General features: G+C 42.6%; 19 protein-coding genes and 1 long non-coding RNA gene across 33 annotated transcripts; 7 read left to right on the top strand and 13 right to left on the bottom strand.

Annotated features, from left to right (window-relative positions):
• Positions 1 to 7,569: 7,569 nt before the first annotated feature.
• Positions 7,570 to 11,787, bottom strand: zglp1 (zinc finger GATA like protein 1). Its single transcript, XM_053857306.1, has 5 exons — positions 11,662 to 11,787; positions 9,564 to 10,633; positions 9,389 to 9,498; positions 8,597 to 8,690; positions 7,570 to 8,019 (listed from the first exon to the last, which is right to left on the bottom strand). Exons 2-5 carry the CDS (start codon positions 10,598 to 10,600, stop codon positions 7,887 to 7,889), a joined length of 1,374 nt encoding a protein of 457 aa, XP_053713281.1. The 5' UTR covers positions 10,601 to 10,633; positions 11,662 to 11,787; the 3' UTR covers positions 7,570 to 7,886.
• Positions 11,788 to 15,597: 3,810 nt separating this feature from the next.
• Positions 15,598 to 17,706, bottom strand: LOC128754394 (ferredoxin-2, mitochondrial-like). Its single transcript, XM_053856984.1, has 5 exons — positions 17,526 to 17,706; positions 17,225 to 17,273; positions 16,462 to 16,568; positions 16,297 to 16,384; positions 15,598 to 16,226 (listed from the first exon to the last, which is right to left on the bottom strand). The coding sequence occupies exons 1-5, from the start codon at positions 17,704 to 17,706 to the stop codon at positions 16,070 to 16,072; spliced, it is 582 nt and encodes a 193-aa protein (XP_053712959.1). The 3' UTR covers positions 15,598 to 16,069.
• Positions 17,707 to 48,680: 30,974 nt separating this feature from the next.
• LOC128754134 (sphingosine 1-phosphate receptor 1-like) lies at positions 48,681 to 52,349 on the top strand. Its single transcript, XM_053856534.1, has 2 exons — positions 48,681 to 48,767; positions 49,641 to 52,349. The coding sequence occupies exon 2, from the start codon at positions 49,808 to 49,810 to the stop codon at positions 51,023 to 51,025; it is 1,218 nt and encodes a 405-aa protein (XP_053712509.1). The 5' UTR covers positions 48,681 to 48,767; positions 49,641 to 49,807; the 3' UTR covers positions 51,026 to 52,349.
• Positions 52,350 to 54,806: 2,457 nt separating this feature from the next.
• On the top strand, positions 54,807 to 64,652 carry keap1b (kelch-like ECH-associated protein 1b). Its single transcript, XM_053857633.1, has 7 exons — positions 54,807 to 54,931; positions 57,829 to 58,648; positions 58,888 to 59,133; positions 59,237 to 59,913; positions 61,492 to 61,697; positions 62,394 to 62,570; positions 62,647 to 64,652. The coding sequence occupies exons 2-7, from the start codon at positions 58,343 to 58,345 to the stop codon at positions 62,886 to 62,888; spliced, it is 1,854 nt and encodes a 617-aa protein (XP_053713608.1). The 5' UTR covers positions 54,807 to 54,931; positions 57,829 to 58,342; the 3' UTR covers positions 62,889 to 64,652.
• Positions 64,653 to 66,196: 1,544 nt separating this feature from the next.
• Positions 66,197 to 72,601, top strand: si:zfos-323e3.4 (volume-regulated anion channel subunit LRRC8C). 2 transcript variants are annotated; one of them, XM_053856555.1, is made up of 3 exons: positions 66,197 to 66,270; positions 66,609 to 66,802; positions 69,721 to 72,601. In XM_053856555.1, the coding sequence occupies exons 2-3, from the start codon at positions 66,662 to 66,664 to the stop codon at positions 72,010 to 72,012; spliced, it is 2,433 nt and encodes an 810-aa protein (XP_053712530.1). In that variant the 5' UTR covers positions 66,197 to 66,270; positions 66,609 to 66,661; the 3' UTR covers positions 72,013 to 72,601. The 2 variants fall into 2 exon arrangements, with proteins under 2 accessions (XP_053712530.1, XP_053712531.1); XM_053856556.1 differs by having other exon boundaries at positions 66,219 to 66,270; positions 66,635 to 66,802.
• Positions 72,602 to 76,165: 3,564 nt separating this feature from the next.
• cdkn2d (cyclin-dependent kinase inhibitor 2D (p19, inhibits CDK4)) lies at positions 76,166 to 78,599 on the bottom strand. Its single transcript, XM_053856784.1, has 3 exons — positions 78,426 to 78,599; positions 77,964 to 78,112; positions 76,166 to 77,094 (listed from the first exon to the last, which is right to left on the bottom strand). Exons 2-3 carry the CDS (start codon positions 78,102 to 78,104, stop codon positions 76,756 to 76,758), a joined length of 480 nt encoding a protein of 159 aa, XP_053712759.1. The 5' UTR covers positions 78,105 to 78,112; positions 78,426 to 78,599; the 3' UTR covers positions 76,166 to 76,755.
• A 906-nt stretch (positions 78,600 to 79,505) lies between these two features.
• On the bottom strand, positions 79,506 to 84,261 carry ap1m2 (adaptor related protein complex 1 subunit mu 2). Its single transcript, XM_053856440.1, has 12 exons — positions 84,011 to 84,261; positions 82,841 to 82,997; positions 82,313 to 82,380; positions 81,699 to 81,829; positions 81,487 to 81,634; positions 81,162 to 81,288; positions 80,957 to 81,099; positions 80,770 to 80,841; positions 80,533 to 80,691; positions 80,338 to 80,463; positions 80,063 to 80,138; positions 79,506 to 79,962 (listed from the first exon to the last, which is right to left on the bottom strand). Exons 1-12 carry the CDS (start codon positions 84,050 to 84,052, stop codon positions 79,937 to 79,939), a joined length of 1,275 nt encoding a protein of 424 aa, XP_053712415.1. The 5' UTR covers positions 84,053 to 84,261; the 3' UTR covers positions 79,506 to 79,936.
• Positions 84,262 to 86,671: 2,410 nt separating this feature from the next.
• LOC128754362 (low-density lipoprotein receptor-like) lies at positions 86,672 to 95,394 on the bottom strand. The gene is made up of 18 exons (XM_053856926.1): positions 95,259 to 95,394; positions 92,990 to 93,112; positions 92,592 to 92,714; positions 92,106 to 92,483; positions 91,614 to 91,736; positions 91,420 to 91,539; positions 90,999 to 91,121; positions 90,418 to 90,546; positions 90,179 to 90,350; positions 89,748 to 89,975; positions 89,558 to 89,676; positions 89,351 to 89,490; positions 89,109 to 89,250; positions 88,880 to 89,032; positions 88,681 to 88,815; positions 87,869 to 87,913; positions 87,629 to 87,789; positions 86,672 to 87,551 (listed from the first exon to the last, which is right to left on the bottom strand). The coding sequence occupies exons 1-18, from the start codon at positions 95,323 to 95,325 to the stop codon at positions 87,513 to 87,515; spliced, it is 2,520 nt and encodes an 839-aa protein (XP_053712901.1). The 5' UTR covers positions 95,326 to 95,394; the 3' UTR covers positions 86,672 to 87,512.
• Positions 95,395 to 97,606: 2,212 nt separating this feature from the next.
• LOC128753910 (transcription activator BRG1-like) lies at positions 97,607 to 112,985 on the bottom strand. Of its 4 annotated transcripts, none has more exons than XM_053856099.1 (34): positions 112,877 to 112,985; positions 112,140 to 112,393; positions 110,350 to 110,482; positions 109,707 to 110,204; positions 109,548 to 109,646; positions 108,758 to 109,016; positions 108,319 to 108,445; positions 108,069 to 108,242; positions 107,747 to 107,920; positions 107,515 to 107,688; positions 107,401 to 107,448; positions 106,466 to 106,596; positions 106,294 to 106,351; positions 106,112 to 106,224; positions 105,661 to 105,808; positions 104,461 to 104,624; positions 104,306 to 104,372; positions 103,238 to 103,348; positions 102,652 to 102,894; positions 102,479 to 102,592; positions 102,305 to 102,412; positions 101,993 to 102,079; positions 101,861 to 101,907; positions 101,629 to 101,795; positions 100,997 to 101,160; positions 100,677 to 100,937; positions 100,515 to 100,592; positions 100,182 to 100,400; positions 99,839 to 100,101; positions 99,618 to 99,726; positions 99,400 to 99,501; positions 98,968 to 99,100; positions 98,736 to 98,875; positions 97,607 to 98,459 (listed from the first exon to the last, which is right to left on the bottom strand). In XM_053856099.1, the coding sequence occupies exons 2-34, from the start codon at positions 112,353 to 112,355 to the stop codon at positions 98,424 to 98,426; spliced, it is 4,965 nt and encodes a 1,654-aa protein (XP_053712074.1). In that variant the 5' UTR covers positions 112,356 to 112,393; positions 112,877 to 112,985; the 3' UTR covers positions 97,607 to 98,423. The 4 variants fall into 4 exon arrangements, with proteins under 4 accessions (XP_053712074.1, XP_053712075.1, XP_053712072.1 ...); XM_053856100.1 differs by having other exon boundaries at positions 99,839 to 100,098; positions 106,112 to 106,221; XM_053856097.1 differs by having other exon boundaries at positions 99,839 to 100,098; positions 100,515 to 100,937.
• Positions 112,986 to 113,178: 193 nt separating this feature from the next.
• Positions 113,179 to 121,518, bottom strand: LOC128753413 (cysteine protease atg4da-like). Its single transcript, XM_053855100.1, has 11 exons — positions 121,235 to 121,518; positions 119,466 to 119,703; positions 119,112 to 119,195; positions 118,846 to 119,019; positions 118,354 to 118,705; positions 118,085 to 118,149; positions 117,863 to 118,008; positions 117,708 to 117,786; positions 116,035 to 116,111; positions 115,754 to 115,873; positions 113,179 to 114,067 (listed from the first exon to the last, which is right to left on the bottom strand). The coding sequence occupies exons 2-11, from the start codon at positions 119,674 to 119,676 to the stop codon at positions 113,885 to 113,887; spliced, it is 1,491 nt and encodes a 496-aa protein (XP_053711075.1). The 5' UTR covers positions 119,677 to 119,703; positions 121,235 to 121,518; the 3' UTR covers positions 113,179 to 113,884.
• Positions 121,519 to 122,253: 735 nt separating this feature from the next.
• Positions 122,254 to 183,971, bottom strand: LOC128753411 (microtubule-associated serine/threonine-protein kinase 1-like). 3 transcript variants are annotated; one of them, XM_053855097.1, is made up of 27 exons: positions 183,327 to 183,971; positions 172,973 to 173,004; positions 150,033 to 150,121; positions 149,686 to 149,761; positions 149,543 to 149,615; positions 148,187 to 148,347; positions 145,513 to 145,588; positions 143,814 to 144,023; positions 143,624 to 143,725; positions 141,673 to 141,805; positions 139,729 to 139,796; positions 139,242 to 139,318; positions 138,807 to 139,015; positions 135,719 to 135,857; positions 135,206 to 135,338; positions 134,714 to 134,879; positions 134,522 to 134,623; positions 132,871 to 132,993; positions 132,634 to 132,743; positions 130,798 to 130,961; positions 129,769 to 130,013; positions 129,210 to 129,461; positions 128,212 to 128,444; positions 127,951 to 128,073; positions 127,460 to 127,596; positions 126,986 to 127,173; positions 122,254 to 126,518 (listed from the first exon to the last, which is right to left on the bottom strand). In XM_053855097.1, exons 1-27 carry the CDS (start codon positions 183,363 to 183,365, stop codon positions 124,936 to 124,938), a joined length of 5,043 nt encoding a protein of 1,680 aa, XP_053711072.1. In that variant the 5' UTR covers positions 183,366 to 183,971; the 3' UTR covers positions 122,254 to 124,935. The 3 variants fall into 3 exon arrangements, with proteins under 3 accessions (XP_053711072.1, XP_053711073.1, XP_053711074.1); XM_053855098.1 differs by having other exon boundaries at positions 172,973 to 173,001; XM_053855099.1 differs by lacking the exons at positions 172,973 to 173,004; positions 183,327 to 183,971 and adding an exon at positions 166,305 to 166,674.
• A 9,142-nt stretch (positions 183,972 to 193,113) lies between these two features.
• On the bottom strand, positions 193,114 to 199,733 carry LOC128754124 (ribonuclease H2 subunit A-like). Of its 3 annotated transcripts, none has more exons than XM_053856508.1 (9): positions 199,629 to 199,733; positions 198,190 to 198,318; positions 197,591 to 197,662; positions 197,375 to 197,501; positions 197,214 to 197,301; positions 195,028 to 195,165; positions 193,671 to 193,758; positions 193,423 to 193,546; positions 193,114 to 193,346 (listed from the first exon to the last, which is right to left on the bottom strand). In XM_053856508.1, the coding sequence occupies exons 2-9, from the start codon at positions 198,314 to 198,316 to the stop codon at positions 193,193 to 193,195; spliced, it is 918 nt and encodes a 305-aa protein (XP_053712483.1). In that variant the 5' UTR covers positions 198,317 to 198,318; positions 199,629 to 199,733; the 3' UTR covers positions 193,114 to 193,192. The 3 variants fall into 3 exon arrangements, with proteins under 3 accessions (XP_053712483.1, XP_053712482.1, XP_053712481.1); XM_053856507.1 differs by lacking the exon at positions 199,629 to 199,733 and adding an exon at positions 198,539 to 198,618; XM_053856506.1 differs by lacking the exon at positions 199,629 to 199,733 and adding an exon at positions 198,441 to 198,525.
• A 1,020-nt stretch (positions 199,734 to 200,753) lies between these two features.
• LOC128754123 (transcription factor Sox-10-like) lies at positions 200,754 to 205,010 on the bottom strand. Its single transcript, XM_053856504.1, has 4 exons — positions 204,763 to 205,010; positions 203,824 to 204,432; positions 202,959 to 203,230; positions 200,754 to 202,605 (listed from the first exon to the last, which is right to left on the bottom strand). The coding sequence occupies exons 2-4, from the start codon at positions 204,249 to 204,251 to the stop codon at positions 201,842 to 201,844; spliced, it is 1,464 nt and encodes a 487-aa protein (XP_053712479.1). The 5' UTR covers positions 204,252 to 204,432; positions 204,763 to 205,010; the 3' UTR covers positions 200,754 to 201,841.
• A 20,641-nt stretch (positions 205,011 to 225,651) lies between these two features.
• On the bottom strand, positions 225,652 to 235,028 carry LOC128754466 (ATP-sensitive inward rectifier potassium channel 12-like). The gene is made up of 3 exons (XM_053857100.1): positions 234,100 to 235,028; positions 229,344 to 229,516; positions 225,652 to 228,384 (listed from the first exon to the last, which is right to left on the bottom strand). Exons 2-3 carry the CDS (start codon positions 229,433 to 229,435, stop codon positions 226,770 to 226,772), a joined length of 1,707 nt encoding a protein of 568 aa, XP_053713075.1. The 5' UTR covers positions 229,436 to 229,516; positions 234,100 to 235,028; the 3' UTR covers positions 225,652 to 226,769.
• Positions 235,029 to 244,222: 9,194 nt separating this feature from the next.
• LOC128754622 (myosin phosphatase Rho-interacting protein-like) lies at positions 244,223 to 252,166 on the top strand. Its single transcript, XM_053857359.1, has 15 exons — positions 244,223 to 244,340; positions 245,925 to 246,064; positions 246,168 to 246,321; positions 246,389 to 246,454; positions 247,708 to 247,750; positions 247,829 to 247,897; positions 247,970 to 248,059; positions 248,174 to 248,268; positions 249,038 to 249,626; positions 249,685 to 249,910; positions 250,517 to 250,628; positions 250,703 to 250,862; positions 250,968 to 251,081; positions 251,838 to 251,924; positions 252,006 to 252,166. The coding sequence occupies exons 5-15, from the start codon at positions 247,712 to 247,714 to the stop codon at positions 252,150 to 252,152; spliced, it is 1,728 nt and encodes a 575-aa protein (XP_053713334.1). The 5' UTR covers positions 244,223 to 244,340; positions 245,925 to 246,064; positions 246,168 to 246,321; positions 246,389 to 246,454; positions 247,708 to 247,711; the 3' UTR covers positions 252,153 to 252,166.
• A 69-nt stretch (positions 252,167 to 252,235) lies between these two features.
• LOC128753811 (essential MCU regulator, mitochondrial-like) lies at positions 252,236 to 253,943 on the bottom strand. Of its 2 annotated transcripts, XM_053855922.1 has the most exons (4): positions 253,901 to 253,943; positions 253,374 to 253,584; positions 252,623 to 252,781; positions 252,236 to 252,484 (listed from the first exon to the last, which is right to left on the bottom strand). In XM_053855922.1, exons 2-3 carry the CDS (start codon positions 253,533 to 253,535, stop codon positions 252,644 to 252,646), a joined length of 300 nt encoding a protein of 99 aa, XP_053711897.1. In that variant the 5' UTR covers positions 253,536 to 253,584; positions 253,901 to 253,943; the 3' UTR covers positions 252,236 to 252,484; positions 252,623 to 252,643. The 2 variants fall into 2 exon arrangements, with proteins under 2 accessions (XP_053711897.1, XP_053711896.1); XM_053855921.1 differs by having other exon boundaries at positions 253,374 to 253,934.
• Positions 253,944 to 254,086: 143 nt separating this feature from the next.
• Positions 254,087 to 258,303, top strand: LOC128753810 (putative RNA-binding protein Luc7-like 1). Its single transcript, XM_053855920.1, has 10 exons — positions 254,087 to 254,530; positions 254,901 to 254,995; positions 255,211 to 255,309; positions 255,667 to 255,777; positions 255,860 to 256,003; positions 256,137 to 256,313; positions 256,421 to 256,581; positions 256,654 to 256,683; positions 256,931 to 257,086; positions 257,399 to 258,303. Exons 1-10 carry the CDS (start codon positions 254,470 to 254,472, stop codon positions 257,637 to 257,639), a joined length of 1,275 nt encoding a protein of 424 aa, XP_053711895.1. The 5' UTR covers positions 254,087 to 254,469; the 3' UTR covers positions 257,640 to 258,303.
• Positions 258,304 to 258,877: 574 nt separating this feature from the next.
• Positions 258,878 to 261,416, top strand: LOC128754554 (centromere protein M-like). The gene is made up of 6 exons (XM_053857261.1): positions 258,878 to 259,020; positions 259,682 to 259,758; positions 260,028 to 260,126; positions 260,633 to 260,712; positions 261,008 to 261,099; positions 261,177 to 261,416. The coding sequence occupies exons 1-6, from the start codon at positions 258,964 to 258,966 to the stop codon at positions 261,324 to 261,326; spliced, it is 555 nt and encodes a 184-aa protein (XP_053713236.1). The 5' UTR covers positions 258,878 to 258,963; the 3' UTR covers positions 261,327 to 261,416.
• Positions 261,417 to 263,451: 2,035 nt separating this feature from the next.
• On the top strand, positions 263,452 to 270,077 carry LOC128754139 (serine hydrolase-like protein). 5 transcript variants are annotated; one of them, XM_053856540.1, is made up of 13 exons: positions 263,452 to 263,581; positions 263,697 to 263,754; positions 265,716 to 265,853; positions 265,959 to 266,072; positions 266,208 to 266,249; positions 266,349 to 266,368; positions 266,439 to 266,513; positions 268,742 to 268,848; positions 268,919 to 268,998; positions 269,068 to 269,102; positions 269,184 to 269,260; positions 269,328 to 269,409; positions 269,483 to 270,076. In XM_053856540.1, exons 2-13 carry the CDS (start codon positions 263,715 to 263,717, stop codon positions 269,588 to 269,590), a joined length of 918 nt encoding a protein of 305 aa, XP_053712515.1. In that variant the 5' UTR covers positions 263,452 to 263,581; positions 263,697 to 263,714; the 3' UTR covers positions 269,591 to 270,076. The 5 variants fall into 5 exon arrangements, with proteins under 5 accessions (XP_053712515.1, XP_053712519.1, XP_053712516.1 ...); XM_053856541.1 differs by having other exon boundaries at positions 263,458 to 263,581; positions 263,679 to 263,754; XM_053856544.1 differs by lacking the exon at positions 265,716 to 265,853 and having other exon boundaries at positions 269,483 to 270,077.
• A 5,160-nt stretch (positions 270,078 to 275,237) lies between these two features.
• LOC128754545 (uncharacterized) lies at positions 275,238 to 278,592 on the bottom strand. The gene is made up of 3 exons (XR_008413932.1): positions 278,251 to 278,592; positions 275,473 to 275,667; positions 275,238 to 275,359 (listed from the first exon to the last, which is right to left on the bottom strand). It is a non-coding gene; the product is annotated as an uncharacterized LOC128754545 (long non-coding RNA).
• Between the last annotated feature and the right edge of the window lie 609 nt (positions 278,593 to 279,201).

Genomic DNA, 279,201 nt, shown 5'->3' with positions numbered 1-279,201 from the left:
GAAGAAGATTAAATGAGATTGTACTGATGGATGGAAAATTCAAGTTTAGTAAACTACAGAATAGAAGCACAAAAATGCTTATCGTTCTCAAATAGGTCTCAAATATTAAAATGAGATTAATAGGAATTAATTAATTATAAATTCACAATATAGGTTTTCTTGTTCAGCCCCACCCCTACTGGACTCATATGGTTGAAATCAAATTAAAAACTAAGGAAAACTTGGAAATTGGCTGAAAGGTTGAAGAACATTTGCCCCTCGAGAAGAAACCCGAGACCCTCTCCTGTGTTGTGAGTTGGCGGTTTATTTAACCACAGAGAAGCCTGATGCGACAACGCGCTGTGAAGGCTGAACAAGGACACTGATGTCTGACTCAGTTTAAAGAACAACTAATGTACTGGTTTGACTGTATAAATTATTTTCGACCCTATTGAACACACCAGTATGTGCCTGGACAAAACTGATCTCTGATTTAAAATTAGAAAATGTGCCCACACACCATTTCACACATGAGAGTATGTGCTGTTCATGTGCACACACACAACACATGTTAAATTAAGATCATAACCAGCTTACTTAAATCTGGCACAACATCTCTTATCTGACGCAAAGCAGACAGAGTCTCAGCCAGGGCTCGGTCTAGTACGGAGGTGGGAATGGTGTGCTGGAAGCGGAGTCAAGCTCACTGTGATGTAACAGTGGGCTTTGGTCTTCTATTGCTTACAGCATCATGGCGAGCAGGACTTCAACATCTGAGACATATGCATGAGTCAGGAAAGTTAGTTTACATGCCCATGAAACTATTTTTTTCTATTGAAGAATTCTATTTTTGGCCCCTTGTGTGATGGAGTTTGACACCCATGCTATTGGGGGATTCTAAAGTGACGTGGCAACCCTACACGTACTTCAGGTCACAACAGAAGCGTAGTCTGGACCAGGGTGGTGTCGAGCTTGACTCAATGACTTCTGACTCCACGGCGTCATCCCGCTCAGCTGAGCCAGAACACGCTGCTGACATGACAAATCCACTTTTAACTCTGCCTTTCCTCCCTCCTTTATCTTATTACTCAAAGTTGGCCCTTCTCAAAAACCCAAACTCTTCCCAGATGTTTGTTTCTGCTGATTCAGGCTTGGTGTCTGCAGCTGGTGAAGGAAACAAGTGTTTGATCCAAAAATAATGAAAGGATTATCAGGCCAGGACTCATTAATGATCTCTGGCTCGGCTCCACAGCACCTGTCAGGTCAGCCTTTTTTTACGAGAGCTCAACACAGGAGGAGATGCGGAGCAGAGGAGAAGCGGTTTGGAGGGAGGAGAAGCAGGGAAATGGGAGGAGGAGAGGAAAGAGGGATACTTGTGATGTTTATGGGCTTCAGGGTGGCACAAAATACCACAGCATGTTGTTTATTTCAGCTGCGCAATGTTCCCTTTAAGAGCTTTCGCACTCAAGTCGACGTTCATTTTAAATGGTGGCCAGTTGTTTTTGTTCGGAGTCGGATTTCATTGAATTAAGAGCATAAATGTTTTATTTGCGGAAAACCTTGCTGGGAGCTAGAAGCAACGTAATTAGCTTTACATCACATTTGTTTTACCAGGTTTCTACCAGGTGGCTGCAAGGAGGGATGAGAGGCGCGGGACACCCTGGAAAGCTCAACAGGCCATGACATTCAGACAACACGGACGATTTCAGGTCACCACCTGCCCAGAGGGCGGCTCACGGGAATTTGGGGAAAACTACATACAGCAAGGAATAAAGTGCATGGGACTCAAACCCACAACCATGTTGCTGTAGGGCCGTATTTAACTACCTTCAGTTGGGTCCAGCTCCAGAGATACAGGAACCGGATTGTCGACAGCGACTTGCTTTTATTGACCTTGAGGAAATTGATTCCGATAAGTTATTGATGGCGCAGAGGTTGTGTTAAAACTGAGGTCACCCATCCGAACTACAGAGCAGGGTCTTAAGAGAGAGCTCATTAGGGTTGGTTGTCAAAATGTTTATAGCCGACACTTCCTTTGTTTATCCGGGCTGCATCCCTCCGACAATAAGGCTTAAGTGCTCCTCATTAGTGATGAGGCAACAGGGCAACAAACAGACTGTCCAACAGGTGAGCGCTGACTTGGACCGCTCGTGCTGTTTAGAAAACAAGCCTGTTACCTTGGATTTAGTTAAAGAACGTGAGCATGAGATGTTTGCACGACAGCTTTGATGCCTCGGTGTCGGTCAAGTTCACTGTGTTGAATCAGGTCCTTTTTTTCAGGTTTTCTAACCAAGAACAAGATGAACACACTAAAGTTCTTTGTGATATACTGTATAGTAACCTTTAAGTTTATAATAACACAAAAGCAATGCACACTTTTCATATATTATAATTCAAGTTCTATTCAGTTCAAAAAATGTTGGATTGAATCACATGGATATACCTCAACTAGACTTCTCATACTGATGTGATCCACTTTGCCCCCATAAATACATGTCATCCTATGATAGACGGCTCCTTTATTATATATTTGACTGGCTTTAAATGACCACAAACCATAACAAAATATTACGGTTTGCAGTGTATGTCTTCACATGCTGAATGGAAATAAACTCCACCAGTCTGCCAGGAAAAGCAAGCCGCTTCAAGAGGGGATTATTGAGGCGGAAGGTGGTCATTTCCAGGCGGCAGAAGACCTGTTCTGTACCACATCACACTTCAGACATCGCAGCAGATGTTACATCTCAGCTGGGATTTCCTCCCAACATTACCGGTGATATAAACACACTCACAGATTAAGAGTCACAGTCAGACAGTAGTTCACGGTGGTGTTTCTGTGACTCAAAAAGTGAAGTGTGGTAAAACCAGATATCAATTCTTTATTTCTTGGTTTAATCTTGTAGAAGTTTTTCAGTCCGAATGATCAGAAAAGCAAATTCATTTTCTTGCACTAATAGATACAAGTCTGTGAAATGCGCGTATTGTACATTCAACCACAAAGTACAATACGCACATCTGAATTTTTTTTTTGCTTAATTTTTAATGTGGCTGACTTAAATTCATATGATCCATGGTCTCTTTCCTAAACTGTATGACTAGGTGCTCTCCAGCAGCTTCAACCAGAGAATGTGAAAAATCCACAAATAAATAAATCATTGGCTGGTAAATGAAAAAGCCTCAGAATCTGTGAGCTAAATGAAATTATTTTAAACCTTTAATTGTGCAGAAAAGAAGTTTTCCATTTTTGTGTTGTATGTTTTACACTTCTGAATGGAAGTACTACAATTCTGTCCTCATGTTTAAATGTAAGATATAACATTTAGCAAATGATTGTTTACAGATAAGAAAAGAAAGATTTGTGTTTGGGGCCTTCGGTTTCATTTGAAAGCACGTTGTCAAATATGGCTGTTTAAATAGGTCTGAACATCCTTGCATTAATGTGTGTGTTTTCCCTCCGCACAAATCCTGTGATGTGAGACAATGAGCTGCTGCAGAAACTGATCACTCTCAATGTATTTAAATGCGTTCACAGCAGATCATATTTCATCGTTCTGTGTTGAAAAGAAACCATGTTATTGTCTAAACCTAGAATAAAATGCCTAGTAACTTTTGCACTATTATTATATTTTTACTATTACACAATAATTGTTGTGATTAAGTCACAAGCTTATACAAAACGTGGATAGAAAGTTTGATTTTCTTATTTTAACTGCAGTAGATGATTCTGTCATATCCTGAACTGTCTGGATGTCTAATAGCACAAAACTAATAATCAAATTCAGAAGAAAGCCAATTTTAGGTAAAATGTCAGTATAGTGTAATATATCACATCGGGCATAATCTGAAGTTTCAGTTAACATACCTAATTTGAGTTGCTACACATTTTAGATTATGATTATAAACAAAACAATGCATAGGAAATGCTATTAAACAATATTCAAACATAGTATTGAATAATAAGATTTGGCAGTGAATTATTTCCACTCATTTACAGGAAATGTTTGTTTTTGCGCTTATAGAAATTAAATGATCATTTAAGAGTTCAAAGTGTTTTTCCATCTTTAACGTGGTAATATTGTCTACATTCTAATCATATGCTGAGAAATGTGATCTTCACATCTTCCTTTTGCCTGTTTAATTAAATCAACAGCAACATTTTTTTTTTATAATTATTCATCAACATCCCATTGCTTTACTTAAAAATATTAATATTATGAATATATGATTATGCATCAGAATTAAAGACATAGTTGTTGTAATTCACAGTCAAAACCTGTTGTCCTGGAATCTCAGATTTCCCTTGTACTGTTAGGCAGCAGTTGAACAAACCAAACCTCTGTAGGGCTGCAAATATTGCTTTCTGCTTTTTTATGCTTTCTGCAAATAGGAAGAATGTTTTCCACTTGTATATATATATATATATATATATATATATATATATATATATATATATATAGTCACTCGACAATTCAGCAACAACAGGAGACAATTTGAAGAGCCAAAGGGAATTGTTGGGAAATACAGTCGTAAATCAAATGTTTCATTATTTGCCGATCGATTTTCAAAAACTGATCATAAGAACTTCAATTTGTTGACGACGATGATATAGTTTCGTACATCGTTTAATGGTTATAAGTAGATATCAACTTGTGATCTGTTAAGCTAAACTGCACGACTGAAAAGTCACCAGAGCTAAATGAAGTAAAGCGTGAAAATGGTCGCTTTTATTTGTGATTGAAACATGGGAAGTCTCAAACAATTCCAGTAAAAGAGGGGGGGACCAGGAATCTGGGGATGACGGCGTGGAAGGAGAGCGGTGGGATGAAGGGCATGTGGGGAGGCACAGAGGGGACCCCCGCATCACCGAAAGATGACGCGTAACTTTTAATGAAGGTGCTCTGTGGTGCCGCCCTAATAACGTCCAGGTCACGGTACAAGTCCGGTCCAGCTGAGGCTCGCTGAGTTCCGGGGAGAGGAAAGCCCGAGACCGGGCGTCGCTCCGGCAGCATCCCGCTGTCCTTCACCATCCTCAGGTGGAAGTGCTGGCGCTTGAACCGCTTCCTTCTCCGGAGAAAGCTGCCGTTTTCGAACATTCCTGCAGACATGGGGTCCAAGGTCCAGTAGTTGCCCTTCCCGGGGTTCCCGGGCTCCCGGGGCGTTTTGATGAAGCAGTCGTTGAGCGACAGATTGTGCCGGATGGAGTTCTGCCACGCAGGGAACTTCTGCCGGTAGTAGACGAAGCGCTGGCTGATGAAGTCGCAGATTTCGCTGAGGGTCAGTCTCTTCTCTGGACTCTGCAGGATCGCCATGGTAATGAGAGCGATGTAGGAGTACGGGGGCTTGAGCGGGACCCCGGTGTGGCCCAACTTGTGCGGGTCAGGTGGCTCTCGCTCGCTCCGGTCCCCTGCACCCTGCGCGTCCTTCAACCTTTGGTCGGCCGCGCCCTGGGTGGGTCCGCCGTCCAGCGTCATGGTCTTAGAGCGAGTCGTGGCCCCAGCAGGGACGCAGACCCTCCTCTCCACATTCATTAACTGCGTGTGTGACCGAACTTCCTTGACTTTTCAGCCCCCGGGCCCCCCCTCCCCGTCCCTCCCACTGCCCTCCGTGGAATAGTAATCCAGTTGGTGGTGACGCCATCATTTCCTGGTACCTGTGAGTCATTCATCAGTTCTTTTTCGATTAGCAAATAGTTCCATTGTTTATTTATTTCCAAGTTGTTTGGAGCCTACGAAAGGTGTGAATGAATCTCTTTTGTCGTTCCAGTCTAACAAACAAAATTGACTATAATCGAATAAGTCGGGGTCAAGTTCACTAAACGTCAAGAGTGTTGTGTCGTTAAGTGTCAAAGTGTTTATGACACATTGACATACATTTTTTTTTCTTTTTCAAATAACCATTTAAAACAAGTTCCCTCATTGTTAAGATAGTAGGTGACTAGTTGACTATTAAAAAAGTTGCAGTTCCAATCAACTTCTTCCAGTTTTGCAGCGCTACTACTCCGATGAATAACTCTCAAATGGACAGCATCCACTTGTCCAAGTCTATTCTTCCTTCACCCACCTTTGCTCCCTGCTGATACCAGGACATCAAACTTGGTGGTCCAGATGCTCTCCTGAGCCGCTTCTTCGTGATTGGCTGCAGATTCTGATGGCGCGTTCACAAGCTCCATGAAAAGCCACACTGTCAAGACAATTAAAGTTTGTTTTTTTTAGGGTAATTTACACACTAACACACACACACAAAAAAAAAATTCACTCACCAAATTCCTGCCGACACATTCACAAGCCAACCAGTAAATTTTGTCAGCTAGTGACCAGCTGACAAAATGTTCTCTCTCCAAGATTCTGTCATCTGGCCCGAGTGTGAAACTGAAATGAGTCGTGCATGGGGCATACCTGGGAGATGCTAGCGACAAGCGAGAGAGGGAAGTCAGGTCTGAGGGTCTTCACACGAGCTGCTGCCCCCACGACCCCACCTCAACAGAATACAACGTAGCAGTGGTGCCAAGCCCAGTCATGCATGAGGCCAAAATTTTACCTGGTTGCTCATAGGTCAACAATTGGACTGAGGTTTTGATCAACTGAATCTATACTACACATTTTTTTCCGACCTTACAAAAAAAAAAAAAAAAAAAAAAAAAGTACTTTGCGGACCGGATTTGGCCCCGATGGATGGAATACTTGTCAATGATTACCACTTCCATGGCCAAGTTATTTCAACATGGTAATCCTTCTTACCTTGCTGAGATTTGAACATCACCTACAGAAGACTCCCTAAAAATCAGAACCCAAAAAGTTGAGCAAATAAATTCATTTTACTTACATTTTTCTATGCTTTTATAGTAAGAGAATGCCATATTTCCAATAAATGCTCACAATTGTGTTTCTATCCATGCAAGAACTTTCAAGTATAAAACAGTACTGAACGGAAAACGGATCTAAACATTTGATATTTCAGACACGTCATAATTATCCAGAGCCTACCAGCCGTTGCAGATTTGAGTCGCAGATTTTCCCCAATATTCCCGACCTCTAACATCAGTTTTTAGTTAAGCTTTAAAAACAGTAGAGGTAAAAAGATAACACTTCCACTTCCAGTGAGGCGTTTGCAGGACATGGTGAGGATGCAAACAACATTTTAGGTGCAGGCAGCACATTGCATGAATGTGAAGTAAAATTTGAGCTGGATTTAAAGGGGACCTCTACAGAGGAGAGCTTGAATGCGCTGTTTATGTTCTTGGCACTCATTTCTGTTCGAGTGCTATATTACAGCGCCCTATCATTGTAGCTGTTTCAAATCAAGATATAATCCATTTTGAAATAATAGCTGCGCGTGAGGCCACCCACTCTGGACAGCATGGTGGGCTGAACAAACTGTGGGAAGTGCCGATAACAAACAGTCATTTCGCATCTACCTAGTGTATCAGCTCTTTATCACCACATTGTTACATGTGTCTTACCTGCAGATACAATAAACAGCCGCACGCGTTTCCCTTTGTGAAACATAATGGATCAAATCCTCATATAGACACACAAAACTGTTTTAATTATCACTGATGCAGTACAAAACTGTGCACCATTAAACAGCAACAAAACAATCGAACCACCAAAAATGAACATGAAACATCTTTAAACAATCATTGTCAAATACAACATGACAGCAGCTGCCACTTAAACCAGACAGAAACAGAGAAAACACAGTACCACATATTATTGTCTGATGAATCAGCTCGAAAGTTCAGCAGGAACTTCCTTCAGTGTGGCTTTAGTTATCAAAGCCACCCGGCTACAGAAATCAGGTATCGTTCATGTTGGAATGTCATTTAAATAATTTAGAAATAAAATTAAATGCAAGAAGTGCAAGAACAGCAAGAACAAGACGTGGACAGGTGAGTCTGCGCGAGGAACCTAATGTTCGCTACGTTTGCTTCCTCCCATAGACCTCACAGAAGTTCCACACTTCAGGCAGCATGAATTAGAGTTGTTCTCTTTCCGAGGAATGTGCCAGCAGTTCCCACAGCGCACTCTGTACTTCTTGTACCTAAGAAACCATTTACAGAGAGACCCTGATCAGGGTGTGTGGGTGTGTGTGTGTGCGGTCTTTGAGTTTGCATCATCGATGAATTTGCACTGCAGTCTTTATTTTGTGCCTGCATTGAAATTCGTATGAGAAGAGTGACTTAAAGCTACGGTAATTCAATATTAAAAAAAGACGCCCCATCATAACACTAATCTGAATTAAATAACATTGGCAATTTAAATAGTGCAAACACTTACATTTGTTCCATTTAAATATTTAATTCCTGCTACTATTTTCACCAGAGAATGAAAATTGTCTTTGGACACAGTTTTACCCATGCTCCATGTGGCAGGTCAAATCATAAACATAGTACAATTCAAGACTGTCTGGAGTAAAATGGTAAAACCCACTAAATATACTCACTAGCACGGCTTTGCTACAGAAATTTCTACTGCATTAAATTAAATGTCTATTCCTGACGAAATGCTCAGTTTAATATTCGTCTTTGACCTCCACTTTTCCTGATTGAAATTGACACAGAGGACTAAAATCCAATAAAAATGAAGCAACTTTTTCTTCTTTCAATAAAAACAGCTACCTTATCCCACAGGCGTTGCAGAGAGGAGTCCCATCGTCGGCATCTCTCCACATTGGAGTCTTTTTGGTGCAGCATGACGCACACACTTTACCACCTTAATAAAACAAAACGAATTTAAAGAGAACTGAAAAACTACACAGGATGAGACTGATGAGAGTCACTTAAGGTTGAGACTGCAACATACACAATTTGGGATCAGACCAATGGCATCTGTGTCACAAATTCGATGAGTTACCCATGTAATGAACCCAAAAGGCACACCACACTGGCTGAATTGGAAATTGTTTAAAAGTCAGTTCAGTTATACTTAGAAATTAGAAAGAAAAAAATGAGAAAGTCTAAAGTTGAGATGAGCTGAAGGGCTTTATCATTGTAGTGATCTCCTGCCCTCTACTGGAGAAAAGAAGCGCTTCAGTTATTGACCTCTCAGTGAAGTGACATCTCTTCTGGTAGACTTGAAATGTCCCACTTATCCTCTTCATTTCCTCCCATCCTTGAATCTCACTTCCTCAGCATCTTCATCTCACTCTGACTCCAGTATTTTGTGCCTCTACTGGACAGCAGTGAGCCCTGCCAAAGCTTGTCTTAAACTCATGTAGTTGAGGTAAAAGCCATGAACGCAAACACAGATGTGTCTATGAGCTCAGTTGTCCTTTGTTTTTCCCTGAATTGCTGGATGCACTACACATGTCAGACGTCAAATATTTAAATAAACTTACAACATGTTTTCCTCTGTGTCATCACCTTGTATAGGCAGGGACCCCACCATTGCTTGTCGGCCTGACTACTTACCTCTGGTGGCGTTTGTCATGTCACTTCCTTCGTCTGAGCTGCTTGTTTTCAGAGTTATGGCTGTCCGAGTCCTTCTCCGTGTCCTGCGAGCACGCCTCAGGAGCTTCTCACTGTCAGGAGTACACCTTCATGGGTCGTATGAAGTCATTGGAAGCGTGTGTGTGTGTCGGCTTGCCTGTATTTTGAAGTGATGAGGAGACGACAGTGTTCCTTGCTTTCATCCAAATGGGCGTCCATCGTGAACGCCACTCCCTGGACATTCGCATCCTGGAGACTCACACTGCGAGTGGGGTTGGACTGTTTTCTTTGAGTTTTGGATCTTCGCGATGACTTGGGAGAACCGTTGCTGGAAGATGGAGGCAGATGGTTCTCTTCTTTAGTAAATCCAGGGGTGAAGGTTTCTTCCTGGGGTCTCCACTGGGACTCCTCCATTGGAAGCGGAGAACATTTTGGCTCAGGGGAGAGTTTGTGACTGTGTGTCACCACTAAGAGCTCTGAAGTGTGGTTTGATGATGAGGATGATGCGTTTGGCGGCAGACTGAACTCAAGAAGGCGCTCAGTCACGTAAACATGGTTGCTGTTGTGGTCCTGAGTTTGTGCAGAGTCTGGCATGTCGGCTGCTTTCTTCATTGAAGGCAAGGTGATACGGGTGGTGTCAGGGATGCTTTCAGTGACAGTACAAACCATCTCACACTTATTGGCTACATCGGAAGACGTCACTTGTTCTGGCTGCGCTGCTGTGAGGAGCTGAATGCCTCCATTCTGAGTACGACTAGACAGGTGATGAGGTTCAAATGTTGATTCCACAGTCTGATCCGTCTTCCGTCTGGGCTTCACTGCTGACTTGGCAAATTTCCTGCCGCACATCTCTCCTCCATCTCTATCATGCATGAGCCTCTCACACTGCAGGTTGATGAGACTCAGAACTTTCCAGGGGCTACTGCATTCAGAACCCTGCTCACCCAAATACGAATCCTCCGAGCCGATCTCGACGGCTTCTTGGCAAGGCATCACACATTCAGGGCACTGTTGACAGCAGCCCTCGCGAATATCAACCTCCATCTTTGGGACAGTTAAGCTGCCTGTGGTGGATTTGTTGAGCCACGTGGAGTGAAAGTTTGAGTCGAGAAAGTTGTCATGGCCCGGAAGCTGCAAGTTGGAAACCTCCTGGAAAAGGTAGAAGAGCGAAGACTTGGAGGGGTCTTGTTCCATGTTTCTCAGGGAGAAAACCGGGCGTACACAGCACTAGAAACCAGAAACAAGAGCATTTCAGGTATTCGTCATTGTGATGGTGAATCCAAGTCGATTGCTTGCACAAATAACCCTAATCCTAACCCTGGTGGAAAAGACCACCCCACTGTTTACACCACTGACAATCACAGACGCATCATAGAATAACACACAAAACCACATTGTTTGTTTTCCTGACTGAATGGGTTAAAGCTGGATCCTGTGGGACCACAATCTTAACCACTTAGCTGTCATATAAACCATCAAATTCAAAGCTTCACTGAAGGAATTCATAAAAGTAGTTACACTACAGTGTGTGTGTCTATTGAAGGAGTCTTCAGTATCTTAGAATACATGTCCTTTTTGGAAGAAAAACAAATACATTTGACAAAACATGGGAAATTATATGCCTTTGCACATCTTAACTGCAAAGAACTCAAGCTTTAGAACTAACTTCAAAATATACTGCATTATATAGCAGTTGTTAGATGTATTTTTTTTTCTTTTTAATAACAATAACTGTCTGTGTTTTTGTTTTTATCTTCACAGAGCTCTCATGACAGTAAAATCTCCTTTTTGCTCCACTTTGAAAAAAAACCCAACCAAAAACAGTGTTGAGGTGGTTTCAAAATATTACTGGACCTTCGAAATAAAACTCTAAATGAGGTCTGGGTAAAAAAAATAAAAAATACAAAACTAGCACTTACCACACTTAATTCAGAGGAGCGTATGGTTGTTTAGTTCCAAAACAATAATGCAGCAAACTTTCGTCTTCAAGTTAATTTCGGTCGCGAGCATAGTCCATGCTACTTGCTCGAGATCAAAGATGCCGACGATCGGCGAAATAGCCAAATCCATTGATGTTAGAGTCAGTACACTTGTTTAAATGCACATTAGCTAGTGGGTCGCACTGGATCGCAGTAAAAGCGATCATGCTACCTCACAAGACACTCGTTCTCCTCAGTACTTTCGTTTAGCTTTACATTCTCCTGAAGTGTGATCTAAATCACTTCTGATGTCTCCGCTTCTGATCGTCTTCTTACCTCCGATCTGAACACGTATTCGGTTACTTGTGGTTCTGACGTATTTTGGGCCCGTACGAGCCTCACAGGTGTTTGTGGTTGGCTAATTTGGTAGCGACCAGTTTCGCGCCGTATACTGTTCTTGAAGAGTAGTGACGGGTCCCGCATCACCGATGCGCCGACGCACGCGCCGAGCAATCGCCGCGCTTTAAGACAGTCACGTGACCCATGATGGACCAATGTCGACACGGCAAAAACGCGCCTAACTGTGTTTATAAGGAAGCGCATGCCGTGTCAACAGGATAGTTTGTCGTAGATTTTCGACTTGTCTTGTTACATTGTAATTCAAATGAATTTCAAGGTGACTCTTAGTTCACTAATCACAATAAACAACATCTCTGCATCAAAACGTTTGAAAAACATTGTTTTAAGTAAAACATTGTAAAAACAACAAGTCCACAACCATCCTCATTCACAACTTTGATTTTCACATTATGATACATTACATGGATAGATATGGAAGGAGACAATATGAATGCAAAAGCTTAAATGACATTATTTATATTATTATACACTTGGTCATCAAATCAGTGTCAAGTCAAGCTGTCAACTAGGTGGCCTGCAGGGATTTTTAATGGCCAGCAGGTGTCAGTAACACAGTATCAACACAGTGTGTCATTGTGTCGAAATGCTTTATGATGCCTCATTTACCCATAAATATTGTACAGATGTGAAGTTGTGCATGTTACATATTAACACAATAACCGTTGTACACTGTTGACAAGAATGGGATTCAAGATGGCACCTGAAAAGTCTGAATGGAGTCCATGTTTATTTTATTAAAAAAAAAACAAAAACATTAACAACAAGACAATATATTATATTCTGTCAGAGCAGTTGCTCTTTTTGAAGCCCACTGATGCAGTGGGCTGAACCTGCCTGAAGCATGGAGATGCTTTTGTCAGCACGCTGAGCTGATGTTCTCGGGACCACCACCAGAGAAGTACACCTTCAGTTCTTTCTTCAATAGATAGGAGAGAGGAGACGTGATGTCGACAACACATGGACGCTCATGCCAGATGAAGCTAGACGGTTGGAGACATACTACGAGAAGTACACGGCTCACCCAAATCCAACCCTGTGTGTGCCAGGTTCAAGTTCCATGAGAAGATGCAAGGGGGTCATGAGTCAGTCGAACAGTTTGTTACAGACTTGAATAAATGAAAACAATGTAAAGTGCAAAGGAGCAAAGCTATAATGCCACTGTACATACCGTAAGCAAGAAACTACACAGATCAGAGACACCTCACAGAGAGTGATAAGACCGAAAGACAACAGTGCAGCTCACAGGACAGGCAGCTATTGTGCTGGACAACACCACACAAAAGATATATGCCCAGCATAGGGTAAACAATGCAGGAAAAACAGGATTATTTTTACGTAGACCTTGTTGATATTAGTGCTCCACCAGTGCCAGCTACGAAAGCATGCTGAGACCTGAACTTGATCGCAATCATAATGGCTGTACAGGATGAGAAAAAAGTGACTGACACTAGGTCACACAGCACAAGTGGAGACTATACAGATGTATTCAAGGGCCTCGGAGAGTTTCCATGGGAATGCAAATTTCATGTTGACCCGAAGATCACACCCTTGGTGTGGCTGCTGCGTGGAATACCGACTGCATTCTGAAGCCGACTGAAAACTGAGCTAGAAAATATGGAGAAGAATGGCATAATCTGCAAAGTTACAGAGCACCCCAAGCAAAACTTGCTGGAATGGCGTTCTTCAATGTTCTCGATGCCTGATCTGGACATTGGTCCATAAAGCTAAGCCACATTTAACACTGTGTGCGGCAGGTACCTTTTCCTCAGATTGCAATTTGGCATAATATCTGCCCAAGACGAGTTTCAGCGGCGTGTGGGTGAAACATATGTGGGTCTCGTGGCTGCCATCGTTGATGACTTACTTGTGTTTGGGAGTAACCATAGAGCTGTGCTTCAATGCTCCAAAGAGAGACGTATCAACCTGACAAATGCCACAAATGTGAGTCTGAGGTGAGTTTCCTTGGTCACATTCTGTCTCACGAAGGACTCAAACCTGACCCAAACCAAGCAACAGGAATCCAGGACCATCTGGTGGGATCCTCACTGACCATGGCAATAAGCAAAGCTAAGCAAAGATCTACAGCTCATCACCCTGGGGATAACCACTCATGAAGGTTGGCCAGAGACAAGGTCAAAATGCCCGCTCGACATCCAGGACAGTTGAGGAGAAGAGAAGAACACAATTGAGTGCTTCATGCCAGCCACATGGGTATGGAAAACACAGAGCAAGGAAGGTCTCTTCTGGTATGGGAAATCAAATTGAGGCTGCAGTGGTGACTTGCAGTATATGTCAAGAGTGACGTAGTGTGAACCTTAAAGAGGTGCTCATGTCACATGCCATACCAGAAAGACTGTGGCAAGTCACTGGCACTGACCTTTGCACCTGGAAGTCAACTTCATAATAGCAGACGACCACAGTCAGTTCTTTGAAATGGAGACTATACAATGGGCTCCTCCACGGCTGTAATCACCAAACTCAAAGCAAGATATGGTATCGCCGAGTCCGTGTCAGTGACAATGGCCAATGTTACAGTTGACATGGATTCCAACACTTTTCAAAGTCGTGGGGTTTTACTCATATAACCACCAGCCCCCCTATCCACAGTGTGATGGCCTTGCAGAAAAGACTGTTCAAGCAGCTAAGTGCATATTGGACAAAGCCTATGCTGAAAACAAGGACCCCTATTAGAGTACCGGAACACATCCGCTGACAACTTGAAATCACCAGCACAGCTTCTCATGAGCCTGAGGTTACGCTCCATTCTTCCAATCACGCCTCAGCAGCTCCAAACTCAAATCATCTCCGCAGGTTGTTTGTAGCAGGAGAGAAGCCTGTTAGCACTACAGATCTGTTAAAACTCTTCCCTCCCCGCTCAATGGCACACCAGTGCGCTTCAGACAAGAAGATGGCTGTTGGAAACCAGGCACAGTGATGCGACCAGCACATGCCAGGCGGAGCTACATCACCACCGCAAGCGGAGGTCAAACATATCGCAGATATCGACATCTCCGTCAGACTGGTGAGAGAGTTCTTCAAGACCCCAGAGAGGATGAAACCACAGGCAGTGACCAACAACTTCACTCCAAGATCAACAATACAGAGATACATCAACCAGATCCTGTAGAATCTCCAAAGACGAGAGCTCAGCTAGACCATCAACAATATGGATATACAACACACTGTGGACACATTGAAGCAGATGTCTGCCTATTACACTCTTTACTCTGCAAATGCATGTGAAATTCTGCAGAATTTTTGTATTGTTTACATTGTGCAGTTGAATAAATGTAAACGTGTGTGTGTGTGTGTGTATATATATATATATATATATATATATATATATATATATATATATATATATATATATATATATATATATATATATATATATATATTCACTCAATATCTTTATAACTGAATATGTTTTGCATTTATTCATGGTTAACTTAAGTGAAAGTGAAGATAAAAAAGGAGACGCTACTTATTAAGGCCAGTAGATGTCACTGTTAACACAAGAACAGTTGTCCACCGTCGAGATATCGCAGGGAATAAAACGAGAAGAACGGGATTCGAGATCGCTGAATAAACACCTGAAAGGTCAGAGAGTAGTCCATGTTTATTCTATTAGAAAAATAAAAAATCTGAAAACATTAAGAAGTAAATATATTACAGTGCACTTCTTTGTTTGAGCAATACAAAAAATATATATGCATGTAAAGTACTGTAAACTCCAATGATGACAGAAGCAAAACAAAGGCCCCATTCAGGTTAAATGAGACAAAGCAACGCCAATTCCATTTTAAAATCAATTTATTGCACAATTTTAAAATCATTTGAATATATGCTGTGTACATAATAACATTAATGGACGCCTATACTGGGCAGTGAAAATCATAGTGTAATACAGTTAACTGGACATGGATCCACAGCCTGAACAAACTCCCCCTGAACCTGATGAATTATATGCCTCCACTTCTCTGTCATGACTGCACAGCGTAAAATGCTCCTACATGACAATATGTGGGAGCCCTGGACAGACCAAAGATTGGAATGACTCACCCATGTTCAATGACCTGATGTGAAATGTTTCTGGATGTTGACGCCTTGATTCTTATTTTGGATAGATACCCCACAGAAACATTTCAGTTTGATTACCAACATCAGACCGGTTGTTTCAGCAGTGTCCAACTCGTCGATGTATAAATATACCAAGCGTTGGTCGAGGCTCCAGCAGAGTCACGGTCACCTCCTCACTTTGCCTGCACATCAAGTCACTTGCGTGACGTGACACGTCTTTTCCTATTTTATCTGACTCAGACTGTCAGTGAGGTTTGGGTACGTGCCCGTCCACGTAAAAGTTCCGAGTGACTTTGGGCAAAGTCAGCTCAATGCCATCAAGTTCCGGAGTGAGGATAATCTGACATCCCAGTCGAGAGTTCTCCTGAAGCATGGGGGCCATGTCCAGCATGTCATCCTCCCTAGAAATCAGAAACATACTTATTGAGGAGAGAACTTCAGCAAAACCTCAAGTCAAGAACTTCTCTCCACCTCTCATCTGGTTCAGGTAGCTTATCAAAATGAGCAGCGCTGACGTAGACTTGGCAGGTTGAGCAGGCAAGAGAGGCCTCACAAGCTCCTGCAACATATAAAAAAATATGAACTCTGTCCGAAGCATGCAGCGGATTACAAACGTTAATCTGTTTAAAATGTCACCTTCTAGTTCAATCCCATGTTTGTGAGCCAGGTAGAGAACATTGTCTCCTACTTTGGCTTTGACTGGAATCCTTTGGCCGGACCGGTTTATATAAACCACATTCACCCTGGACAGCAAAAAGGTTTTACTCAAGTACCCTTGCATCACTTACAGTATCACACCATGACCTTCAAATTTATAACTGCATCTAATACAAGATTCACTTGCCACAGCAAGTCTGGCACCTTTAAGCCTGTAACCCTGTTACACTCACTCCTCTTCATGTCCTCATTTATCATGTCCATGAACCTCATGGGTTAGAGATTACTTGGAACCTCAATCTCCTATAGTCTTTGTCAAAGGATGACTGGCATGTGGTGTGAAGTCGCACTGTGACAGGATACACAACTGCACTTAATGTTAATAAGAAAACAGGATTTTGTAGACAAAGCTCTTCTAACAGAGCTTCTCTGTCTTGTCCTGCCACAAACTGCCAACACAAAGTGCATGACATCCAGGTCAGCAGATCCACTGCCTCTAACATTAACAGCAGTGCATTGTGTTGTGTTGTATAGTGTCGTGGCACACTTCAACCACGACAAGCACGCACTGCTTCACCAGCCACTAAACTAGCTGGTTTACTCAACAGTAAAATCCCTGTGTCATTAACGGCCCTCAAACATTCAGGATTGTCCAATGTAGAAGGTACAAGCACATCGGTCTCTGCTACTATCCAAGTGAAGCATTCAACGCTTTCACAATAAAAGCACGAGTCTAACTCACACTTCTCCGGGTTTTTCGGAGTCGCCGGTTTCTTCGCTGTGGTGAAGACCTTCGAAAACACAGAATATATTAAAGAACAGTACTTGTACAAGTTTGAAGCATTTACTCATCAGTATCCTTCAGACCAAGGACGCGGTTTCACAACCACACCTGACCTGGGAAAGTTACACAAGTGATGTTCGGCGGCCTTTCTAACCGAAATACGAGTACGCACCGACGCGACCTAACTTACTTTCATTGAAACACATTTGTCAAAAGGCACGGGCTTCTATCCGCAAGTGATGCTAAAGTGTTAGCTCACCTATGCTTGTCTGTAAATGCCTGCTGATTGTCCTCAAGCGGTCAAATGAGGCCCGTGTGTGTGGATTGGTCAGATAGTTGGCACTTAATGTGGACAAACCACACGCGTGACAGTCCGGAAGAACGCGAGCGAGTCTCAAAGTCAGACCCATGCTCGTCCAGACCGTTGCACAAGCCGCCATGATTCTGTTATGATCACGTGACCGCCCCAATAGCATTGGAGTACTGCTTCTACGTCACAAATGCCGGGAAAGAGACCTGACAGCAGAGGGCGCTGCTGCTGCATCCATGGGCTTATCACACTTCTGAGGTTCGCTGATGCAGACAGAGATTTCATTCCCACAAGTTTCAATATTGTACTTTCAAATAGTAGACTCTTCCACCAAAGTTCTTACGTGTTCAACTTTGAAGCCAACTCCAAGAGTCGACGGAAAATTTTACATTGTGGTATTTCATTCAACTTAGATTGGGGAACGCATATTAACTATTAATAAACTCGTAACTTGCTTATTAACTACCAATAATTCGACATTTTGATGTTGTTTGTTGACCAATCCCGGGTAAAATGAAAAAAAGATGCTAATGAGTACTTAATAATGATTTATTACCGACTATTATGCTGCTGATACAAATATAAACAAGTAATTTATTTATGGTAATATGTGTTTCATAATAAAGTATGCCTGCAATTCTAAATTCTGTAGTATTATGTGCTATTTGCTCAAAGGAAAACATCAAACATCAGGATGAATATTGGCATTCTGAATCTATTAATACACTACTTTAAACTAAGATTGTTTAGACTTCTCCAGGTAGACTGACAAAGTTCCCTGGACTTTGACTCCCTCGTACCCCTTCTCTATGAGAGCAGTTCGGCACTCATGTCAACTTAAACCTCTGCCTTCACCTAGAAGGCTTTTTAGATTTACCTGATTAGACACACTGGCCTTTCAGAGGTCAGGTCAGAGTTCAAAGGGGTTAAACATTCTTTCGGTGGATACTCGGCCCTTTAACTCTTCTCATGGGAATACATCTTGTAAATACTTTTGTTTCTTTGTTGCTTGTTTTAACACACATCAAGTATTAGGTGTGATTAAAAGAAATATCCATGTTGCATGTCACAGTGGAAAGCAAATGTGTAGGGGATACAAAAGAGACCCCCCATTAGATGACAAGCCAATTTTGGTCTTCATATCCCAAGGTGCATCTATTGCACACAGTAAAGCACTCAAATTCAAAACAGTTCATGTCAGAAAAAAATGTTTAAACTACAAACAAAACTTTTTTGGTCCCCTCTTTGGCTTCTCTAGTTCGGTGTCCCTCTTGTCTGATGTCTGCCGGGCCCCTCAACTGCTGAATCCACAGGAAGGGGGCCAGCTGATAATAAACCAGACGTGTGAGGCGCTGACCAGAGCCGTGAGCTCCTCAGGCAGGCTCCTGTAGATAAGAAATCTGATGCAGGCTTGCAATAGAGCGGTGAATGTATAAACCAGACGTCGACTGTGTGAAGGCAGCGAGGTGTTATTATGACTACACAGGCTGAAACTTCCACCGCCGATAGCAAGAAGACCAGTGAATGCATTACAACACAGAGCAGCCGATTCCTCTGCTGCAGTATTAAGAGTGCTGCAGATTGAGCTGAGGGACATCATTGTGCCCAATGATCACATTTACCTTCACACATCCATTGAAATTGGATGATTTCATTGTCTCCTCTTTCACTGCTAATTTGCGTCTGCTATTTCCAACCTATACACATAAGTTAAGTTCCAGCTGGCTGAGGATTTTTAGGTGTATTTTACTGCAAGTTAAACTGACTGGAATACAGCTTATTAGATTCTGTCTAACCTGTAAATCCACGGACTGAAACACTAGCTGACGGCTGTTTCAGACACACCTGCAAGAGATTAATTTCCATTGATAGGTTACCTGTGTGTGTAGAGCGGCTGTGTGTGTGTGTTGAGAACCTGTGTCCTCAGGACGTGCAGGTGTGAATGCAAACGTATGGTGAAGAGGGTGTGATTCCAATGAGTGGGTATAAATTGCCCCCAAGGCTTTTCTTTCTTTCTTTTTTTTTAATTTTAAAATTCACTCCTCATTGGTTGCATGGAGTGATATTTCATTCAACTATCATGCACACATTCACTGGATCCACTGGGAAAGTTGCACAAACTCCACATCACGACACAAGCACAATGTCTCCCGCATTCACTATATATACTGTGAAAAACCATATCGTGAGGTACCCTAAGATTCCCAGCCTTAGTTGAACAGCACCGAAACTGAACATGCTGTGTCTACTATTCTACTATTAATTGTCAAAAAAGTGTAATAAAATCAATAGTACTTGTGATATCCAGACATTTCATGCATATGCAATACATTGTAAATATAAAAGTGAGCGATGACAATTTGCAGTATGATTTCATCGTTTCTCATGATGGAGAAAAGAATCATCACCAATCTCAACCACTAGGTTGAATAAAAACTGCAGATGCATATTTGGTAGAGGTGAGCCAGGAGTACTATCAAAAACTTAAATAGTTGTATAGTTGTACTCTGACAACACCCCGATTCAACCTGCCGGAGTGGAGGAGAAGCACAAGTAACCCCCGGCACGAGAGTGACGAATCCTTCAAATGATTCGTGTCTAGGGAGCCTAAGTCTCCAGTCGGTCCGTGGGACCTAAGATCGGAAAAAAAATATGGAATTGGATGAATTGGAAGTCTATGGGAAGTTATTTTGGTCCACTTTGCCTCATGCCCTGGATCACACATGTGCTGTACCTCAATCTAAATGATAAATAACCATGTCAGGGTCAACCACGTTTGTTGTGTAATTTATAATTTAAAGTAAACTTTAAACTTGTGAAAATGCATAACTATTTGGACAAAGCAAATCAAACTTTGTATGTATGACCCCACAGCAGAATCCCGCTGCTCCGGCACTAAGGCAGGTACTAAAGGTACTAAACTATCCAAGGTAGAAGCAAACATTAGCTGACATCGTGAAACACTTGAACCCGTCCTGCTTGTGGCTCTCAAGTGAGAGCCAGCGACGAACATTGTAGTTCGCTACTACATATACTCCTTATGCAACCGGTGGAAAAGGTGGTAAAGCATTAGAATGTATCTTTCAAATTCACAGACATCGTGTCAGAGCTATGGCATATTTTCAAGCGATATCAGATCTTTTATCTCTGACTCCCAGTAATACTTTTTGTTAACCTAGGTGCAATGAGGCCAAAGTACAGTGCGGGACTTAGACTCCCCATTCTGATGAATTACACTCCCCGTTCTCTCAGGCCCCTTGACAGAGATTCGGATGGCAATCCAGAAGGCCATCCCAATGCAATCATCTTTTCCCTGTCTATTGTTTCATTTGAAGTGTGGATCCGTTTTTGACAGAGATAAATGCAGATGTTCACAGAACCTCCTCCAACTGAACATTTTTGGCTGGATACTGTTGTCAACTGAAGAATACATCCCATTATTGTGAGCGAATGGAATGAAAATGATGAATTAGAAGTCCAATTTAGTTTTGAATTACAAGCTTATAAATATCATCTACATTTCTACATGCAGCACCACCATGGAGTCCTGCAGAGCCTCAATAATAACACATCATCAGGTCATGATGCTAAGTTGAATGACAGCAGCTGTTTCATTTAGCTTCAGTTGTTTTACTGCCATCCTCTGGGATGTGTGCTTGCAGTTCAATAGCTGTCAGATGGCTGCTTTTATGAGAGAGTAACATTTCCAGGGGTATCATTCCCTTCAAAGTAGTTTCAAATTGCTTAAAAAAAAACACATCTAAAGTACTATGCCAGTTCTCAGATGGGGTTGTGCCGACTGTGTTTGACTGGGTGTGTACTTTCAGGCATTAATTCATGTGTGTGATGTTTTTCAAGTCCATTCATGAGTTTCCTCTCTGCAGCTGCCTCGCATGAACCTCTGAGACACGTTAATTGGAAACAGGTAAAGAGTTGACCTTTTCATGTCTCTCCAATGTGGGAATGTGTTTTTATTCCCGCAGGACCTTTCTGCAATGTGGGCGAATGAATCAATCGGGAAGCTGATACTTAACATCGCTTACTACTTTAATATATTCTGAAAATGTTATTCCTGCTTGTATCCATTTTTCTACTATTTGACCTTTTCAAACACGACAATGGAAATTACACAGCAGTTTGTTTTCCGTCTATAGTTTATTGGTTTGCGTCTATCGTCTGGGCTTTGATGGACAGCAATGACCACTGACTGCTGACCTCAAACAAAGCAAAGCGTCTGGAGACCGAGGAGGTCTTGAAGGTGCCACTAATCATGTCAACAGAGTCTAAATACAAAGGAAGTCGGTTCTACTGCTGTAAAAACATGTTTTCCATGCTTTACTCAGCGCTGACATTCAGCTTGAAAATAGCAAGATGTGTGTTCTTTTCCAGCCTTACTTCAACGTCCTATGTGGTAAATGTCAATTTTAAAATTGCGCTTTTGCTCTGCCAGTATTGTTTTTAATTCACCCACTGTTTCCTGCATGCAGCACTGTCACGTCATTTCTACTTTGTTTTACCAAATAAATCTGTATACAAGTTTTAAAATCGACTTGCGTCTCACCATTGTGAATTAACTCAGCATGGAAAGAATTACAAATTTGTAGTTTATTTACTGGGTTAGATATTTATGACCTACGTACATGATCTTAAGTTTCTCAAATGATATGAATCCATGCACTCATAACTAAGATTATGGCCACTTAAACTTAAACCAGCACCAGAACAAGGCTCCAATCGAGCTTATCGAATTTACCAATGGGGAAAAAGATGTGTACTGATGAGGAAAAAGTGCTCATGCGATTGCAAGAATGATGGGGTAATAAAATTAATCCAAATACACTGCAAACAAGATCTAAGTCATTTGCAAATGAAGGTCTGCCATATTGTTTTCAAAATAGCTTAAAAGTTGCTTTCACAGGTGCTTGCATTAACAGAACAAGAAATACATTTTCTGTGAACATTCTCAACACAGTCTATACTGATGGTCCACCCCATCACATTGGCTGATGGAACTGTGATCTACAACCTAAGATGAGACCACAGAGAAACTGTATAACTCCAAAGTTAAAGTTTATACATGTTTACCAGATATGAAATTAAAAAAATATTCCCTTTCCAAGAGCAAACAAGGAGACTAACAGCTCCCAATAATTTCAATCATACCCGGGCACATAAATGTTTTTCATACACTGAACCTGGTTGCAACTGTCAACATCACATCATCTTCCTCATTGTTTTGGCAGTGTCCATGGCTGATCATCTGATGGGAAAGCTCCACTTTATCTGTCATTGTTCCAACCTTACCTGTACTTTCCCATCTCACCTGACGCCCTCAGTGGCTCTTCACTCCAAATATCCCCTCAATTCCATGTATGCATCCAAGTCCATTTCCAATCCAATCCCACTACCATCCCACCACTGACACCATTTGTTTCTATCTAGTGTAGATCTCAGTATAATAAACAGCGTAGCATAGTGGTATAAGGACCCAGGCTCACCAGCAATTCAAGGCTGGAATCCAGCCTGTCACCGCCACATATGAACTCCAGAGAAGAGGCAATAAAATTCACATCTTAGATGGGCAAACATAAATTTAGAGGGTTACTTCAGTGTCTTGCTTTTGGCAGTAATGATGTAGAGACAGAGTCATTGGTTAAATAAATACCCACATATCTTGTACTTACAAGCAGCCACTTCTGCATCATTTGACCCGATCAAAAGTCATTTGCTTTCTCAATAGTGCACAACAGATTAAATATTTTTCTCAACTCACTAATGTTGTGGCTTGTAGACATTTCAGGAGTATACATTTGTTGGTCACATGGCACGCCCTGCAGTTCTCCACACTAGTTTGATGAGGATTCAATTTTCAGTAGACCAAATAATGTTTTTCAGTCAGCTTGATGTTTTCCTGTGCCGTAGGCGTCATCTTTGGTGAGCTCCAGCTCATGTATCTGTGTTTATTTTCAAACTGTTTTATAAACAACAGAGGACCAGGAAACAAGTAGATCAAGGCTCTCAAGTTTTCCTTCAGAAAATATTGAATCTTGTCTGGTATTTCATGTTGATCTAGCAAGTGCACTCTGTGGGCTGCTATATAATCTAATTTATATGGCTCAAATCCTTTTTTGATTGCAGTTGAATTTAACAAGAAAGTCTCCCAAGCTGATTTTATTCTATTTGTCAAAGCCAAGAACAACTAGCAGGCGATCTTTCTCCGAAAATTCCGAAAGAAATCAGGCGTGAGATCTTTGAACTGTAAAGCTCCCTGTTGTTTTCACCATGAGATTTGTTTGATTCTGTCTGAACTTGTTTTGGTCTGTCATCCCTGCATTTGTTAGAAAAATGTGCTGTCCTCTTGCTCACGCTGGGGGTCTGTTATTTATTTCTCCGCTGTTGTTTTCACTTTTCACTTGTGGGATTGTTTGAATAATGGCGGCACCGCTGACTGTAATTGACCCGCTCTGATGCAGACATGGCCTCTGTGAAACATTTTGTTTTAAAATGCCTCTCTGGGGACACAGAGGTGTTAACACCATGACAGACCCGACTCTGTTACACTCCACAGGATCCTGACACTGCAGCTGTAAATGGGCTTTCTTTATTTATGCGGCATATTGTAAAACAGAAGAACGGTGTTTCAGAATCCCACGTTTATTTGATTGTCACGCGTGTGTACTGGAAGCAAAACAAAGGCAGGGTGTTCTCTGTGGGGTAAGATTACCCCACTCTGTCCCAATAATCAGGCACCCAGCTGAGCGGGAACATTTACCAGTCTGCTGGGTCACAGTAAAATCTAGACAAGGCGACATCGAGTCCCGACTTGGAACACTACTCTACTATTTTTCATAATGGGGGCATTTGAATTAGGTGACAAATCAATATGATTTGTGAAAATTCTACAGTTCTGTTTTGCCTTTTCTCCATTACTGTTTCAACATGAGCCAGATATTAAGGCACATAGGACCATTCTCACGATTGACTCTGATTCCATCAGGCTCTAGAAACGTGTACAAAGCAATCCTCCTCCCAGTCAGGCACCTTTAGTCACAGAGTCGCTCTCCAGGTCCAGATAACGGAGAGTCGGTGATGCCGGACAGAACCTGATAGGCAGGCTGGTGAAAGGTCGGTCAAAATTGAGGTGACACATTTAGTCCACATGTGGAGGGATCTGGGCACCTATTGACCGTTCGTGTATCACAAACACAGTGGACGAGACGTCTTAATCAGAATTGCTCGACTGACCTCACGTCTTGAATCACGTTGCACATCAGCAATGACAAAGGCAGGTAACACTGATAGTTTGACCATCAAACAAACAATAAAAATCATATTACTAATGTAACCTGGTTGCTAAAGCGCATTGGCATTCATTTAGAATTTGGTGACACGATCCTTCTTGTAATTAATATTAGTATTAGTAGTCGTAAGAGTAGCAGTAGTGGTAGAAATAGTAGCAATAATAGTGGTTGTAGATTGGTTGGACTTCTAAAGGATTTCCCCTTTCATTTAACTTTAAAACATGACATACAATGAAATCATGTGTCTATGGTGACAAAATGTTATGTCCACGTCTGTCACTTATGAGCACTTCTTCTTCGTCTTTCAATTCTTTTTTTTTCAAAAAGCAATACAAACTATCAAACTAAATTCCAAGGCCACCTTGTTGGTTTTTATTAGCCATGCATGGCACCTGCCATCCCTGCTTTTTTATATCTGCAAAGAAGATGACACTTGTGAAGGATTGCAGCCCGGTGAATAAGTCTGGGCTGATGCTTCTTGATGATCATGCGTGGTTGCAGGTGCAGTTACAGGCATTTTGCAGAGGAGGAGGAGCAGGAGATGAAGGTTATACGTTTATATATTATATATATAAATATACGTTATATGTAGATTATAAGTATGTCATTACTAAGATATTTCATATTATTCACTGTAAAGTCTGCTCTAATGCCCTTTGATATTCTTTACATTCTCCAAAAAGATTTGCATTAGATGAGCTAATGCGGTGTCCCAGTTGTCCTTGGAACTGGGAAATTCCTAGCCATCCCCACGATGTGTATATGTATACTTGACTTCCAGCAATTTATATATATATATATATATATATATATATATATATATATATATATATATATATATATATATATATATATATATATATATATATATGTGTGTGTGTGTGTTTCTGTCAGATAATTTTAAATGTTCATGCTGTACATGCAAACTATCGCTAACCTGGTTGATGCCTGTGACACTGTTTAAGGAATGCCTTGCTTTGGTAACTGGAACATGCTGAAATCAGCTGTCACATAATTCCCATCTCCGACTCTTCTGAAGTATTATCATCCACCACTAGAATTTCAAGGTCTGGCCCCTTGATCAAAGCGAGAATCATTATCGCTATCCTGGTGCTCAAATGAATCAACAGGACGCACAAAGAAGATGAGAATCCACCTTTTTTTCTTTTGCATCTAAACCGAAAGACTGATGCCTGAGTAGCCATCGTGATGCGCTTCCACGTCTGGCTCTCTCTCCACTGAACCCTCATCCCTCACACTCTCTCTCCCTGTCACCAAAACAAAACAAGATAATTCTAATACTGATAATGAAATTTAAATGTCAACACAGTACCCAGTCTAAACAACACTATCGCCCCTGGTGCTGAATGAAATTGCCTGAAAGTGAGTGTTTACATGTAAGAAGGGAGGGCTTTTTTCTTCAGGTCTGCCATGTTCTCCCTTTTTTGTATCCTGCATGTTGGTGATGTCATCTCCTGCCAGGGCTCTGTTATCGTCTGGAGGTCTATCTTAAAACAGTGGAGATGATAAAGCAGGCATGTCGGCGAGTCTGGGTATTGTCTGATGGTGACACCAGCACACATCTGCAGCTTTCTTGCACAACCACACCTAAAGTTGCTCACAATATAGGTCCAGTATCAGATACTTTTATTGAAGTGCCAGGTGAAGCTTTGGATGTGATGAATAACCGCCTCATGTATCACTAGGGTTTCATTTTATCTCTCTCCGTCCAGGCATCACACATTTGAACAAAACCTCTGGGGTTTTCATTCACTGAAATAAATCTGCACCAGTCTCCAGTCAGTGAGAACTAAGTCAGGTCAGGTTTTATCCTTATTGACTAAAGAGGGTAATAAATTATGAGTGCTGACTCCCAGCTAAATTAGCATGATCAAGCCAAAATTCATATTTAGACCGTTTCAGGTTTCAACCTGATACACCCGTATCATTCTTGCAAAGCTGCTGGCTGAGCACTTCTCACGTTTGAAACCATAAGAAAACAAGGGTGCCTTTTTTTAGGATGACTAGTGGCAGCTTTGCCTTTGTGAGCGTCAGTTGTAATCTGACGTTTTCTGTGATGTTGGTGTGAGTACTGTAAGCTAAGACTGAAAGTGTGAGTGGATTAGCTGCTCACACTTTCACACAGAGCTCCTAAAAATTGGCTTTGCTTCAGGAAACACTAACAGAGGGTTTATTCACTTCACTTATGTGGGCGATCTGCAGCAGCAAACAATGGGTTTCAAAACACGGCAGGTTTAGTGGGAAAGAGTGTGAAAGCGAGTCCAACTAGGTCAACTCTGACTGGTAAAGGCTCTTATTTCAGCTAAGGGAACACTCAACTGCTAGTTGAGCTGGCTGGTGAAAAAATTGGATTCCAGAAAGAGAGCTTTCACGTTTAACACTAGGTCGTAGAAACGGTCTGCCGAGAGCAAATGTTTTCTGTATCTACTATTAGCATCTTTTTCTTAACTACACCATTTAAGAAAAAGAGTTGGTTATACAAAATCAGTTAAGATGAGACTGAGCTTATGGAATTTTTATGAAGATATGTCATAAAATCAACCATGACGCCACACAATGGTCAGGTCCGTCTTACACACGGCTGTAAAGCTGCGTTTGTGCCTGCACAGTCGATATGCAATACTTTTTAGAGTCCCTCACTTTATCTGACATCCACTTCTGGATAGTCGACGCAGATGTGCGCACTCGTGACGCAGGGCTAAACATGATAAAGACTTGGCAGGTGGCAGTTGAACGGTCTTGGTTTGCTCCGCCGGAACCTTGATGTTATAGCTGCAGCTACTGTCATCGAACTGAGTTACAGCTCTGGAGTTTCCTGTTAACATGGTCACACACATATTGTGGCACGTTTGCTGTCAGTCATATGATGAACTCCCTGCCTCACACTGTAAAAGCATGTATTATAGCTACATGTGCTTTTTGGGTCGACAGGTGATTCCGTCACTGTGTACTTAACTAGACATACAGTGTCGCTGTCTGCAGGGTCATCAAAGAGTAACACCAAAACCAGACAGCTGACAAAGTGAGGAGAACAGGTGTGCTACAGGCGACGGTGTGTGTTTGTCACTCCATTGACTCATGCACATTCCAAGACATGAACGCACTCTGATGAGACTCATAACTTTTATGTTTGTGCGGGGATTTTATGCGAACAAAAGTATATATATACTGCCGAAAACTGAATGCTGCGGACTCACAGACAGCTCCATGTTACGGTACCTCATAAAACTGGAGGATGACCTGTGAGGTAATTTGCACTTTCATCATCCTCCTCTCCCTGGGTTTCACATAAAGCCCAAAACAAAACTACAGCCACATGCAGCCACATGTTCAGAACCAAATGCAATTATAAATAGATCACAGGATTGCTGACGCAGCAGTCTAAATCAAACAACTACATAAAGATTTGTCTTGAATAACCCAAAGTCAAACTACATTTACTGTCACTCTTTTAGCATATTCATGGTGGACTTAAAACCAGAGTACTGAAGTCACCTGAGCTAGGAGAGAGACAAACACTGCTGGTCATGTTTAGAGACAGAAATGGACCGGATCATCGACAAAGAATCCTGGAGAAGAGCAGGTACTTCTCCCAATGTCATTCTAATGTCCAATGTAATTAATACATATTAAATGAGACTGAAATAAACATTCATAATACACAAATATCCACCCAATGTGAACATGAAGTTATACTGCAGTATCTCTTCTAATATCTCAGATGTTATGCCCCAAAGACAAAGAGACTCCTTCGAGTCCAAGACCATGATTCTCGGAAAGAAAAGGGTTGCCTGTCTGGTTGTGTTTGAGTATCTTGGGGTCCAAAACCAAAAGTGCAGATGGAATGAGCCCACCAGGTGGATTGTGGTGAAAAAAGAGCTGAGACGATTGGCTTAGGTCTCACTTTAAGTAAACAGTAATGCAAACACAATTATTTTCATGTGTATTTTCAATCAAATTATGTTTGTTGTTGTAGTTACACACGATCGCCAAAGTGCAGCACAAGCTAAGACCAGTTTCAATAACCCTAAAATTGGAGTAATGAGAAATTGGAATGATAAGAAACTAAAATAAGTCCAACATTAATTATTTTTATGTTTTCATAGACAAAGCTATTTTTGAGGCTTAAGTAAAAGCCATCAGCTCTACTTTTATTATGCTTTCAGATAAAAAAAAAGTTGGGCAAACTTTCCAGAGAGCTACAATTTCGACAGGTTTAATTGTAGCCTACATCAGTCAGGAAATTCCCCGTATGGAAAGAATCCATGACATACTACCTTTTTCCCCTCTGTGCCTTCCCTTAGCTCACCTAGAGAAGGTGCATAGCTTTGGGCCAAACACTCTGTCAGGGTGGAAGTGGTTTTATTTCGTTCTCCCACACTTGAGATCTGCCAACTGCACAAGCCCTGGGAGCAGAACAGTACAGCATGTGAGGCGTCATAAATCACTTGTCTGCTCAGCCTGACGCCTGTGCCCCCCCAACATTTCCCCCTGACCTCTTGTCCATTGGGAATGTGTGATATCAGTGACATAGAGAGGTTTGGTTGGCATGTCAATCAATCATTAAGTCACAAGAGCAAAGTTAAATTTGCAGTATTGACACGTCGTATGATGCATTTCAGACATTTTAGTCCAGGCTGTGTTTCGGATGAAGTAATGGGCGTAGACCATATGATAATAACTGCCATTACGTTAACCTCTGAGTCAACAGTGAAAGTAAAACATCATGATGAGTGAGTGTGTCGCCTATCATCTCATCGATACTTGTAGGCAACAAAGTCCAGCGACTAGTTCTGAGGAGCTTGAAATACTTTTGTTTCCCAAACATATCGTTAACCATGGTTTCTTTAAGTTTTTGTTATGTTATTATTTTTGCATATTCTATTTTTGTCTCCTGCTTTTTCTTGTCATGACAGTTTTTAGTCAGTTTTTTTTTTTAATTACATAGTTCAGGCCTGGCCAACCCGCGGCTCTTTCCCCAGTTTCACGCGGCTCTTCACCAAATGAGCCACTGAACTCGCTGGAATTTTGGTGAAGTTGCTATTGAGATGGTTGTTTACAGAGGAAATAAGACGCAATGTGAGCTGTGAGTCGCCAATGTGAGTCACGGTCCGAAGACTCAGTCATCAGCTCCACGATCAACACAATATACATTATATTGTTCCACGTTTCACTTTGTCATTCCCTAAACTAAATGTATGGCATGTGTTTCACCTATCATTCATTGTTGATCGTCGTGAAGTCTGTTTAATTCAGTGGAGTGAAGATGAGACGCTCCAGTCTGCAGCGTCGCTCACACACACAGACCGGGGCCACATTATTGGTGGCATGAGCCACGTAAGAAAATACGTAAGTAAAATAAATGGCGCACACATTTCTATGTACACGGCTTGATATTTCCAGGATGATCATGGTAAAAGGTTTGAATTAGAAGAATACATGCGCAAGAGACATACGCTGGACGCAAACCAGCAATCTTGTAATACACAGGCATGTGCTTTAAAAGCTATACTGCCGCTAAGTCACATGACCAGCTGTTCAGGCGACCCTTACAGCCTCACATATTTGTAGCATTCAGCAACACAGTGAAACAGTGTGGCTCTTAGCCTCTGACTGGTTGGCCACACATGACATAGTTTAACAATTAATTGGTTATCGTCATTTTGGGTGCATCAAATAATCCAAGATGAAAGAAACATTACTTACCCCAATACCATGACAGTAATTTAGATTTATTAGATGTCCTTAAATTGTCCCCCAGTGGGTAAATTCAGGACTAGTTTCAACCACAATTTCTTTATTTCTTTATTAATTCCAAGGAAACAAGGTCAAGAGCCAGAGTTTGTAATTCTTATACATTCACTTTGAGTGAGTGACTGTAGGCATATTTTCCTCTCTAATACTATTGTCCGGTATTTTCTCTCCTATGGTGAATACGACTACAAAACAGGGCAGATGAGTTCCTCAATAGACTTTCTTTTAAAACAGCTATTGACTGTTTTAGTGTAATTCTTTTTAAATCTAGAAGCCCGTCCAGTTCACTGTCATCTTCTTTAATGCTGTATTTGTAGCTTTTGACAGTAAAATGTCTGGCACGAACACGATTGCAGGTTTGTTATAGTTGCAGTCACGGTCTGTGAACTCAGTTCAACAATAACAGGCATGGAGGTTTTGGCATTCTGTGAGCTAGTTACAATAAAGCAAAAAAAAGTGTGAGGAAATTCTTGAGTCGACTCTTTCTAATGAGTCATATTAAACCACAGAATGGGAGGGCCTGCCAGATGCACTGACTTTCTCCCTCCTGACTGGTCCAGGATGCCAGTTATTGCTCTTGTTCTCCTCCAAATCCCATTTTCAGTCATGTATGTCATGTTGCTGTGTCTCACATTTGAAAGGCATCTGCTTGGAAAGCCCCGTGTCTGGATCAGTCTTCCATCTAGAGCTTCCAACAATGGTGTCTGTTTTGCTCTCAGTCCTCCTCACTGTGTCGCTGAGTCTTGTCTCTTAGGGAGATACAATCTACTTCTCCGAGTTGTTATCAGCAAAGGCCTCCATCAGCAAGCGCTGCGGGGGCTTTCCCTCACATATCCACACTCACTCAGCTTCAGGTTGTCAGAAAGTAACAGTGAAATGAGTTTTTGGGAAGGAAATATGGACAGAAACGTGTGTTCTGGAAGGCGTCTGACGGAAGGTTTTTATGTTCAGTTCAGCAGGTTCTGACTGTGTGAGGTAAATTGCTCTTCAGGGCTGGAAGATCCAGTGGGCCTCACCCACAAACCGCTGTGGCTGGCTCACACTCAGGCTGAGGTGCCGCTCCATTGGAGTCCATACGTCTTGGCTTCCTGTGTTTCTACACAAATTAACCTGTGCTCATTCTTCGTGGAAATAAAAGTCGAGGCGCTTGACATGTGCTTTCGAAAGACAGGATTTTTAAAGGAAGGTGAATTCCTGTTTTGGAAGGAAAAAAGGTCTCGCTGACGCCCAGCTCCAGTCCAAACCCACAGCACATGGAGCTGGGAGTCGGGGAGGGAGCGATGGAGGGTATGGGGGCGATGGGCTTTTGGAAATGAGTGCAGATGAAGGCAATGTTTAATAAGGAGCGAGCTTTGGGTTTCTGCGGTGGCTGGTAATGGCTCCAGTTGTCTAGGAGGAGGACTGAACAACAGAGTTTGTTTACACTTACGCGGCCGCTGTGTAGCTTGCATCATCAACTTCCATGATGAAGATGGAGAACTGGCTCTTCTGACTGTTCTCATGGCAGCGGTCCATTAACCACAAGGATCTTACATATGCACTAAAAGATTCCTCTGCGGGTCGAAGCTCTCCAGGGCTTTTGCATCTTTTGCAAACAGAAGACAATATTTAATATAGTGCCTTGGTCTTCGAGGGAGTTGAAGGGAGCTATTGAATACATTATACATTTCCTTATAAGCTGTGGATTCCACCCTTATTCTGGCCCCTGAGTTCAGCCGCTTTTGTCTGCGGTTCATGTTTACTTTCTTTCTATTTCTCTGTTGCTAAACTTCACTCTTGTAGAGGAAGTGGTTTTTAGACTGACACACAAGAAAACACAAGAAAAACATGCCATTAGGGAATCGCTTCATATACTCAATCACATGTCAATCTCACTACTGTAACAAAGCTACTCTGGTGTTGTAAACAGTGGATGAAAAGCATCAATGTACTGGGGAGTAGAACTCTGCCGGAAAAGTTGCAGCTCCAGTTTACGTTTTCTTCCACTGACTGAGCTAAGTTCTCTAATGACACAAGTGCTACATCACTGATCCAACTTAGCCCCAAATCTTACCTGACAGAAGGCCTCCTTGGACCTAGTGTATTTAGAATGGTTAGTAACAGTCTTGATAAATAGAGGTTATCACTATAAAATATCAGCAGAAAGATGATCTTGAAAAAATGCAGCTTCATCACTGATCCAACTTGGCCCCAAAATTTTGCAGACAGAAGGCCTCCTTTCACTTTATGTATTTTGAATGGTTAGTAACACAGGTTTTCACTCTAAAATAGATCATCTCGAAAATTGCAGCTTTATGAACTTGAAAAGCAAGAGAAATGGATGCAAAACAGTACCAGACTGACCCCTACATCACGAAAAAGATTGGACAACTACCTGTATGTAAATGCCTTATAGTGTGCTCTGCCAAGCGTGACTTGGTGACGCTTGTCGTGTCACTCGAACCCCAAATAGTGTGAATGTCAGCAACAGCTATGATCAGCTTGTCTTCCATTTCATTCTTCATTCTGATGAGTTTTCCCTGTCTGGGCTATAAATGGTTAACGTACAGTGACTCATTGAAGGAATCCAGATTTTTGACTCCAGAGTTTGATGCAACAAATGTCACCTGAAACGGATGTCAGGCAACAGTACAACAAACGCGTCGCACAACAGTTTGTTACATGACTTCTGCATCACCCTGGGACAGTGCACGTGACAACGTCAATATGTGACATTCACATGTGAATATGTGAATTTAAGTCTGAGCTGTAAACTAGTTTCAAGTTGTCATCTCTGCATGTCTATGCATTACTTTCTCCTCCTCCACGTCCAGGCCCAGAGAGATCCAAACCTCCCAGAAACCTATGGAAGCGCCTCTCTGGAATACCTCGCCTTAAGAAGTAACGTCTCCGCTGTTCTCCGGAGCCTCCTGGTCATGCTGTGAACACTCTTCAGCAGGGTGGGGGATGAGCATCTCTGCGCCTCTCTTGGGAAGAGTCACATATTCTGCAATGGATTTTGGCCTTTTGTAGCATTTTGTTTCATTCACTCCCCAAAGATAATGACCACTGCCACAAACTGAGATGTAAAACAACTTCACTTAGTCTTAAATTCGACATCATCACAGTTGGAACGCAGTGACACACTGAACACGATTCATCATCAAACGTTGGGCGGGGGATGAATGGGAGAGTTTACATTTGGAAGCAGGCTTTAGTCTGTATTTGTTCAGTTGGCGTAAGTTAACATTGAAGGGCGTTAGTCTAACGTTTCAGCACACAGTCAAAGCGTATCCTCTGCCTCTGGCTTATTTGAATTTATATTTGAAGTTCTGCTTGGAGTTAACCAGCGCCTCCACCGGTTGGATAAAAGCCATTTTCATAGATTATTAGAAGTGGAAAATAAACAGCCCGGAGGGTGACAAGCACTCGCCTTCTTGTTTACGAGAAACACGCTGTGTGCAGATCTGCATCAAATTGAAGTTGGTTGAGGAAGCAGCACATGTGCGAACCACATTCATTAAACTCATGAGCCCCCTAAACGACTGCGTCAGTAAAACAAAAAAAGTCCCAGATGCCAACTCTTCTAATGACGGACTACTGAGGCTGTGATGTGGGAAACTCTGAGATTTCAGATGAAGTTAGGAGTTATGGCTCGGTAACTTGATGAGGAACAGGGATCAGGCTCCAGGTGTGAAGATGAACCGCCTTGACTGACTGGGAGAGAAGAGAAAAAGGAACAGCAGTGGAGGCAGAAGGCCAAATGTGAGGTAGCACTTCAGACTAGGGAACACATATATAAACAAAATATTGTTTATTTTGCATCAATTTGACAATAGCACAATGAATCACGATGGTGGCTATATTCAAGTTTTTATATCACCTTATTTAAACTAAAGCTCTTTTAATGTCTTGAAAATATTTGTATAAGAATTTCAATTTTATAAGAATTTCAAGTACATTCAGAGCAGTGGAAACCCTGGCCATTGTGTAGCGAAAAGCATCTGTTTGCTTTTGTTCAGGGATTCCTCCATGTTTGTTGTTGTTGTTATCATCCTAGCTGCCACGTGTCTTGTGCGTCAGTGTGATCAGTGGACCAGGAACTCCTGCACTTACAGAGGTTCCGAGTTATCTGGAGAGCAAACTGTGAAATTAAATTAAATTAAATAAACATTTTGTGTGTTAATAATGTTGTAATTAATTAATAATAATTTCGTAAGTTGTTAAAGTCCCACCACTAATAAATAAATAAATAAATATATATATATATATATATATATATATATATATATATATATATATATATATATATATATATATATATATATATATATATATATATATATATATATATATATTTTCGTGGTAAAAAAATATATATACATAATATATATATATATATATATATATATATGTATATTATATATAAAGTGTGACCAAACAGACAAGACAGAACAGACAGACAGAACAAACACACTGTTTCAATCATATGAGGTGCAAAAAGGGGGGATAGACAAAGAGTAATCTATGTGCTAACTGTTGCAGTGCATTATGGAAATTGTTATGAGGTATTAGATATAATAGACCAATCACCGACAAAATGAAATGAAGTTGTTAGTACTTTATGTACTTCCTTTCTTCCTATTCCTCTCCCCTCATGTCCTCACTGCCCATGGTGAAAATTCTTGACGCACATAAAATCTTGCACCTGTCAGTGACAGTCCAGGCAAGTTTCTGCTGACTTGCTGAAATTGAACTCCTGAACTCTCAGCACTTGTCTGCAACTTTGACGATCTGTCATCAGCCTCGAGGAGTCGACAAGATGAGCAGGTACTTGGTTTTACAAAATGCGTGTTGAGAAATGTGCCCTCGATCCTTTAAGAAAACAGCACAACTAGTGTTAGTTTAGTTGAGTTGTGTGGTTGCTAACGTTTATGTTCTATATGTTCTATATTTCTTGATACAAATGCTCAACCAACAATATGTTAGATTTATTGAACAACGTTTTCACTCTTCTTTCTCTGTGACTACTAACAGGGGAGTTAATGGTCTGCAAAAACGTAATAAAACCTTCTAATCCAAGGAATTATCATGGCGGATTGAGTGAACAAATATTTGTCAGCTGGGGAGGACGATTGCCAGGGAAGTATTGAAAAAGCTTGATCCCACACGCTCAAGTATCGCAGCAGTGATGCGAGCAGATTTCCCTGGAGGACACAGCTGTCAAGTTCGGACAAATCTTCCAGACGGCACAGTCAGAAATACTTGGGTCGAGCGCTGAAGAGATGTTTAGATGTGGGGCAGACATAATGGAATTACGACCGAGACATGGAAGAGTTTGCATTGATTAGGCTGGCTGTGGTTTACAGCACGCTACGACACACTGACCGACTCACAAACACACAGGTCAGTTTTCCAGACAAACAGCAACCATCCATCAGCATCCGTCAGAATCTAAGGAAGCAATACAGCTCCACAAGCAGCAGGTTCACTTCAAACAGTCACCAGAGAGAAGTGTGATCTGTGACAATAAAAAGCATTTCATCACCACTTCCGTGACATCCAGGGAGGAGAGAACATCTGGATCCCGTCACTCCACTGTGGCTCTTAATGGAACATGTGAATGTGTAATGGTGTGGGCCGGAACAGCTGCTATTAGCTCACTTACATGTTTGGCTGCAGAGGAGCAACGTGCTAATGCTTCACGCTTCCTAATAAGATTGGGAAAATTGATGTTAATGGGGCGGTTGAGAGTCCAGGGAGTGGGCCACGGAGGAAAACAACTGGTCACATGGTAAAAAGGAGAATCTCAGACACACAGAGGGGAAAGAGGTAAACGTGAATGAAAACAAACACAAGACTGTTGCTAATGTTTCAACCTGTTGATGGCTGGGAACTTGCAAAATGAAAGCTGTAAACCAGTTCGTGTCTATTTAACCCAGGGCGTTGCATTACCGCAGCACAAACTGACACTCAAAGACAAACTACACGGAGGTTCACACATCTAGGTGGGTCAAAGGTTCCAACGCCTTTGGCCTTCTGCCATTTTCTGTTGAAACACGAAAGGTCACCCATGAAGAAAAACATTGTTTTCATAAGCCACTTAAGGGCTTTTAGGAAACTAAACTCAGCGCCTGAGAAAGTCCTTGAAATGGCCTGTGTTTGTTTTAGTCCAGGAATGTTCCAATAAAATCATTAAAATAAAATTGAATAAATGTGGTGTTTTGTGGAGGTCACTTTGAGAGAGTGGCTTATGAAGATATGGGTAGTTCAGCAGGGCAGCGGTTTGAGCGGATTCGAGCTACTTTTACTCAATACACTGCTTAAACTCAAGTCAGCGTTCGGTGTGTATAACATATATACCCCACCTTCATCTGTATCAAAGATCATACAAGCCCAAATATGGGCATGGATGGTTGCACTGATGCCACCATAGTCAGAGGAACTGCGACTGGATGTACACTAAGCCCAGCAAGCTCAAAGGCTCCACACTGTTACTTATTCTGGATAGCTCAAGGTGTCATGTGCAAAAAGAGTCACATTTCCTCAACATTTTCCCTTTAGTGTGGAATTTGGAACAATATTATTTTTGGGAACTTTCTGGGTGACAGCGTGTGGTCTGCTATCTTCAACAAAATGGAGATGAGACCAAACACAGTGCCACCTCAGGTCTGAAGATCCAAATCATTTCCAAGGAATGCTCTGTCATCGTGACCTTCTTCTCAAGTGAGATCAAGTGCTTGACCAATAGCAAGCCCAAGTTTAGGGTTCTCCTCCTCCTCCTTAGGTTCTCATCCATTTGGCTTCGCTCATGAATTTCAGTAGTATTGTTTCTGGAACTTGTAAAAGCAAAACTGAACTGGCTCCTGGGAACCAGCAGAGTTTTCCAATGTGAGATGTCCAAAGATGAGAGTGAAATTGTCAGCTGTGTTGGAGAGGAAGTCTTTGGCTCAAGGGCTCAAAGGAGATTTGGATTTCCAGTGGTCCGGTCCAAGTATTAAGAGCCAACCCTGTAATGACCGAGACAGAGCGTTTATGAGCATGAGAACTGGAGGGTTTTTTTTGTTTGGAATTAATTGTGAGTTGTGTCTTGTTACCTTTTGACTACCATTATCTTTCATGCTGACATGAGCACGCTTTTAACAGAGACTGAGATCAGAAGAACAGAGACTTGTGCTTTGACAATATGTGATCAAGATTCAAATGAAGAGTAGCTGTTAAGGCCAGAGAGAGCGATATTGTGTAGAGAAGAAAAAGATGGTGAGTCTAGAAAGATGACATGAAAAGTGCACAGTCAATGAACAGAGCTTTCTTCCTGATGAGGAGAGCCCTCCAGCTGGTTTCACACAGGAGTGATGGTTAGTTTGCACAGTATGTTTCCCACAGATTTGCTGGTGCTGTTGCACAAATGTCTTCTCAATGAAACTTAACTGGAGAGAACTTTTACACACTGTTAGCAATGACATGCAAAAGCAATGGAAACTGTTTAAATAACTGAAGTTCAAGGAACTACAGTTGAGCCAAAATCTACAACCTGCATTGATGTGTTGAAGAGTGGTCGTCCCTTTTTGCAGATGATGAGGATGGTTCCATCATTTGGATATTGGCGTGTGAGTGAAGGCTGTGTTTATGAGCTGTTGAAAAAGGAGCTAAAGTAAAAGACAAAGCAATAGGTTTATTTTCCTTCGCTCACCTCCGGTCACCAGCATCAGGTGGGGACTAAATGGGTTGAAAACTAGTGGACCCAGACAAGTTACATCTCTATGTTCCCACAAAAAACATATTCTGTGGTGAGGGAAATGGATGGATGGATTGTAAAGACCGCCTCAACAAACCTGTCAACCTACAGTGAGATACCATTTAGCTGCTCAACTGACTCCATTCAAGTAGTAGAAAGGCTGCTCTAGTCTGAGTCTCCCAAAAAGGACGAGGTCCCTTTCATTACCTATCTCACCGATCTTGTTCTTTGAGCCCAACCCAGATTCTAACAATGAAACAATGAAAATTAATTTGTTAGGATCAATTCAGACTTGTGCGTTGTTTATCCTTGGCTGTACATTTTACTGGAGAGTTCTCTATATGATTCTCAAGTAACAAATCAGACTTTCATAACATTGTAAATGTCCCTTTTAAGTCCAAAGACATAAATACTCTTTAAGTGCTGCCGTGTCTGCTACAATCCTTACATGGTGCATGAATCCGAGTCAGAAGAAAGGACTTAGAGAGGGAGGAGTGTGTATGTTGAAGGGCACATTAAAGCAGAACACGATGACTTATGGGGACTCTTTTGCCCTCTATTCCAAACAAGCTTCAAAGAGGAGGACCATTTCTCTTTAGGGACCAGCATACTTCTGGCTCTTCACTCAGAGGTGCACTCTCCTCTCCCTCGCTTGTGTTTTCATCCAGCTGTGTGTGGCAACCAGATAATGTTAATAGCCGTGTTGTTCTGCCTTGTATCTCTCCCTACTCATGTATCTAGCCTTTCTTTCTCAACATACATCTTCACAATTGCTGCCGGCACTTTTGGGGGCAGGGGAAAAGGCCTACCATGACAATTCCCAACGGGAATGTCAGAGGCACATCAGGAAGCTTGTGAAACCCATTGCCAGTGGCTCCTTTTCCTGCTTCGCTCACACATGTTAAATACCTCAGCGACCGTCAGTACCCTAAAATCTTTACGTTGGTTATGGTGAACCTTACAATTCCAGCACAGTTCTCGACTGGTCAACAGTAAAATAGTTTATGGCAGCAAACAAGGACGAGAGCCAATGTCTCACCAACCAACAGTCACTGGGTATTAAGCTCCCTTTGGGACACGTGAGATTTGTTCCTGCCATGAATGTTGTTTAACTGGACTTCCATAAACAGTAAGACCAATCAGAGGCAAGACAAACAAAAGTACATTCCCTCCCTAAAAGGACCCAAAACTAAGTAGAAAAATAAGAACTCTCATAAGCCTGTTGATGTCTGCAGTCCCACAGTGACGGTTGACACAGAAATATGTGCATTCACAATATTGACTCGAAAAGTTTCCGGACCCTTTTGAGTCATGTGAGGTTGAACAATGACAATCGTCTAAATGAGGTGCGAAGAACAGCCTTCAGAAAAAAACAAAAAAAAACTTTTTTTTTGCAGAGATGGAGAGTAAGAAAGTGCAAGCATCTGACTGTTGTTCCTTCTTAGGTGTCATTTTGCAATCTGTTCTTTACTAGAGCAAATTATTTTGTTGGCACGTGGAAAATTAACTTCATTAAATATGATGGCAGTTACTGGCATCTGTACCTTTATTCAGTGGCAGTTCTCTGCTGCATTCTGTTGCCGGGCTTTTGAATGATGAATAATAATCCTTCATGCCATGTAGACAAGAAGTGCATTTAAACTGCTTATGTTTTTATTTTGAATTTCTCCTATCAAAACCTTGTTAGTGTTGTGGGTTGTTAAGTCAGTCTGAATCCTTTAACCTGTTTTGATGTTTCTTTCTTATCAAAACCGTTTCTTGCATAACTGCAATACATGTACATCATAATGTCTCATTTTCAATCCGACAATTTAGGATTGAAAATGAGACATCATTGCATCTTATAGACTGGTGAACAGATTTGTATTGTGAAATAAGGATTCTTGCATTCATGCAACTGCAACCAAACAACCTCCAGTTTTTAAAGTGTGATGGAAAGAAATGTATAACCATTTTCCACTGTTGCTTTATTATTAGACCCAAATATCCTAGGTTTAATTACATTTTATTTGTCCGATATTTTCAGTATTTTTCATCAGTTTAAAGATGCATAGCATACTGCGACTCTGCCTCAACCTGCTGACTTGGTCATTTGTAAGTAGCTGGTGAGCTGTAAAAGTGTGGGAATGGCTGCATTAAAAGTAAAAAAAAAAAGTTTACCAAATAATGCAGTGTGAGGCCTCTATTCAAACATACATTGAATTTAATCTGTTGAAACTGTCTTACACATGAGAAGCTACAGACGAATGATCGACTAGTTACATTTGAGAGGTTGTACTTGTTAACTTCAACTGAAGTACAAAAGCTCAAGGGGTACTTTTAGCTTCGCTGATTTATTTTCTCTTTTACTCAAGTGACATTTTACAGCACTTCTTCCACCTCTACTGCTTTTTGTAGGACATTTTAGATGTTTGCAATGCAGCAACATGCGTATGGAAGAGGGAGATGGATTGGTGACAATACTGCTCTGAGTAAATTAAAACCCTGTTTTAACTTCCCCCTCACTAGTGAGGTGCCCCATCTCTTTTCTATTTAGTGTCAGAAAAACGACTTCAGTCTTGGTCAGTCCTGCATCTGCCAAGGATCCTCAGTGCAAATCTGGCTGACAGCACACATGGGTTTGTTGTGATCATGTGTGCTTTTTTTCTCTGAAGACTTAGGCAGAACAATGAATACCAGAGACCAGACAAATGTCTTCAGTAATGAGTGTATTCAGGATTAGCGGGACTGAGTGGAAAGAAATGTATGCTGACGTATCTCACAGTGTCATCTATGACAGACTGTGTGGATGTACTGTCCAGCCATCCACAGAAACCATCTGGGTATTCTGGAATCCTTGGCTGTTAAATTCAATAAATAGATCCGGTGGATAAGTCCAAGGCACATTCATTGTGTCTACCAGAACGTCAAAGGTGGATGGGTGATTGATATGACGGTGAAATGAAACAGCATAGTTCACGTCAACATTAATTATCAGAGTTCACCGAGTGTAAGTAAAGCTGTCTGTCTTGGCGGCGGGATCGCGTCCTCAGAGCCAGGACGCTCGGGTAACTCCAGAAAGCTCTGGAAACACAGTTGATTTGAGACCTAGACTTCTTGGATTGTGTTGCGGATAAGATTTGGGTCTGGAACAAAAAAAAAAAGCCTCGGTAACTCAATATCTACGGCAGCGTTCGCGGGACGTCGTTCCGATGAAAACTCTTTAATCAAACGTCTAAAGTCATTGGAACATAATAAAAACAGTCAGTAATTTCAAGCAGATGGAAAAGAAATGTGTGCTCTCCCCTCTAGCTGTCGTCTAAACAGCTCAAATTTGAGAGTTTGGAAGCTTGTGTCCCTGATGTCTTATCGCACAACATTTACAATTCAAATCGCATTAAAAATTCCCTCCCGTTTTCTCAGAGCAAATGAAGCCATGTGGTTTGTATCTGCAAGGGTCCGGGCTGGACTGCTGAAGCGCCATTTAGTAAGACTTAACAGGACCCAGCTGAGCGCGCGTGACTTGACATCTAGCAGAGGGGAGTGGAATGACAGCCTGGAAACGAAGGAGACGGTGGTGTTTCTTGGCCTGGGGAGGAACCAGCGAATGAATGATTGACACCTGGATGTGAAAAGCTTAGAATCAACAGAGGAATTCTTCAAGTTTTTGTGGACCACGATTTACTGGTGCTTGAACAACATCATCCATGTATGTTAGCCCAAGTTTGGTTCAGGGTCATTTACTTCACTGACACATAACTCACACTGTTCTGTAAATAACACGCGCACGTTTTGCTCCCCAAAGTCTTTTACACTGTTTAATTCAACAAACATGCATAGTCACCAACATCCAGTCTGCCCACCAATAAAAGCCCAACTTGAATTGAAAGCAATCACGACCCTCCTCAGCCATGTCCACGGCTCCAAACCATGAGGTCATTTACTACTAGACTTGGCTCAGTGAGGCATCAACAGCAGTTACATGAATGTGGCTCGCTCTGTTTTGAAGGGCTTCAGCTGAGTTCAGCAATTTTTTTGTGATCTTAAGATGCTCGGGAGAAGCCAGAAGGGAGAGTCAGACACAAACTTAAATCACTTCCAGTCACGCTACCTCATTGTTTGGGTGAGTGGTACAAACCAAATCGGTCTCAGACATTCCCTTGAAAATGCATTTGTGGACGTCAAACAGAAGAAAACAGACGCGACACGAAATCTTGACAAGGGGATCAAATGTCTTTTAAATTTCTCTTCCTATAACTCTCACCTAGTGTGTATTCACTTGTCCATTATTTTTCAGGGACAGGGGCCAATACTGGGAGATCTGGCACTGATTTACATTCTTACTGGTCTAACGTTTTTTTTTCTATCCAAGAACAGAGCCGGAGTGGAATTTCAAGGGACCAAAAAGAAACACAACGTGCATCGCTCAAGAAACAGAATGCTTGAGTGAGGGTTCCACAGGGATCTGAGCGGCTGCCGTGCGGTTGAAATGTCTCTGTCCGCCCATCTTCTCTGATTACCATCATGTCTCCAGAGAAATCCATCAAGGGAAAATTTTAATACTTTGTTTTGCAGAGCCTTTTGAATAGTGATTCCATGGACAACGCAGCACAATTCTGCCTCATCTTAAAGTGGTCAACTGATTACAAAGGTCATTGCTGGTTAATGGGCTTGATTTAGTGCAGCAGCCTCACAGCAAGATGGTCCCAGGTTGAAATCCAGCTGGAAGGCTTCAAGCAAACCTGAGTCCTGTATAAGTAGAGCTTGTGTTTTCTGCATCTTTTTTGGTGGGGTCATTCTAAATCAGGGGTCTTCAACTCTGTCCTTCAAGGGTCGGGTCGGTGTAAGTCATAATGTTCACGTAGTAATATATGTCAATATCTTTAATAATTAAATCTCAGTCTTTTAAAATGTTCATGTTTATTTATCAATACATACATTTTAAGAATACATCATAACAACTGTTTGTATTGCTTCATCACAGGTTGGGAGTTGTCTCACAGACTTTGTCAACACAACAACAGTAAACTACAACTGTGCTGTGCTTTTTTTTCTCTTAATAATGACAGTTGTGGAGAGTGTGGTGGACTTCAGGTCACGCTCATAGTTTAAAAATTATTTTTAAGAAAGGAACCTTTGATAATGACACTGGTCGACTCTGAGTCTCTGGATCTGTGTTTATTTTATTAGATGGAGTGGTTCTCATAGGTTCTCTGATGCGGTCGTCTGCCTTGGTTCACATCAACACATGCAGGTCTCCTGCTGCGCTGGCACCTCGGCCAGACACTGTAGAGAAAATAGATGGATATTGGACGGACATCCGCTCCGTTTTTGGCGGCGGCGTCCTCTTCCCCGTCCCCGATTAGGGTTCACTGATCACGGACACACTCTCTCTCAGACAGCGCTAATGCTACGACCCAGCATCAGTTAGGGACCATCAACAAATTTTAAAACAGTCAAAGTATTAGCCAAATCTTCAATAAGGCAATGGAGAGAAAAGAGAGAATTGTGAAAAAGGTTTTTATTAACACAAGACAAAGGACTGACTAGAATATGACTAAATGATCATTTATTCACATTGTTCTAATATTCTTTCAATGGCATCTAGGAAATGTGTCCAGAAGGGTCCATACTTAAAGTAAACAGTTAAGTTTCATTATAAAACAGTCTCAAGAGAGACTGTAGTGTGTCCAACACATGGATTAGAATGAAAATGCATTTATCATGATAATTATCGTTATCGCCAAAATTACAACATTTATTGTGATTATTTTTTTGTCCATATCACCCATCCCTAGTTCCAACGGACTCACATATACCCTACGTACAGAGAGCTACGAATCCCATGCAGCATGATGTTTGTAAAATGTTTCGCTGCTAAATGCTAACACACTAAATGACTGCAAACGGAGATATTGACATGCAGTGCAGGTGCATTGTACATTGTTACACAATAGTATGTTCAGGTCTGGCTTATTCTTCCGCTGCCTCACAATTTACAAGAAGTGTTCATGTACCAAAACACGGTACCGTTGGATTTCACAAGAAACAGTACCAAAGGAATTCGGCCTGTACTGTATATTTGGATACGAATACTATTATTCCCCAGTCCCTCTCCTTGCAAACCATTTTGCCGCATTTACCCATGTGCCAGTTCTGATTGCCACATCCTTTCAGTTTTCTCTCTTTGTTTCCTCTGTTCAGCTGAGTGTAGGTTGACCATGGCGTTAACTTGTGTTTTAGCTCTGCCTGATCCAAGAGTGTGTGCCTTTGCTTCTTGCTTGTCTAGTCCTTTGTTTTTCCCTGTTTTCACATCCACTGGCGTTGTCTGCAGCTCTCCCAATTCACGAGCGTCCAGTTCTCCTTCCCTTCTGTTTTCAAATGTTGAATGTGTGATGTGTGTCATTAAACTGTTTATATTGTCCCAAATGTTCTTCTTGCTCTTCAGTAATCAATTGGACACTTGGGTTGAACTTATTCTAGATCCTCACGCTTTAGTGAATGTACATTCACGTCTTCTGTTGGAGTAAACTGTAGCAAAACGCTTACGAAGGTTCATAGCAGTGAATTAAGGAACTTCTTGTGTTGAGTTCATGACATTATTTGTTCTGTGTGTCGATCTATGAATGTGAAATCAGGCTATAATTCAAGAGGAAACAAAATCTTTTATTTGCCTTATGCGTTTTGAAAACATAAGAAAACTAAGAGGTCTTATAGAGTAAGTTGTTGTACACACATCATAATGAGTTGAGGTGTGGGTTAGCTATGGGGGAGGTAGAGGGGAGACCCGCAATAGAGAAATACAGGCCATGCAAGAAAAACCCAGTTTGAGGGTTTAGTGTGGAGGGGTGTCAGTATATCGGAATGCTCAAAAATGTGGGTCTCATTAAATCAGCGTTTGACTTGTGAACGTATCCAGTCTGCAATCACATTCGACCCGCAGAGATCTGGCACCGCATCACAGCCAGGGGAGGCAGACCACATGACCAAAAGACGTTCCCTCTTCCACAATATAGGACGGAAAAACTCTGGTGTAATCTGCTTGTGGGTTCAGATGTCTACCTTCTGCAGCGCAACACACAGATGTGTGTACACTGCAAACACCAGCATGCACCAGAGGACGCACGGCCCATCGGTTTCTCTTTATTTAAGATGCTATCTGCCTTTATCACTGTAATTACACCAAATGGGGCTCATTTCCTGCGAGAAGAACGAGTCATTCACTGCTTCGTCAAGCTTCCCTTCAGCTGTTATCAGCTGAGACCATATCGTCCTTCCTACAACTGTCCTCCCTCTCGTTCTTCTGAAGCTGCCGCACGTTACAAGAACTTCAAAAGATGTGCATGTCATGAATTGCTTTTGGGTTTCAGCCCTTGGTAACTCACGCAGAAAATACAAACAAACTGATGAGCAGGGCAACGCAGCTGGGCCACCAAGTCATCAGATACTGGAGAGTAAATATTTAGAAATAAGAAGAATGGGAATGCTCTGAGAAACAAAGCAATGCAAAGGAATTTTTCTTTATCGTCCCAGACTGTGTCTGGTGGGTCTGAAGTGGGCTTATCAGTGCGGGGGATTCCAGGGGGTGATTACACCGTGGTTTCCCTCATTAACAAGGCCTGCAGTGTTAAGGCGCTGGAGATTTATAATTTCACCAGAATCTCAAAGCTTGATGTGCCACAGTTCACACGGACCCCTTAAGCCGCTGTCGAGCTGAAGCACAAGTTCATTCTGAATCCCCCACCTCATGCCAAAGTCAAATAAGAAAAGAAAACACAACGCACTTGCCTGTAGGTGGTCCGGACACGCAAGACTCCCAACTGAAAATGTACACCGTTTTTCCGAGGGCCAGACCTTACCACATATCCTGCCAATTCACCAATGCAAATATGAACTCGGCAGAGAAACCTAGTTTGTTTTTATGTGGGTTTATTTGAGTCAGCTGATCTGCCATGGTGGACCCCCAAAAATAGCCACAAACAGGTCTTGTTGTTCACATAAAAGAAGCTTCATTAAAGAGGATGAGAGCAAAACAAAATGAAGGCCCATGACTTTAACAGATGAATCTTATACAGACAGAAGAAACAGGAAAAGAGATAATAGCCTTTCCCCCCCCGCATGCTTGTGATCCATGTCCATCTGTTAGACCACTCTTCGATGTGTCAGACCTCAACTCTGTGGCAGGCTTTGAAGTTAGGCCTCTCCTTTCTCTCCAGACAGGATATTAATGTTCTCCGGACACAACTTTTCGTCGTCGGGAGTAATATTTGTGGACACAAAACTGCTCTTCACTCACAGTCATAGGCTTGATGGTTCAGTCTGAGCAAGTTTCACCCAGTTTGAGGTTCTGCCCTTTGGCTGCAACCATCTAGGTCCGAGAGGAGCTAAAAGCTATGAACGGAAAATGAGAGATTCATCATGTTTATATCAGACTTGATTGATTTGTGGTTTGTAGTTAAGAAAATATCATTTTTATCTTTAATATTTTGAGTTAATATAAAATTATATTTAATGTTTTGCTTGTTCTTTTATTGCTTTTGCTTTTGTGCATATGAATGCTTATAATATTCATTTCCCCGCATGTGCATTGATTAATATTTAGTAATATCAACTGATTATTTTGTTGTCATAATTTCACATATCACTATTTTTATTTTTATTTTTCGCCTCCATTCTAAGCATATTCAAAACAGTGAATCAATTGATCCTTCTATTATGTTGTAAAATATCTTCGTTTGAACCTGAATTTAATCTTAATCTTTTCTTTAATCTGACCCCATTCAAATGGTATTTATCTCCCCTTTCAACTGAGAGACAAACCATTTCGAATCTAGAGAAACATTTCCTCTCAGTGCTTTGATGTGTGTATGCCAGCATGACATTTAATTGACAATGTACACGGCAGGCACTTGACTGTTTGAGAGTACCGTCAGATATAGTCTGGTAATTCCAGGTGCGAGACATGAGAAAGTCATCATTGTCATATTTCCGGCCCAAACAGGATCCATTGGGGGATGAACTCTCTAATATTCAATGCCAAACTGGTTTAGTTAAGTGACAGCTCTGTTTATAGAGTCAATGCAGTGTTCTGTTTCAGAAGAGCAACCGGATAAGGAGCAGGATTTCCAACTGTCAAAACATGACGGGTAGTTGTTTGATGAACTGCCTCTTGAACCGTCACAGAGGTTACACAACGATATTTTTGTGGTTGATGCCCTCCAGGTATCGCTTGAAATCAAGCATTCAAACCCCCTAAATTCTTACTGGAATGCACAAAAGGTTTCTTTCACCGTTTTTCATACTTAATTTTTATGCTGTCAAACATGCAGAAGCCCCTGCAGCAGTGTTTTGTAAGTGAGCCAGGGAAGCTTGTTCGAGCTTGAACAACTCTCACCAACGGGCTCTGGGAAACGGGAATCCCTCACCGCCACATAAACCTGCAGAATTACTTCATCTAGCTATTTCTTTTGAACACTTTTATCTGGTGAGATCAAACCAACTTCCAGTATCTTCTAAATTAAAATGTAGAGATGCCTCAGGGGTGTTTGGAGTCTTTGTCAGATGCCTTTTTGATTTAGCCAATAAACGCCTGAATCAGTTTAGTGACACTGATTTATTGCATTTTTTTGGCCGAATTGGATGACATAATGGGTATGTTACATATTTTATTTTATTTTATTTTATATTATTCTAAAGCACTTTCCTAGTTGGTGGGATCCCGACTGACCATGGCAAAAAGTTGATTCTGATTCTGATTCTGTTCTGCAAGGAACCAATGAGAGCTCCTCCATAGACTTCCATTAGACCTGCAATCCTGACAAAACTTCGACGTCAAAGAAAAAATCCTGTTTTTGCCTGAGTTGGTACTTCACACTCCTTTTTCATTGGAAATATTTAAAAGACTGAACTCCTTCCAGAAGTGCTCTGACAAGAACCAGGCGGAGAGATGACATCTCTAGTTTAACCTTGCCACAGCCAAGGTTGGAATTCCCTGGTGGGACTGTCGACTCTGTGAACCAGTCACAGATAACCAATGGATGCTAGATAACAGCATAGATGTTATCAATATGATGCACTTGATCATCAATCTCTGTTTGTTTGTTGGCTCAGCCAAGAGATTTTCGCAGGTCTGTGAGGGACAAGCAGCCAAGTTCTGTCAGGCACCAAGAGCTGTTGTAAACACTCTGCCAGGAGAAATCATTTCATCTGTCGTTACTTGTCCGCTGATGCTTGTTTGACTGCGGAGAGAGAAAGGGGAGGGTGGGAGGGCTCGGGGTGAGACCCACCCCCTCCTTGCACTGCATGTCCCAGCTTCTTAGTTTACTCGCTCCAGCTTGTCAGAGTGCACAAGTGATGTTCCGCACTGGATTCTAGTGCCTGAGATGGTTTGGATGGAATCAGCACCACAGCCTCTTCAAGGTAAGGTTTTTGAGTTTAAACCAGAATGGAGTTATGGCCATGTGTTTAGTTCCACTGAGGACAAAACTGAAGCCTGAAAGTAGATTATCAAATGTTGCCATGAGTGTTTGCGATTTGTTTTGAATAATAATAATAATAATAGCAAAATAACTCCTTATCTGTAACAATGAGGCTCGATGGAAGGAATATGTGTGGTGATTTTACTCACTAACTTTGAATTCTGCTTTATATATTTCATACACAGTACTTCTATCTTTCGCTTTAACCCCTAGTAAACAGAAATATATAAGACGAGACCTTTGAGTCCTCTTGTAGTCAGAAGCATGACAGCACATGTGAGTTACATGGAAAGTTCAATCTCAAAGCAATGACACAGATTCTCTTTACCATCTTTATCGTCTGTCTGCACTAACCTGTGGCATCAATTTCGATTGCTCACATGGGCGTGAATAAACGTGCAAATGTGCAGAGCGTTTGTTAAACGGTAACACATGACGGGAGAAGTGCAAGAGGAGAATCAAGACTCTCAGGAATGTAACCCTAATCACCCTCATAGTTTAGATTGTACGATTTCTGGAGTCCAAATAATGACCATATGTTCAGAGTTTGTCATGAAGACTAATGTTTAAATTGAATTTGCATGCATGGAACACTTCAAACAGACTTCACTTAGGGAGTGTAGGGGAATGTGGAAATGCCTTGACTAAATTGAGTGCATATGTTTTGCTGCATTGATGTATTTAAATTTCTATCAGTTTTTGAACATAGAATGGAACATAGAATTTATGAGCTATACAAAATGGGTGTCACAGTTATCCCTAGGTGAAATAAACATGAACAATGTTGTAGTAACATTTTCATGTGTTCTTGCAGCACTTGGATGAAGTGATGGTGGAATGTAAGGCGCCCTCTTCTGGTGGAAAAAGTTGTGTGCTGAAGATTACACAGCCAAAGTCAAAGAGCCCAAATATGCTTCCCCCGGACACACAGCTGAAACAGATGTGACATCATATAGCTGACTGAGAGGAGCGACATCAGACATGGAATCTTCAACTGCTCATGTGGACGTCCTCCAGACCACAACACTGATGCCCAGTGTTCCGTCCTCGCACAGCTATCTGCAGTTCTTCTGGGAATACCAGGACAATTCTGTTATCGTGGAGCACTACAACTATACGGGCAAACTGCAGGGCGACCGCTACCGAGATGGACTCAAGCCTGAGGGAATCGCATTCCTGGTGGTGTGCATCCTGATCGTTCTGGAGAATGCCGTGGTCCTTCTTGCGATCTGGAGCAACAAAAAGTTCCATGTGCCCATGTATTACCTCCTGGGGAACCTGACTCTTTCTGACCTGCTGGCCGGGATCACCTATATGGCAAACATTATCATGTCTGGACCTAATACTTTGAAACTGACTCCGCTGTTGTGGTTTCTAAGGGAGGGAGGGGTTTTCATCACCCTGGCAGCTTCCATCATCAGCCTCCTGGCCATCGCCATTGAGCGACATGTAACTATGGTTACCATGAGGCCGTACCACGGAGCAAAGCGTGGTCGGATGTTGGCATTGATCGGTGCGAGCTGGGCCCTCTCGGGGTTCCTGGGCGTCTTGCCTATACTGGGTTGGAACTGCATCTACAGACTGGACCAGTGTTCCACGGTTCTACCACTTTACTCCAAGAGCTACATCCTGTGCTGTGTGACCGTATTCAGTGCTGTGCTTCTCGCCATCGTCGTCTTGTACGTGAGAGTGTTCCGCATCGTCCGCGCAAACACTCAACGCCAGCGTCTGGTCCTGTCAAGCAGCATGAGGAAAGGCTTGGGGAGGAAGTCCCAGAAATACATCGCCCTCCTCAAGACAGTCACCATTGTGTTGGGAGTCTTCATTGCCTGTTGGCTGCCCCTCTTTTTCCTGCTCCTGCTTGACTTTTTCTGCCCCACCCGTGGCTGCCGCCTACTCTTCAAGGCAGACTACTTCCTCGGCGTGGCCATGGTCAACTCTCTCCTCAACCCCATCATCTACACCCTCACCAGTAAGGACATGAGGCGGGCCATTCTCAGACTGCTCTGCCAGCCCTGCCTGATGACCAGGGACGGTCAGGTGAAGAAGCTCGGGATGCCTTTTCTGGAGTGTAGCTTCAGTAAAACTGAGATGGCCTCCCAGAAGCTAGAAGGAGGGCTGGAGACAACCGTGTCCACTGGGAATGTGACCGCTGTATCTCCCATTAAAGCCCTCTATCCCAAAATTTTCAAATCATAGGAAACACTTGGCTCGCGTCAACCATCTTGTTTAAACTGCTCAGGCGAATATGAGTCTATTGAAATAACAACTGGCATGTTGAATGTCATGTGTTCATTGTGGACAACAACAAAACATATTTGGATATAATCTGTGGTACGCGTGGTATCTGGGTCAATGACCTTTTGCAGTAAAACCTCGAATCCCAGCGAGGGCTGACTGATCTGCACCCCCAGATTTGTAACGCAGTATAGCAATGAAAAGGTGTCTTGTGTGTGTTGCCATGTGATGCACGAAATGTGAATTTTCTTTTTAAACTAAAACAAAATACGCACTATTAGTAGTATATGTAGCTGTTTTGAGACTGAATCATAGCAAGTGAGATGCCCCATCGTTGCCATAGCAACACAACTGGTCAAGCCAGTGGCCACTGCAAAAAACTTTGCTAGCTGTTTGAGCTGTTATCGCTCAATAGCGCCATCTACATCTGACCTTTCAAGCCGTGAACTTGTAAGAATGCTTGTTAGCTGGTGTCCTTCAATGTAAGGCAGAACACATGAAGACACAAAATAGTGTCCATTATTTTAATATGCCCAATTTGGCTCCTTCATTTAAAACTACATTAACAAACTAGTAATCATTACTGATTTGCACTGACGTATAATAAAGTGGAGCTTTCGTCTAAATGTTTTTGATTCTTGTGTTTCCATGTTGCCACCGTGCCATAAACATGAAACACAGTTAGGATATAGACTTGTTGCTCTGTGCCATAATAGCCTCATTTCGCTGGTTCGAAAGAGAAGGTGGAATTCAAGTCTGTGTTTTCTTAAATTGTATCGACTCTCTACAAAGAGGCGACGGCAGTAAACTTTCCGGTCGCGGAAGACAACATGGGTAAGCTGTGGGTGGGAAGTAGGCGGCCAAGTTCCCCTTCTCCAAAAGTCCCCAGTCAAAATTAGACATTGTTGGGTGAAGCGTCTGGCTTTCTTTAAATGTCAGTATGTTAATAGCAGGAATATAAACTGATCCAGTATGACTGCATGCAGATGTTGCTAACTTTGCAAAATTGAGTCTCAATGAAAAAAGACATGCCGTGAGTTTTTGTTTTTTTTTTCGTTTACAGTTGGCAAGAGTACAATTACTTTTGAAAATCATCTACATTTGGGAAGTAAACTTCCTTTCACTATCAATAACATCTGTTTTTGTTATGAATGAGTGACTGTAACGCTCAAATGTTTAGAGTAGAATTGAGCCGGTTGTTTTACTGTAAATTATACATGGTATGTGTTTTAGTATTTCTGAAGGTTTTTTGATACATCTGTAACATAAGTCATGTGATTTTGTAATAAAGCACAATTAATAAACTTCATTTTTGTTTTCATTGAGCTCTGACATTGTTTATACATGCATTTTTTTCTGAGTCTCAGAGCCATCTTATTCAGAAGAAGCAGCAGAGGAAGCCAGTGTCCCTGTCAAACATCTGGTAATGACGTTGACCTTCATACAGTGCTGCCTTACATGCTCTACATGCTGTGACTCAAACATCTCACAATACACCCACTATTCAAAACTGCAGTCAAGTGATTTTTGCATTCATGTCAGCACTGTCCACACATGGCTGAGTTGGAGGAGCGTGTGACACGGATGACTGGACTGGTGATCTATGACTTGTAACTGTAACTAGACTTGAAACTCTTAAGTCCAACTGTTGGGCTTTAGAGACAACAAGATAAGGGGAAGCAAAATATTGAGACACTTTGTAGCCATATTTGTTAAACCAAAGCATTGATAATGTCACTCAACTTAGAGATGGACAAAAAGTTGTTTTCCAAAACGCAATGAAGTGAGCATATATGAATGAATGAGCATTATGAATTAAATTTAAAATATAGTTAATATTATGCAAAAATATTAATGATCTGGATATACATGCTGAATTATTGTTGGTTTTAATGTGCATAGATTTAGTTCATATTCAAAATATATACAGAACAAATTATGCAATACCATGATTAATTTCATTCTAAGAGTAACATTTTACACCACAAACACCTTTAAAACAAGTAAAACAAGAAGAAGGAAGCGACACTCAAGCCTTTCAGGCCAAGTATCTTCATAGATACACGTTTCTGCTAACTAATATATCCGTTTTCTGCCAGCGTTTCTCACCTTACCTATATTTTTGTATCTTTCTTTTTCATCGGTGATATATCTGTCAGACATGATCCACTCTGAGTCACCAGTCATGACAGATCTCATCATGCTCATTTTGACAGGTCACCTGGCAGGCAAAAAAAAAAGATCCAAGGCAGGTAAAATTCTACTACTACTATTGGTCTACTATAGGTCAGCACAGGAGCCATAAAAGAACATGAAATACGGTGGGCCCAGGGCCAAAAAACAGCTTTTATTAAATGATACTTTTATGCAATATATATTACATGTTATGTATTAGGTGTGTTGTGTTTTTCCCATGAATACGAGGTTTTACTAAATAGAGATATCAAGTATCATTTGTGATCTGGGTCATTGAGGGGTGATGGTGGGTCCCAAAGCCAGACACATTGAGAACCACTGATGTAGAGTGTTCAATCTCATCTCTTTTTTCAAAATTGCCATGCTTGCATTGAATCATTTTCTCAAGTGCTCCTTTCTTGAATCATCATTTTGTACACTGTCGAAAATTGTGCATTATTTTAGAGCACCACTTCATTTCAGGAGATCATTGGATGATGTTTCCCATTAAATAGAGCATATGGAAATAGCTTTATATTCCGTGCATCGATTTATTGTTCATTACATTGCTGTGATGTTCGCTCAAATATTACAAGGCCATCTTATTTTCATTTAACCCCCATAGACCCAGAGAACTTTGTCCAATTGTAACCACATGGCTGCGGGATACCTTTAATATAAACCACAGATGTTGCTCCAGATGTTGCCGTCATTTCTGCCGACAGAAGTTAACAAGAATTATCCCCATCCGGCAGCTGACTTCCTTCGGCAATATGCATTTTTCATCACAAGCCAGGTGGGTTGTCTAAAACGACCAGAGCGATGTTTGTTTTATCATGACACTGAAGAATGGCATCTCACATGGAGTGGCCGAGTGCTGACTCACAAAAGCACTGAGCACGAAACGCCAGAAATGCCAGAAGTGATAAAAGCTAGTAGTATTTTATTTGTTGTATTTGTCCTATATTCTAGTTTGGTCGTTTTGTTTGTTTGATTGCATTTATTTTTCACTACTAACAGAATAGAAAAAAATCAACATCTACTATACACTAAAAATGTTTTAATCTAATGTTGTTTGTTTTCAAATAAACGTCATTTCTGATGCAGTGTTGCGTGTGGTATTGTGAGTGTGTGTTTCATAGACAATCTTGAGTCGAAAATAAACATTCACAGCCGTGTGGGAGCTTGTCTAGGGAGGAGCGCTTCGTCTGTGTAGCTTGAGCAGCATCTGGTGGTGGTGGACTGAAACTGCTACTCAATACAGAAGTTAAATACAAAAACGTAATACAAATGAAATACTTTCATTTACCCTCATCCTGCTATGTTTGTTTTTGTTTGTTTAACTACGTAGCGTCACACTTGCCGTTTGTTATTAGTCTTACAATAGAAACCATACACAAAGTTAGGGGTACAAAGTTTTTCCTATGTTATGTTATGGTGAAAATAACGCTTCGAGGCTTGCATGCGTCGCTTGACAAACGTTGCTTTAAAATAAGAGCCCGGGGTATCAGGACCAATTGACTGTCATTGTAATCCAACGCGCCCGAGACGGGTCCGTTTTGTTGGGCTTTTATTGTGAAGGCTGTAGTAGGCCGGCACAATGCTTAGTCATGGTGAGTTATTGCTCTCCCTCCGCCTTCGTCTGTGGCGCACTGCACGACGAACCCGGGAGAAGGAATCCATCTCGATGAGGTCAGTTACACTTATATCCAGCGTTTACGGCTGGTGTATCGCACATGCCTTGCACCAGTAATGTTTCAAACGTGTCGGTGAATGAATAGCTTGAAGCGTCCTCGGGGTTCTTTGTTAGCAGGTTTGTGGTTTGGTGGCTAGCGTCAGTTATTTACTCTCCAAAGTCCGAACATTAATAGCTGGTCTGTTCAGAACACCGAACATCAGCGCCGGTTCAAGTGTGCGTGTGTGTAAACTGTGGCACTGTTTACGTCTAATGCAGGGTCCTGCGTGAATGGACTGCAAATGGAGATAGACGTCAGTGAGCCGTGTGTCCACGATGTGTGTGAAATGTGCACAGACTTGGTGGACAGTCAACAGGCTTATGTAAGACCTCGACTCTTCTGGGTCATGTTTTGGTACATCCAGTTCCACCGATTCCAAGAGCTGAGCATGAGTCACAGGCGACCGTGCCGCCGAAGTCACTCGACATTCCTGGTTTACTTGTGCCCATGGACGCGGTTCCGATGTACTCCAGCTGGTCTGTGGTCGTCACCTGGGCTTCCTGTGGTCCCCCATGTACTTCCTCAGTTAGAGAACGGACTGATGCTTGTCTACAGTGTCCAGCCGCTGGGACTAACTTATCGAACTAGTCGAACGCTGTGAACACCTCACTGCTCCAATCACTATATTCGGTTCCAGTTCGATAGTAATCATCCTCTGTCATCTGTCTTTGCTCGGCCACAAAACCCACGTTTTAAGTCATTGAAGTCTCAATTGCAAGGCAAATTACAGGTGCAACAATTGGAGCAAATGAACTTATGTAACTTCTCAGCTCCAGTGTAAACAGTAGGTCATATGTTAACTATGGTGTCAATGTTTTACAACACTAATTCTGCTTAATTTAACCTAATATTTGTTGCACTGTCCCACTTTTTTTATCTCACTGTTATGGGTGTGGAATGGCGTTCACTTGATTCCATGGCTTTACAACATCAGCTTTGTAGTGCAGCACACTATTGTGAAGCAGTTTGAAATGTCCTTGACATAACACCGACTGTCATTTGTGCTTCCACTCTTTCACCCTCTTTCTCCCCTCTATTAAAACGAAGGGGGTAAAATACAATTTTGTTTCGCTGGACTGTTGGATATGCTTTCATGTAGAGCCATATAACAATTATTTCTTCATTTGTGTTTGTAAAAGTAATTGTTGATAGTCCCTTGTGATATTTAACTGGCATTTCTTCGGAATTATCCATGAGTCATGTCTCCAGCTGGTTAAACGTTAGTCAAGGAAGTTATTAATAACCCCCGATGTGTCACTGTTGACAAAATTTCCCTGCATAAGCTTGTAGTTCCTCTTTATTAGTCGAATAAAAGGAACCAGCCGCAGTTCGCACCTGCTAGCTGCATCCTCTTATCACCTGTGGAGCTAATCATTACTGTCTGTGTGCGTTGTGCATGAGCTCTGTTATGTAACGCATTCAGCTGTGACCGGAACAAGAACCCCAGAGAAATTATTAACTATTTTCTTTCTAGGGCAACATGTATAAGAAAGTTTAGATGTTGTGTCTGTCAGCATAAAAATCTCCAGCACACTGGAATCACAAACTTGGTACCAATTTTAAGTCAGAATTTAATTTTTAACTTTATTTTGACTTAAAGTTACAAATATTTGAGGCTTTTTTTTTAACCCACGTTTACAGCTCTTTTAAGTCTATATACATGGTAATACTAATGGATAACGCAGGGAATTTGTGTGACTGTAAAACTAATAATTGTTTGCATCAGTTTAAACTATGTTCTGCCCGACCTTTTAGTTTCGTACTGAGTAACTGAGTAATTGACACTCGAATAAAAACTTCTAACCGGATATAGGCTAATCCTAATTCCACCCAGCTAGAGGCTCTTCAGCAGCATTCATGGGAGCTGTTAAATAAAATCCACAAAATTTCAACTATGAATAAATGCCTTCAAACTTTAATAATAATAATAATAATTCACAATTTTACTTTTGACAAAGTCTTGGCACCAAAAAGGAGCAAAATGTTTGCTAAATACATTATATATTGAGAACATCTAGATAAGACTGTACTTTATTTTATTTATTTATTTATTTATTTATTTTTCGTCTTCAACATACATGCTAGCATGCAATAACTTTATATCTTTGTGAAAGGCAGACATTTGTGGCATTCTTTGCTGTAGTTGGACCCATAAAGTGTGTAATTAAAATCAGAATTTGGCCTTCCGTCGCTGTCAGGGAGTTGGTGGTCTAACTGCAACTAGCCATGTGAAGGATTTCTTTCTCTTGTTAAACATTCACTGGTTAAGCAATGCAGTGATGCAAGTTTCCTTTTTACAGCCAATGGTGTCGTTTTCTGCTGTCAAAAATGACTTCCAGGTTTTTCTTTTGCTTGATCCCAGTACCTCATGAGACTTCCTGATCAGCTATGCTTAACTCCAAGCCAAAAGGCACTTGTTTCTCAACTAACAAACATTTTGCAAAACAGCATGACTCATCTTTTTATTGTCTGGCTGAACTGTTTGTAGGGCTTCAATCTGAGCAGTACTCATCTACATTACAACACTGGCGTCGTTGTGTTTGGTCAGTAGACAAGTCACGTTATTTCCCATAATTTTGTGGTTTTGCATATTCTATCTGGGGAGAATAATGTTAGGACATAAAAAATTGCACACTCATGATGAATCGCAGGTCGTGACCTCCTGAAAAGCGCCAGGGAGAGCAGCCTCTAGATAAGACTGTGGTAATTACCCTCTGCTGTGTCAGACAGTGTGAAGCGCTACATCCGATGTTTGTCTGATCATAGTTTATTACTGCGGCATGACTTCTTCTAATGAAACTTGTGGAACCGATCAAATACTTACATCTCTCTGTATCTGTCTCCCCCTCACAGTTCAAGTCATCTGTTGGAAGAGCAGCCTCCCTGTGAACACAGCATAGCAAACAAATTCCTGAACTGCCAGCACACCGGCTTCAGAGAAAGTCACCAAACCCTCAGCCCCCCTCGGCTCCTTCCCCACATTCTCTACACAGTTATGCTGAGCATGTCAATGTAGTCCACACTTGTTTATTTACTTGAACTGCAGTCTTGTTTAAAAACAAGGATACAAGTGCATTTCTATTTATTTATTTATTTCGCTGTTTTATATTATTTATAGATTTAGTAGATTTAAAAAGTTTTCTCTCTCATGGCCCTGTTTTTCTTGGACAACTGGAGTTATTATAGCCAGTCATGTAGCTGCTGAGCCAACTGTGACGGAAAGTCACACCCAAGTGTGTCGCCATGTCCAGATGAGTGTGATGCCTGGACATAAGAACTGACTCGAGAGAGAAACTCTTCATACCCGATTGAAACTTCAATAGAATGCCCAGTAACGTTCCTGACTGTTAAGGAGAAAAGATAGGAAATGACAGAGTGCCTGACAGAATGCAAAGCGCTGGTGACTCCGTCCACACACAACGGCCACCGTGTCTTCAGCTACACGCTGGAGAGCCACACCGCCGCCGCATTCGCCATCATGAACGAGCTGCGTCTGGAGCGTCAGCTCTGCGATGTCATACTGCGGGTCCGCTACCAGGATCTGGAGGCTGTGGACTTTGTGGCCCACAAGGTGGTACTGGCGTCTTCCTCCCCAGTCTTCAGGGCCATGTTCACCAATGGCCTCAAAGAGTGTGAAATGGAGCTGGTGCCTATCGAGGGAATCCACCCCAAGGTGAGATGAAGGCCATACTTCAAATTTCTGATTAATTTGCAACTTCCTTCTTTCATTGTTCTGTATTTTATTTCTCAATTATGAACACATGTTGAGCTCTGCAATGTTTTATGTTATCATGATGTGCTTGCAATTATTTCTTCCTTTTTTTTTTTTTTTTTTTTCTTACATGCTGTCTCATGTTCCTCACACGTCTCAATCGAAACTTGCCTCTGGTTTTCAATTCCTCCCTCCTCCAGGTGATGGACAGACTCATAGAGTTTGCCTACACAGCCAGCATATCTGTCGGGGAGAAGTGCGTGATCCACGTCATGAACGGTGCTGTCATGTACCAGATCGACAGCGTTGTGAAGGCCTGCTGTGACTTTCTGGTTCAGCAGCTTGACCCAAGTAACGCCATCGGCATCGCTAACTTTGCTGAGCAGATCGGTTGCACAGAACTCCATCAGAAGGCCCGTGAATATATTTATTTGAACTTCAGCCAGGTAAGTTATCCAGCAATAAAACCTTGCATGTCGGCTCAGTATTTCTTGTGACTTCTGTAAGTGCTGATACAACAGCCTAATCTCCGTCTGTACTGTCTCTCAGGTGGCCACTCAGGAAGAGTTCTTTAACTTGTCTCACTGTCAACTGGTGACCCTCATTAGTCGCGATGAGCTCAACGTTCGCTGTGAGTCGGAAGTTTTCCAGGCGTGCGTGGAGTGGGTGCGTTACGACCAGGAGAACAGAAGGCCTTATGTCCAGGCTTTGCTCCAGGCCGTCCGCTGTCATTCCTTGACCCCCAACTTCCTCCAGGCTCAGCTGCAGTCCTTGGACTGGGACCCCCAGTGTAAAGACTACCTAGCGCAGATCTTCCAGGACCTCACGCTCCACAAACCCACCAAAGTCAATTTTTGTCGAACTCCAAAGGTGCCACAGCTCATTTACACCGCAGGGGGTTATTTCCGCCAGTCTCTCAGCTACCTCGAGGCCTATAACCCCTGTTCAGGATCCTGGCTGAGGCTGGCGGACCTTCAGGTACCCCGAAGTGGCCTTGCTGCCTGTGTCATCAGTGGCCTGTTCTATGCCGTTGGTGGACGGAACAATGCTCCGGACGGTAACATGGACTCTAACTCACTGGACTGCTACAATCCCATGAACAACTGCTGGCTTCCTTGTGCGCCCATGAGTGTCCCCCGAAATAGAATCGGTGTGGGTGTCATTGACGGCATGATTTATGCCGTTGGTGGGTCACATGGCTGTATCCATCACAATAGCGTGGAACGGTGAGTAAACAATGCACCTGCTCTTGCCAAGCTCATGAGACATCTTTCGCACGTGGCCTTTATGTGGGAATTTGTTTTAACCAAAGGAGACGGTCTTTTCATCATGTAGAGAAGTGAGGCATCTATGTAGTTAACATTGTTTCCGTCGCACAAATGAAGAACCATTTTGACTTCAAATGTTCATGTTGCTTTCTCAAAAAGGCTCTTAAACTTCCCACAAATGCCCACGGGAGGCATATTTTATTTGACAAAGTTCCTGCCGCAGTCGATAGTTATTTGTTAGTCCACTGGTTATATAAATAACCAAAATGCTGTCAAAGTCTACCGGAAGATTTGATGATGTTGCAATATTCCCAAGAATGAGCTAGAGAAGGAGGATACTTAGTTGTTACGAGATGAAAATATGCAGAGCTCCAACTCTGGTGGCCCGGAGGACGGTGATGTCACCGGAGCGTCCCAGGCAGCAGCATTGAGGATGGAGTCCATCTCGATGAAGACCCATTTTAAGTTTAGTACTGGTTAAATGACTGAGACGGTTCTGTCTCTCACTTCAGTGTCTGCCCGTGGTGACAGGCACAACGTAAGAGATTACTTTTACACAGAGTGTGTTGTCCATGCGCGCACACACAGAATACATGTTAACTGAGCTTGAACAGCTTGAATCAAGCAATACATCTCTGATCTGATGCAGTTTATGCCACAACTTGCTCTAATCAGGAGGTGGACGGGTTCCTAGATGCCCCGGAGGCAGAGTTATTTTTTTTGTGACGTAATGAAAACACCTCTTGTGGCTGCACGTTTGCCGAGATTTCAGACTACGGAAAACTTTATAAAGAAACATCTTCACCTGCCTCATGGAGAGGAGGACTTCAATATTTAAAACATGTGAATGAGTGAGGGAAGTTGGGTTTAGACTTCAGTTGCTCTTTAAGAAATGGCTGAATTAAAAAAATATATATAACTTGGTTCAGAACGGCAACATTGAAGCAGAAGATCAAGGGTTAGAAGAGAGTAGTGTGCTCCAGGAGCGGCATCAACAGAGATCTACAGCCAAGGAAGCCTGCAGGCGCTGAATGATCTGGAGTTTAAACCTGCTGCAGGAGAAATACACAAGGAGTAGAGAAAAGTGCCATGAGAAAACAACGAAAGATTTGACATCCTGGAATCTGTGCTGTGAAAAAAACGCATGTGAATCTATGAGTTTCCTGGAAAGGCTGACTAAGTACAGTGTATATAGATTTGTGACTGAAATAACCACATGCACGACATGCCATGAAGGCAGGCTTTTAGCTAGGAGGGCGTCTGCAAGGTTGTAAGTTGGCCAGCAGATTATGTTGGTATATGGTGGCATCAGGCAGCCAAGCTGCTGTTGAGAATTGAGCATTCATTTTTGCATTTTTTGCAGACGCCCACCTTGCTAAAAGCCTGCATGAAGGGCACTCAGCTGGCACCAGAGGACTAAGTGTATCGACGTCGAATCAAAAAAGAGCCTCAAGTGAAGGCTTTCTTGATGACCCTGTTTACTAGAGAAAATGCAGGGGGAAAAAAATCTTCATTTTTGTCATCTCTGTTCAACAGCTACGACCCAGAAAGGGACGAATGGCAGCTGGTTGCCCCCATGTTGACTCGACGCATCGGTGTTGGCGTTGCAGTCATCAACCGGCTGCTTTACGCTGTGGGCGGGTTCGACGGTGCCAATCGGCTCAGCTCCTGTGAATGCTACAACCCAGAGAGGGACGAGTGGAGAACCATGTCCTCCATGAACACCGTTCGCTCAGGAGCAGGTGAGGCGCTGTCAGGATGAGCAGAGGAGGATTCCCGTCAGTGGTGGATTGTGCGGATTAAAACCTGTTCACCGAGTGGCGGGAATCAGGGTTGGACTGGTTTAGCTGGATGCACCTTTACGTAGCGCTCCTCACACTAAAGCAGTATTAATAACTAAGTAAAATGTGGTGCTGTTAATACCTCAGTCATTATTTTGAAATTTCATTCATCTGGTCATTTCTGCTTCCCTTGTTCCTTTGTCTTAAATCCACTAACTTCAAAAATAAATTGACATGATTAATTCATGGGTGCTCGGTGCTCAGTATTCTGGAAGTCACTGCCTCAAAAGAGAGAATACACTTCACCAAGTGTCTCGATCAGGGCACACCAACACAACCACGTCTGTAGCCGAGGTGAACTGGTAACCTTCATGACATAGGGTGACCACGATCACCAACTGAACCATGCTGCTAATGTAGTCATTTCTCTGACTCATGGCAGCAGTGTAATGTACATTTTGAGTCATACTGCTCCAATAACCCCCTCCGTCTCCCTACTCTGCACTCTGAAACTCAATGTTCCCTGGTGACTTTGTTTTAAAGGCAAAACTCCCAGGGCTCATCTGATTTTAAATGTCATTGATCGATGTTGGTTGTGAAGAAAAGTCAGTGTGCTTCCAACTGGATGAGACTGAGTGAGTGAATGTTCTCTTGCAGGTGTGTGTGCTCTGGGGAATTTCATCTTCGTCATGGGCGGCTACGACGGCACCAACCAGCTGAACACAGTGGAGCGGTATAATGTGGAGACTGATTCCTGGGTCTTTGCTGCCTCCATGAGGCACCGACGCAGTGCGCTGGGGGTCACCGCGCTGCACGGCCGCATTTATGTGCTAGGTGAGTGCAGCTGTCTGTGTGAGGACCTGTAAGTGCAGTTAAGCAACAGTTTGATTTTTTTTTCTGGATTCCTCAGGAGGTTATGATGGGAACACTTTTTTGGACAGCGTGGAGTGTTACGACCCTGAAAAGGACACGTGGTCGGAGGTCACGCACATGATGTCCGGGCGGAGCGGCGTCGGCGTGGCCGTAACTATGGAGCCCTGCCAGAAAGACCTGCCTCATTCTCAGAAAACAGAGAGGAGCGAGTCATCCAATCCACACTCTGCCAGTCCTGGGTTTGGAGGCCAGCAGAATCTGAACCACAACGGACAGTAACCGCTGGGTGATCCTGGCCACATGGATCTTAGAGGCCACATGCTGATCAAAACATTACACCCTTTATTGTAGCAGAGATTTGACCATTTGTGATCCATCAATGAATCATGTTTGATTTCACTATATTCACATGCTGTTCTCTATATTTTTGTCCAAAACTGAGAGCTTAGCTATTTAGTTGCAGTATCCCTGTCTAGCTCAAAAAATTAATGTGACTTTTTTGTGTAACAAACCCCTCGTTGTCAATGGAAAAACAAAAGTGTGATAATTAATTAGAAACTTTTAAACATTTTAACTTATTTATATACAAATTTTTGTCATGACAATATTACTAAATATGATAGAACCTAATATTGTATATTTTTTTAAACATTAAAATAACACTGAAGTCATTCAAATATGTGCATGATGCTCATTCAATTTACAGAAAGTGGGTTTGTTACACAAATAAGTGAAGATGCTGGAGGGTAACAACAATGTTCATCACATAGTGTCATCTTCTGTTCAAGCATATCAGTTGTGCAACAACACTGCATGAGCACATAGAGCTGTGTTTCTGCATGATGCGTGTGTTGTTGTACTGCATCAATTCATTGCGTGCGCGACTACCATGTCCAGTAAACATGGCAGGAGCACTGGTCATGCCGCATTAGCATGCTGTCCAGCATTAGCAGTACATGCAGCGTTAAGGCCTTGTGCAGCTGAAATGCATCAGGATTAATTGGCTCATTGTGCAGCATTAGCACTGAGTTAGCTAGCTTAGCACTAAGTGATAAATTAGCCCGATGCTAAGTTAGCTGCGAATTAAGTTGTAGCGTTCTGTGCTAAACTAGCAGTGTTAGCCAAACGTGTAGCGTCTGCGCGTCTTTTATTTCCTTCACCACCCTGTTAGCAAACAGTGCAAAGTTAGCATTGGATCTTGTGGTTAGTTTGAACTTTCATTTGCTACTGTATATAGCTTCACGTGCGAGTCTCAGAAGGCAAATTGACATTTTAATAGATTTCCTGCGCTCACTTGGGGCTGTTTGCACATGTTGACTATGTGTCTTGTCTGTCACACAGAAGCCGCTTCTTTTGTTGCAAATGCTGTTCACAACACATTTTGCTTCTCTGTGGACTTGATATCATCTTCTGAAAGATTTTTGAATAACTTTTTAATCCAGTGTTTGTGATCAACAGACAGACACTCGTGGTGGCATATTCTGTCAACTGCCACATCAGTCTGGATGTAGCAGCAGTGGGTGGGGCTTCTTTGTCGCCTCACACACCTGTCGGACGTCTTGCTGCGTTCTGTTCATAATTTCCAAAGTTGAAACTGTTACCTTTTAACGGGACCTTGGTTTCATTCACAACATGATGGCAGGAGAGTTTTCTCCACAAGCAAGGTTTTGATGAAACTCGTCTGGTTTCGTCGTATTTATTGCCGGCGTTGGACCAATGGCCGACGAGACGCAGAACAAATCCAGACCTCAAATAACAGAAGCTACCCGGTTTGTGCATTGGTGTTCCAACAAGCGTATGCTGATGCCAAACAGTGCTTAAAGACGTGTATTTGTAACAGCAAATTAAGCTGCAAATGTTTATAGTTGACATTTTGTACATGAATATTCAAATACATCTTGTACAGATTTGAAGAGTCCACCATGTTTTTGGTTTGACCCGGGGGCTGGGTTGAGTTTTGGTTTTAATATTGCATGACCTAGAGATGATTGACGCAATTATTTGTTTGCCCCGCCCCCACCAGAACCTCGTGACCATTGTGAAATAAAAAGTCAATGAAATATGTTGGTCTTTGTGGATTGATGTTGCACTTGCCGCTGCTCCGTCATGTGACTGAAACTTTTGTTAGTCATGGCCAAACATCATTGAAACAAAGTTATTGATTAATTTGCGCAATGCTACGACGTTCGATCGTACCATTCTGACGACTACTGGGTCACACTCGATCCTTGCATTTGGGCGCCCCCTGCTGGCCTAAAACCATTCGAGACATCATTGCACTGACGTGAACTTGGGGAGAGGAATGTGATGATTTAAAGAAGGCTGTCTGTATCATCAGATAATGGCTAATACAATCAGTACTTATCACGATTTATAGTCTGGTTGTGTAGCTTTGGACTATTCACCTTTATGTTTTGGAGCTATACATTGTTCGTATAGTGACACTGTAACAATCCATTCTTTCTGTGGATGAGCTCAGTCATCAGCACTTGTCACTTACCATTCAGAGGAACCGGATCAGCCTGCTGTATTGAACCAAAACCTCAGTATATAGTGCAGCTTTATCTGGTTCGAGAGGATGAACACAGCTTGATGTTTGAGATCTGGTTTTCTGGCTTGGGTCTTGAATACATGCCTGAAATTTGTTAGGCTTCATGCCTCAATGTTACACTGCAAGTATTCTCAAGTCGCTCCACCATGACCTCCGTCACCTCTCTGCTGCCTTCCATTCACACAAGCAAGCAACACCTAACAGAGTCAAGGAAGGAACTTGGTCGCTCACAGAAGGTGCACAGCTCCTCTGCACCAGGAAAACCCTCTGTGACAAGCTGAAGAAGATGGATGGGTTGTTTTCAGGTCTGATGCAAATAAAAATGTCAACATTGCCCCTCTTGCAGATTCAACTGTGCAAGCACGCTGATCTTTTTAAAGTGCATCAAAGGTCATGTGTAGCTCAGACATACACAGTAGGTAAACACAAGATTGTTTCATCTGAAATGGATGTAATGATGCTCCAGTCTTGGGGAAGTGATTTAGCTTTCCAATTCTTAAGCACTGACCTCAACATTCAGGATCTCAGTGTCGCCGATAACTTTATTTAAAGCGTCACGACTCGCAGAGTGCACAAATAACTTCAGTCACATGTTTAAAGTAAATACCTGGTGATGGTGATTCTGGCTCTGCAGGTCACAACGTCATCACCTCTTCGTCGTGTTTGACTTCACCCCGCAAACATTAAGTCACTATTGTAGACAATGACCAAGTCCGAAACGCTTACGAGTCACAACTGCACAAAACACTCACTCAAAATGCTAAACTTTAATGAAACTTTTTATGAAGATTGACTATATATATATATATATATATATATATATATATATATATATATATATATATATATATATATATATATATATATATAGTCAATCTTAAAATCTTCAATCTTAAAAAAATCTTCATATATATATACACACACACACACTCTCTCGCACACAGAGAGAGGGAGAGGTTAAAAGGTTCAAAATGGTTCACTGTGAGTTTAGTTTGAAAGGCTGTCCCCGGATATAAAGTGTTGCTCGGTAACTTGACACCGGTGAGTATTGCCGATGACGAAAGCGTTTCGAACTCCCATCAGACTCCCGTGGATCTGCTGCAGACGCAGGTAACTTAAATCGCGCTACACTTTCTTGTCCTGTCTTGTTACACCATTATTGATGGCACTGAGTGTATAAATGTTTTTTAAAAATGTCGGTATTTGACACCTGGCCTGGCCATGGCAGCTACCTGAGCGCTTCTTTACAACCTGTTGAGCCTGAATGTCATCGTTGTCATTTTACCTTTGGAGTTAGTTTCAGTTATTGTTCTAAAATTTCACCAAAATATTACGCAGGCTGGTAAAAACAGTGAAGCCTCCTGTGTGAAAGGGAGAGACTCCCCTGCTGCTGTGTTGTCGTCAAACGAGTTAGTCCACTTTCAGAGCTTGTCTTCTGCTTCTCCCAGGAATGACCTTCAGCCATCTCTCCTAGCTTTTCCTGTGTGGAGCAGCAGCCAGCATGATCCCAGTGGGGGAGTTCAGAAACCTGGGCTCCGAACTTAACGCCAAGTATCGGGTCCTGAAACCATGGTGGGATGTTTTCTCGGAGTACCTGTGCCTGGCCATGCTCATGATAGGAGTGTTTGGATGCACCCTGCAGGTACGGAACCCTCCGTCATGATAAATGCTGCCCTGTGGTGGACGGGCTTCCTGTGACATGATTATTACCCCTCTGGCCACAGGAGCTTGACTTTGAATCCGCACTTCCTGCTCAGTCTGGTTCACTAATAAGAGTTTCTCGTGCAAATACAGGAGGATGTGAGTTGATGGCCGCGCTGTGATGGCATGTGTCTCTGTGAGAAAAGTGTAGGTGTCACTAGGACAGAGAACAAAGGGAGTCTGATCCGCCCAGACTTCAGGCCCTACAGGTTTCTGCCACAGTGAGGGAACTACTGCAACACTGGGAGATAACCGCCACTCTGCAGGTTCCATGTGAATAAATACACTTCTTTCACATGTGGAGCACATCACTGCGACTGAGTCTGCGTGTGTTCAAGTTCAGATCAGTGATCGGTTCAGAAGAAGGGAACAGTTTTGAGTTTTCTCAACTGTTTCCTCTCACGAGTTGCTCTTGTTTTCCAGTCTGGACAGGTGGTCCTTCTCCCTCTTGAACTGATGGGTCGGCACAAACATTGTGCTTTATTGATATGTCTTCTTCAGCGCATCAACATTTTAGATTGAGTCTAATAAAACATGCCATTGGAAATCTGGGAATTTTTAAATGTTTGCATTTTCAGAAATATAGATAGTTAAAGTTTACAAAATGGCGACCTCATTGTCCAAAACACATTCATCTTCATCTTTTAAGACAATAGTTGGGTATTAAAAAGTCGCTCCATGTCGTCGCTGGCGTTATTTATTTATGCAGCGTGGTGTCATCAATCCCATAATCCATTGTAGGTTGCATGGACAAGCTTCTGTGACATCAGAACTGATGATGTTCCTGAAGGAATAAGTGACACTGGGCTTCTTGTGTGGGCGCCATGTTTCTTACTGTGAAAAGTTCAGGTTCAGGTTCAAGGGATTGGATTTTAGCGGTGTTCTGCTGTTCCACATCAGGAGGGGTGAGAAGGTTTCCTCATTCCCTTGTGCAGCTTCTTACTGCAGTGACAGCGAGAAGATGTGTTGTCATTTAAGATTGTGTAGGTTGGAAGTTATGACTTGGTGGAGATTTGACGATTCCGGAATGCAGCAGAGCAAATGTCTCAGGTGGCGACACAGTGCTCCGTCTCCCCTGCAGCAAATCTTTCTTTTTGTTACACACTAATAACATCATGAAAGTTGATGTATTGGTTGATTGTATCCTGTGTTTCTATTGCGTAATGTGAGTCATGACATGAGTCAAATGAGTGTCAGAGTTACTGACAGCTCTGGGGTCTGATGTCCGACTGGCCCCTGGCACCGGGGACTGAGGGGTCTGGTGGTTATCGTCACAACTCATTGTCATTTTCTTCCATCTGCAGCCATGTTGAAATCACATAGTGAAGTGTGTACACTTTGAAGTATTCGTAGTAGTATCATTTGTCTATAAAATTATTATAGGTACACTTTGTATCCTTGTGAACATTGAAAAAAAAGACAGTAATATTGAGCAACTTCCAATAAATAAGAACTTGATTAACATTGTTTGTAACAGAAAAGACTTCAAAATTTGTCGTAAAAAACATTTCATTTTTCCATTGTCAGTGACCACAGCACACACTGTATTTTTTGGTTGTTTTTCCTGAGGTAGGTTTGTGTGGGCGCCGTAACAATTCTGCTCTCAAGGATGAGCCCCACTCTTAGTTTTGGTGGTTCGGTTTTTGGTGACGCTGGGCTTTCAGCGCTGGTGTCCTCATATCAAGTGATTCCCACTGGCATGTCCATCTGAGATCAGTTGTGTGGTCTTTGATAACTTTCATAGTTGACACTGTTTTTATTTTTGATAAGGAGGCGTAAACAAGGATTGGGTCGCAGTGTTTTTTTCTTTATGATTGGCCTAATTTGAGCCAATAATGGAAAGTCCTTTCAGGAGGAGTCAGCTATTAGCTGTTGGCTCGGTGCTGTGCAGAGAGATAGAACACATGAAAAGTATTAAATAATTTGAAATTCTTTCTCCAAAAATGTGTCTAGAGAACAAAATGGCAAAATGACAAAATCTACAACTCAAGTCGATTGAAACTCATTCCAATATTCATGTTTCAAACCAGAAATGTTCCAGGAATTCTTGTGTAAAGAAAGAAAACTCACCTTGTTTGGGGAGAAAGTGTCAAAACCTGCTCAAAACAGGCAGAAAAATGGCAACTTTCCAGCAGTCCTACCCAACCTTGTCTTGAGTTTCTTGCAGCAGGCACATGTGACCTCAGGTAAAACTTGACAATTCAAGTCTATAAAAAATGAATGCATCCTCATACACTCTGCATACACTCATACTAATTTAGTAATACGTTAAAAAAATAATATTATAACATTTACTTGTTTGCATAGAATTAAATTTTGGGTTAACAGTCTATTTATTTGTATTTGAAGCTCTTTTTAAATCCACTAAAGAGTCAACCACTTACCGACCAGTGACAGTTGCCTTCAAATGCCCTGTCGTGTCACCAAGTCACACACAGTGCCAGTCTTGAGTCACAGGTTGGTTAATGAGTTCTTAGCTAGAGGCGTCCCAGCAAGCAGTCCGGGGAGGAAAGGCTGCCCATCTGCAATGAAATTCAAGTATAGTAATATATGCTGTTTTATATGACATCATAAGCATTTCAGTGATTTGGTGGTTTTTACAACGTACTATAAAAGTGCTTCCTTTTTTGTTAGATGAACATCACATTGAGTTATGGTTCCATTGTCACCTGGCTGGCCTGCATTGCACAAAACAGAAGTGGCTGAATGCATTTATGGACAGTAGCACTGGAGCCAGCTGGAGTGAAGAATGCTAGCTACCGCCACCAGCATTGTGTGCCCTGCTGTAGCCAGCGTCCCGTGAGTTAGAGATCCCTGATTCAACTTAAACTCTGATTCTCTTTCTTGTTTCCGCCCCAGCTGACTCAAGACAAGATCGCTTGCCTGCCCAGTCCCTTCACCAGCCCGACCCCAGACGCCATTGACTGCAGCTACATCCGAAATTACGGGGAGAATGAGTCCCAGGGTCACCCCTCCACTCCAGTCATCAAGGAGGTGTTTGGCCGTAAGAACAATCTGGACATCCACCAGTACGTCTTTGTCAACCACTACTGCTACGAGCGTTTCGTGCACTGGTACGCCAAGTACTTCCCGTACCTGGTAGTGATCCACACCATGATCTTCATGATAACCAGCAGCTTTTGGTTCAAGTTCCCTGGGACGTCATCGAAAATAGACATCTTTGTGACCATCCTTGGGAAATGCTTTGACTCGCCCTGGACCACGCGGGCCTTGAGCGAGGTGTCGGAGGAAAGAGGGGAGGAGAAACTGGGAAGCTGGAGGAGAAAGACCATGAGTAAAGAATCTCCAGACCCACAGGGTGAGGGGGAGGAGGCGGTCGGTCTTCTTCGTTCCTCCTCAGTGAAGTCCAATCCAGAGAAGGCGGTGCCGGAGCCTCAGTCAGCCCTTACTGTGCTGGACAAAAAGGAAGGGGAACAGGCCAAAGCCCTTTTTGAAAAAGTGAAGAAGCTGAGAACTCACATTGAAGAAGGAGACATCTTGTATCTCATGTACGTTCTTCAAACGTGCATTAAGGTCTTCAAGTTCATTCTGATCGTCATCTACACGGCGGCGCTCGTTCTCAACATTCAGATCGTGATTCGCTGCCTGGTTCCCCCAGAACTCACAGGTTTCGACATCTACTGCTGCAACCACAACAAAGCCCACCTCTTCTCCAAGCTGGCCTACTGCTACATCTGCTTTGTGGGCGTGTTTGGAATCCTGTGCATCTACACCCTCTACTGGCTCTTCCATCGACCTCTGAAGGTTTACTCCTTTGAGCATGTGCGGCTAGAGACAGGCATCAATGACATCCCCGATGTGAAGAATGACTTTGCCTTCCTCCTGCACCTCGTGGATCAATACGATGCCCTTTATTCCAAAAGATTTGCTGTGTTCCTCTCCGAGGTCAGCGAGAGTCGCCTCCACCAGCTCAACCTCAACCATGAATGGACAGCGAAAAAGCTGCGCGCTCGTCTGGCCAAGAACGCCAACAACAACTTGGAGCTGCACCTGCTGATGCTTCCCGGTCTTCCTGACACCGTCTACGACATCACGGAGATGCAGTCGCTGAAACTTGAGCAGGTTAAAAGCGTCACCATATCACCAAGTGTGGTCAAGCTGGATGCTCTGCAGGAGCTGTCACTCATCTACTGCCCCGCCAGGCTCCAGCTGTCAGCCCTCAATCACCTCAAGGAGAACCTCAGAGTGCTCCGTCTGTCGTTCCAAACTCCAGAGGAGATCCCTGCATGGATGTACAGCCTGAACCGGCTGGAGGAGCTGCACCTCAACGGCCCTTTAGTCAACGACGTGTCCCGAAATCCTGCGCTTGAGTCTTTTCGCCAGCTGTCAACGCTGCGGATCCTGGTGATCCGCTCCAACCTGACCAAGATCCCGACCAGTGTTGCGGACGTAGCCTATCAGCTGCAACGTTTAACCATCTACAATGAAGGGGTGAAGCTCCAGGCTTCCAGCAGCCTGAAGAAGCTGACGAACCTGGCCTCCTTGGAACTAGTGGCCTGCGAATTGGAGCGGATCCCCAGTGCAGTTTTTAGCCTGAACAACCTTCAGGAGTTGGACCTGAAAGAAAACAAACTGACGACCGTGGAGGAGATCCTGAGCCTGCAGCACTGCGAGCGGCTGACGACTCTCCGTCTCTGGTACAACAAAATCTCCTACATCCCGGATCACATCAGTAAGCTGCACACCCTGGAGGTCCTGGACATCAGCTGGAACAAGCTACGAAAGCTCCCGGCCAGACTGTTCTACTGCACCAAACTCAGACACCTCGACGTCTCTCACAACCAGCTCACCAGTCTTCCCCCGGAGGTGGGCATCCTGCAGAGTCTTCAGTTCTTCTCTGCGGCTTTCAACTCCTTGGAGGTTCTTCCAGACGAGCTGTTCTCGTGTAAAAGGCTCAAGTCGCTGGCTCTAGGGAACAATCGCTTGGTAGGTCTCAGTTCCAGAGTGGCTAACCTGGCGCAGCTCTCTCATTTGGAACTGAAGGGGAACCGACTGGACTCTTTACCGAAGGAGCTCGGCGACTGCCCCCTGTTGAGCCAGAGTGGACTCATCGTGGAGGATAGCTTGTTGGATCAGCTCCCTCCAGATGTTCGCAGCAGTCTAAGGAAAGCACCAGGCAACAGCTCCTGACTCATCTCAAGCTAGTTGTGAGTTTCGTATTGACCGTCTGTACTTTTTTTTTTTATTACTCTGATTGTCCGGACTGTTATCCACGATCATTACGGTTTACTGCAGACAGATGAGTCCCCCCTCAGGTGATGGCCTCGGGCGACCTGTCGGGCCGGTCAGTGTCAAGTCAGCTTCTTGGCAAAATGGTGAGTCGGTCAAAAGGGACTTGTAGCTGCAAACAATTCGCTGCCACTTGGTTTTACACTAGCTTAGTTTGTGGCACACTACAGTGGCACATCCTAAACGTTTTACACTGGTGCCCATGGAAGTGCCTTGATCAATCACCATTAACATCTTCCCGTCCTTGCTAGTTTTGTAGCATTGACGAAGGTGATTTGAGACCCCTGCTGCTGCCTTAACGTCCGCCCTAACACAGGCGTCGCCTGCTACCAAACTACATTTTACTGCACAAGGTGATGACCACTGTCTGTTTGCAGCTGTATAAAGATTATGATGTGTTTATGTTTTTGGACAGAGGATTTTGTGATAACTTCATCATGGCTGCAGCGGTTCAGTCATGTTCTTGTTTGAAGGACAAAACTATTAAACTTTTACGATGTAAGAACGCTGATTTTTTTTTATTGATCTGGGCAGTTTCATTTTCCCATCGTTGACAATGTTCCCATGCAAAGGTTAGAGCTGACATATTCCCAGGCCACGCCCTGTGGGTCAGCCCGTTTGTGGAGTAACAGAGGACAGGTGCTGCTGATGTTTGGGAAAATCGACCTAAATATTGGAATCTATGACGCTTCCCACGCAACTCTGCTGTTTAAATTACCACGCTTCAGTTAAATTCAAGATTATGGATCAATGTGTTTGCAAAGTCAGTGGGCATGAACATTCCTGTCCCGTCCACGTTGGTTAAAACTGTCAGAATAAGATTAGGTTCAATATTCACCTTCATGCAGGTGTGGTTTTCTGAGATTAAATCCACTTCCTGGAGGTCTGTGGAGACAAGATGGCCATTCTACTAAAGGATTTTTGTTGGCGATAACATATGCAGAAAAGGGTTTGAGGTGTTGTGAACATCATTGAATGAAGATTATTTCTAAAGTAGCTTATCAACTTCATTCTAGCTCATTTTTGCCTTGTGGTACTGCATAAGTCTCCAGGCGCTTCATCCGTCTCTGTCACAACAGAGACAGCTGAGAAAACAGAACTCAGCCCGACTCAGATCCTCGAATAGGAGAGAAATTTAAGCAATCTGTTCAATTTATAGCTTAGTGACGCCTCGATCCAAACTGTTAGCTTCTTCGTGAACTGGTCTTGGAAACAAAGAAACAAACCTGACTAATCATTTATTGGTGTTATGGAACAGTTGCTTTAATATGTGTGCACATATGTGAAGCACCGAGCAGCGTGGCAACGACGACAACACGACTGTTGACGTGTCCTCCACACTGAAGCGCGCACCAAGGAATGACCCAATGACATAGCTGTTGGCACGTGAAGCCTTGCAACCAGTCACACCGCATGACTAGTTCAGGAACTGGATAGCAGCCTATACGCTGGACGTTGACTAAGACAGAAGAGCGTCTTCACCGCTGCATCTCTGGAGCACTGAACACTCACACAACGCACATATAATAGTGAGTGAGGAGGCAGCAGTGCTTATGTTCTCTTTATTACTGAAGAAGATGTTTTTACAATTTAAAACTGTTGTTTAAAAAGAAACTGTAGAGGAAATAAATAAGACAGAAGCACATAAAAAAGGGAAAGAAATGTTCATCCACCTGCAGGATGGTGCAGGAGTGATGACTTCATTTGGTATTTACGTTTACTCTTTTGATGCTACATTTCTGCTGAGTAAAGCATTTACTTTGTTGCTGACTTGACTTGTCCAAATACTGATTCATGTTTCAAGCTTGCTTCAACACAGTGCTTATTTAGGTTTACGTTGCTTGTGTCTGCTGCAAACATCACACAAGTTCCTAGATGCAGTGGGACAGGGAGGTGTTGAGTATTTAATTATTTGGTCACCATCCTTCTTAACCGATCGGCCACTTGACCCATTCTGTTTGCCAGAAAAAAACAGGCTTTTATTTTGACAAATGTCCGTCTGAAGTCCAAATACCATTAGCTTCACACAAACCTGCAACAACAAAAAGAGGTTATGAAGCGTCGTGTTCCAGCTTGTTCAGTTTTTTACAAATTGAAATTCTTGTTGTTGGGGAGAGTGAGACACATTCTTCGCGTGGATCTCTCAGCTTGTCCGAGGAATCGCCTAGAATAACCTGTTAATCATTCCCTGGGTGTTTTCAGAGCACTTCACGAGGAAGTGGTTCAGGGGTTTTTAGCAAATACCCAGCTGCGTGTGGCCACACTGGAAGGTGAAGATGCTGACGTCATACCTCCAAGACAATAGCGAGGTCCTGGCTGCTGTTCATGTCAGATGGTATCGCTTGTCAGCTCCAGGGAAGACTGTTTCGTACATGTACTGGCAGAGGTATTTTACAGGGCACTGACCGACATATCTCCATCTTGTGTTGACAGTGAAGTGAAGCGCTGCTTCTTTTCTACCTGACCTCCTCCACAGAAAGACACATCGATGTGGGGGCCAGTGATGGCCTCTTAAAGCTTAACTGAGGTTACATATTGACACCGGATGGCGTCTCAGTTTTGCAGAGTAAATCATGCACTTCACTTCTGGGTCAAGTTTTAAAACATTTTAGTTACTGACTTGTCATCAACTCCTCCGTTGTTGGAAAACCGGAGTAGTCCATGAAAATCACATTAAAAATGGACATAGGCATTGTGTTTTGTTCTGCACTGGCTTAGCTATACTTGTGAGGACCAGTTCATGGAAACACACCTACCACCAGCATATCAATCCTAGTGAGGTCAAACTTTGGGGAAAACACCTTAGGCGTTTGTGGGGCCCCTTTTGCTGGACCCCACAAGGTTAAGCCTCAATTTTTTGGATAAGGGCTTCAAAAATAACTTGGTTGTTATGATTAGGTTTCAGTTTGGTTCAGAGTCCTGGTTACGGCGAGCCATGTGTTTTGGATGGTTAGGTTTAGGGTGAGAGGCTGGGGAAAGCATTATGGCAATGAGAGGTCCTGACAATGACAGATACCAACGTGTGTGTGTGTGTGTGCATGTCCACCTGATCATGCGCTGACTTTGAATTTTCTTGTTTACCTCACAGTTTTGTTGCCATTGCTCATATCCCTCCAGCCTGCAAACAAACGTGCACATTGTCACAAAATACGACAGCACACACACACAGACACGCCCACGCGAGAGCTCCTCCAGTTGAGCTGCTGATGTGAAACAGGTTCACTGTCGTCCTTTATACGACTTTGTTTTGGCGCTGTACCTGCAGTTCTCTGTGGTTACGAGTCTGTGTCACCGCAGGTATCCTCTGTCCATTCAACCTGCCTTGTGTAAACTGGGCTGCTGCACTGAATGGGCTTTATGTCATGAGAACTCCAGTGAGCTGCTGTGAACAGGCTTGCCATTGATGGTGAGAGCAAAGGGAGGCGACAGAAAAAAACAAACGTGACTTGACCAGGTGAAGAAGATGTGCACAGTTGATTGAATATATATGTAATATAGCCCCGCCCCTAACCACGAGCACCCCACAGGGAGGGAGTGTCTCCTATGAGCAGCAGGTGACTGATTCCAAACGGTTTGCTTTGTCATCGTGACGAATCTTACAGGGATCATGGGCGAGAGGCTGTAACCATACAGCTCACACGCCCGTCACGATCACAGATGTAACTTACACGGCAAACCTACTAGCCTTCACGGAATCTTCTCCCAAGACATAACCCACCCCAAAAGCTGAACCCAAAATGAGTCCTTACCCTTCCTACAAAACCGTCCCTCTACATTGAACATACACTTCTTCAGTCAGGCGTTTACTCTCTGCCAACAACAAGCACAAGAGTTGCAGCTGGAATGCAGAGAAGACAGTCACCATACACTGAGGAAAACTCCTGGGGAGAGTACTGAAATGTATATACGCTCATGAAAAAAATAATTTTGTTTTGAAGCACTAACACAGTGACATGTGGGCAAAAAGATAACACAGCTGGAAGAAAACAGATGTAAGGTTCCACAGTAGAAATGAGTGAAGGAGTCACTTGAGAATTCAAATCAGTGTCCACACTTTATTTTGTGCTTTCATCTTCAAATGGTAAAACGAACCACTTCACTTTAGTATTTCGTATAAATAACAATTTCAAAAAAAAAAAAAAAAAAAAAAAAATCACGATAACTGCTGGTATTAATGACAACAACGTCACAGGAATATAAACATAACAATAAATAAGTCAATTGGAGTTCTAAGTTCATTTCTAACACAGAAACAACTATGCAAAAGCAACGTGAGTGCACCATTTCAAGTTTTGTTAAAGCAAAAACATCAAAACATTGAATTCATCAGGTTCATAACTCATTCATAACTCATAAAAATATCATTAATGCTAAACACTGGGGCTGTGAACTATCTACAAATGTGCACTCCCACATGTCAGGGAAATATCGTGTAAATAAGGTGCCGAAATCGCACTGTGCAAAAGAGGCGTCGACTGTATTTAGTCGCCCACTGAGAAGAAGCTGCCAAGACCGAAGTCCTGATTCACATATTCATGTCGAGCCACTAACAACAAAATATCCTTTACACAGCAAGAAATTCAAGTCACCAGGTCTGAAGAGAAATGGTGGAGGTGAAGCTCGACCAGGGGTCGGGGGTGCGGACTATCTGAGCAAGTCAATCATGTCGGGCATGTTGGATGCCCGCGCCACGTCGATGGCGCTCTGCCCGCTGGCGTTGCAGTGCTTGAGGTCAGAGCGTGGTGCCAAGAACTCCACCACCTCACGATGACCTTCCCAGATGGCGATGTGAATGGGCAAGGCGCCATTCTTGTCCGGGATGTTCACCGAAGCCCCAAACTCCACCATGACCTGCAGTGTGTCCAGGAACCCGGTGCGGGCTGCGTCATGGACCGGAGCGATGCCATGCCGATCCTGGACGTTGGGGTTTGCCCCTTTCTTTAAGAGTAGACGCGCGATTTGAGGGCTCCCCATCATCATCACCTGCAGACCACATGACAAGCCACAACTTTAATGAGGAAAAGTAACAGTTTCTTTTGATAAAAGACTTACACTTCATAACCGATGTTTCAGTAAATTCATTTTTTTTTATTTCTAACAACTCAAGTTTTTACATTAAGTCAGAGAAGTTTTCGATTTTGAAATTCACACACTTCAAGGAGGAGCAAACAGACACATAGGTTGATTAAAAGGGGAAGCAAAGTGATTCAAACAAATTCTTCTTTTCCAACCTTGCTAAAGAGAGATGTTCCTCTGCCAGAGAGGAACTGAAAGATCTCTGGTCCCATCCAAAATCTGGCCAATTGATTATATAATAGATACCACAGTCACCTTCACCTTCTTCTACCGCTTATCCGGGGTCGGGTCGCGGAGATACCACAGTCAGATTTTTCCTATTGCCTCTCCATTATTATTATTATTATTATTATTATTACAACAGACTATTTAGACACAGCAACAAAAACAATTTACAAAATAAAAGGCCGTATAAACTGTTTTTGTTTGTTTCAGCAGCACTGAATTTTCCTGTCACACAAAATAACAAATCGTATGTTTGGAAAATGAATTGATTTGACATTTTAAAATCATATATATATATATATATATATATATATATATATATATATATATATATATATATAACCTGGTATGCATGAGAGGATATGATTATACACAGAATTTTTACAAAGCAAAAAGGCGAGGAAACCTCCCGGTAATTCACCAGGGACTGAATGTAGCATATCTTATTATTATATAGGTATTACTCCATTTCATTACTCCTCCGGTTGCACCTAAATGGGATTAAATCCAATAACCGCCGGGTGGAGATAAGTTTCCGCAGTCGTCTTTACCTGCAGAGCTGTTCTGCCGAACTCATTGAGCGTGTCCGGGTGCACCCTGCTGTCCTCCAGGATCCGCTGCACCCCTGCGGTGTCTCCTCTGGCTGCCGCCGCTGTTAACGCTTTACCGACGTCCATCTGACTCTGGACCATTTCTCGACCTGCCGGTGCCGCACACAACATGACAGTCATTGTGCGTCAGAGGAAGAGAAATGCAGGAAGAAGAGGCGGCTAACTGGCTCGACTTCGACTCGCGTAGGCAGCGGATTGTCATAAAACAGTTCGGCTCGTACCAAAGTGTTTTGTTACAAACCACTAGGTTATTAAATCAGAAGTCTTTCAAACGTTTCTTAACAGATATTAATAGGAACCGCAACCAGCACAGGAGCGTTGTACAACTAGCCGGTATGACAGAGCTAACCCGGCTAATGCTAACAACACAAATAATGCTAGCAGACAGCTCAAAAGCCTCACCTTGATCGATTCGTTTGGCTCTGCGGTGCCGCCCAGGTTACTCCCGCTGCTTCTTCAATAGAACACCGTTCAAATTTAGTCCGACCAAGCACAGATTAAAAGTATTAGTCAAATACATTTGCGCGCTGAGATCAAACAGCTCTGTCCTGCGGTCTACAATTTACAAACATTGCGAGAACCTGGTGTCGACCAATCACAGCGCAGCAAGGGGCGGTATTTTTCCTTATATGGTGAAAAGGACGGCGTTTCATGGCTGTCACGGTGGCAACAATAGCAGCGGACCAATCAGAGGGCGCGGCCGAGAAAGCGGGCGATTTGTATACGTTGATGACTTCAAAGGAATCTCATTGACGGTTCTGACCTTTGGAGCCTGACGGCCACGTCTGACGTGCTAAGTTATTCACCGATTCTCCCAGAAATGACAATGAAATTAACTGTTTGATTGCATTTGACGATGCGAGAGATGGCAATCCAGAATATTTTCTGATGTGCCGTACAAAGTACGGCAACCATCTTTTTTATAACGCAATTCAGACGCGGTTAAAACGCACTTTTTTGTTTCATAATGAGAAATTGAACGAGAGGATTGTGAGATGACGCCACGCATCTCGACTCGGTCAGCTCGAACTTGGTCCACGCAATGATCAGTCGAGACTCAGGTGGCGATAACAGCAGTGAGACAAAAGTAGAAACAAATATTTAATGACTAATATACTAATGTTCAGTAAGTGTTTTGGTAAGAAAATGAGTTAGACAAATTAGCTGCCTTTTTCGGTTTATATTTGTAGGTTTAAAAAACGATTTTATTGACACCTGGTGGCGGAATCGCAGATTGCAATATTTTTTTTTTAAACTCGGTAACTTTAACTTTAACTTCACTTGGAACAAACAGACTCACGTATAAACCACATATTTATTGTTGGTTCAAAATAAATGCACCCAAAAACATAACATTAATTGTCAAAATATCGTGAATCACCCAAAAACAAAAACTTGCATGTCAAGGCAACAAAAATAGTGATCATGTGCTTGTGTTTTATTTGTCGTGTGCATTATGTGTATAATTATTTCCAATTCCACTATAGCAAATAAAAAGCAATGAGGTTTCAAAGAAAAAAAACTCTCCTCCTGTGCTCCTGTGTAATGAATGAGAAGAATCTACATCAAAATCCCAACAATGTCAAAAATTACACATAAATGTCTCCATCAATCATTTGGATTTATTACTACACAAAAGACAAATTATGATGCTCTAACACATAACATTATTTCTCCTGTAAACACTCAATATAGCAGTCAAACTTCTAAAACAAATTCTAGCAAAGTTAAACACCAGCCAAAAAATATACTCTAAATAAAATGTTCTTTTCATTGGATAAATTACTTGGTGTATTTAACAGTAAAATCAACTTCAGATATCTGAAAACCTGTGCATGGTATGAAATAGAACTGATGAAGTTCCCAAGACAATCCTTCAGTCCGGTTTGAGGCGTGATGAAAGCTGGATTTATTCACACATTAGTGCGCAGTTGATAATCTGAATTAGAAAAAGAGGGGGGGAAGTCACTGGTTAACACTTTTTTGTTTTGCACAAATGGATTTGGAGCAACACTGAAGTCCCTTGGACGAAAACGTACCTCCACTCTGTGTAATGTAGCGCACCCAGGGCAACGCCTGGTAACCGCTCTTCTCAATGATCTTCATGTACCGCACCTAAACAGGGGCAGATTTTAAAAACTTGTTGAGGCAGGACGCACTAATGTGCCACTCTGAGCTAAAAAAGACCAGACCAAGTTCCGCCACGTCATTTTTAAAGGCAAATTCCAAACTTACGGCTTTATTTACTTTTCATTTACAAGGCGGTCCTAGATTTTTCAGGCATGAAGCTCTTCAGAAACAGCGATGACCCTACCTGAATCCCAGAGACAGTGAAGTACGGGATTTCAAATTTGACAGTGATTGGAGGTTTTCCTTCCAGTTCATCGTTCTCCACACTCGGGAGACCGAAGTGAGCCCTCATCAGAAACTCTTTCCCTCCCTGAAACCATGACCAAACAACACTTAGACGGCAACACTTGACAGGAAAGGCGGTTCAAACATGTCTCACCGGGAAAGACTTGATAGTCCACACCACAAGGTTCTTCTCGGGCACGTATTTGGCATGTCCTGTGCTGGTTTTGAACTTGGGAGAGTCTGCGTCACTCGGAACTGGGACCCTCACCTCCACGTTGTTCGCAACAGATTGTTTTTTAAATTGTCCTTTTGCCTGAAAGTCACAGGTTTAAATGTTACCTCCAAACTTTGTGACTTAACCACAACAAAACTTAGAGACGTGTCTCAGCACCTTAACCATGATTTCCACTCTGCTGTGCGAGAATTTCTCAATGACCGACTCGATCCATATTAGAGGCTTCACCTGCAACAACAGAGATGTTTTTCTGTTTTTTGAAGCATTTTGTGTGAACAAAAGACCACGACTGGTCTGACCAAAACCCTTCAGCCTCCGGTGCCTGTGAAGAAGTTAAACTCACATGAGTGTTAATGCGGTAAGACATTAGCTCCGACTCCCCATCAGGAGGAATAAAGGAGATGGTCCTGTCACTCTCAAATCGTGAGAGACGAACACACTGGTGGAACTTGACATCCTCCATCACCACCGTCTTCCCCTTGTCACCTGGACACAAAGCCCGATCACCGCTTGATTGTTAACCAACAAGTCACTTAGCCGCAACTTACGTCCAGTGAGGGCGAAGAGAACTCGATCATTGAGTCCCAATCGGAGTTCAGGCATCCCAGACAACATGGTCTTCAACTTGATGCTGCCCACAATGTCGCTGCTCATCACACTTCCATTGGCATTCACCTAATGACAACCACAGAAACCGTCAGAAGAAACTCTCCCGACACCTTCATTTATTTGTTCATTCAATTCCCCAGACTTCATCCCATGGGAAAGTTTACTGACAATAATGTCCACTTACAACTAGTTTTCAAAATTAAGGTTCACAAAATAATGAAAACGTCCTGATTTTGAAGATATAATTTGAGACCTAACACTCACCAGCACATTAATGGACTCAATGACATCGATAAAAACTTCATTCTTCTTGTACTTGATGCCCTCTGACCTCCAGGAGACGGCGTTGGTGACGGTGGTGGGCACTCTGGACTTGGCCACCTCCAGCTTGGTGCCCTCTTGAGTGATGTATCTGAAGAAGTATGCAACGTGACGTATATGGAAATGTTTCTGTGTGTGAGAGCGTCGAGTCTTACTCCTGAAGGATCTTTCCATCAGTCGTCTGAGGAAATCCAAAGTCCATCAACTCGTCCAGCAGCTCGTAGACGACCACAAAATTGTCTTGGATGCTCTCCTCCTCCAGTTCCTTAAAGTACTCTGTGAACACCTACATGAGAGACAACCTCATTTTCATCATAAGCTACAAAGAACAATACATTAAATACATGTTCACTCCGTCTTTCTGGTGCCAGTGTGGATGAAAAAGTCAAACAAAAAGGGTGAATTTTCTCCTCCACTCCTCCAGGCTCTTCAGGCCAAAGGGTCCTGGGTCAGCCTCTGGAACCTAAAGACCCTGTTTCACATGATGCCAAGCAGCAACAGCAAAGTCTCAAAGTTTAGAATAGAAAGAATAGACCCAAAAAATCGTTTTTTTATAAGTATGAGAGGTTGAAAGAGTGTTGTCTCTCTTTCCCTCTGTTTGGAACGGCACACAGAAAAAAACAGAGGTGCTTTGGGGTCAGGTAATTTCTCTCAGCTGGAGACACGACAGAGTTAAAAAGTTAAGATGGAGTTCTTCTCTACTGAGAACCACAAATGTTTCGCTTTGTGAACTTGACTCTGGTTCTAGGTGATGTGAACGGCACCATACCTCGACCAGCTTGTAGAGAAAGGAGTAGACAAGTGAGGCGTTGGAGTTCTTGTTTGTCGTGGCCACCACTGTGGAGTCGCTGAGTTAAGGCACACACAGAACATAAGCTACCATTCAGATCTGTATTTTTTTTAACAGAATTTAGATCCTATCATTCGCTCCTCGCCAAACATCTGATAGCATCCATATTTCATTTAAAAAAACAGATGGATGAGATCTATCAATCCTTTCATGACTGGTGTGCTGACCAAGAGCTTTACTATAGTCAGACCAATGTTTCACATCAGTAAATGTGGAGGCATTTTACACACCTCTCTCTGTTTAGGAGAAAAGTTTGTCGACCCTTCCTGTTGTTATATCGGAGGATTCTTCAACCATGGCAAAGGAGAGACTAATCCCGCTCAGAAGAATGGGTTTGGTTTCATCCCAACCAAATTTGATCCGTCAACGTGCTGTTCAGGGTGCAGCTATGATGTCAGTGAATCATTCAGATTACCTCACAAACATTCATTCAACACAGAAGGATACAATAGAGGTTGTTGTGCTTGATCCACATGAAGTGAACGTTGCCATGTGACATGACCGGACAGATGAGCCCTTCCTCCTCTGTTTGCATGAGCAAAGTCATGAAGTGGTCAATCTCAGCCATGTCCACGTCCCCTTTGTAATTCCGACAAATTAGCACCTGAGGGCAAAACAAAGTACAGTTGATAGAACAGAATAATATCAGGAATTACGCGAAAATAAAATGTTTACACAAGCATGCAGTGAGATTAATGGGACATCAGGTGGCAGCAGCAGTCCGGAGCAGGCAGCGGCGCCACAGACAGTTCTCTTCTAATTATTTGTGGAACCAGACGGAACCGCAGAACTCCACCAAACTGTATTCATGTGTTCCTCTATCAATATTACCAGAAATGTTCTGCCCGTGGTTCAGTTCTCTAACAGAACTTCTGAAGATTTTTAAAAAGCAATTACAATGAACTAAACACCACTGAGCAAAAAGCTAGCAGCAGAATTAAATATTAGATGAAAATTTATCAAAAGAAAAAATACTATATTGGGGAAAAATAGTACCATGGAGAAGAATTTAACCATGATGTATGTTAACCACCATGATATGACAAAAAAAAATGGGGGAAATGGCATTTGGAGCCATAATACTTTATTACAAAACTAATTAAAATACTGACACGTTTTAATTATATATATACATATATATATATATATATACTTTTCTAATGGTGCAGGAATTCAAACAAAGATAAAACACTTGGCGCTCGAGAGCTGCTCTAGATTCAACATCCCCGAGCTAATTCACAATGCGGCTGTTTGATTAAATACACATTATTCTGTTCAAACACACGCACGCACACACGCACGCACACGCAGAGTCGTCATTTGCCACACTGTCGTTTCAAACCAACAAATCAATAGGTCAGGAGTGATGGCTGTAGGACCTGTCGCGATCCCTCTCTGACCGGAACTAGCGACTGTCGATCCGGAAGCAGGAAGTGTGCCATCGGCTCTGTCCCAAGTCTTCATTAATTTTTAACGACGTTATGAGTGTTTAACATTCAGAACATGAGCTAAAACAGCACACAAGTTGCAGGCAGTGAATCTTTGCTGATATGTCTCCATAAACGTGCAGTTGCAGACTTTGCAGAATCAAAATAAGAGCCCGTGAAGGGACCGTACCTTCCCCTTCAGGTCGAGCACGTAGATAGCAGAAGCAGACATCTTGGATGAGTTTACGATCTTCAGATGAACTAACCGGGTAAGTTACGGAGTCTATTCACTAGTTTGTCAGGGGTTGAGCCATCAAAAGCCAACAATATCTCCAGCGGAAGACGAGCACGGCGTCCAAAGCGTCTCTACGAGCCAGCGTTTCAGTGACGTCACGGCATCCAGGTAAAACATTCACCAGCCTCACCTGAGCGCTGGGGCGACAGGAGGTGTGCTGCTCAGTGGATCCACTAGGTGGCAGAGAAGGTTTGCAAATAAATATAGAGGCTGTCACTCGCGTTTGGGTCTGCGAGGCCGCCGGCAGCCGATCACTGCTAGTGTGAAAGGCCCCATCAGGGTATATATCTGTTAAGTTTTGTTGAACACTTTCATAATAAATGATACTCATGCGATTATTATTATTATTATTATTATTATTATTTACCTATACAATTATTTGTAATATAAATTGCTATTATCTATACAAAAATATATATCTATATTATCTGTTGAATTATAAGTGCATATATTTTATTTATTTATTTTGACGTATGTTTATACACTATGGGTATTTATTTCTCCCGCGTTTTTTTTTTTTTTTTTTGTGGACGTCTTTCGTTTGTTGTGTATCTCTGATGTCTTTGGTATGTGCGCCAATAGCTGCTCTGACATATTGAATTTCCCCACTGTGAGACTATAAAGGATATCTATTCTTACTTCACTGCAGATACATTTCTTGTGTTGGCTTTGAACTATCTTGCACAGCCACAACGACGTATTCACCTGCCTGCTCTTTTTATTTGTATTTGAACATACTTCCATTATGGTCTGCTGAAACAGACACAGCAGTGTGTGAGTGCGCACTTAGTGACGAGTGACTCGCCTAAACTCCCTCCCTTTTTCCACACACACACACGCTCTATTCTTATCTTTATTTAATGAGTCACAGCCAGAAAGAACAAAGACAGATGACACTTTAAACAGTGATATCAGCAGCATCAGAGAAGTAAATACAGTACGACCTCGGATCGTATAGTGCTCATAGTTGATTTACGCTCTACTGCCGGAGTATCAGCCAAGGCACACACTGTCATAGTGGGTGTGAAGGGAGGATGGCCAGGGGAGGGTAAGGTGCGGCAACCCCTGAAGGAGAATGCTGACATGATGATGTGGGTCGACAAGCACATCAAGTTATGCTGGTGCATTGTGAGAAAAGTGGCCTTCATTTACTGGCTGTCCAGCTGAGCCCAGCGTGCGAGACTTGTGGGAGTCTGAGGTGTCTGGTGAGCACTGACTCTTGAAGCAGTCCATCTTGGACGGATCCGGTTTAATCTCCACGCAGATCTCAGCCCTGATCTCCCACTGAGATGGAGAGCTTGTTCTCCAGCTTGGCGGGCCTGAGCTGGTTGTCAAGCGAAAGTCAAGCATCGCTACGCATCAGGTGTTGTGTTTCCTGGTTACTGTGGACACTCCTTCTATGCTGACGACTCGGTGGTGTGAGGCTCATCTCCTCCCTCTGGTCCTCCGCCATCCAATGGTTGTTCAGCATCGCCATGCAAATAATGAGGCGAAGACACGGATGACATCGCCGAGTCATCAGTCACCTGAGACGCAGGTGTACCTTCCTGACGTCTCGTGGGTATCACAGCAACACCGGAGCTCATTAGTGCATCAACACAGGTGGTCATGATGCTAGTGATCAACAGGGTTTTGTAAATACACTTTCACCCTTCTGTGATGGGCAAAAAAAAAACATTCTGATGTGGGTCTCAGGTGAAACCCAGGCACCTCTGACACCTCTGCCCTGGAATGTGGATCCCAGTTCCTGACAAGCAACATGCCACAGAATACGCTGACTCACATATTCGTCATGGAGACTCGTCTGACAGTGACTTGACCTTCACGCTCTTTTCTTTTTTCAAATCTATATTAGGGATGTTTTTATAATTGTGCAGTGTTCCACCCATAGTCTTTATTTTGAACTGCCAGTGACCTGGGAGGAAGAATGCACTATGAGCTGGATTGAATGCTTTTGGACTTGTGCGTCAGGGAAGTTCTACATTGTGGGTTTCCAAGTTGTTGCTCTGTGTGCGCACTTGTTCCCCTTTCGCTTTGCATTCTTCCATGTTGAGCTGCACTCTAGTCTGCATCAGTTTATTGAGTAAAAAGTCCCATTGACAGCTAAATAGGAAACCAGTTTTAACCCCTCCCAGAGTGACAGGGACAGTGTGTAGTCTGGAGACCGTAGCTCTGACTAGTTTAGATTTCAAATCTTGCAGACCAGAGGTGCAGCTTGGACACAAAGTTAAGACAATTTGGACACCTACAGTTGGAGTTTTGATGGAGGCCGATAAGCCGTTGCCCAACTCACTGTGATTACTCAGCAGTTTTACGCTACAACTGCAGAAATAAAAACAGTCGGTGAACTAATAAAACAGGAGAAAAGGAGAGTGACTACGTGTTAAGCACAAAGAATTGTCACGATTGCGACTCGCATCCACTGCACCACACCAGCATTTTCCTGAAAGTGTCAAGTGAAATTCAGCATTGTCTGATCAATAAAGTATGTGGGAGGAAATCCAGCCATCTTCTAGATCAGTCGTGTTTCACAAAAAAAAAAAACCTCTCACAGAGACAAGTTGATATGGATTTATTTATAAAATAAAAAAACAAACAAATACAACTTAAATCAACCACTGTGCATTAGACGACATTACTTTTGTGCCCTCGACTTCATGTGCACAAAAAATATCGATGGAAAATAAATTAAAGTGAGCCACAAAACAGAGTCAAACATGTTCTACAGTGCATGGTTGCTTTGGTCCTTCCAACACCAATAACTCAACAGGCCTTTGAAGTGTAAATACCTGCTATGCAGACTCTCCTACAGTAAGCATCAATAAATACATCTCTCAATGACAATTCTTTAGCCTTCACATTCATAAATGTAAAAAAGAAGAGACAGGTGAAATTAGGAGTGTTTACAAAAATATTTACAGTGTATTTACAGCAGTTTCTTCTTTGCAGTTACTGTAGCCTTCATTGGTCTTCATGAAACATGAGCAGCACAGTAGAGACAAGCAGCTGAGACAGACAGGGGAGGAAATCTGTTCAGCGTACAAATGGGAAGCGAATGAAGCTGGAGGAAAGTGCCTCCCGCTTCAAAAACCATCAGGCAATGACGGTGAGGTCATCCAGTTCAAGGCCTTCATGTAAACCCAGTGAAGAAAACCACTGGTGTGGCTGGAAGGCACAGCAGCATCAAGACCCAGCGGTCAATTCAAGTTAAAAACACTTCTGAGATGGCTTCAAACCTGCAGTCAAGTTCTGCAGCCAGTTTTCACAGGAAACCTGGACGGCACAGTAGTGAGGTCACACGTTCGCCACAGAACTGGGTCACTGGTGAAAAAGGGGATTGTTGAGCACGGCGGTGTTTGTGGCATTTTTCCTTCCATCAGCACTTTCTGGTGCCACTTCATGCAGAATCCACGTCGTCCATGCTCAGCACTTGCCTCTGCTCAACACAAACCAGTTTGTTCAATGTCATTTCCCCCTCAAAGCAGTCGTCCCATCACGCCACACCAACGCTACCTCCGGATAGACGTAGCCCTCAGGATCATTCCGACAGATGTGCACTTCATCTTCTGTGGTTTTCTGATAGACTGGGTTCTCAAAGTGGATGGTGTTGGTGTTCCTGCGGCGCCAATGTCTCCACACAAACAAGGCCCCGAAAATCAGCAGAGACAGAACAGCTGGAGAGAGAGAGAGAGGGGGAAAAAAAAGTCTAGTATGCGCATCAGCAAATGTGCAGAGTTTAACAAGGCGATTTACCAAGCGGCACCACGACGTAGACTGCGGTGGAGTGGGTGGACCCGTCTGGAAAAGAGTCAAGTGTGCGCTTTAAGTGCAAGGCTAATGACTGAAATGGCATGAATTAGGGCAAGTAAAAGTACAAAGCAGCTTCATAAATACAGTTGATGGTCTAATCCAGTCGTCCCCAAACTTTTTATCACTGCAGACCGGTCAACACTTGACAATTGGAACGTGGCCCGGGGGGTATGAAGTTGCCACATTGACCCATCATATAAGGCCTCTGCATGTTTGTGTGCCTGCTAAGACTCAAACTCTGCTCCTCTCGACCAGTGCTCTAACGCTATGCTAACGTTTAACAAGCCGTCAAAATAGCATGCAGATACACCTCAAAACCCAATAAAGTGCCTGAAAATTTTAAATCACCATATGGTTAAATCAATGGGAGCCCTGAGCTTGTTTCTCTGCAACAAGACGGTCCCATCTGGGAGTGACAGTAGATGGCCGCGATAAATCCATATTTCAAGTACGACTCCTGGTATTGTTTGTTAAAAACGTCACAAGCTCTTCTGTCCCTTCACTGAGCATTTTCCCCTTTGCAAAGAATGTGTAGTTTCCTACACAGTGACCGAGGATTAACCCAGAGAAGCCATCATTTTTCAAAATAAAAGATCCTTCGGACTCAGATAATACACAAAACGGAAATAATTATTTCTTGTGCGGCCTGGTACCAATTGACCCGGGGACCACTGGTCTAATCCATTCAGGTTATTTAGCAAACATATGACCCAATTGTAGCCATTGCCAGGTTGCAATTTAACAAAAGCATTTACCATTAAATTCAGAGTTTTTTTGCACAGCAGCTCTTGTTACTGCAGCACTTCTGGTTGTTGCTGGAGCACTTTTGGTTGTTGCTGCAGGTTTGACAGCGGGAGCCCTCACGTCAGGCACGGCTGCATCAGGAGCTCCTGAGTCAGAGGGGAGCGTACGGTTAAAGCTGACCACACAACTGCAGGTGATGGAGACAGCTACCTGCCACACAGCTCCTCAAGTCGTCCCCCATGGTCATGTGGTCAGGACAGGCACAAGTGTATGTGGGAGAGTACAGGTTGATGGCTGGAGCGGGCAGACACAGGAACTCACAACCTCCCGTCGTACTGTTGCCCACGTCGCACCAGTTACGGGCTAAAAAGCAAGAGGCCAGACTTAAAACAAAAGGTGGTGCGACAGTACTGTGTGTTAAGGTGGGCTTTCAACATACCCAGCGGTTGTTTGAGTTTGTGGATAAGAACAAGGTCTTCTGGGTGGTTCAGGTCTATAGCCAGTTCTGTGATGTCCTTGCCCGTCTGACGATTGGCACTGAAAATGGCGCCGTTCGAGAGGTCGCTCCAAAATACCTTCTCCTGCGTGACAGGTGCAAGAAAGGTCACAATGGTGTCGAATAAAGTCATTCAGCTGAAGACATCGACAACATGGGACCATCAACCGAGGTCTCCAGCTCACCTCAAACACGTCGAGGGACAGCGGGTGTGCTAGCTTCTCTTCACTGTGAATCAGTGTGTGTCTGGTGCCACCGTTCACATCCACACTGGACAGTGTGTGCAGCTTGGAGTCCACCCAGTACAGACGCTGATTCTCCATGTCTGAGAGAGTGGAGCAGGAAACATGAGGGAGTGATCGCCGCTCAACGTCAGTCGTGCTGACACGTACCGAGGGTGATGCCGTTGGGCCAAGCGATGTTGTCCGTCACCAGGGCGATGCGACTGGCGCCGTTCAGACCACACTTCTCGATCTTGGCATCGTCACCCCAGTCAGTCCAGTACATGAAGCTGACAGTCACACAGAATGAGTCATGTAGGGGAGACAGGTGGAGGGAAGCGCTGCATGGTGACCATCTTACTTATTGACAGGATCCACTGCAATGGCTCTGGGCTTCTGCAGATTCTCTGTGATGAGGGTCTTTGACTTCCCGCCGTCTACCGTTGCTACAGAGATGGTCTTCAAAACACCGTCGGTCCAGTAGAGGTTTCCGTGGATCCAGTCGACTGCAATGCCTTCTGGGGCTTCAAGCCCGCTGCTGATCACTGGCATGTGGTTCAAAAAGTGACCGGCAAGGTCGAGCTTTGACCTGAGGAGGACAGAATTCAGTCACTTTGGATTGTAGCCTCCAGCTTCATTAAAAAAAAAAAAAAAAAAAAAAAAAAACTATTATAATAATAACAACAATTTTGGAAATCTGCGGCAAAAATCTGCTGGTTATACTCCGCAGACGTTTGAGTTAATTCAAGGTTTGGGACACTTCACCAAAAAGCGTTAAACACTTTGACCCACCTGAAGATTTTCTTCAGCGACAGGTCAGACCAAAAGATGACTTTGTTGGACATGTCCACGTCCAAAGCCACCGTGTTCTTCAGCTGAGGAATCAGACGGACATATTCCCTGCGGTCCACCGACAACTTCCTGATGTCGTGCTTGTTGGCGAAGTAGAGGGTGGCCACCGCACCTAGAGCAGAGGGAGGGGGTTAGCCACTGGTGTTGGCTCGCTGACATGCGTCCCGTGAAATACTTACCGGATATAGCCTTGCAGGTCTGGGTGGCTGGATCGATGGAATAACCGTCGTCACACTCACACTTGTAGCTCCCTGGCAGGTTAGTGCAGATCTGAGCGCAGATGTCTGGGTCAGCACATTCATCAATATCTGGGGAGAAACGGAGGAATAAATGCACAATTACATTTATTTTATTTACACGTTTTTCTGTTCTTGAACTGCATTTTCTTGCACATAGTTTTCTAAGCTCTTCTGTGTCGCTTTTTTGCACTTTATAATATTTCTTTTTTTTTATTATTTATTGTGATATGTTGTGTACAGAGCATGTCATGAGCACAATTTCCCTTGGGATTAATAAAGTTTTCTGATTCAATCCAGATTAAAGTCTGCTGATATTCTGCACTGATGGGTTTGCTTTAACTTAAAGTAAACTGCAGACCAACCAATTCCAGAACAAAGACGCTTTGGAAAATGAGAATTTAAATATTTAACACGGTATTTCCCAATGGATCCGACCCCCCTCACATGTTGCATTATTCAAACAAGGCGGAGATTCTCAACCACTGGAGCTCTGAAGTGTGACGCAAGTGCCCTCGGCTCACCGTCGCAGGTCCTCTGGTCGCTCTTCAGCGCGTATCCCGCATGACAGGAGCAGTTGAAGCCAACTTTCAGATCATTGCAGATGTGAGAGCAGCCGCCGTTTGAAGACAAACACTCATTATTGTCTGGAGAGACAAAAAAAAAAAAAAGGTGTTTTTTTAAACTGCAGATACTGCGCTGAACATGAAACAAAAACCACAAATGAGATAGAGGTTAAATTACATCAGCAACATTCCAATTACTTGACCAAGGAGTCGTTTTACATTTCATTATTCATACAGCAAGTGACGCCCCTCCAGCATTCGACACGAGGCAGGAAAAATGCCAGATACGGAACAATTTTATTCCATAAAATACATTTTTTTTCCCCTACTGATCACTGTCCCGAAGGTCAAAATTGACTTGTATGGAACTTGAACTCACCACACTCGCTGGGCTCATCCGACCAGTCACTGCAGTCCTTGTTGGTGTCACACACTTTCTCCATACTGATGCATTCACCACTGCTGCACTTGAACTTGTCCTGGCCTTCGCACACTTTTTCTGACAAACAAAGAAATGACTCTTAGAAACTGGATTCTCTGTGGTCTAGAGCGTTGAAGGATGAGTCCGGTCACCTCTCTGGCAGCCTAGCTCGTCACTCATGTCCTTGCAGTGGACGGTGTAGTCACACTGGTGGCTGCCAGGGATACAAGTCCCATCCCGACACTGGAACTCATTGGGACGACAGGTGGGATGATCTGCAGGAAGACCACATTTTAGAGAAACTGTAGTGTCAGCCAAACTCAGCATGACCAGTTAAAAAAATAAATAAATAAATAAATTAAAAAAAACTTCCAGGGCAAAATGAAACTTAGATTTAAAAAGAAACTTGACTTTATCACGTAATTTACCAAAAACTAACTAATAAAATTATAGTAGTGTAGCGACGAAGCCCCATTCAATGGAAAAAAGTAAAGAAACGAATACTGTTGTGTGTCAGCATGAGCCCACACAAGTAAATTGGTTGCAAGTTCACAATGCAGCTTGAGCATGGTGACCTTCGAAACCCTTCAGAAGACGAACATTAGTGGAATGTTTTCTTCAGTGGTTCAACGCAAAACACTCACTGCAGTCAGCTTCATCCGAGTGATCTTGACAGTCGGGACCTCCGTCACAGCGCCATGTAGCGTGGATACACTCGCCATCGCCACACTGGAACTCATGAACAGCGCAAGTGCTCTCCTTCTTCTTGGGTACGGTTCCCTGGCAGTTGGTTGGCCACTCGTCCGAGCCGTCCGTACAGTCCGGCTCCCCGTCGCAGCGCCACAGTCCAGGGACGCACACAGAGTTGTTGCACTGGAACGACCGAGTGTTGCAGGTGGGCTTGGGACAGGAAATTTCGTCGGACCCGTCGGGACAGTCGTCGTCTTTGTCGCAGACAAAGCTGAGAGAGATGCACTGACCGCTGGCGCAACGGAACTCGTCTGGTGTGCACGGTTTGGTCGCTGCCATGAAGAGGAGTCATTTAAGCAAGGTAAACATGACGCCGCATATTTACGCACTGTAAAGGTGGCCCTTATAAATACAAGTTCCAGTGAGGTCAGAACACCTACTGCAGTTTTTCTCGTCCGCTCCGTTGTCACAGTCCGCTCTGCCGTCGCATTGCCAGCGAATGGGAATGCACTGATGCAGAGGATCTCCACAGCTGAACTCCCTGTCTGTGCAGGATCTGGCACCTGATGACACCAAAGCAATACATTCACTGAGAGCCACCCAGGTGGAGGCATCACAGTCATCAATGCACTTGCAGGCTGAGGAATGTATGGCATTTAAAAATAACCCAAACATCCACGGTTAACAGCTGAAAAGCAAGTTTCTGCCGTCACTCTAAACTAAGGAGGGAGAAAAACCATGCCACGTCCAATTTTGTTTCATCATAATGAATGTCATTTTCAGCTCTTAAAACATGAAACGGCACAGATGAAGTGTCGACTCAGCAAAGGCAACCTACTGCACATTTCAGGCAGCTCGTCGGTTCCATCTCCACAGTCGTCTGTTCCATCGCAGATCCACCTGCGACCGATGCACCGTCCGTTGGCACACTCTAGCTGTTTGGAGTCGCATGTGAATGCATCTGTTTTCCAAACAGAAAGAATGTTGAGGTTAGAAACTTGAAAAGCCCAGTCATGTGACCTGGCAGCTGCCGCCAAGCATCCACTCGCACTGCAGCCTTAAGAGATGGAAACATGGAGGACAGAACATGTCACACATCTGCTTAAAATTCAGGAGAACATGTGAAAACTTTCACTTTAAAAACTTCCTCTGCCACAACTGACCCCAGCAGTTTGGGCATTAGGCGACTATACTTCTCCCTCCTACTGACATCAACAAGCAGGCACAAAGAGCATTGAACTACCCACGGGCAAATAGTTCCACACCGACGAAAACCAAGACGTAGACAGAAGGTCCTGAACTTTGACAGTCACACTCCGAGCACAGATGCCAGCCACTAAAGACGAGTGGAGGCAGAAGTCGTACCAGACAGACCCATAACCATGTTAGCGGAAGGACTTCCTGCTTCAGTCACGTCTGTGGCCTGGTGGATCATGGCACATGTCTGACTGTCTCTTTAAGACAATAGCAAGGGAGGAGTCGAACCATCACACCACCAGTGGTGTATCAGTGCCAGAGTAACCACTGATGGCAAGAGTGAGTCACTCTCTCAGCAGGGTCTGAGATGGATGCAATGTTCATCTGTTCTTCATCAGCCATTGAGCACTTCAGACACTGTTACTCAACCATTTCACGTTTACCCATTCCTGAACAAGGGGGGGGTTTCCAGGGAAAAACGAAAACTTTCCATTTAGTTTTGGTGAGAAAGAAGGGAAGATCATTTTTTCCCCAGGAGTCAGGACTTCTCAGTGGAGAAGGATTAGCATGAGGTTGAGCCAAAACTAGAGTAACCAAACTAAATTATGACCCGTCTTGCTGACTGAATGTCATTTCTTTTCATTATGCCATATCATTTTTGTTTAGTTCATTCAAAATACTAATCCAACACCTGTGCGATGCATTCATAGACAACACAAAAATGTGGACCATGCACTGAGGAAACCGGTTGGACAGATGTTAAGTAAAGTGGTTCAGCAACTGCACACCATCCTCTTCTGGGAGCACCTGTCGCAGCTGAAAAGGCGACGCGTGAGCAACACGCTGTCAATAAGTAACCAGCGATTGTACAGAATGTTGGCACTCCTTTTTCCTCAGAGTCAATAAAGCTCTGCACTTCCTGTGTGTGCCCGCTCTCTATGGCAGCAGATGAAACAACCCACGCTTTCACAGGTGTTAAACACAGAGCAGGGCTTCAGGGTGAAAGGAGAGGAAGAAGATGATGAAGTGGAGGCGGGGGCAGAAGAAAGGGGCGGAATATTAAGTTAACTGAACCAAATCAGGATGTGATACACTAGGCATAGTATTACTACTGCTGCTTTAATTTGAAATCGAAGTGTGCATCTCGCCAGAATACCAGCAGAGGAGTCACCCTCAACAGCAAGACATTCAGTTCACTCATGTCATGGGGTTAGTCAATTAAAAAAAACATTTATTGAATGAATAAAAAGGCAGGGGAAAACGTCATATTGTACGGCTCACATTTATCACTTGGCAGTGCAGGTCAGGGGCCCCGATTAAAATAAATAAACAGGTCCAATGTCAGTCTGGTCCAGCTTCTCCAGTCAAGCAACAGGTCACCCAACAACATTGTGATGTGCTACTTTTCAGGATTTACAGTCAGATCAATACACTTTCAGCTCAGAACATTCAGCATTTAAACAACACTTTTTCAGTTCGGCCAACTCAGAACAAGGTTACTACCACTAGAATAGAAGAGTTTTCCCCAGTGATGACAAAGTAAAACCCAATTATAATATCAATGCATTAAAAAAAAAAAGTTGACAACCCCATACACTTGAGTGGAGAATGTAGATGCTGACCACTAACGAGAGGCAGGTGAATCCAGTCTCCGAAGGAATCACGTCTCTCCCCGCATCAGGGAGTTTGGCCGCGCCCTTCCTCATTAAGCGCATCTGCGTGCAATTTCAACCCGCCACCGTGGAGACTTCGAACTGCGCCACTCGCAACTATGGTGTGGCGCTTCAGGGGTGGCACAACGTGACTATCCGGTAGCTTTAAAGGGGACATAACTTGTCATGAAGGCTGCAACTCTGACCGGCTGCACATGGTGATGGCGGACGCGATAAGAGCATCGGCGCGAGTCTTACCGCTGAATGAATGAATGAGCATCAGCAGGCAGCCACATGCGCTGAGGGTCCTCCACATCCCAAACATGTCGCTCCTCCTGGCTACTCCGGCGTCGGCAGTGCTGTCCGCGGCTGACACGGCAGTAGAGGAACTGACAAGTCCCGCACACATTTGACCGCTCCACGACACAGGGGGCGTGGCCCCAGATAACCATGGGGCGGGGCTTTGGTGTATGGCGTGATGCTGCGCGGCCTGCTGGTGAGGCGGGGCCACCCCCGGTGCGTGTGCGCGTGCGTGTCGGTGACGTGACGAATGAATCGACAAAAAGTTTCTCCCGTCACTCAAATATGAAAATCAATTTGAATACCGAATTGAGCTAGTTTTTTTTTTTTTTCACGTCCGTGTTGATCTCCAAAAGCATTTCAACTATCATTTAACCAGATTTACAGTCACCTGAGGATGGTTAGGTCTGTTTCAAGCCAACACACATAGTCTCAGATGGGACCGCAGCAACACGTGTTTTTGGTTACCCAACCTGAGCATCACTTCTCAATGCCACAAGATGAACCAGACGCCACAGGTGAAGAGCACTTCCGTTGCTACGGTGGCCCCGTAAGGCCCCTGCGTAACTAAAAATCACTATTGATCCTGGAAAAACAATTACAGTACTTTTTAATGTATCGTTCAAAAATGAGGAAAACCCATATATCTAACATTTTCTTCAAATAATACCGGGTTTTTCTTCAGAATAAACGTTGATGTTGACTTATGAGCTGAAATATTTCGGCCCCATGTTAACATCTGATAATCTGAACAAAAGTGTATAACACAAACCACCTGTTTGTAGATGAATGAGCTGTGAAATATGAATACGATAAGTGCAAAGAAAGACAGATTTTTAATTTCTAATGACAGGTTTGAAGACAGCAGTGGTGAGGTGCCACACACTCATATTTGACAACTTATTTGTTCATGAATCGCTGCCGGTCAGATTGTTTTCACAGAGCAGAAGCAGAACATTTGCAAAACAAAATATCACCATGTTTTATTGACGCCACATGAACACTGATGCTGCCGTTTTAAGTGTGTTAGAAAGTTAACTGAATGGTGAAATGCAAAACGTCTGAGTGTGGTTTCATATCTTAAGTCAAGATCATGTGTCGGAGGGATTAAAGCAGAGCAGCCACGTCAGTGTTACCACGTGAGAGTCTTGTGTGCCTTTGTGTAAGAAGGGAATTAGGGTGTTGGAAGCATTTCTGGAATGCTGACAGGGAAGCTTCCATGGCCCGACCGCTCAACAAGATGGACTTCCTCAGATGCTTTCTACCTGTGTAGAAATTGTGCAGTGGATGAAGTATCAATGGGGTTAGTGCTTCAGCCTCAGATCAAGAGGTGAGTGAACCTGGGTTCCTCCTGCCTAGAGTTGGAATATCTCCCTGGGCTTTCAACAGGTCGAAAATGTGACCAATAGTCTGTGTGTCTGAGTGTTGTTCTCCAACTAAAAAATCTGCAGATTTTGAGAGTAGTCTCTGGTCCATAGAAGTACAGCGAGGGGCACCTGTGGATCCTTGTTGGTGGAGCTAGAGTTGTTCTCCTCTTGTCTGGAGAGAGGTCACCTTATTTTTTAGCAACAAAATGGGTTATATTGTGCACATTCTTTATTGACGACAAATGCTAAGGTAATAATAATTCCTTTATCCAAATGGATATTGCCTCTGAAACCAAACTTGGGAAATGGTGTGATGCATTTTTATAATGCAAATAGAAATACAGCATATCTGTGGTGCTGAAGACGACCGAGAGGCACGGGCTTGAAAGCAAAGCCTTTCATCAAACTCGCACAACGATACGACCAAGGAAGTCAACATCACAGAAACCTTGAACAGTTCCTTATTTCAGTGAACTTACTGCTAACCCTAAGGGTGTTTATTTATACTTGACAGTTTGCGTTTGTGGAAGAAAGGGTGATAGTGCAAGTGGCTCGAGACTCAAGGGACACGCTGTGTCTCAGCGACAAGAACACACACCATGTTAACACGCTATCTATTGCAAAACAGTGAGTCGGTTTGGCTCACCACTGTTATCTAGCCTGCTCAAGCGCATGAGAGATGTGACTAAAAGGTTGCCTTGCCATGAACAGGTGAGATGAGTGACGGCAAAGAGCGTCTGATGACAACTCACCTGATGTCGAGACCAAGAACCCGGAACAAAGCGCTAGTTCGTTCCAATGAGAGCAGTTCAGTACTTGACTTAGTAGGATTAGAAACAAACGTGTGTCTATATGACTTATGTTCCAGTAGGCGACATTCAGTGTGGTCTCAGGTCTCGACTTCAATACAATGAAATAAAGATATACAAAGCACGCACCTCACATTCCTTGCAATTTATTGTTACATCAATATCAGCAACAGTGACAGACACGATAGTGAGGGGGAAAATACATTGATGCTTTGGTTCTTGAGTTCAGCTACCAAACATAACATGAGAAGTACAGCTCTGGTTTTAGACTTGTACAATGAATTAGCACTCCTAATGAGTCTACACAGAATATCCAACACCACTCAGCCACGAGGCGTTTACGAGCAGAGAGGAGCCGCCGTCCCTCTGGTCCTTCATCTTAAAATCAAAACCATAAAGGTGCTTAAATAGAGCAATAAATAGTAAGCTAAGAAATCCGAAACACCGCCATAACAACAGAGGAGGAAGCCAGTTCCCAAAAGTAACTCAGTCACAAGACTTATGATGGAAGTGAGAAGCAGCAGGTTTTTAAAGTCTCCATCAGACCTCAGTCAAATATCCATGGTGAGTTGCTCAAGGGCTTCTGACAAGTCTGGAAACACCCAGGTCCAACAGTGGCCCGAATATGCAAAAGGAAGGGCGTGCAGAGGGAGAGTGGTCTGATTTCGAAAGCAGGATATTGCAACACAACAAAACAGCGGGGCTGCATTAAAAAATAAAATAAAATGTACTACATTCAGTGAAACAGTTGAAAACAGTTGGTGTGCTTAAACCTGTGCTTGCATGGATGCAAGGGGTTTCTTCCCTCAGACAAATCAGGTTGACTGGCGCAGCACTGGATGTCTTATTTCGCTCTTATGTGACTGAGGGTTGATAGAGACGGATGTGTGGTGTTTTACTTCTGAGATTGCGCAACAAATGGTCTCGCCTCCAGATGTCTCGGCAGCTCAGGAGTCTTCATCAGATGCACTAAGAGAAGGCTCCTGTGGGGAAAAGAAAACAATTGTGGATGAAACAAAATCTAGCAAAACTGAAGGGAGAACACTTGATGCCTTTTCAGTGTTCGTTTATGTTGGTCAGAAACAGGTGCAACCAGCAGATGTAAACTCATACAAGTGCGCCCTCTGCAGGCCTTACAGTGATAACGTGTGGTCCTGAGATAAGCCAACGCTAAATAGACCGATCAGAACACTCTCAGGTCGGTCTGCTCATTTCAAGCTTTTAAAGTGTGGATGGAATCGTGCGGCGGCAGTCAATACCTCTTCTTGTTCTTCATCAGAGTCGTCGTCACTGACAACAGGTTTGGCTCTGGTGCGTCCCCCGCGCCGACTGCGCCCCTTCCCACGATCCCCAGTTTTATCCTTCTTGTTGAGACGAATCTTCACCTTCACAGAACGAGCTGAGGGCAACAAGAAAAAAAAACAAAAGGCACCAGTGAAAGCGCAGCAAGTTGAGTCTCAGGTCTGGACCCATTCGCACGTCCTGGCTTACATTCAGACTCAGATCCCTCATCCAGCTCATCCTCCTCTTCCTCGCTCTCTTCGCCCTCACTCTCTTCCTCGTTCTCCACCTTCTGCCTCAGGCTGGTGAAGACAGACTGGAGCACGATGGAGTCTTCGTATATCTGCTCACATCACACAGAGAGGTGAGATCTGAGGGTCGGAGCCAGCACACGTTTCATGTTCAAAGACATTATCTTACACCCCACACTGTAGGGACACCGTGAATCCATTAAATCCTAGAATCACAATCAAGCCAGTCTGAAAACAGCAAAGTATTTATGAAATAAATAGAGATGCTTGCAAGACATAGGTTCTGAATAAACAGGTCAATATGTAAGAAAATAAATAGGGGGCCTGAAGTGAGGCCTGCTCTCTCATCTGCAATACGAGCAGTAGTATTTCCCAGAGACAGCCATCTCACCAGTGATCCTTCCAGGTTAAATGTCTGGGCATTTTGGAAAAGCAGCATGACGTCTCTCTCCAGGTCACCGAAGCTGCGATAGCGATGATTTCGAATCCTCTCCTGGCGGTGAAAAGAGACTCAGGTTCTGTGGAGCCTGCTTTGCAGGTCACTGTGGCCATGTTTCTCCAGACTCGTGTGCTTAATCGTCCCAGCCGATTTAGCCATGGTGATCGTACCTTGATCTTCCTGAAGTCCACCGGCTTGCGAATAAGCTCATAGTACTCTGGAAGCTCTTTACGAGACGGGAGCTGGATAAAAACCTCGCTCAGCTGACGTCCACTGGCGCTGTCGGGAGGCAAACAAGGAATTCATAGGAACTTCTCTAGTTGTATGCCATAAACAGTGATGCGGCCAAAACACACCACTGATGTTAGAACTGTATTTTGCTAGACACTACCTGTCTTTGTACTTGATCATTGCATCCACTATTTTCCTCATCTTCTTTGTGAGGCCCGGGGGGTTAGGTGAAAGTTTCTCTGTGGGAGGTCTCCCTCTTTTCCGCTGCCTCTTCCCGTCGTCATCTTTCTCCAGGTTGACTCGCGCCCTGGACGAAGAGGGCGTGGGCAGATCCATGTCTCGGCCTCGCTTTCTCTTGCGCGTGGTCTTCTTGTGGCGCACCTCTTCTTCTACCTCGTCCAATGTGCCTTCCTCAATTGCCTGCTCCAAAAAGAAATCAGGCAACTTAAAGACAATAGATGGCGACTGGGGCGGCTCCGTACTGGCTTGGCTTATATAACAACCTTTAGCCACTGCTTCTCAGTGAGGGAGTCGCTGTAGTCCACTTCCTTTCGATTCCTGGAACCTCGACCAAACATTTTCTCCTCTTCCTCCTCGCAAGTCAGACGCTCAACCTCAGCATCGTCCTTCATGATCCAGGTGGGGAGCTCATCCTCCTCCATCAGTCGGGGTTTACGGCGAGGGTTACGAGCCTCCTCACGCCGACGGTCCAAGTCCATACGCTGGAAATGGGTGAAATGAAATTAGAGTGTGGCCACGTGGGGAGCAGCGAGAAGCCGTTTCTTGGGCCGAAAAAGTGTGTGTTTTCCCAGAAATGGTCAGTGCAGCACACTGACCATGAACTGGTCGAACTCCTCCTCACTTCTAGCGATCATCTGGTTGACCGTCTCGTCGTCAGGCACCTCGTCCTCCTCCTGAATACAACAAACAAACATTGGCAAACAGAGTATAAGCAAGTTAACTTCACTGACTTGTGTGTTGCAGGTGCTCGAACACACATTCATGCGTAGACACACTTCCTGACCCCAGACCTCGTCTTGCTCCTCATGCTCCAGAATGGCCTGCAAGAAGGCCCTTCGCTCGTGGCTGGAGGACTTCTGGTCAAACATGCCAGCCTGAATGACCTTCTGGTCCACGTTGAGCTTGTACTTGGCAGCAGCCAAGATTTTCTCCTCAACGCTGTTAACGGTGCAGAGGCGCAGTACGCGCACCTCGTTCTGCTGGCCGATACGGTGAGCTCGGTCCTGGGCCTGCAGGTCCTGCAGTCCAGAGTGGATTAAAACAGAAACAGGGTCTTCCATGCACTATCAAAGCCAACCTGGTGAGGATTCCAGTCCGAATCGAAAATCACTACAGTGTCGGCAGACTGCAGATTGAGACCCAGACCTCCAGCTCTGGTACTTAAGAGGAAGATAAAGTACTCTGACTCTGGGTCGTTGAAGGTCTTTAAAAGCATGCCCCGGTCTTCAGCCTTGGTGGTACCTGACAGTGGAAGCAGAGGGTGCAGGTTACATTGGGATCTAAAGTTATGTCATGTCGACAAAAATGAAATCCCCAAACATCTTAACTAGTGCAAGGACTTGAAGAGACTCATTTCAACTTAGTAGCTGCAAACTAGTCATGTATAGAGCCACTTTGTACTGTGCAACGTGATGTCATAAGCAAAACATCCCAGATGAAGGAGAGCAAATGAGATTATACTAGACAGAAAATTGAAAATTAAAAGACTTCAGGGTGGAAGCACAGAAAATGTTCACTGCACTTCATCGCCACACACTGATGTTTACGCTCACGTGTACAGATTCAACTTAAATTTGGTCATTCTGGAGTCAAATATTAAAATGTGATCAATGGCAATAATTAAAAATTACATTCAGTCCCTGATCTAACCCCATGATAAATATGTGAAAATGAACGTGTGAACACACTGGGAGGAGGTCAGAGTTTTACCATCCAAACGCAGGTATTTAAAGCTGCGGTAGGCAAAGTAGTCTTCCATGATAGTCATGAGTGATGTCATCTGGCAGAACAGCAGCACTTTATGGTTCGTCGCTCTCAGCTTGGGGAGAATCCGATCCAACACCTCAAACTTTCCTGACGCTCGATACAAGTCCGGCCTTGGAGGCAGAGAGGGCTCAGTGGACGACTGAGAAAAGTGTGTTTCCACCCAGGCAGCACTCACCCCTGCACTATCCCGCCGGAGAAACCCAGATGCTCAGAGAAGGACTCCTGCAGACATGATGATGAATACACCATTAAATATTTCATTTGATAGTGACGTGTCAAGTTAAAGACGACGTTTTTCAGAGCTCACCTCTATCTGCTGGAACATGTATGGGTGGTTACAGATCTTCCTCAACTGCATGATGGTGTTCATCAGTGTCTTTGTCCCTCCTTTTCCCTGAGAATATTTGGGAGAATAAAACAATGACCTTTGCAAATGAAGTCAAAATTAAGAATTAAAATCAACTTTAAATCCTGGATCATATTTATAACCACACATTATGAAGAACAATTGTGATTCTTAACTATTGAATGGTCACACAACTTCTACAACTGCTACTGATGCCAAAAAACAACATTGAATACAACCTATTTTGTCAATCATTACTCGCACAACATTAACCTTCTTGTCCTTCTCTGAGCCGTCGGTCAGCAGGACGCCCTTGGCCTGCATGTGTCGGTACAGAACCCTCTGGAGAGACGACATGTCGCACTTGATGACATACTCCACCTGGAAGAACAGTCAGCGCTGAAGACATGAGGAGCTCAGTAGGATGATCAATAAGTCTGTCCCTGCCTTCTCTGGAAGCTGAGCCTCCACTTCCTTCTTTAATCGGCGCAACAGGAATGGACGGAGCACTTTATGGAGGCGACGGATGATCAAGATGGTCTCTTCCTCATTAAGGTCCACCTGAGTAAAGAGTGTGGTAAATGGGTGACTCTCACGTCACGCTATGAGCAGCGTCAAACCTTCTCTCCCGTCATGGCGAAAGGAGCGTTGAACCACTGCTCGAATGTGCTGCAGCTTTTGAAGATGGTGGGCAGGAGGAAGTTGAGGAGAGCCCAGAGCTCCGGGAGCTTGTTCTGCAGCGGCGTCCCGGTCAGCAGCACCCGCCTGGGAGCCAGGTAGTGGGTGTTAAGGACTTGAGTCAGCTTGCAGTGATGGTTCTTCATCCTGTGGCCTTCGTCCACGATCATGTACTTCCAACGGATCTAGCAGGAATCACAGCAGGACAGAAACGACATTAACCCCTCTCACTTCAGTCACGGATCAGGATCATCAGCCCAAATGTTCCTCATGGTACCAGCCTAAAGTCTTAGCAGCGGATGAAGACTACGCTCTGATCTGGATACACACCTGCAGTCACGGTCTAGGGGCTATATGAGAGCAAAGCAGCATGATGTCAAAGAAGACAATGATGGGACCAAAGTTTCGCTGCACCTAGAAGAGAACACTGAGACGCAGCACGGAGCGCTGGCCATGTGTGTGGAAGGTTAACAGTGATGCAAAAAGAGGGGATGCTGAAGATGAATTGTGATTGACTCTTGGTCTCACCTTAGCCAGGACCTGCTTGTCCTTGATAATATACTCATAAGTGGTGAGTAAAACATTAAACTTTCCGCTCCGCAGTTGAGGAACGAAGGCTCTTCTGGCAGCAGGTGAGCCCTAATGCACAAAAGAAGAAGAGGAAACATACTTCAGTCGGCCCGTTGTCCGTCACCTAGGGAGTCAGCTAGTAGTTCAACTAGTAACATTTTGTCTTTCCTTTGAGGCCCTTGTTACACACATTTCTATTTCCCCCTCCAGCACTGTTCAGTATAGTAGTAGTAGCTGGTGTCATCCACCCTCTATCTTTGTCGTCTTCTCCCCACTTGTGATCCTAACCTGGTTCCACTCATCACCATTTCTATGCAAACAGCCAAAGGCTGAGGCCCACACTTCCCAACACTTTCCCCCCCATGGGCCCTTTTAATTCTGTTTGTTGTGCAGTATTTACTAAAGTAGTTGATTTTTTAAAATTATTTTAAGAGCATTTTTTGGTGACTAAACTTATATTAATTAAATATAAATTAAATTAATTTAACATGAACTACTAGTGAACATAATGTAAACTATACTGAAAACGTAATGACTACAAACAAACTCAAATTAGGTCAAACTTCCTTGGTTTGAGAAAAAACTGGTTGAGCAAATTTTGCTTGACGCGTATTCTTAAAACATTGGGACTTCACACAAACTCTGCTTGTTCTAAGCAAATATTAGTCAATATCAGCAGTCATTTATTAAGAAAGAGGAAGTTTTGTTCTTTCATTTTCTCATAGCAATGTTTTCTATTTGGATATAAAAACTGAAAAGGAGAAATTCTTGGTCTTGGTCTGATATTTTGATAGCAAAATGTGACCAGAAACACCCTTCCCAAAAGTGTCATTTATAAAACCAAAGTGTGGCTCAAGTGTGGCCACTTAATTTTGGGATATATTATATATAACTATTATATAGTTATATATTATCCACATGGTCACTCTCATGCTAAAGCTTCAGAGGCATGACACAATGAATAGCAGAGCAGTGGCTCGCTATCAAGAACCACAAAATTAAACTGAAAAAAAAAAATCACCTCACCTTGTAGGACACCTTCACCACTGTTGGTGCCCACTTGTCGAACTCATAGACCCAGTTAGAAAGAGTCCTGTGAAGTGAAAACAGTTGAAACTGCTTGACAAACAAACAACGAATAACACACAGAAGACTATATATGAATGAGTCTGTGAGCTCACGAGAGCGGGACGATGATGAGGTAGGGTCCGTTCAGCCGTTTGTGCTCCATGAGGTACGTGATGAGGGCGATGGTCTGGATAGTCTTTCCCAGCCCCATCTCATCGGCCAGAATGCCATTCAGGTTGTTGTTGTAGAGAGAAACCAGCCACTCCAGTCCTTTAATCTTGTGGAGAAAATAACCGATTAATGATGCAGGGAAAATTACATATACAAATACTACAGTAACACTTGATACTGAAATGCAATCATCTGGGTCTGGATCTTATCTGGATGTCACTTTGCTCTATCACAAGGCAGATACTGGTGGCACCATGATACGTTGTTAACGGCACTTGCCAATGTCCTACAGCAGGCAAGATCCCGGCAGCCTTGTCAAGGTGGACACAAAGCCAGTTGTAACCAATGTCACCAGGGCAAGCCTCCTGCAGTCAGTATGAGTGAGGGAGCTAAGGCTCCTATTCCCGGATGTCGTCCATACAACCCTGTGTGTCCACTGTAGGAAAAATATCATCTTTGTGGAGCTTACTGTGCCACGGGAAGAGAAAATCTGAGCGCTACAGCGGCCTGGTACAGAGCTGTAGGGAGACAGGATGGCAGGTGTGCTTGTTCCTGAGGGAAGAAGGGTGCAGAGGCTTCACAGCCCACTCAGCCTAAAGTTGTAGACAGCAGTGGACCTGACTGGAAGTGAGTGTAAGACAGTGGCAAGAAGGTCAAGGGAGGTGGCAGAGAGAGCCTTCTGTTGGATGTGGAGTAGGAGAGAGGAAGCAAGTGGGCAGCCAGGAGGGACTGAGTGGTGGCTATGGGTCGAAACTCCCTGTGAGTGCTGGCAACCTTTGGACAACACAACCTCCTGGCTAAAGGCTACAGTCATTATGAAAAAAAAGAAAAATGGGCTGCCAATATAACATGTCTGTCCTTTGAGAAGGATATTTTCACTTGGATCTATAACATTTATATGCACGTTTTTTTCTGTACATTTATGAAAGCATTTCCTTGCTTCACAAGAATAACCCAGCTGTTACTTCCTCATTGGCCAATAATCTCACCAGTCTCAAAGGTTGTCAGATAACGCCATACATGGACAACTAAAAATTAAATCATCTAAAAACATATATCAACCAACAGGCAGCAGGAACAGGGGACAGACAGTGTGTAGCATGCTCACAAATGTAGAAAAGGCTGCGGCTGTGCTTGTTCACCTGGTACTGTTTGAGCTGGCCATTGATCAACAAACTGGACTGTTTGTCCACCTTCTCTGTGACGGCGTGAGCCACGGCGTAGTAAGACTGCAGCCCTCGGGCGAACGCTGCTCCACTGTATTCATCATCTACATCCTGCTTGGCATTCCTGTGGGTTCACCAATGCTGCATGTTAACATGGTGCAATTATTTGGAGAGAAAAAAATAGGTCGGGCTTGTCAGGGTATTTACAATGGTATTCTCAGCACCTCTTAATAATCTAGTTCAACCAAGTTTGATGGCTCACTCGTGATGATAGCACAAATGATCAGCTCAAAGGTCACTCTCATTCCCTGAAAGCTTTACTGTAATATCCGCAAAACATAGAACGCTATTTAAATATTAAAAAAAAAAACAAAACCAAAGGCTCAAACCTTTAATGTCAAGGTACGATTGGAAAGTGTCCACTCACTCAATGATGTGTTGGACGTCAACCTCAGAGACGTCTTCACAGTCAGGGTCTGTGATCTTCTTCTTCTCTTCAGACGGAGCTGTTGAAGGCTGAGGCTCCTCTTCTTCCTCCTGCTGGACATCATCACCATGAATTCAAAGCATTTACAGCGCCAACAAGAAATGTTTCAGAACACCACTGGCCTCTTCCTCCTCCTCCTCCTCACTGTCTTCACTGTCAGACCGGGGAGCCACCTCATACCTGCCATGACAGATGCACAACCTCATACATTCAGCTACAACAGCTTCGCCAAGATAACACACTGGTCTCATGTAAAATAGTACCCGATTTAAATTATTCTGAGAGCACCCTCACCCTGGGTTCATCTCCAGCCAGGTCTCCAGTTGTCCAGCCTTGGGGGCATCAACCCCAGTCAAGATGTTCCCACTGTCCACATGGATGACCTTCACAGGCAAGTCACTCATCTGGCTGGTCTCATCTAGAGGCTGAACACATCAACAAAGGTGCTGGAAAAGCATTTCAAGGCTGAAACAAAGTCCTTTATTCAAGATTCCTTTCATTCATGCAGGGTGACTGAAACCAAATGTTTGCTTGCTCACAGCACATCAGTGAAACCTGTTTTTTCAGATATGGAACTTGTTGAGTGTGGTATAGTCACAGCTGCTACCTTATTATGCTGAGATTTTGTTTAAAACCATTTCGACAGCCAACATTTTCAGTGTAAAAAGATGCTAAGAAAGCGTTAGCACGCACCAGGAAAATGTAAAAAAAAATCTTGTATGTTGTAACGTGTTTAATTTCTCATTTCTATGTTATTACTATCAGCATTACTCACACTGACTAGAAAAGCAGTCGCAGATTGCTGACCTCTGTCCAGCCCAGGGCCTGAGTGGTAGCATTCCAACCAATCAAGTTCACAAGGTTTAACCAATCAGGTGTCAGCTGAAACAAGCAGCACCTGACTGACTATCAGCTGAATACAGTCTTCAGAGACCAGACTGGGGAAGCTGTTTGTGCTAGTTGGGTTGGAACTAAAACCAGCACCATCCCAGACCTAGCTGATCATGGACACCTACACTTTAGAAAAAGATGACGGACAGATGGATGCCGACGATCACATGACCTCCTGGGTGAAGGTAGTAATAATTCACTAACCCTAACTTCACCTAACCCTAACCCAACCCAAACCCCTAACCCTAACCCTAACCCTAACCCATTATATAATTTCCATCTCTAAGTTTACGAAAGTGACTGCAGTGCTAGAACATCCCAGATTTATCTTAGCTCACCTCTCCATCCGGCCCCATGGCAGGAGCTGGCCCTTCTGCATTCTCCATCTGCCAGACACACAATTTATCAACACACCGCAAAACCACAAACTTCATATCCTCTCTCCTTTTTACCTTCTTCTTCTTCTTTTTCTTCTTCTTCTTCTCCTTCAGCGCCTGCGCAGCCTTGTGTGCTCTCACTAGCTCAGTGAGGTTGGCCACATATTCATCAGTTTGCTGCAAGAGGTACGCCAGACGCTTGTCCTTCTTCTGGTCAATCAGTTTCCGGTAACCCTCCTCATCCTCTGCCTGGGGACAGGAGCAGGTTCAGCCAAGCTCATAAGCGAGACGAGAGATCTGTTTTTACCATGAGTCTCCTCATCCTCTCTTTCTCTATGCGCTCATTCTCTTTCTTCTGCTCCCGCTCAGTGTTGGCGTGGTAGGTTGCTACAGACTTAGTCAGCTTCTGCATCTTGCCGGTGATGGACCGATGGTACTCCTTGAAGTCTTTGGCATGCTGAAGGATGCTGTTCAGATACTCCTGCAGGTGAAGGTAGAAAAAGTCATTTAATACAATGTATAGATGCTGATGTCATGCACTGTATAATCCGGTCAGTCAGCAGGTATGTGTGTTGACTCTCTCACCATGCTGTACCTGATGTGAAATTCAATTAATCGTGCAGCCCTACCTGATGCTTCTGCCTTCGCTTGCGCTCCTGTTCGATCTTCTGCTGCTTCTCCAGTTTCTCCGTGATGCGAGCTTCACGCAGGCTTTGACGTTTGCTTCTCTTGTAAGCTTTGGCGTCGAGGGCAGTTTCTAAAGCGGTGTCACGCCGCATACACACCACAACTTCCTGCCGCAGCTGCACCAAATGAAAAGGACAAGTTCAATAACATGTTCCAAACGAAAGCTTTCAAGTCACTGGATTCACCATTTACCTGTCTCTGGAAGTTCAAAAGTCGCAATGCTTTAAGTTCTATGGTAGCTTTGGTTCGTAAATCCCCAGCCAGAGACCCCGGCAGGTTCTCCAGTTCAGCAATACGATGAGTGATTCTAGCCTGTAATCTGGGGGAACAACATAGTAGTAGAATTATTAGTATGCTAACATAGAGCCTGCAAAAGTTGTCCATTCTGACATTGTGAAGTCAGCTTTTCCACACCACCATATATTGTTTACTAAATTTGACACAGCGGCTTCCTCATTCCATCTACCTTTTCCCTTGGCTAAGAAAAATGTGGACACTCTTGGATATAAATGAACAACTTTTTACAAACATTTTAGTAAGAAGGGCAAGTGTACCTACTGTACGTGGAATTTTAAAGCAAGAAATATTCTTTACTTTCATGAAAACAGAACTATCTGCTGCACTGCGTCACCTGTATTCTCTCTCTTGGAGAATCTCCACTGGGTCGAGGCCGCAGGGTTTCTGAATGGGAGTGATGCGATTTTGCTTGGTGTGGTAAGGCATCATGGGCGTGGGCTGTGGAGGCTGGCCCGGTGACTGGGTCTGGGGCGGCATCACTGGGGAGGCAGCGGGAGGGACTGAGGGTGGCGCAGGGGAGGGCCGGCCAGTTGGTTGCGGGGGGATCAGTTTTTGGGCGGCAGTCGAGGGCGCCGCTGCGTTCACCATAGGACCTGGACACAAAACATAATACACTTGGTACTTTACTTGGTACTGCAGCCAGACTCGGAGTCCCAGTAGCTAATGGTGTATTCTCTCCACAGCCAACCAGCTGCAAAAATATTGATCCTCCAAACCGAAGAGATTTGCGCTCAGTGTCCAGCATCCATTTTGACCAATGGCGCAACTTGAACAGAGGACAAAGGGAAGGAAACCAGCACCTAAATGTGAGCAGACACCTGGAGTTCACTACAAGGAGCCGGCTCTCAGAGCCTTTACTTCCTCTGCATGTATAGCAATATCACCCGGGGGACAGTGTTTGTACACAGAGGAGAAACTGAGCGCGTGAAGTGGATAAAGTGCGAGTATGGAATGTCTTATATAGAGTTTGCAGTTCAGTATTGTAACAACCCTACTCCTTAAAACAATATTCTATCGCAAACAATAATATAAAACAAACATATAATAATTATATTTAAAAAAAAAAAGTAGTTCAGAAGAATCTCTTCTGGAGCAACCATCTTCTTTGAACTTTGCTAACCAACCTTCAGGCCAGGGCTTGGGAGGGCCATTGGGGTTTTGGCCTTGAATGCCAAGTGAGGATCCAGATGGACCAGGTGGTGGCATGCTCGGGCCCATCATTCCTGGAGCGAGATTAGATAGTGAGATCAAGGCTAACATCCCTCCCACCACCATGATCCTACCATGTATTCGACCGTAGCCTGGACCAACAGGTCCTCCTCCAGGAGCCAGGCTTGACATGGGCTGCTGCTGCATGCCTGGCATCGGCCTCTTCCCTTGAACAGCCATCTGAAGGTGGTCCGGTAAAGGCTGGCCCCGGGCCAGCATCTTGTAGGCCATTATCTGAGCTCTGAGCTGGTGCAGTTGATTTTGATTGAAAGGTGTGGCGCCACCAGGTCCAGCGAGGCTGCCCGCTTCAAGCCCAGATCCCATGCTGGGCACATTTGACCCAAGGCTAGGTCCAGGACTGGGTCCTGAGCCCGAACTGGGAGGGCCTGGAGGGCGGTTGGTGGAACCCATCACGTGCTGTTCTCCACTAGAACCATCCAGAGGTGTGGAGGCAGATCCAGGGCCAACAGAGGACGACGAAGAGGATGACGATGGCAGAAGAGGACCAGAAGGGGGGCCGTTTGATGGCACTGGACTTGAATGGTCAGATCCACCTAATGGAGAGTGGTAACCTGCAGGCACAAGAGAACACAAAAAATACAAGAGGCAATACCCAGGATGAGAGACAGAGTTGGTACAGCTTCCCTGATCAAATGTACTGCTCTCCTGTATCAGAAGTATGGGAAGTATGCACTTTCACAAATGTCATCCTCGCACCTTGAGAGTGTTGGTCCAGGGGACTGGGTGGCGGTCCCATCCCGCTGTGCCCACCCTGTCTCAGGGATGGACCTTTCATCTGGCTGAAGCGGCTTTCATCACTCATACTCTTCTCGTGAAGACCCTCCATGTTCTGCAGAAGACCAAGTTACTTTATAATGTTAAGTTTATCGATAAATTACTGTATTTTACACAAGGATATTCTACTGTGCATCACTTTGTTCAGATTTAGTTTACATTTTTATTCTCTATCATCAAAACTAAAGGTGGAACTCACTCTTTGTCATGTTAAAAACAGGTTATTTCTCATTTTCAAGTCACATTGTAACTGTTAGGAATCATAGAGATCTATCACCACAAAACTGCTTAGTAGGACAGTGGTGAGACCTGCCATGAAGTATGAGACAGTATCTCTGTCACAAAGACAGGAAGCAGCATTAGAAGTGTCAGAGTTGAAGTGGCTTCATTAGGAGTGACCAGGACAAGATTAGAAAGCAGTTTATGTGAACGTAGAAAAGTGAGGGAGGCCAGACTCAGATGGTGTGGACTCATGGAGAACTGGGAACACGATGGACAATGAATGCTAGGCAAAGAAAAGAATAGATGAAAACCAATGAGCCTCATGGATGAGGTGAAGGACATGAAGAGGGTGTTACACAAACATGCACCAACATTATTGGCTATTATTGCACGGTGAGGCAGTTGTAATCCAAAATACAATAAAATTCTATGTTTTCAGCAGAGCGCTGATGTCATGGGCGGGAGAGAGGTGTGAGGCAGAATGATCGCTCTGTCAACATTCATTAATGTTTAATGTTTAAACACAGCACAGCAGCATCGTTTTTTATTTTGGAGACAGAATTCAATTGAGTTTTGAGATGTTCTCCATGACAGTTAGTTCTCGCTTTCTTTCTTCTCATAGCAACAAAGCCAATAGACTGCATGACTGACATATTACAGTATAATCTAGTCGCCGGTGGAAGCTGACACCGTGTTCAATCATGGCCATGTCTAACTAAGTACAGTGGTCCCTCGGTTCTCGACCACAATCCGTTCCAGAAGGCCATTCTAGAAGCGATTTGTTCAAAATCTGAATCGATTTTTCCCATTACAATGAATGGGAAAAGAAATAATGCATTCCAAGCCTTAAAATAGGCTTTTGTAGGAGTGAATGTAGAGTGTCTGCTGCAGGTGCGCTGTTCGTCTATGTGTGTGGCCGCTGCATGTGGGAGGGGTTGCCGAGTGAGTGACGTCTCTCCAGAAGTGAAGAGGTGCCCGGTGCGTGTCCAGCTCTGAATGTGCGCTTCTGTGCAGTTTGGCTGTGACAAAGTCATAAACCAAGTAACGCTCTGTCCCAGACTCGCCTCATCGCTGTACCAGCTCCAGCCCACAACAGGACATCAAACCCTGGAGTGCGCGCTCCAGCCTCGGAGGTGTGGAGGAGCACCTCCCCTGTGACACTCTACCACGGTCCAGTGCGGAGACAGGAAAGGTTTTACACCTCAATATGAAGAAAAAACAGCCAGTAAATGTAGCTAACGGGACACGTCTGCATAGAGAGGCTGTGTTATACACAATAACAAAGCGCATCCTGGGTCAGCTGATCGGTCCGCGCACATTATGGTTTTTCCGTCTTTTTAGGGGACATTCGAGTTCTGGATTTTTATTTGAACTCCGATTTGTCCGAATTCCAGGACGTTCGAAAACCGAGGTACCACTGTAGTACATAGGCAACACAACTTTTTGTAGCCCGATAATATCAGAACAAAAACGACAGACAACAACATTACTTTGTGTAGAGGGTTGAGGGTGTCTGGGGGGTATCCACCAGTTCCTGTCAGTGGATGTCCAGAGGTCGGGGGGCCAGGACTGGGGCCCATCATGCCATGAGAGGAACCGGGAGATGGACCAGGGCTGGGGCCCAGCATAGACCCAGGAGAGGGTCCAGGTCCAGGGGAAGGCCCAGGACGAGGGGTCCCTCCCATTGGGGCGTCTGACGAGGACATGGCCCCAACCTTTCTGCTCCTCCTGGAGCAGCAGGGATCTGGAAAAGACCAAATGAACTTATGTGTCCTCAACCGAAGTGTCCGTGAGCATCATTTATTTGGGGTGCATAACCAATCTAGTAATTATATATTTTTTAAAAATTGTCATTTGAAGACATACGTCGTGAGTTCACTGAGTTAATACAGTGTAGAGAAGCCGAACTGACAGCAGCAGTCCCCCCATCAAACACTGCCCCCCCCCTCTGTTCTACTGCGATGCACCAAAACCCCTGCAGGTTCACAGCTGTCCTCAAATTCAAACACAAGAGCATTCAGCGGAGACTCGAGTTTTTTTTTTGCCATTTATATCGCTCTGACTGCGGCATAGATGGAGTCTTGAAAATATCAAACAAAATGGGGCAATGGCGGACTGTGTTTGTGCGACTGACCTGCCGGCTTTGTGAGGACACACAGCCACGAGTGGGTGTGGTCGCCAGCTCCAAGTCAGGGTTTAGCAATGAGGCAGCGGTCGAGCTACTCACCCTGGATGTAATGCGCCTTCAAGCGTCGGTCTGTTTCCCACGCCGAGCCTGGAGCGCCCCCCTTCTTCACCGACTCATGACCGAATGTCTAGTCACGGCTTGGATGAAGTGCGCATGTGCGACAGGGACGCTGACGTTTCTTGAGAAATGTTTAATGCGAAAGGGACGAGAATGAAAAATTCAATTTCTGTACACCGACATTACGCGTCAGTCATGTAAATTATGGCGGAAAAAAATATTGATATTTCATAAACACAAGAAAGGGTCTTCTTGAGATTAGAATGTATTTATTTAATCCTCTTAACTTTAGCTGGAACCAATTTAAAATCAAACAAAGCAGCAGTGCTTCGCATTTTGAGCTCAACAAAACAATACAATAAAAGCAAATAAAAGATGAAGTGAGTGGACTAAAATAAAGCACATCATTGTGCCGAATTCATACACCAGTCATGTGACTCCAGTGTGAGGTTTAATCAGACAATAACCAACAGTAGTGCAACTGCAGTAGTGAAAAGCCAGACAAACACAGGGAGAGATCCAGGTCAGGTGATGACTTGTCCCATGAGATCATGCCCGCAACTGCACAGACCAACCAGCCACTAATGGTTGGCGAGACGAATCTGAGCTATGCAACAGTGAAGACAAAAAAAAAAAAGAAAATGGCTGAGATCTACACAACTGCACTCACTCACTACACACAGTCATTCATGAATCTGATAAATACATCAACCGATTTAAAAACAAATGTGTCCAGTAGATTTCACACACTCAGAGAACGTAATCCAGCCCTGACGGTAAATGCCTCATGTTCTAAGTAACCAAGTGTTAAGCAGCGGTGTCCTTCATCAGAGGAAGTGAATGTCCGTGCGGACGCCCTTTTATGTTCAAGAACAAAAACACTCGGTTACGTTGGGATCCATACTTCAAATCCAGTTGTGACAGGAATCCCGAAAATGCCACAAGACTCTGATGCATGAGATCTCTCTGCACCTTCATCCATAAGCAGCATCACAGGAAGACAAATTCGTCACTGTTTCTTCTGTTGTTACTCATGCCCGGGTTGTTGGTTTGGGGCAGGATGTGGGGGTCAGAGCCAACATGGAGGCCGCTGTGTCCCTCAAGTCCATAGTCTTGACTTAGACCCTCTACAATCGTGAAGATGGGGTACTTCTCCATGGATGTTGAGAGAGCCTTAAGATGGAAAACAAGGAAAAAAAGTTTAATAGTATTTAATATTGAAGTATTCAATATTGAAGAACACTTTTCACATCCCAACGCTCAAATAAATACAAAGACCACACAGTATATTTCCATTTACCATACGTTGATGTTCTAGTCTAGTTTCACCTCTTTAGGCAATGTGACATAAAAACTGATTTTTAAACAATAAAATACAGTCTGATTAGGATTCAATTCAATTAGGATTATATAATTCCACCTGGCTAGAAAGGTGAGACAAATGGGAAGTGTGGTCTGACAAAAGCCTCTTCTGCAAGAGTTTTACACCAGTTACAAGAGAATTGGCAGCCCTGTGCTAACATGTTAGCGCTCTCTGCTAACCGCCACTCAGTACAGCTGTGCAGGATTGTAGCTACTGGAACAAAACCATCTACGCGATCGATGGTCGTCCTGGGCTGTAAAGCTGTGGGGAAAGTAGTTGGATATTGGTTATTTAATTCAGCTCCCACAGAATCTCTCTGCTGCATCTGCACACAGGTTCTCAATCACTGAAACACTTCATTACAAAATATTACTGTCAGAATCTGTTCCGGCTCCTTGTTATTGCACATTAACTGCTTTGTATATTTATAAAGAGTAAAAAGTAAAGATACTCTTTATAAATACACAAACACAACCACGGACACCACTTTGACAAAATGTCTGGGAAACAGTGACTGTCATTTGTTTCTAATGAATAAATCAGGGTCGCGATATCAATCGTATTGGACAAAGAATCGCAATATAAACCTGAATTGCAATATAAACAAACTCGGAACTTAAGTACGGGGAATACATAGATGATTGGGCCAAATGTATATCATCCCAGCCCTAACAAATATGGAGCCTGATGCAGTTACAGCTTCACACAAGCAGGTGGCAGATGCATGTAACTCCAATCTGAGCAACAGCTGCGGGCCGGTCGAAAACTGTGGACATGGTCTAGGAGACAAGGGAGGTTGTAGCTACAACTATGTAGCTGTTGTAGGAGCGTAACAGAGAGCAAGAGAGCAAACTTGACTGCCTCACAAATGAAGAGCGAACAGCTGGCTCACTTTCTGCTAGACTGAAGTGTTGTGACTTCCCGTAAGTCAACATGTAGGTGAAAGTTTTTTTTTTTTTTTTGCCATAATAGAATAAATGCATTTAATTCCTTTTTGTGTGACAGCAAGTAAAAACCCGTAATGAAGCCGTAGACATCAGCCAATCATGACGCGTTTGTCGTCATCGTCACACCTGGAACTATGACAGACATTAAGCTTGACGTGAACGTCCTGTCTGACAAACATCGTCTTTTGCTATAACAAACGTTTTGTGAGTGGTAGAAAGTGCCATCAAATTATTCATTTCAAGTTTCATTGAACCATTAACATGTTTTCTAAAATTACGAGCACAACTGCTGGCTGAGTGACTTCAGTGTTTTTAAGCTACAGCCTATTAAAATGCTGACATCAAAAGTGCAACATTTCATCGAATAAAAATGTGGCGCCTTAAGGGTTAAGACTACTGCACAGTCAACAATGCAATTATGACTTGCACTTAACCAGTGGAAGTTGGAAACCTGTTTTGCCAAGATTCTCTTTTGTAAGACACCAGACTTCCTTGATGCTACTTTACCTGTAGTCACACTGTGTGACAGCCATGCAGGCATAAACTCACCAAGCTCACTGCTGAACACAGAGACTCAAAGTCTTTCTTGTTCTTTGCATAAAATCCGATAGTGCAACTTGGATCCATCCGGTTGAAGGGCATCTTTTTGGGAGCGCTACAGTGGAAGGACTACATAGGGCAAAACAAAAAATAGGTTAACATGATGTAGCCAACCTTAAACTCCACAAATGTAAAGTTCCTTAAAAGAGTGCCAGACACCGTAATTAATGCACTGATTTTTTTGGGGGAAAATCTCTTAATACGTGTGAATGAAACGTCAAGATACTAACCTCCAGTGAGAAATTGACTTGTGTGACATCGACCACTGGTTGGCAGTAGTGAGGGTCCAGGTAGAGAAGCTGCTCATCTGAGTCGGTGGAAACACATTCTGCAGTCACTAACAGTTTAGCTCATCACGAGGATTTTGGTTTAGATTGTACTTATATTTGTTTTTTGAATAGCTAAATTAATGAGCAGTCAATAAAAGAACATGTAGTTTTATGAGAGGAATAAAATATAATCAATTAAAAAAATAAGAAAGGGATAAAATGGGATAAAAATGAAAAACAAATAAAGCAAATCCAAGAATGCTTAAGTGTGGGGAAAATGATTCTGAAAAATTATTCAAGACTTGCCAAGATGTGGAAATAATCCACTGGAAGAAACAAGTGCAGGAACAACACATTTGTTTGTTCAGTTATTCACTTTGCTCATCATTTAGATAGTCCCCTACATCAGCACATGTCTCTGTTAGTCTGTTATAACTTCTTAATTAATGTATTGACATGTTATTACAAATTAATTTATTTAACTGCAACTATAAATAAAGATGGCAGTTCGTGCTAATGAAAGTTATTTCAGATAAAGTCACATAAATTCTAAAAGAAAAACGGGTGTGATACTTGAGTCTTTGTTGCAGCGAGCAACCGCTACATGAAGAAATAGTAAAACATTTACTCCTCTGCAAATGCAGCTTTTCTGTAAGAATTGTTTTTTACAGGAATGTCTGGAAATGATTTTTCAGAGGAAGAATCAATCATTATCGACAAGTGTTTGTTGACTCAGGAGGGAAGCACTTCTCAAACAGACCGTAAGGAAGCAGAAAAGGGTCCATGAAATATAAAGACTTGATGATGAATGATGGTGAGTTACGAGGCAGCGCCCCTCCACTTAGGTTTGTTGTCTTCATCAGGTTACAATGAAAAATGAATTTGTTTCACGCTCCTTTTACAATGACGTATGAAGTCGTAAAGGTGAACTGCATCAACACTTCATCTTCTGTACCTTCAGAACTAACCGACAAGTCTAAGGCTTGGCAGCAGAAGAATGCAGATCACGTGTAAACACAAGTGTTCCAAGGGTTATTTGTTTTAATTGAGTTAACATGGAGCAACAGGTTTTCAAATGAGTAAACTAGTGAAACAAGACAAAGCTGGGGGAGGACAGTGAGAATCATGAATCATGAACTTCATCTGTATACAGTATCTGGGGAGAAACGTGTCTAGAAGGGATGCTCAGGCTTTATGCTGCCGCTCACCAATACCAATCACATGGTTCACCTATGAATTTGTTTATCAATCATGAGGAAATGAGAACTGTAAAAGAGAGAGAAAGGGAAGTTGAACACTGAGTACTAAATATGTTGTGCAGAAGCCATTTTACAAGCATGTGTTGCAAATGCAAACTTCATCACAGACCAAGTCCTGTCAGGCTGCCATGTTTGTTCAGGTCCGTGCCGTGTGAGTCTCGCCCGTGGCGTGAAAAGGAAAGGGGGAGGGGACAGTACACAACACGCATGGAGTCTTCAGACTGTCACAGGTGATCGTTTCTGTGATCAGCGTACACTAGCAACATCCGTTTTCATAGATATCGGTCAATCGTGATGGGTGGTCGATGGATCGGAACATCACCAATGTCATGTCTACTAGATTTCACAACAACAGAAAATGTTTTTGGTTCTCACCTTGGAAACCAACAAAGTAGAGCGAGTGTTTAGGTTTTCCGCCGATGATCCCGATGCAACACTCCAGCTTGAGTATGTTCTGGAGGTGAGATATTTACATCAGGCAAATAACAACCAGTAAAGTATTGTTCCCAGTGTCAACAGGCGTCTCAGACCTTGACGCATTCTGTGTAAGACGGGTTGAGGACTTCCCCTCCCAGCCGAACTGGCACCAGAATAATGACTGACTTCCAGGATTCACTCGTGGAACCGGGTGAGGTCATACTCAGGTCACAGAGACGCACAACATCTTCTTTGTACACTGATATACACAGAAGCAGCACTTAGTAGTAATACAAACTCAGCATCTTAAAAACGAGAGGAACACAATGTCTCACCTGTACAGTCCTGAGCCACATAAACAACAAGATTTTGGACAACTGGTGTTCTTGCCACTGCTTTCCTGCAGGAGATGACAGCATACAATTAAGAAAAAACTATGATCAGAGACTTGACCAAGTCAATCTTTAATTAAAAAAACATCTGTATTTACACTCATGCAAACATTAAATCAGCCTTGTGAATCGGTGAAGACGTACTTTTGATGAAATGTAACCATGTTTCATCATGTATGAGAAAGTCCGACTGCTGTGCTTCAGGCTCTTACCGTAGTATGTGAGCAACAATGGAGGGGCCATACCAGTCCCCGGCTTTCTTCCCTGAACTCCTGCCAATGCTCACCAGCTGGTGGACACCGAAAGGGGCAGGAGGCTGATCACCAAACCATGTGAGCAGCTTGAGGTGGGTGGGCTCTGCCTGCCTGTCCCTCACAGACTCCTGCCTCTTCTTAAGGCTGCATTTGGACTGCTGTCTAGTCGCCAGAGTCTTTTCAGGGGTGCTCGGTGCTCTTGGAGAGCCAAAGGAGGGGATGGGCACCCCGCCAGCTCGGACTGGAGAGCGCGGACGAAAGAGCTCAAAGTCCACGTCAGTTAGCTGCTGAGCATCAGGCCAGGTCCAATCTAGCCGGGAGACAAAAAAAAAAACATAGTGTAAGAAAGAAATACGAATTGTGGCATTAAAATAAAAAGAACACAGCAGGGCAAACTAAAACCACAAATAAAGCAACAACTACACTAGTCAGCAAAGCAGAGAAGCAAACCTCGAGGCATCATGTGGACCAGAAGTCCCTGAGCCAGCAGCATCTGACCACTGCGCAGCATACAGCCCCAACCACAGTCAGTGGTCCAGGTAGAACCCTCCAGCAGAGGAAACTCCCTCCTGTAAGTCAACCAGATCCTGGATATGAAGGCCAGACTGAACCGCTCCACCTCATCTGGGAGAAACGAAAGAGGAACAGAAGAAATTTAGCATTGTAGGAAGACACTCATACAGTGATATTTACAGTAGTTTTAGTTTGATTTTCACCTTCACTGTTAAGCAGGTAGCTGTGTCCAAGCATGGTGACTGGTGACATCTTGTTGAATGAGGTTTTAGATTTAATCGTCCACCCTAGAAAGGAAGAGCGAGTATGTCAACTCTCTGGGATGAAATAATTTAACGATGGTTAAGTCAAACTCTTCTGACACACATTTGGACATTCATGGTTTTACAACGACATACTAACCGGGCAATGCCCAAAATGCGTCATTGGGTATGGTGTTTATTTTACTCTTTCGCTGCAACTTTCAAGCAGTTTCACTTCCCTAATTTATCATGTTGTGTGCTTGTTTAACAGTTAGATATCCTACGATATTACATGCTTCCAGACGAACAACTAACCGTATTTAACATTGTTCCACGCCGACATCAGTTTGGCTTTAAGCTTGTCGACCTCGTCCGGCTCTCCGGTTGCCTCCCTGCCTGGGTCCAGGTTCTGCGGCTGCCTGGCGCCGCAGCTGCCCGGCTGCTCCGGCAGTCTTCGACTGTCCATCAGCTGGGACTGCATCGTGCCGCCAACGTACTGAGCTGCACTGGGGGAGACTGAATTCATGCCTCAGAGCCTCATTGCAATGCAGAACTGCACACAAGATAAGAAGAAGGAAATAACATTTGGAATTCATCATTAAAACAAATCAATGATACTTGTGGTGTGGTACAGCTCTATTTCCGGGCCTCTTGTATATTCACCAGCAGCAGCATAGCAACCAAAACTGTATTGACACTATTTCCTTTTGGCTCATTTAAATATATCAGAAAAAAATAATGACAAGTTAAATATTAGACCTAAAGGATGCATGTTTTTAAAATCTATTTGTACTTATATTCATAGGAAGCAGGGTTGAAAAGAGGTAAAAGGGCAAAGTTTGTGATAAACTCCTCTAGGTGTGCAAGCTAGAGTACACAATATCAGGGAGAACTTCATACATTCTCAGATCCAACAGTACTACAGTGAAGATGTTCAACATCTGACTTTGTATATTGTGTTCCTTTAAATTTTCATTTAACTGCACATGTATAGATTTTATACACTATTATATTATCATTGCTAGAGCACAAAAAATACCAAAAAGGAGAACCTCTGTAAGGAGTCTACAAACTTACACAACCTGCACTGAAACTAATGAGTAAACAAAGTTTTAACAGTAACTTGACAGATCAGTCATGAATTACAGTGCTCTCACGAGGGGGGAAACTGCCATGTGACAAACGTCAAGAAAGTCAGCCACCCATGCTGTAGATGCATCTGATAAAAGTAGAACAGAAACTTGTGCACAGTGCAAAAATACATCTTCATTGGATTCAGTCAGCTGAAAACTGACATTTCAGGGGCTTTATTTCATGGATTATGATGGACCTCAAGACAGAATCCAGTATATAATGAGACCATACAATTTGAGATGTGTTCAATGTTTTTATTTAAAGACACATGGTAAATAGCTTCTGTTCAGCAAGTGCAAACTTCATATTTGATCTAAATTCACTCTCTTTATTTAGGATCAGAAGTGAATAGTTATTACTTATGCATTTATGTACACAATGCATTCATTTTATTACACAGAACAATACTATATATGATGTCCTTGTGCCAAATGTGTAATAATTGAAAATGCATTACTGTTATAGTCACAATGTAAAACAAACTCATATACAACTTGAAAATATTGGTCCTCTTATTATTTAGAAAGCCTATTTACAGCAAACGGGAAACTAGGAGACGTTATACGGAACGAGGTATTCGAAAAGGGGGAAACGTTAACTGAAACAAAAATCCACTTGTAAAAAGTGAAAAAAAAGTTTCATTTTCCCATAATAACTGGTGAACACAAGGTACAGTATATTTTCTTCCTAATATCGGACATTGTCGTTAACCTACAATCGAAGGAATAATTTCTCTAACTCTATTTCCATGGAACAAAAACAGACCAATCAAATCTATATATAAAATATTTTCTGGTGGTCTTCTATTGTTTGTTGTATTTCTATTTAACACCAACAGCAGGCTGCCAGGCTCCAGTCTAAGTGGCAGTCAGACTAAGACTAAGCGGAACGGCGTAATATTCAAATATGACCCTGCAAGGTCGAGATAAACATGAGGTTAGATCACATACCTGCCCTCGAAATCGAGTCAGCTGTAGTCCAGGTGAAGTCATTTTCAAGGTTTGTTCGATTAGCCGCGACATCCACATAAACGTTAGCTTGTCATTGCTATTGACGCCGGTGTTTCAGCACAGTTAGCCCACAGACGAAAACGCACAGCCGATCTCAGTGGCTATTAATAAACAATGATTAATAAAAAAGCGCAATATGAACCCAAATCACGAACCAAGCGCGAATGATAGAACAGCTGGTAAAACAGTCCCGTCGGACAGTCCCCGCCGACTTCTTCTCTGCATTACACTTCCTGTTGTCCTTGCGTTAGGCCACCCGATTGGTCAGATAATTCAAGGTGAGTAGTGATTGGTTAATGATCCCATGATTCGCAGACACTGACCAATAGCAACTCCTGTTCTTATGTAACTTGACCGTAGCTACGAAAGAGCGTCACATGACTCACGCAGTTGAGTTGATCCTTTTAAAAATGTCTCTGAAGTGTGTTGGGTGACAGTATTCTGCGACGACGTATCCAGTTCGACAGGGTGCCATATAATCTTCCAATATAACAAATGCCCCAACTCACATCGACTTCTTTAAATAAGGGTTTAAACTACTCAAATTAATCCTGGAAAATATATGAACTCGAAATTTGTAATAGTAAGAATTCCTTCTTTAATGTTTTGGATGTAAGTCTGTGTGTTGTTTTTGATCGTTGAACGAGGGCCCTGCGAACGTAATTATTACTAAAATAATAATAATTAACTACTGATGATTGTGGATTTTTTTTTATTATTTATTTGATGTGAATCATGGGAATTGGGGAAATATAGCTTTAATAGAACCAGTAGTGGGTAATTTCAACATCAAAAGACAAAGATGAATATAGAATAATTTAGTCCAACCCATTCTCATGTTAAGAAGCCAGCACCTGACCTTTATGACCCCTGAAGGTGAGCCCAAGAGAGAGACCGGATCCATGTACGCTGGTGACGCCTTTTGATGAAGACCAAGAGAGAGAAAAAAAGGGAACGAATATAACTTTATTCAGTTTTTACTGCAATTCAATAGTCAGCATTTGAATTACATCAATCACAACAAAGAGTCTATTGTACAAATAAATACATTTGAAGTGACCAGAAAAAGTGGAATGTTTTCAAATACACTGGTTATGATTCAAAAACAGGAATTTAAAAAAAGGAACATATACATCATTTGGATAAAGTGCAATTGAAAAACAAAACAAAAACAAAAACCAAGAAACAATGTGCTCAATATCAACACCCAAACGTTGGCATCAGAGAAAACATTACAAATAGAGAAGGTTAATCAGATGAGATTAGATCTACTTTGAAGGCTTGAGTGCATCATTATACCACAGAACTACTTCAGCCATTGATCTGAAGATTCATGCCACGCCTGTGGATAACAGTCATGAGAAGGCAAAATCTGCTCAAGGTTCCAATTTAGTTTTAACTTTTACCACACACGGACCACTCCGCGCTGCATCAGCAGACTATTCTGTTAAAGACTGAATCTGATCACAGCTATGCATAGTTTGTGATTGTAGAATTCATGACGCAATAAATGCGCATGTCATGTGCAAATTAGTCTGACCAGATGTTCCTTTGATGTTGGGGAAACGTTATTTTATTATTTATAATTATTATTAATTTTTGTTTTTATTATTTATTTATGGTCGTAGTACTGTTAGTAGGAGTTTTAATGTCTTTAATATTCTGAGGCATAACAAGCTGTGACCTCTAGGTGGCAGTAGGATACCACCTATTTATTGAAAACAATTACAAACCAACTCAGAAGTGAACTGACTTTTCACCGCCTCTACGTTCAAACCAGAGCGAGAATGTAAAAGATGAACTGGCTTTTTTAAACGTAAAACCAAAGTTTGCCGAGCACCAAACCAAGAGCGAATTCAAATGAGACATCATTATACATGTAGTATGGCTGTGGAGTCAGCCATGAAACAATTCGGTGTCATTTGTAGTGGAATGAAAGACTGCACCATTACTGCTTGCATAAAACAATCTCTGCGCAGAGAGAGTGCGTGTCTGCTGTCTGTAAATCTTTTGATTTAATACTGATATATTACAAGATACTATAATTCTCACTATTGGACATATACTTGACAACACAGTCACTGTGAGTAAGCACAGTCTTGGTTTCACAAGTGCATTGTGACACATCATGACCCCTTTGACCTGTGCATTGTTTACAATTGAGCCCTTAAACATTTCTGTGCGCTACATCTGTGACACTGGATTTTCAGCTGGAATCCAAACTTTGAAAAAGGCTGTCAAGTACACTCGCAGTTTGGATATGAATGTCTGAGTATGATGATGTAAGTGTGCTCCAGACAGAGAAACAGAAAGGGCGTCTTGTGACGAGGAGATAAGCCCTGAGCTCCATCAACCTCACTTCCCAGTGCGGAACAAGCAGCAGAGCCAGAAAGAAAAATGTGGACTGAAGACTGTGCCAGTTCAAACAAACTTCAGCGCAGCTTCTCGAACGGTACCCCAATATTTCCTAAATTATTTTTCCATTTGTACTAGCAAAAATGTCGGTCAAATAAACAGGTGTTTGACGTTTGCCACCTCACTATAGAGCAGTTCAAGATGTAGAATCACATCAGCGAAGCAAACATTAGAAGTGCGTCCCCGACTTCCTTGTTAATACTGATACATATTTTAAGGGAATTTGTGGGACCAGCTTTTCAGAGTTGGTCGTGAGGAGCTTCAGACGCAGAAATACGACTAAGTTTTTAACCACGAGAATTCAGCTGTTTCATTGCAATATGGGGCTGTCATTATGGAGTGCTTGTGATTGATGTGATTGGACTTATGTAGGCCACATGTAGTTACATCCACATTCATTGACAAGCAGGGCTAGTTTGTGTTGTGTGAGCAGGAAGTTCTTAACCGTCTGAGTGAGCCTTCTGGATTACACTTTTGGGAAGTGCAGCTGCCTTGTTGAACTTTACTACCGGCGATGACAGAGAAGCCGCTTCGACACAAAGACGCCGACACACCTTAACACTCGGATTCAAAACATCTCGGGTTCATTTCACTTTCAAAACAAAGCGTCGGCAGAAATCGATGCAGAAAGTCAAGATTTGGTTATTCACAGTTTTCACTCAAGCACTTTTCAAGGTCTTTTCGTGTACCTGCTTTACATGGTCAGCACACACCTGCAGGACATTCAAACCCATAAGTGTAGGACTCCACACACAACAAAACATTTAAAAAACAAAACAAAAACAAGTGTTCATAAACTCTAGTGTTTTTCAGTTGAGGAAAAGTCAGTGATCTCAATTGAATAAATAACACTTGCTATTCTCTAAATCTGGAATGTACACTTAAGTGCTTGACTTTTGTTGTTTCTTCATACAAAGGCATATCAAATCTGTGTATCAGTCACTCAACAGTCATTTAAGCATTTGTGAAAGAAAGTTGTGTTTTGAGAAGTATTTACAGGAATTGAGGTTAAATAGTCAAATGAATGCACTTGTCCTTGAAAGGAAAGGTTGTTGTCAAGTCCTGGAAGGCTCACAGATTCTGGAGTGTCAATGTGCTAAAGGAGGAAAAGTTGTTGACTATTCAGTAACTGCAGATTTTTACTGAAGGACAATTTGAAGTGATCTTTTCAATAGTAATGCTCAATGAAGCCAGAATGAGCGACTGATACACAGGGTGAGAGGTCCTCAGACTCTTGGGGGGCTGCTACCGGCTGCAGGCTTCTCCAGCGGCGAGCCGGCAGGACGTGGGGTCACAGCAGCACCAGGGAGAACAGCACGACTTATGACACTTTCCTTCAGTGGAGGAGGCAGATGCTTCTCCTCTGGCGCTCTACTCTGCTGCTCTCTGCTTTTGGACCCGCTGTCCTGCGAGCCAAGCTTCATGGGTCCGAGGACATTCTTGGCCACAGTTGTCAGCTGACTGACGAAGCTAGTCTTGTCACCAGGCGACATTGGGCGAGATTTACAAAGAGAGGGCCCGCAGAGGGACGGGGTGACACCTGTCGGGGAGGGGGAAGGGGATGGTGAATGTTCTTCAACCACCTCCAGGCGACATTTGTCCTCCCAGTCCAGAGTGCCACGGTAGCAGTTGACAGGTCCAAGCCCTTGTCTGACTTTTCCCAGAAGAAGCGGCTGGCCATGAGGAGGGACGACGGGCGCCAACACCCGTGCTGGAAGTTTGGGACTCTTTGAGCCGACATCTGTTCGTATGTCACTCTCCGCTTCTAGTTTTCTGTCACCTGATTTGAAAGTCTTACTTAACGGACTCCCAGACCCGTTGGTGGGCAAACCAGGCCTGGCTGGAACAGTCCTGCTGTCTTCTTCCTGCTTTGCATCAGATAGTTCCTCCTGAAGGCTTTTACTATTAGAAAACAAACTTTTGGGGTCCAGATGTTTGGAATTTAAATCACGACGGCCCTCCAGACCATCAGATGTTTTGGTGGGGCTGTTTGCCAGAGAGAATTCAGGACCCATCCTTGGGTTGGGACCGCCCTGTTGGTTAAAGGTCAGTTGACCTGTGTGAGGTTTTCTGGTTGGCTGGGCAGCTGAAGCTTCAACTCTGCTCAGTCTCTCCTGGATTGTCTCAGTGTCCTCCACCCTTCTTTTCTCTCTCTCCCTCCCTCGTTCCCTTTCTTCCCTCTCCCTCCCGGCGAGAAGTGTCTCCCGGCTCAGCGGCGATTCCTGTCTTCCCAGTCGTCTCACCGGCTTCAGTATCCGAGCTTCAGGGGCAGGCGAGGAGGAGGGCAGAGGAGGGGGGTTGGGAGGAAGGGTTTCTCCATCAGTCTCCAGCAAACTCTGAAGGCCGAGCTCACACAGGAAGGCGTCTTTCCGGAACTCAGAGTGCTGCACCTCCAAACTGTGCTTCCTGAGCGGACCACCCAGACCTCCTGCAGAGCTGGACTGGGTCAACGGCGAGCCTAGCTTCTCAGCCGACTGCACTCTCTTTAGCAGAGGGGAGCGAGGTGGCTCTGCGCTCTTGGGCCTGGGCCGCACCACTGGGGGTGAGGAGTGGAGCTTGACAGGGAAGGACTGGGTGGTGTTGGAGCTGCCTATGGTGTGGCCCGGTAGAGGGGGCGGTGAAGACTGCGTGGGTGAAGGTGTGTGGGCTAGCGGCGAGAGCGGAATGTTGCCAGCAGACTTGCAGCGGGCTGAGCGATACTGCCGGTGGAGTTTGGGGGAGAGTCCATGAAGGGAGCTGGGTCTCATGTGCTGGGAAGGAGCAGGGGAGTTTGGGGTGCTGGAGGCCGCAGAGCTGCTCTGTGATGAAGCTACACCGACGAAGGCAGAAGAAGAATGTTAAAAATGCTCAGAATAGTACATGTCTTCAGCAATTTAAAAGGCTTAAGAGCAGATGGTCGACATTTAATAAAATAGAAGCACTTGTCAGTGTGAGGGGAGAGAACCATGTTCTCTGATTTACAGAAGGTGATCCTTATCTCAGCCACCTCAAACTATCTGCAGTGACCCAGCTAAAAGATCTTATTCCTGGTTCAATTAAAAAGAAGTCCTCCAAATCCCACATTTCATCACCAGCGGTCTCACTCCCCACAATAAATAAAAGCATGTTCTAATTTCACCCCACAGCTTGTGGTATTGTCCATAACACCCACAGTTCTCCCTCTAATCTGATCACTGATATCCTATCTTTCCACGCTTCTATTAACTGAAAAATCATTTGAATTGTTTGTGAATCTCCGGAGCCATGTATTATAAATGTTAAGAGCCACTGTCCCACCGAGATAGGAGGTCTCCGGGGTAGAGCGGTATCCCTGCGTGGGCGAGCGGGCAGACAGGCTGTGAGTCGGAGAGCCGGGAAGACTCTCACTGGAGGACAGGGAGCGATTGAGTGATGACAGACTGCGGCTGGTGTGAAGGAGATTCGACTGCTTGGTGATCTTGCGGAACAATGAGTTCCGCTTCTTGCTGCAGAAGAAGAGAAGGGAAACAAAAAGAGATTTGATGCTGACAGAGAGGTCAGGAGGAAATAAGAGGAAGCAGATGTTTATGTTCAGAATTTGTGTATTTCTTTTCCTCATTCCATTCATTTACAAATGCTTGTTCCTGGATGCAGAAAAACAACATCCCGATTACCATTGGAAGCGAATAGAGTCCATCCCCAGTGTGAACCCACAGTGAGAACTAAACTGGGGATGTTCTAGCTCTGAAGCTGAAGTGCACATGTAAATCCGAGAGGTGTGTTAGCGCGCACCTGTCCTGGCCCTCCTTGCCCATGGTTCTCCTGTTCCGTCGAGCCATCTTACACTTGGAGCTCGCTTTACGGGCCGGACCCACTTTGATGGAGGTGTTTTCGAAAGGGGTTGTTGTCACGGTTACCTTGTTGCCGCTCTGTAACACCAAGAAAAGCTGGATTCTTATTCTGTACCAACAAATACACAGCGGTTCTTAATACAAGTGATCATCCCTTAAGACAGGGGAAATTAATTTAGCCGAGGGGCCACATGAAAACTGGGTAAGGGCCCAGAATACGCAACATTTTACATGTCACCTGACAACACAAACACAGTGACAAAAGCATAATCTGAAAATGAAACATCTGAATACGTAAAATTATTGAGTTGAAGAAGGGCTTTAATAGGACTGTATGTGGCCCCAAGACCAGATATGCTCCTTGAGACCATACGAGTTAAACAAGTTGGCTATATATGGGGAAAAGTGCAGTGGGTTTAATGACATTCCTACCTTGAGAATCAGCTCCACCACTTCAGTGTGCACCAGACCGTGGACAGGCTCGCCATTGACATGAGTAATGAGGTCACCTGCGCACAGCCCAGCTTCCTGGGCGGGGCCACCTTCCTCGACGTGCTGCCAGCACACACATCAAACACAAAAGGTGTCGGGCCATTATTAAATAATCTCCTTTGTAGTAATATCCTTCACAAAGTCACCGCTCCCACCAAGCCCCCATTTTTCATCAGAAAACTTGACTTCTAATTGCCTTACCCAAACTATATGATGCACGCTGTAGATGTCACTGTCCCCGATATAGACGCGGATGGCTCTGAGCGTGAAGCCGTATTTCTTCCCAGACCGATGGATGGTAATAGGGGAACGAAGTACACTGACCGCCGGGAAGAAATCTCGGCTGGGTGAAGAGTCACGCGAAGAAGGGTTGGAGGAGAAAGAGTGGGGAGACATGGGACTGGCCAGAGGAGAAAAGCCTCCATGTTGATCCACTAAAAGAGGGCAGACACAGTGACGTCTAAACATTCATGATTCTTCAAAATGCTACGTAACTTCTTTCCAGATGATGAGCACAGGCATTTGTAAGTGAACATGAGCTTTGGAAGTGAGACACCAAGATATGCAGAAGGACTATGACAGAAACATCACTCAAGTATGGTGAAGGACAATACCTATTACTGAACAACCTCCTGGACATTGAAGGATCGTGCTAACTTTCTAAAATGGGAGCATGCTATTTGTCTTGAAAATGATAATGCTGTATATTATATCATATTAATAATGACCTGTGTAATTATAATACATATTACAATAACATAAAACATATGTATATATAGTTATAAAAAGTGATACATATTTTTGAAATCATTATTATGATTGCATAACATTGTAATAATAAAATTAACAAGAAGGAACTGTATTAAAAAAAATATTATTACTATTATCTTTTTCATTATATTTATTATTTTATATATTGTATATGTAAATGTTTAAATATAAATCACTAAATTATTAAATAAAAATGGTGATATAAACAAACACTCCATAAAACTAATCTATACAAGACAGATAGTAGCAAATCACTTTAAATATTACTACACAAAAACGTCATCAAATATGAAAACAAATAGAGAAATGAAATTAATTCCAACATTAGACAAAATCAATACATATTGTCACACTTCTGGTGTGACATAGCATTGTGTGTTAGACTTGTCGCCTATGGATTTGACTAAAAACAAACCAAATCTGGTTACCTGATGGGATGATGACAGAAAGAGCTGTGGCAGAAGCAGACTTGATGACCTTGTTGCCGGGTCTAGAGTTGCGCTTATCTGCGTCACCAGATAAATGCTGGTGCCTTGCTCTGCGCAGCACCAGGTCATTGGCGGCACGAGGTCCGAGCGGGTCATATAAAGGCGTCATGACATCACGGGCGACAGCCGCTGGACTCAAAGACAATGTTGAGCTAGTTGTTGACAGTGTTTCTCCATGCTTTGGAGACTTGTCTGTTGGAATGAAACCAGAGTTACAGGTCTTTAAAGGTGAACTAGATTACACATTTCATCGTCAGTCATTACGAATGAATGACATCTTACACCACACAAGTCAAACTTGGTTTATGGGGCACATTAGGCCTCTGATATTATCATATTACCCGCCACCTAATTCCAAAATGTCTTATCAAAGTAAGAAACCCATAACGCACTGCAACAGTTGAAGCTTGAAGTAAAAATTGACATGAATTGGGTTGGTTGAGAGACAATTTTCCCCCCAGCATTCCCTAAATATTTGCAATCTCGTGTGGGCACACACCGGCTCCGTTGATCTCTTTATGACTGCTTCTCTGTTCCAGAAGACTTGGTGATGGAACGTTGCCACCATCCAGCGAAGTTCCCCGAACCTTGATGGGCGTCTGGCGGGACAGGATGTCCGTCTCTCCGTCAAAGTGTGAGGCGAAACGGTGTGTGTCCATCAGGGCTGAGAAGCGTCGGCGCGCTCCCAGGGGCGGGCTGGCGTCCCCCTCTGTATAGAGGGACTCGGAACAGGACAAGCGCTTCCTGCAATCCAAGGCCACAAACAAGTCATATCCCATTGGATTTTTATGACTTTGCAATCATGTGGGATCAAAATATTTTCATCCATCCTGAATTCAAGCTTCTTTCAAATAAAACGGAAAGATAACCCTGAAATAAACATGGAGCATGACAGCCTTCTATTTCATATCAGCGTTCCTTCCCAATGATTAGTTCTGAATTGAGCCCGGAGACGAAGGCGCTGTCTGCTGCAGCTGCTTTATCTCCATCAGCCATGTGTCAGTTAATAATGCCAGTGTGGACCCAGCAGATCCCCGTCATCTCCCTAAGCTGCTGTGTGATGACGGGCTTGAATTAATGAGTCGCGATGCCAGGGTGAGAGTGAATGCGTTTTATCTGAGTGAGCTACAAACTGCAAAGCCAATAGAAATCTCAATTTCATGAATGATGTGTTTAAAGAACGATAAATGGAGAGGAACGCAGTGAAAGCATGCAGCGAGAACCCAGATACTATTTGAACCAGGCCTCCTGTGCACTCGGCTGAAGTGGGTCAAGCAGTTATATTTGGATAATTCATTGTGGGACTTGTGAGAGAAGAAGAGATGGAATGAGTAAAACAGAAATGAGAGATTCTATTTAGTGAATCTCTTTTGAGATAGACCAGTGGATCTTAAAAGCACATTGAAAAACATACGACCTCCGTGGCAAAAATAAAGCTCCTCGAGTCAAAAGAAAGAGTAAAAGATGTATTTTGTGACAAGAAATATGAGATTTCTTTACTGAAATACTGAACATTTTTATGACTCACATCTCTGGAGATCCCGTCCTCCAGCCTTTATCCCTCATGCTGAAGCTACCAAGGCTCTCTCTTTTGGCCACCCTGTCCTCCCGTGGGCTCTTGTGCTCTCGACGGGACACAGGAGCTGCGGCTTTCTGCTCCAGCTGAGAGAGATGTTCCATGCTGCTGTAAACCTGTCAGTCGGACCAATGATAAGGAAAAATAAATAATAAAAAAGAGGTCTTGCACACAGTAAACCCTGTCTCCCTCTGTAAACCCCTCCCATAGAATTAGTACATGTCAACAAGGAGTGGCTCCATGTCCCTTGAATTACTCAATAAAATTGAAGAGGACCCAGTTATGTGCCTTGGGAACACCATTCTGACATGCCCATCTGTGCCTCCAGTGCATGTTGGAGAGACTGTACATCTTGATTGACCTGGGAATTTGAGCCCCTCTGAGTTGTCCCACGAGACAAGACAGAAGAAAATGCATGGATCCATGGAATTCTAATGGTTGTCACCTGAGTGTTTGAACATAGTAGCAAATCCTCATTTAAGATTTCTTTCAGGATTTCATCAGCCAGTTTTAGCCTTGTTGAAAGTAGCCATCATGTTGATGCAACAAGAACAAAAGCTGTGCACAAGCCCAGCCATCTAACAAAGAGATGAGGGGGAGGACAGCAGTGCTGATGTATATTCACCAGCGCACCATGGTAACATGCCCCAGGTCTGCTTGCTGGAGCAAAACATCTTGGTGAGCACATTCAGCTAGCCCTGGTAAACATAAACAAGTGTGTAAAAGAGAGCTCGGGGTGAGCAGTGTTTGCTTATCCATTCAAGATCACCCTTCTCAGTTTATTTGATCTAGCAGCCCCATGAAACCGCTCAACATTCAGCCCCTTCTGTGTCCTGATGTCCCCCGTGTTGGAGAAAGGACCAACTTCTTCACCTGGCACTGAACTTTGAAGCGTCACTAATGGTGTGAGTGTGACAAACAAAAACATTTTCATCCATTTCTGAGTCATTTAGTTCTAAAAACGAGCCTGCATGAGATGTTTTTTGTTTGGGATGTGATTTCACATCCCAGAGATGGGATGGATGGCTCGCTGCTCGCTGTAAACAGAGCCACTTGTGTACTTTGTGGCACAACTTTTTAACCACTACTAACTATTGTCTTGAATGATGAAGTAGTGTGTTTTCATCTGTAAGAAAGATGAACGTGTTTGCCTAAAGACAAGGCTAAAGGACGTCTCTCTTGCATTTGCTGACTTTTGCTGGAGTATATTAGTGTGTGAGTTTCCATTGCCATGAATGAAAAACTTCATTGGAGGACACCATTAAAAGAACAAAAACTACAGCAACACACATATTTCCTGACAGGTTCTGTTAGCTGTTCAATTACCAAGCAAAAATCTAAGTTAGTGCCAGAAACCACATAATAAAGGGGTGTACATTAAATACAGCTGCCTTATGTAAGTTGCCTTCTTAGTTTTCCATTTTCATCCAACGCCAAGGACAAAGCCTGAAGACTAATGACTCTGCTTCCAAGAGTCTCAGTCAGAGCTGAAATTGCTCTTTTAGTGAGCGGCTTGCTCACAGACAGGTGATAGCAAGAGAGAAGGCAGAAGGAGGAGTGAAGTCTCCATGAGGTGAGAGAACATCCCACATGAGTGTAAAAGTGGTTCATAGCTATAAAAGCAGCAGCAGCTTTGCAGAGACAGAAATATCTAGATGGAAATCAAGGATAAGTGAAGAGTCAAGAGACAGCATACATGGCAGAACACTCTGACCTCACTTTGTGTGAAACCCTAGCTTTAATCCAGATGTCAAGAACTGTTCAACTCATGAAGAGGAAATGTCTGACCTTGCTGAATCGAGGGGAGCAGGAGGAGAACTGTCTGATCTCCACCGGCTCGTCATCATTGGTGTCATCCTCGTCGTACGTATTGATGTGGTGGTAGCGATCGGAGCGTGCTGTCAGAAGAGGAGGTGAGAGAGGTTCATACGCATGAGGTGTCACTTCAAGTGAGGCTAAGAATCTATGTTGAGAATTAAACGTCAAGAATCTCAGAAACATTAATCTACACACACACAGACATACTATCAAAATAACTGGTATCCTCCTCGGACTCCAAGTGAGGGACGAACTCGGCTTTCTGCCTCAGCAAGCTGTTCCAGTCGAGTTCAGAGAAAAAGGAGTGCTCCTTCACCTCAAACGCGCCCCCTGTTGATCAGAGCAGGAAACACATCAAAGTGTTACATCAGTCTACAAATGTATTTTTCATCTACAATAGTCTAAGAGTTATTGGTGAGAAAACAAAGCTCTGTCTGAAATCAAAACATCACAACAAAAGTAAATAATGTGTCATGAGCCGCTTTTATTTTGGTTTTCTTTTGTCGGTTCATTTCCTGTGCTCTCTCCTCCATGTCCACCTGAGCTTGAACACCTGGCACTGTCTCTGGAATCATCAACACCTGCTCTGACCGTACACTTTGCTCGCTGTGGGCCACATTGTCATGTAGGTAACTTGGCTCTTTCTGGATTATTCTTACTCAAAGTTTGCTTCCGGATCCTTGAGCTTTTATATAATTGTTTTTTTTTTCTAAATAAAATTATTTATTTATTGAGTCCCCTTGCCGCTGGTTACGTGCATCCTTGACAGATGCGGTTTCTTATGAACACAGTTTGGCATGTTATTGCCAAGTTGACACAGTTCATTCATCGGTCACACGATTGCCTTAAAGTGGTACGCGCACAGACGTGGTGACTGATCTGTGAGCTCGGCGTGTGCGTCGCCGCATCAGTGCTCCGGGACCCATAACTAATGAATACTGAATGAATATTGAATAGAAATATTTGCGTTTCCACCTTTTAGAAGAGTAATAAAACCCAAGAACATTTCTTCATTGCCTTGAGGACGGATTAGGATTAGTAAAATGTTTTGGATGAATGTGGAGACGGATGTGGATCCTAATTCAGCTCCATGCTCTTATCAAACAGTGGCAAATAATATTTGGACACAATTCAGGAGGAAACTTCAAGCTCAACAATATGCCTGTGAATAATCTCCTTCTTCAATGAGACAAGGTGTGGAACAAATGGAATGAAGAGACATTTTGAAAGTAACTTCACATCATTTCAGCCAATTACTATTAAAGTCTGATACTCCCTCAGGCCAAAAAAAGGTTCAAATAGCTACTGGTCGATGGCCAAGTCAACAGCCTGCACCTGCTCCCTTTCAATATCAGAAAATCTGCTGGATTCCAATCTTAAGATACCTGCTTTTCAGAGAAGAAAAAATGTGGGGGAAAGTATAGTCTCTCCTCAACACACAATCCAAAGCCTTTAAATACTTTAAGAAGCAAATCATAATTTTATCTAAATATTCCAATCAATGAATGTGGCAAAATATACTTGGCGTATACTCGTCAGCTAAAATGATTTCAGTTTCTGCATGTGACCATTCCAAACAAGGCCCAGTCATCATCAAATGAGATGGGTGTTAAAAATGGAAAGTGTACTTTTTGGGACATTTCTACATAATCCACATTACATAGTGCTTGCAATGGTAATAATGTAAATTACATATTTATCTTACACATCAAAACCCTAAAAAACAATACTTCAAGATCTCTGAATGCAACATTTCATTCATTTAGAGAAATTTAGATTCTTCTAAAGCATGATTCCACTTAAGTCCACATTTCTGAAACACATGAATCCATGGCAATAGCGCACGGCTGATACGCACCTGTGCCCAAACGGGCCAGAGGATTGGTCTGCAGCAGGGCAGAGATAAGACTCTGAGCGTCAGGTGGCAACATTTCATCTCCATCAGGCCAAACAATGTCATCTGACAGATATAAGAAGAGAGCACCGGCCAGCGGGTTATATTTAGGCAGTTTGATATATGATCTGTTCCCATCTCATATTTCCGTCTCACCAGTGATAACCTGCCCAAAAAGCTCCTCAGGAGTGTCTCCAAAAAAGGGCACGCAGCCCACCAGGAACTCATACAGGATGATGCCCATCGCCCACCAATCTACCGGCTTCCCATAGCCCTGGCGAAGAATCACTTCAGGAGCAATGTACTCTGGAGTCCCACACACCTGGGACAGGATCAGAAGATTATGAGATTCAAACTAGTTTGAAGATTAAGTGAGAGATTGAAGATTCCTTTCATATAAAGTATGTAAACAATTGTAGATTTTTACTTTCACACTAACGCTGTATCTGTAACTGCTATCTGAAGAAGAACCCAAGGTCAAAATAAACTTCAAATCTCAATCCAGAACTGCAAACAGGCAGGCAATTTTCTCCTGTGAATCACACCTCATTAAATCCACATGCTTCAATAAGGATTTGAATAATTTCATCCTGCGCACAGGTTTCTCATCACAGCATGGATTAAGTAAGAAGTCCGTCATTACAGTACCTGCTTATCGAGGAACTCCCTTGCATCCTTCTCAATGTGTCCCTCATAGAGGTTAGTTGTCAAGCTCATCAGGCCCATTTTGGACAAGCCAAAGTCAGTCAACTTGATGTGACCCATCGAAGTGATCAGCAGACTGGAAGATGAAGAAAATGTCATTTATTTTTGGTTGTTCACTGTTAACTCTGACTCCAGTGCATCTGCTTTAATGTTAAGTGCACCGCTATTGGCACCTTCAACAATGTCTGAAGGGTTTGTGCTGTTTGGTTTCTTTTACAGATAAAGTAAAAGCAACCATCAGTTGTTAAAGGTTCAGGAGAGGCTTTTCTGTTACATACAGGTTATCTTGTACACACCATGTCATCACTGAGAAGATTTGAGGTTTTCCAGCTTCTGTATATTTAAACTGAATTAACCTCAATCCACTTACTCGGCAGGTTAAAAACATAATGAGCCGACACATTAAACACAGCAATATTCTGAATATATTCCACTGGATGCAGAACGTAGACTCACTTGTCAGGCTTGAGGTCTCTGTGCACGATGCCGTAGTTGTGCAGGTACTCCAGAGCGAGAACAGTCTCGGCAAAGTACATCCTTGCCAACTCCACAGGCAGAGCCCCGATGTTCTTCAACAAAGTGGCACAATCACCACCTGCAGAGCAGAGAAAGAGCAGACTCTGCTCAGTGAAAGACACATTCAGCTGCTACACACTTGGAAAAACGTTTTTGTAAAGTTCGGTAACACATTATTTAAAGGTCTTATTTACAATGCATTGCTAGTACATTTTTAAGACAACGCATTTATAAGACTTTACATGTTATGAATATTCATAATCATGTATGGTAACATTAAAAAGTTTAACCACATAGTATATTATTAGAAAATGGATAACTCTTCTTTCAAATTCTGCACCCAACTTAATAACCTCTGCCAATAACCCCTATAAATGCACTGATGCGAAATGAATGTAGCAATAACGCATTGCAGATGAGACCAGGTGCAACAAAACAAAAACATTTCATTCTGGAATTTTGAATGATTATATAGTAATATACATTTTGAATATACATCAAAACATTTATTTGGTGTTAGCATGAACAACATGACAATCTCAGTCAACAGACTGTGATATTGGTGTAAAGCAAAAATATTGCATAAGTGCTTCATACTTCTTATGTAAGCATCAAGTGTCTTCTTCGTTTAAAAATATTTTCCTGTATAATGAATGATAGCCAGTTATTACAATGCCAGTCAGCCTCTAAGAAAACAGTACTGTAAGCAAATGTAGCAAATCATTTGAAGTTGGCTACATGCTAAACGCTAGCGCCTTTTTCCCCAGAAAATGCAATTTCTACTTTCTGGCAGAGCTCAATAAATATAAAAATCCATCACTGATACCCCTAAATCAGGAGTCACCAACATGGTAGCAAGCCGTTAAAAAAAAAAAAAAAAATTCAATTTTCATGTAATAACCATCTTATTATGTTTGATTTTGTGATTCCTTTTTTGTTACACCATTGGTAGTTATTATGAAAACTCAACAATGAGACAAGCATTTGAGACTAAAATTATTTATTATCCATTGTTTATTATGTGTTCAGAGGTGACTACTGAACCAATGGTGCCCTTGGAGTAGCTCACGGTTGCTAAAAGGTTGGTGACCTCTGCCTTAAGTTATGCAGTCTTGGAGACAGGATGCAAAGCCAAATATTTAATATATTGTTCCCCTGATAAACTCATAATAATGATAAACCTTTTGCCCCAGATTTTGGGAATGATAATCAGAAAAACAATTTGAAGCAAACCTAGCGCATCCCAAAATCCCAACTCCTCTCCGAGTCTCTGTATTCTCAGGTGTCACATTAACATGCAGGATGCGTGTCTCTAGTTGAATATGAAGTGATCGGATCTCATTTGCTGCTTCATATGCAAATAAACAGGTACTTGCAACAGCCAAGTGACATTTTGGGGCCATTTACATGAGTTTGTGAGAGCTTATTAAATACCTGCACCATCGGGACAGAACCGCAGACCTTTAATGAGCCTCTCCAAAGACAAGCTGAGCACATTAATTACTTTTAATAATTAACGATGGCAGACGCCGAGAACAGGATTTCACTGGATTTATCAATGATGATGCAAATAATTTTCGTCCTCTGAAAAAAGAGGAGCAGATCGTCGTAAGACTGCCGGCAAAATATTATTCCAAATGATCCTTGCAGTTTCACCAAACAGTAATTGCTTCAGAATTGGAGTCAAAAAGCGTATATGGCCATTTTACGATGGGAATTTTGCTTTAGTATTGCACCCAATTATGACAATGAAAAATGAAAATGAATTGATAATTCCTTCACCTTCAGTCATTCACTGACAGTGCAATGATTGAGACAGAGCTTGTGATCAGTTCTTATTATGGACCTCATCGAAATGTAAAAAACACAAGCAAGTAAACTCAGTGATTTTCAGTTAAACCATAAATCAAATGTCCAGCAATGTGGCCAGCAACAAAAATAACAACTCTAAATATTTAATTCTGCAAGCCTTTGACACACATCTTTGACACCATCGCGGGATTTAAACAATCCTAGCTGCAAATATGAAGCCTGATGTAGCTTCTACCTCACACAAGCCGATGGTGCATACATTTGTGACGTTTTTCCATCAAAGTTTGGAGTAGAGAATGAAAACTGCCCATAGGTTGAGGAAAGTATGGAGGATGTGGTTCAGTAGTAGAGAGCTAGCGAGCAAATTTGACTGACTCAGATTCAGAAAAGGGGATATTCACACTGATGATGGTCGTACAGAGAGGCAGAAAGTGATGCACAGATTCAGCAATGCTTCGGTGCATAGTGAAAGCAAGTCTGTCACAGTCTATAGCAAAACATGCTGGTGCTTTGCTGTGTCCGCCGGGGACATGGTGGAGGCACAGTTAGAATGGTGATGGAAGTGGCGGGACCGTGGAAAAAAACACGGAAACAGCAGGCTCAGTAGAAGCCGCAGAGAGAAGACTGCAGTGGCCGTAAACAACAAAGTTCCCCCGAGCCATCAGCTTCAGAGATGAGGCTGAGTATCTCCATTTTATGAGATGAGCATCTACAAAAGTATGTAATTCACTTTGGCCACCACCAGGCAGGGTTTCCGCTGCATGTAAACCATCATGCAGCACCGCCACACCTTCTCTTTTAAAAGAAGGACTCTTACATGATCAAACTTATTAATACGAGGTGGAAACATGGAAACAAGCAGAAAACATAACGCATCATGTTGATGAAGATGATTATGGTGGTTTTCAACGGAAAAATCCTGATCATGATAACTAAATGAGTCGGTTGCTCCAGGAACTTGAGTCGTAACATTAACCATTCAAACCAGGCTAGGTCATCAAAGCAATATACAGGGGTAGGACAAAATAATAGAAACACCTTAAAGCTATTATTTTGTCCAATCCCTGTAAATAAAGCTTTTCGATTAACACGGTCTATCATTTGCTATTCTAACCAAGCAAGATTGTGGACATGATATAGGCACAGCTGACCTGAGAAAAAGCCTTGAGCCATCACTAGAAATACAGCTATGATTGTATAAAGCCAATCTGCCCACCTTCCACGTACTCCATGACCATGCACAAGTGCCTTCGGGTTTCAAAAGAGCAGAACATGGAGACGACAAAGGGATTCTCAGCAAAGGTGAGGATGTCTCTCTCCACGAAGGCCTGCTGGATCTGGTTCCTCAGGATCAGATTCTGCTTGTTGATCTTTTTCATGGCGAAACGCTGACGTGTCTCCCGGTGTCGCACCAAGTAGACAGCGCTGGGGAGACGGAGAGACAGCAGAGAACAGCCATGGAACACAACTTCTCAGTATCACGGACGAAAGGGAGGGGAACTAATCCAGACAGAACATTCCAAACAATGTCATATCTCCACAGCTTGATTTCATAGCAATGCAAGGAAGATGTGTATTTCAAGCAAAACACAAAACTAAATGTAAAACTATATGTTAAATTATGTATATTGTTTAGGTGAACGCCTCTTACCCATAAGCTCCATTGCTGATCAGTTTGATGCTTTGAAAATCTTCCTCTGTGGGTGGCTTTATGGCTCTTCCCTTCCCCTGCAGACAGAAATATCTTGATCAATAAAATTACATTTCAAGGAAAAAAAAGTGCACATTATTATCGGTGTATTATCGGTGTTGCATGTTACACTTAGTGAAATAAGGAAAACAAAAATAGTTAATTCTAAATAACATTAATATATATATACAATGGGTTGCACTTGTAGCATTTTTACTAAATATTCTGGAAGTATTCTGGATTTTCAACATGATTGGAACTTTCACTGTAGACAGTGTACAAATCTTGTTTGAAAAAACTACAGCAGTGATGCATGTACCTCCTTTTAAACATGATCCAGCTGTTAAATGTCATAAACACATTCACGTTATTGAAGAGAATGGAACAGTAACCACCATCCTCCTCTGCCTAGTGTGTGATGCAGATCAAAGAATGTTTTCTCCATCACCTCTGCTGAGTCATCGGTCTCTGGAGTTTGTGGACCCTCGCTGTCGTAGTTGTCAAGGCTTACGATCTCTGCAAAAACATGGAGGTGAGGAAGCAAACCTGACAGGTAAATCAAGAAGAAACCAGTTTAGAGCAGGAACGTCAGACTTGCGCTGCGTGTGGAGCCATTTTAAACAAAAGGCTTCCTCGATTTTAATAACGGCAGAGATTCATGACTCAGCACAAACCCTTAAATCCCCTCATCAAGTTTTCTTTCCGCACGTCTCACCACCTACTTCAGAGCTCATCAGCTTCTTCTTATTGTTCTCTTTGTAAGCGACGGCAGTCGAATGCAATTACTGCTCCCAAAGCAAAACTGAAATGACAGAGGGCTGAAATCGCTGCACAAAGCACTGACAAATCCACACAGTCAATCTCCAGTGAGGAAATGTGACATTTGTATTCCAGGGTGTGATGATGGATCGCAGTTTGAAAATGTGTGCATAATTTGCTTAAAAACATGAGTCTATTTAAACACTAGCAAGACCTCTTTTATCTTCTCAGTCAACTGGAGCTGCAACTGTAAAGAAACGGAACATGATGCAGCAGCAACCGGAGCGTTTTGGTTCTTCTTAGAGGCTAACGTCAGCATACTTATTCATGCTTGGTGTGAAGAGCTTGAAGATTACATCTTCATCATTGACCTTCACTCACACCAGCTTGGTACCTCGGTTTCCAACGTCCCGGACTTCGAATTGAAATCAAAGTCCGGAATTGGATTTCGAACAAAAATTTCGGGATTTTTTTGCTTCGGATTTCGAACGAAAATCCAGAGCTCAAACGCCCCCGAAAAAAGCCAGAAAAAACATAACGTGCGCAGACCGATCAGCTGACCCACGACGTGTTATTGTGTATAACGCAGCCTCTGTTTGCAGATGTGTCCCGTTAGCTACATTTACTGGCTGTTTTTTCTTCATATTGAGGTGTAAAACCTTTCCTGTCTCCACACTGGACCGTGGTAGAGTGTCACAGGGGAGGTGCTCTCTCTCCACACCTCCGAGGCTGGAGCGCTCACTCCAGGGTTTGATGTCCTGTTGTGGGCTGGAGCTGGGACAGGGATGAGGCGAGTCTGGGACAGAGCGTGACTTGGTTTATGACTTTGTCACAGCCAAACTGCACAGAAGCGCACATTCAGACCTGGACACGCACCGGGCACCTCTTCACTTCTGGAGAGACGTCACTCACTCGGCAACCCCTCCCACATGCAGCGGCCACACACATAGACGAACAGCGCACCTGCAGCAGACACTCTACATTCACTGCTACAAAAGCCTATTTTAAGGCTTGGAACGCATTATTTCTTTTTCCATTAATTGTAATGAGAAAAATCGGTTCAGATTTCGAACAAATCACTTCTCGAACGGCCGCCTGGAGCGGATTATGGTCGAGAACCACTCTATTTCAAATGCGCAGTCGGTTACTTCAACAACTGTTACCACTTGGAAGGTGTGAAATGGGGAGAAGCTATTCCAGTGTTGGCTACAAAAGTGTTCACAGTAAAGAGGAAAACAGAATCTGAACAGAGAGAAGCTAAAGACGTATCTGAACACAAACAAACCATGAGATGGGCAGTGCCGTTCTGAAATGGAGAGAACCCTCAACTAACTCATGCTAATGAATAGCTGTTTCAAGTATACAGTATACAGTATACAGAAGTTTTGGCTTCACAGATGATATAGGCGCCATTGAATGAGGCTATGTTGACGAAATAAAACATGTTTCCACGTGGGTCTGACAGGGTGGTATGGTGGGTTGCACTCAGTTAAGATGTGGATCAGAACTGTTGGGAGTCAATCATTCTTCCAAACTTGCTTAGTGCAGCTTTAAGATGAAAGAAAATCCAATATCTCAAAGTCAATATTCAGCCTTCAGCTGATAAACAGAGATATTGTAGTGGCTCTTTTACCCTCCAGAGGATCCCTAGTGAGTCCCAGCTGGCTGATGATGTATCGTGGGATGTCGGCCTTCATCAGTTGTCCTTCTTTAGCGTGATCCTCCGCTGCTTCTAGCAGATGGTAGAACTCTTCAGGGTTGAACTCCTGCAGTTTTGGGTTAAAAAGACCATCTGAATTTCCTCATCATAATTTTCAAGATGGTGCGGCATGTTTTGACCTGGTTTCTGCTTGAGAAGTTGGCAAAAGACACAGGCTCAAATAGACTATTTGATGGAATTTAATATTATGTTATTGGTCTGGTATTAATGCTGATGACATATTAGTGCATTAAAAAAATGATTTCCATTATTTAATTGCTGCCCTTTTAATGTGACTTTTACAAAACATCATCCAGAAACTTTATTTATGTACTTCACTTAATCAAAGTCATCTGATAAATCGGCCTGTAACTCCAGATTACTTCAGTGCCAACATGTTTCCCTGTCGGCAATAAGCCTTTTAGTGACTTCCACTGGGATTCAGTTTCATTCCTGTTGATAGGAAAAAGCACTTTGATTGGAAAGCAAGGCCTGAGGCAGACGGGACCATTTCCTCTTAAACCTGCATCCTTTGGAAAGAAAAAGGGCAACAGTTGCTGCAATCCTTGCTCCTCAGTTCCAGGATTATATGCCAGTCTGCACACCAGACTCTGACTCACCTTCAACTTGATCACAAAGTGACCTGTTCAGTCACCAGCTACGAAGGATCGAGTCTGTCTTTGATAATCTCAGGCATCTGAGGTCCCTGCGACCCGATCGACATTTCTGACGGTCACCATGGCAACGGAAAGATGAGCCATGGGGCCGGAGAGAAAAGACTTCTCTGAGCATTTGAGGACATCAATCATCAAGGTAAGGTTAAACTTCCAGTTTACACACAGAGGCTGGTTTTTAGCTGGAATGACCGACTTGGTACTCACAAGCCAGAAGTAAATAACCTTTCCAGTCGACTTATATCATATTCAAATTGCAACATTGGTTGGCACTAACTAATGAAATCAATATTTATTGGCTTGTTTTTCGATTTATAAATGAATGCCGGTTTTGGGACAAGATAAAAACATTTTACCCAGTCACACATCTTCCTCCTATCTCACGTCGCCTGCTCTGCTTTAATTAATATTACTTTCAATAATCACTTCCTTTTCAATTTTTCAACAGATGAAGCTATAAATCAGAGAGAAAATCAGACTCGGGCAAAGTGCAGCCTGCCTGTATTTACGTTCATTCGTATCTGAATTTAAAAAAAAAAGAAATATCAGGGTCTCATCTTATTTTTTTACCATTTTGTGTTTTCGCGGACATTTATTACACTAAATAAACTACTTTTTCATCTGTGTATTCACAGCATACTGATTAGTCTCTTATTGAGACAAACTAGATTTTACCCTGGAATAGCGGAAGTTCACTCTAAATAACACCATATTTACCAAGTATTAACCATAAATAAACAAGTAATTACTTTATTGATATGTGTTCCCCAGTCTAAAGTGTTACCTAATGTTTATCTTCCCCCACAGCTATTAACAGTCATATGTTAAATTAAAACACATATTCTTTATGAGTAATGCCAGTATTGTTTATCCCTTGCAATAAATTAATAAAGAACATTAACAAAAATCCTCTGTTATAAAGTGCCTTTATATCATAAATGAAAAACATATTTAAGTAAGTGCATAATTAGACATTTTCCAAATTTTCTCCTTGTTTTATGACAGTTTTGTAAGTTAAAAGTTTTCACCAGCCTTTCTGCCTTGCAACAGTCACAGTAAGTAATGAAGCCCCTTCGGAAATGTCACTGCCCACCCGTGGACTACAGTACATGTTAAAAAGTCAGGATGGCGAGATCAAAATAAAAAATTACGAAAACGTCTTGCAGTCCAGGACACGGTGAAATCAGTGCACACTAGACGGTCCGACTCACCAGACATTCCAGCAGCCTGGCTGGTCGTGAGATGATAATGAAGAGTTTCTTGACTAGCTCAGTGATGAAGGTGAGCTCAGGACTCTCAGAGCGCTCATAGGCCTGCAGGTGATAAAGACACGTAGTGTCAGCAGCATTGTTTTCTTGTTTGCTCTTGAGAGTAAAGAGAAAAAAAAATGCTTCCCCTCACATCATTCAACAGCCTCTCCAGATTCTCCTGAAGTTCACAGAAGTACACGCCGGTGATCAGACCCTCGCGTGATTTGGTCAGGCAGTCTCTGGACATCTCTGCCACTTGGTGATGGATGAAGCTGAGGACCCCATCGGCAAGAGGTAGAACATTCTCCGGAGAGTAGTTTTGAATGACCTCAGACAGTCTCTCCTCCATCTGAGCAGTAGCCTTAAAGAGCGGAAACCACTTTATTAATGCAATGAAACTGAGAATAAATAAACACAGGTCACGACAGTTTACAATCACTAAATTCAGTTATATTTAATTACTTTAAAAGGTATCAGGTATGAGACACATTAACGCTTTCCTTGACATTATGATGTACAATAAGGTGTCACCCTCATTCCTGAAGAAACTGGGACGACAGAACACACATTTCAAATGACTGGAAGAGCTACAAGGCCTTCTGCATGATGATACTCTATGGCTACAATTTTACAGCTATAAAATCTAAATAAATCCAGATGACCATGATAAAACAGTAGGAATAAAAGGGTTGAATCCATCCTTGAGATCCTTTAACAATCCAATTTCACTAATACTGCTGTTTAGCAAGGACAAAAAAACCTTGGCCCTGAAGAAAATCACTGACACGTGTCACAGCGGCAGTTGTACTATTCTTATCCAGGAGTCACACGTGTTGAAACATCTAGCACGTCATGGCGCCGTTTTCACACCACTTCACAAACATCCCTCTGCTAGTTGCAACTTCAGAGTGGCTCAGAACAAATATTACAGCCTTGTTGACAATGTGGCAAAGAGCCATTGATTTTGTCTCCTTGGCTATTTATAGCAAAGAACTTTTTGCCTGGATCAAGAGCTGAAACAAAAATCATTTTGTGGCATTTTTAGGGCATTGCGAGGTTCAATGTAGAGACATGATGCCTTTTAAAGGACATGTAAAAATGATTTAAAAAAGATGTGACGTAAGTAAAACACTGCTTTAATGAAGATTAAGCTTGGAACAGACGTGCTTAATCATGGCTTCTGACTGATTGTTTGTATTACATTTGTTATATTAGTGATATTAGTATTGGTTTGATGTTAGAGACTTCAAAAACGGTTTATTAATGAGGCATCCCTAACGGCAAGATTCAAAACTGTGACACAGTGGAATACATCAAGGCAGAGTATTGTCAGAGATGACACACGATCCAACACCAAAATGTGAAGCTAGCTATACAAATATCAAGGCAAAAACAACAGTGAACAGAAACATAAGAGCAAAAACCAAAATAGGATTTAAAAAAATGCTCAAAAACAAAAACGACAGTTATCAATTGGTTTATTTATGTAACGCCCCCTAATAAAAACCAGCACTAATATATATATATATATATATAACCTGGAAAGGAGAGCACAATCCTAAGAGCAAAAATAACAGCAAACAAATGAAGAATGAAGCCGATTGTGGAACACAGATACTGTAACACCAGGGGGGACACTTTATTAGACTGCATAAAAATATTGATGATTTTCAACTAGTGTCAATACAACACTTGCACAAAAGAGTTACTATTAACACATATCTTTCTCTAGCCAAAGCACCACAAAATCCTAACTTACATTCTACTAATTCCTTATTTAATCAGATGCAAACTGGATTCATCACATGCGTTTGTTTGCACGCTGCAGTGTTTGTTAGAGCGGAGCTGACCTTGGGGAAGCGATCCTTGTAGACATGGTTCATCATCACTATTTCATTGTCGTAGCAGGACGGTGAGCGCCCCGGGCTGCCGAGAGACAAACACACAAAGCAGCCATGTTACAAAAAAAAAAAAGCCCTGATGGAGAAAATGAAACAATGAAGCCCTGAAAGAAAATCAATCTTCACAGTTCGAGCTGAGGATTAGCAGAATTTCTTTCTATGAGCAACACAAATCTGATCTAATATTCACTTTGGTCCTTTAATGGACAAAGCGTCAGAACATGGGGACTGGAGGCTGCATTCAGCCCTGATGAGGTCAGTGTGTCTGTTTTCAAGTCGGTGATGCAACGTTGACAATTTTTGCAGTTCATGATGAAGACTTTTTATGTAACACATTGAAATAAAAGTGGTACAAACACATACTTTGTTGTCCATCCATTACTTTAGTTTATCTTCATGTATGGCTTGATGTGTCTTATTTTCCCCATTAACTCCCACTTGTAAATAATAACATATGATCCTCTATAGGATGTTTCCACTGTTAGTAAAGTTTAGTCAGGTAAACAAACAATAAATATTGGTTTAATTAACAATTTTTACTTGAGTGGTGTGTTTTTAAATTTTTAAATGTGGTGTGAAAGGTACGGTATGTGTCCTTTGATGTTCTAACATTTTGGGTCGCATTTCTCCGATCAGGGCGGATTGTGCTAAGAAACTGATGACATCACGGCTAGTTGACAAATTTAATCGTCGATTATAGTCGACTACAGTCGACTAGTTGTTGCAGGCCTACTACCTGTGACTTGAGCTTGACAATGACAGATAGATCATAGATGACAGTTATCATCATATAAACTCTCTGAATTTGGGTGGATGAAAAAAAAATCTGAGTGCATCTTAATGTTAGTGCATCAATGGTATGTTTGAGTTTGATATGTTGTCAAACGCAGTAAACAAAAGGACTTAACATTTACAGTAGAACAGATCGGCTCGTCTGTCTTCTGCCTGTGAGTTGGCGTGCACGTCAACAACATGCAGCATGCTATTGTCTGCCTTGATGTTTCATGACAAGACAACAGAAGGCCCTGCAGTAGGACCAATGGTGCACATTGACTAAATCAGAATTCATGGCCTGACACCATGCATTGCTTTCTTAAGCCCCACAGGTCAAGAGATCAGTAACACCCAGTTAATTCTAGTTCAGGAGAGCACATTGCTGTTGTGTACAATCTCATTACAGTTTCCTTCCATGTGTGATGTGATATGAATGCTCTAATCAGACATGTCAAGGTGCACAATAAGCTGATTTTCTATACTCACGCCTGAGGACAGGATGTTATCTAGGCCAACGTCTGCCATGGAGATTAATATGAATACTGATTTGTGGTGGCTTGCTGTGTAGCCAGGGCATGTTGCTTCCAGAGGGGAGGGCTAATAGGTGTGGTTGAACTCCTGAGAGCTCTGCAAATAGAGTAGCTGCAGCTCCTCAGTGAGTTAATGCCAGTATCGAGAAGAAGCATTGAGAGCCTAGGTATTATCATTCATTGGAATTAAATCTTTATAGAATAGCAACAGCTGGCTCCAGTCAGTCCACATAAAACACTCAGTCCAAAGTAGCTAAAAGAGAAAGGTCACTGCAGAATGTCACTATGCTTTGTGACAAATCGATGGAACATAAACAAAAAAAATCTGTTTATGGTTTACTTTTTTTTTTATTTCATACATAAAAGGGGACTTTCACAATAAAAAAAAAATCACTTTTCACAATACGGACTTTCAAAAGTGAGATCACATGTTATAAAATTGGTTATATGATTATATGGTACTATGCATTGTATTCTAAGCAATACATTTTCACAAAAAGGTCAATTCATGAGAAAAGTCATTATTTGCCAAACTAATATGAAGCAATTCATGCAGTGAATGTTTGAGAAAATAACGGAAAAAAAGAAAATGGAAGTTCTTAGTGATGCACAAGACATTATACTGGCTAATGAAAAAGGGAAATTATTTCTAAATCAACAGTTTCATGAGGGCCACATAAATACTGGCAAAGCATGTGGCCTCAGAACAGCACTTTGCCCACGTCTGGTGTGGAGAGGTAGAAAGGTCGGTGCTGTGTGTTCATTGATGTGGATATCTCACAGTCATAATGAAGACACACCAGGTTTACGTGTAACCTATGAGGCTACTCTCACCAGTGGTCACAAGCCTTGAGGTAGTACACTTCAAGACATCATAAACAAGAGGCCGGGTGTCTGGTCTCACTCTTAAAGCTGTGTTGAAAATCTTGCTCATTCATTTGGCTCAGACCAAAACCACTGCTCCCCCGCATTGAGAGAAGCAGATAGCTCAGGAGAGCTAGGATGCCAGCCAGACACATGTTCGACTTGGGAAAATCTTGCCGATAGACCCAGAGATCACGCCTCAATTTTTCTCATATTGAGCTGAAGAAGGTTTTTGCGGAGAGCGAGGTCTAGACCTCTATTTTTAGAAGCCTGTCAGCATAGTCCTGCCTCAGTAGTGGAATAAATTGGACATCATTTTCTGACAGTTGATTGAAATGTATGTGCTAAAATTCCATTTACAAGAAAAGAAAACATTTAATTCCATAGTGGTATCTAAGTTTAATAAGAAGCGATACATCAAAACATTGACAACATTGTTGTCAACCTTGACATACCTGAGACTACGAGAGCGAGGTCGAACATGTGGTGAGCGCCGCCCACCATCGTCGTCTGTGATGCTCTCTGTGCTGCCAAAGTGTTTGGACAAGAAGTGTAACTCATCCATGGTGGGCTGGAAGGGAAGCTGGTGCAAGCGCTCCTGAGATGAGCTGGATGACTGCAGGGGATCAGACACAGAGACCTGTGTAAAGCTGTTGTTAAGGTAGTTATAGATACAGAAGGAAGGCGACAGATAAGAATCACAGTGTGAGAGAAACTGGGTTAAACAAAAGGGAGTACATCTAACGTGGAAAAAAAATGCTAGATACGATCATTAATAAAAATATTGGATGCCTGCGGAGCATAAGAGCAGCTCTGCTGGCTCTCCGCTGACAGTGAGTTTCCCCTTCTGTGAAGGAGAAGTCTGGATCAATGGGAGCTTTAAAAGAACACATATTCTCCAGGATTACTGGTGTTGATGTTGGCCACAAAGAGTGCAAGAACAGGAGGCAAAAAAACGATGATGTTGCAGTCAAAAGACAGACAGATCCAGCTCAGATATGGAAAACGCTGCTGGGAGTCCCAGATGAAAGCTCCCACTTTCATGCTGACACAGATTCTCCTTCCAAGAGGCTTCCACCATCTTCTACGGTAACCTATACATTGACTGAATCTGTACCTCTCAGGAGTACATTTAGTCTTTTCTGTCTTTCAACCGAAAATCTATCTAAAATCTGGAAAAGGGAAATCCAACAGTGTTTTTTCCTTACAGACTGCTCCTGTCCTTGTTTCGCTAATCCACATCTCAGTGTAAATAACCTGGTAATAGCTTAAAGGCAAGGAACTAAGATTCCATTACAGTGGCTTTAATAAGAATCTGAAGAATCTACTTGATAATATCTTACCAACTAATTTGATATTTTCAGTCCTGTGGAACATGTGATACACTTGTGCACTGTGCAAAGTGTGTACTGTACGTGTGTGTGTGTTGAGATGGGACTGAGCCGTGTAATCACTTTAGAGTGAAGCGAACAAGAGTCGCTCTTCGATGATGGGGATTCATGGCTCAGTAGAATCAGGTTTTTTGTTCTTCACAAAACCTAACCTCATTCAGAAAGAGGAGAAACCAAGGTCACTGGTCTTCCACAGAAGTAAATTATGTTCTAGGGACATAGCCGTCAATACTTTAATTGATTTAAATTGAATTGGGATTTAAACTTAAGGTCTGTTCATGTGATCTGATTTTAACTGACGTCAGAATATAATCTATTTTTTCGGCCACCAGGGGTCTATTTGCTTTTAGTTTAGTGCTCTAAATATGAAATATTTATTGTTGATAAAACCCTTAACGACAATTGGACTTCCTCTCTTACCGTAGAGCTTGGAGTATTGGTGCCATATCCTGAGGAGGGCAAAGAGGCCAAGGACCATCTACGGCCATCAGGTCTGGCAAAACAGAAAACAGATCAACGTCTTCAGGAACTTTTTAAATATGACTGAGTAAATGAATTCAAACCTTCTTGAGGAGGCGAAGGAAAAGTGGGCGGGGCCGCTCGGCGAGAAGTTGCGTGGACTGTCCAATGGGCTATTTCCTAGAAAAAGACACAAGAACCGATTGTTTTTGGAAAGATATATCAACCCATTTGGATCATCATTAACACAGTAACATAGAAGTACAACACATTAAACAATGAAAAATGGCAGTACGCTTCACCATCTTAAAGCGTATTAATTGGAGGTGTGAAAAAATTAAATAAAAATAAATATACAATTATTTATTTCTAAAGTTAACTAAGTAAATGAAGAATCATGATAAGAAGAGACATGGACTGAATGTTCTGTTAAAGGTATCTAGTATCCAACCTATGTGTCCAGGCAGTGGGGAGTGGGGTCGTGGCAGCGTCGGTGATGTGCTGGTCAGGATGAGACTTTTCCTGTTACTAGTTCTGCAACTGCAACACAACAACAAACATACATTACTTTTCTTTTAAAGATGTTTCTGTGGCGTCTAGCTTGATCGATAAATCATCGATGAGGTGAAGAAAGCAAAGCGATTGGTTGTGTGTTTGTATATCTGATTGAAATCACAGGTGGACAGAGATTAAATAACACTTCCGGACTGTATTCCCATGTGACCACGGTGTTCTGTTGTCCATGACATCACAATATGACTGGAATGAGGAAGATAAAATCACAATAGACCTTGACTGAACCTCCCAGGAAATTTAATAAGGACCGCTGCAACATAAAATTCTATGATCACACAATCCACTGTGAGCCAAATACGATCTGAAGATGTGGACTTCTACAACCATTGTCTACCTTGTTTCCTGCCACGCAGGGATAGTGCAGACAGATCCATCTGAGGCTCATAAATTTTTTATACTTTGATCAATACTAATTTCAACAGTGGGCCTGAATGTAAATTCATTTTCCTGTATTATCATATTTCATCTTATGAGCAAAATAAGATATCACATTACTATGAATACACTGTGACTTGCTCTTTATTCTATGCCTTCATTTAGCATGTTACCATGTAATTACCCACACATTTTCTCAATATCTTTGCTACTGAACAACAGTAGCTGCTATGTTTTTTGCTTCACTGAAATATTGGCTTGTATTCCAAACTGTCTTATTGTTGCCAGTGTGACACTCATGTGACATTTTCCTCCAGTGATGTTCCGAGGTGTGTGTCACAGTTGTTTGCCCATATGTGTCCTATGGTGGACCTATAGCTGTCCTTAATAAACAGAGCAATTTCACCATGAGGCTCTTCCACATCATGTACAACTGAAGTCCAACATATATATATGAGTCAGACCAGAGAGAAATGCAGGACAGGATCTCAATAACAACAGACACATGATAGTCCAATTTCGATGTCTGGACAAATATGAAAGTTGACATGCCATAGATCTCAGACATATCCTTGAGGCTGTGCTGACTATAACATAGACATCGCCCCACGTTCATGCAACTGTCAGCTCTTCCTGAGGACGAGATAAACAAAGAAAAGCATGGATTTGAAATAGAAAGAGCATTTTCGCATTCAAAGACATCACTTGCCGAGCAACTTAACAAACACCAGATGTGGTCATCTCATTAGTTACAGACAAACTATGATACTTTGTGCTGTGATTGATTCGTCCAAACACCTGCGAGAAAATGAAGCCAAGTCACGCAGCGCGGTATCTGCCCCTAATGTTGAGCCGAAAGTAATGAGCCATAAGGATTTCATTTTTCTCTGGCAGTGAAGGGTGGATGTGCTGTTGCACAACTGAAGAGATAAAAGGCATTTTAATTATTTTTGCACAACAGCTGGTGAATGAGAAGAGCACCAGGGAAAATTTGCCTTCTTCTGTTCTTGGCTGAAAGGCTTGGATCTCCTCACTCAAAGCTCTGACTCGCACCCCTCAACTCAGAAACACAGTCGGGTTTTACTATTTCAGCTTATGAGAAATAAAAATATTGAGTCTTCAGTATTATGTGAGGACACTCGGAACCTTTTGCATGACTTCATTGATGGTCTGGATTTTTTTTCATCCACGTGCTACAGGTCTGCAAATTGTTTTTCCGGATATTACTTACTATTATTTGGGATATATATAATGTGGATTCTTCAATAAGGTATGAAGCAGTGTGGGCAGGGTGGATGCTGGCGCAGCGCCATCTAGCAAGCTGCCATAAAAGGCCTACCTGCAGTCCTGACATTAGTAATGCACAACATCTTTTGAGAAGTTCTTGTACCAGACTGTTCAGAGGTTTCCAGTGTGGCACTAGACTTAAACCAAGGAAAACCTAACAACACACAAGTCTCATTAAGTGGCAAAATCTTTAGACCGAACCAAACACACCAGGATTATAAACCCTTTAAAACCAGCATAATAACTAACTGTCGATTAACTGTCAGTTTTTATGAAACATTCATTTGAAATTGTAGCATCATAGAAAAGTTTCAAAAATCTTCTAACCCTTTAAAGTCACAACAAAAAAACGGATTCCCTTATTGTTTCCATGAAAATAAACACTGAAAATACTGAACTAAACTTCTGTTAAATGCCTTAAAACCTTCAAAATGAAGCATTCCAATCCCTCTTAAACAAGCCTTGTCCTTTCCAGTGAATAACCTCTTATTTATTTTGCAAGTTGTTTCTTGTGCCTTTCAAAATACGTCTTTGCATGGAAAATGGGAATCTTTTTGACTGCAGACGGAGGTAAAACGGGGGCATCGACAGACACCGAAAACGCGCTTTGTGTTCTGATCTGAAGACGTTTGTATCCTCCCTCTATTTTGCTGTCTCTTTACACAGCACTGGTTTCTAGAATAATGAGACATGAACCTACTGGAAGGATTCATCAGAGGCAGACCACCTATGTGGGCACCATCTTTGTGAGTCTATTGAGCCTGGCAGAAGAGCGTTTTAAAATATTTAAGGACAGTCCATTAACTCTGGATGCAGAACCTTGCTAAACACCCTTGTAACCACATCTCTGTGAAGATGGGAGCCGTGTTCTCATCTGATATTCTCTTGGTGTCACACACTGTAGCCAGTTATTTACGCTCAGGCTCAACAGCAGTAGATTCATTCTCACTCACTTTCAACCTTCAGTCGATGACACCCTCGTTGTCATTCCTGCTCTTTCAATCAAGGGCTGATTCACTAGAGCGTACATTCAGTAGAGCCGGGTGTATTCTTAGCTCCTGATTCATCATTCATCAACACACACCCTGCCAGCGCTTCATTAGGAAGTAAAGTAGAAAATCCCTCTGTGAATCTTGACTCTCCTTCCCTCCAACTAGCTGAAACTGTTTCTCCTATATTTTCCTCTTCATCTGCTGCTACGTGAAACGTTCTCATACACTCCAGTGCGGAGACAGTCGAGCAGCTCACAGACGATCGACCAGAGTGACCAACGGCTGACGTATCAATCAGTAAAAAAAAATGTATCTCCATCATGAAAGCGCCTTCCAATATAGGACGAAGCGTTGAGCCCCCTAAATATCTATCCTGCCCTGTTGACTCCTCTCTCACATCCTCCAGTCAAGTGCTTCCTTTCCTCACCCCCTTATCAACACATCCTTATCAACTGGCTGCCTCTTTAGAGGCGATAGTGAATCATCAAGAAATCCACTTCCACACATCTGAAGTGTAGATCTAAAAATCTGCTTCCCGTTTTGTCCATTTCTCTCCAAGACACTGAAGCTTCTGGGTCTTATACAAGTTCTTAGTGGGAAAGACAATATACTAAGATAAACCAGGAGTACAACACACCACTATCTTTGCAATACAATGCCAACTGCCCTTCAGATTAGTAGTAGTATTCCATGGTAGGGGAGGGAAAAAAAGAAGTCCATTCACATACATATACATGACAAATTAATATAAGTCAATATTTCTCCTCCCTATATGATTTATTATTTATTATTTTCCAATTTTAAAAGGGCTGCAGTGACATCATATCTAGGCTAGAACGGCATCTGGGTTTCCCGTGGATGCCCTAAACTGAAAAACATGAGCGATTAGACATCCTGTTTTTTTCAGCAGGATGCCCTAAATTTCTGTGTGTTTATCGTGCCCATATCTTAATATTATCATACTGCGTCTCTCTTTTACTGAAATCATTTTACTGGCTACATGTTTGTTTTCAGGCAAAAAACAGGAGCTTATACGCACTGTCAATGGATAGTCAAAATCCTCGCTAAAAGCCTGGTCATATCTGCTTCACGGTGAACACCAAACAAGCCAATCTCATGCTCTTGAAGGTGTCGCAGCCTTTATTTCCAAACCTCAATCAAACAAGAACCTGAGCCACACGTATACCAAGAACGCAGGTATGAGTTTGTAAACACTGTACTTGTATTAGTACTGATGTGATGAACTGCCGTGAAATTAATTGGTTCCTGTTTAATCCAGCATATTCTGTATACTGTATATTCTGTGGTGACAGCGCATACAGAGCATAAGTCTGTGATGTGAAACAATTTAGCCCCAAATTTTTACTGATAGATGTTCTGGCTCCTTGTTAGTGCATATAAATTGTTTTGAGTATTTACAACAAGGCAGTAATTCTTAAATAAATACACAAATAGGGTCACCACCTTCACCTACTTCCTAAACGATTTTCAGTGGGAAACCCAGGTGTCCATTGCTTCAGCTAGAGCTATCACTCTTGTTATTTATATATATATGTGTGATTCAACTTTTGCTTTCAGAAACAGAAAAAATAAAGTCATAATATTCAACACTATCATCGGCGCCAGTGATAGAATAGCAATATAAATTGAAAGGCATCCTCTGTATCTTTGCGGCAGAGGCATAACGTCCCAGCCTTAACATGCGACATATTTTTAAAATATGTTTTTATATGTCTATTACATGTATTCCTCAAGATAAACAGCACCCCAACAGCTTCTACTGTACTAGACTCCAAATGCAATGGTCTATGTGAAAACAGTCTATGTGAAAACAATTGGAATCAAATTTGTATTTTGAATAACTATGGCCAGCAAACGCAAAACATTTAACTGCATTTTTTATTTTGTCTCTCTCCATGACTAAGTTTGGCACAAGGAATCATGAGATAAAAGTCCTGACTGCACTTTCAGATGTGTATTTCATTTTCCCTTCAAATTGTAAACTTCTCGTCCAGGTTGAGACTGAAGGTTAAACACTTTCAAAAATCCAAATAAGTCCCGATGCCTTATTTTATGACAAGCGAGTATTCAGAACAACATTGCTAGATTGCTGGAGTTTCTGCTCACAGAAACAACAGTGGAAAATATGCAATTTTAATAGTTGCTTACTACTTTAACTGACTGTTAATTTTTAATTTTAAAGTGTGTAAAGGAAACAGAGAGCAACTAGAGTTCAAGCTCCAGTGAGAACAAGACTCATAGTGGACTCAATATTAATAATCACTCGATAACCAGCTGGGAAGGAGGCAGAGAAATGAAGCGAGTCTGAGGGAGGGCAGCGAAGCAAGAGAATGTAACACAAAAAAAGGCAGAATTAAATGGATCCTCTAGTCTGACATGCAGCAGAGTTTGTTTAATGCAAACGTGAAGCAGTCCTTTTATGGTAGCATTAACACAGTCCATGAAAAGCAGAACCAGATTCAAAGCCATCGAGTTCGGAGCAATCCAATCTTCCGCCAAAAGCCAGAAGTCTGGTGCAGCAAATCGGATTTTTAAGATGGTTATCTGACTTGAATGCTGCTCCAAGCATTTGCACAATAAAAAGGTTAAACATGAAAGTCGCTCTGCTCTCAGACATCTAGCCACTATTTTGTGGACCACACTAAAACTGACTTCAAGCAGGCACATGATTAAGGTTCCACTGCGGAGGAATAAACCTGCAGAACATGAAAGGAGAAACCAAATAAATGTCACTGACCATTCCTTCGATAAAGAAACTTTGTCAGAAGATGGCTGGTTTAGATTTTAATTCAAGTTGGTAATCCACTTCAAGGAGTAACAACTGACATGAATCAGAAATGAAGAGAGCGTCGGCAGGATTTGATGTGTTCAAGTATGGCTCCATATAATGCTGCATGAAGACGGATAACAATCAGAGAGACAATATCCTATTCGGGTTATGTTTGGTGCGATTTCATCAGTAGAGAAGCACAGTAGTGACATACATAATATATATACTATATATACAACACTTATATATATATACATACTTATATAAGTGTTGTTAAAAACAATAGACTGAACTAAATCAAGTATGGAACTAAGGAACTGAATGAACTATTCTTAGTTATTACATGGAAACAGGGGGAAAAAATTGTACACAGTATGCATAACAATAGCATTTAAAAGTCCCACAGACCTTGTGCTTTACAATGTGTAACTATAAAAGAATGAACAAATATAAATGGCAATAAGGGTGTCAATAAATATATTTGGAAATATGAAAATACAGAAATGTGTGCCATCAAATTATTAAAATTCCAAACTAATCGCTGAGTTGCTGTGGACTAATTGTGATGAAATACCACACAAATGTCACTCAATTCTAATACATTTTAATTTAAACAGGAAAGAAACAGTTGGGGTTTTTTTTTTCTTCAAAATATATATATATAAAAATGAAACGCTTTCATCGAGGCAAACGACTAGTTTGTTCTGTACTCAGTTTGGTCTGGGCTCGGTCCCAGTCTTGGTCTTGCCCTCCTCTTTAGCCTTGGCCTTGACTTGGGTTAGTCTCGACTACAACACTACATGCTCCTTCGCTTCCCCCAAAATCTGTCGTGTCAATATTACCTACCACAGTGAAGCTGCAGCTCCACATGTGTGTAATGGCTTGTCCACTTTTCAGGGAATGCAGAGCTGAGCGGTGGGAATGCATGGCTGTGTGTGTAAATGTGTCTTAAATCACAATGTCACGGTTATGACCACAGAACCTGAGCCGTTCCTGCCTTAATCTCGTTAAATTGAGTGTGTGTGTGTGTGTGTGTGGAAATGGGTCAGGAAGAGTTTGTATGCAGCACATTTCCATCTGGGAATCATAAATCTGACACTTCCTCGTCTTTCCTGGTTACCGGCAGACACATTGTCAGTTTACAGCCTAACAGTCTCCTCCTGAATCATCTGCCTCCTCCTTTGTTTTCAGGCAGATGGTGATATTGGGATTCACTGTGTCTTTTGTCTCCGCATACATGAATTTTGAGTAGTACAGCATGACTATTTGTCTTTTCCCTTCCCAAACCAAATCCAGCTGGGTTATGCTTCTGGTAATAAATTGAACTCTTATCAAGTTTCAATGACAAAACAGTCCGTACACTGTTTGGTAATGAGGGTAACCATAGCAACACACTTAGCCGTAGATGGAGGGAGAGCAAACAGTGACATCTCCTACCGTTCTTCTTTATGTTTCCATCCCAGTGAACACAGAGAAACACACCACTTATGTTCAACAAATAAAAGACAATCATTAGCCTGCACATCCTGAAATAAGACCTCGCTCAGCTGGCGGCACAAACCCATCAGCCCTTTTCCGTTGGTAGCACAAGGTGATGCTTCAGATGAATGCCACAGTAATAACCACACATGTGGCAGAGCTGAAGCTGGCTGGGGAGGATTCATGGCTTCGTTTGTCTCAGACGGGCAAGTAGACATCAAAGTCATAACATACTTTACTTTGCATTCATGCTTTGGTTGGTCTTTACTGTTTACTGCAATTATGTGATTAATTGAGTTTGAATGACAACCAGGATTACGTCTGCTGTCGGAGAAATAAATAACAAAAAACACTAAATCAACTGTCAGGAAAAGTTGTGAATTTCAGCAATAAATTGAATACTAGAAATCCAGGCGATAACATTATTGAATGACTGCTAGTCATGACTGTTGTATATACAATGACCTTGTGTTTTTCACACCGTTAATAAAATCATTTTCTGATTCCTTTAAGAATATCATGTGGGTTCTGAGTTTTCTCAAGAACTAAATGTTTTATGGATTATTAGACACACAGTTGTAAGAGTAAATGCTATCATTAGCATGCTACGTTGTGTTAAAGCAGCACTACGTTAGATTTTGACATAGTGTTTTTTTATATATTGTACAACTGGTTTCACGAATCGCAGCGTATGGCAAAGATTCAGGGAGTGAAAACGAGAAACCAACTGTGCAAGACTCAGTACAATATAGGACTAACTGTACATCCAATCTAATCATTTTATTACCACTAAAAGGGCTCAAATGCTGAAAGTCACTTATTGTCTGCACTGCTGAACCTTTTTGTGTTGTTAAACGCAGGGAAGGTATTTTCCAAATGCTAACAAACGTGTCCATGTCTGCTAGGCATTTTATTGTATTTACAAGTTACAGTGGTACCTCGGTTTTCGAACGTCCCGGAATTCGAACAAATCGGAGTTCAAACTAAAATTTCGAGATTTTTTTGCTTCCGATTTCAAACAAAAATCCAGAACTCGAACGTCCCCGAAAAAAGCCAGAAAAAACATAATGTGCGTGGACCGATCAGCTGACTCACGACGTGCTTTGTTATTGTGTATAACGCAGCCTCTGTATGCAGACGTGTCCCGTTAGCTACATTTACTGACTGTTTTTTCTTCATATTGAGGTGTAAAACCTTTCCTGTCTCTGCACTGGAGCGTGGTAGTGTCACAGGGGAGGTGTTCACTCTCCACACCTCCGAGGCTGGAGCGCTCACTCCAGGGTTTGATGTCCTGTTGTGGGCTGGAGCTGGGACAGAGATGAGGCGAGTCTGGGACAGAGCGTTACTTGGTTTATGACTTTGTCACAGCCAAACTGCACAGAAGCGCACATTCAGAGCTGGACACGCACCGGGCACCTCTTCACTTCTGGAGAGACGTCACTCACTCGGCAACCCCTCCCACATGCAGCGGCCACACACATAGAGGAACAGCGCACCTGCAGCAGACACTCTACATTCACTCCTACAAAAGCCTATTTAGTATCTTCTGGACCGGATTGTGGTCGAGAACCGAGGTACCACTGTATAGTAAACATACAGCCAGCCAAACGGATTAGCTGTCATGCTAATGAACAGGCTAATGTCAGCGAGCCATTTTGTTACACTGTCACACAGCCATAACATCTTCAATCACAACTGTCTGCTAAATGGAAAATAAAATAAAGCACATATGAAGAGAGTGAAAATGTATGTGCTCATGGTTTAAATAATCTGACTGTAATAATGTTTACACACACAAGATAAACTGCCCCTTTATCGTTGCATGTTCTTGTTTAGGTCCCGTTCAGTCAACACAGCACTCTGTGAAACATGTATTATAAATATAGTTTTATTATCTCAGTCTGTCTTGTTTCGAGATCGACTTCAGCCTCTCGTGAAAAAAAAAAACATGAAAAATGACGCTTCAGTCCTGCTTTCTGAGTTCATTTTGTACAGTATGCATTGTTGATTGCATGGTGTATATTGCCACCCGTGACAACATATTTTCATGGCACTGGCTGTCCGCGATCCATCCTCGTAAACAAATGCACGTGTACTGGAGACCCAGTTTTACATCACTTTGCAATTCCACTCTTCACTTGTCAGCGGAAAACAAATATTCTTTGACAACATAGTGCCGCTTTCAAACCATTAATAATTTTGTTCATCTACATGGAGCTACTTTTTTGTGTCACAATAGAAGCATCCTGTTTGATGAAATTGAGTTCAATCTGTGAGTGTAGAACAGGCAGTAGCATATTTAATTAAAGAAATCCGCAGGTGTCATTTCGGATTACCAGCAGAGGAAAACAGCACAGACACACAACTGAAGCCATAGCTAATCTCTGTCAGCACAGGGGGCTGTCATCAGCTGTAATAGTGCTGTTAGTGTGAGGCGGGGGGTCAGAAGTTAACTCTGTGGTAATGACTCATGCAGATGATGAGAAAATATCTGTTGGCCTCTGCGCACATGCTGGTTTCCAAATACTATTAGGGATTCAGCGACAAAACATAAGTTATCAGCTAGTGACGTAGAGTAAACATGTTTCCTTGAATTTGTTAGCTTGAAAAGTTATAATAAAAAATAAAACACAGGTACGACAATCACATGCAACCTGAGCATATCCTTCAGCAGGGCTTTGGACCGCAACATAAAGCAGGTCAAGGTTTCCGTGTCATTCTAGATTCCTGAAAAACTTGATGATCTGACACTGCCTCCTGGCAGCCTCAACTACATGTGCTGCAGAAATGAGCTGTCAAAAGTGGTCAGGGAGAACGAGCAAATGTCAGAACTTCATCCAAAGCCTACACACAGAAAAGCAAAGCTCTTGAGACTCAAAAGGCCCCGAGAAAGCAGGCTCTGAACAGATGAGCTTCATCACAGAACTGAAGAAATTCTACTCTTCTCTAATTGCTGACTACTACAGTCTCAGGCAGAGCTTAACTGGCTCTTCCAAAGTCAAATGAAAGCCTTTTTTCATCAATGCTCCTAAACTTCAGAGCCACCAGCTAGGATATAATTCACCGTCCATGAAACCACTTTTAAAAACACACTTTACGGGATGAAGCTTCCGGTGTCATTTCAAATAATATATTAATACTGTCTTTGTGTGAACTGCTTTAGCTTTGAAGTTGGTGTGTTCCATTTCTTAGGCAGTTCCACCCCTAACCCTGCATTTCTTTGCTCCATTTCTAGTCCTTCATGTTGCTTGAGGATTACGATTTTGGCTATGATAAGGCTAGAGTGATCTTTGTAAACATGTGTATTGACAGTGCAACAGATTGCGGCGAGATCCTTGCATGTTTATGACCACATTTAGAAACCTGTCCATCATTGACGTGTGACCCGCACCAACATGTCGGTCGACTGCTGTTTCAATGAGCGGTTGCTGGGAGGAAGCAGATATAAATCCTGGGTCACAAGACTACCATGAACTTTCTTTGACAAATATATAGGTAAATGTACTCTATTCGGTTCAGGAAAAATGGTAAAAAAAAAACAAAACATGACTACATTGGATATTTGTTATTTGGTTTGGTTTTATTTGGCTTTGGCCACAAATTTTCAATTCGGTGCATCCCTAATTATCTTTCATGTTGTCGTTCACTTCACCTAAATGAAATTTTATTTCAGTTAATTCAGATTAAAATGACCAACAGCTTATGATCTTATTTTCTTTAAAAAATAATTTGATAAACCAACACAAGAGTTTGGATTCAATCATTAATTCATACATTCTGATTAATTAAAATAAATACTCATAAATGACAGCAATATAAATGTTCAATTGAGTACTGTGAAGGAGAAGAAATAGCTCAAAAGGGAGGTCATGGAACTCTCATGTTTCCTTGGTTGTGATAGACGTCTTATGAGGATGGTCACAAGTTTGACCTTTGTCCCCGGACAAACAGGCATTGGAAAGGTTAAGAGTCAAGCAGCAGACAGCAGACCACATGACAGGTAACACAGTCCACTACTGACTACAACAGCAGCTGGAACAAAATGTGAGCATCTCTGAACATAAATGTTCACTTTAGCAGTGTGTGTCACTGTGTCAACTTCCGCCCTGGGTGCTGACTCACAGGGCACAAAGGACACGAGACCTTACCGACAGATTCACAATCGACCCATTCAGCCACTTCCTGTCAGGTAGCATTAATCCTTTTTCCCTCTCAGGATATCTTAAAAGTAAGTGCATGTTTACAGTAGGAAATCCACTTGATTGACGATATAAATGGCTTGTTGACCTTTTTAAAGGCTCCCTTAAACAACAAGCAATTTCTCTTCAGTCTCCTGTTGCACAACATCCGCTCCTATCGAGTTCCAAGGTGGATTCGAGCTGTAATAAATAACTCACAATAGAGGAAAATCGGTCCTGGGTTCATCAAGTTCGTTTCAAGTACCAAAACTTCTGACTGCATTGGTTTGTGCTTGTCTCTTCAAACTCACCACACAGCAACATAAAAAAACTCTGATGTGAGAAGTCTCCAACACTCCCAACCCCCGTGCAAAATTCACATAAACACACCTTAGTGAATCTGCCATTACCAAATGACCCTTGATTCAAAATTAACTGGGGCACAGCAAGTCAGAATAAACTGGAGACAATACGGTTTTGTTGCCTCAGTTTAAAAAAAACTGCTTTAATCTGATGTCATAAGGCCAATCTTCATATTGACAAACATCCTGTAAACTGTTGTTTCTAGGTTGTAATATTGGCACCTTGTTGTTGACAAAGTAAAAGGTACAGAATTTAAAGAAAAAAAAAAAAACTTCCTTGGTTTGTGTTCGCAAAGAAAATATCAACCTTTGACAACAACATACTGAAGTCTAGCAACGCTACTTCACCATTGGTGAATATCCGGCTTGTTAGCGCTCAGTTAAAAAGTTAGCAAAAACTAGACATCTAGAAACCAAGAAATGAAAAACGTGTTTTATAATCCATAATTGTATTTTTTTCCTCTTTTAAACCTGCGCATTAACACACTGTTTCAGCAATTAAACGCATAGCTGAACTGAATAGCAAAAATGACCCTTGAATACATCCTGTATTGAAAAGATAAAGTAAATTGATGTAATAAATTAATAAACTACACAAAACTCAGACTTGACAAAAATGCAAAAGATAACCTGCTACATCCCACCATCAGAGTGAGGTGTTGATGTCAGTAAGCATCGAAGTGTAGCCTCCAGCAGGCCGATGCTACGAGCAGGAAGTTTACACATGAAAAATAGCAAGAAGATATTTCAGCACGTGGCATCATCCCACACCGCTGTTTTCCTTTTATCTGCATTTTATTCCACTTTGTGTTAAATTGCTGTCTAACATTGCAAAACATGGCGTGTCGAGACGCTCCATTAAATATCCACATGACTCACTTTGATCCCTTCTCTCATTTAATTGATCATGAGTGATTCAGAGCATCACCTCATGAAGAATGAGACACCTCATCCTGGGAGTAGTGCCTCATTAGCATAAGTAGACTCACCGCTTGTCTAATTACACATCAAAATTATTTAATCTGATTATGGATCATGCAGATGGACGTCAGCAGGCTTCGAAGAGGAACATTTAATTGACAGAAAGAAGCGTGTGTATTAAACATCTGCCGTTCTAGGTTGAGAATGGCATGCTAGAGTGCCTTCACCACAACTGACTTGACTGGCCACAATCCTGGTCTCATGAAAGAGCAGCTTGTGAGTGTGAGTTTCTCAACACCTCCAAATATGCCCAGTAATTTCTCGGCGGAACTTCAAAAAAAAAGTGTCCACACTCTCTCAGATTCCTTCAATATCCACCCGTCCCACTTGTTATGACAGAGTACATGCCGATGATATATGTTCAGACCTACCACAAAGCTTCTGTGGAGGAAACCAGCACACACAGGAGAGTTGGACTGTTGGTAGCAGGGCTGCAACTAATGAATATTTTTGTTGTCGACTAATCTATTCATTATTTTTTAATCGCGATTACCTTTGTTTGGACCCATTTGGAATTTCGGTTTAACCTAAAGTTGCTTCAATTGTTGAAAATAATGACACAGAATCGTGTATTAACCCTGTGAAGCATGAAGCATAAAACAGTTGACAGAGAGCCCCAGTTCTTTAAAACTGAGCTCTTTATTGGTCCTTGAGAAGAATTTAAAATCATACACATTTGTATCCCATATAAAACATCTGATCAACATCCACATCAAAGGTTCTATGTGAATAATAATCTAAAACAACGTGTTCAGTGTTAGGAGGAGAGACACTGAGGACACTTCACTACATCGCTGTAAAAAAAACAAAATCACTCCAGTAGCTGAGATGTGACGTGTATGACTTCATTAAAAACAAGCAGTTCCGTGGTAACCGACATGCTAGTTGTTAGCTCGAGTGTGTGTGTGTCATCATAGTGGTGTCGAAGGAGTTTGCTCATCCTTGAGACGCATTATCTTCGCAAACAAAAGCCACACTTTTGAACACTACGACCCGTCGCCGCTCAAACTCCTCCGTGACTGTGACTGAGGCGGAGGTGGTGATGCAGAACCTGGGGTGCGTAGCGACTGTCGCCAGTTGCAGTCGGACCTCAGTTAGGAGATATTTACACTAACAGCAACGCGACGCATCGACGCACAGATTTTGAGAGTCGACGAATTTTTGTTGTCGACGTTATTGTTGATGTCAACTAATCATTGCACCCCTAGCCCCTTTGTGACAGCAATGCATGCCAAATATACCCTCATAGGTTGTGCCACTAGTTTCATAAAAAATTCACACTTCTGATATAAAGAAGCCATTCTAATGCTACACATTACACTTCAATCATCTGCGGCTGGCGGGTTGACGTTACAGCCACACCAGTGAAGCCCATGAGACGGTGCATGCATGTTGACGTTGACCAGTCAGCAGAAACAGATGGTGCTGTCACGCTACCGCCAACCAAAAAAAAAGGAAAGAGACGAGGCTCTGAGTTTAGTTTTCAGATGTGTGGTTTCCATCATTAAGTGCACAGCTTTTTCATTAAAGAGACCAACCAAGCGTGGAGGACGTTCGCACAAATACAACTCAATGAAGTCAAGTACATCTGGGTGCTCATGAAATATCTCAGTCTGAAACTTGATGATAAAAAAGGATTGTTCAACTTCACCGTGAACCAAGAAGGCCAGGACAGAAGTGTCTTGAGATCCTTCATGTCCTCAAACACCACCATAGAAAAGCTTTCACACTCAAGCTAATGATGGACAGCGTTTCACTTTCTGTAATAAAAACAAGGAAGGTATGAAGCAGAAAGGAAGAAGGAAGGCGGTATGCATGACTGCGAATCATCCTGGGATTTGGTAACTGACTCTTTTTGTGGTGCTTCCTGTAATCCCTCAGCATTTCTGTCTTCTTGTAGCTCTGCTGCTTTCATCTCATTGTCTGACACATTTGTACTGTCTCACCGAAGTTGCAGCAGAGTGGGTAGAAAGCATTTACTGTCACCTACACTCTGAAATACAAAACACTCACCGATACTTGGAATGGGAAAGTGCATCATTACCAGTGGGAGAAGCTTGTTGTTTTGCTCCTTTGGATCAGCTATAAGAGTGGAACGCTCATACTCGACGGAGAAAACGAACTGAATGGGGTGCTGAAGTGTGAGTAAGTGTAAATATCTTAAAGCTTTCTGAGGAGAATGAAATGGGACTATCCCTTGTTATTTACAAGTAGTGTATCTTTTAAAACTCGAAGAACTCAAGTAACAGATAAGAACTGTCAGTGATGAACATTGTGATAAAGTTCTTGAATGTCGCCTTATAATCAATCATCAAAATATGAATATATATGACACTGTAAAGGGTCTATTTTGGTATCTTAATAGAGACAAATAGTTTGGTGAGGCGAGTGAATGACAGAGAAATATTTTCCAAATAGTGGAAGCGACATTGTTCGATTATAGAGTCAACATTTTGTTGGCAGTGAGGGTAACGTTAAAAAATGGTTACACGATACATGGACTTTACCATGCAGTCGTGAGAAGTGTGTGTGTATGCCTCCGTGTGCATGTGCGTGAACTCATGCATACACAAAAAGCATATTTTAAGTCCAAGTAAAACCATTTTTTGGGGGTTGGAAGTAAATGTTTGACCAAGCTTTGCTTGAGGAGTAGAAGTGTGTTTCCATCTGCATCAGAATCTAATGGAACATTCTGACTAATACTGCTCCACGTTGTTTTGAATGCACAAGTTCTACAGTCAGGCTCCATGATGGGGAAAGAAAAAGTGTGTGAGCAGCTTCATGAGTAAACAAGCTGCTAGGGGTTTCTGGCAAACATGCAGCCAGCATGGTGGCTGACACCAGGACTATCTGTACAGAGAATCTGCTGCTGTTCATCCCTGCTCAGCAGGAACAACAGTCGAGACCCAGTTCAGTCCTCCCCGTGATCAGCTAAAACGAAGCACAGCAGGAGGGAGAGGAGTCTAGGAGAGGAGGATGACAGCAGCAGTGGGATAGAAATCAACTGCTATATTCCACACTGTACATGATTTAACAATAGAGCCTGAAACACCATCTTTAGCTGTTAAATTGAGAACTGCAGAGTGAAGCTCTGCCATGAAATGTCCTGTTTTACACTGCTATGGTTAAACCTTTCCACTGGTCAATAATATAGGGAATAAATGTGCTTGCTATGTTTGTAAATCACTGTATTTTTCAGTATGAGTGAGCACTTTTCAAACAATGAAAGACATAAAGCTGACTGTGTTGTTTATATCATAGCAGACAGGCTATAAAAAATAACCTGCTTTGCAAGTAAGTGGAGTTAAAAGAGCAGGGACATCATACAAATAGGGAAAAAGAAAAAGAAAAGACAGGCAAGTGAGGAGAATCAGACGCAGCACGTGCATTTCCTGGATTCTGACAATGATGCTTTCACTTCAAAATGCAGTACAGAGTGCTGACCAGTCATAAAAAAGCATGATGGATTAAAAAATATAGAATTTATTATATTAGAGAATCCAGCTAAAGATTGAGATACAGTCATCAGATACAGTATTCAAAGCTCACGCACTTTATTTGTAGCTAAATTAAGACACCGTTGCAACAGTGAGACAGCAGGATAGCTGGCAGGGACAACGGAAACATTAGAAAGAAGAGACAAAACCCGCCTGTGAAACACACTGGCAACAGCAGGTCACGTAAACAGATTGTTGCATTTACCTTTTTGTGCGTCGAAACATGTTGCCAGGAGCCGAGACTGTGTTGGCAGATGAACATTAAAGCAGCTGATCCTTCACACACACCGGAGCAGTCAAGAGGCTGTGATTAAAATCCTCCACAGCATGACAGCTTCCTTTAGCCGGTTTAACACATGCATTCATGCACACACACTGGTGTCCAGCATTCACGCTGCACATGTGACAGACTGAGCATGCGAGGAAGGGATAACCAGAAAGGTCCGGGTGAACCAATGGTGTCTTAAATTGGAGACTGATAAGAGAAAGGAGACTAATCATGATGCATCCATGTCAGAGGAAGAGAGGATTGTGGAGCTCCTCTCAAGGGTAGCGTGCCAAGCCAGGAAGTGGAGTGACACAGCGAGGAGGGGAGGGGGCTGAGAGACAGAAGGAGGGAGAGGAGGGAGGGAGCAGGGGACAGAGGAGGGTGAAAACAAATATGTGAACGTAAGAAAAACATGGAACGAGTGAGGATGCAGGAGGGAGGAGAGACGGAAGGAAGAGGACTAAGAAGAAAGGAATGAGAATGTAAATGTGTTTTGGCATCACTTTATGGACACAGCAATCCTAAACATTTAGACTCAACAGTCTTTTCACCAAATCTACAGATATCCAGCATGCATTACATCATCGCTCTGGCTTGGGAACATCTTGGAATCCCTGTTTGCCTGGAAAGTGTAGCTTGGTGCCTATTGTAATGAAGACTGTCAGAAAAAAACTGACAGTCTTCATATGCATATATAAAAAACAATACATTTGTAGTGTTTGATAATAATGTTTAATCATCCTGTTATCAAATGCAAACGTGTGGAACGTGCTATTTTAGATGTAGCTCTCTAAATCATGATTCTTGCAGTGGCCATTAAACACTGTCATAATGAAAACCAGACATCAAGAAATGTTTGTTTGTCCTGGATATGAAAGGGCAATGCCAAGCTGAAGAGGACGTCATCACAGAATGTGAATGTGTCTGTGTGTGTGTGTGTGTGTGTGTGTGTGCACGCACCCTTCTGTTCTCCTGTTTGAAACAAAACCACCAAATGTTAAAGCTGACGTGGGGCGACAGTTGCACAGCAGGGCTGAGGGGAGCAATTCAATAATAGATGACGTTCCTAATGTAGGAGCCTGGTAGGATGAAATATACATAGAAGAGAGGAGACGTGGGAAGGGCTGTGGTATATGGGGGGAGTATATCACTCAAACACAGTGGGCAGCACAGATGGGGATGGACACCATGATCTCATATAGAAGGCATGAGTCATTTGGGAGTTTTTAATGTCCTGCTGCTGGTGATGTTTTGTTTTTTTGGTTTCAATTAATTATGATCATTTATGATTCAATTATTCAGTTACTTCACATGCCCTTCCTTTTTTTCCAGTTAAGCCAAAAAGCCTACAGACTAACAAATATAAAATGCAACTGTATAACTGTTTATGCAGAATATGGTAATCGAACATGGCTGCAATGCATTTTGGAATTATTGGTATAAGTTAAGAGAGTGTTTGTTTTTTTAACGATAATGGACATTATGAAATTATCTCATCGGCTATGTACCGTAAAATCTCCTTCAATAAAATTTCCCGTCATCTACCCTCGCCCACACAATCCTCATATAAATGCAGTGTAACGCAGCGAGATGATAAATCACAAGAACACACGAGAATGAGACACATAAAAGTCTCCATCATTAGACTTCACTGTCATGACTGGGTTGACATTTAGAATACTGAGTAGAATACTCCCTTTCAAAACTACATTATCTTTTCCAGGATAAGATAAAGACGTTATTAAAGGGGGGGAAAAGGGATGTAAATAAATAATCATAAATATCCTCTGCGTATTCAAGGAGTTTTCAAAAGCTCCCTGACCCTGAACTAATACTCCTCATCTCTATTTTATCAAGATGAATAACTGAATGTACAAGCACTCATTTTCATTGGAAGCTATTACTTACAACAAGAACATAAACAATACCCATCAAGGGAGAAGGGTAATTATGAGTTCAGCAACAAGATAGATAGATAGATAGATAGATAGATAGATAGATAGATAGACAGACAGACAGGCAGAAAGACAGAGAGACAGACAGACAGACAGAGAGACAGATAGATAGATAGATAGATAGATAGATAGATAGATAGATAGACAGACAGACAGATAGACAGACAGACAGACAGACAGAGAGGCAGGCAGGCAGATAGATAGATAGACAGACAGACAGGCAGATAGACAGACAGGCAGGCAGGCAGATAGACAGACAGACAGACAGGCAGGCAGGCAGATAGACAGACAGACAGACAGACAGGCATTTAGACAGACAGATAGATAGATGGGTAGATAGATCATATCTCCACACCGTCATATTTTTCCACCCAATTTCATGGCTCCCCACACGTATTTTATGTATATAACTTTATTATCATTTAGAGTGCAGTGACCTCAGTCAAACAACAGGAGGCAGTAGCACTACAAAGCTTCTAAAACACAAGGGAGATGCAATAAGGGATGAATAAAAAAAACGTCATCACATTGGTAAATCCAAATTTTGTCACCAGAATCACAGAAGTGAATTTGATTCTGTGATTCGACTGTTAATAACTACAAAGAACGGGACTGGATGTCGACTGTTAACCAATTGAAGTCTAATAAGGAGAGTAGATTTACACAGAAAATAATCTAAAGACCCTACGATACTGCCCCCAATTAACAATGTGACGTATTGGCTCCGAGTTCAGAAAGTAGAACGAGACACTGCTTTTGCACTTCTTTTCAAATCATGTTCCATATTTATCTTCCGCTCATCAGCCTCAAGTCAGCTCACTGCCGCCGTGCCGTCGGAAGGGCAAGTCATTTTAACATAGATTGTCAATTAAAGGATTTTTATAATCAGGCTGCCTCAGAGACTTTTTAATGGACCACATCCTTCACACACGACGCTCTCTTCTGGAGACCAGTGCTCCTTTGAGTCAGCACTCAGTTTGTTGTGACTGGATTTAATCCTTTTGCAGTGATGTGGAAGCATCTGCCACTGCTGCGTTCTGGTTAGTCCTTAAACTAAATGTCAAACCTTTATTTTGAAATCTAATGTAGAACACATTTCATGTGAATAAGATGGACGCAAGAGTAAAAGACTGTGAATCAACCTCTCAACCAATCTCTTCCTGATTCCTGAACAGTTCGTCTAAGTGCTGCCACAACACTGACACACAAGTTACAGGTTTGTCTTGCCATCTTTGTGGGGTCCACTTATTGACTTTCATTTCATTTGAAGTGTTCATCCTCAAATTGAGGCTTAACCTTGTGGGGTCCGAAAAAAGGGCCCCACAAATGGTGTTTGCCCAACACACACACAAACACTCACACAAGACATCATGATGGCAAAAAAATAGCTGTGTCTTTCCACTCCCATGATGCAATATATTGACGTGGGGAAACTTTTGGGTCCTACACTGATGGTGAAGGCAGCCGTCCACGTTGCATGTTGATGCCTCTGTGATTGTGTAAAGGAAAAAATGTTTTCCTTCCCTGAGATGGATTCTTTCCATGACACCTAATCTACATGTAGTGTGAAGGGAGCGGCATCCAATAGCTAATACTAACCCCAACCTCCATCTTTTTCTTACGTGTCAGAACATGCAGCGGAAGGCGGAATATGTGTTTCTACTGAAATGTGTCAACATGCACTTCTAAAGTCCACTTTCCCAACATCAATATATTACGGCAAGAGATAGAATGGGTAGTTTCACAGTATGCAACGGTTTGGCGTAAAATCACTGTAAAAGCAATGCTTTCATTTCAATTAATTTTTGTCCACGACACACAATGAGATGTTTGTCAAACTCCTCTGTGTCACTTAATCTCCCTAGGGTCAAATGACACCTCCAAATTACTCCACAGGCTGTTAGTTGAATCACCAACTGTAATCCAGAGGCGTTGAAGCTGAAATGATCTGGCTTTGAATCTAAAATTAGGCTTGAATTCGATATTTCTTTGAATTCTAATTATTCATCTCATTACGGAGTAGCATGAAAGCCAGAGCCACGGGAGTCATTATTTTGGTTTCTGCTCCAATTTCCATGTTTTTCTGCTCAAATCCACAAAACGTAAAAGTGAAAAACTGAAGTAATTAATATCAACTGTCTCACGCAACAAAAGAATCTCATCAAAAACTTCCAGGCTGGAACCTCCTTTGGTCTTTGGTCTCCACCAAGGAGATAAGAGCATGCCTGATCCCAGATGTTGTTTTACTGACAGAGTGAGTGAAAGAGCACTACGACAGTAGAAGTGGGGTGAGCTTGCGAGCCCTAAATCTGAGCAAGGGCACGAACAGTGTTGATCTGAACTGATGTTGCCTGTGGAAACACCAGCACTTATCTTCCAGCGTGCTTACGTAACAGTAAATGGCTGAATCTCTGCTGATGTAACCCTAAATTAAGCTTGTAGTGTTTCTCTTCCTTCTCATCTGTGCAACCTCTTTCACAGTCATTTCAACCTGTGCAGCTAATGAGCGCAAAATAAAGAGTCTGACGTTTCTGAATGTCCTCAGTGTGCAATGCTATTTATAATAGTCTGAAGATGTTTTTGCCACTTCTACTGCCTGAGTACAGCACTGTATCAACATAAAGACACACTCAAGAGCTGAAACAAAGACAGAAATATGCTTTTGTCATTTTAGTTTTCTGCCAATTTTTTTGCTGTATATATTCCAATACTTTAAAAAAGCCTTAGCACTTACGTTTCAGCCTTCAACACCCTGTTTTCATCTGTTCTACTTTGTCAACTCCTTCGCACTCTCTGCGTGAAGCAAGACATTTTCAGTTTCACCACCTCAATTCTGCTGTCAACCTTTTCTGGCACAGCTCACTGATGCAACAGATTGGGACAACAGAAAACCTCAAATACAGACAGATGAAGCTCATGTGAGGGAAAAGAAAAAATGGAGAAGGTTGCCTTCTCTCTCAAGAGCACAACGACAGCGTCTCAAAGACTGAAGGATTAAAAATAAATCTATAAAATATTCAATGAAAGTAGCCGCATATGCAAGAACATTCCACGACAGCCAATTTAACTCATTTTATTTTCCAAATTTACACCAGTATGGCCACACACCCATGCTGAAATGTAGTCGAGTGCATTGAAGTCTTATTTCAACAGATTTTTATGTGATGTTCCCAAGAAGTGTGTTTTCATGCATGCTGTTTTTATGTGAACAATGATGAATCTTAAAATGAGCAGTGTTTGTTGCCTTGGTATTGCCTATAAATATATCGCAACTGGAGGATGGAGAGCTTCCACCATTGATAAGTCTTCTCCGTGTCTCAGTAGAGCTACGTATCGGGTAGTGACAGCAACACCGTCCTCACAGTACTTCTTAGTTTGGTCCATATCCATAAGCTTTGTGGAAACATGCAGAAATATGGACGAAATGAATGCAGAGCACAGACATAAGGATCCATCTGTATATGGATGTGTATGTAGCGTTGAGAATAACTGGGCCTTTAAGATGACAGCCCTCGACTATGACCTGTTTCCCAAGGAAGAGACTCCCTGGGGCACCATGCACGCCAGCAGCTCTGAGTATCCTTAAGTGTATGCCAAATAAAAAACTTCTTTTTCACTTTAGGCCAACTAGCGTCTGAGGGCTATATATGGCTTGTTAACTGTGAAACCCAACCAAACTGGACACCATCAACTTGGATTATTAAGGCGAGATGTGGATGCGGATGTGGCGAGTGTGGAAATGTAGAGAGAAAATGTGGCGTTTAAACACCACTCCCAAACTAGCCACAGGGCGTAACAATTGTAACTTCAGCTGTGGCAAACTGACAATTGAATTTCAGGATCCTATTCTGCAACTCCATTACGGCGCCAGCAGACTGCTACAATGCTACAGAAAACAATTCAATTTACTCCAGTCCCCATAATCCTTTGCTCCACTGGTGTGTAACAGGATTGCAGCAGTATTATTCAACTTCATTAGTTTTCCACAAATCATGTAATGCCAGTGTCTCACCAATAGATGGCACACTCCTGTACAGCTTGACCATAAAACCATATCAATACATGCAGAAAAATAACGTTTCCTCAAGGGACTTTGATAGATTGGGTTCATCACACACCAGGGCTCCACACTGCAATGAAACACTCAGATTTTGTCATCAAAACAAGTACGTGAATGAGACCTGTCAGGGGCCCCAACCCCTGCTAGAAACACAGATATTCGGCGAAAGCTGTGTATTACCCTTGCTACACATTATTTGCCACATTTATGCTAACACCAGTATTGTTGTGATAAGTGAATGACATCTCGACCAATTGGAATAGTGCATTGTTGTTGGACAGGTCTGAAGGCCATACTTCCAGGGCAGGGAGGATGAGGGACTGTTTACATATGTGTTGTAATAGATAATGCATTTTGATACAGTTAAGCAGTACAACACCTCAACAGATTATTTAGATAATACAAGGGGGAACTAATGTTTTAAAGAGAATACCTGAAAAGGTCCTCCAAAACACAAGCAGCACAAACACGACACAAGTAGTGTGATAATAATTGTCAAGATTAATGGTGGAAGATGTGAGGAAATGAATAATAATTACACTCTGAAGTCTCAGGTTTTGAAGACACATCAAACATAGATGGAAACTTACCTGCTGCTTTTGCGGGGCAGAGGCAGATCCTTCTGGGGAAAAAAAAAAACAGACACAGAAAGGACAATGTTAGATTTACCACATCAACAAATACAACATTAGAGTTGAATTAACTAGGGGTAAAAAACATATAACTGGTAAAGAAAAATAATATCCTCAAACTGTTCAGGCTTCTCTTCAGCACATGCTCAGCAGAGTATACAAGAAATACGTGTTAGTAGTCATCTAAACCATGTCATAAGGTCATAAGGTCTCATGATTCCAGTCTGGTCCAGTAGGTAGCAGAATTACCACAAAAAAAAGTGTGTCTTGTAGAGGAATCAGCAGGCTGAGTGCAGCGAAGGTCAACTGTAAAAATGTTGCAGCAGTTTATGACATTAGAACACAAGGGCCAGGAGTCTGATGTGATTAGGATCTACTGGGATGGACAATCATGGTGTTTGTTGTCTGTCTTCTCTCGGGTGGATTTTAAACATAAGCTGTAGGTGAGGTCAGGTTACAAGGATTACAGTCAGCCTCTGAATATTGGAGTCAAATTCAGAGCAGCTGCGTTTCTGTAGATTTACTACTACTCTTCCCTGTAATATACTGCAACTGTGTTTGTGCTAAACTCGTGAACTGGTATTATTGAATATGGACCTAATGTCAATATGATAGATAGTTAGCTGTTAAAGAAAAAAACAAGGTGTCAGATTCTCAATTGCGATGAAAACCCATACTTGCAGTGAATGCCAAATGGGTTACAGTTCATTGTCAGACGCGGTCATGTGTGTCTGACTTTGTCCAAGCTTGTTGGTCAGCTTACATGCTGAATACCAGACTAGAATACCAGGAGACTGTCGAGACAAGTCGAAGTTATTTGTATTTCTTATTTCCCACACATCAATAAACCTTTTGGTCTTTGCTGATGATGTTCCTACCTGTGTGCGACTACAGCCGCATTACGTAAATCAAGTATTACTCTAGATCAACGGTATTCAGCATATCTTATTCTTGCGATAAACTTATGTCTTTACTTAAAATGCATCCGTCATAAAGGGTCCCTATGAAACTTGGATAGTGAATCATTCACCAATGACAGCACCACCTGCTGTGTTATGTCCTCACCCCCTTTCCTTCTCACAGCTCACACACGTACACAAGTGTGCCTCACAAGGCAGTGAATCAAAACATACATGGCAGCCGTGTCAAAGTTTTACACCTATGTAATGTTGCAACACATGCAACAAAAAGGTACTTTGCAGTGTTGGAGCACATTAAAAAGCCAACACAAAAAAATCTATATGTCATTTAATAACAAGCTTGAAAATAAGGGAGTGACTCAGTGCCCAGTTCAGGGAGCACAACTAGCGCTTCGCAACACTCACCTATACAAGCGTGACAGTCAGAAAGCTAAGCTTGATGCCTGAAAGATCACCAGGCCAGATGACCACATTCCTCATTGGTGGCTGCTAGTACTATCTCACACAAGGTGTTTGTATTTTTTTAGAAAATCCAAACATATATAAAGGTGAATTTTTTGGGTTATTTTCTTCTACATCATTTACCCATAAGGTCTCGTCATAACTACATTTTAACTACAAAATCACAGCCAATGATAGCCAATCCATGCTGAGCCCCCTAAGTGACTGACAAAAAACCTGATGGGACCATCCTGAGCAGGCTTTTAGCTAGGATTTTGGAAGAGGACGTCCAAAGCCACGCCCCCCCAGCCCATTCCCCTCTAGACACGCCATGTCAACGAATGACGAACGACAATTTGCTTTATAAAAAACAAGCTGTACACATCGATTTGTTCAAAAATAACTTTATACAACAAACATCTGTGTCAAATAAGAAAGAGATGAACTCAGTAGCTGTTGCCACAGTAACACAGATGCAGGAGTATCTTGGGCAGCTGTTCTCTAAACTTTCACACATTTAAACATTCATTCATTCAAACAACACACACACACATATTAGGGCTGAACGATTTTGGAAAATAATCTAATTGCGATTTTTTTCTCTCAATATTGCAATTGCGATTAAATGTGCGATTACTTTTCAAGGTCCTCTTCTCAAGTATTTTACAGCAAACACAACTAATAAATCAATCTGTATTATAATAAACCATATGTGATTCAGTATATATAATTGTTCTTCCTTATAGGCTATTCTTATGTTAAGATAAAGGCAAATGAAGCATGAATTAAAATGAAAGATGGTTTATTTGTCTACTTCAGTTTCAACTGTAGACTTACTAAACTGATAAATCACACAAACTAAAGTGCATATGACAACAATAATGCAAACCAATATGTGGCTTTACCACTCACTCCATGTGCGCTCCCACAGTGAGTTCTATCCGAATTCTTCGTAAACCGCCATGACATGGGATGTCGCTGCAACCGATTGGACAATAGACGTCACGTGACTACCGGGAACGCGAATGGAGTAACAGGCATGTATTGCCGCCACTTCTACAAGTGCGCATCAGTTTTATTTACAGGTGCGAGAAGAGGTGCAAAAGGGTGCACGCGCATACGGATCATGTTCTACGAGTACGTGGAGCTTATGCACCCGTTTTGGCGGTGGTTGACGTGGAAAACTTAGCAATGTGTCACAATTGCAGTTTCAAGAGCTCGTGTTTAGCCACTTGTATCTGTGCACTTAGAGAATGAAGGCGAAATTACTTTTCGTGTTTGTATGAATGTAAATCTTCTTTTTACACGCACGTGCCACAGGGTTTACGGATGCAAATGTGCAGTTACGCGTATGTGCCTCTGACGCATGGATACGAGTCTTGTGTTACGGGTATGTGCCACGTTTGCACCCATTTTACCTTCATAGGCTAAAGCCGTAATTTACAGCTCAATGGCTAAAGCTCACCGTTGCGCTGCGCCACCAACGTGAAAGTCACATGACCAGTCAAATCGCAGCCTTACGATTAGAAAATCACATTTTACGTTATAATCGCAAATGCAACTAATCGTTCAGCCCTAACACACACACACACAGATATATATATATATATATATATATATATATATATATATATATAAAACGCACTGTCCGAGCTCCAGCCGACAACAGGACATCAAACCCTGGATTGGGGGCTCCAGCCTCGGAGGTGTCGAGAGCGAGCACCTACCCTGTGACACTCTACCACAGTCCAGTGCGGAGACAGGAAAGGTTTTACACCTCAATATGAAGAAAAAACAGTCAGTAAATGTAGCCAACGGGACACGTCTGCATACAGAGGCTGCGTTATACACAATAACAAAGCGCGTTGTGGGTCAGCTGATCAGTCCGCGCACGTTATGTTTTTTCCGGCTTTTTTCGGGGGTGTTCGAGTTCTGGATTTTCGTTCGAAATCCGAAGCAAAAAAATCTCAAAATTTTGGTTCGAACTCTGATTTTTTCGAATTCCGGGACGTTCGAAAATCGAGGTACCACTGTATATAGAGATTAATAGAACCACACGCACTGATCCCTGTTAAAGTACACCGCTCCCAGCTCAGCTCGCTGCTGCCGCAAAGATGATCAAAATTATAGAGATTAATTGAACCAGAACAGGGTTGCTACAAATTTGGGAAAGACTGCATGAATAATGTTGGGAAAGTCAGCCATTTTTGTAGTCTTTGTTGCTCTTGCCATTTGAACAGCATCAAAGTGAGACAACAATTGCATAAACTCAAACTAGCTATTATTGATAAAAACAACCATTTAAATCTTGTTTTGATGTGAAGCTACTCCATAGAAACGCCCTCTGCGGTAACTAATAACTGAGTGTTTAGGATGAAACCATCAGACTGATATGGGACGTGCCAACATGCGTCTCACTTCAAAATGGCTCCTGTACACTCAGTGCATGACATCACCCATCGTGGTGAGCTCTTTCAACGGATGTATCAGTTACATCACTTGAGAGCAAGTGAACAACAGATCCATGGCTCTCTGCACGCGTGCGTGTGTGTGTGTGTGCGCGCGTGCCAGAGTATGAGGTGAAAGGGGTAGCTAATGGATAAAACTCAAACACCTGCTCCCTCTTACAGCCTGTCAACCTCAGAGCTACATGCAGAGATTGGGTTTATTCTGGAGAGTGTGACTAGTCGTGACATTTCTCAATCATTTCCAGCTTTCCTCCAACACTGACTCTAAAATATAAAATGGTATATAAAATTGTGACAAACATACAAACAACTGTGATACATGTTGCTTCACGACTAAAGCAATTATTACGTGTTGTTGTTTTTTTTATTGTTATTAAAGGTAAATATTATTTTTATTATTTATTTATTTAAGTTGAAACAAAGGGGTTTGGAGGAGCTGAAGTTAAAAATAAGTGTGAATTAATGTCCATTCCAGTAACTATTTAGTCATCTAAAAATGCTGCTCAAATGATTCCATGAGATTAAACTGAATCAAAGCATAGTCTTGTCATTGATCTAACAGGAAGACAATAAAATACCAGCACATATTAGGTAACTTACTTTCCTGACAGATGAAAAAAAGCACCACATTGTGGCTCCCTTTCTGAGTTTTTATTTTTAGGCTATATTAACCCAAGGACGAAATGAAGGCCAAATGGAAAGCAGAGCAAAAGAAAACATTGTTATGCTGCTGCTCTGGGCACAATCACCCAGCTTCTGTTCTGAATCTGCTGCCAAACCAGACGGCAGATTGCAGGCAAAATGTCACACGGGGAATTCTCCGATTTAAGAGGTTTCAGTGGTCATTTAAAAGCGCCAAAAGTGGTCAGCCATCACTGGAACCTACGGAACAAATCTACTTTTATCTTGTGTATTTTCCCATTTTTGTCTTTCTAGGTCAACTGAAAGTGATTGATGGATTTAAGTCAACCACATACATCGCTTTACGTCGCACTCAGTGCATAAACCGACCCATTAGCTCTTGTGTAATAGTGACATCAGTAGGAAGTGATGAGGTGGAACAAAGCGGCGGCCATGGCAGTGAGTGACAGGACTTGGCAGACTGAGCTGGTTCTTGCGGGGTGATCACACTCTCATCTCTTGCGCTAAGCATATTGAAAACGGGCACACTGCCCAGGACAAAACATTGGACAAATTACCCTCAGCTGTGTGTGTGCATATGGAGGACTATATTTGTTCCAAGCTATCAGGGATTAGACATTAAGTTCACACTGAGTCATAAGTACGCATTAGTCATTATCAAATTCATCATTTCAATTGTTTTTTTCTTGAAATTGCAGTCAAATTTTTCAGGCTTGCTTAAAAGCATCTCTTTGCTCCTCATGACAGTAAAGTCATATACTTGATAGTTCAGTCCTAGGTATTTTTTAGATATTATGTGATGAATAAAGCACAGTATTTAAATCCAAAACGTAACTATTATTAGTAATAAATTCCTTAAAACATATGAATGATCAGGTATCTTGCGATACACTTTTACAATACATTACAATACATATCCCGGTATAGGAGTGGTGATACCATGCTTTGCGACACTGTAAGTTCAGAATATATTGTGATAAGAACCATCACTGTAAGGGGGAATATGAGATAATGCAATATGAAATGATGTCCATAAAAGGCAGTATATTATCATGATGTCATTCCAGTTAGACTTTCAGTTTAATTTCACAGTCCAACAGAGGAATGAATCAACAAAACTGTGCAGTGCACGAAAAAGTGCACGAAAAAGAGAATGTTACTGGTAAACACACATCACATATGCAGCAGCAAGTATTTATGTATTAAATATAGATGTAGACAACTTAAAATATCAAGACAATATCACAGAATCCAGAATTTCAATATTTCAGTAAAAATACTGATACAATATTGTGCAAAATATCGTGACAGTATCGTAAAGGAACGGCCCAGGTGATACCCAGCCCTCGCAGGTATGGTATGTAGTTTGAAATTGAAATATCAATATTTTTTGACCACCTTGGATTGGGATGTTGTTTTATTTGCAACTTAAGATGTAACTGTCTTGTCCCAAAAGAGATCTACCATCTGTAGATGTTGTGACAAAGTTAGCCAGACAATATATGATTCTGCGAGCAGTTCCTGACATTCTTAATCTACACTCAACAGGGAGAAAACAATTCATCTTCCATCCATCTTCTATCATCTTCTGCATAGAAGGTGAAACGTTTTCCCGGACAATTCTCTGGCCCGGCTGCCATATTTAAACCTTTTTGTTGCATGAAGACTGTGATAACTGAGCTCTCATATTTGGAGAAAGCATTCTACAATATATAATATTTTAAATGTGGACAAGAGATACATGTTGTGAAGTGCCACTTTGAAGGGCTCCTCTCAGCACCCCAAGTAACTCCAACCAGCCAGCTGTTGCCAGCTCTACTTTACACTGGCCCCAACATCCTCCACCCCCCATTCTTTCATGGTACTACTCCCCGAGGGCCCACGAGGCTGTTACGCCACCATTAGTCCCGCTAATGGGCCTGGGACCACATCCTCAACATTAAGACCTCTTCTGTGTCTGATATGGATATCGATCAGCTCATTGGAAATGGGGAGTTGGGGAGGGTTGTGGAAGCCCATTTGATACAAACATGTACACAAAATTCTGTCCACACACAGACGAACATCTCCAAGCACGCAACCTCAGGCTCAACAAACTGCAACGTGAGGAGGTGGACGAACATTAGACTGATCTCTGAACAGTTTATATTGCAACATGACTCACTAATGAGCTGGTAGGTGCATTTGTCTGTGTACTCAGGACTTAAAGGCTTAAAATGCTTTTGCTGGCGCACAGGTCCATTCGTGGATGGGACAACTGAACAAAGAGGTGTTAGGATGAATTCGTTCATCCATAATATCTTCAATTTCATGGATGTTTTGTGAATTATCCTTTGGTATAAATACTTAAATTATCTATGTAAATGACGAGTGCTTTATGTGGAAAACATTAATACATATACTCTCCTTATTGACCAGCAGTCGGTCTGTCATACAAATACGGAACAAAGCTGGTACTTCAGTATCAATTACAAATTCTATTTGTCATGGAGCTACTTTTATTAGTCACAGCATTGGTCAACTTGCCATAGGTGATTGGTGTTTCTTTCGGCAGCGGTACTGACAGCAATAAGTGCTTGGATGAGCAAATGGTAGCTTACAACCATTTAAGTGTGTGCACAGTTGGGGTGGAAAAATTGGTAGACCAATAGATCTGAGGAATATGACGTCATCACGATCGGTCAGTCAAACTTATGCCGATTTTCAAAGCTACTATTTACATTTATATACTATATTATTGTTCTCAATACACATAGTAAACAATAAACCATTAAATAGAATTAAACATTATAATACACAAAGATGTCAGAAGTTTTCCACAGTCAGGTGAAACGGGGGTCAGAGCAAGAATAATGTTTTGCTTCACAAATCATACAAAAAAAGTCAAAAACTCACCAGCACTTTAAAACAGATGACCGTACGGAACCAAGGTTTTCATGTATCATTGCACCCCTAGTGTTTGCAGGTGTTTTTTCTTGTATTTTTCAGAAAAATCAGAACATTATAATACAAAAGGACGCACAAAGTCAGATGTTTGCCAGTGACATTGAAGAGCGTGCACATAAGTGACTGTTGCCTCAGCTCTCCATGGAGGAAAACCGGGTATGGATGATTTTGTTATACAGTATGACAAGATCCAAATATTGACGGTGTATGCTGTCAGTTGAAAAAACAAACTTATCAAAGATTAGAGATATGAGAAAGGCCAGAAATGTCCAAACTGTGCACCACGAGTGAGCAACAGAAGCACAGTCTAACAGTTCTGAAGGTATCAGAAGTCGCTTTAAGAGACCTCAGAATTTTCTTTGCAAGTGATGGGTCCACAGAAAGACAACCAGGACTCTGTTATTTGGTGTCTGCTGAAATCTCACCCCTGCTTCTGTTTGGTTAATTTATTCGTTGTAGAGTCACAAGAAACAGCTTCTATCTTAACACAACTGCTACCTGAGGGGAAGTTTAGTTGGACATATTCTGTCTAGCTCCTTTTTTTTTTTTTTTTTTTTTAACCGTCTCTATGTCACTTCACATCTCCCCTGATGGTCAACTGAACAGGAGATAAAAACAAGTGGACGAACAGCTACAGCAGAGACAGGGGAACACATTCTTACTGAAGGCAGAGGTGTTACAAATGATTAAATGTGTTAAGATTGTAGCCTGCCACCGTCCATAACCAATTACTGAGGAATAAATTACCTAAAGCTCCCAGCAAATACATTTTACAACAAATGAGCGACAAGCTGTGCTCACGCAAGATACCGTGATAGCAATAAATAATTAAGACTTTTTTTTTTATTAGTGTTAATCCATAGAATTTTAAGAGGAAGAGTGGGCAGCCACAGAGGCCCACTGTCTAGCACCGATCACACTCATTGCCGAAACATTTGTGCAGGAAATGTGCCAATATACCCGTTAATATTTCATAAATAAGAAGCCTCCGTGTGCGAGAGAGTAACTTGGCACTCGGCGCAGAAGTGGGCTTTTATTTCACATGACTATACCAGCACAGAGACAACCGGGAGGATAATGGATTCACATATGAGCTTTAATTTCCTGTTTACATGATTAATTTCAGGCACGCACCAGCAGGATAGGAAATCCTCAAAGAAAGCTTTTAGCCGAGCAGGCCGGGTCTGTCAACTCTGGAGAGCATTGCTTTTGTGGTCCGTAATAAATCAGGAACAGAGGATGCCATTAAAAATGTTTTCTTGAACCTCACTGACTGTAACAGGTATACAAGTGAAAATATCACAGAAGGGTCATAACAGATGTCATCTGTCGCAAAAGAAACATGTTCACAGCACAGCAGACCAGTTAGTTTACTGAGCCCAGCAAAAAGCCAAAGTCATCACACCTCTCTGCTGTCCTTTAAATTAAAGTTAGGGTTAGCTTTTCCATGAATTTCAACCACTATAGCAAAGGGATGTCAACCTTTGGTGCTCCAAAAACTTTGTATGCAACTGTTTGCATGACACAAAAAAGTAGATAGACTTGTGAGTTGTGAGTAAATGTTTTCTATGCCGATCTTATGTTGGTGTTAACAAAACTACAAGGACAAATGGAACGGAGAGAAACAAAGGAGGTAACCAATGAATTGAAATATACATTTCACACAGTTCCCTGACTTCTACCAGGGTGAAATAAACCCCAGCATGAATAAGGATAAAAATGGTTGCCCACACTACTGTAATTACCTTTTTTTTTTTTCACGCAGCTCAAACACATGCAGATAATACCTGGATCATCATGAACAAACAAGCCAAGACATTGAGCCTCATCACATCAGATCAGAGAAACTAAAACTTGTTCAGAAGTGATGCCATGTATCCTTGGACATTTTTTAGCCAGTGCATCACTGCACCTGCAGCGTATAGACTTGTGTAGGTATGTTTTTTTTCTTAAAATTAGGAGGTGTGTCTTATATTCTCGTGCGCTTTGTAGTCCGGAAATTAAGGTATAATTGGTGCCTATAAATCAAACAAGTGTTGAACAATGTCGACATCATGCATCAGTATGTCCATCAGCTGTCAAGCTTGGAATAACGTTATCAACGTCGGCATTTCCAAAGAGGTATATATACATATTTGGCAAACACATCTGTCAATGTCTATCTAGTGCAGGAGAGAAACGTTTTTTGTCAGTTTTTTTTTTCAGAATTTTAATGTTTTCTTAATCCAAAAACTGAAAGTACAGGCTGTCGATGTCAATGAAGAAACTGTGTTCATCCAAGATGGATCCCATAAAGAATCACCTGCCAAACGCACTGCATTGCCAACAGACTTCATTTCCTGAAGATGCCACGACGAAGGGTCAGTGGGTTCAATTGTTTTCTCAGGCTGCAGATGGTTGGTACCAAACACACAGACGCCAATAAACGATTCATCCTGGTTCTGTCTTTTTGGGTCTGTTTCAGAAAATGTAAATCCATCTAGTCTTTTTCCTTTTGATAAATAATTATATCGCCATCTTATATCTGCGACATCACATCGTGTCACTTGAGTTCTTCTTATGTGTGTGTGCAGTGTTGTGAAATTCAGCCTTGTCTAACTACAATATGAATGCATACTGTTGTGTGATGTCATCATCAGTGGTCCAGTCATTCAGGCACCAGAATCAATCGTTGCCATACTTTCAATGTAAAGCAGGGCTTTTCCAGAGATTCGCCATGCTGTAAACTTGAATTAAATATAACCTGGTAACACAAGTATGTCAGTCAGACAGCCAACTAGCACAGGAACTTGACAACAGTTGGGTCCATGTTGTGAGTAAGAGCAACTTTTACTGGCAAGATCCAACAAAGTGGAGAAGAGCATTGTGGGAATCAAAGGTTGGAACAGGTCCTACCTGCATCCTTCTTCTTCTGATGATCCCGTTGTCATCCATCGTCTCCGACCTTTTGGGAGGTAACGTAGCTCCCGCGGTTTGCAGGTGAAGTCCAGGATCTCGCGAGAGTTCCAGGAGCTCGTAGTTTACAGGTCGATTATTTACATTCCTAATGTCACTGATGATTCAAACTCCATATGAAATGAATGAGTCAAAACAGCGCATGATCAAAGCAGGTATGTCACATCATATCCGTGACGACAGACCGGGATGCGATCATGCTGGTGTCAAGTCATTCAGTAGAGGACCGTGGAACTCGCGAGCCGGAGTGACAATCCCTAATAAATAGCTATTGTTTGGCGGTGATTATTATTCGCGAGGAAGAAAGCAGAAACCCATCTTCCTGTCACCGCGAGCGCCTCGTCCCCTCTTTTCAGCGTCTGTGTAGCCAGTGTGGCTCGAGCGCAGTGTCTTCTTCGCCCAGTATCGCAGTCCGAACAGCGGGCTTCACTGAGCACCTGAGACACCGGTACTGCGCGATCTCCGTCCTCTCGGAGCCGAGCAGGAGCTGTCTTCACTCAGGTCCTCTCAATGAAGACAATGTGCGGTTGTCAGACCTCAGCTCCATCCTCCCACTGCCTACGAGCGGAGCACGTTTAACCCCTGAGAGCCCAGACGCCTCCACACTGACGCTGGAGAAGAGGTCGTTCTGTCTCAGTGTGCTCGAGCCATCTGGATCAGGTGGGATCCTCCCGTTTCATCCAAGCAATGGTGGGGAATTTAGCAACTCTGAGAACTGTGTCAAAGTTCAGCTCAGGCCAGTTCAAGTTTGTCAAGACCATCTCAGAGGAGCATCAGAACAATCTCGGCAGTCAAGAGGTGTGTGCAGTTGGAAACTGTAGCAAATGTAAAAGTGTCATTTATGTGAGAGATTTCTAGGAGAAAGGCTTGGGGCATTCTTTCTTGCATTTATTTGTAACACACACGTATATTTTTCCCCTTTAATAACAGGAGACAGTAGACTAATGAACCCAGGTTGGAGGTGAAAGACTCTGAGGTTCCGGCTGGAGGAAAGGAGTGAAAGTGTATCTTGGTTTAAAGTCCTTCTCTGTTAACTGAGTCTGATTAAATATTGATCATAATGGGTCAGTCATTTTGCTTCCAGGGATAACAGTCAGACAGCAGTGACGTATTCAGTTACATTTTGTTTTCTCAAAGACACTGAGTCACCCACAAACTGCCCGCAGCCTTTGTATGAAAAGCAACAGATGAAGATGGAAAGAATCAGAGCCAGGTGTTTGTTTTTTTCCCCCTTCAAAACACTGTCCGGAACCCGAGCCTGCTCAACTGCATGAAGGACAGTGAGAAGTATTCTTCTCTTTCAGAGGTCCTCTATAACTCTTCATTCATCTGGTGACCAGTGAGGGCAATTACAATCTTTTCTACTGTAGTCATTAGCTGCCTCTCCTTGCGCTCCCTCAGTGACACATGAAGACAAACATGGCTGATAAAATATTCACCATGGCTGTGTAATAAAATGCTGCGATACATGTTTGTCACATCAGAATTCAGCTCAGTTTAAATGTGTCTTGTCTGATGTTCTGCTGTTGAAATGAATGACCTGCTTTTCTGCTTGTCTCTCTGCCTCGGCATGTTTGGCTGATGCTGCATTTTTCTGGTCAGTATTAAATAATTAATGCCTTTGCATGAATTTTGCATTTTTTATTTTTTTTGTTCATTAACTGCTGTGATATTTGGGCAGACACGGAGGCGGCTGGAACGATTCGACACTGAGAGGAAAGAGCTTCTGGAAAGTTTCCGTTTGCTATACCAAGATAAGCACCGAAATGATGTCGCTCTTCTTTTAAGAGAGCACGGGTGGGGGGGAGGGGTCACATGGGGTCAGCTCTCTGAAGCCCGGCAGAGCTGGGATTGGAGTATGCCTCCTGCTCGTGTGGTTTAATTTCCCGTCCTGGTAAGCTTGCAAACAACCGCCAAGTCAGCTCACATCTTTTCATGAAGTGTTTGTGTCCACAGAGGCTTGACTTGAACCAACATTGGTGGAGAGGAGAATCACTTCCCATCAATAATCTGACTGCAGTCTGATGAATAGAAGTCAATAAGGTGTGTTAACTTTGTATAATATAGTTGTTTTTGCTTATGATAAATGGCTCTTTATTATGCAGCGCTTTCCATGTCACACATTCAACCATTCACATTCACATAAAATAGTGGGAGGAAATATGAGAGCCAAGACGTTAGTCAGCATCTTGACTTCAAAATGCTGAAATAAGTTTGAGTATAGTTTTGGAGCGATATAGCCCATATTGTTGTGAATTAAATGTCATTTTATATTTCCTGCAGTTGTGCTGAGTATATCTGAGGTATTCCATCGGTTCCTTGTGGCTTTGGTCAGAAAATAATGATAACAGTCTAATAAAAAGAAACTGTTATCAGTAAATAGTGTATATAAAATATTTGTTTTGACTTTATCTTAAGAAATGTTCCTAAATAGAAAAAAAAAATATTGAAGAAATATGTTTCCTTTGGGTTGAAATGTCTATATTAAATATGCATTTGTGTACCTAAGAGGGATTTTAGTCATAATTTCTATCATCTGTATTTAGAAAATCTGATAAATTCCATCAGTCGTGTCTGCGTGGCTCTCACTACCGTTTTGCTTAAATGGGTAAATCTGAAGAAGATAAAGTATATAAGGGGGATCAATACGTTATGGCCTTTTCATTTTCATTTTTCTTTTTCAACAACTGGATGATAAAAGGACCATTTTAAATTAGAAAAAGAAAACCCCTCACAAAAACAACAAATGTATCCAGCCAGTGGAGTTTTTAATAACCTCCTGAATCCCCCAGCAAGGCAGCAAGGCTTTACAACTTAATATTTGGAATCCAAAGCGAGCTAACTGCCAAATAGTGCCTGTATTTTTCTCTCCTCATCATTAAATACTGGATGCTCAGATGCAGCGTGTTGTTTTCACACAAGTTGAGCGAGATCTTCTTGAAACCGTGGGCTGACTTGTTTGTTTCTTTTCATGCCTACACTCCTTTTTTAGAAGCCCAACTGCTGGTATTTGGCATTCACGCTGCGATGACCTGACTTAACTGAGACTGTGATTCAGCTGCAGGGACAGTGTTTTCATACACCTTATAAAAGCGCATTATACTTTCATCACTCTCATTTATTGAAGCTCCAAAGCGACATGGGTTAATGTACTTACACTTTCGGTTTTTAGCAGGGAAGAATGCTGACAGGAAGTGTTGAAAGAGCCCGAAGGCTTCACCATTATTCCTCTACTTAGTGAGTGGTTTAGAGATAGAGTAAGAAGTCTTTTGGAAAAGTACCTGGTCAAAGCTGCAGCTTCTTCATGTCGAGTCAGTTAAGGAGGTTGAAATGTTGTATGGGGGGCTCAATCGGGTTTGGCTCAGAGGTTTTGTAAGCACTCACAGCAGGGTTTTAAGGGGAGATTGACCCCGGTCATCAAACAGCACTTTCATACAAGGCAGATGTGTGAGTTACAGACGTACCAAGATGTCACCGTCAAGGATGTACTGTAAGTTAACATGGGTCGTAGAGTGAACACGCCTAGAGATGCTAGCGCACAGTTAGAAGGTGGGCATGAGGGTTTAACACAGAGCCTTATACAGTCGCTGTAGACACAAAGGAACATTGGATATGTTCGGTCCTGATCCACAGGGTGATGAGTCACTAACTGAAAATGCTCTCCTTTCAATCCAACCTCAAGTTACAATTTTAATGATTTGACTAAAGCTGTGAGATTGAAACAAATCAACACTGGTTTCAGTGAAGTATGAAATGATCAGCTGCAGAAAGTTTTTTTTTCCCCCCCACTGATCCCTGATCTTCATCTAGACACGCAGAAACACCATCAGTTATCCTCCGGCCTGGGAGTGTGGAAGTGGGTCACAGACTACAGCCGCGCTAAAAGCCTCGTCTGGGAAAAGAAGTCCTCTAAATAAAACAGCACCCGATCAGCAGTCCCGACCACAGGCAGGCCAGGAGGAGGAGGAGATGACGTCAGGCTTCATGCTGTGATTGCTGGAGCTGGATTTCTGAGATTCATCTTAAATGTACTGAAGTCTCACCTGTGATTTGTCTGTTGAGCCTAAAGAGGTTCCAGAAGGACCTGGGAGGGAGCTGTAGCCAGTAGTTAGGGTCGCTATGGCAACCACTACTGGTGTAGTGTGACAGCAGGGAGAAAGTAAGAAGTGAATGAGCTGTTATTCACTGTGATATATTTGGTTGGGTTTAATATACGCACGACATCTGGTGAATTCAAGTGCAGAACGCAGTCTTTATAGCGGTCAACCAGCTGCTGTTCATAATGCTTTACATGCAATGACCAGTTGGCTGGTTTGGTCTTGTCAGAGAGAAAAGTGTCTTTATTCTCGGCAACTATAAAGTCTGCCATGATCGAGATTGATCTGATGAGTTAGTACAAAGATAAAGATGATATGATCCTGGTTAAAAGTCGTGAGTGCATGTTTTCTGTACGTTTCTGTGGGTTTAACTTTAAATTCATGGTGCTTGTTCGTAATCCTCATTGAATTATTATTCTTTATGACATAATTTTTAATGGCAGTTACGTAACGTACCTTATTTCATTAATACAATACTTTTTATTTCTACGGGAAACCCCCTTTTTTGAGAATCTATTATTTGAGCTACGATTTAGATTTTCCGCCATCTTTACTGTTCTGCAAGGGCCGACAGCATATTTCATGTTGAGTTGATGGGGACATCTTGCGGACATCATGGGTAACTACAGTATAAATCAGTAAGTGAATTATAAAGATAGCACTCGGATAAATAAACCGTCAATAAATGTATATATCATTGACAGTGGAGTTCATATAAACACTACACTAAAAATATGGGGCCCATGATATGTCACCAATAAGCCTTTCCTGTGGGATAACTTCACACCGTCCTTCATTCAGAAAGGTTTGTGTGTCAGAAAGAGAACAAATCCTATTAGAGGGATGTGGTGAAAAGAAACTAGGACTGCGTGTAGTAACCTGAAGGGATTAGAGTCCCAGCAGTAGTCACGACATCCATGCAGGAGAGAAGAAGAAGACTCTTGGATCCAGTACGGTTATGTGTGTTTCGGTAGTGTGTGTGTGTTAAATAAACACAAGTCAGCGATAAAACACTCCTCATGTCAGGAAATGTTGGGCCCTGCAGTCAGCTTCACCTTTTTTTCTTTTTATTGTAGTTGCAGTCTTAGAACATGTGTATGTAAATATTCTCCACAGACAGCAGGCTATGTGAAGCTGAACTAAGGGTCGTAAATGGGATAAGTATCTATTAAGAGCTGTGAGGAGTGGAGGTAGTATGATGGGAGAAGGTGTGGTGTTAAAGTCCTGTTTTAAAATTGGACTGGGCTTGTTTCCTCTTGTCTGCCAGTGATCCGGTTAAGGGGGATCAGAATGAATGGATTGATGGTGAGCTCACTAAGCTGCCGTGTGACGAAAAAAACAAAAAAAAAAAACAAAACAAAACCCACGTCTTACTATGTTTGATTTTATTGTCCGTACAGTCACCTACAGTTATGAACCACGGGTCTTGACTGGAGGACAAAACACTAGCGGACGGAGTGATGGGCAGATTGCCAACTTTTCACTGGGGAATATTGTGTGAAAAGAGGACAAAATAAATAAACAATTGTAGAACAGTTTGGTAGCCTTCCATAAAGCATGTGAAGAATGGGAGGAGTTAAAGACAACCGATGTTTAAATCAGTCACTTGTTTCTGAAAGAGTTGAACTTCTCTTTCAAACTTGCTGCCCTTTGCCTTTTGTTTTTCCAGTTCTTTTCTTTAAACCCATCTAACATTGGTCCGGAAATATTTTTGGATGGTGTTTTTGGATGAGTTCCTGACCACTAATCCGTCATCAAGTAGCAGTAGACAAACATGGTTGAGCAATGCCAAGAGGAATAAATGTCTCTTTTGTTGTATAACGTCTTGGCAAACACGCAAACCAAGAGTTTCAGGTAGCTTCATTCTTTTGAAGCTACCTGAAACTCTGACACTTTGGAGCCCATTGATTTGCCCAAGTCTAAATACACAAACCTTTGTTCATATTGATTTTGAACCGAGCAACTGAGGAGATTCTCAGAGTTCCTTTTCTCTCTCTGGGTGGACAGTGGTGGGGGAAGCGAAGATGGCGGTGTATCTTGACTTGCAGGGACCAGCTAAAGCATAGACACGTGATCAATGTGAGGAAATCAAATCCAGACTGAGGCTGCAACTCGGTTTCCACGGGGGTCACCTGAGACTTGTTTTAGGACGCGTGGGGGACACATTTGCACTATGACAGATGAAAATCTTTACACTTGTCACATAACATGAAAATCATGAAACCCACTTGTGATTAAAGTATCTTCTTAAAGTCAAGAAGTGAGTGAGTCGCCTCCACCTCATCCATCTTGTGCATCCTCTGTAGTCTCCATACCCTCCATCACACATCCATAAACATCAATGGTTGTCCTGCTCTACTTCCATTCTTTGTCCAACATGCTCCCTGTCTCTCCCCTTCACGTATCCAAATTATCTGAGTCTGGCCTCCCTAACTTTGTCCCCCAACCTTTCTACAACAGCCAACCTTCTCATATATTCGTACTCATGTCCTCCTGAGTCAGTCCCAATAAGAATCTTTCAACTCTGACTCTTCTCACTCTGCTTCCTGCCTTCCATGACTCATGGCAGGTCTCACAACACAGCTTCTGTGTCACTCCAGCTGCCACTCTTCTCTCACAGATCACACCTGACAGTCGTCCCCATCCGGTCCACCCTGCCTGCACTCTCCTCTTCGCCCACTTTTACTCTCTGACTCTCTGTTTATCTGATCCCAAACACTTCCCAAATCCCACTTCCCAAATTTGATTTCCCCATAGACCTTCTTTACTACCGTGTCTTAAGCCCCAGTGAGTGTTTACGACCTCTCGACTGATGTGTGCGCGACAACACACTCGCACACAGCGGACTTTCAGGATGTACTAATGGAATTAAAGCAGACGGTCTTAAGTTGAAATAGATCTCCACCTGGGTTCTATCTGGCTGTAGGCCAACTACTCTTAATCCCATTGACGCAGAAGGAGACCCGGTAACTTGGACAGATTAGTCCTGCGAGGTTATTCATGTCCCAGGTAGAAAGAGGACACACGAAGGATCAGACGGCACACAACCGAGCGAGACCTGAAGGACTCACACCATCGTCTGTTGTGGTCCAGTGAGAGATCTGAGGAGTCCCCTGCAGCGATGGAGAGACTGGCAGAGAACCTGAACACGACAGGCGCCTACCACCGATTGTCCTTTCCACGGAGAGTTTGGCGGGCGGCTAACAGAGGAGCTTCGTCTCACTTCGTCGGCAGCTCCATCATCATCCTGTCCTCCTTCACAGTGTCCACTGTGGCCATGAACTATCGGAAACGGATCCAGGAGTTGAGGCACAAGACTGATCAGAACTTGTGACACAACTATGGATGTCGGATGAGAAGATATCATTGTGGATAATGATCAAACACTGATGAACCTGCCGAGACAGAAGATCTGCGACGACGACTCAGAAGCCTTTGTCACGACACTTGTGCTTCGCTTTGTTTGCCTCTCGAGATGATCCTGCTCACATGGACAGTAAAACAATCACGCTGCAACTTGTAATTCACTCGCCTCCTGCGGCGTTGATGGGACTCAGGAAAATCGAGGCCTGTGGCAGGAAAGAAAATGTCATGTGGTTAATAACTGGATGAAATAACTAATTCACCGGAGCTCATGAAAATTCCTGTTGGCATTATTGTTGTCGTGCTGGGAATTTCAAATGTTGCTCAACTACCTTGCTATTAAGCATGTAAATGTTAATAAATACTGAGGTTGTGTTAAAGGTGCAAGCTGTCATTTGTTCGGCCTAGTTTCAACAGTTCAAGTACAAATTCAAGTACACGAGTTTCATTTCGATAATGTGTGTGACAATTGACTAAATGATCTGAATCGATTTGCCTGTGCATGACCTGATATTGATTCATAAAATTCTCAAATTGATTATTTTATGGGTTTTTTTCTACCACGTGAAGAACAGCCTGTTGTTTGAACCAACATCTCAATAATGAATGTCATCATATTTAAACCACAACTGGTATCAGTTAACTGAAATATCCCTGTAGCCAAATCAAAAAACAATTGAATCTGAGACGATCTAATAAACGTATGTATCATGTATTTACAATTCACCCAACTACCACTTGAGGGCAGTATTGTAACAAGCGACAACCCGCATCCACAGGTTCACTTTAACACTAGAAGTCCAGGGACTATTGACAGCCCCCGTCAAGTCCCGAAGAAAGACCCCTCGTCCAAAGTGACGACTCTGCGGCCATGATCCGAGGAATGCACCCATCAGCCATCCAAAAGACATTCAAAACTTGTTTTTGTCAACCCAACACTGCCTGACCGGTCTATGTTGTTATTTTCACCAGTCCCTTGAGGGGTGTTTTCACATTGAAATATTACAATATTACAATTCAAATCTTCTTTGCAATAAATCTGCGTGCAAATCATGAAAGTGGATAAAAGCAATATAAGCCACCACAGTGTCAGTGCAAACAAAAAATAAAAACAATGTTCAGCACTTATTGTTTTGCAAAAAAACAAACAAACAAACAATAAAAACAAATCCAAGGTGCCCCTCTTACTTTTTGCTAAAAGTGCCAAAGACAATTAAAAAAGTATGTAAGTACGTATGTAAGTTTAGTGCATAGAATAACGCAAAATATGCACTAAAATATACCTGTAATAAAACAAATAAAACCACTTCATAAAAGCGTGATTAAAATATTATTCATTAATTGCAAACGGCATAATTATTTTGATTTTTTTTTTTAGTGCCATCACTAGTCTTGCACAAAACAAAAAATAAATGTAAAAACAGTGCGCTAGTCCATAAAAACACAAAGAACCCCAGCTCCGCCTGCTGGTGACCTTTGGTAAATGCTGTGGCAGTGATGGATGGTGAGCTAAAGGTTGCACATTTGCATGTGCTGAGAGGGATAGTAGACGGCGGCTTCACCTTCAACAAACAGAAGGAAGCAACATGCAGAGGCATCGGACCGGATCCTGAGCGATACAAACCCCTGTGACTCAGATGGAGATGATATCCACCTTCAGCTGGAGTCAGACTCGGACTCTGAGCAGATTTCCTCTGAAGATTTCCATAACATCCTGTTTTCACCCCCTGGTTACTTTTTTATTTAGAACCTAACAAAATGATCTTTTGCAGATGAGGAGACTACGCCACCACCAGAAAAGAGAGCTCGGGGGGGAACAGAGCTGCGGCGTGAGGAGCAGGTGGGGACAAGTCTCCGTTTCAACCCAATAGAATCATACGCCGCAGATGGAGAGCCATCACTGTTTAACTACATTGTAGTTTTTCATGAGTAAAATAAAAAGCATTGGAAAGAAATCAGTTCTTTTTTTATATTTGTCATGCTTCTGAACATGTTACTCACGGATCCCTCCATTTTAAATATTAAAAAGATTTCTGTTTTTCTGCTAAAAGCACAAAAATGTGTTGAGAGGGTGTCTCCCCTTCAGCATCTGCCCTCCTGGTGTGGTGTGCCAGTTTAAAAAACAAAGCAGCAGTTTGCAGTTGAAGATGTTTGCTAAAATCCTCCTGATCAAATGACCCATCTCTGGGATTTAAAGGTTGAAAGGGACTTCTCTGGGACTTCTATTGTTAAACCATTTAAAAAACAACACTAAAAATAACTCTTTATTGTATAAAACATCTCTCCAGTGAGACTTGAACAAATGAACAATGCTGTTTACGTTCTGTCATTTGCAATGGTTCATCTTCACAGTGTGTCGAGACTCTTGAGTCTTCTCTCGCTGAAGAATCGATGTGTCGCTTTGTCGTCTTTAACTGCACCTGGTGCAGAGATAAATGACAACATGGACTTGTTCTTCTGGCGTTGTGCAGCCTTCTCCCCGTCCTCCTCGTCATCATCCCTGAGGACGAGCACAAGGAAATGACCAACAAAAGAAACAGAAGCACTTCATGACTGAACAACAGCGAGCCGCTCACCAGTGGACTGTCACAGCCTTGCTGTCAATCAAGGTTTGTGCTGTGCTCCAACTGAAGCGGACAAACTGAGGGAAACCAAACACTGGGTCCAGGTACTTCAGCAGCCATGCTTTGGTTTTGGGGTCTGAAGAATGGCAAATAAAACACAATGAGAAGACAGTTATTGAGGTGATAGAAAGATCTCATGTCTTAGTATAACTTGACAAAGAAAGCTCACATGTAGATCATCAACTGAGGGTTGCACTTACCGTTCGGGTATCCAGAGCCGTAGTCTGTGTCCACCTCTCCAAGGTCCTCCACAAAGTCCCAGCCTTTGACAACTCGATCTCTTGCCACCTGATGGTTGACACAAGACAGGTGAAACGTAGATCATATAAATATTTGCAGTACCACATACGAGATATTAGGTGTTGACTTCAGGAGGACCACGTGACAGATTCATATGATGGACAGGAAAGTGATAGCCATTTTCAGTAGCTGAAAAAATGAGCGAAACTAAAATGCTAGTGAGACTGAGCAGAGAGAACAGAGCTTCCTCAGAGCAACTCCCAGAGAATCCAGGGAGAGGATAGAAACCGCTACGAATCATCTGCCCAAACAGTTTGAGTGTGTGACGGACGCCCGGGATTCCCCTGTGTGACTCTTGCAAAACCACTCACAACATTAGTGATGCTGCGGCCTTCAACCCCTGAGAGCGCTACGTGTCACCTCCACATTAACTCTCACAAACCTCTGACCTCACTTCTCCATTGTGACACGGCAAGTAACGGAACATCTCATTTACCGTTCATAAATGAAAGCATTTTTCATTAAACGTATCAGAAGACCAAGAGAAAGGATTCTATTGATGTGGATTTGTGGGTGTGCAACAATGCATCGACTGACATGAGACCTCTTCACACGTACAGGTCATCTTCTTTTCATACTTAACAATGGACTTACCTTCATTTTTAATCTGAGTTGAGCGCAAAAAAAGGGTTTACAACAGGACACACCACACTCTCCTAAACATGACATGAAATTATTTCTCCTTTTCTATTCTTAGCAGCTAAATTTAGCTTAAGTCAAAAGACTAAAATACACAGCTCTTTTTAAAGGTCATAAAGTTTTTTGTTAATGTTTTTTTATTGTAAAAAAATAGGAATAAATGTGTAAAAGGAGCTTTGAGTAATATTTTAAAATGTTTTAAAAGTCAAAATAAACACATGATCAGGAAAAAAAGAATGGTTCGGATGTAAGTTAACATTTCACCAGAAGTTATTCAATTTAAAACTGGACTAGGAAACAGGTTATACAGTGTTTTTTTTAAACAATATGTATATTTTTAAAATGTCCTATATTCGTGCTGAATGTCAATATTTAGAAAAAAAGTCTGGAAGTCAAATAGCAGCTGCTTCTAAATGACTGCAGAGGTGGAGGCACAATGCGTCTGATAAGACGTGATCATTTTCTAAAAAGGCACAGCGTGGCATCAGAGAGATCACAAGACACTTTGATGAAGATTAGAACAAAAGGAAGCGTGAAGCAGCAGAGCGGCAGGATGACAGTTAACTTACGGTTCCAGCACAATGAAAACAAGAGTTTTGAGATGAGACAGACACTAACCTTTGCACAGATACTGGCTGCGCTGACGATGGGAAACAGGGAATCAGCCTTTGGTCTGACAGTCACCTGGAGACCCGGGAAGATCTTGGAGAGCTTGTCTTCGTACTTGTCTGCTGGACCAACTGTGTCCACAAACACCTATGGACAGCATACAAACAGCTTTCACTATCATTTCCTACCTGTTCGCACTTATTACACATTGGCTGGTACCAACAAAATCATGTGGATATTGCTAAATCAGTGGAGCAGGTAACTCACTTGTGTTTTCACAGTCGGTAACACAACTGGTTGCTGCATTTGTAAAGAAGCTCATCCTTACTGAGAGCCTAACAAAGCCCTCTCACTGGAGAGGAGAACTGAACCATAGATGCCCACACAGTTCAGCAGCTACCACAGCGGCTCTTGTATTGACAAGACATCTGTGAGAGTGTACTAGAGATGCTCCGATCGATCGGGCACCAATCATGATCGGCCAATATCAGCGTGATCGGTGAATGCCGACCACAACAGATCATGTGTGACAGCCACCGCTCTGATGAAGCCCCGCTGGTTGTGATGCGACTGCTCCTCCCTACTTGATGCTCTCTAAGCAGCAGCATGTCTGCTTTAGAGGTTCTTTCAATCTGTCATGTAAACTTTGCATCCTGCAGCACATGCACGGGAAAATGCTGTGCAGAGAAGCGGTTTCAAACACGCCATTTAAAGCTCCAGCACTTGACGGAGCACAGAGAGTTTTCCGGGCTCATGAAAGTGAGACCGCTGGTTCCTCAGCAGCTCTTAGTGCAGCTAGCGCTTAGCAACACCCGCCGGACCGAGCGTGATATTGGAATGGTAAGAAATAATTATTAATTTCACAGGTGTTGTTTACGCAGAGACGGAAATGGAAACGACCGGATCCATTGCCATTTTGGAGTCAGCATTCGTTAGCCATCTGAATCTGAAACTTTTGAAAACATTGGGAGTGGAAACTTTCAAAAGTGCAGCGCTCTCTGTCTCCGAGTCCCGCTACAGAATTTACATTTTTCACAGACATAGTACAGTCTCTAGAGATTCACCTGCGACACATTGAATTAAATGTTTTTCAGTTGTCATTTGACTGAATAGTTGCTACATTCAGCAAGGTTTTTCTATTATTTGCCATCTTGAAGAGGTATATAAAAACTTGTCTGAATTAAAATTAATTAAATTTAATTTTTTCACATCATATGGACAGAAGGTCTCATCATTTTGATGGAAAATTCATTGTCAATCCAGTGAACGGTATCAGTGATCGGCAGCAAAAATCCTGATCGCAGCATCCCTAGTAAACACGTAATTTAAGGTATGAACAGTGTGATATCAGCTACCTGTAGGTAAGTACAAGACCAGAAAAACAAGAAAACCATCATATCCTGAAAAGAAGTTTGCAATTTTGAAGGTTTCAAATTGACTGCTAATGTTTAAGTAAATAAAATACAAGATGGTGCTTCATCTAACCAGCAGAAATGCATACACTCACTCCTAGAGCATTAATACATAAGGCATAGCATTTAGACAAGGCTGACGTCTGAAGTCCAACAACACATACTGTTTAACTGTTTTGATGACACAATACCCGCTAAAACTTCAGCTGCCAATCTTGACTGTTGGTTTATAAGCAGAGGAGCCTCACTCGTCTGACCCACATATAAACACCACACACGGCTAAAATATATACAGTGGTACCTTGGTTTTCAAACGTCCCCGACTTCGAACAAATCACAGTTCAGAGTTCCAGGGTTTTATGTCCCGTTGTCGGCTGGACCTCGGACAGGGACGAGGCGAGTCTCGAGTCTCGGACAGAACGTTACTTGGTTTATGACTTTGTCACAGCCAAACTGCACAGAAGCGCACATTCAGAGCTGGACACGCACCGGGCACCTCTTCACTTCTGGAGAGACCTCACTCACTCGGCAACCCCTCCCACATGCAGCGGCCACACACATAGAGGAACAGCGCACCTGCAGCAGACACTCTACATTCACTCCTACAAAAGACTATTTTAAGGCTTGGAACGCATTATTTCTTTTTCCATTCATTGTAATGGGAAAAATCTATTCAGATTTCGTTCGAGCTTCTCGAACGGCCTTCTGGAACGGATTGTGGTCGAGAACCGAGGTACCACTGTAGATGCCATTCCCCAAGTGGGTCAAAGGTTAGAAACATACCTCCTTAAGCTGAACTCCACTGTCCAATGCAAACTGAACCAAGCCAATTGCACTGTCGTGTGAAAGAGTGTTGAGGTTGCATTTTGTTCTGAAAGAAGAAGATAGCTGGATTACATTTAGATGCACCAACTGCCAGTCAACTGGGGAAGAAAAAGTAATACCTCTGTAACATGCTGGTGGAAATGGTGTTTGGCGACAGAATCTGGAGAGCCCAACCAATAAAAGTCTTTGAATCATCTATTTTCTGAAAAAGACTTTCCCTCTCTGCTTCGGATAGAGTTTTGGAATCTAGAAAGAGAACGAATGGTTGCATTTACATGTGTTACAAAAAGGATCAAACGCTTCAAAACGCTTCCATGACAAACACATTAGATTACCTGCCACCTTCAGGTTCTTCAGATCCTCTTTTTTGGAAACGGGACAGAAACATATCCCATATACCATCGGCCCTAGGTGAAAAACAACACAAGTGAGGGAGGCATTCCTCCAAAATGAACTTGTCTCGAGTCAAGATGGACTTAAGCGTACAAACCGCTGTGCCACACTTTTTGCCTTCGAAGAAATTATAATAATCCTGCCACAGAAGACACTTAACCACTATCTAATAATCCACATTCTTATTCAGAAACACTATACAGTTAAACTTATTTTAAGCCACACCTTCCATTAACCTGGCAGTGGACAGACCACACACACACAGCAGTTGTGTGTGGTGGTTACTGTGATAACTAGGTCAGTCTACAGACATTAAACCATGTATATTAAACACTAAGGATCTGTCACTGAAACATGCTGTCACTAGATGACAACACTGTGTTAGTCTTTGCAGCACGCAGTCTAACTGTTATAAATAGTGTATACCAGCAAAATTGTAGACTTCGTAGTTGGGTTTACATCACAGCAGATCATTGAAGGTTGTCAGTAAAAACCCAATATTCAGCATGTGGCCACACAATGTTAACTGCATTGACTTTACCGAGCACCGGCCCCCTGCCTGCCTCGTCGATGCCCAGGCAGCAGTCCTCAGCCCTGCAGACATCCGGGATGAGAGAAGACAAGCGGCAACTGACAGAGTTGTCTGCTTCGAAGTCGCTGAGATCCATGACTAGAGAAGAGAGGACGATACGAAGAATTGTTCATAGACAAGGTTTAGATTCAAAACACAAAGTGAGGCGAGCGTTACCACCGCTAACATGACAGTCGCCCAGTTCATATTGTTCCACTCACGCAAATAGTTTACAACATCACACTCGGGTAGAAACTGGTCAGGTGCAAAATACGTATTATATCCCGTTGAATGAAACATGTACAGCGTCACATTTTACCTTAGAAAACACCGAACGTACAACCTTTCCGTTTGTTTTGGCTGCCGTTGATTTGGCGCCTCTCACTGACGTCACTTAACGTTTGTTTTACTATAACGCCACCTATGGGTCTGGCGTTTTACCTACAGCAAACGTTATCCGCTACAACGCTCCATTCATATTTGGCTTCAAGATCCACACGCGGCAGGCAAAGCAATCCCCCAAAATAGAATCTAAAAATAACGCTACAATTCGCCAGCACTCATGATTGACAGCTTTAAGATCAAATCTCTTCTTTTTTCACCATTTCTTCTCAGAGGTTTCCAGTGCAAGTCCTCCCCTAAGTCATGTCATCATTGACCCTATCCATCCTCTTCTTCTTCTGCCTGGTCCCCCATCTCCACCTGAGTCAGCCTTGCCCAACTTAATAAGGGGGGCACGCAGGTAAGGATCAGACAATACTCCTTTTGTATTTTTGTTGTTTGTTTATTTTATTTTATATTTTATATCCTTATCTTTATTTTTACGATTGTTTTTACTTGCTCTTATGCTTCCACCTGTCTGGCTGCTGCTGGAGAAGGGAATTTCTCTTCGGAGATTAATAAAGTATTTATCTACATATCTATATCTATATTTATATCTATATCTATATCTATATCTATCTCTATCTCTCTCTCTCTCTCTCTCTATATATATATATATATATATATATATATATATATATATATATATATATATATATATCTGTCATCTGTCTATCTGTTATCATGGATATTTTACTGCTGCCTGATCGATAAAGATAAACACCTGATTATTGTAGCTCAGTATAAGGTTATTCTGTAAGAGACTCCTTATGTCTGGGGTGTGTTTAGAGTGACTTCATCCTGATAATCCACAAAAAACGTCTGTGCCGAAAATTATGAAAGTGAAACAAGTTAGAATATTTTGAACTGCTCCTGACACGAACTGAGATGTGTAACAGAATGTAGCCAATCCAGAAGTGATCCGACAGAGAAACCAGGAAGCAAAGGAGGGAGTTTTCACATTTTCTTGAATTGATGGCAATGATGACGGTAGATTTTAATCCTTAGAATGAAATCCCACTCCTCACCTGGTCCTTTCCTTCAGGTGTCGGGCGGCTAACTTTAGTTGTAGTAGAGCGGCGCATGTGTACTGGTCCTAAGGTGGCAGTTTAGGGTTGCACTCTGGAGTGGTTTTCTAGTTATTGTGATGTTTCCTTTTGTGATTCTTCCATTAAAAAAAAATACTGCCATCCTCCTGTGCACTTTCATGTTGCGAGTTCCACTTCCTTTTATCATGTGTAATCATGGAATATTTCTGGCCTAGAAGAAAAAGCATCTGGATCAGTACTGGGACAGAATCTTCATGTGTAGTGTGCTGAGATTATCGTGGCGCGCCACAGACTCAGTGAACTACGGAAGGCTTTTTATCTTCATGCGTGGGGTCACTGATTTTGAATATCTGTATGGCCCTAGTTTCCAAACTTTGATATATGAACTATCCTTCTGATATACAAGAATCTAGTCACTCTTTTTGTCTGTAAAGAAGACAGTCTATCATGAGCCTTTAAATCCTCCCTTTCACTCTCAAATATTTCAGATCACCTGGTCATAAGGCAGATAAATCCTGACCAATGAGCCACGTAAAATTGTTTGCGTGGTAAACAAAACACACAAACGTGCCTTTATACATTTGTCTTGATGTTTTAACATTCCTGCCTAACGTTGTTGCCTTCCGTGGTAATCAGTTGGATAAGTCTATTTTGAAATATTGTTTGATCTTGCCCGATAGGTTTAGATGTGACCCTTGTCTTCATTCGGCTGCACGCCGAGCTGAGGCTGCTCAGGATGGCGAGGTGTGTCCTCAGGTGGAGCCAGAATGAAGGCGCAGAGCAGCACAGAAGTCCAAGTGTTTGGCTGAAATTGGTCTTGCCTCTGGCTTTTCACATTCCCCTCACTCACTCCCCCTGTGAATGGCTGCCTTTGTTTATTCCACAGAAACACGCAGACTCCAGCCGATTAAATGTGTGGAATTAGTCGTCAATTTTCGCCTCTCACACACAAATACGCTAAACAGCTGAGCTCCTCCTGGAGCACTAATTGTTTTGTTATTACACTTCACACGTCAGTGGAATGTTCATCATAATTCCCTTCGAGACGTCATCATGAACCGCCAGTCATTTTATATAAATAATCAATTTAATGGATGACAACAATAATATTTCAACATTGCTTATTGTGTAAGGAAGCAAATGCTCAGGCAAACGTGTAGCACACACTTCCAGAATGATGATGTGGCACACCATGAATTATTACTCACATTAAAATATAAACTACATAGTAAGAATGTCAGTATAAAATGAGAAACAATGCATCATAAATCTGTGGTAAAGACCATTATTCACATTGATGATGAAGAGAAGCCGTGTCTCCATTCCAAACAAGGAAAACTGCAGGGAATAAAAACGGGCTTTGGCCTACATGCAGTGCAGAAGGGTCATACATGTGATTCTGGGTAATCCTTAAGTAGCGCCCAAAGCTGGCCAATTATCTCAGAAGATTTGTTTGAGTCCTTGGACTTTAGCGTTTAACTCAGGTATGAATCAGTCATAAGTAGCTGATGTATTAAGTAACTCAATAATGAAAAAATGTTTCGCAATTGAGGTGAAGTTGTCTTTGAAAAGCATCGATTCATGGAGTTGTGTTTCGCCGACGTTGGCACAAAATGAGGTAAATGTCTGTGATAATGCGCCGTTACAAGCTCTTGTTCCCTCTCTTTTTCCTATGTTTCCCAGTCATCATCACGCTTCAGTTCAAGAAGTCAGCGGGAAAGGACAGAAACAGTTATTTACAAAGGGAGACGGGATCATTGTTGAGCATGCTTTTCCCAAAGCAACGGTGCAGTGGTGTGATATTAAATAAGCCACAATAAAGTTACAGTCTAACACAATAAACAACAGACTCACTACTGATATAAAACAACAAGGTTTTTTTTTTTTAAAAAAAAGGTCATCCTTAGTTTGGTTAATAAAATCAGATGAAGAAGGCACCATTTTATGGTCACATCTTCTCTGCTCCTTCATGATGGCACAGTTTGTTAGGCTTTATTAATGTGCTGGTTTGATTGACACGTGATTCACACTGCACGGTGTGACATTGTGGCGGCTGAGACCTATTTTATTGGCTATAAAAGTAAAAATATTACATCAATATGGCACATACATACGCACATTCACTCATTTATACTCATGCACTCATCCACTCACACTCGTCCCATATTTCCCATCAGCTGAGCTGCTGTCCCTCAAGGTCTTGTGAGTGTTGTGTAAACAGGCTGCTCCCAGTGTGTGGGGCTGTGGGAGGGGGCCACGCTTGAGGGGTCTCCAATGGTGGTGTACAGAGGCCTCTGTGTTGGGCCCATGTAAGAGAAGGCTGAGTAGAGCCCTGGGGTCTGGCTGGAGTGGGCGTAGTACGCCCCAGTGGCCTGGTGATCGCCGTACTCGAACTGAGCTCTGCTGGCCAGTGAGGGGAAAGCGGAGCCGTAGTGAGGCAGACTGAGTGGGGTGTAGGTGACGTGGGTGCCTGAAGAGGGTGAGGACGAGGCCTCGGCGTAGTGGCTACTGGAAGCAGACTCACTCTTGATCTGGGCCTTGGATGGGTCGGAGGAAGACGGCGAGGCCTGGGGCTGCTGCTGCTGCTGTTTGGAGAGCCAAGCGGAGTGACCACTGGCAGCTGCCAGGGCGTAGGCGTAGGAGGCCGAGGATCCAGCGGAGGTCGCCCCCTGAGGGTGGCCATTGGGAGGAAGGTACTGGTCAAACTCGTTGACATCGAACGGCTCGATGTTGGACATGACCTCGTGGCTTATCTCGCCAATGTCCATAGTGCCAAAGTCAATGTGGGGTTTCGAGCTCGGACCACCAGATGTGCCTTCAGCCACCAAACCGAGAGCTCCCCTGGACCCTCCGGATCCTCCGGATACCCCCGCTGCCCCCTCTCTCTTTCCATCTGAGAGCTTCCCAGACTGGAGCTCTGTCTTTGGGGTGGTGGGAGGAGTGGGAGGGCTGTGACCTGAAGGAAGAGGAGAAGAGCAAGAAAGTTAATTCACCACTTGAGAAGACTATAGTCTCATTTCTTATGGTGACTACATAGTAGCACTAGCATAAGTAAAAGATTCTGCTGTGGCAACCTGCTCTTTTTGTATGAAAACAGAAAGTGTGGCTCTTTTATTTCTGTGTTGTATTGACAATGTTGAGAATGTCTTTTCTTACAATATTGACTTTAAATGTGGGATGCACCACAGTCTGTAGGGTTGTGGTTCCTTTCGATGTATCTACTGGGGTCTACAATGGAGGATCCCAAGAAGAAGGCTGGGATCCGTGCCACAGTGTTTGACCGTGGCAGCAACAATTACTTTGACTCACCAGCAGGATGGTGGTGGTGATGGTGATGATGGTGCATGTCGCCCAGCGGAGACCCAGGCCCTCCATTGTGCTCCAGATGCAGGGTCTTGTAGTGCGACTGGGAGTGACTGGCCTCTCCCTCCCCCTGGCTGTCGGATTCATTAGCAGGAGCCAGTTTGCCGTTCTTGCGTCTCCGGGGCTGGTACTTGTACTCAGGGTAGTCCTTCTTGTGCTGTTTCCTCAGCCTCTCCGCCTCCTCGATGAATGGCTTCTTGTCGTTCTCATTCAGCAGCCTGCAGGGGCAGAACAGGGAGTGATTTATGACTTAAAAGCTCTGGGTCCCTCATGAGATCTACAGAATAATTAATGAGTCATGAGGAGAAGGTAGCAAACATCGACGGCGTTAATGAATATCTCATTAATTAATTCAATATTTCACCTCATTTTGAAAGGCAATTATTGATTTTTCACTTGAAAATCCCATTAAACTTTAGCGATAAATACAGCGATCGAATGGGACCTGTAAGAGCAGCACAGCTGCAGCCCAGCTCGGCCAGTATGATCATATTCATAATGATCGAAAGGATTATGATTAAAGTAGTGTTGAATGAGTAGTCAACCTTCCTGTCAATAAAAGAAAAAGTGATGATGGTGAATGCTGTAGATATAGTTGAGAATACACTAAAGATATTTGAATTCTGATGCTATTCCAGTTACTCTTCCATATTATTTAACGTCCTTTTTAAACCGCTTATTGTCAGCACTTCATGGGAAAAGCTTCTTGTCAAATGTGTGACCTTATTGTCAGGTTAATAACTGTTTATTTCTAGACTAATTGGACCACGTCTATAGAGAGGGAGTGTGTTTCCCCTGTGTGGACACAAACCTCCACAGTTTCCCGAGGGTCTTGCTTAGTTCGGCGTTGTGCAGGTGTGGGTACTGGTCAGCCAACTTCCGCCGGGCCGCCTGAGCCCAAACCATGAAGGCGTTCATGGGCCGTTTGACGTGCGGCTTCGCCTTGTTCCCGTTGTTGGCCCGCACAGGCATCGGCACCAGAGTCCAGTCGTAACCGTCCAGCACCTGACTGACTGCCTCTCGGATCCCGATGGGGAAGCGATCGTCTTCTTCCTCAGATTTGGGTCGGGATGCGTCATCCGGGTCCGCCACGCAGAGCGCGGTGAGTTGCTGCGGCGGGCCGAGAGGTGAGTCCTGGCGGGGCGGCACTCCGGGGTGAGCCGGTGACAGCGAGCGTGCATCGTCCGAGCCTCCGGGGCTCAGCTCCGCCTCGGACAGACTGTGCTCTTCGCCGGACATGTTGTCTTGGTTTAAGCAGAATCAAGCACTTAACAAATAAAAAAAAATTTAAGGGAAGTTATCGTTATTTTTCAGGCGAATGTTCCGGTCACAGCTGGTTGTTTCCAAACTCAGCCATGACGTCAAATATCCAAATCCTTCTGGCTGACTTGAAATCCGTTTACTGAGAAATCTGCTCCACCTTAAAAGGAAACAAGCAGGTTATTGACATAACTGATATAGATATAGCCATCAAACCCTTAAAATGCGCCTTTTGATGATGTTTAAGCGAGTGCTACTGGCTTCCATCTTAATTCCTACACTTAAAAAAAAAAAAAAGAATTAAATTGCAATTTCTGAACCCTTGCGACGTTAAATTGCGCCGTAAGAGTAAACTTTAAATTGCGACACAGGCGCCAACTTGAAATTTCTTCTCCAATCGAAACCGACACAGATATTCTTGATAGGAATAACTAACATAATAATTCACTTTCATATTAGCACGAAAAAAATGGAAAATTGCGTAACTTACCAATTTGGAGGTGCAGTGGTTGGACATGGGAGTGTGTGTGTCCGAGTGTCGCCGATGAATGGCTGCTCTGTGTGGCAGCAGCAGGTCTTAAAGGAAGCCTTGTGAGGAGGACTGGAGCAGAAAAAAAGTGATTAAAAGTGGAAAACATTCCCAGAGAAGCATTCCAGCACAGCGCTGGCCCCGCCCGCCGCTCGCCGCTCTGTGCGCTGATTCGCCCGCGCGTAACCGCTCCGCTCTCTGATTGGCTCCCGGCAGCCCGTACAGTGAGCGCGTCGGCGCGTCCATCACTGCGACATTTCCAGCAGAGAAGAGGTGAGATTTGACAAGTAAGACGCTTCCATGACTCCACAGAGCCGCCATTTAGAGGCAGGAGAAGGCCAGCTTTGTTTGGCGGTGTTGACATGCCGTATCAAACAAATAAACAATCATGAGGAGAGTTATTGCGTCCTTTGGTCCCGACTTAAAAACGGTGCCACGGGGGTGAATGAATAAATTTACCTGGATTTATTCGGAAACTCTATGTCCTGTTGACATCTGTTTGTACCTGTCAGTATTATTATGGGGTAAAACCATACCTTTATTTTGCCCTGAAAAAGTCGTCCCCTTTATTAGACTAAAAAAGGGTTATGTTAGACTTTCTTTCTTTGATGCACAATGTTATATGGGATCTTTATTTTCTTAAAATTGAATAAATGAATGTTTATTTCAATCTCACCTGATACGTTGTAAATGTTAAATGGCGTTTAAAAAATAACGTTCATAATTTTACATTGCACTCAAGTCAATGTTTCTTGCTACACGATAAAGAAGAATGTAATTGAGCGGAGTGTAGAAAATTCCGGTTAATCTGTCGCAGTTCATCATGCGATCATTAATGTATACGGGTTTGATTTTCATGTCAGATTTCGGTAAGCAGTAATTTTAACAAGTTTCGGTCACTTTTTCGGTCTACAAACTTTACCACCTACATAATATACTTACATTAAATGAGCAAAATAGAGTGGAAATATGAGTTCTGAAACAGGAAGACATGAATATAGAAAGGGTCAGGTAGGCAGCCTGCTCTTTTTCCTGTTTAGAATGACTTATATGCGCACGCATGTAACGTCCAATACATCAAACTCACGTAACGACAAATATACTCTCACAACAAGATGGACTCAACCCATGGTGTTTTTCAGACCCCAAATATCGCGCGCCTTTTGTCACCAAGAGTTCGGTGTTTGTGCTTTTAATTCAATATATCACTCATGACGAATATCTTTTTACTGCTTCAAGGAGGGGAAGACGACACGCACACGCACGCGCGCGCACACACATACACACCCGCACGCACAATAAGGCCTGTGTCTCTCTCCTCTCTTTAGTCTCTTTGTCTGCATCTCAGGTGAATTGTAACCATGTGATCAAACGCCCTAGCCTCTATCCATTAAGCCTTGTAAATGAAAAAATGGGGAACAAAAAGCAGTTTTGTGCGGCAAACATGGAAAAAATTGATAACAGAGAGCGATGTGTGCGTCTTTCTGCCCTTATGTCCGAGCATAGACACTGGTCTCACACACACTGAACACACCCAGACAGGACACTTGGGTCTCTGCAGCTGCTGCGACACTCTTATCAAAAATATTCGAAATGGATTTGGTACAGCAGACGGGGTGTGTTGAGGGTGAAGCGCCACAATCGACCTCATCGCAGCTTTGGGATTCGTCTGAGGCCTCCAATAAGTGAGTGTTGTGTGCGTATGTGCGAGTGTGCGCGCGGATGATGTGGAAAACTGCTAAAATGTGGACGGATGCTGCGGTTTACCGGCGAAAGTGGCGTTGAGCCCCCAGGGGAACTGGGGACCCCCAGCAGGTTAGACCGATTAGAAATTCAGCTCTTCATAGTGATGTGCGATATTTACCTTTGGACGACGTGTTAAGCATTTGCACACGCTCGTGTAAATAATTGTTTCAGTGGAAAAAGCCGATTCATATTTGTAGTTGCTGCAGATGACGTCGTGTGTGTGACCCTCTGACGGAGACTGGCAGAGCAGAGCAGACAGTGTAAATAAAACAAGTAAAGTGTAAGTAAAACACAAAACCTCACAATCTCCTTCAAAGGAAATAGGCATGGCATTTTGTGAGTATATAACAAGATGTCATTGATATAATTCCAACAATGTTAGGTTGCTAAATATTTAGTCAACACTTTCATATAATTAAATGTAGCAATATTGTAAGTGGGTGCATATATTTACAACTTAAATCACCGTTTTCTTAAATATTTTTTATATTATAAAATAAGGAATTCAATATTTAATAGTTAGCTGCAACGAGTAGCGCGCACCCAAAAAGAGTAGAGTATAATGGAAAATGATAAAGCGTTTTTCTCTCTCCCTTATTCATATACCTTAAAATAATCAACACAACGATTATCTCAACCGTTTAATTTAAAGCATTATGAATAAAATATTTATTTTACATTGTGAAATATTACTAAAACGTCACATAATTATTGACAATCACAGTAAAATCGCATTCTTTAATTTATGTCGAGTAACATTGTCTCGAAACGTCACTACGTAGTGGGCACAAATGCTCGAATGCAGTTTAAGTCCTGCGTTTTAAATATTTATTAATTTATTTCTAACAGAAGAAAACGAAGCAGTTATCAATGTATTTACATGATTTTAATTCGTATTGTCACAAGTCAGTTTAATTGTTTCAATAAAGCAAGAGAGTTGAATACAGATAATTTATTCAAGAAAAATACTTGGGGCAAGAACAATTCCAATTTGGCGCTTATCAAAGTTTTTCCAATAATCAGATTTTTGTCAAATGACGATTTTATTTTTATTATTATTATTATGAGCATCCTGGAAGCTTTGACCCAACACAGTCGTGTAAACGTGATTATTATGCTTTAGTCTGACATTTTGTACCCTTTATAAATTTAGTCTGGAGCGAAAATTAATGGCGCAAACTTTTCTTCCGCGATGATTTTGATAATTTACAGGCGCATGTTTTTCTTTTCTCGAGGGCCTTTTAGAGTTTCACCTTTTAAATCAGATTTGTTCTGCGTCCAAGACAACAAACCAGACTTTGTTCGGGTGAACTTAGCAAATGTGAATTTGAGGCTCGACAGTATGCGGTTCGTTGATGACTGCGGTTCGCCCGCGGGTAAATTGCTCCTGCGCGGAAAAAAGTAGGCCTCGCCGAGTTCGTGGTAAAGAAGAGGCGAGTCATACACCACGAGATTTTACTTAATTGTCTTTAAAAAAATAATCCCTATTTGTTTTTGGAGTACGTCGAATAGCGGCAGGTTCACATCTCTTTTTTTTCCCCCCACAGTCATCACTTCCCTCTGATGTGCGACACCTGACTTCTTTACCCATCTGATTTTTTCTTTTTCTTTTTTTAAGGAGGACGATCTCAGCTTAGTTGGTAAAAATAATTTGCGTTGAGGCGCTTCACTCCACCCAATGGTCGATCAATATTTGAGGTCAAGTGCAATGACACTGCCAGTGACTAGAGTGCTGAATATTTCCACTCACCAATGAAGGATATCTATCTATCTGTCTACATAAAATTAAACGTTATTTCACTCAATATTTTCAGCTATCTGTATGTCAGCATATTTAGAACAGTCATAATATTTTATATAACCGCAAATGTTGACTTTAGGATTTTTTAAAAAATAGAAAACTGAACTACAACAATTGTGGATTCCAATCCCAACACCACCTTTCAGCTTTAGATCTCTTTTTAGACTTGTTAGGTTAGGTCGATAACATGTAAGTAAATGTAGTGTTCTCTGTATTGTCCTACATTTTTGAAGAGTTCTTGTGGTCAGAATTGGCCAGAACGTTTCAAGGTTGCAAACCCAAACAAGCATGAACAAACCAAATCTAAACAGAAAGACCCCAGGCTAAACCTCAATCTGGAGTCAAATTTGGGCCTTCTTTATGTCAAAGAGAAAAGCTTGTTTAAGATTTTGCATTACCATTAGACAGGGAGGGCAGACAAAAGCATGCGTATACTGCCAAAATACAAAAAAAAACAGAACAAAATAAAAAACCTTAATGATAGACCGTCGCCTTGTTCTGTGATAAGCCAGTGTTCGAGCAATATTTCTAACAGAGTTACACAGAGAGTATGATGTACTCTTGTCATGCAGTCACTTTAATCGCATAACTTTAGGGTCACATTGTGAGTCAAGTATGTTTACTACATTGTGCTGCCATTGCTCATGCTGAGAAACAAGATTAGTAGCTGAAGAAACTGTTGATAAAGTCGTCCTAACATACGAAACAATGGCAACTGACTCTAAAACAGCTTGCTTTTCTGTTTACATAAATGTGTTGACATGAAGAACATTTTTTATGCTGCTAAAAATATATTTCTAAACTGTATATGTGATTTAAAAGAACTTGTCGGCATCTGTTCTGACTGATCCAAACCTATGATAAATAATGAGGAATTCATTTCATATATAAACATGATCTAAATGAAGCTTCTATGCACTTCCTTGCATTCTACATGTGGTGTGTGTCATGTGTGGCCTCGGGGCGACTGTAAGTGAAAAGAGAAAATCGAGCTCACATGGTCTCATCAGTCTCTCTCTCTCTCTAACTGGCCATGTGACTGCTGTAATGAGTCTCTCCATGGCCGCAGACCACTGTGTCACAAGAACCATGCTTCCTGTAGCTCCTGGGGGAGAGGATGGGTGGACCTCGTCCCATGATCTCCGGGGTCAAAGAGTCACTATTCAGGTGCACGCTTTAGTTATGGGCAGCGACTTTCACTCATGATGACAATTTTCAGTGACCTTGTTGATAATCACTGTTTTTACCATGAGAGAAATGAAAATTGTCCAAAACTTAAACCCAGTGTGACATGTCCAATGTGCTCTGCATGTATGAAGTGAAACTGATACTTTTTGAAACACTGTCATACAGTTAGACAAGCATCGATGGTGGCTCCGTGCAAACATGGTTTCAGTAGGTTTTCTCAGTCATAGCAAACGTAGCCTCAGTTGGTGCGGGGCCATTTGTGGCCCTCCATCAAATTTGATGTGGGCCCAGCAGCACTCGAAAGGAGGCAGATTTTCTAATCCCCACTTATGCAAAAATCTGGAGTGATACAACTGTTTTCTTAAATCTATTTCCATTTGATCATGTTAAGAATTGAGTTAAAATAATACGTACTGTACATGTTATTTTGTTTTGAAAAGCTAAATATCTCAACTTGGGTGGCATCATAAAGGCGTGCCGAAGTGTGTATGATCAGAGTGGATAGTGGATGATCATACTGTCTGACCATAAACAGAAAAAAACAGAACTGGGATAATATAAAAAAAAAAACAACGTCATGTCATCTTTCAAGGAGGCAACATATACTGACTGCTGGTGATGCACTCGGATTGTATGCGCACTTTAACAGGTACAAAGTGCCTAGAAGTGTTTCATGTCAAGAGACAGAATAGTGCATGATGCCAACATAATGTGCAGTTTTAAAATGTTTGGATGATATTGACATTTGGCAACAATTTGGCAATAAAAGTGATTCACACGACACACACTAGCACAGAGAAGTGAAGTCATCTGTATGCGCCTTGATCTGAGCATGATTATATTTTAAGTTTGGGCAGGATTTGGGATTGCTGCCTCAGTTTTAGTGGCGTCTGTGCACCTGGTCAGCTTATTTAAATTTTGAGGGGAAAAATGACATTGGCAGTTAGCCATCCTCATCCTCCAGCATATATCACTGTGTGAGAAACACACGCACTGTAGCTATGTGTGCACTGTTACATGAATACACAATATTTGCAGATACATTTAAAACAGGCAAATACATTTTGTAGCATTTATAAGTCAGATAAAATATAATAAATGACATAGAATAACTAGAAATTTTTCATCCCAGTTTGTAAATGTGAATGTAATGCCCCAAAAGGCTGGTTTGCGGTGTTGAAAGAGATAAACTGTTGTGATCTTGTTACAGTTTTTATGTGCGCAAACCTTCAGAAAAGCCCATACTACCTGTCCTTTGACAACACCCAATCGTAGAATGCAAAAAATGTATTTTGTTGTGTGCTGTACCTCCAATATCAAGTTACGGTGAAGAAAGTGTCCTCTCTTCCATGACCGCAACAAAGGTTATTGTGCCGAGTGTGTCTCAATGCCACATTCAATTGCGTGAACATTAATGTGAAATGTGTTCCCAGTGAAACCATTTGTATAAAGGAGCCTGAGAAAAAAAAAATCTACCTCTGGATTTGACTCCAACTAATGCAGTTATAGGAGTTCGGCCCGTGAACCCAAATCAAAACTCCAGAGGGGAATTCCTAAAGATGGGGAAAAATGGATAAATCTGACAGACTCAGTCAAAAGAAAAGAGGGACAAACAAAAGGAAAACATGGAGAGTGGGGAAACATGCAATAGCTGGGTCACATTCTCTGCTAAGTGGATGCGTAATAAGTGGAAAGTATTGGCTGGCATGTCAAGGGCAGAGATGAATGGCATCATTTGTTCCAGATGATAAGAAAAGACACAAAAGGATGTGAAATGATGTGCCTGAAATGACGGCTGGCACCGAAGCACTTTCTGAAGAAGTCTATGGCGGCTGTGTGTAAGAGCGCTGCGACCTTCCATGGTGTTGTCCATATATAATTCAGGTGCCCTGGGATGTTTTCTCAGTGTGTGAAAAATGCGCTGCGAGGGGAATTCCAGCGCTTCATCCTGACAACAAATAAGACTCATGTGACCGTTGAATTTCAGGCGGTACTGTACATCAGATGAAAAACAGTCAACTCTGTGACTGTTCCGTTTCTCCCATTACCACTGACCCAATTTATTCTTTTATCTGCTATCATAACTTGGCAGGAAGATACTTCATGAGCATGTCGACATATTGTGTTTTCTACTCTTCTTTTCTTTGATTTTTGACTGTTGCAAATCTTTGATGGAAGCGGAACAGATCGGCGATCGGACAGGTGTGGTAATCTCTCGCTCGAGACACAGGCAGGATGAGAGAGCGAATGACTGAGCAGCCATGGTCGGTGTTGTGTTAGAGATGACTTGTACAGGGAAGTACTATGGTACACAGAGCTTTGTAGCAAATTGTGACAAGGGTTGGATTGTAATGTTCGATGATGAGCACGAGCGACTAAAACCTTTGCAAGTGAAGTACTGCGGACGGCTGATTTAGTGATACATGGGGCTGGGACTCTGCCAGAAGGTTGTGGTAATGCATTGGACAGAGTCGGTCTGTGCAGCCTCTGATTGTATTTGTGGGGCCCTCATGAGGCCAAAGAAACTCTACAAAAATATTTTTTCCTTTCATCATTTTATCCTCATTCATTGCTATTTGAGTTCCAAATATATTAATAATGATTTGAATTTTTTCCCCCAGCAATTTACACTTAAACTAAATTTGATTGTTTTAAAGAGTAATGCAAGTTTTAACATTCTTCTGTCCATCAAAATGAGTAAGTAAGAGATATTTAAAAACATACTTCACGATAAAGTACCTTATGACCACGATAAAAGCACAATGCTTCCAATATAATTACTGTAATGTTAAAATTTGGGTTAAAATCAAAGACTTTTTCTCCTGTTTTTTGGCTTGACAGCTCCACGCTATGGTCACATTATATAAAGTGGCACCTAAGGAAATTTAGCAGCTCACCCCTGTCATAGAGGGCGTTATGAGAAGCAGGACTGTGGGAAGTGGCAGGGTTTGCTGCCCATTGGGGTCGAGAAATGTGACTGACCAGCGACACAAGGTTTAGTGTGCCACGAAAATGAGCCACATGAGAGTGAAAGTTTTCCCACGGAAATTTGTTGAGAGTTTCAGGGCCGGACAGAACAGGTACTCTCCACTGCCTGTTACTAATGGTGTCAGATAGATAGATAGATAGATAGACAGATAGATAGATAGATACATAGATAGATAGATAGATAGGATGCTCCCTGACCCTTGTCACTCCAGTTTCGGCCAGTGAAAGAACGCAGCTGCAGCACACTAAAATGGCTCTGCCTCTTTTTTCTTCAGTGTATATGAGCAGCCATGAATCCTCTCTTTGTGCTCCATCTGCAGCCCCTCACCCCCCCCCACATCAACCCTCCTCTCAGTTTCTTGACTTCTTTTTTTTTGGGGTGGGGGGAGAGAGGGGCTTTTCGGGTGAGGTGGTGGCAGTGCTGGTGAGGTGGTGGCAGCGATAGTGGGGATGAGGAGGGGAGCGGGTAACTTGTTGGACCACATTCCTCTGCAGCTGCGGAGGCTGGTGCAGACCGCCTGGTGGGGGTTTCAGGGAGGGGGGGGTTGGAGGGGGGCAGTGCTGGATCATCATCACATTGCAGGGCATCATGAATGGACTTTTGTCCTCTGGTCTGCTGTGTCCGCATCTATTTGCTACAATTCCATCCGAGGCCCGGAGGAACTGAAGCGAGGAGTTATCGTCTAATTTTAAATATATTTGATGACACTGACTTATTACAGCCTTTTCTTGTCACAAACACTGTTCTGTCAGCACTAAAAGAGACAGCATTTCCTGTCTTTGTTCCCAAAATATAAAAAGCATTTCTGAGAATGAAGGGAATTTAATTTTGAATGAATTTAATATATGAAAAAATACATCGCAGCACAAAGGCTATTTATTATCCTTCATGTACATTGGTCTCTGCCACTCGAACCGAATAAGAATAAGCACATGACAAATATTTTGCTTCATGTTACAAAAGTTTAAGAAAAGCAGTGCACAATGTTTGCACCTAGTAAAAACAAAAAAGTGTTGACGCTACGGATCGACTAGATCAAGGTAGCTCAGCTGAATGTGCTATTTCGGTTATTGACTGCAGCATTAGCTGATGGTGCGTGCAAACACTGCACATGTGGAATTGTGCAGTCTTACGATGGAGCTCAGTGAAAGGAGACACAGGTTTTCGCTTGAGGACGCTCCCAGGTGCTTCATGACATAATAGATGGATAGAAACATCGACAGGTTGATATCTAGGTTGTGAGCTCCATGTTATGCTGGACACATTGGTTTTAAATTGCTCTCACAAAGAAATGCCTGAACTGCATGTGTCATTGAGCACCAGCCGAAGGGCATTTCTATCTCTGGTCTGGTCACTGTGCATCAGTCTTGCCCTGCATTACACTGCTTTTAATGCCACTGAAATTGAGGTTAGTTTTACGTTATCCAGGTGTGACAACAGTCTGTGTTCCTTATGTTGTGGAAAAAATATACAGTGGTACCTCGGTTCTCGACCACAATCCGTTCCAGACGGCCTTTTGAGAAGCAGTTTGTTCGAAATCGGAATAAATTTTTCCCATTACAATGAATGGAAAAAGAAATAATGCGTTCCAAGCCTCAAAATAGTCTTTAGTAGGAGTGAATGTAGAGTGTCTGCTGCAGGTGCGCTGTTCCTCTATGTGTGTGGCCGCTGCATGTGGGAGGGGTTGCCAAGTGAGTGACGTCTCTCCAGAAGTGAAGAGGTGCCCGGTGCGTGTCCAGCTCTGAGTGTGCGCTTCTGTGCAGTTTGGCTGTGACAAAGTCATAAACCAAGTAACGCTCTGTCCCAGACTCGCCTCATCGCTGTCCCAGCTCCAGCCCACAACAGGACATCAAACCCTGGAGTGAGCGCTCCAGCCTCGGAGGTGTGGAGAGCGAGCACCTCCCCTGTGACACTCTACCACGGTCCAGTGTGGAGACAGGAAAGGTTTTACACCTCAATAAGAAGAAAAAACAGTCAGTAAATGTAGCTAAGGGGACACGGCTGCATACAGAGGCTGCGTTATACACAATAACAAAGCACGTCGTGGGTCAGCTGGTTGGTTCTCGCATGTTATGTTTTTTCCGGCTTATTTCTGGTTCGTTCGAGTTCTGGATTTCTGATCGCAATCAGAAGCAAAAACATCTCAAAATTTTTGTCCAAACTCCAATTTGTTTGAATTCCGGGACGTTCGAAAACCGAGGTACCACTGTACTTCTATATCGTTCTTGTATTGGCAAAGCTTTAAAACTTGGCAAACAAAGGAACAATCTCAAGTATTTCTCTTTAAAGACATTGAGGGTGTTGCCATATATCACCCCCGGTCGCTGGGATAGTGCGGCGCTCTGCAACCTCATAAAGAAATGAAACAATAAGTTTTAGACAATTTCCTAAAACAGAACGAGGCTGTGTGAAGAGCAGGGATTACTTCAGTCTGCAAGGTCCCCACTTGGAGAGGGATGACCAAATGCTAACTAAGAAAATGTTGTAAATAAATAATAATAAATGAATGAACAACATTTGTGGTAGCGGCATTTGCGATGTTTTATAAGACATTGAAACTTAGCTTATAAGTCCAAAGAACTGAACTGATTTCACTTACATAGTACATTGTTCAGTAAAGTACAAGTGGCATCATGTTTTTATGATGCCTGCACTCCAGCTTTCCAAGCTTTGTGGACCGATACCTTGCTGGATTTTGAATACATTTTCACTTCTTCCATTTAATAAGAGGAGACAAACAGCCTTCATAGAAAGCAGAGACACGTCTTGTTTGTCTCAGTCCGTCAGACGCAGAGTGATGCCCAGTGTGATGGTGATGATGATGAGGGTAACAATGGCGCCATTCATTTATCTCATCCATGACGCTTTTGACCCGCTGTTGTACCCGCCAGCACGCTGTTTAGTCATGCATGAATGTGGACTCGGAGTCAACCTTTAAATTCCCCCCGCAGGACAAAATGCCTCTTTAAGATGTTCTGAAATACTGTATTAATAAAAATAGCTTAACTGCCATATGGAATGTCCTGTGTGTGTGTGTGGGGGGGCTTGTTTATACTGCCTCGTGGGGACCAATTCTTGACAAACACTATCCTCGTGGGGATCTTATGTCTTTGTGGGGACATTTTGCTGGTCCCCATGGGTCAAAACCTCAATTTGAGGATGAAGACTTCAAAATAACTAGGTGATTATGATTGGGTTTCATTTTGGTTCAGAGTCCTGGTTCAGGTGAGCCATGTGTTTTGGATGGTTAAGTTAAGGGTGAGAGGCCGGGGAAAGGGTTATGGCGAGGAGAAACCTCACAATGTTCTCATAGGGATAGCAATACAAACATGCGTGTGTGTGTTTCACAATTTGGACTGTCACCTTTTAGAGGGTATAGTGGGCCGGAAAGCTGTGGCTCACAGGGCCCAATTTCATGTAACATTGGATTTGGAAAAGCATATGTTTGTCCTGGGAATTGTGGAAAAATAAGAAAGAAAAGCAAACCATTCACAACAAGATCTGTGGATTAAATTCTTGAAAATATTGTCCATCAACAAGATGGCCTTGTAAGTGTTCTTTGAAAGGACCATAGAAAGTTGGCTGGATCAGCATCAGAATTGATATTCATATGTTACGTGTCAAAGTGTGAGGTACAAAAAAATATGAATGTCAGTTGGTCTGCAACAATTTATAACTAGAAGATGTTGTATATTAACACCTGTTTGTCACAAGGTCTCATAACCTGCTACTGGTGCTCATTTTCAGTTTACATCTTTGTTCATGTCATATGAATCCATTCCACAGAGGTACTGTATCTTCGTAGATTCCTCTCTGGCAGCGCTGCATTTGGTGAACATAAAAAAGTCTCTCGACTGTAAACTAGGCGATGGCAGTTCACAATGCATTGCAAAATCACATAGTCTTTAGGGCCCAACACTGACCAAACTATGAGGACTGAACAGGAATCCTCGAGTACAAAACACTGAGAAGAAGAAGACGGGAAATCAATATACACAAAAAACATGTTTTTATGGACAAATAAAATAAATTCCATTTCCCTCTCCTATGACAAGAAGCTGTAAATCACTAGAGGTCTACAGAAAGTAAAAAAACCTTAAAAAAAAGCTCTGCAGGGAGCGACCTGATCTAAAAAAATGAGCAGACAGAAGACATATGAAAAAATACTAACGCAAAGTGACAGATACAAAGAAAAGGGCAAAGAAGGAGTGTTACAGTCTGGAGTAGAATGAGAGACCTGAAAGACACTCAACAGAATACTAGAAAACTTTCACATTTCATCAAACTTCAGGCACCTAAAAGTGGTTACTATTTCTCCAGCTGTGGTGTCATAAACAATGGTACTATTGAAGTCAGTATTGTTTGAAGTCGGACATGGTGGGATGTCACCGAAGGTGTGAAATGCATGGTCCGCCACTGCACTACTAAGTTTTGACCCACCCTCATACCCTGGTGGCGGTGTTGCCATGGGTCATGCCAAAGGCTGCGCTGTGGTTGGACATGCTGGATTGGCCCTCTTGACATTGTCATTAGTAATGCTCTCACTGGTGTTGACGTGAGTCATGACTGAAGCTGCCTTTTCGGGGGTCATGCTAGAGTGGAGCTCCGTCATGTTGTCGTTGGCCATGATGGGTCATGTCATCATGACATTGTCATGGGTCATGCAATAGTGGACATCTGTTGTGCTGTCATGGGTCACGCCAGAGAAGACACCCGTTGCATTGTCACTGACGCTCGCTGCTTTTGACTTACTTAAGACCTTGGGTTGCATCTTTCTGATCATTGCCCAAAAGTCAAACGTCCTAAATGAAGTTTGGTTGCTTGCTTGACAGTAGGAATTGCTAGTCTTAGGCAATTTGAGCATTTCCAGATCAACAGTCAACAAATCCTTCTGAGAGCTGGCAAAGTCATTTGAAGGAATTGAGCAGCTGCAACCAACTTCATCTGCTGTGACTAATAAAAGGCCAAGACGTGCCATTTTCCTTGGCATAAATCTAATGTTGCTTCAAATGAAATGCAATGGTGCTGAAAAATACACAATACTACACATGCAAAGGGTTGACTTCAACAGAATCACTGCTTGATACAGGTGTATATCAGACAATGAGTGAAAGAATTTGACCATATCAAGAGTCCACATCATACAGCGGCACAAGGTGTGTTTGCATAATCGTGGTTCACATTTTCAGGGAAAACATTCTACGGGGTTCCTTAAAAAGCAGGGAAGTCTGGGCCAAAAGGTGGGAGGCAGAGGGGCTGCATATCTCAGCAAAACAAGTTGAATATGAAGGTCACCTTCATAAAGACGACAGATGAGTTGAAGAATGCAAGACTACTGACATGGAGACAGGCCTCCAGGGTCAGATACACAAGCTTTTACAGAGGAAATGGAAGACATGATAAACCACATTATATATATATATATATATATATATATATATATATATATATATATATATATATATATATATATATATATATATATATATATATATATATATATATATATATATATATATAATTATTATTATTATTTTTTTTTTCTTCACAATATTGATTGGCAAAAACACCAGAAGTGTCCCGTTAGATATGAATATAAGTAACCACCTACCAGTATTCACCAGTTCTCTCCATTGCAGAATTTCGAAAAAGGCCAATTCATGGTAGCGTAGGGTTTGTGTTGCGCTGGAAAGGGTGACATCAGAGAGGTCAACTGCAAAGTGTGTTGAGAACACCAAAGGCTTTAACAGTTTGTCTGTTAAAGTTATTTGTTAAACTTTGATCATGAGGCAACACTGCCACACTTGTTCCCATGACTGCTTCGGAAAAGTATTTGTTTGTTTGTGAGTTGATTGTATTAGACAGCAGTGGCAGGAAGGAACGACCATATTGCTTCATGCAGTGAGGGCGGATCAGCCTGCCACTGAAAGTGCTGTCCAGTGGTGTTGGCCATCATGGAGCACAGCTTGGTCACAGTCCTCCTTGCTCCAACCTCCTCCACCGAGTCTAGATAGCAGCCCAGGACTGAGAAATGGCTGATGCCAGAGTCACAGAAGGTCCTCAGGAGTGTTCCCTGCACTTCATGATTCTGTGCGAATACACAAATCATTTCATTCCTTTGTACAATACAGCACAATTACCATGGAGTGCAGATGTATCATATGTGAACTAGCAATGCGCTGAGATTTCCCACTCTTAAATGTGCGTACGCCACCGTCTTGTGTTTACACCATTTGCAAACATCCAAACATCACTCAACACATGTCGCTGTGATCTCTGCAGTTTTAGGCAGTAAAATTTGAATTGAATTGGCGAAGTAGCTCTCTCCACTTGTCAGAGATGAATTTGCACTTTAAGTTTTTTTTTTTTTTACATCATGAGATTATGACATGTTTCAATCCAAATCACGTTTTGCTGTTTCATAAGTAACATGTAATTTACGAAGTAATGTCTTGCTTGTTCGCTAAGCTAACAGCAAAGTAGTTGTCTCCAGTCTTTTTTTTTTTTTCCATTACAAAATCCTGGGGCTTTTTGAAGCCTATGCCTTTGTTGGAACCTAAAAAACAAAAACAAAAACATGAAAATCTAATTTCTTCTTCTTTTTTCAACCAAAAAAAGATAACTTGATTCGATGACAGAAATTAGGTTTCGTGCCTCCTCATCTTTTCACCGTCAGCTGTCAGTCTGACGTTGTCACTGTGTATCAAGTGTATCAAGTGTATCAAGTTATAATAAATGCAAATCCCTATCCATGTGTCTCAAGTGTTTTATTCCCATCACACAATAAGGAATTCCGCATGAGTAGGTTTCTCCAGAACGCTTCATTAGTCTGTGTGAACGAAAGAGAAAGACAGCCTGAGGGTGCTGCTGGACACAGAGCCTCATAATAGTCTGTTGTAGTCCGAGCAAAGACAGAGATAAAAGGAACCGAGATGGAGAGAGACAGATGGGATATTTGGGAGGGTGACAGCTATCTTCAGTAGAAAGTAGAAAGTAATGTGTTCTGCCCTAAAAACTGTGCCGACACCATTGATGCAAATGTATTTATTATTGCCGAGGTGAATGTTATTTTTTGCCCTCCTGTATGAATTTGAATTGCATTGAAAACTATTTCGCTCAAGAAGCCGACAAGAAGCAGTAGTTGCATGACTCATCAAAACCGACTTGGTTTAGCAGAATATGAAGCAATACAACATATAACATTAGCAACACCGAACACCATGTGAGGGAATACTGAGAAATCCACACACAGACAGGACACCACCTGACGCTTGACATGGCTGACATGAGATAATGGCCACACATGATCAGCACATCATTGGAGAAGAACATGGAATAATCTTTAGTCTGGCGTCAGCTGTGGAAGCGTTTCAGGCTGAGCAAGAGTTTGGAGCAAGTGGATCTGGAGCAAGAGAGGGACGAACAAGCAAAGAGTCGTCGCCATCTTCCTTGCCAATGAGACTGAGGTTTTGCCACAGCAGCAAAATAGTACAGCACAGCACACGAGAACAACCGTGAGGACAACGTGGGAAGAGCACCAAAGATCTACGGTGGGTAGTAGCAAAAACATGGTGACGCACTGTACAATGAGAAAAAGGTAACAACACTGTGCGAAGCTGAAACAAACCAAGGTTCCATCATGAACATTAATAATGGAAACAACTATGTGATGCAAAATTGTCAAATGGAGGAAAATAACACATTTATTCTGACCAATTATTTATTTTCAATACTCTTGTCATATTACAAAGGACCGTTATGGAAAAAAAAGCAAGTACATGCAGAAAGTGTGTTGAAATTGACCAAGAAATTGCAAAAGCTTAGAGCAAATATAGAAAAAGTCCATTTACACCCACAGTCAAAACTAATGTAAAGCTAAGGCATGAATATAATATCATTCTCATTGATCATGCTAACATGCTGCTTTTAAAAACACTTTGAATTGTTGTATAACCCTCCATCTTTACTCACTCGGGACACCAGTCAGTAGAGCTATACATCAACTTTTATCTCCTGAAGGTGTGGTCATCACTGATCATAAAAAGATAAATGATTGTTTTCAAAGATTCTATTCTGAACGCAAAAAAAAGAATTTCCAAATGGCAATTCAAGTGAGCTGGAAGGGTATTGTTTATGAAGCACAGGTGGAGGATGTGGCGCCCTCAATGCTTAAAGAACCAATCTGAAACAAAAATTTACCACGTTCTTTATATGAGGTCAATATTTTGTTATTTTTGGAAAAAGAAAAAGTTGAAACTGGTCCTTCATCATATTGCCTTTCTGGGAGGAGTTTGCTTGTTTCCAGGTACTCTGGTTTCCTCCCACAGCTCAAAGAAATGCCCTCTTGGTTAATTGGACACTCTAAAATTGACCCCAGGTGTGTGTGTGAATGGTGTGTGTGCCATGTCATGGACTGGCGACCTGTCCAGGGTGTACTCCCGCCTCTCACCCAATGACTGCTGGGATAGGCTCCTGCACTCCCCGCAGCTCTGAAGAGGACTAAGCTCTGGTTAACTGAAGATGGGTGTGTATATATCAACTATAAGACACCCTGACCAGACAGGTTTGATCCCCAGGAGATTTTCATTTTTTAATGTTATGTATTGTAAATCGTAACTGGAGCAAAGATTGAAAGTCAGCCATCCTTGCCCTTGATGCACTCAAAGCTTTTGATCTAGTTGAATGGAAGAATATGCTGTCAACCAGGACTTTGATTCTTGGGTGGACATGCTTTGTTTATCTCCGACTCCAGCAATTATCACCAACTCTGACCGATGTTCCGCCTGTTGAGCCGTCTATTATTCACTTCCTGCATAGAGCCATGAGCAACTAGTATTAGGAGCCACTTGAATATCACTCCGATACATACACTTCTAGATATATTAAGGCGCAATGACGACACCTTTGAACAGCATTTTATTTTTCGTCTGTGCTATAATTTACAAATGCTTGACTGTAACATGCTTTAATTCTTTATCCCTTTTTTTAAATCCTTGAGATGAATGTTCTGTCTTGCTGTTCTACGAATCTCCCAAAACAAACAACTTGCTATTAATCTTTATGAATTAGTCAAATAAAATCACATAAATGCTGGTAACTAAAATAACCTTTGCGGATCCGACAGGAGACGTATGCTGGGAAGAGACAATGTGGTTGACACTGAAGCGCTGACTGGTGGTTTCCTTGCTTTTTCACAGCTCTTCAAATTCAAACACGAGAGACTCTGCAGAAAGCCATTCTGGGAACAGAATCCTTCGACACCTCCTTTCCCCAACTTGTCAGTTTGCGGTTTTGGTTTTTGCCTCCCAAAATGCAAATCTGCGTCTGATGAATCGCATGAATGTATTTTGAGGTCCGTAACGAACCAGAGGCGGTCGGTGTGATAAGATTAATCATGTACACATTTTTGTATGAAATGTTCTGAATCAGCTCGGAAAATGGATTATTGTTGCCATTGTGTTACTTGTTTGTGTCCCAAAGTAAAGCTCTCGTTTCGTATGTGAGTTTTTTTTTTCTTTAAAACTAAATTTAGATCAGCATTTTAGATCATGTGTGTTGATGTTATTATAGTTTATAACAAGGAACAGCAGCATCCATAACTGATGTATCATTAGTTTGAATTGAATAACCGAATTACCATTTATATATTTTTTAATTACTTTTATATATTTTTTTCATTTTAAAAAGAAACTCGTGTTTCTATAATTTGATGAACAGTTTGATAGACTCGAAGCACTAAACCAACCAGAGTTTAATCTCATCCTCAATACAATAAAAACTTACTGACACAGTGAATATTATCAAGTGCCATCTTGTGGATGAGCAGGAAACTACAAGTGGTACCAGCGCGTGAGAGGGAGCTTGCAGTCACGTGAACTGGATTGGGCCACTTCGGTATGATCTGTCGCTGATGTAAAACTGGACAGATGTAAAATGAAATGTGTTTGGTAAAGGAGAGCAGGACGGGTATCAGTGATATTCGCCCCGTGGTGCTTCCCAGCCCAGCGGAGCTCGGCCTCCTCTGCCGATGTCAGCGGGACACAATACGTCTCTGTTTCCTCCTGCCAGCCGCCTCGCACACAACAACACACAACGGCTTATTATGGAATCAAAGATCCCCCAACTGTGAGACCAGCCCCTAAATACTGTCCCCTGCTGAGAACACCACTGTCACCAGCTCTGGTCTCGCCGCCTGAGGGGACAGACGGCCAGTGAGGCCAGAGAGGGCACAAGATATATACACATGAAAGCACACACGCTCACCCTGGCTGCTCACATCAGGAGGGACACACAGCGCCCTATTAGGCCGAGCTTTAGTCAGCCATTAGCTGCTCTGCCAGGGGTCACCAGGGTCACACAGCTGCTCTCCCTCACAGATGTTGGTGACAGGCAGTGGTTAAATGAGCAGCACCAGAAACTGCACGCTGGAGACAACAATTAACCACATCAAAGCCTGGGTGATGAGATTACAAGCCATGAAGATGAGGACTTGTCTTCAACCTGCCTCACCTGAATTGATGACATGGATCTAATTCCATCATGGTGAGCAGCAGACAGGTGACATGACTTCAATTTTCCAGGTCAGTTCTGCCACCTGACTTTGGTGAGGTGTGATATTTTCAGCATACAATCCTAGGATGAGAGAGAGAGACAAGCATGTACCCGCACAAGGGGAAGGTAGACATGTATTAGGAGAGGAAGACGGGATGGAAGTATCAGGAGGAAAGTGTAGAAGACAAGTATCAGAAAAAGAGAGGAAGACAGAGAGGAAGACAGGAAGGAAGTATCAGGAGGAAAGTGTAGAAGACAAGTATCAGAAAAAGAGAGGAAGACAGAGAGGAAGACAGGAAGGAAGTATCAGGAGGAAAGTGTAGAAGACAAGTATCAGAAAAAGAGAGGAAGACAGAGAGGAAGACGGCAAGGAAGTATCAGGAGGAAAGTGTAGAAGACAAGTATCAGAAAAAGAGAGGAAGACAGAGAGGAAGACAGGAAGGAAGTATCAGGAGGAAAGTGTAGAAGACAAGTATCAGAAAAAGAGAGGAAGACAGAGAGGAAGACAGGAAGGAAGTATCAGGAGGAAAGTGTAGAAGACAAGTATCAGAAAAAGAGAGGAAGACAGAGAGGAAGACGGCAAGGAAGTATCAGGAGGAAAGTGTAGAAGACAAGTATCAGAAAAAGAGAGGAAGACAGAGAGGAAGACAGGAAGGAAGTATCAGGAGGAAAGTGTAGAAGACAAGTATCAGAAAAAGAGAGGAAGACAGAGAGGAAGACAGGAAGGAAGTATCAGGAGGAAAGTGTAGAAGACAAGTATCAGAAAAAGAGAGGAAGACAGAGAGGAAGACGGCAAGGAAGTATCAGGAGGAAAGTGTAGAAGACAAGTATCAGAAAAAGAGAGGAAGACAGAGAGGAAGACAGGAAGGAAGTATCAGGAGGAAAGTGTAGAAGACAAGTATCAGAAAAAGAGAGGAAGACAGAGAGGAAGACAGGAAGGAAGTATCAGGAGGAAAGTGTAGAAGACAAGTATCAGATAAAGAGAGGAAGACAGAGAGGAAGACAGGAAGAAAGTATCAGGAGGAAAGTGTAGAAGACAAGTATCAGATAAAGAGAGGAAGACAGAGAGGAAGACAGGAAGGAAGTATCAGGAGGAAAGTGTAGAAGACAAGTATCAGAACAAGAGGAAGACAGAGGCCAGAACCAGTGAGAAAGACCATTATCATGACCAGAGAGAGGAAGACAGCTGTTAGGAGAAGAGAAAGAACGACAGGGAACAAGATCAGAGGAAGACAGGCAGCAGGACAAGAGAGACAAAGACCATTATCATGACCAGAGAGAGGAGGACAGCTATCAGAAGACAGAGGAAGACAACTATCAAAACAAGGACGAGGCAGATACCAGGAGACAGGTGAAGGGAGAAGAAGACAAGCATCTTCGAGAGATGTCAGAGGGAGAAAGACAGGCACTCAGAAGAAGAGAAGGAAAGATAGTATCCAAGTGATGTATCAGGATAAGAGGAAGACAAGCGTCAGGGCAAGAGTGAGGAGGACCCATACTGTGACCAGAGAGAGAAAGACAGGTATAATGGTGAGAGAGGAAGACAAGTATCTCCACCAGAGAGTGACAGGTAACCGGACAACGGAGGGGAAGACAAGCGCCAATTATCAGAAGAGGTAGACATGAGTCCGGTCGAGAGAGACAGACAGATGTCGGTGGTGGAGAGGAGGACAGGTATCATTGCAAGAGAGTAAGACAAGTATCTGGATAAGGGAGGGCTCAGCAACAGAGTGAGGAGCTTGCATAACTCAATCAGCTGTTCCTGGACTCAAACCATTTAAGGAATTTGAGTCTGAAACTTGAACAACTGCTTCATTTTGACTTCAGCCCATATGAGTTTGGACTTGTTGCTTTCTGTTGGGACTGACAGTGCAAAGAGATTGCCACTAAAATGCTTTGGTTTGGTTTGAAACTTGTTTCTCTGGATGTTCAGTATTCAATGTAATGTACACTTATGGAGCATACAAAAGTGTACATTTAATTAAAAATTAATAATCTGCCACCTAGACATGCTGTGAAGTCTGTCTTCCATGAGATTAAGGTGAGCTAGTCTGCAGCTACCAAAAATTACCACAAATCCTATAAAGTTGTTGGACAAATATGCAAAATAAATATCAAGTAGATCAAACAAGAGTAATAAAATGCCATAAATATTACTGTCATACATGTAATGAATATGGGTATAATACACTGTTCAACAAAAGGCTTCTCACTTTTTTCAAACCACTTCCATTTTGAAATGTAAAGAAGCACAAAGTCAACATGATTACACAGAATGGCCACTCGGGGGCGCCTGCTCTTTCACTATGCCACAAACTGTGTGCAACATGCTCGTTTATCAAACATTGTTCATGGCAAGTGTGCTTCAAAAGGAAAACAAAGTATAGAGGTTTTAGTTGCTTTAAAGAAAATGCATACCCAAAATAAAGGAAACTGTTTAATTGCTACAGTGATACATTGAATATGTGCGGGAGTCTCACTGCAGGCGTCTGAATCACTAGCTGATTACAAATATTAAATCAGAATATATTTACAACTGAGAGAGAAGAGGAACAAGAAGCTAAGCTCTGGACATACTTCCTATTAAATACATCACATTTCTTTCATTTGTCACGTTTTATTGCTGCGGTAAGGTAGTTTTTCTCTGCACCTGCAATGACACGTCAGTGTGAGGTGAGGGGAGCGTGACAAGTTGCACGATTCGATGCAGAAATAGTAGATATAGAACCACATGAACTGCTGAACAAACCAGGAACAGGAGCTGGGAAACAAGACTTTACCACCGAGCACCAGCGAGGACCCATGTGACTGCAAATGGAAGTGCATATTGGTGCTCTGTAAAACTGAAAATGACATTTCTGGTTTCATTTGAGTTTTGAGTTCTGAATAATCAAAATCAATGACGAGGACATAAATGTTTGGATGTCAAAATTTAATGTCTGATCAGAAATACATATTTTTTTATACATATGACAAAGGGGCTGATTCTTCCCCGAAGTTAGGTGAAGGTGAAGCGGTTTAATCTGGTAGTCGTCAGAAAGCAGGAGAGAACGACTGCAGGTAAAATGGAATAAATAGCAATCATAGAACATCAAGAGCTAACAAGTAGCCGTGCTAATAATAACAACCCAAAGTCAACTTCTCCTGGCACTTCTCACCCACTCCACCCAAGCCTCATCCTCCCGTGTCATGCTCATCCTGGCTTCAGGTAGTACAGCAGTAGGGTTGCTATTCTTTGGCTATGTTACGTTAACATGACTGTAACTTGTTTGTGTACAAGATATCACGGCACCCAGTCCACATATCTTGAGATATGACAGGAAAATAAGGAGTACAGGTTCAAATTCAAAAGTAGGTATTGATGAGTCGCCATATTGCGACATGAATCATATGTCGAGCAGCTGGACAAGTCACCTGTCTGCTGTAAAGGACACCAACAGACACACCATCACATGTCTTGGAGTCTGGTAGGACAATTCTTTGTTGATTTTTTACCGCTCCAAAAATATTTCCTTTAAACGTCTGGGAAGTTTGGTGTCCAACATAAGATGTCAAAACAAACGCTTCTGCAAAATATATATATATATATATTTTTTTTTACACTTGCAGTTCAGACGGTGGCCTTTGAGCACATCTTTGTTTGTTGGTTGGCTGCACACAAACCAAAGTGCCTCCATTAGCCATCGATTGTCTTCACACTCCTGACTCTCGGCTGATGTATAACGGAAGCGAGGGTTGGAGCGTGTCCGCACCGATCTGGTTCTCTGAGTGCAGAACGCACAACATCTCCCCCATTTGTTCTTCCTCTAATGTCTTCTTGAACCCCACGTGATTGTCGGTTCTGATCTTTGCCTCCTTCTCAGTTCTCCCCGCCTCCCTCTTTGGGTCGTCTTCGTCATCGCCGCAGCAAAGAGCCACCTCATTTTCGTAGCAGAAAGCGCTGGGCGACTGACCACTCAGCGAGTGGCAGGACTTTCTTGGGCGATAAGGTGAGGGGGACTGGGAGCAACTAGATGAAGATGATGACTGACCCTCACAAACTGTCGTCTGACTCAGTTCTCGGGCACTGCAGTGAGGGGTGGAGGGCACTTCATAGGTCTTATGGAAGCGGGAGTAGTCCACATGGTAGCATTTGCCTTTCTCGAAAACCAGCGGCTCGAAACGATGACCCCATAAGATCTCTTTAGCCATGTAGGAACTACGGGCCTGAGTGGTCATCGCTGTGGCCTCCACCATCCCCTCCAGAATAACAACAATCTCAAAGTCCTCCTTCTGGAGATCAGCCCGGCTCAGGTTGTACAGCGGACTGTTCTTGTTGATCTCGTGAACCACCACCAGCGGCGAAACAAGAAATAGCCGGTCCAGACCATCATCGTAACCCACATCAATGTCCGTCTGCTCCAGAGGAAGGTACTCGCCCTCGGAGGTCACATGTGGCTTGATGAGCTGAGCACGTACGTGCGCCTCCACGATGTGACTTTTGCGCATGTTTCCCAAACGCCACATGAGGCAGAGCTTACCGTCGCGCAGCGCGATGACAGCGTTGTGTGAGAACAGCAATGTCTGAGCCCGCTTCTTTGGCCGCACCATCTTTGCCATGATAGTGCCGATCATGAAGGAGTCGATTATACAGCCCATGATGGACTGGACCACCACAGTCACCACAGCAATGGGGCACTCCTCAGTGACACAACGAAAGCCATACCCAATTGTGGTTTGGGTCTCAATCGAAAACAGGAAAGCACCGAGGAAGCCTTGCATGTGGAGGACGCAGGGCCGCCATTCATCCCCTGCTGCCTCCGCGGAGCTCTGTGGTTCACCTTTCTTCACAGGATCATGAGGGTCAAAGTCTCCATGAGCTAGAGCCACTCCCCAAAAGATGAACCCGAACATCAGCCAGGACAGAAGGAAGGTACTGGTGAAGATGAGCAGCAAGTATCGCCAACGTATGTCCACACAGGTGGTGAAAATATCTGCTAGGTATCTCTTCTGTTTGTCCTCCATATTGTTAAACACCACGTTACACTGGCCATTCTTCTTCACAAAGCGACTTCGGAGGTGACCGGTGTCCAGATCCAGGCCGAGTCGGCACAGGGGTGAAGATCGGCAGCTGTTCTGGGTGATAGGTTCGTTGGGCAGCCTCAAAGATAATGCCCCCCGGCCTTCGTCGCTCTCTGAATACTCTCCTTCTTCATCACCACGGATGCAGGCGTCCATCAGAGTCTGCTGGTGCAGAGGACTGTGGCCATTGTTCAGGCCCAGGGCTGAGATCTTCAGGACATCTTCATCGGTCGAAACAATACTGTATCTGAAAGACATGGAAGAGTAAATGGAGTACCGTAGAACATTAAAACATTCCCCAAATATTATTATTATTATTACTAATAATAACAATAATAATATGAATTAATTCAGCTTTATTTATACAGCACTTCTTACAACACTGTTCACAAAGCGCTTTACAGGCAAAATAGTGAAGAATGTTTCCACTTGCTCCACCACGAGAAGATGGACAGCTAGGCCTCCAGTCAGCGAGAACTATGGAAATATTGGGAGGATATTCCATAAATACAAGCCTACAAAAGTGAGTTTTTATCAGGGATTTAAATGTTGGTGGTGCACATTGTGCTTCAGATCTCCTCTGGCAAACCGTTGCACAGTTGAGGAGCCCTGACAGAAAAGATGTAAATCTAGATTCTGGACAACTAGCAGTGACCCACCTGAGTAGGGGTCAGCAGTTCCACAACGTAGTGGGGGGGTGGGGGGTGGAGGAAGGCAATTCTTGTAATCATTTTATTGCGTGGGTGGAAGTGATGAGAGACTAAGTTTTTTGTATAAAAATAAATAAATAAAAAAATAAGGTGCACTTTTGTCATGCAGAGAAAAGGGCATCACTAGGGTCTACGTATGCACATCCCCACCTTAACCTGTCTGTCTGACACTTTGGGTCAGAGGAGCCCTTTGTCAGCTGCTCACCACTGCACTAGGAGGAGTGGGCGGAGCCTTCAGAGTGCCATGGCGGAGGATGGGAATCAATTCCGACAAGAACTCAAATCCCCCGTCACATGGCAATACATTTTTGGCAACTTGTTTTCATGAGAATTTATGAAGGATGCCCAAAGAAAACTGCAATTTGATGCAGGAAAAAAGAGGCTGGTGCTTAAGCACCACTAAGGGTCCATCTGTGCACATACCTGGTGAGGTGAAAAAATATTTGAATATAAAAGACGGCTAAAACACGGAGCCTGCAGTCGCCCAGTCTCTCACCTGTTGACTCTCACCGCTCCCATGGCAATGGTGATCATCAGGCTATGTCTGCAGAGGCAGTAATGCAGGCTGGGACGTGCACTTCCAACCATTAAAGTTCTAATGATGGACTGGGAAGCAGTAGTTAAGACTGGACCTTTCCTGGATTGATCAGCATCTCAGGATGCAGGGACCTGCAAACAACAGAGTCAAATAGTGTAGAAGTTACATATTGTCTCATTCTCTCAAAGAAATCTCATGCATTCCACAAGTAAGTATATTTGACTCCAAATAAAATACAATAATAATATGGACTTAATACCTGGCAAGACCTGCCAAGAATGAAAAGGATTCTTCTAAAAGTCAAGTGCTCTCTAGTTAGCTGAAATAGTCCATTATCGATGTAGAATTTTTGACGCAGAAGGAAGGGGATTCAATGACTCAAGGGAAAGTGCTAAATATCTGTACTTCAAGGAGTCTCTCTTGTGTTGTGAGCCAGATTCAGTGGTGAACCACAGATTCTTGCTGCTAAACAAAACCCTGACATCACATTCTCTTCAGACTGTTCCCTGGCAAAATGCTGACAGAGTTCAATCTTTTGGCTTCTTGCATGTTGAGTTTGAAGGGTAAAGGATGGGAGTAAATTCACTCCATCTAATTTGTTTATCATGATGTCACCAGGCAGCACTGCATAGTGAATTTCATGACTTTTACAGCGCTCATCTCTCTGGCAACAATAATGATGGTATGGGAATCATCGTTGAACCATGAACACCGTTGCTGCCTCCACTGCGATTTGCCGGGTTCTTTCTCATTCCCAGTCAGCAGGGCTTTGTTTCGCCTCCACCTTGTCCTCGGACATGCTGCAGTGGAGCATCAGCTTCAGTAAGAGCTGCTCACCAGCACAGAAGCAGCGTCTATTTCTGTCACACTGCACGACTCAACATCTACAGAAGCTCTATGATCTCCATCTATGAATTGTTCAGCTGAAGAAGACCCTTCAACTTTAGGCTTCACCCTAATGTTCAGCGCTGGTCAGACAGCTTATGTGATGAAAGCTTATTGATAGATATTTGCGCCTAGCTGGCCTTTGGGAGCTTCAGGCCATGCAGAGGTGGAAAACCAGACTGGGATCAGAGGGGAACAGAGATCCAAAAAGAGATGAGTGAGTGGTAATCTACTGTTAGAGGAACAATTGATCTGCTAGCTGGCCTGGTGACAAGGTTGACGGCTGATTTTACCCGGCTTATTATGTCAGCAGCTGACATCCCAAGAACCAAAAAGCACATGGTTACGTAACCAATAAAAGTCCAATCGCATGCAATATTCAAGGGCATTGATAGGCTTTGTTTTTTTTTCCTTCTATTTTTGGCATCACAGATTAATTTACCTGACTTGTTTGGGTGACAGCATTCTTGTCCCAAGAACTGACACGGGCTCTGGACTTCTTATTCCCGCTCTGCGCAGGACAGATGTCACGATCTGGCCACTGATTGGCAGGATTGAGCGTGATTCTCCGTGGGATAATCCCAACAGAGAAGATGATTACGTCAGCTCAGTAACTCCCACATCTGGAGGAGAATGCCCTTCACATGACTCCACAACTGTTCTTGAAACAAACCAATACTATATATATATCAAGGATTCATCTCAAGGCCGTTTTCTATTTGGACTCCTTGGGGACTTTCTGAAAGCCTTTAGCATCGATGAATATATATTGCTGACTGCTCTGTGCTAAATACGCTGTAGCTTCCTCTACACAGCTCGCTGATCACATGACTAAAATGCTTTTCCTTCAAGGCATTACTGATTCATTTACAACTCAACAGCCAGTCGGAGGAAAGTTGAGAGATGATGCATATTTTGAGAGTGATTGAGTTGGTACCAAACGTGAACAGGGGTCTCAAGCCGAGGAATCCTTCCATTATCTCAAGGCTACATTCATGATAAACAATCCAGGAAAATGTCTTTTGTTTCTGAATGTAATCCAATATAAACAATTTCTGCACAGTGTTTAGTAAAACTAGCTGGAGCTCTTCCCTCCACCTCTATCCTCACAGCCTGGAACAGGGTTATGGAAAATAAGGGGGGCTGACTATACTGCATGTGTTCAGATTAAGCCATGCAAGTTCAAGTACGGTGAGGTGCGGTGAGGTGAATTGAGAGCACCCTCCTCCTCCTCCTCTTCAGCACCTTCAACACACTCACTACTCAGGCAAGAAAAGGTACATTTTAAGGCCAAGTATCAAAAAACATAACTGCCATGTAGTAAACAAAGGAAATCTTCGACAAGTCAAGGACCCAACAGATGAACCACATTGAGGTGAGGGAGCACTGCCATGACTGATTCTTGCTTCAGATAAATAGCTAATCCATGAACATAGCAAAAAAGGGCCATTTTAGTTTTTAATCATCAGTCGAAGCAAAACCCTGTGACGATCGGACAATAAGACGGAATGTATGGCATATTGACTCTTCATGTGAGCAGTTAAAACTAAGTAATCGTAATGCATTTTACCGACAGTCCCAGTACAGATGATAATTACTTCAGATATACAGTAATGTTATATGTTTTAATGTGTAATACTTTTTTTTCATCTATTAGAAGTCTCAATTCACAGCTTATCATCTCCCTCCTGTTCAGAAATGAAGGCTGAAACATGACAAATACAACAGCATGCAGAACTTTCATAAATCAATTCATGTTGTAAATAAATAAACAACAATTAAAGAGAGCTGAATTAGAGTGGGAGTTTCTTCCAACATGGATGGTATGCTGCTCTCTACCTCCCCTCACAGGAGATTCATGCTATTAGATAAAGCTATTAGATAGTGTTGGATGGATATTTATCTCCTAAATAAAGTCAATAAATAAATGAAGCTGTTTCTAGCAGAAAAAAGAGAACATTACATTGGAAGTAAGATAAAGTATATACATTTTATGCAGCACAGAAAAAGGAATTCTGTTTCCTAATAATCACTCATAAGAACAACAACAACCATTTGCAATTGTTTTCACTGTGATGTGAAGATTCTCTCATTCTTGCGACACATCTGAACTAAAAGCCTGAGCGCTGGGATTACAAGATCAGCCCAGAAAACTTATCCCAATACTGTGCTGGACACAGCACTGACATGAGCGAGGAGAACTGACGAAATAGCTCTTGCAAGTACGTCAGAGAAGAATAACTGGCATATATTACAGATTAATCCTGAAGGACCGAATGGAGGAAGCCCTCAACAAATACCAGATTACAATATCCCTTAATCTCTGAAGCCAAACAACGATATGAAAGGTGGACGCCTGCTGCTTCGTGACCTGGTTTAAGCTCTTCTCTGACATATGAAGATCGGTTGAGGAGGGATAATGAAAAGAGCTGGCTGGGGCTCAGAACTAAAGAAAATAAAACAAAGTATTGATCAGAGAGCATAAAATATATATAGCAAGGACTTTGACAGATTTATCTCCTGGCGCAGTGTGTGAAGAAAAATCCAGATTAACATCAAGAGATTATGATGTCAGGATGTTACCTCCACATGTAATGCAATTTGCACAAACTCAAACAATTCCCCGACAGACCAAGCATACAGGAACGCCTGCTGACACTATCTCAATAAAAATAATAAAATCTCTAGGTGTATTCCAAGACAACAGAGCAACGTGACACAAGAATCAGTTCAGATTTCACATATTCGCATTGTAAACGTAGTGCGTTGGATAGCTACAGTATTTCATTGTGATAACCAAAAACACAATACAGACATTTTTGCTATATTCTTCTATTTACTACTATTTAAATCTATTAATTAAAGTAGATCCAAAAACTAGCACCCAATATTTGTAACCTCAAAACACAGGGGTTTAACTCACACAATGGACCAAAACACAGTTGTGCGGTAAACAAAATGTGTATTTATCAGTCTGTGAGCAGCACAACAAATAAGAGTCTAAAACCGGATAAAACACCAACATCTTTTTCAATTTTTGTAATCCCAATAAGCAAGAACCCATTGCTCACTGAACCTTTCATCATCATCGTCAACAACTTCATCATCATGACATTGATATTTGTGCCACTTTAAGTCATTATTGCATTTGATTTTGAGTCAACTCTATGTGTGTACAGCACATGTGAACTGCATATGACATGGCAGGCAGGATGTGGCTTAGACCTTTCTGACACTTTGGCGGACACATAACGTGTGTATATTACCATGGTTTGCAGATATGTTGTATTAGTGTTTCAACGTGCAGTCAGTTTTTCATTTGAAATTAGACATTTTCTGAAGTGCTTCACTAAACCAAATGAAACACGACCTAAAATTGGAATTTAAACGCGACCTACATTTGTTTTTGCTCAAGCATATGAGTAAAGTTATGATGTTATTCCGAATCATTACAAACCATATTCCATCAGTGTCATAACTGCCAGAGTAGAAGCCCCCAACTAAGTGGCATGCAAAAGTTATGACACTGCAGTTTGGAAACAGGCAACAGCAGTGACGTTGTTTGGTTTCATCGAGGCCACTGGAACTGTCCGGTGCTGAAAATCAATGACAGCCTGCAGGAAAAATCGACAGCAAAACCACAGGGCTGAAAACCTTCCAAAAAGACCCCCGTAACACAAAAACTCATAATAGTCACATTCTACATTTAAAATTCAACTCAACAAATCATTTTTTACTTGAATGCTTCTTGTGACGAATACAAACTGAAATTGACTTTGCATAATTCCCAGAATATTTATCAGGAAAACAGTAAGGAAACAAAACTTACCTCAGATTTGGAGCAAATAGAATCTTTTCTCTGAGGACATCCTTGTGAAATAGGTACAGGAGGAAGTTTTTCTTCTTTGTTGTTCGAAAATGACTGCTAATCTGCATTTAATCTGCCAGATTGTTCTTGGACAAACTTGACCATGTTTCCAGTCTGAGCGTTGTCTTGTTGCTTCATCCTGCTGAGTGTCTTCCCTCTGCCTCGTCTGTGCATCTGTTGTGATCGCTGTTAGAGTTGCTGAGTGTGTGTGTGTGTGTGTGTGTGTGTGTGTGCGCTCTGGTGGGAGTGAGTGAGAGAACGAGCGAAAAGCATCAAGAGGAGGAGATTTCTGACTATGTGCCTGGTTATTGTGTTGAAAAAAAAAGTAAGCCGTCAAACACAAGAGCTTGACTTGAATAAAAAACTTAATAATGCAACGCAGAGAAGTAAGCGACTGCAGGAGTGATGGGCTTGTTCTAATCCAATCATCCTTTGATTACATAACTCCTGATTCATATAGATTTTTACTCTATATTACCAGCGATGGACAAGAAAAAATATTTTGACGCTAAACAAAAGCATGTATAGATGCTGTTGTTGCTGTTGATAGGATGATCACAGCAGTACGAGGTAGGTTAGCTGAGGATTATACAAGTTTGACAGGTCACATATTATCATGGCTTTGTGTGGCTGGTTGTGCAGCTTTGGGGGATTGGTACCTATCACAAGTGCCGGGGTCCTGAGGGTCTGACTGGTGTGGTGATCCCAACAGAGCAGCTCCTCCGGCAAAATTTGCTGGGACCTTTATTGCCAGTCCAGTGTCAGATCACTCAGTCCGTCACAGGCTGTTTCAACTGCAACAAAACGTTGGGACCAGAGCTGCACCAATGGCAGGAGGGGTGATGGTCTCACACATCCTATTCAATTAACATCAACATGGATGGTTGAACCTCGGTGTCCAGCAGCAGGGGGGCATTCAGTCCCGTTTCCTGTGCTAACCTGGGGTCCCAGACAAGTGAACTAGATGGCCGGTGCCAGATTGTGATCTGGATCGATGTAATTAGTCAGACAGTGAGGATTAGCTGGATCTGTCCATCCACACCGTCGCCAGGGTAAAAAGACTCTTTGGGTCTGGTGACATCAAGAACTCTCTGACCTGCCCTTGGTCGTACAGCCTGAAGATGACGCTGGTGGAGGAGGTGGATCATCATGGGATCTTCTGTGGAGTTCAAGGACCTGATGGTGAAAGCCGGATCGGTGCAGCTTCTCCAGACACGGGTGACACCGAGTCCTTGACAGAACAGCAGAGAGATGTCATCCTTGGAGCAGCAGTTTTCAGATGCAGTTTATACTGAGCTTTTTTTTTCACAATGAGCCACACTGTGTTGCGAATGTTTACTTTACTTGTTCAGACCATAATAATGGGCATATTGTAATAAAGTAAGCGTTTTCCCTTTGATCCTTTACTTCTTAATTTCACTTTGATGTGAGTTAAACCTCAGTCCAGTTTCCAAACAAATATGCCAGGTACTGGTCACAGTGACTTAGCCAGTGAGACTGATGACTTTTTTTTTTAACAAATGGAAAATTACATTTAAATAATAAAGCATACCAAAGATATCTGGCAGACTCCCCGCCAAAATTAAGTGAGCTGGTTCATTTAGAGGCAGGTGACTTCCTCGTTTATCACTCTGATGGATGATCCAGGTCAGCTTGTTTTTTGTAAAGCAGGCCACCGAAGGCACCGAGAGAAACTCCAAAAATAACTCGCAGAAACACTGGCTTTTACATGGGTTTCATCTGAGAACCTCTTTTTCCTTTTCATAATTGGACATTTTTAAATAAAGGAGGATAGATAGATAGATAGATAGACAGACAGACAGATAGATAGATAGATAGATAGATAGATAGATAGATAGATAGACAGACAGACAGACAGACAGACAGACAGACAGACAGACAGATAGATAGATAGATAGATAGATAGATAGACAGACAGACAGACAGACAGACAGACAGATAGATAGATAGATAGATAGATAGACAGACAGACAGACAGACAGACAGACAGACAGATAGATAGATAGATAGATAGATAGATAGATAGATAGACAGACAGACAGACAGACAGACAGACAGATAGATAGATAGATAGATAGACAGACAGACAGATAGATAGATAGATAGATAGATAGATAGATAGATAGATAGATAGATAGATAGATAGATAGATAGATAGATAGATGATAGAGTAAAAAAAGTTTCACCATTTATTCAATTGCTTCCTTTTTAACAGTCACTCCCCATCAAGTGTCAGTGTTGACAGATGGAAATTCCAACTGATATAATTTTTACTTCCAGCAGCGACTGCTTTTATGTGTTTTTCCAGTTCACATTTACGTGTTATTTCTGCACCAGTAGGCAACGCGAATCAGAGCTCAACAATTGATTGCACATGATCTCTGACGTAAAGCCCTCAGTGTTAAAAGCCGAGCTCGTTGCATGGCCTCACATTTGGTTTAGGTGGACATGTCCGTCATATCAGGGGGACAGGGGCGGCTCACTGCACAGCCACGCTGAAATCTAAGGGAGTTTGAGAGGATGACTGCGAGGACGACTGAGTTCCACGACAGGAAAGGAGGAGAAGTGAGAAAACAAACGGGACACACGGACTGGACTTTTGAGGACTTGCCGCCCAATTTTTGAAAGGGGAAATATTAAACAGAAAGATATGATATTAAGATAAATCTAAAAACTAAATATTCATGTTCTGCTTGTTGCTTGTCATCAGTTGGAGTCGGAGGAAGCAAAATTGACTCAAGCATGGGAGAGAAAACAAGAATACTAAACAGAAATCCAGTTCAAAGACAAACGTGTCCTGTAAAATTGCTTTGATGTTAGTTTATCCCCTCAGAGGCCCTTACAGAACTGGGGTTACACCCGGTAACCCTGTACATACACTCCATACCCAGAGTTGTCTCCTGCAGGAACCAAACGCTTATAGCTAAAGCACATGGCACTGAACTATAAAAATAAATACATAAATAAAATAACAACATACATTTGGAATAAACAACCAGAACAGAAACAGCATTGCAATTCAGATTCTCATGAGCAGTTGAAGTGAACATGGATCATGAATCTACAGTGACGGAGGCTGAATAAAACTCCGACCCCCAGTCAAAATCACTTTCAAATATGGACATGAAATGAAGTGGGCTCAGAGAAGTTTGGAGAATTTGGTGAACTTTTCCGTGTTTCCATGGAAACAGTCCTCTTCTAATTATAACGACAATGGTCCTTTTGTTCATACGACAGAAACATGTGTCTTTGACTGCAACGATCCTTATTATCTGACGCTTTCCATGCTCCCCAAAAAACGATGCATAGATCTGAATGTACGATTCATCGTCAGATGGTTTCCCCATGTTCACACGTGCACCAAGTTGCTATGGTGTTTAGCAGAGGAGCAGGGCGGTAGGCAATTATCAAACTGAGTAGGTGAAAGTGGTTTACTTATCCAGAGAATTTCACTCAGACAGGCTCACAAATAACATTCATTTTGAGAAAGGTTGGTGCGTTCCAAGCATGAGCGAGACTGGTGAGAGACTGGATGTTTGGTGAGCGGCACAAAAAAAAGAAGTTAACTGGCTGAAAATAACAGAGGCTCAAGTGAGACTACCGCTGAAGGCAGATGCAGTGGGTTAAGAGCAGAGCGGGCTGGACTGGCAGCACTCAACTGTTCACCACCATGCACGCCAACTGAGAAGACGTAATGCTGCTCCAGAGAAGGGAAGAGAAAGTGCTTGTGTGGAATGATATGACAAATGCAAACAGTGTCACCTGTTTCATGTTATATAAATAGATCCATCCATTTGTTTTCCTTTTCACTTATGGTGTGTCATAGGTATAAGCCAGGCGTGGGCGAGTAGATTTCCCAAGGGGCCACATTACATCATCTGACCGTCATGGGGAACCATTGAGCCAAAAGGAGTGAAGAAAAAAAATCATTTTAATGTATTTTCTTTTAATATAGCATGACAAAACATACATACATACATCGCCAGTTAACCAGTGCTTAGTCCTGTTCAGGGTTGCGGGGAGTGCAGGAGCCTATCCCAGCAGTCATTGGACGAGAGGTGGGAGTACACCCCAGATAGGTCACCAGTCCATCGCAGGGCACAGACACATCCACACCTACGGGCAATTTTTAGAGTCTTAGGGTCTTATTAACCTAGTGAGCATGAAACCAGAGAACCCACGCAGACACAAGGAGAGCATGCAAACTCCATGCAGAAAGGTGGTCAGACATGGCGATCGAACCCACAACCTTCTTGCTGCAAGGCAATATAGATCGGAAATGCATTAATTTTATTTTTGTTTGTTTGCATTCATTTATTTTTGTAATTCAAAGAGCAATGATTTTTAAAGGTACAAATCCTTCTGTAGTTTTGACCTGACTGGGCCTCATAAAAGCTGGCTAAGGGCTGCATTTGGCCCACCGGCCACACCTTGCCTCTACGTCTGGTCTAAGTGAACTGACCAAAGTGTTTCATTTTATAGACGTCCATATATTCAAAGAACCTCCGACAAACAGTAGTCCATAATTTTGTATTCTGTGGACATGAAAACATTGAAACAAAAGCATACAGGTGCGCCGTGCAGTGCTGGACTGTGTTTTGAAGAGAAGGCTTCACGGTCGCACCAGCCATCTGTGGCTCTTTGTCATCCATGAGACATCTGTTGGGAAGTCAGTGCCGTGTTTCACTTTCTGTAATTGCTTGGACTTGATAGGGCACCCCGCTCTTATTGGGCTCATGTTGGAGCCAATGGCAGGTAGTTGTCTGACAAAGAGGAACCTGGCTGATACGACCAGTACAATGCCAGGACAGTTGGAAACCACCCAGATATCAATGTGGATTTCACCCAGGAATAGAGGTAGGCTGTCATTGTTTGTGTTATTACGTCCTTGGTTTGACCCGTCACTCTATTTATATGCATATTATCACTGTGACTAGAGCCTTCATCTCCATCTATCTAGTTTGACTTTTCTGTTTATGCTCTGCTGTGTTAATCCTCTCGTGGGGATTCATTTGTTTGGATCATTGTTGTTTTTAATATGATGCTAATCTGTCCTCATTAAATGACTTGAACCGCCTGGACTGTAAACCAGCAGATTGATGTGAGTTCCAGAAGCATCTGACAGGACGGGGGAAAAAATGGTTCCACCCGCTGAGGATTTTTACTGCTACCAGTTTCAGCCCAACCCGTTCGATCTCTCTCGCTGTGGATCCTGCCTGCGACCACATCACATGCACCTCAGCAGCAGCGCAGGCAATGCCATACCACTGGACCAGTCTCCAGAGTGGGTGCGTGTCACATTTTCATTTGGTTTGGCTTGAGATATGGGGTGCGCTTATTTTAAATGTAGTCTCCAATGCAAACACAGATCCATCTGTGATACTGTGAACTGGTCCTGATGTAATTGAGAGAAGTATTGTGAGCTCAAACACGGATGTGGACGTGGCCTTTATACTCTCTAGCCATGTGTAAAGATGTACTGTATGAACACTAGAGGTGCAACGGTACTTGTACCGGACCATTTTTGAGAACACATGGAACAAACTACTTGATCCCACGTGATGTGTCTACTGTGTTGACACTTTGATGCGAACATGTACATATAGCAAGTGATGAAGCAGGAAACGCTCTGTACCATTGACAAACCACGTGACAAGTTCAGGTACTAGATTGCACAGTTCGTTCCGTCTCCAAAATCAATGAAGAATCATAATGAGCTAAAGTATTGGTCGAATAAATACTTTAAGTTGAAGGTTGCAATTTTTTATTTGGAATACTGCTTAAAAAGAAACATATTGACGCTTGCAAAGACAGAAAATTGAGTGTGTCCCTTTGATGTTGGTTTACCCACGCTAGGGTCCCTGCATACTCGTAGAACTGGGGTAACCTCGCGTTACCCTGTACATGCACTCCAATCCCAGAGTTGTCTCCGGCATGAACCAAAGGCTTCAAGCTAAAGAGCCAGCCACAAAGACAGCCACTAAAAATAAATCAATAAAATAACAACATACCCTTTGATCGAACAAAACCAAAGCTTAAAACTCAGAGCCAGATCATACCAAAGTTTTTGTGTCCCATTATACACCTAATGAACACAGTCACAGACAAATTTCATGCTTGTTTCAAATGGTACGTGGTTGGGGATGCTCTCTGAATTCCCCCAGTTATGTGAGTATTGATACTGTCATCTTTTTAAATTGTCATCTCTAGAGGGAATGTGTTAGGTTGTGTAGCGTGACGTAGTTGCTGCAGCATCAGTCTCAGTAGTAACAGCCGTGCCACGAGATCCACATGACTAGCCAACATTGGTGGCACATGGGTCCGACGGCATGGGTGTGTAAGGCTCCTGGCTTGTCTATAGTAAACTCAACTTCTGCTCCAGTACCTACCAGCTACCGACTCTTTAATGCTGAAGTGTGTTTTTATGATTTTTTTTATCCGAAGTTTTGGTACATCTAAATTTTAATTCTTCGGAAAATTGGGGTGTAGTGTAAACGGCAACCTTTGGAAGGCAGCGAGCATGAAGCTCATAAGGCTGGCTATTAGAAGGCCATTTCTGAGTACATTTGTCCCCATTCTATTGGCACAAAGTAAAGACCACGACCACCTGTCTGCTAATCTTTAGTTGGAGTTCACTTTTAGTTCTTTAGTCCAAATGTGAGCTCTGTTATTTTAATTTACAGTACCATCGACTCATGCTTGCCTGTGATGCAAGTTCACATCTGAAGTGTTGGGGTCAAGCGCCCGCAGCTTGAGAAGTGTTTGTGAGGGCCGGATGATAATTCATGAAGGTGCCATCTGATTCTGTGTGATTAATTAATGAGCGCTCAATGCCATCCTCTGGGAATAGTGTGGAATCTGATACTCCCATATGACGCGCGCCAACACCTCGCTTCACCGCTGGCCAACTTGTCTACATCTCGGCTTCAAGAAATTATCGAAAAGCCTTGTGGAGACGGGGCAAGCTTTTCCATGAAACACTGAGTTCAATATTTGTTTATTGAAATATGAACATAAGAGGTCAAGATTTCAGGGTTACACATATGAATGGATGGATGTTGAGATGGAGAATGAAGGTGAAAATGATGAGCGACAAGAACGTGAGTGGGCGGCTCTGGTAATGTAAAAGCACTGGAGCAAATGAAATAATGATGAGCACGAGAAGAGGCGAGCTTGAGTTACGTCCTGTGCTGGTTAAACATACTGGCTGAGTAAGAAGAACAGAGGGACGGGGAAGGAGGAGAGGGACGGACGGCAGAGTTCACTTCAACACAGACAAAGGTGAGACAGTAAGAGCATTTATCTGCAGCGCATTTACGCGATGAAGAGGCTGAATGTGTGGTCAGGCTAGGGGAGCAGTGCTGACATATACTTCGTTTATTTTACAGTTATATTACCTAAGTACAGGCTTTTTATATGTGCATTGTTTACGTACATTGTAATGACAAAAAGGTTTATTTATTTATGTGGCTGCAAGTATTATAATTCAGATAGGAACTGGACAAGCCAGCTGTAATGTGAGTGGAGTTAGAAGAGGTCCCAGATTATATATAGCAGCAAAGTTTTTAACTTGAATTCCTGCCCATCTTTAACAAGTTAAATTAGATTGATCGCTTCACTATTTTGAGCATATGTCTTTGGATTGTTGGAGGACACCATAGCGAGCAGATGAAAGTAAAGCATGGCTGAACAGCTGGAAGCTGGAAGTGTCTTACTACACAGCTGCAGAACTCTTGTCATCATGCTGCCTTAGCGAGTCGTGTATGCAGGTTATCTTAGGTGTCAATGAAAGCGTGGTTAGGTTTGTAATATCTAAAGTAATGGTTCGTAACTGGTCAAGCTTTGGGACCCGCCGTCATTCCTAACTGTCACCTGGTGACAGAAATCAAAAAATATACAGAACTTTAGTTCATTGAATAGTTATTGAAGGAAAAAAATGCAGTTCCCATGGATTCAAATAAAAGGTCTGTGACCCACTGAAAGCAGGGTAGCTGTAGTTTAACAGCAGTTCTCACTGACCACAGTCTTGTCATTTATAAATCCAGGTTACTGAGGATGACGGGTTGTCGGAGGGGACCAGTGTTGCCAGCAGCGATGACCTCAGCAGAGGTTGGACGTATGAGTGGACTCTGGTGCACAGCCTGAGTCCAGAGGAGGAACCTGATACCTTTGACACGGACATTCAATCCAGGTGATCGGATCCTGCTACCAGATTTCACGAGCAACTTTTCTTACTTGGATACAACCCGCGGGTGTATATCCCCAAGACGCTAGACTTGATGCATAGCCATGCATGAATAATTCAAACGTCACAATGGTTAATACGTCTATTTTAGCAGATACTATGAACATTACAGCTGAGTAAAGGAGCTTCGCATTCGAAAGGTTTCTACATTCTTCTTGTTAAACAGAGAAATGTGGAACCTTTTTTAAGCCTCGGCACACTACAGTCATTGAAAAAAAATAATTCATGGAAAATCCTTTCGACCTAATGAAAAATTGTCACTACTGACACTTCACAATCCATTGATCATAGACGTATTTTTGAGAATAACTTGCAAGCATTTCTTTTCGGTGCAACCATTTGTGTGGGTCAAACAGAATCCTTGAGGCTCTATTGTTTTAATAATGGTTTGAAGTGAAACGGTAAGCTAGCTGTTAGCTATGTTCGCGCGTCAAACAAGGTACACTCCATCATTCTGCCACGAAAGTGTGTTGTGGAGTTAGAAGCGAGTCTATGACGGCAGTAAAACCAAACACCACTTCAGTAGCACTCAAGTATAAACATGGGCTTTCTAATAGTTTCTTGTCTAACCATCGTGGGGGTGTCCAGTTTACAGAATCAGTGTGATACTCCCGAGCCAGACAGCTCCTGCACCCCACCGAGCAACAGTGGGGATCCCAAAGACATGACCCGCCTGGACCCTTCTCCTCATCGAGGACTTGAAAGCTCCCGGATGGACGAGAGGAGTGGACGAGAGCGGTCAAGGCGACCGTCAGGTCGGTCCAAAGTCATAGTTAGCAAAAGAGGAACTCTGTCTAAAGAACCCTACTGATGTCATCTCCATGTTTCAGAGTGCAGAGGAGTCAGGAACCAGGAGAGTGGCTACTTCTCCCCGGACAGAAGAATGGACAGAGAGCAGCAAATGGAGGAGGTCAACAAAAGGCCTTATCGCTACTACGAAAGAGGACATCCGCTTCCCAGCAACTACGTCCCAGAGCCAAAGGCAACCGTCCCTTTCAGGACAGTGAATCTGGGCGTCCCGTCCCAGCGGAGAAACCAGGAGACCTACATGCAAGAAAGCTGGAGAAGTGAATCCCCTCAGCGATACACCTACCACTCCAATTTTAGACGGGGTACTGACTCAGAGAGGAATTCTCCAACCCGTCATAGCTCATTGAGTCCTGACCGATACAAGTCAGCTGACAACCAGAGATGGAGTTCCCTTCCTAGAGCTCAGAGCAGGTCACACGCCTCTTCTCACCTTCCATCCCATGCTGCATCCGGCAGATCTAGCCCTCGCAGACGTGGCTCAACGAGCTCTCGTGCCATCTCACCGTCAAGAGTCACTCCTTCTCGCAAGCATTCAGACTCCCTTCATTTTCAAAATGGAGGATATGACTTTAAAAGGGGGTCCAGCCGAGATTTAAGGAGTCCATCACAAGCTTCAAACAAGCATAGTTTGGACTCTGAAAAGCTTTACAGAAATCTGGAATCCATCTCTCGTCGTGCCTCCACCTCCACTCAGCAGAATTCATACAAGGAGTCGCGCCTGTCTCCACATAGCCCAAGATCAGCCCTCAACAGCTTGGCAAACACTCGCTCTCAGAACAGTCGGGAGGTTTCGCCATCGAGAAATGACTTCTCATCCCCTGTCCAAACCCCACAGAGGGAGCTCTGCTCCAGAAACAGCCACCTCAGTCCATCCCCTGGTTCCTGGCAAGGGTCTTCACCCTCCATGGTCCTCCTCTCTCCCTCAGGTGGATCCTCGATGTCAAGACAAGGGCTGGACTCTCAAGGAATCGGAGCTTCACCCATAAATGTTTGCAGTGTGGAGGGAGATGGAGTCACTGGAGCAAATAATATTCTCAGCGCAGAGCGGAGCAGAAGCAGCGTGCGGAGAGGCATGGAGGCCATACTGCTCTCTGAGCCAAAGAAGACCCAAGTAGATGTGGAGGAGGTAAGGAGCATATTAGATTAGACTGCCATAGATTCATACATCTGCAAATTAAGTATTTATTTTAAATCTGTTATGAAGCTATGTAGTTTTACCATCCCATCTTTGGAAGTGTAATTGTTGACTGGTGTGAGGGAGCCACAGGAATTTCAGAATTGAGTCGGGAGAGGCCTGGCAATATTTTCTTGTATAATGATGTTTTTGTATGAATTATTATTACCCCCACCACTGCATCTGTTATAATGAGTCAAGAAGCTGTGAACAGATTTTCACATCATCATTTTTTTATCTTTAAATAGAATAGTTAACTGTGAGTAGAGATAGGCAATTCAATGTTTTATGTCTGTAGTAGACACAGTTGCATTCGTAACCTCACAGACTGTGTTCTGCCAATTTTATTTTGAGGTTAAACTGTGTGAGACAGCAACCACTCCAAGATGTTTGTAGCTTTTTGGCGGCTAGCGAAAGACTTGGCGTATGTATTGTACTAATATTGCCACACTGACCCAGGGTCTATCTACTACTATAAAGTCTTTATTGAGAATTTCAAACTATGATCTGGAACTGAAGTCCTCCAGACTCTCCACAATTGTTACAAACCCCAGAGTTGGACGGCACACAGTGCTCCCTCGCAGTCTCGACATATTTATGAGATCCAATTCTGCATCTAATTTTGTGAGTACACAACATGCTTGTATTTATTGAATTCATCATTAAATTCACATAGGGATTGTTTTCAACCAACACATCCTCTTTTCCATGGTGTGATATATAGATGTTGGGAAAGTTACCCTTTGCGTTCTATACTGACGAAAAAGGCATCCTTCAGCATTGCATATTGATGCATTGGCAGCGTGACACATGAAAAAAAAAGACGTAGGTTGGTGTTAGGGTAAGCCATGAGACAGTGCTCCATTCATTCTACGTTTTAAATCTATGTGTCAAATTGCTATTTGCCATCAATAGTCACAGTGACTTAGGAGGAGAGCTACGTAGGGGGTTATAAATAACAACTGACACCCAGTCTTCCCGTCTCTCCGTGATAGTCCACAGCTAAAGGGTTCCAGATTACTATTGGCCACCTTCTCACCCCCATCACCAATGCAAAATAACCGCCATTTCTGCACCAACTCTTGGGAACTCCCTGCCCCTTCATATCATATTATTATTGTTATTATTATTATTATTATTCAAGTCTTGAATTTGCCATCAGAGGTTACCACAGCAAGTCAGCCTCCTCCACCTGGACCTAGCCTGCCCTTCCACCCTGCTGTTCATAGCTCTCCTCTTCATGAACCAGGTCAAAGTCAGAAACTTTGATAGGGCCTGTTAAAAAAATATTATTTGTGGCTCACCAGTACTCTTAGCAGGAGGTGGTAAAGTTCAAAAATAGAAACTGCAAGTATGAAAGCACTGTCAAATCAGCTCTTTTTGATGTCAGGCAGATGATGGTGTTAAAGCAAAGCAATAAGTGGTGTCAAAGGTTGATAGAGACTTCCTAGAATTCTATACTATATGTCATAGCTGAACCACTATGTGAGAAAAACAATTCAAGCTACAAGCGTCATTTTGCCTTCTTGATGTCAGACAGGGATGTCTTTGGAAGACTACATCCTTCTAGCTGACATTCCAAAAATCCAGCTGGAGTCAGAAGAGGAGCTGCCCGGCTTCAGACGGAGGAACCAGAGTCCCAGTCCTTGTCGGGATCAGAGACTTCGATCATATGGGTACTTGGCATACTGCAGTTATTCAGTTACATTCATAAGACGTGACAGATGGAAATGTAAAGTGTAATGTAAAATGGTGGGATTGTCTTCATCTCTTACAAAGATATCAAGATGAAGTGGATGTTTTCGGGTCCACGGTTGAATCAAATGACAGAGGTAGAGGACGGGAGAGAGGCAGAGATCGGAGGGAGAGGTACCGCGATTTGGAGAATGGACGATCGTCCCGACGGCAGTCAGTCACATCTGTCCACACTCAGGTACGGATTTAATAGGATGTCTGCAAAATAAGAGGACATTATCACATCTTTTGTCCATCGCTTGAAGGGTTCTGACAAACTGAACGGGAAACGCAGATCGTCCAAAGCTCCTCGCGAACGTCCACAGACTCAGGTACGCGTGATGACATCAGCAAAAGGAAAAGACATTATCTCTGCTTTAGGGCAGCAGTTGATTTATGATGGGTTTTAATAGATTGTGGGAGGCTGCAGCCAGGGAATAACTAAATTAGCTGACTCTGGACTTTTTCTTTTGGCGTTAGGCGCAAATAAAGTATAGCTGCAAAATTGTTTCATCAGAGCTGCGAGTGACATAATGAGTAATTACTGTATGTGGCGCTGGTGCTAGTCTTAAAAACTAAACTGCTGTTCTTGGATCTTTTGAACTCACCGTTGTGGTAATATAGTGAAATGGATTTTTTATTTCAACACTCACAACACACCAGTCAACGTTTGTCTTCACTGTTAAAGTCAGACAATGAACATTTTGGAAAAAAAGAAAATGAAATAAGCATTTGGAATTAAAAACTGACGACTCTCAGTCATCTGAAATATTGTGAAATTAAGACGTGTAAATTAATTTCACTTGCATTTTAACAATCTCCTTCCCTCCATCATCCATCTGGACATGATCCTGCAAACAATGTAAGTGCTTAAACTTGCTGATGTTTTCAACTCAAGACTACGTCTCCTTCTTCTGCCTGAGTGGGTTTCCTTTGAGAACTAAAACCCAGTAAATACAATGTTTACATTGCAATATGTAAACTTATTCCATACATACCAGGGGAAAACACAGTTATTTTAGCTCACATATTCAGCAATAAACTTTGAAGTCAAAAATGGATCCAGCATTTTTTGTCACTGGGTTACAGAAGTAATATTCAAGCATGCATTAATGTTTTGGATGTTGTCTTATTCTAGCTTTACTATTAATTCATATGGAAATATATTTTTATTTTATGAATTCCCTATTCCTTATTATTTTTCCGTTTACTTTACAATCTATTGTGATTATTGTCAAATAGCATTTATAGTATCACACAGTGTTTGTAGTTTTATAGTATAGTATTTTTTCCAAATATATTTTGTCTAGTTTTATGTGTCTTCCAAACTTAAACTGGCCTCTTCTCACTTTCATAGTCAGGTTGTACCGTTCAGAAAAGTCTGATCATTCTTTCAGTGTTTTATCACTTCCTCTGTTTCAAACTCATTGAACGTCTTTCCATCGCTTGTTTCTGCTGTCATGAACATTTCTGGTCACTGCTGTGGTTATCTAACTGTCGAAAGACTGCGGCTGTTTCCTCTGTCTCAGTCAAATTCGAACCGGAAGCGAAAATGCCTTCACATTCTTTGTCACTGTATTTGCAGATGAATGAAGGGGTGGATGTCACGACTGGATGAGCAAGGCAAGGTAAAAAAGTTCGTAAAGTTAAGCAGGAGTTAAAATGATGATCCTCACAGTTAAGACTCGTGTTCTGGTTGTCATCAGTGGAGGAAACACTGGTTTGTCCTGACACACACGTGGCTGAGGTACTTCAGGGACGCCGATGCTGAGGAGGTAAATCGCAGTCTGAAATGTTAGGTGCTGATGTTGAAGCGCTGCTACGTTAAGACTTTACACATCTCTCAGTCAGATGATCCGGAGGGAGAGATTGACCTGACTTCCTGTGTGACGGTGTCAGACTGTGATGTAGAGAAGAACTACGGACTACAGATCCATGTATTGAACATCCTTGTCCAAGTCTTATCAGATCATCTTGTAGTGCAAATTATGTCTTGAGCTGCGTCCTGTTTGACTGTGTGTGTGTGTGTGTGTGTGTTTGATCTCCTTCAGACAAAGAGGACAGTGTTCACTCTTTCTGCAATGACCTCTAGAATTCGGCGGAACTGGGTGAAGTTACTTCAACAGGCAATCCGAGACAACACATAGTGAGTTGGACTTCACACTCGTGAGCAGCATCGAACATGCCTGCAGGCTTGTGACGTACCAGGACATTTGGAGGGGGATGTTTACAACTAGCTCATGAACAAGTGCCTTTTTATAGCCCTCGCCCTGGAGCGACCCTTGCTCGAGTTTCTTTGCCGTTGAAACTATAAATTAAGACTATAAGTGCTGACACAGCAGTCGGTCAGCAGCAACACTGAGTTCCTAATTTGAAACACTTCATTTCAAAAACAGGATGCTGATTCATTGTGGTGCTACTGGGCTGGCTTTGCTAAAACCCTCAAATGAGCAGTGTTTTGCCCTCTGTGTTGGGTGACGACCAAACAGAGACAGAAATGTCTCAACATGCAGCGTAAATAATACGCATTTTTAGATTCAATTTGACATCCTTTATTTGTTTGTCACATCATCACACCTTTTCATAACCGTTTCACACATAATTTAGCGTGTATTGTAGCTGTTATATATTGTTTATAATGACTTTAAAAAGGTTTTCTTTTTAAGTGTCAATCAACACAGTCAGTTTTTCAGTATTATTTTGTAATGATGACCACAGTAGATAAAGATGAAAATCTTCCTTTCCTTAACAATTAATTCATAACACGTATATCATGAATTTCTTCCCATCTCTGATCTAGACTGTGGAAATGCAGCCGGGATTATTGGGTGGTCTGTTTGTGGCAAACTTTCATCTCTCATCTTTCTTCTGAAGTGTAACAGAATCTCCCTCTCTCTGCCTCTTGTTCTTCGTAGCCAATCCGAGAGCAGCAGTGAGAAAGAGAACCCCCTCTCTCAGGGCTCGTCGCCATGCCAACCACCTGCTGGCTTCACCTGCACCGACTCTGGCTCTGAACGCACAAGAGCTTCCGCAGCAGGTGCACGCTCCCACCAGGCCGAGAACCAAAGTGCAGACGCGGACCTGGACTTGTCTCCCTCCACTCAGCGAGAGGAAGGGGAGGGCTGGGACAGAGACCAGGCCAAGCGATTGGAGGAGAGGAACAGGTGGTTTGAAGACGGTGTCGCCTTCAGTGAGATGGGCAGCAGGTGGGACTCAATGGAGCTGAAGAAGGGGAGTGTGCCTGTGCCTGTAATCGAAACCATGGACTCAGAGGTCACCAGGAAGTGGAATGAATTTGAGAGCCTGTCATTTAGGGACGTGAGTGCACAGACTCTCATTGGGGCTCAAACTTATCAGTCATGCGTGTCACAGGAATCTTTCATTAACTCAAGGCCTGAGGAGTTGGTTACAGGAGAAAAAACAAATCATGTGAGCTCAAAAGACACTCTTCCATCTCTAAAGGGCTTTGAAACAGCCCAACCAAATAAAGGTCTCCAGGAGGAGGTAAGAAGAACCACCACAGTTTTGCTAAATGGAATTCACTGAGGAATCTCTCTAGCAGGGCCTTTCCCTTGGCGAGCAGCCCCAGAGCATCAGAAGAGACGTGGTGACTGAGGTTGACAGCCCATGTGGTCCAGGGGCCCCCTGCAGGGCCAAGTTGAAAGCGATGGTTGAGGCGCATCAGAAAGCAGTGAGGGAACTCCAGGATAAGCATGCCCAGGAGATCAAGGCGCTGGAGGAGGCCAGGGATAAGATGTTGCAGGAGGGCAGCCACGCTGCTGCCAAAGGTGAACGGCATGAACCTCCAGATGTAACTACCTAGTAACACCTAACTACTGAGGGAAGGGCATACAACAGAAAAATATTTCTGCAAATACATGACGAAGATTCCTCCCATGAACATAGATCTTTCTTCATGACTCTCAGAAAGTAGCTGTTAATGGTGTCTTGGGCAAAGTGGGGACTGGGGGCCTCATGCAGCCTGTTGCCTCAGTTACGCGGCCCACATTTTACTCTTTACATCATTCATTGCTTAGTCAATTCATGTAACTCAATAGCTATTTTTAGGTAATTGATGATGGGTTTATTTTTCCATGTTGTATATTTTCCTTCAATTAAAGATATTAATAGTTATATTGAAATAAAATAATACATTGAAAAAATACCTTGCAATACAATGCATTATAGTTCATCCATGGTCATGTTAGCTAGATAGTCACATCTTCCAGTAAATATGATTCATTGAGATTGAAATATATATGATATGAAACAATATGTAATATATATTTTCTTGTTGTTTTATATTATTTAGTAACGAAATTAAAGACTTATTTTCTCCGTCAGTTATGCAGTTGGACTTGAAGCTGGATGAGTGATTTTCTTGTCCGTTGCAGCTGTGGAGTCGCTGAAAGCAGCTCACAGAGCAGAGCTGGAGAGGGAGGTGGAGAAGGCCAGAAGGCTGGCTGGAGGGTCTGCACATGTGGGAACTACATACGCCAGCCACTGGTAAGAATTCATCAGCAAATCTGTTCACAAGAAAAGGGTTTATTCACTTGCATGTGTGTGTTCCTGCACATCAGGCCACATGCGGACCCCCTGCACAAAGAGTTAGACGGGCTGTCGGAACAATACTCTCAGAAATGCCTTGAGCTGAGCCGCACAGAGGAGAGCAGCAGAAGCAGAGGGATGGAGCTTGGAATGAAGGACAGAGAGCTGCAGCAGTTACGGCGAGAGAACCAGGTTCAGTGACAAGGCTGTGGTTCTGATAAACATCTAAACTTGTCATCAGACCGGGCAAAACAAGAGCAAGTATTTAAGAAAAATGTAAGCTGTGTTTTTCTTCAGGAGCTGAAGGCCAAGCTAGCGGAGGAAATCACCCGCATGCGATATTTCATCACAGGGCAGAGGTCAGAGGTGGGCTCTCGAGGCAACACTCATCGCTCTGCAGCCGACATCGAGGTAGTGATTTAATAACTTATACATCCAATATTTTAAGAATAGAGCATGTAGTGTCACTGTCAGTCACTTCACTGAGCATGGGATATTGATATGTTTTTATTAGCTTGTGACCTCAATAAAGGCCATCAAATCTAATAAGAGCATGACTGCTGATGCCGCTGCACACATATTAGAAGACACACTGACCTCTGCTGGCCAAAGGACGCATTACACTGTCTCTATCCGAGGCATCACGCAGCCAAGGTTTGAATCTTAACAGCCGGAGTGTAATAGTCAAGAAAATCCAGTTGGCTTCATTCAGACCTTTGCGACCCATTATATTAACTCAGTGGAGCTTTTCAGTCGCAGTTCTTACCAGTAATGTTCAGTGTACTTGTTTAAAAAAACGCGCAGTGTAATAATTGTTTTTGAAAAATATTTAAATGTTACATCAATATAAATGTTTGTATTGCTTATACATTTTCGATTAGCTTCAGGGCACACTGACAAAGTGGTACATATTCAGCATAGCTCAACAAATTGTATCCTACACAAACCTTTTCACATTGTTAATTTAATAATGAATTGAAAAGAAAGTTATACTTCTTAATTAGTGACAAGTGACGGAGTAAATTTTCAAACCGTTTGAATAATGCCAGCTCATTTTCCCTGTGCATTTGTTTGGGCTTCTAAATAAGATTAATATACATCTAGGAAAATCCTTCCAACGGTCCAAAAAGGCACGATTTGAAACAAGGTTATCATGTTCTTCTTCAGACTCTGATACAAGTTAAAGAAAATGAGGTGCAGTCTCTCAAGAGGGAGATCAGCTGTTTACAGAGTGAAGTACAATCCCTCACAAAGGTCAGTAGATTCTATTTTACAGCTATTTTAAGTAATGTATGTCATAATTGAAGATGTGCCTAACTTGACCACGTATTACAGGACAAGGAAGCAGCATATGAGCGTTACAAGGAGGCTTACGTGGAGCTCAGTGACCAGAAAGGACGAAGCCGCTTGGAGTTGGACTCCCTCAAGCAACACTTGAGTCTGACCAACGCTGCACTGCAGGAGCAAACCAGACATACCTGACCACACCAGCACAACTTCATATAAAGGTCATGAAAGTAAATTTAGCAAAAGCAATAAAAACAAACACAAAGTTTTCTTTCTCTGAAGTATTTTATTTGTATTAACTCCATTGAGTTTCTAAGACCACCGCATGCGAGAAGAGTGAAGATGCCCCATATCACAGGGTGCTGGCTTCACATGATATGATATATTCCATATATTTATTAAATTAAAAAATATGATAAACAGCAGAAGAGACTGGGGGTCGGACGTAGAGTGATTGACATATGTTCCACCTCAGCCACACATCTTTATTCCAGCTCATCTCCATTTACTCAGTATTGCAATGCATCCTGTCAGGGAAAAAAAACAAAACATGTTAGTCTGCTTTCGTGCACCAAAGCTAAATTCTTACGATAACAGACACACCCATTAGGCAAGCAAACAAAAACTCTGGACAAACGTATAAAGGTTGTGAGGGAGTGGCGCACCGTTTGTTTGATGCCGTCAGCTCAGTCGTCATCGTCGTCATCCTCAGGGACAAAGATGTCATGCTCTTCTAGGAGCGCTGCAAAGTTCTTGCTTATCAGAGTACCAACATACAAGAAGGGCACCACCACAGCCGTCATGCGGATCAGTCCAAAGGGGGTCTGGAGAACGAAAAGAAGTGGAGAAAGTGGGGTTAAAACAGGTAAAAATAATTGAGACCAGTGGTAGACAGCAACTTCAATTGATCTGGGAAATACACTCATGCATGTTATCGCATTTACAGGATCTCCTTGACATAGATGTCTCATGCTGGGTTCCCACTGGCCGCTCCCTTGCTGAGAGGCTACAGCACACAGTGCCTGACTTTAGAACAGTTAGAATTGTGTCCTGTAGCATAAAAGGTTCTTAATGCGAGACACATCTTTAAAATTTGCATGAGCATGATCCAGACACCTGAAATGACCATTGCCATTCATCACAAGATCGAGATTGCTGTTCACGCAAATTAAGTGGATAGAAACAAACATGCAATAATGTTTCACTATATGAAATAAAATGTTACTTTTGAAAATATGAGCAAATAAAAATGAAGACTTCCGGGAAATAGGTATAAACACATTCTGATTGGCTTACATGGCTGGCATTTCAACAATACTTCTTCTTAATTGGGCAACTCTCCTGTCAATCACACACAACCTCCCGCCCACACGCTTGACGGGCTCTCCTTATCACGAGACCGAGTCAAACACCTACTTTATCCGGCTTCGGTAGGACTGCGCCGGACGCCGTCGATGTTGCATTCCGAACTGGAGTCTTCCGTGATATATTTGATGCTTTTAAGCCGGGATTCCGGCTTAATAAAGCCACATTTTGAGTGGAAATTCGGAGCGGTAGGCGGAACAGACCGGTCGCCATTATTCCAGGGATATGTGCCAGAGAGAGGGCGGGGCCTGTGTGTGTGCGTCTGTATAAATAGGCGTGGACATCTTAGATAAAATGTACTTTTTGTGAACACAAAATAGTCCAAACATGTATTAATCCTAATCAAGAGTTAAATGGCATTAAGCTGACAATGACAAAATTCTAACAAAACAAATGGTCAAGTGGATTCCGTCTGTAGCAGAAAACCTATTACTTTTCACAGCCTCTAAACCTCCAAGAAAGCCAATAAATAATATACATCAAAAGCACCTGATCACAATACTGGTACTTCATGAATTACTTCAAAATGCGTCAAAATGATCGCAGTCAACGTCTCTAGTTATGATTCATTGTTTTACATTTTGAGGAACACTGGTGAGCTCAAAGCTGTCGACAGGTGGTGTAAAATGAATGTGTTAGTGTGGCCATTTACTAAATAAAGGACAACAATATATAGATTTGCGCGTCATGTTTTCTTTGGCCTATAGTATTTTGAACTCGTCTGTGACGTCAGCAAAGCTCACCGCAGCACCGTCACCGCCCCTGGCCTGAGTGTGGCGCTCCCGCACCTCGGTAGGAAGGGGAAGTAGCCGCCGTGCGGAAGAAAAAGAGCCCCGAAACTTTACGATAACTGTCTAGAAATAGAGATTCATGCCATGTGTCAGGAACCGGTTCTCTATCAGACGAATATTTATTAGAAAATCTTGTTTTTACACAGCCAAATCCACACGACCCGGATATTCGAGCGAATTTAAACAGAGCCAACCGTCCTTTGCTTTCCAGCGATAGTCTCTGTTACTTATTTTAACTCTCTCACGGAACGCTATAGTTTTGACGGGAAAGTTTGTGGTGGCGGTGGAGAAGAAGCTGCATGTGTTTGACTTTTGCGGGCGAGGAGTGAGTCACACGCCGCGAGCTGCAGTCAAACATGTCGGCCCAGGCGCAGATGCGAGCAATGCTGGATCAGCTCATGGGGACGGGCAGAGATGGTAGGTACTTGCTGGGTGCCGTCGTCTAACTACGACTCCATTAAAAGTGTCGCAGCGTAAGTTTTGCGTTGCTACTGGTATTAGCCGACATGCTAACTAACAGCGGCATGTGATGCTAAGAGCTAGCCGACATGAGGATAACGAGCGGGGCGCTGCTACCTGTTGTCGCTGAGTTAAAATGTAGTCAAGTCAGTATATTTTCTACATTTGTCACTCTCTCAATATTAGCGACTGCACTTCTATTGGAATTTTTGACGCCTATGATGTAACATGAGTCATCACAACTTGCGACATGGTCATATATCATGTCATATCATAGATTATAGGTGACTGAGTTAGTCATTTCAATCCGTTTTTTCTTCTATTACAGGTGATACCATGAGACAAAGAATTAAATTTTCAGATGAGCGGGTCTGCAAAAGTCACCTTCTGGATTCATGTCCTCATGACATATTATCAGGCACAGTATGTACAATGCACTTGTTGGGTTCCATTTTGACGCATGAAAACATTCCCACACATGCTCCTTAACTTTCCCGTCGTGTTTTGTTTGCAAAGAGCGGAGATAAATTAGAGGTCTAGCCCAACATATTTTAGTCCATTGATGAAGTTGAGCTACTGCTAGTTTCTGTCAAATGCACAATGTAAGTCCATAATGTTTTTTGACTTCACCCCCCCAGCGAATGGACCTGGGAGAGTGTTCCAAAGTTCATGACCTGGCACTAAGAGCTGACTATGAGATTGCCTCCAAGGAACAGGAATACTTCTTCGAACTTGATGTAAGTGAAACAACATTGTCCTTTGAAAGCAGTAATGTTGCTGATCTGCCGTGGACATGTGGCATCGTTTTTTTTTGTTTTTTTTTGCTCAGTGTGAGACTATAGGACCATCGTGCATTACATCATCTGGTTTCAGCTCCTCTTTTAACTCTGGCAAAATGCTTATCCTTGCATGAGATGAAAGTCAGTGGTGAAGTCATACTGATGGATTGTCAGTAGTTTTAGGTTGTTTACTTGCATCTTAATCGGAGTTCGGAATGGTTTACTCGATAACAGCCATCGTAGCACCCTGCATTATTATGGAGTTTGTTTATTAGTGAAGTACAAATGTTTTTATAACCCTATTTCATTGATCAGGCTGCTGAGCATCTACAGTCCTTTATTGCTGACTGTGACCGCAGAACAGAGCTAGCAAAGAAACGACTGGCTGATACGCAAGATGAGATCAGCGCGGAAGTCACTGCGAAGGTGAGTGACTACTTAAAGTAACGGTTTCAGTTATGTCTACATAGATATCTTTACCTTGAAATATCTCTTCTGCCCACGTCAGGCTGAGCGTGTACATGAACTAAATGAAGAGATCGGGAAGCTGCTTGCTCGAGCGGAGCAGCTTGGAAGTGAGGGGAACGTTGACGAGGCCCAGCAGCTGCTGGAAAAGGTGGAGAAGACCCGGGCCCTGAAGAAAGAAGCTGAGGTCAGGAGATCACATTGGTTTCATTTGGATTTTGCCATAGCAGAAATAAAGTTTAAGAGTAGAAAATATTGATTGAATGAATGTGATCAGTTTGCTACAGTAGCTGACTCTCCTGCACTCCCTGCTCTCACAGGATGTTTATAGGAACTCGATGCCGGCCTCAAGCTTTCAACAACAAAAACTTCGGGTGTGTGAGGTGTGCTCGGCCTACCTCGGTCTCCATGACAATGATCGTCGTCTGGCTGACCACTTTGGAGGAAAACTACACCTCGGCTTTATTGAAATCCGCGAGAAACTAGAAAAACTAAGGGTAATCTCCTCACTGCAGAAATGACAGTAGTTGTTACTGACACACATCTGAAGTTTCTGTCCAGTTGACCTTTTATATTGTCATTTTTAAAATTTATGTTGATGCAGAAAGCTGTGATTGAAAAACAAGAAAAAATGCGGACAAGACGGCGAGAGGAACGTGAAAGAGGAGATGAACGGGAGAGACTGTGGGAGATGGAGCGAGAGCGGGAGAGAGAAAGGGAGCGAGAGAGAGAACGTGAGAGGGACCGTGAACGAGAGAGAAGACGGTAGTGGACTGTATTTCTGTTTGCATCATCTTCAAGATAACTGTCGTCTAACTGTATTTTTTTGTCATTCAGGTCAAGATCTAGAAGTGGAGACCGATACAGGTATAAGAGCTTTGTAAATGTAAAGTAAGAGTATTTTTATTTAAAAAAATGTTAACAGCAAGACACAAATACTACTTGTTACTCAAAATAGAGTGAGAATAAAGGATGAGATTGAATACATGTATGTGTACTGCATTATCTTCCAGAGATATTGAACCTATCTGAACAGCCTTTTAACCCATAACCCATAAGTTATCTGTAATATGACCCAGAAGACACATTTTGTGTTGTCGTTGTGTCAACACAGGGATGGAGGCAGTTCATCTAGCCACCGCTCTAGACGTCACCGGTCCTCTCGCTCCAGAGAAGAGGGTGGAGACCGGGATCGAGAAAGAGAACGAAAACACAGACACAAGGACAGACATCGTTCACGCTCTCATTCCCACAGGCACAGGAGAAAGAGGTGCGTTTCCCTTTTGTATGCCTTCAGACTTTAGGTTTCTTCAGCTGCATTTCCTTACGTTGTTACTGATTCGATTTGCTTGAGTTGATTTTATATAACATGTTGAAATCAGATTTTCGATGACAGAATATATGATGAAGAAGTTGAATAAACTGTTATTATTCACCATGGCTGGTAAATGTTGGCACAGTCAAAGAGAATCCAACACTTGGAGCCTCTGGGTTGAATACTTGGATCAGACTACTACATGCCATAGATAAGGTCATTGTTCATGCGTTCACATATCGTCTAACAGCCTTTGTTGGCTCTCAGGTCGTCCAGAGACAGATCGTCTCACACCCGTGACAGAGGTGAGAAGGAGCGCTCGCTGTCTCATGAGCTAGTGGGAGAGGGCGAAGGTTGGCATAATGACCAGGTGCAGCAAAGAGACTGGGAGGACAGGGAGAGATCCACCTCCCCAGATACGACAATGGCCAAAGAGAGAGACAGATCCCCATCGTACGAGAGGCAAAGACGCTCCAGCTCAGAAGAGCGAGAGTCGGGAGAGATATGAGCTGGATAAGAACAACAACAACAGCAGCAGCATGTGGGCATCATTGCAGTTCTCCGGATGCACTTCTCAAGAGCAGAGGCCGGTGTGTAGCTTGCGTGTCAGCTTCAGTCTTCTTATTGAAACGTCAGTGAGCAGTGTTTGATGCTCAAGTTGGGGGAAGGGAAATGGTGGTGGTCAAGCTGTTATACTTTGAAATACTTTTGACTAGATGACAGTGTTCTGTTGTCTGGTCTTTCATGTGTTTGATTTGACAGGAGGTAGGTCTGTCACTTTTCTGAAGTGACGATGGGTCAACTTTACTTGAACGCTCATTTGTGGGACAAATTCTTAAGTAAAACTAGAAGTCTTGATGCCAAAATAGCTGCTGGTTTACTCCAAAACACAACCTCACCGAATGTTTTAATCAGAATACATTTGAACTGCTATGTATTTAACCGGATTGTTAGCATTTGTAGCACAGTGTGCTCCTCACTCAACCTTCACCTTTCTTTACTTTAATGCTCCTTGGATAGTTTCCCGCGTTTCCATGTTGTTCATATGGATCTGATGCACGGTCCCAAACTGACACTGGAGGCCTTCTGCTACTTCTGCCTGATCAATGATGTTGAATTTGTTCTCCTGTGCCACCCGAGATGAATAAAATGTCTGCTTTCAATAAAGTCTATTTTTCCTCACTGCTTCAATTCATAATATGACGACCTCAGACTTGCTCATTCACTGCTGCATATCATTGCCACATCAAAGGTTAGCTGATGCCCAGTTTGAACGTCTCATATGATATGCCCCGATTTAGGGGGTTTAAATTGTGGTCCGATAACAATTGGTGGAGAGGGATATTCTTCAGATATTTAGCGATGATACTTGATAACTTCAGGTCACACAGTGCTGTAGGAGTAGCTTGCGGTTTGGTGACCCTGGAATCGAGCGTTTAAACAAGAAAATTCAAACTTATCTCTTTAAATGTTTTCAACACTATCTCATTTTGACTCAATTTTCTTCATAAATTGCACACACCATGAATTGACGCAAGTTACATACAAGTTGCGACAGTCAGCGTAAGCATGTTCTAACCCGACAGTGAATCCATTTGAGGAATAATAAATATTGACATTTGTCTCAGGTCACGCTCACAACCACATGTAATACACTCTGTAGCCTCTGAGGGGCAGTAGCAGGCAGATGTTTTTCACCAAGCACGTAGTGACGTCAGACGCGCGTTTGGAAAAGTGGCGCGAAGAGGGAAGCGCTGGTATACTTCCGGGTGTCATACCCCTCGAAAACGCTCATCCATTTTATTATCGTTATTCTAAAATCGTCAGTGAATATGTCGCTGTTGAAACCCTACAGCAAACTACCTGCACTCAATTCAGCCACCATCTTGGTAAGTTGGCAAGCAGCTTTCTCTCGTCATCGTCATTCAAGTAAAATGAAACCGGGACTTGTGTTACCAATATGATCTTTTGTAACGGTAAAAAAAAGAACGTTACAAAGGTCCCTGCCAACTGCTCATTGGCGAAATTATTATTTACTAATTGTTCCAGTTACCAAGAGTCAGCGATCGTAGAGCGAAGCTTGGGTACAACATGTACAATATGATCCGATCGTTTTTTAATGCAAACAATACTGTCAATATTCTTCTACAGTGCATGGCCAAAATACATAATACACGGCTAATACTTGGGGTGTAACTCAACAGCTTCTACACCACATGATTTTACAGTATACCGATATATATTTAGGTGATATCCGAAAGTCATAAATCTCAAGTTTGTCCTTTGTCATCTCCCATCAGAGGTTACCACAGCAGGTCAGCCTCCTCCACCCTAACTTGTCTCGTGCATCCTCTCTGGTCACCACAATGGTCCTCGCATCCATAAAACTCAATGCTCTCCTCGACCAATTCTTGTTGCTTGTTTATTAATATCAACAAAGATTAAAACAGCACATAACAGAATGATAAATGACCTTTAAAAGCAGTATCCATTGGTGAAGAGACACGTTGTTGTATGCATCTGTGTTTTGATGATGTACCTTTGTACCAGCTGGTGGAAAATGAGGAGCATTTTCAGCAGAAATTGGCGAATAGTCTGGTGGAGGAGAGTGCCGTCACAGTGAATGTGTGAGTAGTACTTTTCGACCTCAATACACCATGCTCTTTTTTGCAATCTGCTCAAGATAAAACAAGTACACACCAGGCTGCTCGGTCGCTCATGGATGTTTCATTGTGTGTGTGTGTGTGTGTGTGTGTGTGTGTGTGTGTGTGTGTGTGTGTGTGTGTGTGTGTGTGTGTGTGTGTGTGTGTGTGTGTGTGTGTGTGTGTGTGTGTGTGTGTGTGTGTGTGTGTGTGTGTGTGTGTGTGTGTGTGTGTGTGTGTGTGTGTGTGTTCAGGAGACTAGCTAAGAGTCTACCTCTGCCAATGGAGAACGAGGAGAGTCGCCCGCGGATTGACCTTGTTGTGTTCATCATCAACCTCACATCAGAGTTAAGGTACTTCTCAGATTGAAAAGCCTAAAACAATAAGCCTTTCAGCCCTGTAGTCTATAACAATATACTCATTACAAGAGTGCAAGTAGTCATACACAAAGATGATATTGGGATGTCGTGAACCCTGAGAAGCACAGTAGATACTATATCACCGTGAGAGCAAGTCCAACCCAGCCAGCACTGCTGCTCAGGAAGTTTGGGGTTTGTTTGTGTTAAAAAAAAACTTTTCAGGGATTTTCAGGGAATGCGTGAAATTGGACAAGGATTTTGGGACCAATCCATATCACCGTCTTGATCCACAATTTTTTTTTTAACATTGGGGGATAGGGCCATTTTTGGCATTTGGATTCAGGATTTTATTTAAAACATGCTTCTTCATTGGGAGATTGTGTTGGGGTGGACAGATTCTGTTGGTGGAGGTTTGCACTCTCTTTGTGCTTTTCCAGTTCTCCAAATGTATTTGGTCCAACATGAGAGAATTCAATTTGATCTTCTTGTGTTTTTTGCAGCATTCGTTCAGCAGAATCTTCCCTCAAGTATTTGGATGCGGGATACTTCCTTGGAAAAGTGTGTTTCATGGTCACAGGCGGTAGGTAGACTTTTAAGTTTTTTAAGGATTGCACTCAATGGAATGGTTTTGTGTTCAGATTTTTGTGGTTAAACATAGAAACACTGCAGCAATAGAAAGCATCTGCTCCTGAGTTTTTGGAATTAAAAAAAAAAGAGCATTTCATTTGCTCTCTGTTCTTAATCCGTTTCCTGGAGTTTTACGTCAGAATGTGCAGCTGGCGATGGATGATTTTCAAGGGTGCTGACTGGCATCATGCCACCTCAGCCATGCCTGTGACTCGCTGATTTCTTTTTCTCCAATCCATGCCCTGCAGCTCGCAGTGTTTCAGTTCCTCCAGATCGCCTGGTCGCCGTCAGGAAACTGGCTGCATCGCACCACAGTGCTCTACTTTTTGCAGAGGATCAGGTTTGTGTCATAGCCCGATGATGGTGGCAGTTTTTGAGGTGCATGTTGAGCCTTTTTTTAACTATAGTTTTCTGCAGACATCCGACGGTGTCACCAATGCGGCAGCGAGGCTCCTGACCATCCTGAAGGTGGCTGCGGGTTTGGTTCCCATGACGACTGCTCTTTACCTGTCCAACCTGACTCAGTGCTCCATGCCATCAGACAGCAACATTCCCAGCTACGACTAGTTCCTGCAACACTTGCATCATCACTGACTCTCATGTTTATATATTTATTTAAAGTGTCTTGTACATACTACTCTGTATTTCTGTGTATTATTTAGGTGTAATTGTACTTAAGTAAATTCATTTAGAGTTTGGTTCTCTTTGTCCCTTTATTGTTTATTTTCTAATACTAATTCCTCTGTAATGCTGGTGGGAGCAGGGTCTGGGCCTTGTTACTCAACTGCTGCACCTCACCAGATGAGCATAGACGGATAGACTCTAAACAATTTGTTGCCAATTAACATTTGAAAATTACTTCCAAAATGCTGGGTACTTTCTTCGTCAACAGTTGGGTTATTCAAATTCTGTTTAACAAACCTTATTGACTATGTTGCTTATTGTTTGAAGTGAGCAAATAAAACCATGCCCTGCAGTTGCAAACTCTTTTTATGTTGAACAGGCTTGAATTTGACCTGGTATTGTGTCATAATCCTCAAACAAGTTGACAATGAGAGTAGTGCAAATCACCTTATTAAGTAAATTTTTTTTTATTTACAAACCTAAGATGATCTCCAGTGGAAGGTGTAGTCCAAAACTCCATTGGTGTCCTCTCAATTGCAACATTACAAACGTAATGAACTATTTATAAAAGCCTGGCAACAAGTCAACTCTAGATGACATGATAGTCGGACAGCTTTGTTAATATTCAAGCTCAATGAGGCGTTGAAAGTTGCACACGCAAACATCTGGTGCCATCATTGATACACAGCCGTAAAAGAGATGTCGAAGCTCAGAGCTTCGTCTCTCACAAATCTTTAAGCCCTTAAATTGAATCTGTTCTCTGGTTTCCTGCCTAAACATAAAAGGCTATTCTTATTATGTGTATTCTTTTTGCTAATCATACATATAGTTTTGTATTTTAATTCACACCTCGAGCCTCATTTCCGTTTAAGCATTGCACACATTCATTCTTGTTTCATTCACTCTTGGTTTCTTCAGTTAGATGTGACAGAGAGCAGCCTCTCAAGCAAGACCTGGATCTTGGAAGCTCATCACATGAGCCATGACATCAAAGCAGCGCTGGCTGTGACTAATGAGCATTAGTGGAATGTGTCCTTGTGTTGAGCTGATAAACACATTGATTCTTGATGAATTATGAATACATGAATGAACATCGTACAGATCTGCTGCCATTCCACAACAAACCAACAGCAGCTGAAACACTACAGCAGTGGACAAGAGCAAAAAAATACACTGGAAGATCAATACATCACAGGGACATTTTAATTGATCCAGCTACTCACCCATGTCGTAACCCACGATGTCGACTGCAAGATCATTTCACACATCAGCAGGCATCACAACACTCGAGATTGTGTTAAGATGATAAAGACATCGATTGTAACCAAGGGTCAGATAAAATGGCAAATAAATTGAGTTTTACTATGGGAGGTAAGCATTTGAAAATACTGTTACAATGATGACAAATAGTGACTTACATTCAGTACTGTGGGAGTTACACTCTCATCCGAAGGAGAAGCAGAGAATATGCAACATAGTGTGTCACCACATTTGTTCTAGCACGGTGCTGGAGAAACATGGCCTGCTGGAGAGCGTGGCGCTCACCACGGGCACATTTTCTGGGAATGCCTTGGGCAGAAAAAAGTCTGGTCTGACACGTGGTTTAATGGAGGGGATACTGCACACACAGTTTTTTTAGGAAAATTTTCTTTTTACCTTTGTGATCTTAGCAGTAAAAAAAAAAATCTATGAACACACGTATACATATAATTTATTTATAGAACCAGTCTAGAGTAATATATATAATATATATATATATATTTCCAAACAGAGTACATATGAAAATATTTTTGATAGTTTCTTCTGCTTTTTTTTCAATCTTCTGTTTAAAAAACTCTTTATAATCATGTAGCCATTTACCAATAACACGAAACGCTGCGTTAATTATTAATTTTAACACACAAGATGTGATTTTATTTTATTTTATTTTTGACATATTTAGGACGACGAATGCTCAGTATCTCAGTAGTATCTGGCTGAAAACGTTTGCAAGATCGACACGTGCCAGTGACGTCTCCATAATGACGTCTAAATCAATGGCGGCGGTCTGCGCATGCGTATGCAATCCGTGTTGCTTCAACAAGTCCCATAAATTCGTCCGTGGTTTACATGTAACGCGTCATACTTCCAAACGTCAGTTGTTCTCCTTGAACCAGCGGTGCACCATCACTGGTGCCTGGTAGACTGGCCGGACTGAGGTAACGTCTCAACCGTATACTGGCACGTCCTTGCCGACGTCACGCGTGCGTTACGTGCTGTCATAAGATGAAAACTTTGATTTGCAATTTACCGAAGTTTGTGTCCATTCAAAAGAAGACAGTATCAGCACAGATGGCTTCATTCTCCAGCTCCTCCACTCTTCCAAGAAAAGGTAAGTCATTCAGCGAGCAAGTGCGATGGTATTTGTTATTGTGCTTGGGATCTAAGCATTTGAAAATACTGTAACAACGACGACAAATGCAAACTACAATATGCAATATAGTGTGCAATATAGTGTGTAACCAGGTCATTAATTTAGTGAGAAAGTGCAATGATATTTGTCGAAACATTATTTGTTATTGTGTTTGGGAGCTAAGCACTTGAAAATACTGTAACAACGATGACAAATGTAAACTACAATATGCAATATAGTGTGCAATATAGTGTGTAACCAGGTCATTCATTTAGCGAGAAGGTGCAATGATATTTGTTGAAACATTATTTGTTATTGTGTTTGGGAGCTAAGCACTTGAAAATACTGTAATGACGACAAATGCAAACTACAATATGCAATATAGTGTGTAATATAGTGTGTAACCAGGTCATTCATTTAGCGAGAAGGTGCAATGATATTTGTTGAAACATTATTTGTTATTGTGTTTGGGAGCCAAGCACTTGAAAATACTGTAACAACGATGACAAATGTAAACTACAATATGCAATATAGTGTGTAATATAGTGTGTAACCAGATGATACATTTAGTGAGAAAGTGCAATGCCGCACCAATATTTGTCGAGAAATATTTGTGCGACTCTTCTTGTTTTTTCTTGTTCCTCTCACAATGACCTCGTCATCGTTCTACCTAAAGGCTTAAGGTATTGCTACATAAAAGAAACGTAGTATGCGAAATGTTGCCGTATCAAATAGTCCTTGTGCGCACTGAATCGTGTTTGACTGGCATAAAAGTTTTTTCCCCTTCTGTTCTTGTGTGATCCTACTCTCAGTGAAGTTTTTTGATGAAAAGCAAATTTATGAATTCCTCAAAAGAAGACTGTCCTGTTTTCAGTCATATCCATTAACTTTGTCTTGAGTTTGGATTATTCTGTGTCTGGACCACTGCTGTTGCACTAGTACATTGTTATGGCTTGTTGCAGCTTGAATATTGTGTTTTAACCTCTGTCACGAGAAGGTTACGTTTTCGAAAATTGGTTTGTGTTTTGTCTGTCTTCAAAATAACATGCAAAGTTACTGTATGGCTGCATTTGGATGAAAGTTGAATGTGTGACTGTGTTTTTCATTTCGGAAGTGGACTGTCTGTCTCCAACAATTCTTTATAAAGGGTTTCTGAAGACTGGAAGGTTGTGTTGGGGGGTGGACTGAAGGTGGAAGTGGTTGGGGGTGGTTGGCACTCTCCGGGTAGTATTACAATGTAATGGGTGTTCGTTCTTCATTTTAAGATTTTGTGCCCTAGATCATTTTACAGTATTCCACACACACACAACCTTGTTCTCAGTCTGCTGTTGCCGACCAATTTTGAGGCCCAGTTTTCCGTGTGTCCCCCTCACACGTGCAAAATAGCCTGGCTGACCTACTTATTGTGGTTTATGATCAAAGCACTAAGACACATTAACTCCACCCTTTCCTGATTAAGAACAACAGTGCCAGACTAACAGTACGTGACTAAAGCAACTGCTTTGCATGACAAATGTAAACTCAAATATTGATATTTTTTATATATTATAGTGTGTAATGTAGTGTGTAAACAGGTGATTCATTTAGTATAATAGTCGAAAAATATTTGTGCGACCTCATTCGACCTAAAAACTAAAGGTAACCTGTGGCATGTTAGCCAAACGGGTCCAGATTTTACAGCAAGAAAATGATTGAAGAAGTGACTTGGAAGAGTAGATTATCCTATTGGTTGAAGAGATCCATCCACAACTCTCAGAGCTGACTGCACCTCTGAATGTTCTGATGGAGAAAGACATGGAGGCGTTCCACTCTCGATAATTCCACCTCTCCTATCCGCCATGTTGGCTGTCCTCTGACTTCAGGGCTGCTCTCTTAAAGCATCTTGAGAGACAGTGTTCAGTGCTGTCTGGTGTCTGATGAGTCACTCTGCTCACTTCCAGAGATCTCTGTAAAAGTGAAATGGGGGGAGATCAGAGGTCAACAGTGGGGTCCTGATGATGGGCATCCTGTTGTCTGCCTGCATGGCTGGGCCGACAACTGTGGCACTTTCAAAAACCTCATTCCACTGCTGCCCCAAGGTAACTGTCAACAAGTTGTGGCCAGAAATTTGTGAACTAAAGATAGTTCTGTATTATGGTCATTACCTGGAAAACACATAGCTTCAGTGTGTGACTTGTTGTCAGGCTGCAGGTACCTGGCTCTGGACATGGCAGGTCACGGTCTCTCTTCTCATCGTCCGGCTGGAGACTTTTACACCTTTCCTGGCTACGTGGCCGACGTGCGCAGAGTCACTGAGTGTGAGTGCGACTCTCATCCTCCTTCACATTGACATTTTCATGTTGTCGTCAAAATATGAGCGTGCGACGCTGCTGCTGAAGTGTTTTGTATAATGAGGCTGCCTGGTTGATGATCTGTGAAATGAACCCCTGCAGCTCTCCAGTTGAACAAGTTCACAATCATGGGTCACAGTATGGGTGAGTGGAACACAGCCGTGGCGTCTGCTGCTTCTTCATGTTTGTGTGAACACCTTGTACCTTTGTTGTTGCTGACACCATGATGGAACTGCTCTGCAGGAGCCAACATCGCAGGCATGGTAAACAGCTACATCTTCTGTACAAATATCAAGAATCCCTGTGTGTGACAGCCCTGTATTCCATCCTCAGTTCTGCTCCCTGTACCCTGAAAAGGTGGATGGACTGGTGTTTCTAGACGCGTACGGGTTCTTACCTACAAAGCTGGTGAGTAATCGACCGCACAGTTTCCCATGCGCGTGTTATTGTCTCATTAAACTGAGATGCCGTCGGCAGCACGGTTTTATGCACATGCTCTCCTTGTTTCATTATGGTGGTCACACATGGTCTCGGGACTGTTACAGATTAATTTTGATGAATTAATAAACAGAAATATTTAATGGGCTGCATGGTCAGCTTTATTGCTATGGTCAGTGGGGATCCCACCAACTAGGAAAGTGCTTTGGAAAACGTGCAGTCAAAAACATAATAATAATAATAATAATAATACAAGTAGTCATAATAATAACAATAATAATGAAATAAACAGAAACAACTAATAAAAAATAAGCCACAAACAACAAGGACTGATCACAAATTCAACAGTCTGACGGCTGAGGGGAGGAAGCTGTTCCTGTGACGGGGGGTTCTGGTCTGGATGGACCGTCGCCTCCTGCCAGAGGGAAGAGGGACAAACAGTCCATGTTCAGGATGAGAAGGGTCGGCTCTGATCCGACCTGCACGTCTCTGGGTCCTGGAGACGTACAGGTCATGAAGAGGTGGCAGGCTGCAACCGATCACCTTCTCAGCAGAGCGTACGATGCGCTGCAGTCTGCTCTTGTCCCTGGAGGTGGCGCTGTTGTACCAGACGGTGATAAAGGAGGTGAGGACTGGATGATGGCTGTGTAGAACTCCACCAGCAACTTCGTCAGCAGTCATAGTTTCCTTAGCTGCCGCAAGAAGAACATTCTCTGCTGGGCCTGTTCAGTGTGTCCCTCACCACTTGCCACAAGTAGCTGGGGTAGAATAACACAGATTGATCATGTCTTTTCCTTTCACTGCAAACATTGGTCAATGCACCAATTCCGGGTTATAACCAAAACTGCTAAAATATTGCTATGTGATAACTGTAATTTCCGAACTATATGCTGCTACTTTTTAGCCCTGGTCTGAACGCTGCGGCTAATACATTTACACGACTAATATATGGATGTTTACAGGCTAAAGCACGTCATGCTGCCAAAATCAAACCAATGAAATCAGAGGCGCTTTATTGACTTTAAAGCGCTCAAAATGCGCTGTTTTCACCAGCGTATCCGCAGCTCCTTCAACAGAGCCGATCTCCTGGAGGAGTGGAGACGAGAAGAAGCAGCTGAGATCGACAGTGGTGTCGGAACCTCGGGCACTTGGGCGAAAACAGCGCATTTTAAGCGCCTTAATTTCAATAAAAGATGTGAGGAGTTCATGATTCAAGTTCAGAACATTGCCCAGTTTGTTTCATGAGTCAGTCTTGATGCTGGATCCTGTTTTAGTAAGTGGTTTAGAAGTGATGCTCATGCATTTTTAAGCCGGGTGCATCACTGACCTTTCTACAGCGCAGACAGCACCACTGCACCCGCGGCTTATAGACCGGTGCGGCTTATGGATGAACAAGATCTGTTTTCCTTCTTAAATATAGTGGCCATGAAGAAGAGCAGGTTCACGTGAACCAAGCACTTGTTTTTATTTTTGGAAGTGTTGATTGGGCCTGTTGTGAGAGGATGTGAATGTACTGCAAAACTCTCTTCAGAAGGGTCAGTCAAAACATACAGTGTGTTTGGGTCTTTTAGTGGCGAGTATTGACGCCTCTTCACTGCTGTATTGATGCCTTCCCTACACTCTTGTGATTGATTGATATGACTATCTCCGCTTGCCGTGGGCAGCCATGGTTTTCAAAACCAATTTGAAGCAAACCTTCAGGGCAAAATAATCCTGTAAAGCAGCAAAACGCTGATGGTTGCCACTTGTCCCTCACTCTTTAAACTTACATCACCTATTCCTTATGACGCTCTTCATCTTTTGGTTGGAAGATCAGGCTTCCATGCTCACTGGCACCAGTAGATCACCAGTAAGACATTTTCCTTCACTGAAGCTGAGCGTTGGCTCCAAGATGGTAGAGCGGAAACCTACTAACCTAAGATGATAATCCATCTGGGAAAGGAAAATACATTAAAAAGAGATATATTCCCTGCTACAAGTTGTTTTGAACTTATCTGTGGAGTGGGATTGAAATGAACCCTTTCATTCTCCACAACCTTCTGTGACTGGGAGCTGACCCAGACGACCATAATTGTTTTTTTATATGAGTTTTCTGGTCTTAGATATCTGATAAATGAGCATGTGAGAAAAGCAATGTGGTCAGTTAATGTAACGTTTCTCATCGTAATGACCCCTTCCTCATGGTTTCATTCCCACAGAAGGAAATCCCTGACATGATGCGAAAAGGAATAGACGAGATAATTCAGTTCGAGAACAAGGCAGAAGTCAAGAGCAGAGTTTATACCTATGAGAAGGCAGTGGAGAGGTTTGCACCGCTTCTGCTAAACGTCTGTTGTTGTTGTTGGGCGAATGGCTTTTTTAAAATGTCTTTTTAGATTGCAGACAGCAAATCCAACATTGTCCAAAGAGTCCACAGAGATCTTGTTAGAGCGAGGGCTGGCTCAGGTTGAAGGAGGTGAGTTGTTATCTCAGAGAGCAGTAATCTCACTCGGCTGCAGCTGATGATGTGTCTGCTCTGTTACAGGATTTGCTTTCACCAGAGACATCCGGGTGAATTTTGTGAGTCCCATCTTCACTCTCTTCACATCTGGAGAAGCTTCTTTTTCCAGCAAGGCCTTCACACTTTGTGTTCTTGTGCAGAGAAATATAGCGCGGACTCCTTTGGAGCTGTCTCTAGAGATGCTATCCAGGATCCAGGCTCCTGTGCTGGTTGTTATGTGAGTTTCTAACACAGCCGACACTCTGTTTGATAGTGAACTTATGAAGCCATCATTATCATTACAGGGCGGATAAAGGCTTGAAAGTTATATTCCCCGAGATTGCGAGCAATTACTCCTCTCTTCTCACACACCATGAAGAAAGAGATGTAAGCTTTGGACGATTTTGACGGACAGGTTTCCCTGGAAACTCTTCTAAGCTTTTTTGTGTTTCCTCTACAGAACACAGTAACATGGGTATCAGGTGACCATCACGTCCACCTGGACCATCCTGAAGTTGTGGCTCCAGTTGTGTCCGACTTCTTGCTGAAGGAAGTTCTGGCTAAATGATTGGACCAGATGAGATAGTCTGTTGTTCAGGTCTCGGTCTAATACTAATCCAAAGAGGTTTGACACATCGATTTTATGCCAAGGTTTGTGGTTCAGTGGGGTTAAAATCTTAATATAAATCAGCACATAATCCATTGTCTTTCATGTGTTCACTATTTGCCTCAAGGAGTGTCTCATTTCTTTTTCTGGGCGATGAAACCTAACAAACACTTCTTTGTAAAGGGAAACATAAGAGACTTTGTGTGTTTTATCTGAATAAAAAGACTGTTTCTACATTCTCATTAAATTATGATAAGGTTTAATTAGACAAAAAACACAAGTGTTTTCGTCTCTATATTCCTTGGAGCCGTTCAAAATAAATCTTTGTAGTGAAGACTGCGCCAGGAAGCCTATGTTCTCATGCACCAAAGACAATTCAAACCTGGAATAAAGCAATTAAATACACCAGTAAGCAACCAGCGGAGACTATAAAATAGCACGCTCTCTTTATGCATGTAGGGAAACCAAATATTATAGTGAGCGTTTAGGTTGAGTGAGCAGGCAACGACTGGGTAACAGAAGCAAGACGTGATGGGGTTTACTTGTATTCATTTGAAATACCACAAAGCAACTTGTAATTCAGTTGTTTCTGACCATTTAATTTTGCCGTCAACATGAACACAAGCTAGAGTGTGTTTTGATGCTGCTTGCGTGGTGAGAGCTGCAAGCGACAAAACACTGCGACAGAAATATGTGTATAGCAATGCAAATAATATGTTGAAAAACAAGTGAACAAATTCATATTTATGGACAGATATATAAGATATTTCTGAGATCTGTACATTTGTACATTATCTATATAAAATTTATAAGTAGATGACGTTTAAATTGAAGGTAAGAAATCCATGCATCTCTGGATTAGAGGCTTCAAATTCTGTCACCAAAAATATCTGTCTGACAGTCTGTTTTTCTTCTCCCATATTAAGCAATAGTTGTATTGAAATGGAGTACTCTTATATCATGCTGAAATCTGTTAAGAGAGTCACCACTTAAAAAGATCGTCCAGATATTTTTGTTTGTGTATTGAGAAACTGTATGTAAAATAATGCAAAACATCATTATGTCTTGAGCATAAAACACCATGGTAATTTTTTTTTAAATAATATCATAGTACGAAAATTCAAGTTAAATGTAATTCTTGTCTTTTGTCTGGATGACCCCTCACGACACTCACTCACCCCAAAGATCAATATCATCCTCATGACTGACTCGATCTGATACGTGGCCGAGAAAGAAACATCCTCATCTGATCTTACTGTTGTCTAAACTATGGGAAAAGATGATTGTCGCGAATGCTATCTGTTTCATACCAGTGTTTCACTACATGTGTATGCCATCATTTCATTTGATGGAGGAAGTCCAAACCCCAAAAATGTCAAGGTTTTGTCCTTAACTGAAGCAGCATGTCTGGGCTGAAGACAGAATGACATCGAAGCCACAGTATGTTTCTCATTGTAAGTCAACAAGGAAAAACTTGTGTGGATGTGAAAAGTGATGCACATCTCCATAGTCAACCGGAATAAATGAAGGTTTAAGGATGCTGAATGGGATGATGTTGGCAGTGAACACAGTAACAACTCAACTAAATAACTACTCATGGTATAGAGGGTGGATGTCAAACTCATGCTCCAAAGTTTAGAAATAACCTTCTCAACTTTTGCCAAGTTGATTTATGCGCATTCATGCTTAGACTTTTTTTCCCTTTTAATCACAGACGGCTCAGGCTGGCGACACCGGTGGCGTTTATCTAGTTAGCCAACGCAAATTAGCAATCAGCTTCGCAGCTTTGTCACGCTGACTTTTTGTGAGGATCGGCCCCCACCACCCATGTGTGCGCCACGGGGTGTTACCGCGGACTGTGTGCCTTTCCAGGAGGGAGCAGAAATCTGGAGTTCTCTAAACCTTTTTGGGTGGGAAAAACTGCCTTGACTGTCGGCATCATGTCACCTCAAGTTCAACAGCAACGTTGCAGGATAAGACGAGTGCATGTTTGAATCTTTGTTGCAGCTCAAAACCAGGGCTGTTTCACTATTTATTATGAACTGTTTATTATTTATTTATTTTCCATCTCTTCAAGACAATTTCCCTCAGGAGTGACCACAGCGGATCATCCTCCTCCATCTCACCCTGTCCTCTGCCTCCTCTTCTCTCAAACCTACAAACCTCATCTCCTCCTTCACCACCTCCATAAATCTCCTCTTTCATCTTCCTCTCCACCTTCTGCCTGGCAGTTCCAACCTCAACATCTTCCTACCAATGTACAGGCTCTCTCTCTCCTCTGTACATGTCCAAAACATCTCCATCCTGCTCACTTCAGAGAGAAGCTCAGCATCTTCATCTCTGCTAACTCCAGCTCTGCCTCCTGTCTTCTCCTCAGTGCCACTGTTTCCAAACCATACAACATTACTGGCCTCACCACCCTTTTGTACACCTTCCCATTCATCCTTGCCGACACCCTTTTGTCACACATCACACCTTTTTTCCAATGATTCCATCCTGTTGAGCCTAAGTACTTAAAATCCTCTACCTTTTTTTTTATCTCTGCATCCTGTAACATCACCTGTCCACTTGGGACCCTCTCATTCACAAACATGTATTCCATCTTACTGTGGCTAACCTTCATTCCTCTCTTTTTTAAGACAAACCTACACCTCCCTATCTTACCTTCCACTTGCTCCCTGCAGTCCCACCTCCACCTTGAAGTCCTCTGTTACACCTGCAGCACACCTCACTATTTATTAGTAACTATTTATTATTTATTTATTTCCCTTCTCTTCAAGACAATTTTGTACAGTAACAGCTTAAATTCATGGAGTTTTGTGAACACTGTGTTTGCGGTGCACCTCAGTCTTAACTTGCTGACGCGTGTGAGAAGAAGCCCTGTCAGATGAGAGCAGTGAAAGTGGAAATGTAAAGCCTCACTGCCTGAATTAGCCTTGTATATTTGCTCCAAGGCGCTCAGCTCACTTCTGCTGCTGGTGTCAAAACAGTTCTTAACTGTCAAGGGATTATTTGGCTCTGTTTAAGAGAAGAGCACACTCACGGATGGAGAGACATTTCCAAGTTACTGGAGAAACTGCAGAGAGGATTCGGACTGTCAATTGATATCTGGTTGCATATGCTTAAATATGGGTCCGCAGATCCCTTCAGTGTTATTTCTGGGAGCTATTCTCAGTGTTAAAGGTTTCAACCTCCATGACAGTTTAATGCTCTGCATGTCAGCTGCGTTGGAAACACCAAGTGGTGAAAAGATATATTCTAATTTCACCTGTCTCCAGAGGAACCTGATGGGCAGATAGCTGTGTGTTCTCTCCCCTGAAGCCTCCACTTACGCCGTTCTCTGGAGTCAGCTGGGCGATGGAAGGTCGGAGCAGACGAATGCTGTGTTTTAGAACACCTCACCTGTGGATGTTTGCAAATCTGCACCCAAACACAGGAGGGATGTCAGGGCTCATCGGAGCAATGGGTGACGGTGGGAGGCGATTTTTGACTCCTCACCGTTTTCAGCACACGACTGTCTTCTCAACATCTGGAAGTTAAGCGCCAACAAAAGTAGCTGCGTGAGCATAATAATGGAAGTGGAACAAATCATTACATTCCGTCTGCGGAGGGGGAAGGTTTGAGAAATAATTCAGCTGACATCATCATCTGCTTTTCAGAAACGTACATACACAATATTGCTCCGAGTCAGCACAGTAATGATTTGGCTGGTGGTTTATAGACTGTTTTAAAATATTAATTAGCTTATACCAGTGGCGGCTTCTCATTAAAAAATGTGCTGGGGCTCAAAAACTCAGTGTCTGGACCTGATGATAGTTTTCCATTTCAACACACAATGAAGAGGCCTCTCTGCATTAGCGTCCTTTAAAAGCTGTGGCGCACTTTCAAGGTGCACTTTAGAAGCCTCATTTAGCACAGCGACCAAGAGCACGCCGCAAAAATATCCCTCAGCCTTTTTCACCAAATTGATTTCCTGATCTCGAGGAGGCACTTTCAGACGTCCCAGTGTGCCTTTTTTTTGTTTGACTCACTCACATTGAATGAAATAATTTCGACTTGATTCGCGCTGTGCTCTGGTGAAAATAAAAGGAGCCAGATCACACACTTTTCACAGATGTTTTCAGCCCCTCCAGAGACTTCCATTAGACGCGGGCACACTGAAACATGTTTTTTGCATTGAAAAATGATGAGGCTGAGCCAAGCCCAGCTTCCTCAAGTGACAAGCGACTGCAACCTCGTAGCCTCATTGGCTTAAACCCTTCGTTCAACAGAAGACATTGGCATCGACACGACAAGGCATCTTGCAGTAGTTTTCTCAGATGCTGTAATACATTCTCTACAGTCTGGCCAGTCTCAGGCCAGTTGTAGCCCTAAATCCTATTTTGTATTTGCATTTGGATAGAAGTGTCAGTATTTTTCTTTCTTTGTCAAAGTATAATATATCCATGATTAGGATATGTTCACCAAAATAACTTAAAAGGGCCCTATATCGTGAAAAATTGAGTAGCTTCACAACAAAAAAAGTTTGTATTTTCAGAGCAGAAGAATAGAAGTTTAAACATACAACAACCCATTCATCTGGATGTGATCTGAGGGACCGAGGAGCAGCCGAGAGGAGCACAATTCTGCCCCTTTTTTCATGTATTTTCTTTCCCCAGAGCGACTGTCAGCTTTAGGTGTTTATGAATGGCGTCCATTTTCATTTCCAGAGTGTGGTAAATAAACTCAAGTGTAGACTGTTGGATACAGTAAGATCGATAGATTGATTGATTACACAATTGCAGATCACTTTAAGAATATAAATGAATCTTTCTTCTTTTTGACGTTCACTTCTTTGTCCTTTGTTTGACAAATTTAGAGTATCTGATCGTGTAACTCTCAACCATTGCTTGTTTTTGTTGTGTTGTTCTTTGATTCCAGTTTGTAAATTTCCATCTTTATTTTGTCATTTTCCTTCCATTGTTTCTTTTTCTTCCGCTTGACAATTTGTCTTTGAACTTACCTGTCAGTGTAGAAATCTTTGCCTCCATTTTCTCTATTTGTTTTTGCATGCCTTCCTTTATTTCTGACTAATATTTTCTCAGAGCATAATCGCTGACTCCCTGCTGCGCACTCGATGGTTTCTTCAAACAGACTTGCTTCTGGATCTGTCAGACACGGCTACCGAGTGTACTGTTGATTTTTGTATGTTTTTTGGGGGGTTTTTTGGGGCATAAATACGATGACTCACGATCCTCTGTTAAGTCGGTTCCCCTCCTTAGAGTCTCAAGGACCCACCTCATCCTAGTTTCAACAGATTAAACCTGTAAAATAGAGAAGCATTTAGGGCAGCCTTGACTGACCTGTAAAACAAACTGACTTGTGTTGTCTTGGCAAGACACTTGTTACTTCATTTCTTTTAAGTTAATGTAACGTCAAACCATGAGACCTCACCCTCCCGACTGACTGATGTGAGGAGCACTGTCACATCCCCTTCCTCCCTCAGTTGTTATGTTAGTCCTCATTCTTCTATTCTCAGAGTTTTGTAGGGATCGTCACTTGTATGGCTTCTTCCTGCTGCCGCTCGCACGCCCAGCTCTGTGCAGAACCAGCAAAAATCAAAATGAAAACATGAGAATGCATTGTTGTTGTTCACCTGGGGTTCCGAAGCAATATCGCTGTAGTTAGACAGCTTCCACCTCCAAGAAGGTTATTTTCTCTGACAGCTTTTTCATCATGTTACGTGACATTCTGATACAAAAGAGAATTTTTTGGTAAGCCATGTTTTCATTTTGTAATTCGAAGACATGGTGATGAAATTGTCATTTGGGAAGAAAATGTCAAGTGGAAGTGGACGTTTTCACCTGGTCAAATCCGGCAAGCTTTCAGAAAAGTTTGGACCGGCAAACTCTGCTCGGCCAACCCCAAATGGCGCCGCATCAAGGACATCACGGCCTTGGCCCTGGTGTGTAATCATGGGGCTGACTCAATGCCCACTGCGACGGTGTCCATCCTGGTACCCCCTGAGGAGTTCTTGAGATTTGATGCCTGACGGCCTGCTGAATAAGAAATGAAAGTCAAACCCTTCTTTTACACCACCATCTTCCACGACTCAAAGTTCCTCCCTCGACATGACAAGTTAAAAGCCGTTCCTTTTTCCTTCTGCCGCTCACCTACGAGCACTGTTTATTGATAAACTGTGCCGTTATTATCTCACTACTGTGTGTATTTGTGGCTGCAGATCGGCTGCTAAAATTGGCAGACATTGAAGTGATGACATCCGCTGACAACTCTTCATTATGTAGGCCATCATCTCCTTTGTATTCAGCTATTGTCTGGGAGACAGAAGGAAAAAAAAAGATTTTTTTTCTCGCTCTCCCTCAGCAGAGGGACTTCATAAAAAAACTGCTACCTCCGTCAGTCACAGCAAAAGTTGCTGCGCCCAGACAAACGGCTCGCTCTCTCTCCGTCACAACAACGGTTTGGTGGCCTCTGAGTGAAACGCAGTGGAATTGATTTTACGCAGCGAAGCAGCCAGCACCCACAGACATCTGAGGTGCCCCGTACCCCCACCTCCTTCCATCATTCCCCTCCCAAAAAAAAGGATTATAGTTATATAAGTTTCCCTCCCACTCCTTCCATCCTCCCAGCCATCATCAGGGGTGTTGTCATGGCAACCCCACCCCTCCTTTCAACGTCAGAGCAAGGAGCTGGAGGATGAAGCCGCATGCAGCTTCTGTCTCTCGTGTCTCACAGAGTGCACCTGTGATTTTTGGGAACCTCACAAGCAACTGTGGGTGCTCCGGATCACAAAACCATCGCCACCAAAATACCAAGCGCTGAGCGACGCCAGCCGCCACACACACCTTCAGGGCAGCAGACTGAGTCTCTACAGGTAAGCCGGGGGCTGTTGTTTACTACCATGCACTATTTATAAAAGAAGTAAACACCTGAATATGTTAAAGTCAGGAAGCCAGGTGCTTAAATGGGAGCTGGGATAGCTTTTAACTGACTCTGTCGCGGAGCTCACAAACTTCTCAATTTTTAATTCATGTAACTCTATATGCATGAATACAACAGATGTGTTATTAGTAAACACAATTTCACGACTTATTATTAATTCAAGCTGTTAAAGCCAACTTCTAACGCACAGGTTCTTTTAAATGCTGTTTCTCCCCTGGAGGTTTATTTGGGAAAAAAAGGTACGGCTTCGTAATCACCATGAGCTTATTAGAAATGAGGTGGAGCCGCAGCTGAAACAGAACAAAAGAAACAACTAGTCCCTCACTGGTCAATATTTGCCTCCTTCATAGAAGCGAAGACGAATGAATGGTCACTGACATTAGACTTGTACTAGTCAGGAAGGATTCTTTTAACACCATGTACAACGCGTGTTTCAATATCTGCACAGCCATTCATCACTAATCTGAGGTCGGGGGACCTGAATAAAACAGCTCTTCTGGGGGAATACTCGCAAACAAAAGACATAATCACTTCTCCACCTTCCTCTGAGGGAAAGATAAGAACAACAAACCAGCCACCTCAGCTGCTTTCTCCACATGAAGGAGTACCAGTCATACTTGCCACTCTCTCCCGAATGGTGGAGCTTTCTGTGCTTTTATCTTCAGTTTCAGTACATTGAAATCTCTAATCTATTGACTTCTATTCAGCTATAGTTGACCTTTTATTTCTTCTGTCCGTGTAGCTTTTTCCCTAGATGTAGTTATGTTTGATTTATTCTTGTGTTTGGGTAGTGACATACGCTGAGTTGCTCTCCCGAGGCAAAGCCTAGCATCCCTGCTGAGAAGTCTGATTTCAGCTGCAATCTTTTAATCACCAGCCAAAACCTGTGACCTCAGCTGAGAGTACAAATGTAAATCAATTGACAAATAGACGTCTGTCATTCGGCTGAGCTCTTTCTTCAACCCGACTGTCAGTGTCTCCCTTACTTATGAGCAAGACCTCAACGATACTTCAACTTGGCTTCAGACTTTTCTGGTTTCAAACGTGCCTGTGAGACCCGGAGGTCTTAGAGCCACACATCATCTGCGACAAATAGAGACAAGATCATGACGTCACACACACTGTCAAACAGACTGAAACTGAGAAGCACTCTCTTTAATTTTTACTATTTTTTAATGATCCATTTTTATGCTTAATATCATTGAGCCCTACCATACCTGCAATTTGTTACATATATATATATATTCAATGAAGAACAACAAGTTAAACAACTGAGTAAGTCTGAGTAATCTCAAACCAAGTACTTTAGTACTTAAAGATTAAAAATATCCAACAAAAACAGACGGTTGCAGGGCTAATTTTACTGAACTGACTTGAGAAATTTGAGATGTACTGTATAATGCATATTGTTTAACTTGTCACTTGATTTTAACTGTAAAAGTGTCTCTTTTTTTTAGAGTGGAAACACTGTCCACCTTGGCCCCAGCCAACAGATTCTTTCCATGAAGCTACTGAATAGACAGTAAATGTGTCCCAACATTACTGTGCAGTATCATAACAGCAACAGCTTTTCAAAAATCACTTAAATAGGAAATGTGTTTTGTAGAACATGGTTCGCTTGTGTTGGACTTTTGAAAACACTTTCTCTCGAGACATCAACACATGAACTTGCTGCTTACTCTGCGTAGTGGAAGGTCCTGCCCACCGCTGTTTCCCTCTGTCTCTCCTCTCCATCAGCGGCAGCAGCAATGTCGTGGCTGTTCTTGGACTGGTTCGTGCCGCTCTATCTGCTGGTGTCGGTTCTGGTGCTGGCGGGCTTCGGGGCATGCTTGTACTTCCTAGAGCCAGGACTACAGGACGCCCACAAGTGGAGCAGCAAGACTGTGCGGCATCACCCACTGGTGGCCAGTGTGAACTGCAGAGATGAAGACGGTGACGCTTTGATATGAAGAAGCGGTTGAGTGGACCAACTGGACTAAGACCGGAACAGAATCCGACATGAAACATCATATTTCCTTGTTTTTCCATCTGAAAACAGAAAAAAAAATTTCAAGCAGTTACTTGCACTTTAACAAGGTCACTATATTCTACCTGTGTCAACACTTTTTTGTATTTGACAATCACATATATCATATTTGCAATGTGAAGTTCATGGCAGAGAAGCATGTGGTCTGTGCCAAAACACTGTCGTAGTTTTGAAACATTTCATTAATAAACTGAGAACATCTGACTTCAGAAGGACCAAATGTAACGGGTGAGATTTTCTTGTTTGGACTCCATAGTGTTAGTAATGTTTATTTAAATCCAACATTAAACTGTTTGACCTTCAAGCATCTGGTTTTTTCTCATGATTATGAGCACAGTTTTGAGACAGAGCTGTCCACAGTGGGTGGAAGTGGAACAGTGAGGCCATAGTGTGGAGGAATTGGGAGAATGGCACTTCTGCGCCCACCACTTCCTACATCTCAAGTCACCGTCTGCTGCTCTTTGTGTCAGTCACTTTTTCACCGCAGCCAGAATCAACGCAGCAGGTTTGTCAGGTTCCTTTTCATGACTTTAAATATGATTCTTCTGCAAGAGCTTCTTCTGTTTGACTTTGTCACATTGCTCTGGACATGTAAGATTTCTCT

The sequence above is a fragment of the Synchiropus splendidus genome, chromosome 2, assembly GCF_027744825.2.
Source record: "Synchiropus splendidus isolate RoL2022-P1 chromosome 2, RoL_Sspl_1.0, whole genome shotgun sequence".
NCBI classification, from domain to species: Eukaryota; Metazoa; Chordata; class Actinopteri; order Syngnathiformes; family Callionymidae; genus Synchiropus; species Synchiropus splendidus.
This window is presented reverse-complemented; position numbering and strand designations above follow the sequence as displayed.

Coding starts and splice junctions, on each gene's coding strand:
- LOC128753810 (XM_053855920.1), top strand. CDS start 254,470: ATGTCGGCCCAGGCGCAGATGCGAGCAATGCTGGATCAGCTCATGGGG. Junction 256,314..256,420: donor AGAAACTAGAAAAACTAAGG/GTAATCTCCTCA, acceptor ATGTTGATGCAG/AAAGCTGTGATTGAAAAACA. Junction 256,684..256,930: donor AGAAGTGGAGACCGATACAG/GTATAAGAGCTT, acceptor GTGTCAACACAG/GGATGGAGGCAGTTCATCTA.
- LOC128753411 (XM_053855097.1), bottom strand. CDS start 183,365: ATGGATGACAACGGGATCATCAGAAGAAGAAGGATGCAG. Junction 145,589..148,186: donor CCTCGCTCTCGTAGTCTCAG/GTATGTCAAGGT, acceptor GTCTCTCGGCAG/CCCGGGGCGCTCACCGTCCT. Junction 130,962..132,633: donor GCTCCCCTCGATTCAGCAAG/GTCAGACATTTC, acceptor TCCGACTGACAG/GTTTACAGCAGCATGGAACA.
- LOC128753910 (XM_053856097.1), bottom strand. CDS start 112,355: ATGTCCTCGTCAGACGCCCCAATGGGAGGGACCCCTCGTCCTGGGCCT. Junction 107,449..107,514: donor AGAAAAAGAAGAAGAAGAAG/GTAAAAAGGAGA, acceptor TGTGTCTGGCAG/ATGGAGAATGCAGAAGGGCC. Junction 106,597..107,400: donor CCATGGGGCCGGATGGAGAG/GTGAGCTAAGAT, acceptor TGATGTGTTCAG/CCTCTAGATGAGACCAGCCA.
- LOC128753811 (XM_053855922.1), bottom strand. CDS start 253,535: ATGGCGACCGGTCTGTTCCGCCTACCGCTCCGAATTTCCACTCAAAAT. Junction 252,782..253,373: donor TCCTACCGAAGCCGGATAAA/GTAGGTGTTTGA, acceptor TTCGTTCTCCAG/ACCCCCTTTGGACTGATCCG.
- ap1m2 (XM_053856440.1), bottom strand. CDS start 84,052: ATGTCTGCTTCTGCTATCTACGTGCTCGACCTGAAGGGGAAG. Junction 82,998..84,010: donor TGCTCGACCTGAAGGGGAAG/GTACGGTCCCTT, acceptor TTTTGCCCTCAG/GTGCTAATTTGTCGGAATTA. Junction 80,692..80,769: donor GAGTGGAAATCATGGTTAAG/GTGCTGAGACAC, acceptor TGTGACTTTCAG/GCAAAAGGACAATTTAAAAA.
- LOC128754622 (XM_053857359.1), top strand. CDS start 247,712: ATGAAGGGGTGGATGTCACGACTGGATGAGCAAGGCAAG. Junction 247,898..247,969: donor GGGACGCCGATGCTGAGGAG/GTAAATCGCAGT, acceptor CACATCTCTCAG/TCAGATGATCCGGAGGGAGA. Junction 251,925..252,005: donor AAGTACAATCCCTCACAAAG/GTCAGTAGATTC, acceptor CACGTATTACAG/GACAAGGAAGCAGCATATGA.
- zglp1 (XM_053857306.1), bottom strand. CDS start 10,600: ATGGAACAAGACCCCTCCAAGTCTTCGCTCTTCTACCTTTTCCAGGAG. Junction 9,499..9,563: donor CTCATCACTTCAAAATACAG/GCAAGCCGACAC, acceptor TACTCCTGACAG/TGAGAAGCTCCTGAGGCGTG. Junction 8,691..9,388: donor CATGACAAACGCCACCAGAG/GTAAGTAGTCAG, acceptor TGTTTTATTAAG/GTGGTAAAGTGTGTGCGTCA.
- LOC128754466 (XM_053857100.1), bottom strand. CDS start 229,435: ATGGTTGGAAGTGCACGTCCCAGCCTGCATTACTGCCTCTGCAGACAT. Junction 228,385..229,343: donor GGAGCGGTGAGAGTCAACAG/GTGAGAGACTGG, acceptor CATGTCTTTCAG/ATACAGTATTGTTTCGACCG.
- cdkn2d (XM_053856784.1), bottom strand. CDS start 78,104: ATGGTCCAGAGTCAGATGGACGTCGGTAAAGCGTTAACAGCGGCGGCA. Junction 77,095..77,963: donor TCGGCAGAACAGCTCTGCAG/GTAAAGACGACT, acceptor TGTGGTCTGCAG/GTGATGATGATGGGGAGCCC.
- LOC128754123 (XM_053856504.1), bottom strand. CDS start 204,251: ATGTCCGGCGAAGAGCACAGTCTGTCCGAGGCGGAGCTGAGCCCCGGA. Junction 203,231..203,823: donor ACCCTCGGGAAACTGTGGAG/GTTTGTGTCCAC, acceptor CTGCCCCTGCAG/GCTGCTGAATGAGAACGACA. Junction 202,606..202,958: donor TCACCACCACCATCCTGCTG/GTGAGTCAAAGT, acceptor CTCTTCCTTCAG/GTCACAGCCCTCCCACTCCT.
- LOC128754139 (XM_053856539.1), top strand. CDS start 263,649: ATGAAAACTTTGATTTGCAATTTACCGAAGTTTGTGTCCATTCAAAAG. Junction 268,849..268,918: donor TATGAGAAGGCAGTGGAGAG/GTTTGCACCGCT, acceptor ATGTCTTTTTAG/ATTGCAGACAGCAAATCCAA. Junction 268,999..269,067: donor GCTGGCTCAGGTTGAAGGAG/GTGAGTTGTTAT, acceptor GCTCTGTTACAG/GATTTGCTTTCACCAGAGAC.
- LOC128754394 (XM_053856984.1), bottom strand. CDS start 17,706: ATGGCGGCTTGTGCAACGGTCTGGACGAGCATGGGTCTGACTTTGAGA. Junction 16,569..17,224: donor TCCGAAAAACCCGGAGAAGT/GTGAGTTAGACT, acceptor TTTGCTGTCCAG/GGTGAATGTGGTTTATATAA. Junction 16,227..16,296: donor CTACCTGAACCAGATGAGAG/GTGGAGAGAAGT, acceptor TCTGATTTCTAG/GGAGGATGACATGCTGGACA.
- si:zfos-323e3.4 (XM_053856555.1), top strand. CDS start 66,662: ATGATCCCAGTGGGGGAGTTCAGAAACCTGGGCTCCGAACTTAACGCC. Junction 66,803..69,720: donor TGTTTGGATGCACCCTGCAG/GTACGGAACCCT, acceptor TTTCCGCCCCAG/CTGACTCAAGACAAGATCGC.
- LOC128754134 (XM_053856534.1), top strand. CDS start 49,808: ATGGAATCTTCAACTGCTCATGTGGACGTCCTCCAGACCACAACACTG.
- LOC128754362 (XM_053856926.1), bottom strand. CDS start 95,325: ATGTTTGGGATGTGGAGGACCCTCAGCGCATGTGGCTGCCTGCTGATG. Junction 89,251..89,350: donor TGTCCCTCGACGTGTTTGAG/GTGAGCTGGAGA, acceptor CCTGTCACGCAG/GAGAAGGTATTTTGGAGCGA. Junction 89,033..89,108: donor CAAACTCAAACAACCGCTGG/GTATGTTGAAAG, acceptor CTTGCTTTTTAG/CCCGTAACTGGTGCGACGTG.
- LOC128754124 (XM_053856506.1), bottom strand. CDS start 198,519: ATGTTTCATTCAACGGGATATAATACGTATTTTGCACCTGACCAGTTT. Junction 198,319..198,440: donor TGATGTTGTAAACTATTTGC/GTGAGTGGAACA, acceptor TCTCTTCTCTAG/TCATGGATCTCAGCGACTTC. Junction 197,663..198,189: donor AGGCAGGGGGCCGGTGCTCG/GTAAAGTCAATG, acceptor TTTTTCACCTAG/GGCCGATGGTATATGGGATA.
- LOC128754554 (XM_053857261.1), top strand. CDS start 258,964: ATGTCGCTGTTGAAACCCTACAGCAAACTACCTGCACTCAATTCAGCC. Junction 259,021..259,681: donor TCAATTCAGCCACCATCTTG/GTAAGTTGGCAA, acceptor CCTTTGTACCAG/CTGGTGGAAAATGAGGAGCA. Junction 261,100..261,176: donor TACTTTTTGCAGAGGATCAG/GTTTGTGTCATA, acceptor AGTTTTCTGCAG/ACATCCGACGGTGTCACCAA.
- keap1b (XM_053857633.1), top strand. CDS start 58,343: ATGACAGAGTGCCTGACAGAATGCAAAGCGCTGGTGACTCCGTCCACA. Junction 59,914..61,491: donor CATCACAATAGCGTGGAACG/GTGAGTAAACAA, acceptor TCTGTTCAACAG/CTACGACCCAGAAAGGGACG. Junction 62,571..62,646: donor CGGCCGCATTTATGTGCTAG/GTGAGTGCAGCT, acceptor TGGATTCCTCAG/GAGGTTATGATGGGAACACT.
- LOC128753413 (XM_053855100.1), bottom strand. CDS start 119,676: ATGAATTCAGTCTCCCCCAGTGCAGCTCAGTACGTTGGCGGCACGATG. Junction 119,020..119,111: donor CTACCTGCTTAACAGTGAAG/GTGAAAATCAAA, acceptor CGTTTCTCCCAG/ATGAGGTGGAGCGGTTCAGT. Junction 116,112..117,707: donor CTACTTTGTTGGTTTCCAAG/GTGAGAACCAAA, acceptor CCACCGACTCAG/ATGAGCAGCTTCTCTACCTG.